The sequence below is a fragment of the Meriones unguiculatus genome, chromosome 2 (genome assembly GCF_030254825.1).
Source record: "Meriones unguiculatus strain TT.TT164.6M chromosome 2, Bangor_MerUng_6.1, whole genome shotgun sequence".
NCBI lineage: Eukaryota > Metazoa > Chordata > Mammalia > Rodentia > Muridae > Meriones > Meriones unguiculatus.
In genome coordinates, this window is record NC_083350.1 from 137,882,506 (window position 1) to 138,144,350 (window position 261,845).

Here is a 261,845-nt window from a genome sequence, read left to right on the forward strand (position 1 = left end):
GTGAGCAAACACTTTTCAAATGCAAAGCAGCAGTAATAGAAAGATTCTGTAAATGTACATTTATAAAGCTGAGGTTGGGAGAGGTGGGATGAGGGGAAGGAGAGAGGAAAGGGCATCAACAGGAAGAAAAGGAGAGTAAGAATGAGGGAAAGTATTTACCTTCCCTACAAGGTATTTATTTACCTCAGGCATAAAAGGAAGGCTTCTTGGGAGGTGAAAACCACAATAAATGAACAACATAGAAGAAAACTGAAAATGGTGATGATCTGCAAGCTGGGATGTTAAGAGTATTGAGAGACATACTTGTGAAGTGTTTTCTACACAAAAGCTTACTGAGAAAGACACATGAGAAAAGTATCAAGAGACGGGAAGGAAACAGCAAGATTTACTGCTTCTGATTATTACTTGAAATTTTAGAGTGAAAGCTTGGCTACCTACCCACAGTTAAAGGGCCATGACAATGAAAAGCAGAGAAAGAAATTTATCTAACGTGGGTACACTAGAAAGCACAAATAAAGAGGTGCAGTGACCCCCAAACCCATCTCCAGAAAGGGTCCAGAAAGACAGGTTTGGGTTTAGATAGAAGACTAGATGTCTTTGCAGCTAAGAAGTCTTGGTCAAAGTGTGAGTGTGCACATCATTAGCCCTTCTGCATTTTAGCTCACATCTGTCCTGCACAGTAGGACTATGTAGAGTCTCATCCCAGAAGGCAAGCTCCTCCCCCCTCTGGCATCATTCCCTCTAGCATTTCCTCTTCCCCAGCATAGACATTCCTATGAAAACTTTAATTCTTTAAGGACCATCATTTCAATGGCCTGATAGCCAAAGGGCAGGATACAAGTGTTTCTTTAAAATAATTGTAAGTAAAAAAGCCAAGATGACTTAATGGGTAGAGCACTTGCAATCAAGCCAAATGACTTAAGTCCAGTTCCTGGGATCCACGTGATGGAAGCAGGGAACTGAGTTCTGAAAGTTGCACATGCATGCATACAAATACACACACACACACACACACACACACATACACACATGAAGAGAGAGAAAGACAAGCAGAAAGACAGAGACATGGAGAAACAGAGAGTTATGGGGTGGGGCAAAGAAAATAAGTAAATGCAAGGAAAAACCATCTCCTACTTGAAGTGTAGATGCATGAATAGCATGCAATTAAAGGAGGTAGTGTTTGTGTTTATATTCTGTGGTGGTTTGACAGAGAGTCCTCCATAAGCTCAAATGCTTAAATACTGGCCCCTAGTTGGTAGTGCTGTGTGGGAAAGGTTTAGGAGTAGTAGCTGTGTCCGAGGAACTATTGTAGTAGGGCTGGACTTTGATAATTTAAAGACTGTAGGAGCAGTGGTTCTCCACCTTCCTAATGCTTCGACCCTTTAATTTAGTTCCTCATACTGTGGTGACCCCCAACAATAGGATGATTTTTGTTGCTACTTAAATAACTCTAATTTTGCTACTGTTATGAATTGTAATGTCAATAGTTGTTTTTTCCAATGATCTTAGAGGACTCCTGGGAAAGGGTCATTTTACCCTCAAAGTGGACACAACCCAGAAGTTTGAGAACAGCAGTAGACAATTCTGTTTGCTCTCTGCTTCCTGCTGTGGGTCAAGATGTGAGCCTTCAGCTTCCTGCCTTTTGCTCCCATGCCTTTACTCTGCTATCATGGATGATAACCATCTGAAACTGCATATACAAATAAAATCCTTCTTATGTAAATTGCCTTGGTCATGGTTAATTTTATCATAGCAACAGAAAAATGGATAAAATGTGATTCTTCTGAATAATTAATTTTTTCCTTAATGAACAAAATAATCATTTTTTAAACTATGGGCTAAAATGAAATACATTAACCATAACAATAAAAGATAAGAAAAGCCAGACCAAGGTGGTACATCAAACAGAGTATCAGGAAACATTCTAAAGTTTCTTTGGACTTAAACACAGCATTTCTATCTGTAAGAACAAAATTACATCATTGGTAGAAAAAAATGGATGGAACTAGAGAACATCATGTTAAACAAAATAAGCCAGGCTTAGAAAGACAAATACCAAATGTTTTCTCTTAGATTTGGAATCTAGATTAAAGCCTGCTGTGAACAAAAATTCCTGAAAAGAAGCTGTGTCTGACTGTGAACAAAATGTTCCTGGAAGGAGTCTATCTGCAGGCACTGATGGACTGATTGGGATTTCAGTACTGAAGAGAGATTGGGATTTTGTAGGTTCAGAGGCTAGTTACTTTATCTTGGGCTAGTGTTAGCCTTTTGGAACAGCCAGTTTGTATCTAAACTAATACCTCATGATAATAAATAAAAACCTCTTAGAAGCTATTAACCTAGCAGGACACTGATTTCCAGCAATCCAAGAGTTAAGAATGTCATCAGATAACACGTTTGGCCTATAAAAAAGCACCCTCCATCTCTGTGTATCTGCCTCTCTGGCGTACTAACCAATGTATTTTAAATTGCCTTGATTTATAACTTTCTTTATTTATAAAACTTTCTTTGTTTTATAAAAACCCTGTGAAACTGCTTCTATGTTGAAACATGGAATCTAAGGTAACTTAAATTTGTGTTTTCAGGTATGGTCACTCAAAATATCTCCACAATAAACTACCTATTATTCCTTTTAGGATGAGCTGTGGTTTTGACATTGACAGTAGTTAGACACGAGCACAGAGGGTGGATTAGTTGAGAGAGGGAGTCAACAAGAATGGGAAGAAGATGAAAGGAGGAGAAGAAGGGGTGCACATGACCCAACCATATTGCACATCACATGGAAATTCTATAATGAGACCCAGTAAGGACCACGTGCAAGGAAGGACAAGGAGCCACCAAACCTTGCTGTCTACAGTCATCAGCAGTGTCCTGCTTGCTCCTTGGGACCTAAGAACAGATGACAAGAGTCACTTCCAGGCTCTTGTTCATGGGTCTAGGTAGAAGGTCAGAGCCTTTAGGTTTAACCCTGAATTCAGGGCCTCTCCCAGGCCCCTTGCAGGCCACCATTCACCATTTGATTACATACACCATTGAGTCACATGTTTCTACTGCAAGCTTTGTGTTTGTGGCAGGGAGGTTCCTCTAAGGTCATCTGCTTGACCTCCTCTTAAGATGTCCTTAAGACTTTAAGATGTCCTCAACTCTGTTTTCTAACAGAGACCCAAGAAACACTATAATGTAGCATGTGTCTCCTATCACCCATGTGACGCCTCACTTAGAAAAGGGTGCCTGAAGGTGCTCAGATAGCTCCTTTCACTTAGACCCCAACTTCTACCATGTACCTAAGCTTCCTTCAGTTTTCTCTGCTGCTGCCTACCCATAAAATGAGAACACAAAATGAGCGAAGTAGCATACACAAACCACTTGGAATTGTTACTGGCATGCAGAAGCACTCAAAGATGGAACAGTGTTGTTGGGATTCTTAATTATGATTATAATCATTATAATCCTGCAATTGCCATAATAGGCATCACAAACTAAGTGGCTTACAGTAGAAATTTACTGCCTTGCAGTTCTGGTGAGCAGAAATCTGAAATCCCGGTGCTAGCAGGACCATGCTGTCTTGGAGCTTGGGTGATTCTGGTAGCCCTGATGCCTATGGCTTGTAAATGTACAAGGCCAATTTCTTCTCATATTCCCTGTATCTGTGTTTCTTTTTCACAATGACACAATCACAATGACACAATCACAATGGATTGTGATTTACTGAGCAGATTTTCTCAGCCCCAGTGCAACCATATTTAAACTAATTACAATGACCTATTCCAAATAAAGTTACAGTCACTGGTACCCATGGTTAGGACTTCATCATACTATTTTTGGGGGGGGGATATAGGTCAACCCATAGCAATATTGCCAAACTAGTTTTTAACTTTTATTTTAAAATACATTAATTTTATTTTTATGGGTATGTCTATGGGTCAGTGTAGGGGCCAACAGGAGTTTTAGGCAGCCGTGGACCTCTGCAAGAGCAGGAAGCATTCATAATTACTGAGCCATGTCTGCTCAAAGCAGCGTATTTGATTGTTGATATCCAATGCTAGGTAAAAGGTATCCCTTCCTTTCATGGACATAGCTGGTCTGTATTCATTTCAGTCAGAGGCTTATTTGGATGCCAGGCTTGCAGAAACTTCAGATCTGCCAGAGTGAAAGGTGGAGAAAAGGTTCAGTTTGTGAAGAAATTGCAAAATCAACACATGAATGCTGTTCTCTTGTTTTCAATAAGGAAGCTATAAGGGAAAGTCAGGGCCCATCCATAGGGCAGTCTCCCTGTGGCCATTTAAGTCTGACATGGCCATGTCTGAACACTCTGCTCTTGTACATCTAGTCCTTCAGAACTTTCTTAAGGTTAAAGGTAACAAAACCTGAGTTAAATCCGGATGGTTGCACTTCCATGCCAATAGCCTAAAGCCAAGCTTCCCTGGGACATTTGTTCTCATCTCAGAAGAGACTAGGACAATAAAGAGAGCACACACATCTGTCTAAAGCTGCAAATGTAACACATATGTGTATGTACACATTAATGTACAGGAGGCTCCTCATCAGGCTTCCGATCGACTCCTCATTTTCCTTTGGGAAAATAAACAGAAGCATACAGACAATATCTGGTCAAGGAAAATGAGTCCCGGGCTTGCTCCCACAGTTCCTTCATGGAAACAAAAGAGTGGCGTTTGTGTGTTGATTTTCACAATTTCCTCTCAAATCAAATAGAAAATTTGATTAGAAATCACTGCATTTCAAATGTTTTTAAAGGTCTGGCCAACTGACTCCAAAAAAGTAAGTCATTTATTCTCTACCTGTTGTTCGTGTCACAGATACCTTAAGATGGCAAAGATTTCTGTGGCAACTAGGTATTTTGTTATGCCACTGCTGTCGATGAATGATGGGGCATTTTCCTTTCAACCCTGTTTATTATTTTTCTGTGAGTCGTCTTGAACAGCAGGATGCCACCAGGCTCTCCAATAACAGTGATTTTCTCTGCTATTATTCAGCCTCTTCCACATGGAGAGCAGATTCTAACTCTTATCTAATTGAGTTAATGTAATAAATGTGCTTTCCATGTGAGCAACTCCCTGTGAGTTGCTGCCTTTTTTTTTTTTTTTCTTCTGAGCATGAATCACAGGTTATAAAATCTATAAATAGCAAGACAAATTTTCTTAGGCATCTACAGGAGGGAAAGATAATTTTGTTTTATCTTATTTTATACTCAAAATGCCTTTTTAGTGAAGGCCAGATACTTGTTTTTATTTATTTATTTAGGATTTACTTTTATTTCTATGTATGTGTACGGGTGTCCTTGGGGACCAGAGAAGGTGTTGGATTCCCTGGAGCTGAAGTTATAGGTGGCACTGGGTACTGAACTCAGGTCCTCTGGGAGAGCAGCACTCTTAATCACTGAGGCATCTCTCCAGCCCCTATTTTCTAATGTATATTTTATTAGTGTGTGGGGTGGGGTGTGCTGGCACTGGTGAGCCACAGCACACCTGTGGAGATCAGAGGGCAATGGGAGTGCTTTTAATCGTTAGGGCAACTTCCACGCTCGATTTAAAAAAAAAATGATTGAATAGGTTAAAAATAAAACAGTTGAACTAAAATGTGCCAAAAAGGAAAAGACAGACAGAAGGAAAGAAAGAATGGAAGGAGGAAGTGAGGGAGGGAGGAAGGAGGAAAGGAAAGGAAAGGAAAGGAAAGGAAAGGAAAGGAAAGGAAAGGAAAGGAAAGGAAAGGAAAGGAAAGGAAAGGTCACAATCATAAGAGTTACAACTAAAAAAAAAAAAAGTCACAATAATAAGAGCCAGTTGTGAGTGTCATCCAAATTTGGGAGTTTTCATCAAAGCGTTTCACACTGAGCTTTTCATGTTTTCTTTCTTTTTGGTGTTAATTGTTTACTGCTTCCTGTCCTTCCTCCTTAATTGAACCAGCATCAGCAACAATGTACTGTTGGTTGTACAATGGCTGGTTCTGTGTCAGCTTGACTCAAGCTAGAGCCAACAGGGAGGTAGGAGCCTTTGTTGAGAAAAATGTAAGATCCAGCTATAGGGCATTGTTTTTAAATTAGTGATTGATGGAGGAGGGCCCAGCCCATTGTGGGTGGTGCCATCCCTGGGCTGGTGGTCCTGGGTTCTATAAGAAGCAGGCTGAGCAAGCCAGGGGAAGCAAGCCAGCAAGCAGCACTCCTCTATGTCAATTCCACCAGCTCCTGCTCTCTCTCTCTCTGACACTGTTCAAGGACCTGGGACTAGATAAGCCATGGTCCTTGGGGAAAATCAAATACTACTATTCTACTAAAGAAGTGTAGCAATTTAGTGACTCCAAACAACATTCTGCTACACACACAGATCACTGTCTCGCTCAGCTATCACCAGAGAAGCTTCCTCCTGCAATAGATGGGAACAAATACAGAGAGCCAGAACTGGACAATGTACAGAGACACTAAATGGGACATGCCCATCAAACCTCTCTCTCAGGGATCAGGGACCTTTGTGGAAGAGGAGGCAAAGAGACTATAAGGACACTCGAGAATGGCTAGTACCACCATGAACTTGAGTTGTGTATTTTGTTCTGTACACATAATTCTTCCTCGATGTGCTGTCATCAAAAGAAAGAAGATCATGCCTGCATAAAACCAGGGGTAGCAGTTTGTGCCTGTAATCTCTGCTTGGGAGGTACAGGTGAAGGTACATAGTGGATTCAAGGCCAGCACAGGCTACATGAGACCCTGCTTCAAACAATCCTTCTCTTTAAGCACACCTAATGCCTGAGCTTCCACCCCAAGCTACCTTCCAATTCTCCTCCTTCCTCCCCACATTTTCCTGGAGGGTTCAGGCAGTCTTGATTGGTAGCCTACCCCAAGTGATTGCCATGGCGAGGGAGGAGAGGCCACCTTCCTCATAGCATTTCCTGGCTGCCATTTAGAAGCAAAAGCAAACCCACCCCCAAGGCCAGGCCCTCTACATTAGTTTCAGGCCAGGCAAAGCTGGTTTCAAATGGCTTTTTTGTTGGCCAGGGTTTGGGGAAATATTAAGCCTTTCTTTACAGTCTTGAATTCATATTTGAACCTGTCACTGACAGTGGTACTTATCTGTTTTCTGTAGAGATTAATGATTATACTAATGCAAAGGTTTAGCAGAAAGCCAGAGAGAAAACCTTCTCCAAAGGCGCTGTCCAGGGATGGGGGTGGCGGGCAGTTCCACAGGTTCCTGGGACCCGCCTTGGCCTTTCTGACTCAGCAATAGGATTACTGATTTCAAGTATTTTTCCTTCCTTAGCAGCCTCGCACATCCCCTGTCACCTACTGACCACTTCACAACTGGATGCTCCGCTAGGACCCAGCAAGAAGCACTTGCTCCTTGGAATGCTGCACATCTTCCTGACATGGGCAGGAGCCTTCATGGGGAGAGTGGAGACTCAGTGGACTCCCACGCTCTGTGTCACCCTCCATCACATTCCTCCCAGCCACAGGCCCTTGTACAACGAGATATCATTTTATGGTGACAGCTTTTAGTGTATTTCAGTTTTATAAATATAAAGTGTGATATGTAGAATGGCATGGTGGCCCAGGCACATAATCCCAGCACTCAGGAAGCTGAGGCAGACAGCCTGAGCTTTTGCTGAGTCTGAAATGGCCAGCCCTGACAACATAATGAACTCTGTCCTACTTAAACAAAAGTCAGAACAAAAAGTTCCGTAACCATGAGCTTTCTGGTCATTCTTATTTAAGTACTGATTTGATAAAAAAAATAGTTCAAGGGAACAGCACTAGCTTGTAGTGATTTTTTTTTCTTTAAAAGGGTGTGTGTGTGTGTGTGTGTGTGTGTGTGTTTTAACTTGCAAAAATATTTTTTAAGAAACCGAAGTCTGGGCTGGGGAGACAGCTCAGGGAGTAAAGCACTTGCCACAAACTCAGGCAGGACCTGAGTTTGAATCACACATAAGAAGCCAGCTGCACTGCCGTGCATCTAGAGATCACAACCCTGCTACTCCAGGAGAGATGGGAGATGGAGAAAGAAGCTCCGGAAGCTCCAGAGCCAGAGCTGGGTGTACAGCAGTGAACAGCCAAAAGCTGCCTCAAACGGGGGACAGGCAAGCACTCAGACCAAGGTTGTCCTCTGACTTCCCCATAGGCACGTGGCATGCAGATGCCCATTCTTACACTTACGAACGCACGTACGTATGTACTCTCACACACAAAATGGTCTGGGGGAGGGGAGGGTCAAGGCAGTGTTTCTCTGTGAAGCCCCGGCTGTCCGAGAACTTGCTTTGCAAACCATGGTGGCCTCGAACTCAAGAGATTAAAGATGTGTACCACCACACCCTTCAGGGAAAGATTTCTTGAAAAGGGATTGAAGTTATAGCTCGTATCTTGTTTACGAAATGTGCTGCACAGGAAGCCGGGCTCTGTTAGTATTTATGCAAATACTTTCTTAGGTTATTTTGAGCAGAAATGTGATTATGATTGTTTATTCTTATTTTTGTCATACATAGTGTTGATGTTAAAATAAGCTTTCAGGTTTATCAAGTTCTTTGCTCATATATGGATAGTTCATATCCTTTTTTTCTCCCTCCCATATATATATATATAGTCATATACCATACATATACATACTATACATAGTCATGTATCATGCATACATATCGTATGCTGAAAATCTGAGACATATACACAGGTAACAGTTTTATGTATCTATAAAAATCTAGGATCCATAAACGACAGAAAATATCATTTCTTAAATATAGCTTATTTCACACAATGCAGCTTCCAATTGCACACATTTTCCAGAAGATGTTATAACCACAACCTTCTTTCTAGAAAAGTCTTCTGTGTTCAGCTGTCTGCGGCTAGGCTTCAAGGCCAATTCCACAACCTGGCTCTTTTGAATGGGGCTGTTCACAGTGGGGGGACACACAAATGACTGGTGTCCCTCTGGTGTGTTGGCTTGGAGTCCTTCGGGTCTGTGCCTTGGAGTGGAATGACTGGGTCATGATGATAGTGCTAGTCTTAGTTCTTGAGGAATCTGCATACTGATTTGCACAGTGTCTTCACGAGTTTACATCTAAAACAGTGTATAAAGGTTCCTTTGGCCCTACGTGGTTGCTGGCATTAGCTCTTATTTAGTCAGTATCTATAAAAATCTATAAAAATATGATAAAACAAGGAAGAAAATAAGAGAGACCAGGAAAATTCCATCCTGTTTTTCAGTTCATCAACAGCCTTCCATGAAGAAATGCATGCGGTGTTTGCCCCGGTCTTTAGCCATGAAGTGATACAAGTGAGGGAGCCCTCCCCAGAACTGAGCCAACACCAGTACCATTTCCTTGAACTTCTAAAAACGCTAACTAAATAAGCCTCTTCAAAAGCTCCCTACAGCAAGTATTTTGTTATAGTAACAGAAATCGCCCTAATAAAAAGCGATGTAAAAATACCCAGGATTCCACAAAGTCAAAACGTCAATGCCTAGCTTCTAATGAAAGATTATACATCGTACATCTTCCTCAACTCATGTTTTCGGCCCTGGTCCGTTTATGGTGTATTATTATTTCCAGGTACGCTGGAGATAGCAGGTAGTGAGTTCGTCTTTCGCTAACCTCTGCCACATCCCGAGTTTTCAGCAGCTTCTAGTAGGTGATTGAAGTTGCTCTCCTGCCCTTGGAGACCCCAAGACAGTGCCCACCTCCCACACCCACCCTCTCTCTTGCTAAAGTGCCTGAAGCCACCATTTTAAACAGCAGCAATATATCTATTTGAGAAGTATTAAATACCCTTTGCTTGATGTTACATGTGAACCAAACACATTAAATGCCTTTCAGTAGTAAAAGGAAGCATCCTTTGACATAGGGTATTCTAATTAAACTGGCATCATCAAGAATCGACAGTTGCTTCCTAATGTTTAACCTTTGCCTGTGACAGGCCAAGGAACACAAATTCAAACACAGGTATTTCCTGGTTGGTTCTGAAAGAGAAATTTCCCTTTGTTTAAATATTCATATACCCAGTTACATAAACGCAAGTATAAAGCTATTCAACAGGCTTTGCCGCAGCACCCCCATCTTTGCGGAAAGTTTAACATTGCTAATTAAACTGAATCCTATCTTGAGGCAGGGAGAGCAGTGACAGCACCTACAGAGCTGGAACTCTCAGTTTCACAAAGCTCCGCTCATTATTACAATTTCACTGAATTTGGAACCGTCCAACAAAAACACGGCTAGCCATTCGTGATTTGAATTCCTGTGTATGAACAAGAGCATGGCTCGCATTAAAAGCTCCAGGCATTCATCTTGTAGTATGTGAGGCAGGCACTGTGACTCACAAGCAGCCTTTTCAAGGCAGGCCGTCAGATCTGCCCTTTCTCCGTGCCTGATCCCACCGAAGAGCATTTTTGATGTATTTTGGGGGGTTCTGCAAGTACTCTGTCAGTGTGTCCTCTCTCCAGGTGACGCCTTTGTTCTTTTCTCATCTCTGTCACAGAATCCAGAGGCCTGACCCTTCTTCCACTCAAACACACCATGGAGATTTAGTCCAGTCGTGCATGTGTGTCCCTTTTCCACCGTGTGGCATTGGGCATACTTCTGAACAGAAATCTCGCCTTTCTTAACATCACCCTTCTTTGGAGGAGTAAGGGGAGATTTTTGAACTCAGATCTCCAGACTTGCACGACAAGCATCTTCATCCACTGAGCTGTCTTGCCAGCTCTCTCGGCTACTTCTGCATGATCCGGTTCCTCAAAGCTGCTCCTTCAGGGAAGAATGAAAAGGTTTCTCTGACAACTTCTTGATGCTATGATGTCACTCAACACAGACCTCCCCCCCCCCACCAGCAGAATAACAAATTTGTATCCTGGGTGGTCTTTGAGCAACTGCCCTCAAAGACACAAGCAGCTCAAGGTTTAAAGAGAGAACACAGGATGACCCTAAAACGTGGCTCAGCCAGAGGTAAGCGGGATCAAAAAAACAAAGTCAGAAACATAAACTCTAAAAACATTCCCACCCTCACATGAAGCATTCTCTTTTCTGTGTAATTAAACCATGTATCTTGGGTTTAAAACCATGTTTTCCAGAAACCGTTTTACTTTATCCTTGGGAAAAAGCTATTCAGTTCAAAAATTTGTGCTGTGTGCAAGCTCAGCCTCCCTACTAAGAAGCCTAGATGGCAACAACTCACCCAAACAAACCAGAGTGGAAGAGGTTTTAAAGTGGAGTGAGGAGCAATTACAGTTCCTTTCCAGGGGCAGGTATTCCAGGCTGAGATCCAGTCAAACTGGTCCCCTCGAGATGCAATCAACTAGACAATACTCAGGCGGCCTTGGCCTCCTTTCATGATGCTCAAGATGCAGAGCAAAGTTCAGCAGAGCGGTTTTCTCATTCAATTAGTTTCAGGCTGTCTTCCTCTGACCCTCTCCATTTTGTGTTACCTCGGAGCTGGAGAGCCTCTGTCATAGAGTCAGGGCATTTTCTGTGGGCAGCTACAGACGGCAAGTAAGGGAAAACGCAGCTTTTTACACCCTCCCCACCCACGACCACGTCCCGCCTCCCTCTATCTGATGAGAACTGAGTGGAGGTGGGGAGCAGAGGTGGGGAGTGTCCTGTTGACTGTCTGTACTTGCTTCTCTCTTTGCTCTAACTAAATACCTGGCAGAACCAAACTAAAGAAGGAGGCGAATGTTTCCTGCTGCGGTTTGAGAGACTACAGTCCACTATGGTGGGGAAGCACGGTGGCAGGAGCTTGAGGAAGAGGAAGAGATGTGTCCAGTCAGGAAGAGGAGAGGGATGAACACTGGTGTCAGCTCTTTTTCTCCTTTTTTCCTTTTTACTCATCCTGAGACCCCAGCACATAGAGTGGTCCACACATCCAGGGAATGTCTCTCCTCCTCAAGTAACACACACACACACACACACACACACACACACCAACACACAAACACACAGTGTGGGGAGAGATTCTCCCAAGTGTAGTCAAGATGCCAGGGAATGAAGGCACACCCTCACTGGGCAGATCCTGGCCAGCTTTCCCCCTGAGCACTTCTCCCTACGCTTAGCTGCCCCTTGACCTCTTCCTAGCTTCACTTATTAGAAACGTGTATTAGCTTACTTCTGGCATAAACTCAGCTTTCCCCTCAGTCACTGCGTACTCAGAAACAGTTTAACAGCAACATGAATGACACTTGATCTAACAAACCCCATGGCGCTGTGCTGGGTGTGACCCCGGCCGGCAAGCACCTGAGTTGAGCTATGAGTGTCTGTCCTCCTTGTGGTGGCTTTGAGCTCCCAGCCGTGGCTGCTGCTTATCGCTGAGGCCTGCTCCTTCACTCTGCCTTTTATATACAGGGCTCCCACAAAACGGACAATCGATGTTAATTACCTCAGCAGCCTCATCAAGAGATAAATGTGTGTTAGGTCAAGCTGCTGCCATTTGGGGGTCGTTTTGTTCTGACAGCTGATGCATTCTGGTTATGGGATTGTTGCATGATCCAGAAGAGCTGGTGAGGAGTTAGCTAGCGATATGGCCACAGGAGAGAGAGGGTCAAAGCCAAACCAAGATTCTTTCCCCAGGAGCTCCTCTCACACTCTGCAGAGAAGTGCAGAGAAGCAAAGGGAAAGCTTTGAGGTGAAGGGAAGAAACCCCAAGTTGCAGGACCCCCAACCAAGAAGAGAAGCCTATCATGCAGCTGCTGGTGATGGTGGAAGTAAAGAAGCAGCGGTAGCCATGGCAACAGACTTCCAGCAAGGTCGCCAGAATCTGGGAGTACCGTGCCCTGGTAGGGATAAAAGCCAACAGGAAAATGTGTTAGAGACTGCAGAAGATGAGGCAGGGCTGGGGTGGGGTCCTGGCTTTCGCTTGGCAGGTGCTCACGGCAGCTCTCCTTGCTTTCTCTGCACAATAACTCTGCAAAGCTTTGGGGACTCTAAATGGCAAAATGAGCAGGGGAAGAGGAAATGATGGGGAAGTAGGGGTTTGCTTGAGTCCTCTGCTCACCCATGTTTCTGTCTTTCTCTTAAGAACACCCCACAGTTCCTCTCTGGTTGTTTCCCAGACAGAGTTCAGCCTTGTGAACCACACCCACGAGTGTTAGTAGATGACAGACACCCCAAACACTAATAACCCACTTAGGAGTGTGCAAAGCTTGTTGCGAGGATAGCTGATTATTTGGGTGGCTCTCAGAGACAAATGCTTTCCACCCCTGTTTATCCATTAGCTGTGCCCACCCTCTCCCATCACAGATTAACTCCTCAGACCCTTTTACTAAGTGGTTAAAAACCCCAAGTGTCCCAACCTGTTTTCCACTACCATCACAGTCTGTATTTATGCTTCTGGTGTTTTTACCTCTAATTTCAAACTCTGGGAAACCTCAGCTCAGCTTTTTTTTTTTTTTTTTTTCAATGTGAGGATTCAGATCAAGATGGAGCTGAACGAACACCTTCCACAGAAGTAATTCAACTTTGGCAGAGTATCCTTTTGAGGTACTGACAAAGAGGTGTCATTTGAAGCTGAGGGTGTAGTTTGGCTGGTGGAAGGTTTGTCTAGCACTCTCCAAACCCTGGATCCAATTGGTATCACTGCACTAAGCAGGCATGCTGGTTCACACCTGTAATCCTATCGATTGGGAGGTGGGGGCGGGAAGAGCAGAAGTGCTAACCTGGGATACATGAGATCTTATTATCCTGATTTTTTTTTTCCAACTTGACAGAAGCTAGCGTTATTGGGACCCTACCCTCCCTGGTGAACTATTGGCTATTGGTGGATGCTGGGATTGGGGTTTGCTGTTGTTTTTTGGTTATATGCCCCCTGGTAAGCCTACCAGGCTGCAATGAATAGTTCCACATCTCTGGACACAGATAGCTCTGGTTAAACTCAGTGGGTCACAGAACAATACACAAAGGCATGAATGTAGGAAAGGGATTTGTAGGGGAAAGAGGTTGTTGATGGGGGTGAGACACAGTTAAGAGAGGATACATGTGTGAAACTGTCAAAGGACAAATTTAGTTGGTAAGAAAAAAAAAAGAAGAGCAATTCTCAAAAACATAACAATCACAGTTCTTAAAGATATAAAATTTGCCTATGTTAAAGAGTGCCAACCCCTGACACTATGAACGATACTCTACTAAGCTTGCAGACAGGAACCTGCCAGAGTTGTCCTCTGAGAAGCTCTACCCAGCAGCGCCTCAAAGCAGATGCTGAGACTCACAGGCAAACATTGATCAATGCACAGAGAGTCTTGGGGAATAGTGAGAGGAAAGAGAAAAGGACCCGGAAGTGACAGGAGCTCCACAAGAAAAGCAACAGAGTCAACTAACCAGGCCCAGAGGGGTTTGCTGAGACTGAAGCATCAACCAAGAAAAATGCATGAATTGGACCTAGGCCCCCTACAAAGATATAGTAGATGAGCAGAGGCAGGTGGATCTCTGTGAGTCTGAGGACAGTTTGCTCTACAAAGCAAGTCCAGGACAGCCAAAGCTACACAGAGAAACCCTCTCTCAAAACACAAACAAACAAAAAAATACAAATCTGTATCTACACCTGTGCCTAAACACCCATAATGGAAGCAGAAGGAAGTCTGCTTGGGAGAAGAAAGGGGACTGGTGGGAATGGGGAGGTTGTAGTGCAGGCTGAATACGAGTAAATTACAATCCTACCCACATGTGAAAATGCCAGAAAGAAACCATTGTGTTGGTAGGAATTTTAGGAAAAGGCTTCTCCCTGCTTCCAACGGTTCTCTAGCTTTTACCCACTGCCATTAGTGTCCTGTCTCAGAGAAAATGCTTCTCCTGCAATGAATACATACCATGACACACATGGCCCAAAAACTGATCGCAGTGAGAGAGACACCTTGGTCATCACAAGTAATTGGCACTTTAGGGTTTTTTGTTTCTCTGGAAAAGCTAACTGATGAATGATTTTGGCTTTATCCTGAAGACAATGAATTTTGTATATTTTAAAAAAAGTATCTTCCTTTCTTTCTGGAGCCCAAGGAATTTCAGTGGTGGAAAACAAACAAACAAACAAACTGATTTACGTTTCTGGCTCTTCATGTTTCATACCAGATGCTTTCCGAGAGAACAGAATAACACTCACCCACTTACTCTCTGTCGCTGCTGGGTCAGTCCACTCGTATCTGAAAAGCACACAAGCGGGCACCCAACACTGGGCAGCTGGTGGCAGCAGGACCGTCGCTTCCTTCCAATGTTGTGTATAACATTTATTTGCCATAGAGAGAACGAAGCTTTATTTTCCAGGAATGGAATAATCCAGTATGGCCTAACAAGGAAATACAAGGACAGATGTTTTGTGTTAAAAAAAAAAAAAAAAAGCCACTGGGGAAATGGTGTGGCCACGCTGCACTCATGCTTCAAGTCTGTGCTGCCATTGATTCGAGTTAAAGAGATTTAACCTTCCCAGATTACGAAGAAAAACTGGAGAATACATTTCTCTGCTTTTATTTTTTATGTTTCACTTGGAAAAGCTTAACAGGAGTTTATCATTTGTCATGTGGTAGAGGAGAAAATGCCTAGATTTTTAGTTGTGTTAGTCAGCTTCCTATGACTGTGACAAAAGACTTGAGATAATCAGCTAATAGAGAGAGAAGGTTTATTTGGCTCACAGTTTTGAGGACTCAGGCTATGGCCAGGTAGCTCCATTGCCTTTGAGACTGGGGTAGCCCAGTACTTCACAGCAAAAACACAAACAATAGGAGAGAAAGGTGAGGGGCTGAGCTCCCAGCATTCCTTTCATGAACAAACTTTCAATGATCTTCTTCTGCTATTCCCTATACGGCAAGGATCCCAGACCTTTTAGTGTGTGGACTAAGCCTTAAACACATGGGCCTTTGGGGGAGAGCCAATTCAAACTATAGTCCTAAGTGATGATGATGATGAAAATGTAAAAGGGGAAAGAATGGCTCCAAAGCCAGTGAACATGTAATTACAAGAACAGACCGTGACTCACTGCTTAGAGCTAAGGGAAAGGCCATTTCTTAAAAGCTCTGACAGAAAGTTTCCTCATCTGTGGTCATGTTAAAGCCTCTCCATTACAGCATATGTAAGGTTAATAATAGATAACTGGCATATAGTAGTCATTCAATAAATGTTAAATGTCAGTGTTTGTATTCTTCAATTTTTAATTCTTAACCTGCTCCCTCACTTTAATAGTCTTTCCTAACCCTGTCAAAAATCTTGTTTAACCCATGCTGCCTGGATGTAACCAGAGTTTTTCTGCTACTAGGATGGTCTTCTGACTCATTTGAAACAGTTGTAAAAGACACACATGTTCATTTTTCAAGTTCATTCATTCATGCATCCATGCCTAAACCCTTTCTGTCCAGGCACTGACAGATGCATCCTCTCAGGTAGGTACTGTTTCCCACTGAGGTTACAGCACAGCAGGGACAGGGATTGACTTACAGTGAATAGATAAGAGATAAAAATCATAGAAATGCCATGAGGAAAGACAAAATGAAGAGAAGAGGAAGGGGAGTATCTGGGTAGGAGGAGGGATTCTATTTTATATTGAGTGTCAAGAATGGCCACAGTGCAGTGGCTTGGAAACAGAGCAGTAACTTATGAGAAAATCCAACCAGTGTAAAGGCTCAGAGGCAAGAATGAACTGGGGGAAGGGGTGCTGGAAAGGGCAGCAGAATGGCCGAGCAGAGGCAGCAAAAGTGGTGAAAGATGACACTACAAGGGTTGGCTCTCGGGAGATGGTAACAAGGACTTAACTTTTGCTCTGAGTGAGTTTTGGAAACTTTTGGAGTAGTTTTGAGTAGAGACAGTGAATCATTTGCTTGTGCTTAGAGTTTAAGAAGCATTTGTCCCATATGCTGTGTTGAGAGCAGACAGCGGAGAATCAAAGGTGGAAGGAGAGGCAGAGCTAAAGGGCTTTCCTGAGAAGAAGCTGGAGGTGGTGGAAACCAGACAAGACAGGAGAGAGAGATGTTGGATGGAGCCTGAGCACATTTTGAAGAAGAGACAAAAACATTTTCTAAAAAACTAGAAATGTGGTATGAAGAAAAGCAGAGTCAAAGGTGAGTTTTGTCTGAATACCTGGCTGTTGGAGACTGCTGGGGAAGCCATGTTTGGGGTTTGAGATGCCTGTAAGACGTGTAAGTGGAGACGAGTATGTAGTTGGACTTATGGGTCTGGGTTTCAAGGAGCCTAAGTTTAAAATTGGTAGTCAAACAGAATAAAGAAGAGGCCAACAAGATGGCTAAGGGGATAACAGTGCTGGCCACCACTGATAGTCTGGTGTCCACATAAAAGTGGAACAAGAGAACCAACTCCATAAAGTTGTTCTCTGACCACATGTGTCCTGTGGCATTCACGACTACACACACACACACACACACACCACACGTGAGATTGGAAAGTGCCTGGTGTGTGAGTATACAGGCTTGGGAATATGGGAGTAAGCAAGTGAAGGAGACTGAGTAACTTGCGAAAACACTTGAAGGCAAAGAAGTGCTGAACTTTTCAATATGTAGTCAGGATGAAGAAGGAGATGGAGACCTGGAGGTCAGATTAGATAACGTCACAGGGAATCTTGAGGAAAAGATTGTTCTCTGGGAATAGTTCTGAGGAAGAAAACCTGGTTACAGTACATTTTAAAAGATACTGTGGGGCTGGAGAGAGTGCTTAGCAATTAGAGCATTGGCTGCTCTTCCAAAGGACCTAAGTTCGGTTCTCATTAGCGACATGGCTGCTCACGACTGTCTGTAACAGCACTTTCAGGAGATCCAAAGCCCTCTTATGGCCTCCTTGGGCACTGAACACATGTGATATATATATACAGGCCAAACAGTCATATACATAAATTAAAGAGAAAAAGCATCAAAAGACAATAAAATAAAAGCACCCAGTAGTTGTGGGTTTAGAAGTTTGTTCAGGGGTTTGTTCTAAGGGTCAGCGGTAGCTTCAGGAGAGAGTGGGGCCAAAGGGGCTTTAATTGCAAGATGAATAGTAACTCATCCTGTTCACGTGACACTGAGAAGCACATAACATAAAAAGGAGTACTGTTGCTCAGAGAAGAGAAAACTGCTGAAGCAGAGTCGTCAGTGGCCAAGAAGGAACAGAATCCGGTACCCTGTGGCAGGCGTGCCTTTACTCCCCACCCTAACTAGACCACACAGGCAACAGGCAAGAAGGCAGGGCAGGGTGGCCCAGATTCAGAGGTGATGCTGCCCCTCCCTTCGCCACCTCCGGCAGTCAGGAATGCTGCTCACAGGGTCACGGGCTCAGGAGGGCTAGTCCTGCCCCTCATCAGCGCAGCGCTTGGGGGGAACAGGCCCTGCACCTTGTCTGGACAGCACAGTAGAGCTGGCCCCGGTGCCTGGTGCAGAAGGCACGGGGGGAACCTGCTCAAGAGAGAGCCGGCCCCGCCACTTCTCTGTGATGAGGTGGCCTGGGCATGAGGGCGGGGGAGGGTGAAATATGCCCTCCAGGCGGGGGAAGGTGGAATATGCCCTCCACCCCCTTTCCCCCTCACCACCTAAGGCAGTTGGAAGGGCCGAGCCCAGGGTCACGAGAGCGGGTGAGCTGGCCCTGACCCTTGCCTGCTGCCCTTGAGAAAGCAGATCCTGCACCTCACCTGGGCAGCACAGTAGCCTTCCGCTGGCCCACGTGTCAATGCTGACAGTGCGTGCACGTGCTTGTTGAATGATTGACCAATGTGTGCAATCGCTAACAACCCCGGCTTCTTCATCCTGGATGATTGTAGCCTGAGACAAGCCTGAGACCTATTACCGAGAGGAAACAGGCCCTTCCCTATGCTGAACAGACTAAACACGCTAAGGACCCAGGCTGTGGCAGAGTAGGTTTACAGATCACCTGACCCCAGCTCTTCTGTCCGTGTCTACGTGTCTGTTCTTTCTTCATTCCCTAATTGCCCTAGTTGGTTTCTAGGATTCTGGGACCAGGCCATACAATACATTAACACTATAGTAGTATGAACACTCTTGGATGACTCTAGCCCTTAAACCTAAGGTGCATTTCCAATTTGATTTTAATTGAATATTAAAGCTTTAGAATTATAGTCCAAGGAGAATTAGACCCAGAGGAGGTTACAAATCAGCTTGTGACGGAAAGAGACTCTTAAGGCCAGTCCAAGGTGGTGGGGGCATGCCCCAACGTTCACCAGAGAAATTCTGTGTGATTCAGTGCTGACCTCACATCTCAAGTTGTTACTGATGAGTGTTTTTTATCATATAGTAAGTATTCTGCGTACTAATGAGCCAGGAGATATGCAGATATGAGAACGTGAAGAATAACTTTTAGGTGCTTTTCTTTTTACACCCACACACACTAGACCAAGGGACTATGGGAACACACACCCCTTCCATTGTTCTGAGGCTGTAGTTCTCAACTCCTTTGGGGGTCAGACAACCCTCTCACAGAGGTCACCTATCAGATAGCCTGCATATCATACATTACAATTCATAACAGCAGCAAAATTATAGTTACGAAGTAGCAATGAAAATAATTTTATGGTTGTGGGTCACCACATGAGGAATTGTATTAAAGGGTTGCAGCGGAAGGAAGGTTGAGAGCCACTGTGCTAAAGGAACACCCAGTCCTTGAGTAACACCCCTGTAATCGAAACAGCTAGGAGCCAAATATGGAAACGAGCTCCTTCACCCAGTCCAAAGCTTCTCGGGCCTAGAACTGTGAGCTGGCACACAGCAAGTCGCATCTCGCAGCTGGAATTCCTGTTTGGTGCTTGTGTGTTGTTCTCACTGAGACCTGACTCGGATGTAAGGAAAGGCCAAGCCTTTGTTCCATATTCAGTGGCAAATCTACCTTTTTCTCAATACATAATTAAACAAGATGAGAACAGGGGCACCTTGCAGCTGGCCACACCGGGAGCTGGCACAGCGTGGGCCAGAAAGGCTTTCTTCCTGACTTCCGGCAATTGTGCACTCCCCTGGTTTGTAACCACTTCTCCACCGTACAAAATAGGGCAATTTTCTGCTCCTAACCCTGAGTTTAACAATCAGAATTTAATTCTGCCTGATCCCTGAAGGATCACAGGTGGGTTATATTGCTTTCCATATTTGAAAAAAGAAGAAGAAAGAAAGAGGATTCTGAGATGTATCCCAGAGAATGTGTGTAACGCTATAGATCATGTGTGTGGCCCTCAGTGTAGTTCACCCAATGGTGGACAACTTGATGCTGCTTTTTTGCAGGCAGGATGAAGATGTGCCATGTGGCAGGAAGCAGACAGGCAAGAAGGGTGCAGAGCGCAGCCCCTTGATTCCCTTCTGTTCCCCCAGACTGAGGCGTGTACGGTTTATGTTGATCCTGTAAGCAGGCTCGTTCGCCGCACCCTGAAATTCTACCTCCTTCTGCCATCTCCGTAGAAGTCATCACTCTCGAAGAAATTTGGGGACCATAAACAGTAGTGTGTATAGGCAGACCCTTACCCTCGTGGGTGAATTTTTTTAAATCCTTGATGTATCTGTATTATTCACATTTTTCATGTTTATTAAATGTGCATTTTAAAGCACGCATATACTATTCCGTTTAGGAGACACATTTATCACAATTTACTTAACAAGATCTTGAATTGTTTTCATTATGCATATAAAAATAAACCTTCCAACTGTTTCATGAATGTCTAGATGCAGAGGATCTTGCTTTGATGGCTCAGCAGTTAAGAGCACTTGCTGCTCTGACAGAGGATCCAAATTTGGTTCCCAGAACCACATCTGGATAATCACAACCATTTATTATTCCATCTTCAGGGGATCTGATGCCCTCTTCCAGCCTCTTCAGGTACCTGCCCATAGGTGACATGCATTTATATAAACACATGCACATAAATAAAATTAATCTTTAAAAAAAAGCTTACTGCTGTTCAGATCACTTAACCTTCAAAAGGCATCTGTAGGCATGTTCTAGAAAAAAAAACTGCCTCAATTTTGTGAGTAGAAGGAGGAAATTTGGACTGAGTATCAGATACTTTGGAGGCATTCCAGGCCCAATCAAGGAACACTGGGCACGCGTCTTCGTCACTCCACGGTAATCTAAACACACTGCCTCTTCCCTCAGTACTTTCCCTAGCGTTTTTACAGCGACCTTTCTAAGGCAGTCCAGGCTAAACAAGCAGCGCATTTCAGGAGCTTGGCAAATCTGCCTCGTAGGCTGTGTTCCCCAGAAGCACCCTAAGACAAGGATTCAATACGAGTGGCTTATGGAAGGAGAAACAATAAGGCATGAGATGTGAATATGAAGGAGAGTGATTAAGGCTTTCCCAAGCCAGCTGTCACCTTGGGTAACCAGGACTTCGTCTTCAGGAGAAACCAGTGACAACCAGCTCCGGAGCTGTTCCATTTTTACTTATGGGGAAGTTGGGGTATGTGTTCACCTGCAAGAATCCCTGAGTGAGCACACTCCTGAGACAATGTGTATCGTGGACATGTGCACAGCTGTGACAAGGACCATAGCATCAGACCTCGGAGGAATGGCATGTTCATAGTGGGAGCAGAAAATGTCCCCATGGCTCTCTCCTCCTGAGTGTTTACGGCCTGAAGACTGCTCCCCTACTGAGACTGCTCCTACCAAGATTAAATAAACCTGTGTCCTTGTTCAAGCTGTAGAGCATAAGCCCTGCCTCCTTGTTTATCTGTATATAATAACCTGCTTCCTCCTTGCTCGTCGGTACGCAATAACCCTGACTTCCTGTGCAATGCTATATAACAAACATGCTGAGATGCTGGGGCACTAAGGCTTGCCCACCAGGAGCTTAGTTGACACCAGCTATTTCTTTATGTCTGACTGTCAGTCTGTCTGTCTACCATTTCTTCATTCCCTCACTGTCCTCAGTCAGGTCAAGTTCCTGGAGCTGTGCAAAGAACTCAGCATTCACCGACTCTTGTTAGTCTATAGTGAAATGGATAGTAAAGCCTTTGCTATGTTTGGATCAACCAGTAAAGTCTGAGAAATTGTTTTGAGCCTGTTTGAGCTTTGAAGAAATGTCTCTGTGGAGAATCTGCACTTGGTGCTATGTGAGAGCTTGCAGCCTCACAGACTTGGTCCTCAGACACTCCCAGCAAACCTGGAGTTCTTACTTTTGATTATGGCTAGTCATGATCAAGGAGGACTGAAATTTGTGGGGGTTGTCTGCTTTCATGAGTAACGAAAGCAAAATAACTTTGGTAGTTGGAACCTTTCCCAGACAAAATTAACCTTGTACATGTTTGAATAACGTAACTAGAGTGAGCAAGCTGGGTGTCAGCCTTTTCCAAGAAGGCTGACCCCCTCTGCTCCTTCAATCAAGGCTTGGCATCTTGGTGTGCTTCTCTCTCTACTGCAGTACCTACGACCAACACCAAGCAATACTAGTCACTGATAGGAAGCTATGCTGAAGAACAGTGATATCCTGACCTCTCCTCTGACACAGGTAAGCAACCTGGCATCAGTGGCCAGAAAAAACTCCTCCTAGGCAGTGGGGTGTGAGTGTTGGCAGTTGGAAACCCCAGGCACCTACTGACAATGCAAGGCTGAGTGTGGGTGGGTGGGACACCATTATCTTAGGGAATACAGAGCTGAATTCCTAAAGAATGACAAGCCCCTCCTTCAAAGGAGGTAGTCACATTCCAAAATCCATGTTCTTATCTAAGACATACATACCCACAGGACATTAGTTAAGCTATGAAGACAGACCAGCACACGATCAGAAGAAGCAAGAGGTACGGTCTGAGTTTGAAACGCTCCTAGGCTCACGTGTTTAAACACTTTGTTCAAGCCATGAAGGGGCCTGGAAGTGGAGCCCAGCTGGAGAACGTGGGCAGCTAGGGGCAGGCCCGGAGGCCAGCCACACTTCCCATCCTTGCTCTGCTTTCGGAACGTGGATGCAATGGGACAAGTTTCCTCATGCTCTGTCACTATAGCTTCCACGCCATGATGGAATTGTAGACCAAAATAAACCCTTCTTCCCTTGCATCATTTCTCATCAGACATTTCATCCCAGCAATGAGGATAGTAACTAATACCGAGTATGGAACGTGTCTAGGACTGACTGTCACTCACTGGTCAGGCACTGAGAAGAGGGCTTTCTAGTCTCCAGTCTACCCGGCCCACCAAAAGACAAGACGGTGTGAAGTGTAATTTGACACAGTCCCTGCTTTTATTTGTCATCTAGTAAAAAGGACAAACCTTCAGATCAGAAGATGGGATCCGAGAGTAGAGGAATCTGTCTAGCATGTCAGGATGGCTTCAGAGAGCCTCAAAGATTCCAAAGCCGGCTGTGATCATGGTAGATATTGGTCCTAAGCAATGACTAGAGTTCTTAGATGAAAATCATGTGCCAGGGGGCAAGAAAACAGCAAACTGTTGGGTCTGCAAGAAATCTTCTCCTGTGACTGAGGAGTGCTGGGAAAGACCCAAGAATGGACATGAGGGACATTTTTGGCTGAGTGGGCCTAGTGCTCACAAGACAGCAAGAACTAGATGTCTCCCTGACATACACTAAGTTCTCTGAGAGCTTGGATGGGACCACAGAAACTAGCAGACATATTGCTTGAATTAGGACTACCTCTGTATCAAGAAGAAATTTTAAAAGGTAGAAATAGGAAAAGGAGAAGACAACATGCCCTTATGTATCACTCAGATGACAAGCTTCTGTGTATGAGCCCTTAAAGTCTCCAGCAGAAAAACTTTGAGAGCCGACAAGCACATTCAATAAAGTGTCAGGATACAAAGTTGACATGGAGAAATAGCGAGTTTTCTATATGTAGTATAATGAATTTGTCAAGGGAAAATCCAATTAATAGTTCCAACAAACAGGCAAATGCCTAGTCAGAGGTGGAAGACCGGTATCAAGGAAAACTTTAAGACGCCAGAAGATGGAAGAACTTTGTGTCCCTGTGGATTTAAAAACTGATGTTGTAAAAGCTGCTGCATTACAAAGAACAAGCCAGTTTCAACACAATTCCCCTCAATATTCCAATTACATTTTTTTACAGAATTGTAAACCCCCAAATTCATATGAAAATGAAAAGATGCCTAGTATCCCTGAAAGAGCAATGTTCTAGGCATCACAACACCTGTTCTCAAACTGCACCACAGGGCCATAGTAACAAAAATCAGCAGGGTATTGTCACAAAAAAAAACAGACACAAGTATCAACAAAATAAAAGAAGATTCAGAAAGAAACTCACTCAGCTGCAGAGGTCTAATTTTCAGGAAATGTGTTACACTAAACATTAAAAAGAACTTCAGTAAGCACACTGGGAAAACCAATGTCAACATGGAGAAGAGCGAAACTAGACCCATATCTTTCATCCTGGGCAAAAATCAGTTGAAAATATGTCAAAGACCCGAGTGCTAGACCGGAAGCTTTGACCTTATTAAAGGGAAACCCTACAAAAAATTAACCCCAAGCCTTAAAACCAGAAGAGTTTTTTTCACACAATGAGGTCTATGAAAGACATTATATTGAATTATGGAAAATGAAGATGGGTCAAGAAGATGATGGCTCTGAAGGGAGTGTTTGCTGCCTTGCAAGCATGAGGACTTGATTTCAGGCCACCAGAGGCTCATGTGTGGTAGCATGTGCCAAATGTGGTAACGTGTACATCTGTAACACACAGTCCTGTGATGAGAGGAGAGGTGGAGACAGGAATGTTCCTGGAAGGCCATGGACCAGCTAGCCTAGAGTGAACAGCAGCAGTGAGATCCAAACAAGAGGGAAGATGAGGACTGACACCTGAGGTTATTCTCTGAACACACACACACACACACACACACACACACACATGCACACACAAAGAAGGAAACGAAGACAGGACATCTTTATTGTCTTGTGGTGTGTGGGTCAAGAGCTCTTACTGTCCCCAGAATTTCTCTTACACTTTGAGAGAAAAAACACAGGATGCTGACATAAGGGAAGTATAGTTTTAGAGTCAGACAGACTATGATTAAATATTAACTTAACTGGAGTTTCTAGTCCAACTGTGATTATAGGAAAATGGGCAGTATTTAAACCCTTTTGCATTTTGTTTTCCTTCTCTCTATTACAGTTATTGTGAGGAGTAAGATAAAAGAATATAAACAGAGCTCAGCGATAGAGACACATGAACATGTCACAATGAAGCACACTATCTCAGAGTTTCTATTGTCGTGATGAAACACCAAGAGCAAAACCAGTTTAGGGAGGAAATGGTTTATTTCAGCTTACATCTTCTAGTCCATCATCCAGAGAAGTTAGGGCAGAAACTCAAGACCAGACCCTGGAGGCAGGCACTGATGGAGAGGCCATGGAGGGGCACTACTTACTGTCTTATACCACATGGCTTGTGCATCCTGCTTTCTTATGGAACCCAGGACCACTAGTCCAGAGACGGCCCCACCCTCAATGAACTTGGCCCCCCATCATTGATCACGAATTAATAAAATGCCTTACAGCTAGATTCTATGGGGGTATTTTCTCAATTGAGGCTCTTTCCTCTCTGATGTCTATAGCTTGTGTCAAGTTGGCATAAAATCAGCCAGTACAGGAGGTAATGGTGAAAAGGTATTCCAGGGTAATGCCATCATGGCTTGCAGATGGGAGACGAAACCGATAGGTGGCCCAAATGACGCCATCCAGGAGACATTGTGAAGACCTTGGATACCACGGGAACACTACAGACGTACAGGCAGAGGGAGGAATTTGAAGAAGAACAGTTGGTGCAGGGCCATCTTGTCAGCAGAATAACTGAATCATCTGCATTCTCCAGATGCAATTATATCAGCTTCAAGGATGACAGAATCTCCCTCAAGCATTTCCAAAGAATAAAATCTACATATTTCTTGGCAGTTGTAAGGTGATAAGTGAGCACTGCAAATCCTGACTCTCAGCATGTGAAAATCTAAACAGCGCATTTCTGTATGCATGTTTATGTGCCTAAACTTTTTGGGTTTTACAGAGCATATTGGGTTTTATTTTTTTTCAGGCACATGCAAATATTTTAATCTATGGAACATAATGATAGGAACATATTGCCCTCTTCAATGATTTGCAAGATGTATTTGTATAAAATGCAAAGTGTCTATGCAAGCATGTATTCATATTAAATTGTTTTAAATTATAACCATTTCAAAAATTGTTCATTTTTATCACAAATGACAGTCTAACAAATTATTTTTTCTGTTGTTTTTTCTCTTTGAAGTTAAGGTACCCACACTTTAGAGATATTGTCAACAGGGGCAATACATGTCTTAGAAATTTTAGAAATAATTTACCACTGTAATATATGAAAATATTACACAGTGCCAGACATATAGTTAGTATTCAATAAAAGTTAGCTTTTCCTTCACTCACTTCATTGCCAGGGTCATCTAGAAAAAGAACCTTTTCCTCATTCTTGCTTGGCATCCCCATCTCTCTCCCATGTCTATCCTCCCTCAACTCATGAAATATCTTCAGATAGTTGTCTTAGCTACTGTTCTATTGCTGTCAAAAGACACTGTAAGCAAGGCAACTCTTCTAAAGGAAAGTAACTGGAGGAGGCTTAGTCAATTATCACGATGGTGGAGAGCATGGAGGCTCTCAAGCAGCAGGCAGAGAGAAGGGAAGGAGGGAAGAAGGGAAGCTGGGCCTCACATGGGCTTTTGAAACCTCAAATCTTACACTTTCTCCAATGAGGCCACACCTACTCCAACAAGAACAAACCTCCTAATCCTCTCAAACAGTTCACCAACTGGAGAATAAGAAAACAAATATTTGAACTTATGGGAACATTCGCATCAAACCATCACTTTCTACTCCTTAGCACCATAGACTTGTAGTCATATCATAATGCAAAAGGCAGTGAGTCCAAAAGTCACTCTGAAGGTCTCAACAGTGTTCCAAAATTCAATGTCTCGTTTGAAACTCATGCAATCTGTTAACTGTAACACCCTATAAAACCAAAATAAAAAAAGCAGATCACATACCTCCAACACACAATGGCAGGACACCACTCTTGCAGGAGGGAGGACACGCTTGGTCAGAAGCACGCTGAGAGAGCGCATTTCCCATGCTGGCTAAAGCAAACCTCCACAGTTACTTTCAAATCTCCCTACCTCTGACTTCCACCAGCCTCACTGTACTCCACTCTAAAAGTCTTCAGAATCAACTTCCTGTTTCCTTAAAACAAGAACTCTGAGAGCTAGCACTGTGTTAACTGGTCCTTGCCCAGTGTCTATGCAGGGTCTGTCCCAAACAGGAACGTGTTACATGCTTACACATGAATAGTTTGATAAGAGAGGAGAGAGAGAGAGGGCCCATCTGTTACTAACATCCAGTCCAGACACTGTACAGCTATCTGCTACCCAGAGCCACTCCTTTGGTTTATTGAGGGCTTTTCTATGACTCTTCCAAACCTAACCAGTCTTGAGTTTGGGAGACTTACTGGGAACAGTTCTGATTTAAGAGGTGACCCCATTATTCAGAGCAAGCAGCCTGAGGGAGACAAAACAAGTAGGGAACCACTCAGGGGAAGTCATTTCTGTAAGGACAACTTTGGTACCTCATTGCTGAGATAAGGATCACACAGACTAATATCTCTATGCAAATCAGACAAGTGAGGGATGAGAAGAGAATGGAGCTTTGTCTACAGAAGGATATGGGAAAGAAAATACACATAGGTATTTGTTCCTGTAAGTCCTGCTGTTTAAGAACAGTGCTTTGAGCCTGTCGGTGGTGCACTCCTTCAATCCCAGCACCCAGGGAGGCAGAGGTAGGCTGTTCTCTCCGAGTCCAGGCAGCCAGAATTGCTGCTTCAGAAAAACCCTGTCTTGAGTCCCCCTATTCCTTCCCTCCCCCACAAAAAAGAACAGTGCTTTGGTCATTTTTTTTGTAATCTTACAGGTCTTTCTGATTTGGTGTTTTTAAGGGATTTCTGCGTGTTTAGATATGTTTTTCTCTGCATCTGTATGCTTCTTGTGCCTTTTTCTTTGGTTCTTTCCCCCTATTTGTTAGTTTGTTTGTTTTGTCCTATTTTTTTAAGTCCCTGTGTGTGTTCTAGTGAGAGGGAGAAAGAAACGGTATGGACTGGATGGGTGGGTGGAGGAGAAACTGTCATCAGAATACATTTTATGAGAAAAACCTGTTTTCAATAAAAACCTAAACTATGTAAAAATGGAATAGTGTGTTGATAGCTAGTGCTCTTTGATGGTCTATCTTTTTTTCCAAGCTGGCCTTGAACTCACTGTGTAGCCTTGATGACCTTGAACTTTTGATCTTCTTACCTCCCTCTTTCAAACAGGTTTTTCTCACAAAATATTGTCTGATCAAGGTTTCTCCTCCACCCACCCATCCAGTCCACACCATTCCCTTTTACTTCTTACATAAAATTACTCAAGCCTAGATGCAGAAAGGCATTTGCTTTCTTAAACATGTCACCAACAGAAAGCTGTCTGCATCCTATCTTCTGTGACTCTTTCAGCTCTTGGGGGCTTGTCTAATGTCTGAGAATCTAAAAGTTCTTCTCAAAGCCCTCCTCTACTAACTAACCATCATCATCATCACCAAACCCTGTTTATTGTTGGTGTTTTGAACAATATGGAAGAGCAAGGCTCACCCAGAAGGAGAAAACAGCCTAACTATGGAAGACAATTTAGAGAAGATATAGAAACGACCCAAAAGCTGGTCAGATTGTAAATAATGTGCAGCCAGAATGAACTGTTTACCCATGAGTGTGCTGAGGGTTGAGTAGATGGTTTGGGTCACAGATGCTGAGACTTGGAGCATTTACACAGTGGTCATTAGTGTAACCACTTAAAGGTTTGGTGGTAAGCCCTCTTCGCCTCTACAGGCAGGTCCTGTGGCTCTTTCTTCTGGAGACAGAGTCCCCCTGTCCTGTGTTTGCTGAATTATCAGAGCATGACAGGTCTCTCTTGATGATGCACTCTCCTCTAACTGCAGCTGTGAATGACAGGTGTCCTGTCACCTGCTTGCTTCAGTTCTCCTCAATGTCTCTGACAGGTGCCTGCAAAGGATAGTATCCTCTTCAAATTAAGCTAGCCACACCTGTACTCCTGGACCTACTGACACTGGCCAGCGTTTCTGCTGTATACCTGACACAGGCTGACCCTCCCTCCCTCTTGCTCTTCCTTTTCCTTGGAGTGTTTTATAAGTCACATAGAATAATCACAGCAGATGTAGCCTAATGATGATAATGATTTCAGTCTGGCTCCTCATGTGGATCCTCTCAGCCAATGACCTAGCAGGCATTCTGTGATCAAATGAAAAGTGCTTACTAACTTACAAGTGTTTACCTTAATGAGTGTGAACTTACTGGTCCTTAGAAGATGTGTGGGGTGTTTTGTTGTTGGTGGTGGTTTCATTTTTGAAGTAAGCTTAAGACATCTTTTGTTGCTTGCTTTTGAACTGTGGTCGAAAAGCATTTTTGGTAATTGTATACATCTGTGATGTAAATATTTTTTGTGTGTATTAAAGTGTTTACTTAATCAAAAGTTAAAATGATGTTAAGGAGTATAAGAATATCTGGGGAAAAAGAAAACACAAAGAAGAGTCTGAGGAGAAGGCTCAGCAGTTAAGAGAACTTGCTGCTCTTGCAGAGGACCTGAGTGTGGTTCCCAGCACCCATGTCAGGTGCTTCATAACTGCCTGTAACTCCAGCTCCAGGGGATCTGGATGCCTTCTTCTTACCTCTGAGGTCACTTGCATACATGTGCATATACATATACATACATGCATTTACACATACATATATACATATTTACATACTCTAAAATAGTTTTAACAAAAAAACAAAAACAAATAAGTGCTTGATTAAAAATTCGATGGACTGGAACAAAATGAACTGTTGGTTCATGAGAGCCAAGGAGGAAGCACACACTAGGAATGGGAAAGTTGGAAATGCAAAGGTGTGTAAAGACAAAGTAGCTGGACTAAAGATCTAGAGTGAGGGTAGGAGGAGGCGATAGCCCCACATCATTTCTATAAAACCATAGCAACCTCATCTTATGACAAGCCCGTCATTCCATCTGACAGTTCTCAGCATTTCAGCCAAAGAGATGGGCCTTCAGATATAATCTACTTACATTTCCAAATTCTATTTGCATTTAGCGTTATGAATGTATGAAGAGACAGTTTTCTGGGTCTAACCACCCCAGGAACAAGTTCTATCTTACAGGCAGGGTCAGAGCTGAATTCATATCCCCAGGCCACAGAACCCAATTCCTATCCTACTTCTTCAGGTGTTTCATGTTGGTCTGTTAATCGGTAAAGGAAGTAGAGTGTAGAGAGAGAAGTTGCCATCATCCTTTATATAAACTAAGGCACACAAGTCGTAAATATATTGCCATCTTGACTTAAAGCTTGCCCACTCCTTTGTTCCCCCATCATTTTAAGTTCCACGCCAAAGTCCAAGAGAGGACGTGACTGCAGAGAGCTGAGTTGAGGGTCCTGAAACCAAGTGGCCTAGAAAGGCCCATCTTACTTCCTTGCTCAATTCCTTGTGTCAAAATACAATTGGTCAACACAACAGTCCACCCCATTTTTGTTTCCATCCTTAAAAATGTTGTACAATCTCCCTTTGGGAATGTGGTTCAGATCCTGAACTGGCTGCCCTCCTGAGCATGACAAAAATAAAGCTTTCATTTTAAGCTTCTGTCTCTGAAGCAAGTTTTCTCAGCTTCCACCCTGAACCCAACAAATAGATCTCTAAATAATCCTTTCATGAAATCCACTAAGTATAGTAGCTTTCAAAAGATTGTACATTATGTGCCAAATGACAAATATGTCATGGGTTCAGAAATTGATCACTTGAACACCAGACTCTGATGGAAGTTTATTGAACGCCAAACAAAAACATACTGGTCAGAAATATAGTCTTGGCTCAGGAGTCAGACTATGATGCTGGTCTGTTTCTAAGGCAGTTTTTTTTTTTTTTTTTATAAAAAAAAAAAATTGTAACCAGGTAACAACCAGGTAACCAGATGTAGGAAGGGGTTGCAGATTATATCATTTTGACTAGCTAAATGTAATAGAGATTGTTCCAAGTGTATTACATCTAGGCAGCTAGACAAAGCACTTTAAGCTGATTGGCTGGGATTCAGGGTAGGGGGCTTTTGAGGGCTTTTCGGCTTTCTGGGAGTAAAGAACACAGCAGGATGTTGCTGTCTTAACTCCAACAGAACATACGTTTACTTTTAACTCAAGAAGAACATGCATTTATGATCTATTGTTTTATTCTAAGCAGAAAGGGTTTAATTATTATAGTGTATCCTGGTCTCAAGCATGTAGGGCCTGAGAACTTGAATTTAAATTTCAACTTATAATCAAAATGGAGAGTTGGAGGCAAAATGGCTTCTGATATGCTAAAGGTCATAGCATGTGTTAACAGGGGAGCTATGGTTATGATAAGAACTAAAATAGGTCAACAGAGGGGCTATGAAGTTTAAGCAGGCTAAGCAGGTTATAACAATACACATTTGAATTATATCTTAAAGACTTTTAAACCAATGCATCTAAAAATCATTTGGTTTAGGTGTTTTCCTCAAAAGCAAATGTGACTAACTTCAGGCAGGAAAAAAATAGTTCAGGGACTTTAGATGGCTACAGATAAAGGCACTTGCTGCCAAGCTTGATGACCTGAGTTTAATTCCTCAGACCCACATGGTGGAAGGAGAGAACCAACTCCCTCAAGTTGTCTCTGGCCTCAACATGTACCCTATAGCCCTGCCCCATACAAATAAATAAATGTGCCTTTAAATTTAAAACAACCAGATTTTTTTTCTTTATTTTCACTCAATTCTTATTCTTCCTCTCCATAGTAAACACATTTAGGTCTTAACCTCACTAGGAGGCACATGACCTTTGTGAACCAAAATTCCAGGGGAAAAGGCTGCAGTTATGTAAAAGATTCTGCAAGACTGATTAATTAGGACTTCTATGACTGTGAGGTATCATGTTGCAAGCCAAGAGACAACTTATTCTGAACTATCATTAGCCTTCCTAAGTAACCATTCATTGCCCACCTCTATATTTGAGCAAACATCTTTGTGACCATTAAGGACATGAGTTTACATAACAGACCAATAGCCTCTGCCAACCCAAAGACTAAGGATGTCATCCTACTGCAATCTAGCTGCCTGGTGTTTCCACCAATGTGTTTTAAAGGTGCTTGGATTCATGACTCTTTCTGTTCCGCTATAGTGAAAATGTCAAGAAATTGTCATCATGCTAGAACAGGACATGTCTGGTAACTGAATCTGATCTTCAGCCATATTCACTCATATTTAGCTTCAGAATAAACCATCCATTATTGCCATTGCAAAGAAAGTTATGTTTTTACATTGACATCTTTTTTTTTCTACATACTTACACACATAAGAGTGAACATTCACTTTTATTAGGCAAAATAAAATCCTTCCAAGGATGTCTGATGTGCCCTGAACTGGAAGTCTCAACCATCTAGGGCATAAGGCCTAGAATAAATTATCAGCGCAAAGAAGAATTAAAGCTGTTAATCAGTTGACTTAAAATAGACCATATAGAGTTATCCATTCAGGTCCAATGCAATTACAAAGGTCTTCAAATATGTAAGAATGAGGTAGGATGTGAGCCCAACTGATGGGAGAACGATATCACCATTATCTTGACAATGGAAATTAGGGATTCCAGAGTCAAGGAAAACATTTGTAGAAGCTGGGAAAGACGAATAAAACAATCTTCAAGAACCTTCAGGAAGCAACAAAACCCAGGAGGCAAGATAATTTTTTTTCCAATTGTTAGGCCCAGCAAGAGCCTAAATATAAGAAGGTATGACGAGAACTCAGGAAACTAATCATCCATCGATACAAAATCACAAGAGGTTCATTCTGACCATTGCACAATGGTGTCACCCCTGCTGGTCAGCAAGGAGTGGCACTGGGAGACAAAGACCTTAGGTTTTTAAAAGACAAGGCACATGGAATTCTAGGGGTTGCCTTCTTGGCAATTCATGATTGGATGAGGTATTTAACTTTTAAAATAATTGGTTGGTTCTGGGCACCCTTAGGTCTGGTCAGCCCTGTCGTAAATATCTGATCTTCAAGTCAGTTTGGAATTTCCTACCATATGAGATATAGCCACAGTTAAAGGTGGGAAAGTGGTTAACTCATCCCGTGTCTGTTCTGAGGAGTGGGGGTTACAGGCTTTGGGTCAAAGGTCAGGAGAAGGATTGGAGCCATTTGGCCCAGTTTCCAAACAAAGCTCATCTCACAGGCACCAGCCGGTGATTTTCTCTCCATTTAGTAGAGATCTCTGCTTGTTCTCTTCCTTATCTCTGCCCTCACAGATGGCTAATGTCTAGGAATTTTTACATTCCTCGGCTCTCTGGAGAAGCACTAAGAGGCTTTAATTAACATGGGCCTAAAACTTGAAAATATAAGTAATAAGGCAATTAAAGAAACATAGGTTACAAAGTTAGTCTAATTCTTTCACAATGAGGCTTGTTTAGTACTTCTGATCCTGAAAACTCTAGAGGCATTTGTACCATTGTAAGCCACTAAATCTGTGCTGTTTGTTACAGCGACAGTAGAAACTACCATATTGTCTCTGGAATTTAGATGTAAGTCTCGGCCTCAGTTCATCCAACAGTGAGGGCTCACCCAGACACACACCCAGGTTTCAGTTGGCTCTTTCTTCCACTCACTTTCAAGAATCATCAGGCAGAGGGTCCCAGAATCTCACAAAAGCCTCAAGCATGAGAGGGAGAGAAAGTAAAAATGTTTGAAGACTTGATCTTGGCAAATCTGAAAGAATTCTCCTGCACGAAGTAAGCGCAACTTGTCTTTCTCCCTCATGACACTCAGATGAGTTTCCTGCTTCCTTCATATGCAAATAATAATCTGAGGTTTCACATTTAGCTCCTAGAGTCTCTTCCATCTACCCGTAATGCGCTTATGCCGACAGTATCAGTCTTCTAGGGCACTTACAGAACACCAATGTGCATAGATAGATAGATAGATAGATAGATAGATAGATAGATAGACAGACAGATAATTCTAGCCCCCGAGGTTTAGGGAGAAAGAAGTTGATGACTACGAAAGTCATTTGAAAAAGTAATTGTCAACTTGACAGAAACTAAGAAACTAGAATCAATGGGAGATGATCTGCTGGGCATGCCTTAAGGGATTATCTTGATTTCATTATCTGTGTGTGGCAGGAGAACCATACCCCAGCCAGGGGATCCTGGACTATGTGAAGTAGAGAGAACAAGCTGAGCACTGGCATATATACACACATACCTTTGTTCTCCGTTCGTGATTATGGATGAGGTATTGAGAGACCAAAAGATTAAAAATTAGCAGCTATTATTAATATTTAAGGCCTTAACTAGGTGGGTGGAGAAGTCCAGCAATGCCCTGAACGGAAGAACCCGCCTTATTGTATTCTTTCCCCACCACTAGAGATACAGTTGCTAGGAAACTGGCCCATCCCCCTAGGGAGGGACACCAGATCATTAATGGTCTGGGGACCTTCCTATGGCCAATCAATTTAAAATGCAGCATTTTGACCAATAAATGCTTGCTAGGCAGGAATCGCCCCTGCCTTGGGCATGGTGGGAGGGACCAGAATCTTTAAATCACCCAACTAACCTGAGCACAGGGCTCTTGGCTCTCAGCGCTTTGGCAGTGGGGGGTGTGAGCCCAAGCTGCAGCTTGTAATTTATAATAAAAAGAACCTCATGTATTTACAGCGGAGTCTATTTATTCCTGGTCTTTTGGGGTTCGTGAACTGGGCGGAACACGAGCAGCTTCCTCAAACTCCTGCTGCTGTGACCTCTTCCTCTTCCTTCTCCTCCACCATGGTAAGATCTGTAACCTGTAACTGAGAAAAGGAAAGAAAGGGTTTGTCAGAGTATTATATCATAGTGCCTGGAAAATAAATTAAGACAAGTAAGTATTCAAAGTTCAAGGGCAAAGATGATCCAGCATTTCCGACAGCCTCAGGCTTTTCCCATGCCAGGTGTGTCTTTCCGATCTTTCCATTTCTGTGTTCCTGACTTCCCTTTGTTTCCTTGCCATCTCCCCAGGCTCCAGAATTCCCCATGGAAAATTCTGCATTGCCTAGGAAGACTGACTTTGCATAGAAGTAATTTGAGAACTCTAATCCCAATCCTAGTGTCAATATTTGGAGCAACTTTCATTAAAGGCAGTTGCACACAGCTGACCTTCTGGTTCCAATCTCAGGGGGCCGAAAGGGGCGCTATTCACAAGGCCATCATTCCAAACAGAAGCTCCTACTCCAGTCTCAAAGGGGTGCCACACATGAGCCTTAGGCCATGGTCAGAGTGCCCCTCTTGGAGACCTGTTAATCAAAGTTTCTTCAGCTTCATCTAACAACAGGGGTGTGTTGAATAAAACTCCATGGGTGAAGTGATGGTCCTGCCTCCTTGAAAGGAAAACAGCAGACAGGAAAGGCATCCTGCTGAGATAAAAGCTATGCTAACAAGTGACAGCATTTCCAAAACAAACCCCTAGAATGGGAGTGAAGAGGGCAAGTGTGAGAATAGAGCACAGGATAAATGGGGAAAGCAGGGGATGACAGGAAGCTTTGATATGTGTGTTTCCAGTGTTTCTGAAGCATGCCACCTGCTTTCTTCCAAAGTTCTTTCTGGACACAGCTCATCTTTTCAAAAGGTACATGCTGTGAGGCCATGTTAGGCTTTAGTTCTGTGTCAAACATTATTTTCACATTTTTTTTTCCTATTACAATATTCCATTGGAGAAAAACATGAAGCTGTGAAAAATGAAAGCTTCTGGTGGTGCCAATATCAACCCTACATTTCTTTCTTCTGTATCACTGTTGACAAAAGGGATCTCAGAGTAGACATGGTGAATAAAAGCAGGTGGGGATATACAGCAGGACTTCCCAGTGCCGACTTTCTTAGTACTTTCAGTGTGCCAGCATTTGTTAGGTTGAAGGGAGCATAAAGATAAGCAAGACACTTCACATAGAGGGGCACATCATCCTGTAATATAATGGACAAGTAAGGTCACGGAACCCAGTCTTTTAGCAAGACTTGGTGAGTGCCTTCATTACCCTCGGGGGCTGGCTGGTGGTTAAGACCATCTGCTGCTCTTGCAGAGGACTGCAGTTCAGTTCTCAGGTTCACGATAAACTGTAACTCTAGTTACAAGGGATCTGTCATTCTCTCTGGCTTCCACATAAGCCTGCACTCATGTGAACAATCCTCGTCCCACACACATACATATATACTATTTTTTAAAATCATCTTGATGCAGTGTATGAGAAGAAAACATAAAGTGTCAGGAAACTCAGAAAACCTGACCCCAAATAAGATGGATAATGTTGTGCGCAGTTCACGAGCCCCAAAAGACCAGGAATAAACAGACACCACTGTAAATACATGAGGTTCTTTTTATTGTAAATTACAAGCTACAGCTTGGGCCCACACCCCCCACTGCCAAAGTGGTGGGAGCCGAGAGCCTGTGCCCAGGTTAGTTGGGTCATTTAAAGATTCTGGTCCATCCCCCAAGGCAAGGGCAATTCCTGCCTGGCAAGCATCTATTGGTCAAAATGCTACATTTTGAATTGATTGGCTATAGGAAGGTTCCCAGACTATTAATGATCTGGTGTCCCTCCCTAGGGGAATGGTCCAGTTTCCTAGCAACTGTATCTCTAGTGGGTGGGAAAGAATGCAGTAAGGCGGGTTCTTCCCCTCAAGGCATTACTGTACTTCTTTACCTACCTAGTTCAGGCCTTAATTAATAATAGCTGCTAATTTTTAATCTTTTGGTCTCTCAATAACATCCTGCATATACCTATCCGCATATTGCATAAGCAGAACGGAACTTCACCTTCATTAAACAAGTCTTGTCTTCATATTGTGGGAACTGTTCTATTCAGTTTCTAATAAATAAAGGAAGTTGAAAGCATTATATACCCACCAGTTAGTTTTAACAACCCTACTTAGTTTCAGACACTTGACTGATAAATGCTTCAGATGTATGTATGTTAAAAACTAGATTTCAATATTTGGGGTTTTCACCAATTTTGGGGGTTGTCACCCCTCCCCCACGGAACTCTTTCTGTAAATGTATCTTTTATTTACCAGATGTAATTGTCGTCTTGGAGGCTTACTCTAAGATGAGTATGCTCACCCTCCCTAACTCTTTCCAAACTCTGGATGGCTGGTTCAACTCAACTGTTCTGGCTCAAACTCCTCTCCAAGCTGACTGAGTCAAATTGGCTTATCTCAGCTTCTGACTGAATTGCTTTTCTTGGCTACAAATTAATTATAGCAATCTATTCTAACCTTCTGGCTCCTACTCATTCTCTGGCTTCACCTTCCTCTGCATGAACTCACGAATCAACACCCCCACACTGTACTCATTCAACCGAACTTCACCAACTCAATTTGACTCAACTGAATTGACTGAACTGATCAGAACTTCCATGAATTGAGCTGCCACAACACTCTCAGCTGAGTCCCTGCAACAGACCTCAACTCCACTCAGCTGACTGACTGACTAACCTGTCTTCCACTTCTTAAATAGCTTTTCTTTCCTGTGCTATTCTCACGAGAGTTGGGCGTGTCCTACCCTGTCAAATCTTCCTCACTTTGTCTGTCCCTCAATTAGATGTCAGTGTTTAAGATGTGTACTAAAGGCATGCCTGTATTCCAGCCAGATCACACAGACCTAGAAGGTCTATGGATATGAACAGAGCAGCCATGTTACTTGATTAAAAATCTTCTACACTGTTCTGATCAACTTTTAAAAATGATAATGTACACACTGTACACTGGCTGACTAACTTTTCTTCAAGACATTACCTCATGAATCTTCTGCTTTGGTGCCATCCACATTGGCTCTGGGTTCATGTTGTCTCTAAATCCCAGGTTCTCAGGTGTTGTTGGGGATCCTGGCCTAGACAATGAGTTTACAGCATGTATCCAGTGACCACGTGGGCATCTCTTTTGTTATCCAACAGTGAGAAACTAGATGAGCTACTTAAAAGTTAGACAAAGAACCATAAATGACTTCTCCTTTCTAATTTATTTCTTGATAATATTACTCTGGGGACAGACTGAGAACACAATTAGATAAACTGAATTTTCTACTTTCTCCTCCTCCGTCTACTTTTGAGATGTGATCTCATGTTGTCTTGGATAGCCTTGTTATGTAATTGATTAATCCCAGGTCCTCCTGGCTCTACTTCTTCAGCCCTGAAATTACAGGCACTTTGACATCAAACCTGGCTTTGTCTTTTTTTTCTTAATAGTTGACTCCCTAAAAGATAGCAGAATGGTAGAAGTACCAAGCAACGATTCTTATTTTTCTATGTGTGGGCTTTCGTTCATTTCTTCAATAACATTGTATGTTAACATTCCACACCACTCCCTATTTACATGGGATTCTACAAACAAAATGACTGGCTGCCAAGTATTAGAGATCAGGTTGTGGAAGATTGATTATTACTGCCTAGAAATGTCGAGTACTCATTTCACATCATTCTGATGTTCTTTTATTTACACACTTAGCATTTTAACTCTGGCAGGAATTGAACAACCCTACTGAGAAAAGCATGTGTCTGATTTTTGTAATAGCATTAATTGTCTAATGCCTTGGACAATTTCCATGCTTCTGAGTGTGTCTACTCTGGCCTTGCCCATCGAAAGTGAAAAGCTATAACCATAAATTACCATAGCGGTTGCAGCGCATAAATAATTGAGATAAGGAGTTCCTGTTTCATTAACCACATAAAGACTTCTTCACGGTTTCCAAAATCACACCCATGGGTCAGATTACTGTTCTCTGTCAGCCAAGGCACATGCACCATGAGATGTTTTTAATAAACAGCTGAGATGAATTTTCTGCAAAAGCAACCTAGCACTGACTCCTGAAACTAGCAACAAAACAAGCATTTCTAGTGTTCATTAAGGATTACTTTCTATTCGTACCTTGAATAATGTTTCAACCGAATTAAATCAGAAGGCTAATTCCAAGAAACCACAATTAAGGAAACAGCCACAACAATGGTGCCATCATCTTTAAATGGTTGCACCAGGACCACACTCAGTTATGCACGTTAGAAACTCAATGACAGGTCATGTTAGCAGGTGCCATGCTTCCATTCTATGCACCGTTACATACCTACCAGTCTCCTGCATAGTTCTACTCCTGGTTAAACCACATGTGTGCCACTCTTCTTTATCATGGCATTGTCCCTACATACACCCAAAGATACCTTTTAAACCTAGGGCCCCACATAACCAGTGGGTCCCAAATATAATCTGATTGGAGCAGATGGCAGGAGCAAGATCTAGACTTTCTGCCGTCTGAATATTGCATTTGTGAGTTTGACAGAAATTGCTACATGAATAACCTACCTCTTATTTACTAAAACATATTCTATAGAATTGCTCATTTAAACTGTATGTATAGCATGGAGTCCAATCTTTAAGTTAAAGGACAAAAGTTTCAGAAGTTGGAAAAATTTGAAAAATAAAAATGTTTCTACCTGAGTAGTCATGACCAAAAAGAAAAAGCATGGTTGAAATAGCTCTTTGCTTTTAAGGATTGGGGAAAGAAAAAGTGGGTTTAAAAATATCAAAACCTATAATGAGGGAGTTTGAATACAGGGTGGCATCATAATATATGAACAGACAACAGTTGACTCTGTATTTGAGTCAACTGTTGTCTGTTCATATATTATGATGCCACCCTGTATTCACAAGTAGGTAGAGCATCACAGAGTATCTTATTTCTGATTTGTCCAGTGAACGTGTTAACAAGAACTGTTTAATTATATGTCCCTATCATATTCTCTAAAACCCACAGAGGATGTTGATATAGACAGTAGGTAGGTAGATAGATAGATAGATAGATAGATAGATAGATAGATAGATAGATGATAGGTGATAGATATTCAGATAATAGATGACCAACAGGTTGGTTTGAGGACTTGAATGAGAATAGTCCCCATATGCTTAGATGTTTGAATATTGGTCCTCAGTTGGTGGCAGTGTTTGGGCTAAGAAAATGTGGCCTTGCTGTAGGAAGTATGTCATGGTAGACAGGATCTGAGGTTTTAAAAGCCATGTATCAGTTCTCACTTACTCTGGTCTTGTTTGCCGTTAAAGATGTGAGCCCTCAAACTGTGGCTTGCTGTGATACATCCCTGTTATGATGGATTCTTATCCCCCTGGAATTTTGTCCTGGTTGGTTTTTTGTTGCTTTTGTTTTGTTGCTATTGTACGGGGCGGGGCGGGGGGGAGGGGGGAGAATAGTTAGAATTATCTGAGAAGAGGAAGCTACATTGAGAAAATTACTCCATATGATTGGCCTATATGCCAGCCTGTGGGACATGTTCTTAATTAGTGACTGATGTGGGAGGACCAAGCTCGTTGTAGGTTATAGCACTCCTGAGCAGGTGGTCCTGGGTATATAAAAAAGTAAAGTGAGCAAGCCACAGGGAGCAAGGCAGTAAGCAACACTCCTTCATGAATTCCTCTTCAGTTCCTGCCTTCAGGTTCCTGCCTTGAGTTCTTGTCCTGACTTCCCTCAGTGATGGGGTGTGAACTGAGAGTTGTAAGATGAAATAAACCATTTCTTCCCCATATTGGTTTTAGTCCAGGTGTCAGACCTAATATACTTTTTTTCTTTTCTTTTTCTCTGTAAGTTGCCTTTGTCATGGTGTTCTATTACAGCAATGGAAAACTAACTAGCTGGGTGGTGGTGGTGGTACATGTTTAACCCCAGCACCCTGGGGGCAGAGGCAAGCAGATTTCTCTGAGTTCAAGGCCAGTCTGGTCTACAGAGTGAGCTTAATGACAGCCAGTGCCACACAGAGAAATCCAATCACAAAAAATCAACAAAAACAAACAAACAAACAAACAAAAACCCTCAAAAAAAAAGACCCCCACATCAAGAACAGGAAAAAAAAAAAACAAAAACAAAACAAAAAAAAACTTGGTACTAGGGAATGGGATATTGCTGCGACAGACCTGACCATGTTCTGTTTTGGAAGACTGTGGAAGACTTTGGAACTTTGGACCAGAAAAGTGGTTGAATATTACAAGAAGCCCTTACTTGGACTTCCTAACAGGAGCTTGGAAGACAGAAGTGCTGAGACCTATGAAGACTGTTAAGGTCCAGCTCAAGAGGTTTCAGAGGAGAACAATATTAGCAAACAGACTAAAAATAAAAATAAAGAATTTAAAATGTGTTTGCTTTTGCCATTTTTGTGCTTTTGCCACTAAGAACACGCCTGAAGCTAAATTTAAAAATAGTGAACTAGTTTATTTGGCAAAGGAAATTTCAAGACAGCCTAATACTAACCTGTGGCATGATTGGTAGGCACTCTTGTGTGGACCCAGAATGAAAAAGAGCAAGTAGAGCAGAGAGAAATACAAAATGTAGAGCTTGAAGAGAAAAAGGGGAGCAGGAAACTTAATGTTGTAGCCAAGGCTCTTCTGAAAGGCATATAACGATTTAAGCAGACAGGAGTCTGCATTGTATTAAAGGGAAGGATGTCCTCAGGGCTACACCTCACCCAGTTAAGCTTCCAACTTGTGAAATAAAAAGACACAATCCATTCTCTGCTCCTAGAAAACCTAATGCAAATGCAAAAGTCACAGGGTCTATTTCAAGCTGACAATTAGTCTTGGCAGTGTCCTCCTTGTGGTGCTGGCCTTATAGTCATGAAGGATGCATGAGTGAAAGGGCCGTGGAATCTTCCCCCATGGCTTCAAAGAGCTGCTGAGACCAGGCCAGGAAATACATGCCAGAAGAGTCCTGAGAGACCATTGCACAAATGTGTGAAAGTAAAGTCTGGCTTGCATTGAGGACCCCAAGATACTGGAGAAGACAAAGCTATGAGGTATCTGCCAAGGATATTGGAGATGACAAAGCTGAGACATCTAGGATGGCTGCACACAGGTAGTGGAAACAGCCCAAGAGGGAGAAGTATATCATAGGCAACAAAGCTATAATCGTAGAGACACTGAGCTTTTTAACACTCCATTTGGAGCTACAAGATTTGCTACTTGCTCTACTGGATTTCAGTCTTGCTTTTGTCCTGTATTTCCTCACTACACTACCATTCTTTCATTTTGGAGAGGCAATGTATATTTTGTGCCACTGTATATTGGAAGTATGTAATTTGCCTTTTGACTTTAGAAGGGCTTACAATTGAGAGATTGCCTTGGCTCTCAGGAGAGACTTTGGACTTTTAAACAGTGTTGAGACAGAGAGACTACAGGGACTTTCGAAGTTGGACTAAATGCACTTTGCATTATGATATGGTAAAGAGCCTATGGGGACCCAGGGAACACAATGTGGTAGTTTGAATGAGAATGTCCTACCGTAGAATCTGGTATTTGAATATTTGATCCCCAATTGGTGATATTGTTTAGGGAGGATTATAGGGTATGGACTTGCTGGAGGAGGGATGTCACTATGGACAGGATTTTAGGTTCCAAAGCCCAGTTTTTTCTCTCTGCTTCCTGCTTTCCGTTTTAAAATGTGGCCTCTCAGCTGCTGTTCCATCTGCCACACTGCTGGCTGCCATGCTTCCAACCATGATGGTGATGAACATCCCTTCGGAACCATAAGCTCAAATGAATCCTTCCATCTATAAGTTGCTTTAATAATGGTATTTCATCACAGTAATAGAAAAATAACCAATGCGCAGACAAAAGATAATTAGATAACTGACAAGCAATAGAGCTGAATGATACATAAATGATAGATTAGATGATGTATAGGTAGACTAATGACAAACTTATAGGAATTGATACACAGTTATTGAAATCTCATAATATTTCAATTTTTTTTCACAACAAGAAAGCTATGATGCAATTTAGTCTAGGTATAAAGGTCTGAGAAGCAGGAGCAGATTGCAGGTGGCCCTGGAAGACAGAGAATGAAGTCACCTTTTCTATCTTGTTTTGTAGGCATGATGGCTGCACACACGGTGAGAGTGAACACTCTTTACTCAGCCCAAGAACCCAGAGAACATCACCTCCTGGATGCACCCTCACAGAAACGCTGAGGCATAACTATTTTTTTGCTCCACAGGCATCCTTTATGTAAGTCAAGATAATCTATAACATTGATCATACTGACAAATCAGATGAAAGATATACAAATACCAATTTCATTGACAGTTTCTAAACTTTATCCTGATTTTGAAAAATATCTGATCCCTGGTGGAGCCAATCTGGAGTGATAATTACAAATTATTTCTGGTGTTATTTGCTGGATATCATTTTGTTGTTGTTGTTGTCTTTTTGTTTTGGCTTGTTTTTGTTTTCCGAGACAGGATTTCTCTTTCTGTAGACCAGGCTGGCTTTGAACTCACAGAGGTCTACCTGCCTAGTGCTGGGATAAAAGGGTGTGCCACCACCGCCCAGCCCTGGGCATCTTCTTAATCCTCTTCTTGGCAGTTAGATGTCCTCATTTACTTGGTAAGCAGCAAACAAATTCCCCTCAGAGCTAAAAGGATGGTAAGGACATGTGTCAAAATGATGTCCCTACTAACTTTAGTCTCTGACCAAGTTCTCTTCCATCCAGCTTTGGATATAGAAGATGACTTCAAACCAAAATTCTACACTGGACAATCTTACGAGTTAAAAGGACAGCAGATACAATTCAAAACACTGTGGTTATCTTAGCAAACTGTAAACTCGTGTTAAACCAGTGGGTCTTAGGCTTGTTTTCTTATGGCACAATAACTCAGCCCATTCTGATTGGCAACACTCATGTCAGTGCTTAGTAAAAATATTCCCTTTTCAGAAGGTAACGAGACGGACCATGTAGTCTTCAGCATGATTCTCAATAATAATGTGGTTCTGCATGTATACAAGTATATACTTTTATGTAGAGCCAACACAATTTGATATACTTTTGTGTGTGAAACACAAAAAATAGGCGTCACATGCCTGTAATCCCAGCACTCTGAGAGGCAGAGGCAGGCAGATTGCCATGAGTTGGAGGCCAGTCTGGTCTACAAAGCAAGTCTAGGACAGCCAAAGCTACATAGAGAAACCCTGTCTCAAAAACAAAAACAAAAACAAATTATATAGTGCCAACAAATTTTTATATATTACCTTTATATATGAAACATAAAATATACTATTTTAACAAATAGGTACATATGCACATATATGTATATTATTTTAAAAGGTTTTTTTGAGTCAGGATCTCACTGTGTAGCCTTGGTTGTCCTGGAACCCCAGAACTTGCTCTATAGACCAGGCTGGCCTGTACCCATACCTCCTGAGGGCCGGAAACTAAAGGCTTGCACCACATACCCAGCTATGCATAACCGGGAATAAGCTTTTGTTTTGTTTTGTTTTGTTTTGTTTTGTTTTTAATCTGGAATAGACAAAAGACAGCTGGGCATTTCTAGCTCCTTCCCACACACAGTCGCCAGGGGAGGCGGGGCTCCTTTGTTCCTAGTGGCGTATATCTTCTCCAGGTGTGTAGCTGGTTTCTGCCAACTTGACACAAGTTAGAGAGTCATTTGGGAAGAGGAAACCTCAATTGAGAAAACGCATCCTTAACACTGGCCTGTGGCAAATCTATGGGGGCATTTTCTTGATTAATGACTGATATGGAAGGGCTGTACCCCACCTGGGTAGGCATCCTGGGGTGTAGGAAAGAAAGTGGGCTGAGTAACCCTTGAGAAGCAAGCCAGTCAGCAAGGTTCTGCTTCAGTTCCTGCCTCCAGGTTCCTGCCCTGACTTCTCTTAGTGATGGAGTGACCTGGCAGTTGTAGGCTGAAACAAACCCTTACCGCCCCAACTTACTTTTGGTCAAGCCATTTTATCACAACAATAGAAAACCTAAGACATTGAGGTTGCCTAAAATGCCCTCATCTCCCTTTCACTTCTCCTCAACTCCTCTCCATTGAGCCCAGAGCCAGGCAGATGGAGACTCACAAAAGTTGTGTCCTTGTGTCCTTTCTCTCTCATCACATCTCACCTACCCTCAGGGCATCTAATATAGCTGAGTTAGGCTAGAGTTTAAAACCCTTAAAATCCAGATGGGAGACCAACAGAGCCAAAACAAACAAACAAACAAACAAACAAACAAAAAAACCCTGGGCCTGAGGGCCTTGCTGAGACTGATACCCCAACCGAGAACCATGCATGGAGAGGACCTAAAACTCTACTCAGATATAGCCAATAGACTCAGTCTCCAAGTGGGTTCCCTAGTAAGGGGATCAGGAGCTGCCTCTGGCATGAACTCAGTGGCTGGCTCTTTGATCACCTCCCCCTGAGACGGTGCAGTCTTGTCAGGTCACAGAGGAAGACAATGCAGCCAGCCCTGATGAGACCTGATAGGCTAGGGTCAGAGGGAAGGGCAGAAGGACCTTCCCTATCAGTGGACTGGGAAAGGGACATGGGAGAAGAAGAGGGAGGGAGGGGGCCACAGCCATGATACAAAGTGAATAAATTGTAATAAATAATAATAATTAATAAAAATGCAAAACAAATCCAGACATCTGGGTTTAAAACCCTTGCAAGTTTTCAGTATGCAGCTGAGAGCTCTGCTCTCACATAGCCGCACCCTTACTCAGACCACTGGGAAGAGGCTGTTCAATCAGTGTGACCTTTCTGGCCTGCTGTGGGAGTTCAGTTAGGACAAAAACATCCTTGGCTGTCTTTGCAGCCACTTCCAGTAAATCTGTGCTGCCACCATAGATACAGATGAGCCTGGACTTGATGCATCATCAACACACCCTTAATATTCTCTCTTCCCTCGATTGCTATTTTGGTACAGATAAAAATCAATATAAAAATAGCTTGCCATGAGGGCTGTAACTTAAAGACTTAAACCATTTCACTACTTAAAAGCCAGGTGACAATTGTATCAAAACTATAAAATTAAATTGCAAAATTATACTACTTACCCCAGGTAATTATCGGTCCTTTCATGTGCAGAGGTCTTCTGGATATGAGCCTAAGGGAAGCAGCTCCTTTACTGCAGAAAAGATGTAAGGAGCCCTGTGCTGGGAGGACTTTCCTGGAACCCTCATCATTGTCCTCAGGCCCTGAATCTGTCGGCTTGGCAATACCAAATTCTCCTGGGCCCATGTCCTCACCCCACTACACACTTACTCTTTTTGGAAAGCTGTTGAATAGTAATCCAGAAGAACATGTAGAAAAATAACAAGGTCTCCTTCCCACTGCCAGTGGCAAGAACAAAAAGAAGGGGAGGGAACCTCTTCCTCAACAATGCCACCACATAGCAGACAAGAGGCAGGGCCAGCCCTCCCACCATCATGCCCTTGGGGACACTCACCCACAACCCCCACATCCAGGGCCAGATCCACTGCGCTACCCAGGTCAGGTATAGGGCCTGCTCTCCCGAGGGCAGCAGCTGGTTGGGGGCAGGGCCAGCTCTCATGACACCATGGGGCCAACCCTCCTACCTGCCATAGGTGGCAAGGGGTGCAGGAGGCATCTTCCTTTGCCCACGTCACCACATTGCAGCTCTACCATACTCATACCCTCAGTGTCCCCTAGCTCGAGCCTCTGCCACCAGGGTCAGCTCTACTGTGCTGCCCAGGCCACGTGAATGACCTAAGAGTTGCAGGGGGAAATAAAACACACACACAGAGAGAAAAAGGGTAACCAATCAGAAACAGCCAAGACATGTGACCTGGGGAAGATAAGGGTGCTTAACTACTGGTCTGAGAAGCCCCTAACCCTAACCAGTAGCTTCCACGGGCGCCAGCCAGTTCCAATCAAGGTTATGTCACCACAGTAGAAATTCCCCTCTCTGGCTTTAAAAGGAAGTTTCTTGTGGTATTTGGAAGGAACTTTATTTGAGAAAGCTTCTTCTTAATGTCTTATGGTACACTAAGCTCCTTGATAATTTATGAGAACATGTTACAATGCTAAAGCTTTAAGTTAAAACCCTGAAATATCTTTACTCAAGAACATTTACTGAAAATCTGCTGTGTACCAGGGCTGTGCATAAGGATTTAGATTAGGAGAGGAAAATTAAGTTCATCTCTTAGAGGGAGGGAACTGGAGGTGGTTTTTAGCTCTCCAAGAGTCTGTGATATGAGGCTAAACTTGAGGCCAGTTGTAGGCAGGACACAGAGAGGTGAAGGCATTAGCCACACTTCACAGCTGAACAAAGCAAACACAACAGTGAGTGGGTGATGGGCCTTGTGGGTGCCTGAAATTTAGGCCTGTCTCAAGGGACCAATCCATCTTGCCGATACCTCATGGGACATCCAGATATTTAGCGGAAACTCTTCCCTTTAGCAGCACTGGCTGAGGCACATGACACAGCTCCTAGTCTCTTCAAAAGAATGTGTCTGTGGGTAAGTTCTGCCACAGACCATCAGGCTGACATGGCTGCTCTGACACAGTGACCTGCTTGATACTCTTCCCTCAAGAGGTAGCTAAGTAATGTAATTTCTGTTTTAGAAATAAAGGCTGAACCGGGCAAGATGGCCAAGTGGGCAAAGACGCTTACCACTAAGCCTGACAACCTGAGTTTGATACCCAGAACCTACTTTGTAGAACCACAAGTTGTCCGCTGTCCTTTACACTACACTATACTATACCACACGCGCGCGCGCACACACACACACACACACACACACACACACACACATACACACACTTAACAGAATCATTCAAACTCTTGCCCAGACCCAAAGCCTGTGCAGTTAGAATGATCATCCTGAAGCCCTGGAGCTACACTTGTAATTTCATACCTTCACTATCAATTACATTTTAATTTACTTATCCATAACAAAACAACAAGTCCATGACAGAGTTAATATCAGAAAACAATTAGCTTTATAGCCTCTCTCATGGCTCGCATCCTTTACCTGTTACATTCCATCTTTCCTCATCACCTAAACAGATGAAAGGATAACAAATCAGGTGCATATACAAGATGGCATACTGTTCGTCCCTAAGAAAAACTAAATCCACAAAGTTTACAGGATAATGGATGGGCTTAGAAGGTATAGTAGCAAGCGGTGTTACCCAATCTCACAAAGAAAAAATGAAATGGAGGAAGGAAGGAAGGAAGGAAAGGAGGGAAGGAGAGAAGGAATAAGGAAGGGAGGAAGAAAGGGAGAAAGGGAGGGAGGGAGGAACATTGTTCTCCATCTGTAACCCCTAGCCTATAACGTATACACTTACATATGCTAACAAATGTACCGGTGGGTATAGTATAACACGCAATAATGAGAAGAAGAAAGGGTGATAGGTGATAAAAACTGTTTTTAAAGAAGCAAAGGCCTCGGCTTCCTTTTCTCCGTCCTCAAGTGGCATCAACATCTAGCTCTGTAGTCCTGCCCCCTATGCCCCAAGCCAGGGATCTCCCCAGTCCACCCCCAACAACTGTCCCCATTCTTTTAAAATGCCTTAGGAGGAGATCTTCAACACGGATTTCTCCAGAACAAATGTTCTCAAAGGGTTTCCACAGTCCTGGTGGTATGGATGCCCTAAGAGGACATGATAGCTAAGATGTGACATGGTGGCTCTCTGTGACTCTTCGACCTCCATCATCACTGATGCCTTCAGAGGAGGCTGTGTCGGTTACTTTCATCATTGTCATGACCAAATATCTTATAAAAACCAACTTAAGCAGAGAAAGGGCTTCAGTTTAAGAAGGTGTTTATTCTGGCATGCTGGGGGTGGCATGGCGGCCAGTGGATGAGGCAGCTGGTCATGCTGCATCTACAGTCAGAGAGCAGAGAGCAGCCAGGGAGCCAGGCTGAGCTATGCAACACAGCAGCCCACCGCCAGAGACTCACTTCACCTGCCAAGGCTCCACAGCCTAAAATCCCACAGCCTTCCATGACAGCACCACCAACTGGAAACCAAACATTCAAACCCACGAACCTGCCGGGGATTCTCACATTCAAGCCTTCTCACAGAACAGGGCCTCAGCCACAAAGCCTTAGCTCTGGGCGCACAAAGAAGACCCTGAGCTCTAGCATTTGGGGAGCTTGCCAAAGAAAACTTAAATGTAGGGGCAGCTGGGCTTGGAGCAGGGAAATGGTTTTGAGTTTCGGGTCTGCCCCAGTTAGCTCTGTGACCCTGGGAGATGAGTCAGCGATTACCTTCTTTAAAGTGCCCAGCTCTCAGGGAACTCTTTAGCTGTTCCCTCTGGCTCTAACTGACCTGAAAGGACAGACTCTGTTTGTTTTCATAACGCACAGATGTCTCTGCAGAAACCGACACTACAGACTGACGCGTGACAGATTTAAACAATGACTGCAGGGCAGGACTCAGAAGCGGCATCTTCTGGAGGCATCGTGTTCCTTGCTAAGCCATCAAAGATTTTGGTCATGCAGAGATTTTGGTCACAAACACTGAGCTGACACGTGGTGTGGGTGCAGGAGAAATGAGCCACTGAGGTTTTTCCTTGCTCCTCATCTGAGCTCAGCTTGCCATTGCAGGCAATCGGCTCTCTGAGAAGACAAGACAAGAGGCCATAGAAATAAGGAGGGCAAGCGCTGGGGTCTAGAAAGTCTTCCAGAAAAGTCCTTAAACAAACCCCTACCTACATTTTGAGCTGGAGCCCACTCATTGTACATGGGAAGAGGAAGCACATTGTGATCAAAGAGAACGGGAATTAAAAAACCCAGACTTGTGAGTCTCTCTGAGACCTGGCTCATGCTCAGTGTGGCTGCAGAACGGAGCCCAAGGAGTTGGGTGCAGTGAGAAAATTTAACTGACGTCATGTAGAACACGATAATCATGCTGAACTCAAGCTTATGTGCCCAATCCGTTCTCCACTCATTTGCTCACTTACCCATGCCTCCCATTCAGGCACCCACCCATCTGCCTAGCATCTCTCCATCTGTCATCTGTACAACAAATAACAAAGTCATTCTTTTTTTTCTTTCTTTTTTGTCCTCACCCTCTTCCTCTCTCTCCCTCTCTTCTCTCTCTGTGCAGTTATATGTGTGTGTGTGTATGTTTGTGGAGGTCAGAGGACAGCCTTGGCTGGGGTTCCTCAGTCATCATACATCTGCATTTTTGAGACAAATTCTCTCGTTGGCCTGAAGCTTATCCAGTAGGCTAGACTGGCTGGCCAAAGAGTCCTAAGGAGCTGCCTGTCTCTTCCTCCCTAGTGTGGGGATTACAAGCATATGCCACTACACCCAGCTTTTCACGTGGTTTTAATCAAATGCCGGTCCCCGTGCTTGCAAGGAAAACGGTTTACCTTCTTAACTGACCACAAGCCCTAACACAGTAGTTCTCGGTTGTGGCTACAAGCAAGAATTGCATAGAGCCTTCACATGTCCACTGCCCAGGCTGCATACCAGATCAGCTACAGCAGAATCTTTGCAGATGGGACCCAGGTGGCTTCCCCCAAACCCTGGAACGCACAGCTGTATTCGTTACTTTTCTGCTGATGTGGTTGGTAAAACACTGACTAAAAATGACATACACAAGAGTTTGTTTTGGCTTATTCTTCTAGAGAGAGGTTCTGTAATAGGTGAGAAAAGGTGCTGTTAGCAGACGTGAAGCTGAGTCACATCTTCAACTGGAAACAGGAATCAGAGAGAGTGAAACTAAGCTCTCAAAGCCCACCCTTTGTGTCACACTTCCTCCAGCAAGACTCCACCTCCTGAACCTCCATAAACTTCCCTGAACAGTACCACCCACTGAGAACCAAGTGTCCAAATGCGTAAGCCTATGAGGAACTTTCTCATTTAAACGGTAGCTAAGTATACACACCACTGGAAGAATGAATTGATTTGTCTACCTGTCAGGTCAACCTGCTTGCCGTCTCCATGCTCCTTTCCACGCATCTTAGATCCTTCACCACAGGCCTGTGACACACATTCAATCGGGGCTACCACTGATGGTTACGACAGCCTTGTACATGTTAGAACACACATCCTTTCTTCAAAACATGCTGCTTCATTATGTTTGAAATACTTATTTATAATCAGAGTTATTATAAATACAACATGTGGGTTATTATATACTGATTATACCAGAAAAATGCCTCGAAGTATAAATCAATAATAGCCACAGTACTTTTAGAGATATAAGTATATAAACATATAAAACATTCAGACATAGTCACCCTCTTTTAGTTCGGGGAATTGTGTGGTCCCAGTGATCCCAGCCATCTTATTCTTTAATGCCTTTCCAGTTAGGCTGCTCCACAAACAGGGTGAATTAATTTCCCACATCCAAATTATTATTCTTGATCATAAGAAAGGCTTTTGTTCTTGCTGTCATTAATTTTATTCATGCATTTATTTACATTAAAAAGTCCTAAAAGTGAGCTGGGCAGTGGTGGCACATGCCTTTACTCCCAGCACTCAGGAAGAAGAGGCAGGCAAGCTCTGTGAGTTCAAGGTCAGCCCTGTCTACAAAGCAAGTCCAGGACAGCCAAGCATACACAGAGAAACCCTGTCTTGGAAAAATAAAAATCCTATTAGGGGTATACATATTTAATAAATCATTGTTTATTAAAAATAATTACATTGCGTGAAATTGGAATGGTTCTAGAAAATCTATAGCCTTACTTTCCTATTCCCCATGACGAGACATTTGTACCAACTTGGTCCCTTTGCATATTGTTCCTTGCAGTGTACAGAGTTGTGACTACAGTGCTCTAGGATGGATGCAGAGACTCACAGGACACCAGCCCCGAGGAGCTCTCCCTCTGTGGCCTCTCATGCACAGAGAAGGAACAAGGAGTCCTCTGCAACTCTCTATGCGCCCTTGGGAACTGTCATATGGGAACTGTGTTCACTGATGGCTGAGGAGAGACAAAACTGACAAAGAGAAGGCAATGGTCACAGAAGCCCTCAGGGAGCATTTGTCCAACAGATAACCAGAGGCAGAAAATGCACCTTCTGATAGGGAGGAGTCATGCAGAATTGAGGAGGGCATTTTCTTACCCAACAGAAGCCAGAGCAGGAAGACATGGTCTGGGCATTAGCCCTCTAAGACCCACCCTCTTGTACCCCACTTTTCATATTATCTTCCTCTTCTGAAGGTTCCACAGCCTCCCAAAAAAATGTTTTCCCAAGCAAGGAACCAAGCACAGACACCTGACCCTGTGGCACCACATAATATCCAAGTCCTAACACTACATTTGGCCCTAAAGAACTATCACGGAAGGAGCAGAGAGAGCATAAGGAGGTGCCTAAGCTCCCTTGCTTTATACTCATTCTCTGTCCAAAGGATATAAGAATGCAGCAAAATCAGTGATGTTCTGAAAGTCTTGATAAGAAACATCTGTTTGACCTTGGGCAAGCCACCTGTGTCCCCCATCTATCCTTTTGGGTCTGCATCTGTGGAAGAAGGGGAACTAAGAGACAGAAAAGCTCTCATTTTGCAGGTTGAGGCCAAGGCAGGTGTATCCTGAGGCTCTGCTCTTACAACCTATGTGACCTTGAGCAAACTACCCATCCTCTGTGTGCCAGAGCGTCACCGGGATGAAAATGTCACTTCACAAAATTGCTGTGAGGATTAAAGAAGATTGCAGCTGAGGTGCTTAAAACAGAGCCTGGTGCATAAAAACATAGTTAACGAACATTCTCCACAGAATTGGAAGCCACATGATAGGAGGGATCTTATATTCTGTCCCTGATACACTTCATAATACCTGGTCCACAGCATCAGGTGATGTCAAATGCTCAGCAGATACTGTTTGAAAGAATGGTGAGTGAATAAAGGTTCTGGCTATAGATTTATAACCAGAGTTTGTACCTGAGACTGCTCTGCCCTCCCTACTTTCTCCCTACTGTTATGTCACTGCACTGTAGATCTTGAAGAACAAATATGAAAATTACAGTTAAAGGAAAAACGTATACTGACAGATTGCTCCTTCCCAAAATGGCTGCAACAATATTTCCAAACTCAGATGTTCCTCCAGGGCCTTGCCCCTTCTCCACCAAGAGATGGGGTCCAGCTTTCCCACAGGAGGACATGGGCAGGGCCTTCCACTGCCTCGGCTAAAAGGGAATGGAAGATGTGATATCGTATGACTGCCCGAGGCTGAGTCACAGGTTCTCTACTCTTCTTGAAAAACTTGGACACTGAGCTGCTCTGCAAGAAGTGAGTCAAGGAAGGTCAGGATGGGCATCACGAGGAGACCACAGAGAGGGGCCCTGACACTTGCTGAGGAGGAAGAGATGTTGCCACCTCTAGCTGCCTTGGTTCCACTGCCCTACTCCAGCTCACTGACTGACAGACCTAACTGCATAAGATTCCCTGAGCCACAAGTACCCAGTTGAGTTGTCTGTTCCTTAATTACTGACCCACAGAAGTAATACGCTGTTTCCAGCATTGGCTTTTCTTTCTTCTTTTCTTTCTTTCTTTCTTTCTTTCTTTCTTTCTTTCTTTCTTTCTTTCTTTCTTTCTTTCTTATTTTCTTTCTTTCCTTCCTTCTTTCCATTCTTTTTTCTTTCTTTCTTCTTTCTTTCTTTCTTTCTTTCTTTCTTTCTTTCTTTCTTTCTTTCTTCTCTCTCTCTCTCATATATTACATCCCAACAGCAGTTTCTCTTCCCTCTTCTCCTCCCAGTTTCTCCCCCACAACCCCCTCTCCCCCAGATCCATCCCTCCATTTCCATTCAGAAAAGAGCAGGCCTCCCAGAGATATCAACCAAACATGGCATAACAAGTTGCAGTAAGACTAGTCACATACCCTCATATCAAGGCTGGACCAGGCAACCCAGTAGGAAGAAAAGGGTCCCAAGAGCAGGTGAGAGAGTCAGGTGCTCCTCACTTCCACTGTTAGGAGCCCCACAAGAATGTCAAGCTACACAACCATAACCTGTACCCAGAGGACCTAGTGCAGACCCATACAGGCTCCTTGGTTACTGCTTCAGTCTCTGTGAGCACCTATGAGCCCTGGTTAGTTGATTCTGTGGGCCATGTTCTTGTCTTCTACAGTCTTTCCTCCCCTCTTCCTTTGGTTCCCCAAGCTCTGCCTAATGTTTGGCTGCAGGTCTCTGCATCTGTTCCTATTAGTTGCTGGATGAAGCATCTCTGATGACAGTTGGGCTAGGCTCCAGTCTACGAGTCTAGGAATCATTACAAATCATTTCACTGACTCTTTTTTTTCAAGTGCTGCTTCTACCATAGGTCTCTGTGCTATCCACCCTCTGGTTTCTGACCCTCCAGACAGGTTATGGCATGGGTTACCTTTTGTGCCATGGGTCTCACATTAGACCAGCCACTCCCCACAAGTTGTCACATTGCAAGCAGGACAAATTGTTGGTAGAAACCCAGTACAATTCCTCATCCTTGAAATGGCCCCCAATGTCAGTCATCTCTTCCAGTACTCTCTCCCTCCATTCCTACCACATAATGTTTTCTGTTCCCGTTTCTACATCCACCAATCCCACTCTGTTCTGCTCTGTTTTCCCTTCCCAGAGAGGTCCATAAGTCCCCACTTGAGCCCACCTTGTTTCTTAGCCTCCCTGAATCTGTGGATTGAAGCATGATTATCCTTTACTTAACAGCTAATGTCCATTTATAAATAAGTACATGCCCTGTTTGTTTTTCTGTGTTTGGGTGGTTACCTCCCTCAGAATGATCTTTCCTAATTCCATCCATTTGCCTACAAGTTTCATGATCTCATTTTTTAAATAAGCTGAAAAATACTCTATTGTGTAAAATGTATCACATTTTCTTTACCCATTCTTTGGTTGAGGGACATTACAGTGGTTTGAGTATGAGTGGCCCCCCATTGACTCATGCTTGAATGCTTGGCCCATAGGGAGTGCCACTTTTAAAAGGTGTAGGCCTGCTGGAGGAAGTGTCTTACTGTCAGGGCAAGCTTTGAAATCCTATATGCTTAAACTTGGCCTACTGTGGTAGTTTCCTTCTGCTGCCTGCCAATCAAGATGTAGAACTCTCAACTAGCTCTTCAGCACTATATCTGCCTGCATGCTGTCATGTTTCCTGTCATGATGATGATTGGCTAACTTTCTAAAATTATTAGCCAATCCCAATAAAATGGTTTTCTTTATAAGAGTTGCCATGGTCATGGTATCTCTTCACAGCAATTAAACCCTAACTACAATGTCTCTTTAGGTTGTTTCCAGATTCAGGCTATTACTAATACAGCTGCTATGAACATAGTGTGGTCCTTGCTGTATGGTGGAGCATTTTTTGGGTATGTGTCCAGGAGTGCTATAGCTGGGTCTTGGGGTAGATCTATTCCCAATTTTCTGAGAAGCTGCAGTATTGATTTCCAAACTGACTGCACAAATTTGCACTTCCACCAGCAATGAAGAATTGTTCCCCTGGCTCCACATCCTTGCCAGCATGAACTGTTGCTTGTGTTTTTTGTTTGTTTATTTGTTTGTTTGTTTGTTTGTTTTTTGTTTTTTTTATCTTAGCCATTCTGACAGGTGTAAGATAGAATCTCAAAGTCATTTTGATTTGCATTTCCCTGATGGCTAAGGATGTTGAACATTTCTTAGTGCTCTCAGCCATTTGAGATTCCTCTATTGATAATTCTTGGCTTAGCTCTGAAGCCAATTTTTAAATTGTATTATTTTATTTGTTGATGTACAGTTTCTTGAGTTCTTTATATATTTTAAATATTTGTCCTCTGTCAGCTTTGGAGTTGGTTCAAATCTTTTCCCATTCTGTAGGCTGCCATTTTGTCATAATTGATGGTGTCCTTTGCCTTATAGAAGTTTTTCAGTTTCCTGAGGTCCCACTTATTGTCAGTCTTAATGCCTATGTTATTGTTGTTCTGTTCAGGAAATTGTCTTCTGTGCCAATGCATTCAAGGCTATTCCCCACTTTCTTTTCAGGCAGTCACAGTGTTTCTGAGTTTCTGTTGAAGTCTTTGATCCACCTGGAGTTGAGTTTTGTTCAGTGTGATAGATACAGATCTGTTTGCATTCTTCTATATGCTGACATCCAGTTAAATCAGCACCATTTGTTGAAGATGCTTTTGCCCCCATTGTATGATTTTGGCTTCTTTGTCAAAAATCAAGTGTCTGAAGGCATGTTTTTATTTTTTATTTCTGGGTCTTTGATTCGATTCCATAGATCGACCTCTCTATTTTTATGCCAATATCATGCGAGTTTTATTACTATTGCTCTGTAGTACTGCTTGATATCAGGCATGGTGATACCTCCACAAGTTCTTTTATTGTACAAGGTTGTTCGCTACCCTGCTTCTTTTTTTGCTTTTTTCACATGAAGTTGAGAAGTTTTCTTTCCAGGTCTGTAAGGAATTATATTGCAATTTTGATGGGTATTGTGTTGAATCTATAGATCACTTTTGGTAGGAACCCATTTTACTGTTAATCCTACCAATATATAAGCATGGGAGACCTTTCCATCTTCTGATATCTTCTTCAATTTCTTTCTTCAAAGATTTGAAGTGATTTTTATGCAAGCCTTTCACTTGCATAGGTGCTGTTTCTTTGATTTCTTTCTCAACCTGTTTGTCATTTGTACATAGGATGACATTCTCACAGACAGTGCAGTGAGAGCAGTGGCTTCCACCCCATTGTCATATAATAATATGACCCCATCCAGAGAAGACAGACTTCTGGATCCACTGAAGATTCTGTTTCAGGGTTGGGCTAAGCATCTTAAACTTCAAAAATCTCTATGTTTAACTGCACAGCTGAGATAGGAAGCCACAGGCCAAAAAAACGGCCCCCTATATGAGGAGAGAAATGAGAAGTCAGAAGTCAAAGCAAGCCTGAAGAAGTCTCAGCTTGGAGCTGGAAGAAGACTGGGAAAGAATTATATGTAAACTCTTGAAGGAAACGGAACCTACATTGAGGGAAGAAACTGCAAGCTGACAGAGGAAAAAACATTTTAGTAGAGAAAAGTGGGTAGGGATTGTTATAGACTGATTTTGTGTGTGTGTCCTGCTCTCCTCTAAAATTATATTGGAAGAATTAACCCCTGTGCTCAGAATAAAAAAGAATACTTAAGGTTAAATGAGGTCATAAAAGTGAGACCCTTACCCAATGGGCTTAGCATTTTCTTCTGTTTGAACTATTTCCTCCAGTGAGACTGGGGAAGCTCATAAGACTCAGGAAAGAAAATAAAACTTACAAGGCTCAGAAGCTCCTGAAAGTTACAAGATTCACAAGGTTACATAAGGAGTAACAATTGCTGATAACAAGTGTAGCAACCTCTTATTATGATAAAAATTATCTCTTATGTTCTAAGAGATTTCCCATGTAATCAGCTCTTATAATCTAAACTACTGGATAGCTGTAATCTTAAATTATGTATTCATCCATGCCCTGATGCAGATAATACATATGTGCATGTACACATGATATGGTGGACATTTGTTGGAAGCAAAAATGGGTTAAAAAGCAACCTTATGAAGCAAACATCTATCATAAGTGCTGGAAAGCACACAGATACTTCTTGATAGGGTTTGTTTGTTGTTACATGGGTCAGTTGGGCTCAGTTGGAACAGGTGACTTACTCCCTTGTAAGACTGTTAAGGATTTCAGTGAAGTATCCCATTCCTTTCCCGTGCGATGCATCTTGTGCTGTTCAATAAACACAGAGCAAAAGCCCTTTGTTAGGGATACACTCAGACAGGCATAGGAACAGACAAGACAACATGCAGGCAGGCATAGTTTCAGACTCATACAACCAACAGTTTATAGACGTGAGACAGGAGATGAGGAAGATACCGGGAGAGAGAAATAGAGAACTCAAGCTTGGGACTGCTCTTGGTCAAATTACTCCAAGGGGAAACATGTTCAATTTTTTGTTCCTAATGTTACATCAACCCCTTATTAGTGTCTCTGGGTTAATATACAAGGCCTTCAAGCCAACAAAGATAAGGCTCTATGGTGGAGCTGCCTGCAAGCCATGCAGTAGCTCAGGGGTGCAGCCTTCCCGAGAGGTACTTTTTGATGACACAGCTGCCTTTGACTCACTCATGCTCATGGAAGTAATCAAGCACTCACTGGTGAAGTAAGCTGTGCTTCATGGAGCATTCCTTTGGTCTGTCATCAGCACTCTATTTGGGGTGAAGAGAGATTCATTCACATCATTGCCAGGAGAAGTCACTCAGGGCGTCTTTCTAAGAAAAGTCACTCTCCAAGATGGAAAAAGCCATTGAGGACACAAGAAAGTACCCATCAAAAGAATCCTCACCAGAACCCATTCATAACAGCATTGATTTTGAGCTTGTAGCCCCCGGGGAAAAAATAATTTTGCCCAAGCATCTGGTTTATTATATTTTGCTGTGGTGACCTAATCAGCACTTAGTCAAACCAGATGATTCATCTGGTAAGTCTAGAAGGCAAGTTGGAATAAGATCCTGGAAGTGTGCGTGCCAGGTTTTGGGTGGATTAAATATTAGAAGCGGTATGGGGGTGTAGCTCGATGAGAATTCACCAGGTATTATTGGAAAATGGTCTGCTGCCTTCAGCTGTCCTGCTGAGGTCCAGCTCTGGGATCCAAAGGGATCAGGTTATTTACTCTGAAGTCTGAGATGAGTCAGAAGACAATCTAGTTCAATAGGAGCACAGGGCCTTGAACAAGACCCTCCCAATATCCTCTTCTCCATAATCATTATTCCAGTAGGACACAAGAGACGCCTCAAATGGCTTTGCCTTGAGTGGCAAGGATTGCTGAAGAACAATGTAAAATCAGACAATGCAACCTTGTCTTAAAGAGAGAAGTTCATGAACTAGGGGTGGGGTTTGGAATGGATGCTAATTTGCATTCTGTTCTACTGTCAGAGAGATGTTCCCATGAACATCTCTGTGCTAGGGCACTGTGCTTTCTAGGACACATTGCAATATCTTTACTACAGTTCATTCTATGTCTGCTAGGTATGTCAAGTATTTTACAAATGAGCTTTCACCTGATCTTTCTAACAACTCCATGAGTTAAATCTCTTTGCCCATCTTAGGGATGAGAACACTGAAGTTCAAAAGCAAATGTGTCTTTTCTTCTTCTTCTTCTTCTTCTTCTTCTTCTTCTTCTTCTTCTTCTTCTTCTTCTTCTTTTGTTATTGGGTTTTGTTGTTGTTTGTTTGTTTGATTTTTGAGACAGTGTTTCTCTGTGCAGCCTTGGTTGTTCTGGAACTTACTTTGTAGACCAGGTTGGCCTCAAACTCACAGAGATCCCCTTGTCTCCGCCTCAGCAGTGCTGATATTAAAGGTGTGCGCCACCACTGCCCTGCTTAAATGTGTTATCTTTTTGGAAAGGAGCCAGTGAAACAAACCTAACTAAAGCCACACCCACTTGGACTCCTCCTTTTCCTCATTCCACCACACTAACAGAAGACACGTGGAATGGGTTGTCCTAACCACCTTTTCTCCAAGATTCCCACTACAACTCTAGTTTAAGAGTAGAGACAGCAGAGGCTAGAGAGTTGTTAAGAACATTTGACTTAACTGCTCTTCCAAAAAGAACCGGAGTTCAGTTTCCATCACCCACACTGGGTAGCTCACAACCAGGGGACTGACGCCCTATTTTTGCCTCTTCGGGCACCTGTACACACATATGCATGTATGCATATGTTCACACACATACAAATAAAAATGTAAAATTTAAAAATTTTTAGGAACAATAGAAGTCAGTATCATTTGCCTTGAGTGCAGCTGGGCCATTTGTATTTTGAAAATACTCCCTAATAAGTTTTATAGTGACCATCTTTGCCAGATCCGGCCGCTGTCCACCAGTAGATCTTGCAAACTAGAGACACCTGGGAATGGAACCCTCAGATGAAGACCTGCCCCATCAGATTACCCTGTGGGCTCTTAAAGGAGTATCTTATTTATTGCTAATTGATGGAGACTGGCCCAGCATGCCATGGGAAGTTCCACCTCCACTTGCACAACAAAAGGAGAATTCATCAGAGCCTCTGCTTTAGCTCCTGCCTCCATGTGTCCTGCCTTGGATTCCCTCGATAATGGACTGTAGCCTATAAGCTAAAACAAAACCTTCCCTTCCCAAGGTGTTTTAGTCATGGACTTTATCTGAACAACAGAAAGCAATTAGAAGAGCAAATCCTTCTGCAAACTAACATTCCAGGGTACCACCTGAGTCCACCTACAGTGGGGTTCTCACCACCAAAATGATACAAGCCATGTGACATTCTATTTGCAGGCTCTTTCCAGAGGACAAATAAACCCTTGGTGGTCCAATTAGATGCAGCTTCCAATCTCAAGTGGGCTAAATTGCAATCAGAAGTCTATCCTTGGCTTTATTACTTCGATAAATGGTTTTATCACTTTGACAAATAGTTATCCTAAAATTCTAATTATTTTTGCAGAATTGGTATTGCATGCTTTCTATAGGCTCGTAGAATGAACCCCTCAAATGATACATCCAAGTCCTAATTTCTGCTACCTGGGAATAACATCTTATTTGGAAACAGAGTCTTTGTAAATATAACTAAAGATTGTGAGATAAGACTGTGTTGGGCTTGGTGTGGGCCTTTAGCCCTGTGCCTGGTATCCTTATGAGAGAAAGGAGAAATTTTTGATAAAAAGAAACAGACAGGCCAAGACTAGGGCAATATACCAGCAATTCAAGACAGACCAGAGCTTACCTACAGCTATCAGAGCTGGGAGAGATGCCTAAAACAGGGTCTCCATCAGAGGCCCCCAACATTTTGACTGTGGACATTGGATTTCTGGAACAGTGACAAAATAAAGTTCTGTTATCTTAAACCATGAAATGTCTGGTCACTTGTTACAGCAGCTCTAAAAGATTAATACATCATTCCTGTTAGGTCATGATGCCAGAGATTAAACAATAAACTGCACAAGAGAAAGCCAGGCTCACTCCCTCCAGGTGACTGTGCACATACCCCTTCCTGTACCTGAAAGGAGGAGGTGGCAGCCTGCAACCCATCAGCACCACACTTCTCAAGACAGTTCAGTCAGGGGTTAGAGTGAAGTCAAATGATTCCCAGCCCCGCATTTGCACTACAAATGGGTCATTACTTTTCTGTTTTTCTGTTCTCCTTCATTTTAGGTGCAATATGCATATTTGTGATTTATTATAAGTCACCCAAAATCCCCTTTGAAAAGAGATGGCAAAAAAACTACAAATGAGAGCAGAATGACTAAGGGAAGGATCTCAGGAACTAAACTCCATAGGCTGGGATCCCAGTTCCACGATGTAGGAGCTCTGGTGGAGGCAGTCTCTGTGTTCATCTCCTCAACAGCCAACTGGAAATGCTAGCATATACGTATGTCAGCAAATGAATACAAAGGTACCATACATGTTGGCTGTTCCTATCATTTGTACATGTTATTGCTTTAGCAATAGTGCTAGAGCTTTATTGCTTACAGGATGAGGTCTGTAAGCACATGGGCACATGGGCTCTGTATGATGCTCGTCTTCCGAAGAGCGCATCCTATTTGATGCTTCATCAATGTTGGACACATCCACACCCTTGGCAATCTGCTCTGCCAGGATACCCTGGCTAATTCCTGTTACCCTTTAAGGCTTGAGCTTCCCACAGAACTCAGCCCAGCCCTCCCTCAGGATGGTCACTGTTCATCTCAGGGTCCTTGGCACTTTGTCCTGCCTTCAAGTGCCTCTTGTTGACCTCTTCCACAACCTGTTGGAGGGACTTGTATTGCATCTTTCTTGTCCAGAATATGTATAATCTTTTAAATTCTGGTGAATCTACTGGGTGAAATAAGAGCTACCAGGCAAATGTGAAAACTGCCTTCTGACTGATCAGGGTGGTGCTGGAAGGGTTGGAGAGCAGCTAACAATTTCAAACCTTAAAAAGGAGGGCTTTTTAAGGCTTGAAGAGATGGCTCAGGGGTTAAGAGCACTGGCTGCTCTTCCAGAGGTTCTGAGTTCCATTTCCAGCAACCACATGGGTGGTTCACAACCATCTATACTGGGATTTGCTGCCCTCTTCTGACATGCAGGTGTACATGCAGTACAGAAGACTATATACTATACATAACAAATAGTTTTAAAAACCTTAAAATGTTTCAAAATCCACACAATGGCTTGGGTTTTAAAATGCTTTTCCATCAAGGCCTCAGTATCTCAGGGATGATGCTACCCCACTAGCTAAATGTCATTCCACACTCAGAGCCCCAGCCACATGCTGTTGAGAGAGTTAAAAAAAACAATGCTCTCTGAAGAGTTGGTGTCCAGGTGGCTTTGTTCACAGCTGAAGTATGACATCAAATCTTCTGAGGGGTCAGGACTCATGCCACTTTTGAGCACCTTAGATCTGATGTGTATGTGTGTGTGTGTGTGTGTGTGAGAGAGAGAGAGAGAGAGAGAGAAGGAGGGAGGGAGACAGAAAGAACATATGTGTTTATGCATATCCCTGAAAGCACATGTAAGTATATAAGAGAATCTGTCAAACATTGCTCTGCAGTATCATGGAATCTTCCTCATATGAGAATCAGAGGTGTTAGACTTGGGGAAAACCAACGCATGACCTGGGTTTAGCAGGTCTGTGTCCCACCACAACACATTCGGATCTCCAGTTTCTCTCCACGACAGGCCAGGCCTCCTCCACTTGGACTTTTTTTTCCTCCTCACCAGGAATGGGATACAGAATACAAGAGCCTAGACTCGGTGTAGTGGACATTTGCATTTTGGGGACAAGGCCCTGAACCAGCAGAGAAGAGGATTGAGACAACAGGGCTGTGAGTACCTAAACAGCAAAGGCCCTGTGCTTCCGCAGACCTTTTGAGGCTACATTTTTATATTCTTTATTATTCAAGGATGCCCAGATGTTTTAGTTCTCAGTATCAAGTTGCACAAAAAGCCGGGAGTTCCCAGGCATGGTGATAGAAGCTGCAGTGTTGGAGGACACAGAGGAGGTTCTCACTGAAGCCAGCCAGGATGTGGAGTGTGGACCAGTCAAGTCATAGGCATAGTAGAGAAAAAGAAGAAAGGGCCGTGACGGGCAATGGCGCCAGGTTCTCTTCCCTGTGACTCACTGTCAAGGCTAGAACACAGCACATGTTGTTAAGTTTTATTTGTTTGATTTTGTACATAGAAATCCTGGCACCATCAGCCCTTATGTACCCCTACCTCTCTGTCTCTGAACCCACCTTTTAGTCTGTCAGGCTGATGGGCTGTATACCTTGCTACTCCTTTATTCTCTGGGATTATCTGGCCCAGTCTGTGTCAGGTAGAGTACTGAAAAATGAAGCTCAGTGGACTCTCTATGAGCTGACGTGCCTTGAGTCTGCATCGCCCCCAAGCAGCTAACCCCTGCCTGCCTAATAGTCAAGTCAAATAGGCGGCAAGGTACAAGGTCAACATCAGCTCCTGTGCAGGGGCAAGGCTGTTTGCATTGTGGTCTACTACAAGGTTGAATACCAGCAGCAATGAGGAACGGGAGTCAGCTAGTAAGCAGGCCACCCTTTAGCCTCTGATGCGTGTCAGGCACTCTCTTCTGGGTGATGTGAGAACAGGGGACAAAAGAATGGGAGCCGCCATGTCTACTGAAATGAAAACAATGAGCCGACTGTTTTCTAAAGGGCTAGTTTTGGCAGTGACTTTTTCAGGGGTTCATTCCTCCCATCCTTTCCTATCTTATGACCTCATATGAGCCATGCCACTCTCTCTGCCTCGGTTTCCTCATTTGCTGGGTGGAAATGATAAGACTAACAGCCTCAGATGGTTGCTTCGAGGATGACAGCAGTTGACTGAGGTATTTGGGGCAGTGCCCGGCTCACAGTAAATCTGTTGTGAATTCATTCATTACCCTCCTCCTGAATGCTAACCTCTTAAGATTGCCGGGAGCCTGCATTGCTGGCACTTGGGGGCACCCAGGGCCTGCCAGCTTGTGTTCCATCAGCATTGACAAGTTGCTGTCAGATCCTTATCAGGTCACTAATAGTCCTCAGGTTCCAAGCTACTCCCCAGTCTCAGGATGGCAAAGGAGTGGCTACCCCTGCTTGACTAGAAGGTATTTCAGGTGACCTGAGGCCACCACCAGCTGACTCAGGGATGACCTTTCCTCTGTTGGCCATAAAAAGAGATGACAAGGTAGTCTGAGAGTATAGGGGCACTTGTGGCTTCTGCTGAGCAGGTGAATCAGGCCCTGGGGGCATATAGACCCCCAATGACAAACACACTCGTGTGTGCTAAGATGCTGTGTCAAGATTTCCTGCAAGCTGTGCTTGAGCTAAACTGAGATGAAAAAGACTAATTAACTGAATGAGGTAACGCAGATCTGTTAGGTCTCAAAGGCAGGAAAACAAATGGCCGGCTGAGGTACCTATTTAACATATCAAAGTGGATCAAGTTGTCAGGTTCTCCCAGCATCCCTCAGTCGCTACCTGTTACAGAGTATAGCTGACACACCCTCTCCCTCCCCTAAACTTCTCCAGCCCAGAGCCTGGGCTGCTCTTCCCCCAGCTTCCCTAACCTATATTCTGCCTTTCTTTACCCTTCTGGGTCTCTCTTTTTCCCCTCTCCTCCTTCCTTTTTCCTCTCTCCTTTCTCCTTTCGCCTCTCCTCACATGGCCTAGCTCCTGCCTCTGGCTGTGCTTTCCTCCATAACTACAATAAAATTTTACCATACCTAGGAGGAGTCATGTTTTTTCCCTTTTATTTCTCTCTCTCTCTCTTTTTTTTTTTCGTTCAAGACACAGACAGACACACACCTCATGTTCCCTCTCATATTCATCTTCTCACTTGGAAATGTTTAGATTTATCTGTGGAGAGTGGGTATTCGGGGAAGAGAGTTCAAACCTAGATGGACATGGAGGGATAGGGGGGAAAAGAATGGAGGTTGAGGGAAAGACCAACCAAAACTAAAGATGTATAAGAAAAAGAGAGAGAGAGATGAGACCCACGAAGCACTTAAATAAGAAGGCTTAGTGATGAAAACCCCAGGCAGTCTGATTGTGAACGCCTCGATTGTCTCAAGTTACCCATTCTAGCCTGGATCCTGTGTCACTGCCGGTAAAGATAGTTAATATCCGTCCTGCTTACCACAGGGAATCATACGAAGATCAGAGGATGACAAGGATGACCACAGAGTATGGTCAGAAGCTCAAGGGAGATTACATGAGAAGATCCTCCCACTTGAAGGGCTATGCTGGTTACATTTTATTGTTAACTGGACACGGTCTCCAAACACCTGGGCAGTGTCAGTGACGAGTTGTCTAAATCGGATTAGTCTATGGGCTTATCTGTATGAGACTATCTTGACTGCACTGAATGTGCAGCCAGCACGTTCAGTGAGCTTGAGATATGGTCTATTTGGTTGCCAGTGGAGAATGGGCTGATGGAGATGACGGGAGACTATTGACTGAGTCCTAGAACATGCAGGGTCCTGAAAGGGGTTGCTGATGGAGCTGCAGCGGGCAGAGGGAAGGACCTGAGGAGAATTTATGTAGGGGTTAATCTCAACCACCTGGCCAAGTTCCAGCTCATTTTTTTCTACTCTTCGGGATTACTCTAGTGTGCCTGCTCACTGTCCAAGTCCCCAGCGGCAAAACTGATGATAAAGGACCTGCTGCTTGAAATCAGATCACCTCTGCTCTGACTCTTTTCTGACAGCTGCATGACTGTCTGTCTCCTCCCCGTGAAATGCCTCTGACCAGGCTTGTGCCTAAGTCTATGTCTCAGCAGCCTGCTCGGGGACAGTCAGGTCTTCTACGATTGGAGCCTTAGCCAACATTTCCCAGGTCGTCAGAGGTTCCTGAAGACTTTTGCCTGGACACCCGCCTTACAGTGACCCTGGCTAACACCATCTCTGTACTACTGGATCTCTGGGCAGGCTACTGGGAAGTGAAGACCCAAATGCTTTTTTCCACTCACCGTAATACCCAGTCTGCTGCTCCACCCACTTGAAGGCCACATCCAAGAACTGGGTATGGATAATTGCATCATTCTTACATCTTTACCATTAATTTAAAAACTGAGACAGCCTCTCGTAATTCAGGATGGTCTCAAGCTCACAAACTGAACTTTGAATCCTCCAGCTTCTACCTCTCAAGTGCCAGGATCATAGGCATGCACCACCATGCCCAGTTTTATATGCTGCTGGGGATCAAACCCAGGCTTCGATGCCATCTAAAAATTCTATACAGAGTCTTTACCCAGATCCCCTTCTCTCCATTTCTCTCTTTCATTTCCTCCTAATGGGAAAAGTAAGATTTGAATTATCCTGAGGGCCTCTCATAGGTCAAATATATGATTCTCAAATCTGATCAATGACAGCAGAGAGTATCAGGTCTTACATGACCTGACCCATGATTGGAGTTGTCATCAGACTTACCCTAATGGCCACATAATGTCTACATTCAGCAAAGGCAAAAATCATCAGATAGCCTTGGTTTTATTCCAATAAAAAAAAGCATTAGTTGTTTGTTGATCTGCTAAACATCTTACTAACGTCTTCCTACTGCCCCCCAGAATTCTAATTCTTCCCCACGTCTACTTTAAGAATGTGCATCCCTTCATTTTCCTCAGATCTGTAAATAAGGCAAAACACTGCCACATTCCCTTCACACAGAGCTTGCACAGCAGCTACCTTTAAAGAGGTCATAACAACAAAGATGCCACTTGAGGACAGATGAGATCATGCCTGGCCCTTGGACTTGTCTCTTCAAGTTCTGCTCTGTTGGCTGTGCCTAGAACCAATTTTGGCTCCCAGCTGGCTGTGATGGCCTAGGCTCAGGGACATTCTGTATATGGGCAAATCACAAGGTCCAGGTCATCTTTTTTGCTAAAGTCCTTGTAAACAGGAAGTTCTGATTCCCAGGGTGAAGAGGGCTTGCAGGGTACCCAAGGCAGGCCCTCTAATTTACAAATAATAAAACTGGGTTCAGAAACGTCAAATACTTTCTCCAAGGTCTATGCTGTCTCTCCATTCAGTTTGACCTGAAAATGCCACTCTATGGGCTTCATACCAGGGGCCTGCTCACATGAGCATGATGATGTCATGCTCATCAAGGTTATCCAGCACAGCAGACCACCAGAGATTGGAAACAGAATTACTGTCCATCTATAGAGGACTCAATATCCATGGCTTCATAAGCACCTGTAAGAAGGCAGCTCTCAGGATGGAGAGAGAACCCCGAGGCTTGCTGGCCAGCTGGTTTGGCTGAGGCAGTGAGCCCCTTCAGACTACATTCTGCCCATATCAACTTCAACCCCACGGAGTATGCCTTCTCAAAGGGGCTGTGCCCTGCAATGGCATGGGAATTTCAACAACAGCCCAGCCTCACCCAAGCACCGTACAACCCATCCCTCCAGCCTTCTAAGAGGGGCAGCCTTGTGTGGTAGGAAACTGTGCTTCTTAACCAGAGGTTTGATGGCACCCTGAGGTGTCAATGCGGACAACTGTGGTTGGTGCCAGGATGGCCTCTCACAGGGGCAGAAGATGAGTCAGCTACAGACTGTAGTTCATTTCCCAAGGTGTCCCCAGTGACTGAGGGAATGCCTCTGCCAGAACACACTTGTAAATACTTTCTCCAGCCAACTCTGACTCTTTAAAGGACAGAAAAGCAAAGGTGGGGGCTCAGGTCCCTGGCAACTTTTGCTGACTCACGAGAGGAATGCAGCCACAGTTCTCTGTCCGCACAGGCACACAGGACTCAATTCCACACCACATTTTTAGGATCTCCCATTTTCCCATTTGTGAAGCACAAACACCACATCCCTCTGAGCCCTACTTGGTGAGCTAGCATATCTCTGTTTCCCATAACATCCTTACATTTTGGGTACAACCAACTTTATTCTTACTCATGAGTCTTATATCATCAAGACCTGGTCCAATACTGGGTCTGGAGTTCCATTTTGGGGTTCTTTGTTCTGTGGCCCAACCTAGTAAGCTAGACTAATTCGGAGAAAATTCTGTACATATCAGTTCATTTGACCTATGCTCAACTTCCACCCACTGGAAAATCTACAATTCTTTCAGTTCAGATCCACAATGAATCAGGCTTGAGCCATCCTTGTCCCAGTTGACATCTATTTCCACTCTGCCTTTGTATAGCTGACTCCAGGGTTTCTCCATATCTTATTATGAAGGTTTGCCTATGAAAACAGGAAGCTATATTCACCAAACTAAGGTCAGGTGACTGACCCTCTCTATGCCAGAAGGCAGCTTGTCAAACCAAGATCATCTTCTCTGAAGTCAAATCAAGACCAGCACCATTATAAGGAGACATCCCGGGTCCAATTTGGCAGAGATAAAACATCAGCTTGTCAACAAAGCAGTCCTCTGACCCTGATTTCTCTCTACAGACTTCTACTGTGTTCGGTAACAGTATGGTATCCATCAGCAATCGCAAGAAAGTCACTCCTGAAGCTCTAACATTAGTCACTGTTCTAGTGCTGTGAAGAGTCACTGTGACCAAGGCAACTCTTACAAAAGAAAGTATTCATTAGGTGTATGCTTACAGTGATCATCATGGCTAGAAACAGCCATGGGAGAAGTAGCTAAGAATGTTACTTCATAGTCCACTCCTGGTAACACATTTCCTCCAAAAATGCCACGCCACCTAATCCTTCCCAAACAGTTCCACTCCCTGGTGACTAAGCATTTAAATATATGAGCCTGTGCAGGGCATTCTTATTCAAACCATCACAGACAGACTCAGGTCTATTCAGTCAGTCTGTCTTTGTGAATTGGCTCAACTCTAATTCATGCATTTGCCATTGGATTTCAGAATCTTTAATTAATCTGTAGTAAGACTATTTCTAGTTTGCACCAAGATACTTGATAATATGTGTTCAGTTGAAGTGTGCTGTCATCCCCATAAACAAATACAATTTGCACACAGATGCTTGGCCATGTTATGGACATTCCTCAGAGTAGGAGCCTGAAGTCAGAGCAAGGAGACAAAGGTGGGAAATAGCCTGGTGATTCTCTGACACTGTTGACTCTGTTGATTTGGGCTTCATCAAAGTGCTTCTGACCTTGCACTCATATTCTCCCAGAGCAAATAGGAAGGAACCAGCAGCTCTCGGGTAGGAAGCTTTAGACTAGAGTTTTGCATCCACACAGCTAAGTGACAGGCTATACAGCTCAGAGTCATTCATTCCCGGTTACAAGAATGATTCCTTTTAAACACTGGTGCGATGTGTGATGACGAGGGAAGCCATAGCTACTGCAGATTCCCAAGATGGTCTCACTAAAGTACAGAACTCAGCCCTTAGCCTCCGATGCCAGGGATGCCTTCTATTTTCACCACTGAGTCATGTCCCAGTTCCTTAGTAATTTACTTACTTGAAATTGCAAGTGGTAAGAGTCAAAGTGGCATCTTTTAAAAGCATTGAAGCTGAGGGTTAGCCTCTGACTACAGTGAGTGGTTTTGTTTTTGTTTTGGGTTTTAGTTTTTTCCAGCATGTGCCTATTCCAAGCTTCTGTTTAAGGGAACACATGGGATCTCTGAGCCAGGGTTTCATCTTACATGGCAAATCACCATTGGCTGCTAAGAGAGTCATAATCATCACTTACGGAGAGCTTGTCTGGCAGATGTATGAGAGGAAGCTGGATGATGATAAGCGCTCCTAGCATTTTCCATTTATATGTGATAGAGTCAACAAGAATGTGTGTGTGTTTGTGTGTGTGTGTTCAAAGAGCCCTCTTATCACTTGCAGTGATATTAACCAATGTGTTAAAAAAAGATCTCCTGTCTCCTGCTACTTGCAAACAGAATCTGAGGACTAAAGACTTGAGGCTGGGACTGAGATCCTAGTAAAGGCTGGTAGTTCCTATTGGGAGGGAGAATTTGAAAGACTAGACTTAGATGTCAAGTTAAGAATTCCTCTCTCCCCAGTAAGAGTCTGAAGACAGGAGTAAAGCAGAGCAGGAACCATTTAGTAACAGAGCATAAGCAATTTAGTAAACCTGGGCAGAGAGGGGACCGTGACTGAAAGAAACCACCTCATGACTTGCTCCACCTTGAAACGCTAGGGTGTCACCTTTGCAGTGTCCCCCCAGTGCCACTCTCCCTCTGTCACCTCACGCTGTAGTTGTTCAGAGCCTTTTCTCTACCTAATAATACATCGAGTTTGCATTTGCTTGTGTGTTGTCCCACCCCAGGCCTTGTTCTCTGCAGCATCTCCAACGCCCAGGATAGAACCTAGAACAAGAGTATACACTGTTAAGAGATAACTTGTCCGAACGGCAAACTGATCCAACAGGAAATGGAGGCAGCTTTTGTTTGGTTTGGCTTGGTTTCTGGTGGAATATTCCACCCACCACCCAGGTTGGTGGATTTCATAGAAATGTTTTTCTCAAATGACCTATAGTCTCATTTTTTTAATGTTGCCATCACTGACAGCTTGGATGCTGGCAAACGATATTCTGTGGTTTTCTATAAGGAACTGGATGATGCTCCCCCTTGTAACACAAAGTAATGCTGTTGCTTGTTGCAGGTAACAATAAAAAAAGTGACAAGGAATGGGCAGAATACTCGGTCTAAAGACACCATTACTCTGAATTGTGGAACCATCAAGAGTCCATGGCTGGATGGAGCAATCATAGGTCTGAAACCTCATGTTCAATTGCTTAAAGCAGTTTGGGGCTGGGAGATACTGCAGAGCAAATTTAATTTATCTTGAAAATAATTAGTGAGATGCAAAGGCCTGGAGATGGAAAATTCCTTTAAAATTAATTACTGCTGCTCAAATCTAGCTCGTCTGTTTGAGCAGCAAGGACAGCCTGCAGCCAGAAACCCCATCTTCATCCCTTCGAGCCGATGAAGGATTTGTTGGATTCCGGTTTCAAGTCTGTTTGAGTTTGACATTTGAGGATCTGTGCAAGGAACCTGGCGATCAGAGGGTCAGCTGAGCTTCCAAGCTCACAGAGAAGAGAAATTGGATGGCAAGAACTGAACTGAGTGATTCAATCCAATTTAAGAGGCCTCTGCTTAGTCTAGTAACCCAGGTAACAGCCAATTTCTTTGTGCAGAAGAGGAAATGAATGTTTCCTTCACTCATGGGATCCAGAACACTCTCAGTCACCATGGGCATTGAAATGGAACAGAGCAACACACCACATTTTTAACAGAATTCACAGTGCCTTCCTTGAGAGCATGCTAATTGCTATGATGGGAGCTGTGACGTCAGTTAAAATCATCAGCTATGACTGGGAGGTAAACACAGGCACAGGACTAGGGCTCATAGTCCTCAAGGGTGGAGGCATGAAACGGGGCTGATGATTTCACTGTACCAGTGTGTCCTTTGTCCCTCAGAGCCACGTCCATCATCTCAGCATTTCCTCTGTGCCACTGGTCCTGCCTCGTGCCATGCCTCCAGTCAATTGGGCAAGGGCAAGTCCACACCCACCCATGACCTTTTGACATGCAAAACTCCCAAGTGATCAAAACGGACCATGATTCTCCATTTTCTGGTTTTTCTCCTTCTACAGGACTCATCAAGGTGAACCCTCAGACAACGCTGAAAGCCCCGTTGTCACTGCTTCTATGGTTGCAACTATGTAGAGATGGGTCCCTCAGGCCATGGGTTGGACTATAATACACAGAGGAAAGGAGAAGAGAAAGGGATGGATGGATGGATGGATGGATGGATGGATAGATAGATAGATAGATAGATAGATAGATAGATAGATTTTTAAAAAAACCAATATGGTGCTGTCCATGTGTATACATTCAACCTAATACCTTCTTTACCCTCCTGGGGACCCTCAGGGAAAGCACCCCCATCCCAGTACACCAGATGAAGAGCACACCGCAGGCTATACTTTAGGGTGCAACTTCTGTGCCAACATTTTCTTCTCTATCAAGTGTGCTCCAGAAAGAAACCAGACATATTCTAGTTAGGATAATTCAAACAGAGCTGGTGTGAGGAGGTTGTGGGTAGCACGGGGTCCCTAGCCTGAACATCATCAGAGCACCACAGGCCTTGCAAAGAAAAGATCACACAGAAAGGGTCACCTTGACACGAGCTGTGACCCCTCAAAAAGAGTCAACCAAAAGGAGGAGATCAAGAGATTCCAACCTTACTCTGCTCCACCCTGCCCGGCCCCCTGTTCCCTCTGGACCTCACTAACTGCAATCATCCTGGAAGCCTAGAGTCAAGAGATTCCCCCTGAGGCAGCTTTCAGGTTAGTTGACTCAAGGTGAGGAGCGGCAAGTAGAAAGCGGAGCCTGGCTCTTGAGAAGCAAGAGAAATATACAGCTTACTGCCCTGAGAAGAGAGCTGCCATCATCTATCCCATCCTTCAAAGTGGTTAAAGTGGCACCTTGGTGTTGCACTGGATTGTGGGGACACAGGGACATGAGCAATATGGGCCGCTAATCTCAGGGGTGGAGATGGCTGCTAGAGAGTTGGAATGGTTGCTTTGAGAATTTGCTGTTGATGTTTTGCTTGTGATGCAGAGATCCCAGCAAACAAGAGTCTGCAGTCCTGGGGAAGCGGACTTCTTACTTCCGCTTGTGCGGCTTATCCTTCCATGTCAGGAGACCAGAGAGGGCTCACCTGATCCAGAAGTTTCCTTGTTGTGGATATAAACATGTTTTGGTTTTGGTCACAGGTATGAGATATGAGACCGAAGATGGTCCACAGCAGCAGACTATTTGCCTCATGCGGACTCTGAAAGGAGTTCTTTGCCATCTGCAGATAGTTTAAATCTGAGGACTTTGGAGAGAGAATAAATGCCAGAGCCCAGAGAATGTGGAGTTCAAAGAAAGAACAATGCTGCTCTTGCTTCCCCCTTGCTGCTCTTGGTTGCTGCTATGAAACAAGAAGTTGGAGATCTCCTGAAAAAAGGATTGGACTGGCTCTAAGGAACCCCATGACCCTGGCCAGCAGGAAGCAGCTAAGAAAAAATTTCACCCCCTCTCCCACTAACCCTGTCTCTCTCCTACCTGGTGTTAGGGTGATGGAAGGAATTGGGGTGAAGTAGGGAGAAAAAGATAGAAGAAATGTAAATAAAAGAGTTTTTACTTGATTTTTGACAAAGAAGAGAAAACCATATAATGGAAAAAGGGGCATCTTCAGCAAATGGTGCTGGTCTAACTGGATGTTTACATGTAGAAAAAAATGCAAATAGATCCATATTTATCACCCTGCAAAAAACCTAAAGTCCAAGTGGATCAAAGACCTCAACATAAACCCAGCCACACTAAATCTGTTAGAAAAAAAAGTGGGGAAGAGTCTTGAACTCATTGGCACAGTAGACTACTTCCTGAACAGAACACTAATAGCACAGGCTCTAAAATCAACAATCAATAAATGGGACCTCATGAAAATGAAAACTTCTGAAAAGCAAAGGACACTGTCATCAGAACAAAACGACAGCCTACAGACTGGGAAAGGATCTTCACCAACCCTATATCTGACAGAGGTCTAATATCCAGAATATATATAAAGAACTGAAGAAGTTAAAAAACAACAAATCAAATAATCCAATTTAAAAACAGGGTACAGAGCTAAACAGAGAATTCTCTATAGAGGAATATCAAATGGCAGAGAAACACTTAAAGAAATGCTCAAAGTCCTTAGTCATCAGGGAAAGGCAAATCAAAACAACCCTGAGATTTCACCTTACACCCATCAGAATGGGTAAGACCAAAAACTCAAGTGACAATACATGCTGGAGAGGATGTGGAGAAAGGGGAACCCTCCTCCATTGCTGGTGGGAATGTAAACTTGTACATCCACTTTGTAAATCAATCCAGCACTTTCTCAGACAATTAGGAATAGTGCTTCAAGATCCAGCTATACCACTCTTAGGCATATATCCAAAAGATGCTCAAATACACAACAAGGACATTTGCTCAACCATGCTTTATTTGTAATAGCCAGAATCTGGAAACAACCCAAATGTCCCTCAACATAGGAATGGTTATAGAAATTCTGGTACATTTACATAATGGAATACTACTCAGCAATTAAAAACAAGGAAATCATGAAATTTGCAGGCAAATGGTGGGAACTAGAAAAGATCATCCTGAGTGAGGTATCCCAGAAGCAGAAAGACACACATGGTATATACTCACTTATAAACAGATATTACACATATAGTATAGAATAATCATACTAAAATATGTACACCTAAAGAAGCTAAGCAAGGAGGATCCTGGGTAAGATGCTCAATCCTCATTCAGAAAGGCAAGCAGGCTAGACATTGGAAGAGGGTGAAAACAAGAAACAAGACAGGAGCCTACCACAGAGGGCCTCTGAAAGCCTGTACCCAGCAGGGTATTAAAGCAGATGCTGAGACTCGTAGCCAAACTTTGGACAGAGTGCAGGGAATCTTATGAAAGAAGGGGGAGATAGAAAGACCAGGAGGAGACAGGAGCCCCACGAGGAGAGCAACAGAACCAAGAAATCTGGGCCCAGTGATCTTTTCTGAGACTAATACTTCAACCAAGATCATGCATGAAGATAACCTAGAACCCCTGCACAGATGTAGGGGCAGCTCAATCTCCAAGTATGTACCCTAGTAAGGGGAACAGGGTATTGTCTCTGACACATTGGCTGGCTCTTTGATCATCTCCCTCTGACAGGGGAGCAGCCTTACCAGGGGACAGAGAAAGACAATGCAGCCAGTCCTGATGAGACCTGATAGGCTAGGGTCGGAGGAGGAGGGCCTCACCTATCAGTGGACTTGGAGAGGGGCATGAAAGGAGATGAGGGAGGGAGAGAGGGATTGGAAGGGAATGAGGGAGGATGCTACAGCTGGAATACAAAGTGAATAAATTGTAATTAATATAAAATATAAATAAAATTTTAAAAATAAATAAAAAAAGCATTTTTAGAAAAGTATTGCAACAGTTCCTGGCAGCTTGCATCTCACCAGTGTCTGCTTTATAAAATACTAAATTATTAAAGGTTTCAAATACAGTGACTGACTCCGAAGGACAATATTTGGTAAGATTGTTTGTTACGTTGAGGGGGAAAAATGTCAACACATCTGAGAAAACAAAGCACAATGGCGGGGCTCGCCTTTTCTCTCCTGTCTATGAAACCTGCTGGCATGAGTTTCTTTTCTGCGGACAGTGCTGATTCACCAAAGATTCACGAATCGGTAATGAATCTTTTCACCTCTCATTTACACATGGAATACATTAGGAAATTGCTCAGCAGCTCCATGAGGTTTTTAATTGAAATTTACCTCTTGCTGTGGATGGGCTGAATGTTTTCCACTGCAGGGAGAGGCTGGCTGGCCATGTTAGCTCCAAAGGGCTTGTAACATGCTCAACATGCTTCATTTTTACATGAACAACCCTTACAGACTATTTAAATAGAGTCAGCAAACTTCTAACCTTTCACAGAGCTTACACACAATGCACATACAAACATATGCACACTTACACACAAACACACATGTGTTTATGCATAAACACATAAACATACATGCATAAACACACACATACAAATAGTACTTTTTGGACATCTTTTAGATAAAGAAAAAGGCAGGCAATGTTGTATTTCTTGGCCTTCTGTTTCACCCTTTAATATCAAATGCATAGGCTAGAAGAATTTGTTAGCTCAAACATGACAGGTAAAGTGTAAATGCCTTCTCATATTTACAAAAAAAAAGGTAAAAAAAGAGCAACAGCACCCTGACATCACTCAGCAAATGAAGAAAGGATGAAAACCATCAATGCATTCAAAAATTACACTTACTGAACAATCATGAAGGGAGTATCCAGCTTTACTTTCCCATTCTTTCATTTGTCAGTTAGTCAGTGGTATTTTCTTTGTTCTAGTTTGCTCGGGAATTTGTTATGGAAACGTTCTCTGGAAAGGCTCCTTTGGCCTCCCCTTTCCCATCTCTCTCATGGTGGTGATCTCTGCCTCTCCCTCCCCACTCCTTTTAAGTCTCCCTCTGAAAAACTTAAGTCTCTTCCATAAAAGAGAAGCATCTTTTTTTTTTTCTTGTCCAATATTCATATTGTTTCTTTTTTATTTCTTTTTCTTTATTAATTACACTTTATTCACTTTGTATCCCCTCTGTGGTTCCCTCCCTCCTCCCATCCCAATCCCTCCCTTCCTCCACCCTCTGCATGCATGCCCCTCCCCAAGTCCACTAATAGGGGAGGACTTCTTTTTGTAAGGCAGGCACCAAACAATATCCTGGAAAAATAGAAATGATCAAAACACAGCCTCATGCTTGAGGGATTCCCACTTTAACAAGAGACACTTGCAAACAAAATTCATGGGTGTCATGTTCAGGAAACCGAAACTAAAATAAAAATGCTTAGATGCTAAAGGTGGGCACAGGAGAATGGAGCATCCAAATGAAAGATGAGCCTTCAGGGAAGAGTCACTTTCAATGAGGAAAGTAGTAAATATTTTAAAGATGACATTCAAGGCTGTAAAGCAACAGTGAGTTGAACTGATCCTGTATCAGTTGAAGAAGTAATTGTTAGAACACCAGCCTACCCCTGTAAGACAGTTGTCACTCTTCAAAGGTTAGGTTCCACCGCCTGAAAACACAGGCCATGCCTCACCCCACCCCCCACCTGCCCCTCTAGTAGCTCTCTCAAGGAGAAAAAGTTAAGAAGCAGTTTGTGCTGTGGATTCACAGTTCTCAGTTTATAGGACCTGCCTCTTCCCAAACTCTCTGTTGTGGAACCTGTATTGAACTAAGTCTTGTGATGTGAAACTTTCCACCAGCATGACCCCCAACCGCACCTCAGCCAACTTACAAGCCTGGTACAAGGCTGGTGTTTGCTTTGTTCTAGTTTGCTCGGGAATTTGCTATGGAGACTTTCTCTGGAAAGGCTCCTTTGGCCTCCCCTTTCCCATCTCTCTCATGGTGGTGATCTCTGCCTCTCCCTCTCCACTCCTTTTAAGTCTCCCTCTGAAAAACTTAAGTCTCTTCTCTAAAAGAGAAGCATCTTTTTTTTTCTTGTCCAATATTCATATTGTTTCTTTTTTATTTATTTTTCTTTATTAATTACACTTTACTCACTTTGTATTCCCTCCCCCCCCGGGTTCCCTCCCTCCTCCCATCCCAATCCCTCCCTTCCTCCACCCTCTGCCTGCATGTCCCTCCCCAAGTCCACTAATAGGGAAGGACTTCTTTTCCTTCTTTCTGATCCTAGTCAATTAGGTCTCATCAGGAGTGGCTGCATTGTCTTCTTCTGTGGCCTGGCAATGCTGCTTCTCCCTCAGGGGGAGGTGATCAAAGAGCAGGCCAATCAGTTCATGTCAGAGACAGTCCCTGTTCCTATTACAATGGAACCCACTTGGATACTGAACTGCCATGGGCTACATCTGTGCAGGGGTCTTAGGTTATCTCCAAGTATAGTCCTTGGTTGGAATAGCAGTCTCAGGAAAGACCCCTGTGCTCAGATTTTTTTGGTTCTGTTGCTCTCCTTATGGAGTTCCTGTCCTCTCCAGATCTTACTATTTCCCACTTCTTTCCTAAGATTCCCTGCACTCTGCCCAAAGGTTGCCCATAAGTCTCAGTATCTACATTGATAGTCTGCAGGGCAGAGATTTTCAGAGGTCCTCTGTGTCAGGCTCCTGACTTGTTCCCTCTTTTCTCCTTCTTCTGATGTCCAGCCTCTTTGCCTTTCTGGATAGGAATTGAGCATTTTAGCAAGAGTCCTCCCTCTTGATTAGAGAAGCATCACTTTCCCATAAGGCTCTTGTGTTTAGATTTTATATATTATAACATTTTCTATCTAATGTTCTTCTTCAAAGTTTCTTCCAGTAAACCTCATTTTCTGAAGAGGATTATATGTCAGTATTCTTTTACTCAAAATGACAGAGATTATCATTATTTCTATTATTGTCTTAACAGTAATAATCATGGTTATCTAATTCAGTACAGTTCAATATTAAAAGCTGTATGTCTTAAGATGTTTTTATATTTTTCTTATTTATATTTATATGTTATGTATAATAGCAAAACATACTCATTAAGTGCACATTACACACTGAAGAATTCAGTGACTTACACTGTATCTATTTTCCTGAGTATTCTATATTCATCAGAAAGGCCTATGTCAGAGTCTGGGCTTGTGGCTCTGTTCATAGAATGCTTGCTAACATACATGAAGCCCTGGGTTTAACCTCCAGTATCACACAATCTAGGTGTGGTGTTGCATGCTGAAATCTAATACTTAGGAGGTAGAGGCAGGAAGATTAGAAACTCAAACTCATTCTTAGTTACAAAGCCAGTAGAAGGCTAGCCTGGGCTACATGAGACCTTGCCACAAGGGGAAGAAAAAGGATTTGAAGAAAAGCAAAACCTCCCTGAAAATTCTGTATATGCTAAACATTGGTTATTTTAAGTTTGCACAGGAAAAAAAAAAAAAAAACTAGGAGGAAATGCATTAACATTCTAGCCATGATCACCCAAACACTTTTTCTGTATCTCACATAAAACATGTTTTATATCATTACCCTTTTTTTTCAGTAAAAGGAATTAAAATTGCATAAAATGAAGGGTTGAAGAAAATAAAATCTGACCCAGGTCCCCTCGGTAGTGGTAGTAGTTTTCCAATGGCTCAAGCTCAAACATTCTCAAAAGAAGTACTGTCAGCCTAGAGGCTCAGAAGGCTGGCACACCTCTCCAGTCCAGAATAATTTTGGCCAAAGCCCTTGACTCTCTAGTTGCATTTTTGGAAAGTAAAACAGTCTCTGGATTCACCCTCATGCTCCTGCTGGTCCCTAAATCTATGAATCTTGATGAAGAGTGTGTGCCTCCTGTCACTGATTTCAGAGGCAGCCAGAGAGACGCTTCTCATGAATCAAGTGCAAACTGTCAGACAGGAAGAGACATACTCAGAAAGTAATGTATTTGCCTCAGCAGGTGCATCGCATCGCAGGGAAGATGAGGTGGTGTTTTTTTTTTTTTTTTTTTTTTTCATCAAACTCATTGCATCCCCGGACTCTTGGTTTTCCTCGGTCTTTGTAAAGGATTGAGCTTTGTAGATAGACTATTTATCTTGTGTGCCAGCTTGTTGCTGTTCAGACACAAGAATGTGGGATTTAGATTTCCTGCACCAACATAAGACCTGTGGCTTGGGCTGGGGTGATGGCTCAGTTGGCAAAAGAGGATGCTGTGGTAACCTGCCACCCGAGTCCAGTCCCTAAACCCCACGGAGAGAACCAGCTGCTGAAAGTGATCCTCTGACCTCTACAAGTCACAGAATGCCCACGTCCACACTAACTGCCCCCTCATGCACGCACACCTCACCATCCCCCAGGCACAGCACCCCCTGCCTTTTACCCAGTGATTCACAAGACAATCAGCAGCCACAGATGCAACCTCAAACTAAAGGTGACTCTGGACAAAGTCACCTGCTCAGAAATCTGGAGCCAAGTGCAGCGTCTTTACTTTGGCATTTCTTGACCAATGCATGTTACACGCCCCATAATAGCCTCCATGCATTCTCCTAGCTAAACAAGTTTGGAGATGCAGCCATCAATTAAGAAACGCGTAGCTGAGGAAGGTTAGGTGTGGTCAGAGGAGCCAAAAGAGAGAGGAGAACTCGCACTAGGCATGGAGGGTTCTGGACTGGACGAGGTCTGATGGGCTTAACTGGATGACAGATGTGGACCAGAGGTCAACAAAGCAGGACTGAAGTACTTTTCCTATCATTGGTGGACTTCATGCATAAACCACTTCTTCATCTTTAAAACTGCTCAGCCTTTCAAAGATCCTACCAGCTCTTCAGGGGGAGAGTGTTTACACTGGCTGGTGGAGCTCTGCTTCCTGGGCTGCTGGAAGACGCAAAGAAGGTTTTGCTGTGTTGCAGCTCTCAGCGAGACCTACGGGGGCCACTTCCGCTCTTGGGAACAGGTTGCACGTGGCAGAACAGCACGCTGGTGTAGGGCTGTTTACAGCGAGCATCTGCTCTGCCGCTGATCATGACTAGAGAACTAGAGGTTCAGGGGAACAGATACACTCGTAGAGAGGGCAGAGACAAAGCTCAAAGATCCGAAAGGCATTCCTCAGGGAATTCCCTGAGCACTGACGGGCCAGTGATGGAGAAAATGGTATGCAAACCCCCAGGGCTGTGTTCATGACTAAGCATCTCCGATGTTAGAAGTTCCCGGGCGGGGTCCATCCTCCTCCCAGCTACACACTGCCTTTGGGTGTCCCCCACCGCACTGATGTGGCTCACTGCCACACTTCCATTCCCAGTCGAAGGTCACCTCCACTCCCCTGTCCCTCCAGCCCCAGGTTAGGTACTGAAAGAAACCTCTGGATTTCCTGCTTCCTGCTAATGAATTTGGTTGTTTTCTGAAATTGCAGGGGCCGTGATTGACATCTTCCTTTCCCTCATCCTTTACAGGCATTTCAAGGGACAGCGTTGGCCCCCAGTAAGACTCGCTGTCCAACATTCATCACCACTGAGGTCACTCAGGTGCCAGCCATCACCACCCTGTCACGGGCCTGTACCGACAGCGGCTTTCCTAATTTTTACTCCTACCCTCCTCCAATCTGTTCTCCACACATTCGTCAAGAGGTTTTTCTAAATACACCTAGAATTATGCTGACTATCTGCTTGGAGTTTTTGCCTGACTCTGCATTACCCTTCCAATGAAATCCAGACCCCAGCTCTGGTGTTCTGTGTACAATGGGACCCTTCCTCCCTTCACGGAAGGCCACGCTCCCTTCTGCCCTCCAGGTCTTCATCGTCACAAACACGATAACTTTCATGACATCTCACAGCCTTTATCGCTGCTCTTCCCTCATCTCCACAGTCCCTGCATGAACGACTCTTATTCACTGCCCAATCCCCACACTCTTTGCGTGGCTTTTCCTACCCCCACCCCGCCTCAAACCACAATGTCACTGTGAGCTGTCTCTGCTTACTTGTGTGAAGTACCTGCCATAGTTTCTATCTGTGACAGTGGTCCTGTTTACTCCACTCTGGCAATTATTTTCAGTGTTGTTTATTCACTATTCTTCATCTCATCTAGATTATAAACTCTAATGAAGCAGCTGTCCTGGTTATTCCCTACAGAATTCTCATCTAGTGCGGCATATAACAGGTGCCTAACAAACATTTGTTGGTAAAATTAACCAGTGTCAGATGGCTGTGAGCACCCTTATTAACCTGTTAGGGAACCAATCTGATTAACCTAATCTAATTCAGGCATATTATTTTGCTCCCTCCAGTTTGCTGTAAATAGAGTTTACCACTGCAAAAGAAGTAAAAAGGCCCATCCCAATTTTAGGTGGGCATCAGAAATGATTGTCCTATAGCATCTTCCCAACAAGGTTTGGTTGCTGAGCACAAAGAATCCTAATTATAATCATTCATGGTAGCTGTTCTCCATTTTATAGCCAATTACCTTGAAGCTCAGTAACGTTTATGAATGTCATTAAATATGTGTCATGATTTCAAACTATAGCTCAAACATTACAGTTGTTCTTGCATTAACACTTCAGGAAACAATGTATCCAACTCGAAGACTGTTATTCTATCATAGGGAGCTATTGTTGCATAAACAAAACAACAACAACGTTTATGATTCATTTTATACAAGGCCAGAATACAAAATTGCCCTGATGTGTGATTAAGACTATTAAAGCATGAACACAAGTCTGGAACAATTGCTAACAGGAAGCAAGGAAAACACAGGTTGACTTTGTAGAATTTTAAATTTTTGTCCGACTGTTTTAAAATTATGTTAGCTGTCGTTGATGTATGCTGAGCTCAGAGGGAAGATGGGCTGTAAACGGGGATGGCTGTGTGCCTGCATTGGGAGAGGGCCCAGACCCCAGTGTCTGGGAAAGGCTCACTGTGATGTCCCTGTTTGTTTGGACTGTCTAGAAACTGTGCCCTTTGTTTAATGCTTCTCACTTTATCAGCTGATTAAACCCGCCACTCAAAAATGTCAATCACGAAAGAGCTGCCAGAAGCAGCCTCTTTAAAATTTATGTTTCCTGTCTGGTCACTGTATGAGTATCTGGTGTGAGTGTGAGTTAGACTGAAAACATGGCACAGGCAGCGAATTTAAAATAAGTGCAAAGAAAGGACTTATGAGGACTAAGATGGGTTTGTGTGTTATGTATGGAACATTTCCAAAGGTATTTTATTCAGCTAATCTCTTTAAAAGTAAAATGTGAATATACTATACTACTATTTCTGATGTTTTTTAATTGAATCTTTAACAATTTTACACAAACACAAACCCATACACACGCTCATATTCAATGTATTTTTATCATATCTGCCTCCAACTTCCCTTTCCTTTTCCTCCAACCACCCTTTCCAAAAATGTGCCTTTCCCACTTTCACCTGTTGTCCTCCTGCTGCTTTAGACAATCCGCTGAGCATCAATAGTACTATCTATATGATCATAAGCAAGCAACCAGCAGCCACACCCACACTACCATTTTTGTAACTAAAAGTCTGGTGTGTGTATGTTTCTCTCTGTGTGTGTGTGTGCTTGTGTACATGTGAATGCATGAACTCACATGCATGTGCCTACTTGAGTTTATGTGTTCCACATGTGTGCAGGTGTACAGGAAAGTCACAGGGCACTGGATGCTCTGGAACTGTGCTTATAGACAACTGTGAGCCACCTGACGTAGGTGCTGGGAACCGAACCTACATCCCTTGCAAGAGCAGTAAGCACTCCCAACTACAGAGCCTTCTCTCTAGCCCTCACACCACTACTTTTCAGAAACAAAGTAAAGCAAGGAAATCAAAGAGCCTGATACATACCCATGTACGTGCTTATGTCTGCATAAAAATGTTTCATAAACAGAGATTTACATAAATACATATGGCATGTTTATCTTATTTGTGTATATCTTATTTATGCTTACATTCGTTTTCAAGCAAAGCTATACCTAGAAAGCTAAAGAATATGCTGACAATAAGAGCTGCCTCTAAGGAAGGTAAAACTTAGGGAACAGGGAACTGAGGGATGAGTAAGCCACATGTCTTACGTGGTTTAAAATATTTACTAAAAGCATCTGTCACCTATTCAAACAAATGGTTAAAACATGGCCAGTAAAGACAGACAGCAAGTTCCAAGAGGCCAATATAAGTGTATAATAGAGCAAATTCCATCAAATGTGTTTAGTGGGCCATTTAAAAATATAATACAAGTACAAATAAATAAATGTAATAGGTGTCAAATGCTGTCTAAATTTCACACTGGATATCTCATAAGACACGAGAGGGCAAGGCTACATCAGACAAGCATACAGTTCTATTATCTGTGTTAGTTAGCTGTGGCTCTTATAACAAAAACACCACAGGCTGGGTAGGTTAAGCAGTAGAAACTTCTTTGACCACATTGAAGACTAGATTACCAATGTGCTACAAAGTTGGTCTCTCCGAAGGACTTCTTAGAGGTGGTCGCCTTCTCCCTGTGTCTCCCCATGGTCTTGGCTCTGTACATTCATACCCTGAGCTGCTCCTACTGTTCAGTTTTCCATTTAATAAAAATACCATGAGAGTGAATGAGAGCCCACCACACTGCTCCAGTTTAAACATTCATAAAAATTCCTTTTAAAATCTCTATATCCAAATTCCATGCATCCTCAATGCTGGAGGTCAGGGCTTCCACTCACAAGCTCTAGGGGACACGGTCATTCCATGGCACCATCCTTGAGGAGTATCCAACCCGATGAAGTTAACCGAATGTTCTAGTGGGTTATTAAACAATTGGCAAAGTGATTATCAAAGTGAATGATAATATTGAAATTAACCAGCTGATGCTTGATAGCACAATGGCATCTTCAGGGTGGGTAGGAAGCTAGAAAATAAGGCTGGCACAATGCCCACATCCTGGCTGCACCGGCTGCTGCTAAGCATCTGGAAATGTAAGGACTCCTCCCTGTCATCATTTGCTTCTTCTTGCCATGACTCAGCACTGCTCAAAGGAGTTCACAACACATCCACCCCTGAGTGGGCTTCTCAGGCTAGCAGTGTTCTCCCACAACTTTCCCGGTCTTTCACTTGAAGGTGGTGTGTTCACAGGAAGCATGGCTTCAGGGTTGGAATACTGTCTCTGTCCTGTGGTAATCAGCCTAAGCTAAGGCATGCCACAGTAACAAAGAACCCCAAATCTTAGTGGCTCCTAACGAGACATTTTTTTTACTCAGGCTACATATAAACCTCAGCCTGTGGGAGTTCTTGTTCCATGGGGCCTCCACCTCATGAGCCATACTGAACAGCAACCACTCTCAAAGCAACGGAAGAAGGAAAAGAGACATGGAATGATTTGTTGGCTTGTAAGGTTTCTGTTCACAGCAGTCCATTCCTATTTTACAGACCATGGCATTAATTTTCCCTGAACTTGAACAAATGTCTACTGGTTCCAGGTGGGGCACCAATGACAGGCTAAAGTAGGGATTACCCAAAAGTCTAGCGTAGAAAGCCAATGGGTTCACTGGGTAAGGAGTTACTTTAAGGAACAAGGCTGACACCAAAAACAACTGCCGCCACAGGAAAGTTTCACAACAGCATGGATGGACGCTTCCTCTTGCTGCACAGATGGAGTCCTCCCTTCAGCTAACCTTGCACAGCTTGTGTGCTCTCCCTCCCAAGACCATGCGCAGCTGAGGGTTCCATAGGGCTTGGAGGGAGGTGACGAACGGAGTGGCTGAAATCTCCTGTGGGAGGTCTATGAGGGGACGCCAAAGGACCTGATCCTGATGGTCTCTTGAGAGTCGTCACAGCTGCCATGGTGCAGACGGATATGGCTGAGGGGACGGTTTTCTACAGTACCTGAGCGTTAAAGTCACGGGGCCAAACTTTAGAGCATGGATATGTAATCCACCCTAAGAAGGGCCAACTTTCCATAGCCACGTGCTTCCGTATCCGTTGACAGGTTACCGGGATGTGAAGATTATGATGTGGATGTGGACATGACAATAGAGTGATTAAATAAAAACATGGGTTTAAAAAATTGAGATTTTTTTTTTTTTAGTAAAATTAAACAGGTCATGTCAGTTCTCTTCCACACTTTATGGTCTAGACTTATCAGTCGAAGAAACTCTCACCCCTTCAGAGGTTAAGTATTCTGATACTCCCATATGTAGATATAGTGACATTAATTACTTCTCTTGAGAAATACTCATATTTTAATAATGCTTTTACATGTTGTTTTACTCAAAGTTCTTAATTCTAGCAGTGAGAATGTCATATGCCACAGACTATTGATTCTGACTCTTGTTTGCCAGCATTTAAGACACTGGAAACTTTCTGCTTGGACCTTATAACCTTCACCTGTGTCTTCAGCCCTGAGCAAGGCTGTCACTCCCTGGAGAGGACTGATGGCCCCAGACCAGATACTCTGTGGCTCAGGAACAACACAGCTCTGAGAACAGTTGTTTGGTCTTTTCTTGTGTTTCCTGTAATCTTAGTCTTAGTTTTCATCATGTTTGATCTCTGAAGCCAGTTTTGTTGCCAAACTAGTCCTAGCCTTCTAGAAACTAGAATCTCCCTGCCCCTACCCAGACAGTGTTATCTTTTCTTTCAGTTTTAATACAAATTAAACAAGGCCACATCTCTCCAACTGCCAAGATATTCACCTTCGCCTCCCACAGTACCTTTCTGATACATCCTGTCCACCAGGCTGGTCAAGTAATGACACCTTTGGCTCCCAATTATGTCATGGCCCCAGTTAACCAACTTTCTGTAGAGGAACTCTAATCCAGTCAAATGGCTACTCTGGCTGGAATAAAGACATGCTCTTAGCACACACTTTTGATCCCTCTGGCTGGAATACAGACATGCCCTAATACACACTTTAATCCCAAACAATGAAAATAAAGTTAGTTCTGTGGAAGGAAGCAGCAGGTTGGAGCTAGTTTGTGAGTTCAGGGCAGGTCAGCAGAGGCAGTTGAAGCCAGAGAATGAGAAGGCGCCAGAAAATTAGAAAAGATTGCTAGACTTAGTTTGAAGCCAAGCAGAACAAATCAGTCAGAAGCTGAGAGAAACCAGTCTGAATCAGTCAGCTTGGAGAAGAGTTTGAACCAGAACTGCTGAATCGAACCAACCATCCAGAGGTCAGAAAGAGCCAGAAAAGGTGGGTTTATTCAGCAGTAAGTCTCAGAAGCTGAAAACATTCTAGGCCTAGATTATATTACACAGAGGCTAAAAGCTTCCAAGATTAGGTAGAGGTTAGCAGATGGAGGCAGTTAGCCTCCAAAACAACAATTACACCAGGAGAATAAAAATACTTTAACATCTGGCACCCAATGTGGGATGCCAAATGTTGTTTCTGACAAAATATCAATTGTTCGGGACTGGAGAGATGGCTCAGAGGTCAAGAGCACGAGCTGCTTTTCCAAAGGTCCTGAGTTCAATTCCCAGCAACCACATGGAGGCTCACAACCATCTAAATGAGATCTAGTGCCCTCTTCTGGCCTGTAGGTGTACATGCAGGCAGAACACTGTATACATAATAAATAAAATCTTTTAAAAAAAGAAGATCTGGGACTTAGGTCCCTTTAAAAAAATATCAATTGTTCAATTTTACCAATAAAGACTTGGGAGCCATATTTTGAGATGAAAGCCTGCTAGTTAGAGAGGCAGAGAAATCCCCCAGCTGACCATCCTCTTCAATTGATGTTTGTAGGCTTAGATTTTTTTCACCAGACCTATTTTATTTATGTTTCTTAAGCACCTTTACATCCCTTCCAACTCCTACAACCTTAGGTAGAAGATTAAGAAAAAGGCTATCGACCTCTATTATCTACTTCCTGCTGATAAGGGTCGATGAGTTTTTAGGGACTTGCCAGACTCAGTCCTCAGGATACCAGCATTCCAGTCCAAGGGCCAACACCAAGCAACAGCACGAAGTCAGTGAAAGCCACAAGACTCAGTTGGATTGCCTGGAGAAGCTCTCTGGAACATTTCTCTCTGGGAAGTCAGGTCTAGAAGCATGAAGATCAGTACAACGATGTCAACCCAAAAAGTGATGTTTCACTCCATGAGGACCTCCATGTCCTCTCCTCAGAGTCCACCCATGGATGTTTTCAGCTGACCAAAGTCATGCCCCTTGCACATGAGAGTGCAAAGCAAAGCATCATGAGCCCTCTCACAAGCCAACCTGGGCAAAACATCACTTGCCCAGCTTGCAGCAAAACATCACATAACAAAACTCAGTCTTCAAAGAAACCAGAAACTTCTACTTCAGTTGTACCACCCCCAAAAAGGAACTTTTCCCTCTCTACACTGTCTCAAAAACCTCTCAAACTGAATGTTCCTCCCTTCTACTTCCTATGTGTCTCTCCATCTGCCTTCCTGACTTCCTCTTTCTCTCTATGGCTTTTATGTATGTTCACTCCTTGTTAACTAGTTGCTCACCCTACCTCTTGACCTATGGTTGACTTTATTTAATCCTGTCTTGGATTAAAGGTGTGTGCTAGGGCTGAGCCACACTACAACTAGAAACATGTTTTTCCAGTAAACAACAAAATCTTGGGGTTCACAGTGTGATCAAATATCCTACAACAACTTCCAATGGCCCAGGTGTCAATCACACTCAGGTGTCAGTTCAACAGCAACCAATTTGTATAGGAACCAAAGCCAGATCTGGTTGATAAGACATGAATAGTTCTTCCAGTCTTTCAGCCATAAGACATTTTCTTCAGTCATTAAGGTTATCAGAGATGCCCTTGGGAAGTTTTATTGTTCTCTTGGCAGTAATAGGAAAGGAGCAACAATAAGCAGGGACAGAGTGTCTATATTTATGATTATCAACCAAAGCCCTGTGGTGATAATAATGAGAGTCCTGTGCACATGGTTTCAAATATTTCTATCAAAAAATGCTAAATTAAAATTTACATCACCTTGGAATTGATAGCTTGATATTTCTACTTTCTGTTATACCTATGATTGGGCTACATATTAACCCCAGAACAAAGTAAGAACCAAAAAAATCATCCCTTACAGCTCCCAACCTGTACTCAGATCCCATCTCTGGTTTAGATTCAACTAAAAGTTGAGGGCCAGAGAGGTGGCTCAGCAGGTAAATGGCTTGCCATGTGAGCCTGACAGCTTGAGCTTGATCCCTGGAACCCACACAGAAAGTCAGACATGGATGGAGGTAGAGACAGGGGAATTAAAGTATCTCGGCCAGCCATGCTGGACTAGGCTATGCAGAAAAAAAACAAAGGATCCCGTCTCAACAAGGTAGAAAGTAAGAGCCATCTCCTGAAAATTGCTCTCTAACACCTACACACATACACACATGCACATGCACTCATGCATGCATGCATTCTCACAAGCACATGCACATACAAAGACAATAAATTAAGTTTTAAGTTGCCCTAAAAACTAAAGGTTGGAGAGTATGGTGTCCTATGAAAACAAGAAAGACCTCCGTAAGAGGCTCCACGTTACCAGAAAGGAAGGATGTTTGCATGTTTGCATGTTCTCACCTGCAAACAACACTCGCCGTAATGTTAGCTTCTGTAACAATGAACCCCAAAGCCTGTGGCCCAAACACGACAGCTTATTTCTCATATATACAGTTCAAAGCATGTGCCTTTGTTCAGCCAAGAGCTTCCCCTCTAAATGACTCGGGGATCCTACCTTCTTCGTTTTGTTGTTTTGTTTTGTTTTACATCCTGTGGTTCTGCCATCATTCCCCTGGCCGCCATCATCTACACGCAGGTAGGAAGAACTGCCTACACAAGACGCAGATGCTTGGATCTTCTTGAGTGCTTTGGCCTTCAGGCATCCCAGGTCACTTCTCACAATCTACTGTAGCATAGACAAAGCACAAAGAAAGGCAGCTAGGAGTTACAGTCTTTAGTTGAGGAGTGCTTTCCCATAAGTTTCTTTCTTTGTTGATGTGTGGAAGGGACACGTGTTTAGTCACTATCTACTATGGACTCAGCCATCCTGAGTCATAACCTACCCCAGAGTAACCTAGTCAGGTTTTACTTCCCCAGAAAAATATGAATAGACTAGTCCATTAGAGTTGTGCCCAACTCTGATATTAGCTTAAAGTAAACCAGACACATTGGATGGAATCCGTTTTGTCTAGGCCAATGTATATGTCTCTCTTCTGACATGTATTCCTACCTAGGGCTACAGTTCCGTCAGTAAATCCTCCAGTAAATTGTGTCCTGTGCACTCCTGGATCTGTCTGCCTGGATTTCTTTGGTCTCAAAGTATGTTGGGGCTGGTTCTCACCTGAAAGAACAAGTTTGTTTCTCAGCAGCTACCTGAAATTGGTACGTCACTTAGTACCGAGGGATAGGGAGACAGCTCTAAGAGAGTCACTAACCTCTACAGAGGTTAGAGGTACTTACACATGGACACTGTCCCCCCCTTGGTGCTCCCCTACTATTTGCTTTGCTTTGGTAGTACCTTCCACAGAGAAGCAAAATCCTTGGGAGAAATTGACATAGGTACGTGGATGGGGCAGAAAGATGCTCGGGAGATCTGCATGCCGTCCGTGTCTTGATGTTTCTAAAGAAGGGCTAACAGAATGAGAAGGAGCTAAACACGGTATATGATGGAGAAAACGAAGGCTGAGGCAGCCTTAGCCCTCTGACACTCAAAGGGTGTGGAACACATACCTCATTGGTATCATGTCAAAGAGCAACAAAGCTCCTTTGTAAGGTTCCTAAAGGAGCAAGGAGCCAGGTGAGGTAGAGGAGTGTGGGGACAGGGACCACCAGCCAGGCTTAAACAGAAGCTCAGTAATCTCTTTCTGAGAGGTCCTCAGTACTCGGGCAGGGCTGGGAATTAGAAACAAGAAACACTACCTGCAATGAAACTTTGTTATTATGCAGACAATTACTCAATCAAGTAGGGCCATTAATATCTACTAATATCAGCTCAAAAGAGTGTTTCCGGGGACAGTTCTGTAAGACAACATCTGCCTCCATCTTTCCTTCTTGCCCCTCACCAACCCACAGAGAGGAAATGATGGGAAAAAAGAACATTTGAGGTGTGTGTGCCCTCCTTTTCTCTATGCAGCATCCAAGGGCTACAGCTCCGACCTGGGCTGCAGGGAGGCAATAGCCTTCGAAATTAAATGCAGCCTTAATTAGCAAAAGTGACATGAAAGTTATAGAACCAGTTGAATACATTGTTAAGAGACAGGAAATGGGGAACTTATCAGAGCATAGCTAAAATCAGTAATTGGAAAGAATAAGACAGTTACACTCCACTAACTCAAATCTCCTCAGTACGTTGTTAAGCCTATTTCTGAATCATTACCTTTTGGTGTTTGCCTGATTGAGACTAACTTTTTAATTTCAGGGGTGGAGTTAGAAGCAGGCTCTTCTGCCTTTAAACATCAAGCTGGTGAGCACGGACGAAATGCAACCAAGCTTTAATTCTGCCATGCAATGTCCCCTGTGCCCAAAAAGTCCCATAAGGAGATGGGTCTGCAATCAGGCTTTCAGACTCACAGATCAGGAAAAGGGTGCACAGTGGTTCCAACTGGCTGTGATGTGCCAACATAGCTGCCACGTCTCCTCGCAGAGGATAGCACAGGAGCAGCTCTGACAAGGGACATTCTCCACAGCGTGGACCATTGCTGAGACTGGGGACAACCCTGAGCCTCGCAAGAAGGTGAGGCCCCTTCTCTGCTAACTGATCCTCGCACACCCCAGACACCTAGCACTGCAGAGCGCCAGGCACTCCGCTTCACAGTGAGGATGCGCTGGCGAACAAACAGAAAAGGCACCAGCTTGCGTTGTAGTAGAGAGGGAAATACAGAAGGAAAATGAAATCTCTGTGTGTTAAGCGAAGTGAGTGGACAAGCTGTGCTGTTTCCGGGGGAAGAAGACTCAGGGCAGAGGAGCTGAGGGCAGGCTGCTCCGGCTGCTCAGTTTTCTGAGGCACCCTGAGGTAGACGTCCTGTGGAGGACACTTCACAGGAGAGGTGGTCAGGGTGGCCTGGGGGCGGGGGCTGTCCCGGGCATTGAGCAGAGGGGCATGCAAGTGTGTGTGTACTTGTGTGTGCAGGCCAGAAGATGATGTTGTCTTCCTCAAACATTCTTCATTTTATTTTTTTGATACAGTGGCTCCACAAAACTGGGAACTCATCTGTTTGCTTAGAGTGACTGACTGACAAAACAGAGAGATCTCCTGGTCCGAGTTCATTCTCCCTTGGGATTGTAGGCTACACTGCAATGGGTGGCCTTTTTTTTTTAATGATGGTTTCAGACATGGAATTCAGGTCCCCTCACTTATGCGACTTCACCAACTGGACCATCTCCCCAGCCCAATAGTTGCAAATCTTTAAACGTAGAGCCACCCTGACATCATAGTCGAATACAAGACAAAACGCATATGTAACTATAAGATTTTCAGCCCAAGCAACTGGAAAATGGAGCTGCCATCCTTGAAGACAAGGACCCCCAGAGAGAAGTAGGTGGAAGAGCACATCAGTAGTTCAGCTGAGATCAACTCAAAACCCCAGGAAGAGGCTGGCAGCTGACACGCAAGTCTAGTATTCAGGAGAAAGTCTTTAGCTGGGGATGTGATTTGGAGTTCACAGGGTGATGATTTACTTAGGAGAAAATACCAGTGAGCAGAGAAGTGAAGAAATACAGTCAAGCAAACAGCGTGTTTGCAAACAGACACAACTGAAAGCTTGAGTTTAATCTATTGGCTCAGGCCAGAAGCCAGCACACAGCCCATGCCTTGGTGCTATGTCTCCTGAGAAGCATGAAATTACCTTTTTTAGCTTCTCAATCGTATCAGCACTTGTTGAGAGAGGGCTGATCCCAGGAAAGAACAGTGTTAAGTCTCTGGAACTTGCAGTTTGATGTGAGGCAGGGGAGGCTCCAGGGGCCAGGGAGAACCCTGAAGCCAACACCCATCCTTGCAGTTAGCTTGATAAGCACATCAATGCCCACACGAAGTTCGTGTACATAAGCAACATACCTGGCATTAATAGTAGCATGTTGTGTATAATAGAATCACTCATAAATAGGGCTTACCCCAGTACTACATGGACATTAAAAATGTTACCCATGTGACATACCAGTTCTTAGCTCTATAGCTAGAAATCTGCACGTCTATTTCATCAGAGGCAGAAAGAGTGTGTTCAGTAAAGTCTAACGATTTACGATCTTAAATGCATTTTGTTTTGTTTGTGTGGGTGTTTTGCCTGCTGTGATTGCTTTTATGAGCTTTACAGAAAAGAAGAGGACTCCACTTTCTTTTGGACAGCCTGAATGCACAGATGTGTGTCTCCTCTCTTCTTTCCCATTGGGCAAGATGTCACGTGAGCAGCTTCTTACGATGATGCACAGGGCTCACTTGTCATTGTCCTGGTCTTTGTATCTAGAAAATTTGCCATGAACTGCCACTTTTTCTGTGACAAAAATGAAGTCCTCTGGACCAGCAACCGGCCAAGTGGGTGAAAGCACCTGCAACCGAGCCTGACAGCTGAGGCTGATTCCCAGAACCCACGTCATCGGAAGGACAGAACCAACTTCTGCAAATTGTCCTCTAACCTACCCATGTCCCCTCCTCCACCATAGACACAAAAGGAGTAAATGAATATAGAATAAGTTAAGCAATAAATGAACATTTAAAATTAGATTGAGATACTCTTATACACACACACACACACACACATGCGCACACACATGCGCACACACGCGCACACACACACGTTAGAAGCCTTTATCAATATCATGCAATGCCCAGAGTAAACACTTTCTATTCGAACCTACTTTGCAAGGTTAATAGCTAAATTAAGTTAGAGTACAGCCTCTCAGAAAACATCCAGAATCTTAGTGAGCACTGTCTTTTACTTGGCATAAATTCAAAGTCGTTAGGCAAAGTGTTGTGTAAGAATGTACTATTTAAAAAATTACACGAGGGTATATCAGTATAAAGCAACCATACACATATATGAGTGTGTGTTTTATTTTGTTGCCCTGGCCAGCCTGGAATACAATATGTAGCTCAAACTGGCCTTAAACTCACAGAGATCTGCCTGCCTCTGCCTTCCTAGTACTGGTGATAAAGGCATGTGCCATGATGGCCACTGAAAGAATAAAGCATATAATAAAATAAATATAATGAAAATAAAATGTACATAGAGTCTCCAAAGCAAAATTAAAAGATAATCAAAATAAGTATAGTTGTAGTGATAGTTTAAGAAGCATATTAACAAGCTTTTTGACATGGTTCTCTCTTGAAGGTGAACTTGACTTAGAGATACAAAGGAGGGGAGGGGAGGAGGGAAAGGGAGAGAACGATGGAGGGGACATGAAGGGAGGGGTGGAGGGGAAGAGAAAAGAAAGAGAAAACTGTGTCTAGGTCATAAAAGGACACTAGAGCACCAAGCTGAAGTCTGAGGTCATTTGTTATGCACAAATATATAAAGTATGATTGCATTAAAGACAGGAGGGCTAGTGAAGTGAAGGCAAGAGGGGGGCAGGTGAGGTGGCCCAGCCGGTAAAGACGCCTGTTGCCAAACCTGATGCCATGACTTCAAGTCCAGAAACCCCACACCAGGACAGGACCAACTTGCAAAAGTTATCCTCTGACCTCCACACACACATCATGGTGCACTTACCCCATCGCCTAGACACTCACACAAAACCAGCAAATAAAACCGTAGTAAAGTATTTGTTAAAAAGAAAAGTGAGCAAAAGAAGTGTATTTGTAGTGTTGTTTTTTTGTACTGGAGGTGAACATGATTGTTCAATCACTTTCTAATAAATCAGCCTGTATACTTAGGACTTGTGAGATTTTTTTATATCTGTATTATATTTCAACAAAACCCCAAATTGATAATTTTGCTAAATTCAACTGTGTTATACACAACACACTTTTCATTATTAAAATTCCAAAGACAAACCCAGCAACTTGGCCAATGTATGAGAGAAAATATTTATAGTGTTCATGACTGATAATAGATTAATATCTGCAATATACAAAGAATCTCACAACACATAGAAATGTCAGCAGAAAAACAGGAGAATGGTTGGATAATGATACCAATTTACCATGAAGAAAACACAGGCAGTTAATAACCATATAAGAAAGTTCCAACCTCACCAATAGTGAAAGAAATTCAGCTAAAACAATAAAAATTCACCAGGCAGCAGACAACACAAAGACCAAGAGACAGGGCGCCATGCTCTAAATGAAGCATCTTTACCAGTCCTTCCCTCCCTGTCTCAGCCAAAGCTCAGAGAACAAGGAGAGCAGAAGGAGTGGAAGAATCAAAGAACAGAGGGTAGTGTGAAATGCTCTCTTCCAAACATGACATAGCCGTGGTCTTTGCAACAGCTGTGGGTATCTGCCCAAGATTGACACAAGATCTAGGCAGCAAAAAGCACAGAAATATGAAGGAGATGCTTACCAGGCACTACTCTTATTGAGACGCTATTGGCAGTTGGTGGCAGCAGAGGGAGGAAGAACCATTTTTCGTTGCAATTTCCCCCTGTAGTAGGTTCCCAAGGCTCCAGGGCACAGCTCCACACCCATTCACATATGGGGAGCACCGGCTGGACTTCTTGGGTTATCAAGCAAAAGAAAGCAAAAAACGCAGAAGATGTGAAGCTGGGAGGAGACATGTTGGTGAGAGGTGGGGGGGGGGATGGGAAGGGAAATGTGGGTACAGATGATCATATTTCATTGCGTAAATGTTGAAATTCTCAAAGAACAAAAACTATATAAGCTTAAACCATGATAAAATACATCACTTCACCCATATCCTCTTGGCAAAAAATAGAAAAATAGACAGAGGAAGATATGTAGAGCATACCACCTTCACTCTGGATGCAAATACACAGTAACTCCCACCACAGAGCATAAGGAAAGATGTATGATGAACAGTGGCAGAATGTGCCTGGAAACCTTAAAGAAATCACTACCAGGGCGTTGTATAAGCAAAATAAAGTATATGCACAAGGAAGATTACATACAGGTGTCTAGATCTGCATGCTACATTGGCAGTTAAGCCCAAAAATGTCTGAGCTTCAAAAGAAGAGACAGTGAATTTCTGCTCAAATGCCATTTCTGTGCATATAAAGCACACACTCAATAACATTATGTGTTCTCGTTGCATATCTTCATATAAATCTTTTCTGTTGTTTTGATAAAACACCAAAACCAAAAACAACTTAAGAAAGAAAGAAAGAAAGAAAGAAAGAAAGAAAGAAAGAAAGAAAGAAAGAAAGAAAGAAAGAAAGAAAGAGTCTATTTTTGCTTACAGTTCCAGAGGGACAGAACCCATCACGGCATGGAAAACAAAGCCTGATGGCAGAGGGACTGAGGAAGTCAGGGAGGGAGGGACAGAGAAAGGGATGGAGGGAAGGGGAGAGAGAGAGCAGAAAGTGAGGAGAGGCTGGAAGCCCTCAAAGCCCGTGTCCCATGACACACTTCCTCTAGCAAGGTTCCGACTTCTGTAGGTTCTATAACTTCCCAAAATTTTCCCACCAACTAGTGAGCAAGTGTTCAAACACATGAGCCTGTGGGGAACACTTCTCATACAAACTACTACAATCTCTTAGCTCCTTTCCTCTTTGCTGTAATCAAATACTTAACAGAAGCAGCTCAAGTCTGGGGCTTATTTTGGCTCACAGTCTGAAAGTTTGGTCCATCATGATGAGGAAAGCATGGTGACAGAGGCGTGATGCAGTTGGTCAGTTGTTTTTGCAGTGAGGATGCACAGAGAAATGAATGCTAGCAGACCTCCCTCTCTCCCTTTGATTCGGTCTGGTAACTAAGTCTAGGCATGGCGCCACCACCTTCATTTTGGGGGGGGGGTCTTCCCTGGTGTGATAAAACTTTCTTTAAAAACATCCTTATAAACACACCAAGAGATGTGTTTCCGTGGTGATGCTAAGCCCTAACAAGTTGACGATCAAGATTGGCTATAGCAGCATACAGTGTGTATGTAAACATAAACAGGGAAGTGGAAACGTCTTCACAAGCGGAAGCAGCTGCCTTTGCGGGAAGAAGAATCCGGTTGACTAGAGGAAGAAGGAAGAAAATAATCATAGAATATAAACAAAGGCGTGGACCGAGCAGGTGGTGATGATGTTGCTGGAGGGACGAGTAAGCTGGACAAATCCAATCAGGCACCTCAACCTCAGAGTGCCAAGGAGGGATGGGAAGCATGAAACTTTTGAGAAACATTTGAGAAGCATGAAAACACGTTTCTAGACCATTATGGATTGGGAGCAAATTCAAATCCCTGAAAGACTGACTGGACTCTACCACAGGCCTACCTGCTATTTTATTTCCCTTCAAGAACAAAAGAAAAATAAACTATGACTCCTACCGGTGGTTAGTGTTTTCTGCTTCCACGTCCAAACATCATGGGCCGTATTTAGCTATCAGTGATGAGAGTACAGGGTAGTGGAACCAAGAAACAGGAGGGGAATTACTACCTGGGCAAAAGGAATTGGGCAGAAAAGAATGTGGGGAGAGAAACAGGGCAGGGCTGAGTCGCAGCTCAATAGTTGAGCACTTGCTTTTTATTCTTGATTCAATAGGTGAATGGTTCAATCCTCCAGTATTGCCCTAGCCCTAAAAACAGAAAGAATGACGAATGACACACATGTGTGAAGACACCATGATAAAACCATTCCTTTATAAACTAAACTAATTGAAAACAAATTTTAAAGTTATTTTTAAAACTACTAACCAAATTTAAGACAATTAAAAATTATTTTTAAAACTACCATGGGTGAGGTTTATTTATGTATTTTTTTATTACACTGCTTATCATAAATGCTTATCTACTGCAATTCCCGGGTAGGCTTCTTATGCCATTTTTCAGATTCGTAGGTTGATGCTGAGATAATGTACTGATTTCCCCAAAGTCAAAAGACAGATTTCTTTCTTTCTTTTTTTTTTTTTAAAGAACTGAGGTTTTCAGAATCTGGAACTAAGTTCCAGATTTTCCTAACTGTCACTATCCTGTGTCACTATTACACTGTCTTAGGAAGAAGACAAAAACAACAAACAAGCGAACAAAACCCAGAACAAATGGAAGAGCCACATGGAGCAGAAATGTCCTGACATCATGCGGCTAGGCAATGGAAAGCAGCCCGGGCTTAAACATTATTCTTAAAGAATGTCCCCAGAATTGCTGTGCTTGTGGAGAGATGCTCTTGGCAACCAGTCCGACAGTGGCTGCTGGGAAAGCAGGGCCAGGAACAGCTGTTGTACCACAGGCTTCCAGACACCTTCCCCCAAGTGCCTACGTGGATCCACGCCATTTGCTCCATCAGGACGTGGGGGCAGACAGCACCTGCATCCCTGTTGCTACTCCCACACCAGCATGCTGAGCCGTCTCTGGAGCCTGTCAGTCAGAGGAGAGTGGCCTGTCTCCATCTGCTGACAGCTCACCAACACTTCAATCTCTAATAGTCAAAATACAGGTCTCCCCACCCCTTTCCAGCCCACTTTCTAGACGAATGTTCAACCCCCCCCCACACACACCTAATGTTAGAAACTGGTACTGATTACAAGACCTGCTCCCTTGTATACCCCACAAACATATTTCGGCATCAAGAACAGAGACCCCTGTATGTATGCGTACACGGATATTGTTCTAAAATCTGTACTCCGTGTAAAGGAAATGCGAGGGTTGTCCTTCAGATTGCTTCATTATTTCCGACTAATTGGCCATGCCCTGAAATAGTTCCAGGTCAATCTGTGAAACAAAAACACAGACACTCACATACACACACATCCAATTTAATATGAAGAATACATTAAAAGAACTGTTCAACTTTACAATCATACCTCAGCATTCCATCCCATAATGACATACTTCTTACAATTTTTGTGCGGAACTATGAAATGATTCAGAACATACTGTGGCAGAGCTAAGCAATATGGAGAAGAAATTATCGCACTTTTTTTTTTGTAGATAATCTGCCCTGCATGCTCTCATTTTTCAACTGTACATCTGCGAACAAAAATCATGACACGTTATTGGATGACAATTTAATTTCATTACAGTTCTTCATCAGAAGAAAATAACCTGTTGCATGAGCAGATGTAAGCTTGTTGAGGCCATGTGCTGAGTGCCATGGCTTGTGTGGAGATGTCAGCTTTACTACCCAGTTATATGCTGGTGACTAGACTAGAGATGGCTGTTAGTAAAATTTACCTGAAGTAAGAGTTTAGCTGAATCATTTTCCTCACATAAAACAAGGCTCCACATAGGAAGCCCAGGGTTGGACCTACAATCTCTCAGTCATAAAGGGCCAGGTTCCTTCTGTCTTTCTGTTCTACCAGCATTGACAGATGGTCTCCAAACCTGAGATCATCTCCTCTAAAATGCCAATAAGTACAACTCCAATAAGTACATTTAAATTCCAAGTAGGAAATATACTTGAAAAGAAGAAGAAGAAGAAGAAGAAGAAGAAGAAGAAGAAGAAGAAGAAGAAGAAGAAGAAGAAGAAGAACTCACAAATCTGTGAAATTATCTTTTGAGGAAACTTCTACCCAAAGCCCTAAAGGCAACACAAACTAATGTGGACTTTAATTGGTGCTTTTCAACCAAAAGTTAAAAAAAAAAAGTATTGATATTAAGTGGGAGGGGGGGAGTGGATACTAAAGTCCATTACTCACAGAGAAATTCTTGGGTTTTATAAGGAAATTAAAGGTGAGCATGCTTTGCTAGCATGCCAGCCTCACACAGCCGGAAAGAAAGGTCCCAGATTGTCTTCGGCAGCCATCTGCTTTCCCTCCTGTCTCAGCGGAGTTCACTTTTCTTCAGGTATTCACCTTCTACACAGAGTACAGAAGCTGTCTGTACTTCTAGCCCACAGGCAGGCTTGCTCTGTTTAAAGGGCCCCTCCCCTCTCCCACCACCACCTCCCAGCATCTCCATTGCTTGAATGATCCAGATTGGCCATAGGAGATCATCCGACATTTCCACATGACTTCTGAAAAAGTGACTCCAGTTTCTTCAGGGAGGAAGTCCCAGGAAGCAATACTCATTGCCTGCCTGCGGTGGGAGGGAGGAACAGACAAGAACTCTGGGGGACGGGTGAATACCTGAATATTGTTTTCTTACTAATGTGTAGAAGTTTTCATTCTGGGTCCACCCTTCAAAACCAGCATGAAAGCACCGTGCGGAGAAGAGAGAAGAGCTCAGTGTGTGTCAGCGAGCTGTGGAGTCACAGCCTCACCTCTGAATGCCTGTGAACAAGCCTTCCTGCTTCAAGATGACTTGAGCTTGGTGGCTTTTTAAGCTGTCATTTTGTCAACCACAGCCTGCTTTTGCCTCTACCTTCCCTAAAAGATGCCTTTCTATAACGGGAGCCCTCCAATTAACATTCCAGGGCCTGATAGCCCTCTGAAAGAAACACACAGACAGCAGTATAAATAGTAAGTGATTTCTTGAATCTACTGCAACACCAAATATATTTCCATTTACAGAACTTACTGCCCTGACAACAGTCAAGCCTATCTTTCTTTTTCTTTCTGTTTTCATAAAAGACCATATGTCTTTTCATGGAGATGTGGTGTCACGGAAGGGTCTCAGCATGTCTTTCTTACCTCACAGTTGTGTCAGGTTTACTGATTGACACAGCTCAGGCATCTTTTGACTTCAGTCACTGCTTAGATCTGAATGTATTCCTCAAGGTGTCTGATCTCTGCTGCCTGCAGCCTGTCAACCATCTCCTTAAATCCTTTCTGCAGCATATTTGAGGCGGCAATATAATTGGCTGAACTTGATGCTGCTTCATTTTCTCCTTGGGCAGTTTTCATCATACTATTGTAGCCTGACTGAACAAAAGCCTGACCAAAGTCCACAGCCAATTAACATCTGAAGATGACTTTCCGGAACCACACATCTGCCATCTTTGCTGACGGCTATTTACAGATCCAGCAGTGTTTACTTATCTTGGTAATTATTGATAGAGTATGTTAAAGCTTTTTGGATATACTAAGTATTTTTTATAACTAACAGTTAAAATTTTTAAAACTGTCCATTAGAAGATGTAAGCATATGTCAACAAATGTACAAATATTGATTGAAGGATTATTTATGAGGTTTAAATCAGTTCATAAGCATTGCTACACACACATATAAATAGGCAATGGTTGGTGCCTATAGTTAACACCATCCATTTATACCCAAAGTAAAGACAATATTTGAGTATTATTTGTTTATAGGAGAAGAACGCCAATTAATTGAGCCAGGTACAGGGGCACGCACCTGTAATCCCAGCACTCTGGGAGGCAGAGGTAGGTGGATCTCTGTGCGTTCGAGGCCAGCCTGGTCTACAAAGTGAGTGCAGGACAGGATAGCTGAGGTTACAGAGAGAAACCCTGTCTTGAAAAACAAAACAAACAAACATAAAAGGTAAAAAGTTTGCTTAAAACAGACCTGTTTGCATTCCAGTTCTCAGCACTCATACCTGCCTAAGTAGTATAATGCAGTGTATCTGGACTAATGACACCACAGTGTGATAATTTCCAATGTTAACAAGTATTTGTAGGCAGCTGTAGATTTCAATTGGTTTGCATACTAACTATGGTTTCTAATTGGTCACAAAGTCTATTTAGAGTCCCTAATTGGGTTGAGATTTTCTACAAAGTTTCAAAGTTCGACCTATAGAAATGCCTGATGATGGGCCGGCAAGATGAAAACACTTGCCAACCTTCAGGGTCCAACCTTCAGATGCCATGGTGAAAGGAGAAAAGAAAACCCTCAGAACTGTCTCCTGGCCTCCACACATGCATGGGGGCACATTAGCTAGGTTTCTATTGCTGTGATAAATACCAAGAATAAAAGCAACTTGGGGGAAAAAAGGTTTGTTTCACTTACACTTCCATCACTGAGGGAAGTCAGGGCAGGAACCCAAGCAAGCCAGGAACCAGGAGGCAGGAGCTGAAACAGAAGCCGTGGACAAATGCTGCTTACTGGCTTGTTCTCCATTGCTTGCTGTTTGCTTGCTTGTACCATCCAGGACCAAGGACCTAGGAATGACACCACCGCCAACGGGCTGGCATTTCTCACACCAACATCAATCAAGAAAATGTCCTACAGATGTGCTTATAGGTAATCTAATGGAGACATTTTCTCAGTTGAGAGTCTATCTTCCCAACTAGCTTATTTCAAGTTGACATAAAACCAGCCAACACACACACATACATACACATCATCCACAACATACCCAATAATCATAAAATAAGCAAAAACATTTAAATGCCTCATGATAAAATATTTTTGCATAAACGCAGATCCAAAAGAACTTTAGTTGAACAAGATCGCTTACTATTAAATGGTTGTGTGTGTCACTCAGTGTATTTTTGTTGACTCAAAGACACTGGCTATATATCATAAGGATCATTGTTACAGCTACCAACAATGGACTATTTACTCATGGATATATGCACTGTGAAGATGCTCAGAATTGAAAGATTAAAATTGATTCTCTACATTTCTAAGAATCATTAAATTTTATTCAGTTTTCAAAATGAAGGCTAGTTACATTCTTTAAAACCCTATAATTGTTTCTATAAATGATAGACTGATAAATAAATGACTACTTGATTGTATGTTATAACTAAATCATTATGGTGATAGAGAAATCAGTTTGACAGCATAGAACCAAACATGAAAAGTTACTTTAAGAGGCCGGGAAATTACTGTATGTATAATACTTTCTGTATATCATTTATTTCTCTAGGATTATAGGCTAATCATTACACAGGCCAGACTGATAGCCCAGTTGGTAAAATGTTTGCCTTGCAATCATGAGGACTTGAGTTCAACTCCTAAAACTGACATAAACATACACATACACACACACACACACACACACACACACACACACACACACATTTCCAGCTCTGGTGGCTCATGCTCATAATTGCAATGCCACGGAAGCTGGACAGAAGGACCCTGGCCACTCCTTGACCTGCCAGCTTAGCTGAACCGATGAATTCCAGGCCAGGGAGAAACCCTGGATAAAAAAAAAACAAAACAAGGTGGACAGCACCTGTGACTTTTAGGGGACACAGACACACACACTCACACATACTCACTCTTACACACACACACACTCACACATAAAATAAGTACATTTAAATACACATGTACACACATGTACTCACACATACACACTCTTGCACATGCACACACACACACACACACACACAAATATGCATGTGCACACATACTCCAAAAACTGCTTCTGAGGCTTAGGCAATTAGAGCAATGATCCTGTCCCGTTGCTGTGGCTTGAACTGTAAACTGACGAGTTGCTGCAGGCAGCCGGGGGCTTGCAGTTTAGGAAGCAGACACAGCGTGTCTGGCATGACTGGACTCTGCCAGCCTATGAAGCCTAACTTACGTAATCATCCCCCAGTGTTGTGAGCTCAGCATCCTTGCCTCTCTTGTCACATGAGAACCCTGAATTACCTCAGGGTTACGTGGCAAATCTATGAGGCTCCTTTCCCACAGGCCTGTTTTTCCCCTCTGGACTTGGAAGGAAGACAATCAGCACAGGGCTTTCTGCTGCAGAACGTAGTCTCTCGGCATATGACGGTGTCCAGGGATACGGATTTTTTTTTTTTTTCTAAAAATAACTCCTTCGATGACAGAGGCATCCATCTGGACATTCTCCAGCTATTCCAAAGTCCTCGTCTGCATGCTCAGCACCCTGCGTCTAAAATCCCCTGTGCTGCTTTTCTCTGCAACTGGATTTTGAGAATATAATTCTTTCCAAAACAAAGCTGCTGTTCTGAGTAATTGTTCTGAACTCTCCAGTCATTATTAAAGATGCAAAGGGTGAAAACGTAGCGTTCACTTAACTTTGCATTATCGACACAAAAGTGCTGTTTATTTGTGGCCCTTTCTTTGATCATAATAACTTTGAGAAACAGATATAGAAGAAACTACTTTTCTTCCCCATCCAGTGACAGAGACTATGTCTCACATGTGGATAGGTGACTAACTCACACTCACGGAATTCAACAGAGCCATGATTCAAACACTAAATCCCAGGGGTGGCAAGATGGCTCAGTGGGTAAGATTTGTCATAAAGTTTGACAACCTGAGTTCAGTCCCCGGAAACAATATAAAGGTAGAAGGAGAGAACTGACTCCACAAAATTGTCACACACACACACATCCCCCAAGCACACCACAATAATAATCAAAGAAAATGCATTATAAATCCAGCTTTCTTTCTGTTGTCCCCAGCCTCCTCCTGAAGACAAATACATCTACCTGAAATACAGTATTTCCTGGAGGAGGAGAGAGAGAAACAGAAGGGAGAGAAGGCACAACACAAGCCTCTCCCTCCGGTGGCTTTGTTCCGGGCTGCCTTCCTCATATCCAGTTCCCATTCCTTGGTACCAACCCTGTCATTCAGCCCCTTTTCACCTACCTGGAGGAAAGCTAACTTCAAATACAATCACGAGGGTAAGCCAAACATCTGGTGAAAGCTTTTGATCAGGACTTTAGAGAGGACAGAAAGCATTGCTGGGGCTTCTAGGAAAGGAAAGCACACTCTCAGGTGGTCGATGACATCTGGGCGCACTGCAGCCATTCTGACACCACAAAAAAACAGCATTTAAATTCTGTATGAGGCCACCAAATCCAAGCCCAAACCTCACCCTGCATGTTCAGACGCGAGCGCGCATACATACACCTCTGTCTCGCTGCCTATCCGTGACATGCATCTGGCGATCAAGGGACAGCCTCAGACCTTGGCTCCCTGCCTCGCTCAAGCCAAAGTCTACAGGTTGTTCTCTGCTGCGTACACCAGGATAGCTGGCCTATTGGGTTTAAAGGGTTCTCTTTTCTCCACCTCCCCTCTCCCTAGAGGAACAACAGATTACAGGTGCGCCCACACCACCACACCCACCTCTCGCTCGGACTCTGGGTATTCTAACTTCGTTCCTCATACTTGCACAGTGAATGTTTTATCCACTGAGCCCTTCTTCCCAGCCCTGTTTGTTCCTGTCTTTTAACAGAACCTAAAGCAGACACGCTATAAAAGCCAATCAATACCTTCTATTTTTGAACCAGTCTGATGAATTTTCCTTTGCTTGAAAGCAAATGCAACTTCGCTGACATAGGCAAGCATATGTTTCTGCGATGGAGGATAAGGCTTGCTAACCCACCACTTAGTGACAGCTCTGACTAAACCATCACAACGCCGTCGCTCCAGAAAACACTGCTGGGGGCTGAGCCATTACCTTCTGCTGCTTTTCACGCTGACGGCTGGGAAAACTTGCTAGTGTTCCTTCTCCGAGAAGCCCTGTCCTCTGCTAATGTCTGTGACACCAAAGCAGCACATGCCGCCCAGGTGTGCTGTTAGCACATTTTTTACTGTGAGTTTCAGCTCAGCAAGGTGAGTGACGAGTAGAGCCACAGGGGGCTGGGAGTCAGGTATGATGTTTTGACAACTAATGACAAGAAGAATGGTGGCTGAGGTCATTGTGTGAGTTGCCCTAGTAATGGCACTGCTACAGCACACATTGCTAAAGAGGTGCAGGATAATGTGTTTTTCTTGTTTGTTTGGTCTGTGGTGTGTGTGTGTGTGTGTGTGTGTGTGTGTGTGTGTGTGTGTACATGCATACATGCAGGCGCTCCTAGGGACAAGAGGAAGCCCTGGATCTGCTGGACCGGAAGTTACAGGCAGGTATGAGCTGCCTATCTTGGGTGCTGGGAACTGAACTCTGATCCTCTGCAAGGGCAGCAAGGGCTCTTAACCACCAAGCCAAGCCACCTCTCCAACCCCTGTTTTTTCTTGTTTGTATTTGAAATTGGGTCTCACATAGTCCAAGCAAGCTGGCCTTAAACTTGGTATGTTGCCAAGGAAGACACTAAACACTTAAACGCTTGCTCCTCCTGCCTCTGCCTCCAGCATGCTCAGAGTACAGGCGCAGCAAGCCTTGTCCAGAATGGTGTCATTAGGAAGACATTTATTTTCTGTTGCTGTCAACATGGAGGTTTTAAGGGCTTGTCAATGATATAATACGTCTGTTGTTCTTACTTGCAAATAACTTCAGTGGAGTCCATTAAGAATCTCAGCACAAGATTATGGTTATGAAGTGAAATGACTCAGGGACTAGGTCGCTTAGGGCTATACCTGTGTAGTGATCTCAAGAAAAAGGATCCCATGTTCGGCAACATTTTGTTTCTCACCTTCCTATACTCTATTTCTCATTTCCCCAGTGTCATTTCCCTAAGCCCCACCCTGAGTCTTCCTGAAGCACGTGGTACTAACCTCACGCATGAGAACTGTGGCGAGCCTGGGACACATAGCCGCCGCCATCACATCCCACCTCTCTGCACTTAGGGATGGATTGAGAAATAGGACAATGGCACCAGCCGGCCCAGTGTGTGTCACACGCATTCATGCGGTAACTGTTGGAAAAATATTTTCTCTATTGGATTCGCTAGCTTATGGCTCTCTGTCTCTGTCTCTGTTTCAGTGTGTGTTGTGATGTCAGAGTCATTGATTACTCTTTACCACCCTCAAGGACATTCTGGTTGAGCTTAACCGAGAAAAAATAATCAGAGCTGGGGGATGAAGAAAAACTTTTCATAATGCTTTTTAGGGTTCCTAGACCCAGCTCTGCCCACAGCCCAGGGATTTTCAGTTGTGTATACATTCCACTTAAAAATCTACTCACAGGGGAGACGTAAGAAACAGCACAGGCACCTTGCCTTACTCCCCACTCAATTACAGGCCACAGTGGGACAGGAAAACTGCTGCACAGCTATTGCTTTTCACATCGCCTGTGCTCGCGATAAGGTGTTATCGGCCAGGTTAAATAAGCCAGTCATGAGAAACAAGTTCAGTGTGATGCCATTCATAGTATTCCTAGAGAGGTGAAAAAAGTGAGACACTGTGAGAAAGCGAAGGTCTGCCGTTCAGTGAGTAGAGTTTCACTTGGGGTGAATTTCTGGAGATAGTAGGTGCCCCTCTGCACACCCAGCTACCGTATGTAGGAGAACAAACACCAGCGGGAATGCACGAAATTGTGTGCCTCGAGCAGTTTAAAATGCTGAACTTCGTTCTGCATTACTAGTCCAAACCCTTTTTAAAGTTTTCTGGATTTCTTTTTGTTCTTCCTTTTCTTCTTTTTTCTTTTTCTTTTTTGGTCTGGGGAGAAGATAGACTTTATTTCAAATGACCATTGCTAAATGGGTAAGAAGCGATTAATCTCTTAAATATAAAACTTTCAAAACACAAGGTAGGGAGAGATGAAGAAGATATTTCCTTCCTATCAAATGGAAAGGAAAAGATAACATGGAAAACAACTAAGTAACTGTATAACTAGGCTTTTCGTGGGCCTAGAAAATTTCCCAGAGCTGAAGATTTAGGTCAATTCATTTCTTTCTTCTGGACCCAGTGGGTCTGTTAATTCACTGTAACACAATGCTTTAACTTGCTATAGACAAACACTCTGTCCTGGCCCCACTTCACTGGGCAAAGCCAGTTGTCCTCCAAAGACAAATCAAAATCCAACACAATGACATATCTTTAATTCTCAGAATTTATTCTGGTGCTTGAGGTCCCTATAAATGGGCATCAACATTGTTCCTGAGGTCTTAATACTTGACTTATGTGCACATCATCCACAGGCAGCTGAGGCCATCAGAGGTCAGGGAGAAACTGCCTGACCTGAGGCCATCAGAGGTCCAGGAGAAATCGTTGGACCTGAGCCGGGTACTCGGGCTGCAGCTAATTACCCAACTCTTTCTTACTGACCCACACATGGCAGTTCTTCTTCCTGGCCTGCACAAAGTCTCCAGTGAGCAGCAGAGTTTGGAAGAAGACTTTGATCCCAAGGTCACTCTCTGTCTGAATTACCTTGGGAAGCTTGAACTTGTAATGTCCACACATGCATTCCCTAGAAACTTGGCTTCCATGTTGTCTGTGAGTGTGGCCAGGACTCGCTCAGCTGTCCCTCAAAGGGGCTCCCCAGGCTGCCACTCTCCTTGAGGGAGCGTCTAAAAATCTTGGTCTCCAAGCTTCTCTCTGACTAAGAGATCAAGATTCCTGTCTAGCTTATGATGCAAGGAGGTTCTATCATTCTTTTTTTTAAATCTGCTTCCATTACTCAAGCTGCAAGTTTGAACTGTAGGAATGCCTGCTGCCACATATCTTCTAAATCTTGCGCAAGCGTAACGTCCTGCTCATTTTGTTCATCATCATAAAGGTCGGCATTCTTCTTTGCCAGTCTCTGAGCTTTATCCAGAGCACGAAGCTCATGGTCTGAATACAGGCTTCTCTTTATCTCTACCTGCTGTAGTAGACCAGCCATGTCTTCCTGCAATGAGGGGAGCAGCTTGGTGATCAGCAATGGCCACTACAGATGCAAGGCACCCAACAAGTGCCATGGAGACCGCCTGCTTCAGGGCACAACCTCAAGGGACCAGCAGTGAGAACATGGGCTACCTGCCCAGAGCCTGTCAAGCCGCTGCCAGCCTCTAGCCACTCCTAACAGAGTATGTCCTATGGGCGCCACCATCTCTCTGTCTTCCCAAAAGGTATTCTCTTCTGGATTCCTTTATCAGGTTGAAACTGCATTTTATTTATGTTTTCTCTAGTCTACTTATTGATCGACTATTAAAGGAAAGGTCCTAACTCAGTCCCAAGTACACAAGAAACCACATCAGGCTATACAGTACTCCACACCCCACATGACAGATTATTGGCTGTCAATCCTCATATACAACCCAAGTAGACACAATATATATAAATCAGGATTTCTTTATCTTGAATTCACTAAACAGCTATGAGGGCAAAGGATGAAGTCTCCAAATAGCCAAGGTTACTCCCTTGACTAGACACACTGCCCTCTCCAAAACAGAGGTCACATCACCTTTCTGAGGAGGCCACACACTCTATTCTTATTCTCACTCATACTGACTCCATTGGTTGGTTTGTTGGTTGAAGTCTTGAGACTTCCTAGGCAGTTATGGTCATGGGTGAGATGGCTCCCGTTTGATGCAGTTTATTTTTTAAAGAATCAGGGATGTTAAGGCTGCATACAGTGTGTGGGAAGGAGACATGCACTTGCTTGTCAGGTGAGCCATTGTCAGCATCTGTTCTGGAGAAAACAATTCTAGTCTTCAAGCTATTGTGATACCGGATAAAGTTGGCCTCATTTCAAGCCAGTCTTCTGATGATATATTAATTGCCAGAATGTTTCCAACACAGATCATAAAGAAAAGAGCAGCAGCTGATTCAGCTAGGATAGGGGCTGAGAGAGTAAGGGGCTGGGCAAGAAATCATAGACATTGTTGTCATCATCTTTGCCATCATGTGGTCACATCAAAAGGATTGGATCCCAGAGTACGTGTACAGAAACACGAGACCAAAAGTAGACCTCATGATGAAGTAAGTACGTCTTCTACTTGATCGCTACTTTAAGAAGCTTCTTTTGAGCACTATTAGATAAATATAGATCAAGACATCAAAAAACAGTCAACAGTCTCCTCTGTGTGAATGATTCCAAGTGGGCCCTGCAGCATCAGACCTAGAAAGCACTGAGCTGTCATAGGGCCTGATCCAAGAGGCCAGATCGCCCTTCAACTCTTAATGTTTGCTGAAAGCTAAATCAAGCCAAATGGGGAAGATGCCCCAGATCAAGCTGAATAATGAGCTAAGGTCACTGAGTATTACGCCAGCCCAGAGACATATACTGAATGATTGAATCCTCCAGCAAGGTGTGTTAGCTCTTGCCTTCAGTCATCTTCCAGGGTATTGTGGCACCTGACAGGATAAGACTTTATCACAAGAAAGGGTAAACACCACCATGCCTTTTCAGCCACAGAGAACCATGGGGCGGGCATGCTTCATGCTCTCCCTTCCTGGGGATTATGAAGACAGATGTCTTGTGGGATGGCTTTGAGATCCTCCCAGCTGGGGCCTGGAGGAGATAAAGACAGGAATTTCGTCTCTATTTCTAAATTGTCTCGTCTCTTCCATCTAAGGTCCTGAGATGCTTTACACAGTCTTTGGCCTTCTTAAGAGCTTTAAGAAACGAGTAAATGGAATAAAACATTCTCATTTTCTAAAAGTCATTGAATTAAACAGGAGACAGCTTCTGTACAGCAGGTGAATACCTATCTCTAAAAGGCTGACAATAAAATAATCGGTTTCATGTGATAGATGTCTGCTCAGAGGGGGGTGATTTGCCTTCCTATCTCATGAAGAGAATCTGCTGCGGACATAATTGATCCACTACCTCGGTAGTCCATTATCTACATAGCGGCAGTAGCAAGGGCTGATGAGCCTAGACAGGCTGGCAATCCTGCCCAAATGTCGTCTTCACCCCCTCCAATCCCTGTCTGTGCTTTCTGGCGTTTTTTGTTTTGGTCATAGGTGCTTCTGTGACAGTATGACCTTTCTTCCATGCAAACGTGACTAGGAGGACTGCTGTCAACTCCACAGTCATTCCTCCTGCCTAGGGCTGGAGAGGCCATTGGCTCTTACAAATGGCTGGAGATAAGGCCCAGTACTATCTGGAGTTCAGTAGCTTTGCTGGTGGGCCTAGAGACTCTCTTATCCGACATGAACTCCTGGTTTTCTCACTGATGGCCTGGACGCAGCTGCCGCTCGGGGATAGGTATGCTCTAGCTTGCCCTAGAAAACCACACAACCTGAATCAGAGGCTGAGTCTGTGGAAAAGCCCTTAGGAATAGACTTGTTCCCACTTTCTAATTTTTATGAAAAACAAAAGAAAGCTCAAAACAGGAAAGTGGCATGGCTGAGCTCTCACTGTGGACAGAGGTTAAAACGCTTTAATCCTCCTCACGTCCACCTTTCCACTAATTACACTAAACAAAGTCTTCAGTATTGAATAATAGCATTCTCCTAGTACTTTGTGTCTTTTGCTCTTAGTCTTCACCACAAGTCTGTAACTGGGCTCTGCAGGTTTGAATGCCAATGCCCCCAGAGGCTCACATATTTGAATACCTGGTCCCCAGTTGGTAGAACTATTCGGGAAGGATTAAGAGGTGCAATGTATTGAAGGAGTGTGTCACTGGGAGGGCCTGTAAGGTTTCAAAAGCCCATGTTATCCCTAGTTTTCTCTCTGTCTTACTTGTGGATCAGATAGAAGCTCTCAGGAGCATGCCTGCCTACCAGCTGCCATAGCTCCCTGTCATGATGATCACAAACTCTAACTCTCTAGAACCATGAACTTCAAAATAAATGCCTTCTTGTACAGGTTGTTATGGTGCTTTGACTAGGTATGGCTCCCCATAGACTTGTGTGTTTGAATATTTGACCCATAGGGAGTGGCATTATTAGGAGTTGGAGTAGGTGTGGCCTTGTTGAAGGAAGTTTGTCACTGTAGAGGTGGGCTTTGAGGTTACATATGCTCAAGCTACACCCGTTCTCCCAGTCTCTCCCTGCTGCTGAGGATCTAGATGTAGAACTCTCAGCTCCACCAGTACCATGACGGCCTGCATGCTGCAATGCTTCCCATGATGACAATGGACTGAACCTCTGAAACTACAATCCAGCCTTAATGAAATGTCTTCCTTTTAAGTTACTGTGGTCATAGTGTTTCATCACAGCCATGGAAACCCTAAGACAGTTGCCTTGGTCATGGTTCTTTGTCACTGCAATAGAAAGATAACTCACATGCCCCCTTTCACAGGTTAGAACACTGGCTCTCAGAAGATTTGAACACTTTTACAAGGAGATCATTACTAACACACAGCTCTGCTTGATTCTAGAGTTCTGACTCTATGTCTTGACCTTAGGAGTACACAGAACAATTTGAAAGCCCACCACTCTCAAGCTCCAGAGAAAGATTCTCCAACATCCGCACAAGCCTCCTCTATCATCCTCCACCACTGGATGTCATACATAGACATCAATCAGATAAACTTCCAAACACCTGCTGCCTCTGTACTGTGAGATCTTTTCTCAAGATTTTGCAAAGTTCTTCGTAATGTTGATAGAGGCATCTCATTATGAGATTAGAAATCATGTTGTATCGTATCCTTAGACTATTTATTTCAATCGTATCATCACATTTGTCCCGTAGACAAATGTGTTCTCATGTCATCATACAACTTTTCAAGTGGAGACATGAACAAATGTTTATTTACTCCAGATAAGTCAGTGACAACAGACCAAAGAAAAATCTCCACCCAAATCTAGGTTAGTGAATTTATTGGGGTTAGTTACAGGAGGATGTGTGAGGGGTCATTAGGAGCATGGATGACACAGGTAGCATCAACACCAAAAAGCCCACACCAGAATTAGTGACCATTCATGAAAACTGCCACCTTGGCATTCCATGTATGATGTATAAGCAACTTGATACATCTGGAAAGTCTCTTCCCCTTAGAGAGTCCCTCAACACACACACACACACACACACACACACACACACACACACACATACACACACACACATAAACATAGGGGAGGGATCTTGTGAATCCTGTGTCAGTCTTCCGAGACTTGTTTTTTTTTTTCCATAATTTTATTTTTCTCATTAGTTACATTTTGTTAATTCTGTATCCCAGCTGTATCCCTCATTCCCTCCCCAATCCCACCCTCCCTCCCTCATCTCCTCCCTGCCCCTTTCCAAGTCCACTGATAGGTTTTATTTACTTCCTGAGTCTATTGAGTTTTTCTCCTCCCTCCAGTAGGGAGTGTTTCCACTTGGAAATCCCTAATTTGGAAACGCATGTGGGGAAGAGGGTGGGAGGGGAGAGGAATTGGAGAGGACTAGCTTCTGGGGTGGTGGACTTGGGAATTCTTCTGAGTGCTTTCAGGAGAACCTTGGTTTCCCATGAAGACTGTGATCATTCTGTATAGGAGCCACTATGGAATCTGGATGCCTTATTCTATCAAGCATATTTGTCACTACAGACCTAGTACAGCAAAACTAAGTCTCAGGAATTCCAATGGAAGTGTGACAATTGGTTTATTCAAGACATGTGGCCTTGCTTTTTAAGAGTGCCTTTCTTAGACTTCCTGTGAGAGACTAGACTTACAGTCTGCCATCTTGGGCCATCTCTCTTGACCTTGATAAGTTTTATAAGTTTTCTGAGCCTCTGTTTTACATATGTGTATAAAACACAATAATGACAGCCTGGCAAGATTATCATGAGGAAAAACCCATGAAAATATTCTTATACAAACACAGTGCTTAATAATCACTGGAGGATAGACACCTTCCTTTCCCCTGCCCTCCTTTCTTTCCTCCCATCTTTCTCTCTTTCTCAGTCACCCCAGATACTTTCCCTGGCTCACTTATCTCTTGTGACATCCCTGCTCTTCCCAAACTTTCCTATCACCTTATATTCTCTGTGCTATCACACTTCCTTTATTCTGCCAAAGGTAAAAGGAATCCAGGAGGAACATAGCCTAATGGTGATGTTATTGACTAGAGATTATGAGATGTGGGATAAAATTAAGGTAAAATAATGAAAGTTTGGTATCTATAGAAAACCTATGTATATGGTAGACACAGTTCCATGGGGCTGATTCTGCCCTCATTCCAGGCAAATGGAAGCATTGTTCTTCTCCACTTCTCTGTATTTGCAGTGGAGTAGACTGAGGTGAACAGTCTGGCCAATGAGTGGTGGACAATAGAGATGAGTTTACACTAAGTGTTAAGTTTCTGCTCCAGGGTTTGCCAAACCTAGTCTTGCTCACCAAAGTGAAACATGAAGTTTGGTGTTAAAGCAACATGTCAGAAAACAATAGTGGCCACAAGGAGAGCCATTGTGACTCATGAGCAATGAAGCAACTTCTGTTATTGTAAGCTACATGAACTTTGGGTGTGTTCAACATTAAAAAAAAAAAGTCTCCTATAAAACACACTATTCCAAATGTTGGCTTTCATATTATGTCCCTGTAAAGTTTTTGATGATAGTTTTGATGGGTTTTAGTTTGTTTGTTTAGAGGATACACCCTACCACACACACAAATAAATGACCAAATTGCAATTTAATGGATCTTTAGGGGGAAAGCACCGGCATATGAAGTATGAACCTTGAACCTTGTCTTCTTTAGCCTTATACACATGAGCACTAAAGCTCAGTTCCTACAACCCACATAAAAAGCCAGGAGCAGTGATGCACACATGTCATCCCAGCACATGGAAGTGGAGACAACAAGATCCCAGAGGCTCAGTCACCAACCAGTCTAGCTTAATTGGTGAGCTCCAGGCCCATGAGAGGTGTTGTCTCAAGAGGAGTGGACCGTGTTCTTTGTATGACACCCAAGATTGTCCCCTACCAAGCTGTCACATAGACTCACATATGTATGTTCAAGAACAGAAACAAACATTTACTCACGTAAACATGCACATGTATACATGCATACATAGTAAAAGAAAAAGAGAAAAAATATGAATTCTTGGGTCCTACCCCAGACCTATTAAACCCAGTTCTGCCTTTTTAACAAGATCTCCAGATAGTTCTTGTGCACATCAAAGCTGGAGAAACGTTAATTCGATAATAGTTGGACTTGACATTAAATGACCTATCATTGCAGAGTTCAAAATTGTTGGTTTTTTTGTACTTATTTGTCAATATTTATGATCGTTTTATGAATAAAATCTCAGTTTGAGGCCAGTTTATCTTTACCATCTGACTAACAAATGCTAGTACCAATTTTAGCAAGAAAATAGTTAGCTAGCTTCAGATTCTGGGAGAGACAAAGATGGTTAGACTGACTATAACTGATGTTTTAACTTCAAAGGTTCTTTTGTTCATGACAACCAATACTAGTTTTCTAGATAAGGCAGTGAAAGGAAAAATTTCCAACAGATGTATCTACCGGAAGAATTATATTTAAAGAAAACACATAATGAGGTGTGTTTGTTTTTGATCTTTCCTCCCAGGTTAGGGGATTGTTAGTTTGGCATTCCTGACCTCTGACCTCTTTACCCAGCATCACTCACTAAGCAATTTTCTGTACTCTGCACATTTTTGCCTTCCATTTTATCTTCCTCAACCCAGAAACACTGCTGCCGGCTGTCAGCTCTGTCTGGCCAGGGTGTACAGTATCTTGGATACCTTAGTCTTTGAATCTGTCAGAGGCAAGAGCACCAATGAGCTTGGAATTCTTCCAAGAAAGAAAGAAAAAAGCTTCACCTTTATGAACCAGGAGATAAAAATCAAATCATTGTTTCAAAGCCTGTGGCCAATCCCTGCCTGGCCTGACTATCATTCATTCAAGTAGTTCAATCTGAGGGATGTTACTGATGACCCTGCCGATAAACAGTACTAGCAAAAGGCCCTGGGTAACGCGTCTTGTGATCACATTAGTGCATATCAGTTCTCCATCATTAAGCTAAAGTGGTACCCAGTTCTACTGAACCTATTGCTGCTTTATTCCCTCCCATAATGGTACTCACCAGCACCAGCTCTAGTCTTAGAGAGCAGGAATCATTTTTCTATTGTTGATGGCTACATCCTGAGCATCTCAAATGTGTATTCAATAAGTTAATATTTCTATAGTCCATTTGCTGGAACAAGAAAACTAAAATGTGGCCTGTTCAGACTTAATTAGCAGCTATTTTGGAGTATCATTGTTTAATTTTCACAGCGTGATGCGTGCTTATTCTTACTGTCAAAATACTTGGTAACATTTCTGTTCTAATGATGTCAGGGGCTTCTGATAAGGTCTGTATTCACCAGGATCTCTCAAGAAGAAGAAGGCAAAAGGGATCTTATCAAGAAATCCTGTTAAGGTGTGACCTTGTGTTGCAATCTATGAAGGTCTGACTCTTAGTTTCTTTCTCTGCCCTTTGCTGGGTAAAGCTGTCTTGGGCATTCAAAACTGATTTGGCTCTAGTCAGAGTTCTACAAGTGATTATGGTGAAAGTATCCCAAATCTTCTAAAATGCATACTTGTCTAAGTAATTGCTCATAAAGGCATTGATTTTTAAGGTCAAATTAAGTGATTTCATGCTTATTCTTCTATGTGTTTCCTGATAGCGCTGCAGAGATGGGCAGGGAGCCAGAGGCAGCATTTCACCTGGACAAACTTTAAAGCAGTGTGTGCTAGAACACTGACGGCTCTTTCTGCAGTCTGTGGTTTCCCTAAAACTAAGGAGGTCCAGATAGCTGTCTAAAGGTTATTAAAGGAAGTGTGCCAGGACTTGGGGATGAAATTTGCTTAATGGTAGAGGAGTCTGTGGTTTGGGTCAGGGTTGTACTGGATCTCTTAGCAGTAGATGAGAAAGCAGTCAGGACCATTCAAATTACGGCTGAAGACCCAAAAACTGCTCTTGGACTAACTGTGTTTGGGATTTTGAAATGGCCCCTTTCAAATTACAAACCTAACCCCTGTTCTAAAATACGGGCACAAAATTGCATCAGTCATTAAATATTCACTATTGAGATTTTAGCTGGTGACACTAAAGCTCTCAGACCCGCCCAGTCCTTGGTTTCAGGCACACTTGTTAACTTACAGAGACATGCTGGCTTCTTGGTAGCTGTTCCCTAACAAACCCCAGACTCTCCGTTCCTAAAGCTCAAAGTACACCCGGACTAACTCGGCCTCACCATTTCCCTGAGTCCACAGTGTTAGCATGTATTTGCTTACATTTTACTACCATGGCTTCTTGTTTATTAGCAGTAATTAACCCATCTGAACATCACAGTTCTCTCATAGAGAAAGTAAACATTGCCTTCCCATTTTCAAGATAAAATGAGGGCTCGAGTGATCAGTCAAGGATTGCATGATAAGTCGCCAGCAGAGCCTGCATCAACATTCCAAACTTCTGGCTCTTCAGCTTTACCCTTTTCTACAACATCTCACAACTTTGCTGGATCCGAAGATAGCTGGCTTAAGGCAATGATGAACTTGAAGTAGGTGGCTGTACCAAGACTGGCCATGATCTGATATACCAAAGGAAAACCCAGACCCCTGACGTTCAGGGCTGATTTACAAACTGGAGTTGGATATAAACTTGCCCTCCATGAAAGGAGAGCAGTCAACAGTGTTCTCCCTGAGCACACAAGATTAGTAACTTTTACTTCTTATGGAAGGGATTTGCAGTTCATGTGCTGCCATATCCTTTAAGGGCTTTGACAAGGCTCTGAGAATTTATGAATGTACTTCGAACCCAAGTCAGTCTACTCAGTGCATTTTAAATAACTGACTCACCGATGAGGTCAGATGTGCTAGAGTGGGTACCATCTACACTCCATCTTGTTTGTTTGTTTGTTTGTTTGTTTGTTCGAGGTAGGTCTTACAATGTAGCCCTAGCTGGCCTGGAACTTGCTCTGTAGATGAGGCTGGCCTTGAAGTCACAGAAATCCTCCTGGGTGCTGGGATTAAAGGTGCGTGTCACCAGCTAGTTTTTTTTTTTGTTTGTTTGTTTTTTTGTTTTGTTTTTTTTTTTGATATAGAGAATGCTTCCAGGACACTCCCTGTCAGAGACCATAGCACAATGTTACTTTGCGCTGACTATCTAGCCTGCCGTCATGGGAGACTCCTTCCATGTTCTAAACGATATCTGCCTTCTGCTCACACGTATCACACACTTCTTGTTTCCTGAAACTTATTTTAATAGAGGCAAGAGGATATTGGTTACCTCTGTGTGTATCTAGCACTGAGGTAGGCAGCTTCAAGACCATGATGTCAACTCTCTCTACAGTCCTGGGAGATGTTCATTTCACAGACAAAAGGCGGGGGTGGGGGGTGGGTGGAGCTAGAAGTTAAACGCTACAAGGTCATAGGTTGAAATTCATTGTAGGTCTTCAAAAACCTCAGCCCCATGAAATGCTGCGGCCTCTAACATAAGCTCGGTCTTTTTGAGCTTTGGGTCTTGTCTTCGTTGAGAGCTGAGGGAGAAATCAACCTCCCCATCCCTTGTTTTCAGTAACTTCGAGGTGGGGAAAGAAGGTTAAGGGTACCAAGGGCTCTTCAAGGGGTAGGAGAGAAGCTTCCAGGGGAAGGAAGCAGGCCTGGCTGGGTAGCTGAGTCCAGACGTGGAACTGCTGGCAGAAACCATCCCAAACAGCAGAGCGTCGCCGCAGAGTCCCACCCCGCCCTGCTTTCCCAGGGTGTAGAACTGCCCCAGCTCCTGGGCTCCACGCAGCGGGAAATGCTGGAAGCTGGAGGCCGCACCTGAAGGCTCAGAAAGGCGGGTGAGGTGTAGTGAGTGACAGACCTGGTTTGGGCGGTGGGGGGAAGACGTCAGGAGCGATGCTGGGATCACAGTAATGGAAGGGGCTGGGCTAGCCACGTGACTGCAAGGAGGCGGAGATAGGAAAGCTGGAGCTCAGACTGGCAGGCGCGGGAGGGGTGCGGAGGGGTTTCGATCTGAATAATTCAGGAGCGATTCGGCAGCAGCCCTTGCCTCCAGCCTTCTTTTACCACCACCACCGCCCCCATCTCTGTAAGTGCAGACCGCCGGCCATCAGCATCCAGGACATCACCTCCAGCCCTTCTGGTGAGTGGATGACCGCTGTCTGTGTCCCCTGAGTGGCCCCTGGCTTCCCAGCTGGACCCCCCGTGACTATGATGAACCAGGGAGCCCCGGGTACCCGAAGCGGGAACATGGCGCGGAGGTTGAGGGCGACCTAGGAGAAGGGGGTCCCTGAAAGAAAGGAGAGAGGTCGGGGTCGCCCGCGCTGTCTCTGGCTGGGAATGGGGCCCCGGTAGCCTCCGCGATGTGGGGACGCGCGGGAGCTGGCAGGCGGGGCGCAGGCTGGCGCAGGCTCCGCCGCGGCGGGAGCGCGAGGCTGAGAGGCTGGGAGCAGTCTGGGCCGCCCGGGTCTCCGCAGTCGCCGGGCCCATCCTGCCCTCCAAGCCTATGCGCGCACCTGACTGGGGCAGCTGGGGAGGCCGGAGACGGAGCGCTTGGGAAAAGGAGAGATGTTTTCCGGCCGCAGTCCCAGAGGAAGGCGGGGACAACAGTCTGTCCTTTTACCTGAGCAAAACTCTTCAAAGGGACTCCAGCGGAGCCCAGCGCCCCGACCAGGCTTGTGCGCCGCGAGGAGCATCTGTCTGTCCCCGGCCAACCGGGAGACCAAGAGGCGGCGAGGAGGATGTGACGGGAAAGGTATCCGGGTACGCTCCTGCCCAGAGCCAGCCGGAGGCAGCCTCTTTAGCCTGGTCTTTTCCCCAACACCAAAGCACGTTCAGTTTCCCCCCGAATTCTGGGGGCCAGAGTAGTGTGGCGTAGCCCCCAGCGAGCCTCCTCTCTCCCCTGAGGCACCTCTCCTCCCCCGCCAAATGTGCATTTTGTACCTCGATCGAACAGGAAGGTAGACGCTGTCAAATGACTTAGAAAGGATGAAAAGAAAAAGAGAGGAGAGATGAGGGAAGGTGGGAGTAGCAGGGTTGTCGCCTGTTCTTGGTACTGATCCCGCTACGTGTGCGAAACTCGGTTCGTTGAGATCTTGAGTCCAGAGTCTCAAAGGATGTTGGCCTGAGTGGTGGAGGCAATAACTAGCCAGTGAACCAAGGCTGCTGGAATAACCTGCCCGCTTTCTGGGGTCGCGGAGAGCGCTGGGGAGCTGACAGGAAAGAGCCCGCGAGAGATGTGGCGCTGTCCGTGGTCCTGAAAGTTGCCGGCTCGTTGGTAAATGTCGGAGGAAATGGTGAGATCCCAATTGGGGATCAGCTTTCCCTGCAAATGAGATCCAGCACCTAAAAGACATTGCCTGCTGTTTGCATAGAAAACAAGCGAGGATCCTTTGCTTTCCCAGTTCTCTGCTTTTCCAGACTTTCCTGAGAGGTTCTCAGCATGTCTGGGTAGAAGAACAACGCGCCCCTGTCATTCCAGGATGTGGTTTGGTGACTCTGCATGATGCCCTCATTCCACTTGACCCGTCTTCCAGTCCATAAAGTGTTGGAAAAGTAGTGAGGGATGTTGTCACGTTAAACGTTTCTGTGGTTTTCAGGAGCCAGAGAATTGTAAAGCTACAGAAAAATAAGTGAATTAATTAAAAAGAGGAGAGAGAGTCATGCTTGTCTTGGGTTATGACTCTCTCCTCTCCTCCGCACCCTTCTCTCACAACCACATGTTGTGTACACTCTCCAAACACCAATCTTAATACAATGTTGGTTTGTTTCTTTGACTAGTGTCCTAGTCAATGTGAAGAGAGGAGTGAGGCAATTGGAGAAGGGCCAAGTTGAGAGAATATTTATTTACTGAGCACCTACAGTCTGCTAGACAATGTCATCGTGTTTAAACTTCACATCAATGCTCAATCATGCCTATAACACAAATTTGAAAACTGAGGTTAGGGATCTTGAATCCAGAGGCCGGATTCACATTCTATACTGTGCACACCTGACGTGTCCACATCACTCTCACATCCTTGTTCATGTATGTGACTTTTTCACAGCTGTGATGAGGACTGGTGATATAGTAAGTGACAAAGTGGAGAGGGCTGCCTTCCTGTTCACATGCGGCTTCCTCTCTCTACTCTCCCTTTCAATCATTTCTTCTTTAATCTGTTCACCCACCTGCTGCCGCTCTCTCCCACCCTCCCAACTGTTCCGTGTTTGCTACAACTGTTCACACAATCTGAGCTCCATATTTACAGAAACAGGTTGGAGGCTAAAACAGCAGGCTTTCCTGGAAGGACAAGAACTAGAAGAATGGAACAGTGAGTCTGGGAGCTCACGTATATGCCTTTGTTCTAGAATTGTGCCATTGGATTTAAGGTTAGAATAGCTGTGAGCATGTGTTCAGCACCATTGTTTTACAGAAAGGTGACTGTAGGAACTCAGATGCTATTCTTCTCTGTCATACAATTGAAAAGTTGGTATCTAAATCCCACAAATGTGTTCCAGAGAAAGCACCCTTCTCACTCACCCACAGGACCTAAAATACTCATCCACAATGCCTCTTTTGTCACCTTTTATATGGATGTCAGCATCGTGATATGCCTAACAGAGAGACAATCCCCTTAGCTACTGTTTCTCCCAGCTTTTTCCCCTTCTGGTTCTACTCCAGTACTGTCTGTCTCAGTGTACCTGAGAGACACAGTTGATCTTCTTCAGTGAGATGTTTCCTATAAAGCAGTTCACAAACAGGGATGGTGCTGTGGCTTTCTTCAACAGGCCCTTCTTATCTGTGCTTTCCATGACCTAGTCCAACAACATAGTTTCTCCAAGACTGAGGATTCTAAGATTCCCTGTGCTTGGAACAGGGCTCCAAGATAATCTAGGCAGAAGTAAAGATGAGCATAGGTTCCCGCATCTATAAAATGCTTCCCATGATTTAGTCCTTTCGTCTACCATTTCTTGGGTCTCCCCAACTCTCTCAAGTTCAGAGCTTCATCAGAGATTGCCTTGAGATTGCAGGTCTTTCTAGAACACTGGGACATCTCATTCATTTCTCCTTGTTTCTTTTAACAGCCTGTAGTAAAATTTCATCTTCATTCATTGTATCCCTGTAGCCCTGGTGAGTGCATTGGCAGGGTGGACATTTTTACATTAAATTGATAGTTCTGTCTTGCTTCAGAACTTAGTTTAAGAATTCAAAATCAATCCAAATGTCACTAAAATGCAAATGGATCCTCTATGTGTTAACTCTTCCTTAGAGATTCCCAGATGCCTGCTTATTGCTATTGCCAACATTTTGCTTCAACCACCACCACCACCCCCTACCCAATTAAAGGCATAACTCACATAAAGCTCATATTAAATAACCTCACAAGCCTAAAGATGTTATTGGTGGGCTGTTCTGGGCCCTGAGAGCCATATTAAACTGTATGGAGCCTTTCTGTCCAGCGTGGTAGTCAAGAGCTACATAGACCCATTTAAAGTCCTCAATAGCCATAAGTGACAAACAATTACCTTATCAGAAGGGGGAAAACTTTTTTTTTAAATCATTGTAGAAAGGTCTGTTGGACAATGCCACTTTAGAAAGTGCATATATGTATATATATATATATATATATATATATATATATATATATATATCACAGCAACAAAAAACCAAGCATTGACTCAAATTAAAGATTTAAGACTCTCTTTGAAGCTCCTGCCAAGAAAGGAGAAAAGAATACTTGTACCTACAGTGTCTCTAGCAGCCTAGAGATAAGGGAAATCCAGCAAGCAAAGAGCTGCATGTCTGCTTTGAAGAGCTGGTAGTCCTGGGAGTTTGCTTCCTATGAACTCTATGAATGGGTTGGTGGTTTAGTTTGGTGTGGTTTCCAGAATTCCAGCTTAGAAGCAGCCTTACTCTTGTCCAGAGTTCAGGTTCAATAGTGTAGTAATGTGTGTCTGTCTTATCTTAGCAAGCACCTTGTGATAAGCTTGGGAATGCTAGATGGCTTGGAACCAGTCGTAAGTGTGCGAGTTGGCGACATTACAGACCCCCCTCTTTCATCTGTAAAACATTGACAGGATTTCCGTAACTACCCCAAACAGCTGTGTAACAGCCAGCTGCGGGACAGCCAGATAAGACTGCATTTAAGGAGTGTGGTTGAATGTGATAGTTGATCATTACACACACATATTGCACAGACTATGCCCAAGCAGGGTAGATCAGGCTGAATGGATTCTGAGTGCTTTTAACTCTTGATAAGAATATATTTTGCCTTTATTTTAATTTTCATTAAAAAGCAGAATGTTGAGTTTAAATTTTTGATTGCTTAGATTTCTGATTCGTTCTATTAATAGAAACTGTGCTCTGTTTGTAGTTAGTTTAGTTGAACCTGAACATTTCCTCTCAGAAAAACGTCATTAACTAAAGGGTCAGAGAACTAAAGTTCTCAGAGAAAAAATGCCATGCTGTTAAGGACTCAGAAATAGCACCCAAAAAGTGCATTATGGATACTCCTCAGTGCAGATGGTGAGAGGGATAATTCAAAAAAAATGTTTTAGTACTTATGAAATGAGCTTCAATCCATCTTGTGACTGTGAACAAAAAAGTAATTCTATTCCATGCATTGATTAAATCAAAACAAAGGAAAAAAAATCCATTACTTCAGTTGAATTCTTGAGGCTGTATTAAGCATTCCAGCCTTAAATAGGAGCATTTGTGACATAGATTCTTTAGTGAGGCCTATCTGGCTCATGAGTAGAGCTTGAGAATCCAGCTAGCATGGACTCCTGAGCTGAGTGCTCCTTCCCTTGCAGCTTGCTTGATGCTATTCATGCCTCCAGGAGGAGTGCTTCTCATAAACAGCCTTATCTTGTTTCACTCTTGATTCTTGACTGTTCTCTTCTAACACTAGGCTAACACAGGGCTCCAACACCATAGAAGATAAATCCACAAGTGAAATCCTCCAGCAGATGATTGCCTTCTTTAAAAACATATGATACAATTCCTTTGAGAATATCATCATGCATGCAACATATTTGATCATACTCACTGTCTTCCTCTCAGCTCCCTCTCAGAGATCTACGCACCATTCCTCCCAACTTTAAGTCCTTTCTGTAAAAATCAGATAAGTCTTAATTGCATTTGTTAGAGCTGTTGTTGTTGTTCATCTTGACATCCCCGTGAAGTCATTTCGCTGACCTGTCTATCAGAGGGTCACCTAAGAAATAAAAATGAGATTGCATAAAAGGCATCAGACTCTCCTTTCCTAGTGATTTCAATCTGACACAGAGCTGGGTAGTGATTTGCAGGATGCTCTGCGGCAAAGATAGTTCAGGCATCCTCTTGGTCCTGGACGGTGGCCAAGCATGTTGTTCTCGGTTTTTTTTACACATGAAATTACATTGCTAAAGGAAAAAATTATATTCGGAAAAGCTGATGACCCTGACCTAGTAAATCATTTTAGTTTAAATAATAAGCACCTTCAGTTGAGAGTCTATTATTTGCATAGTACAAATTGTTTGCTTTGTGGATGGGCCTGGATTTTCAAAAAGGGAAGATGTGGTTACCCTGAGCTAAAAAGAGCTCAGTATTCCGTGTTTGTTAATTAATGAAATTCTCTGATTGTTTTATATTGGAGGAACAGAGAATTGATCATTTAGTTCTGACTCTAGTTTTTTGAGTAGGCAATCATCCATTTACTCAATAATGTAATTGAAAATGGTCTTATTTTGGCACAGAAGCATGATGGCGAGGGTACTTGGAACTCTTATAGCCTGGCACATGGACACTCAAAAAGTATTTGTTGAATTCAGCATATTATATGCTTAGTGGCCATATGCTCATCCAGCCAACCTTCTCTCAAGAAAAGAGTGATTGGAGCTAGAGATAGGGCTCTGTGGTTAAGGGCGCTTGCTCTTGCTGAGGACCTGGGTTCAGTTCTCAGCACAAAACTATCCTTAACTCCGGTGTCAAGGAATCCAATTCCCTTTTCTGACCTCTGCATGTGCCCATATGGTGCACAGGCATACAGGCAGGCAAAACATCTATTTTTTTCTAAGAAATGAATCTTACCTAGGCTGAGGTAATATTTTACTCAGTGAGTAAATATTTACCAACTCAGTGAGTAAGCAAATCATTTGCTATGCAAGCATTTGGATCCAGAGAATCTGTATAGAAGCCAAGTGTGGTACCATGTGCCTGCAATCCCAGGCCTGGGGGAGAGGGATGAAGAGTGATCCCCAGAGCTTGCTAACCAGCTAATCTGGCCAATCAGTGAATTTCAAATTCAGTAAGAGATCCTATCTCAAAAAGTAAGGTGGAGGGCAGGAGAGAAAGACACTGCACATCAGCCCGGCCTCCACCCAAATCGACAAGGGCACATGGACGCACCACACACACACAGAAATGATGAAAAGGGATGTTTTTAGAGTACAAGCTTTTAACAAACACAACAGAACACAAACAAAGTACAGCACATTTTCACTCTGCTATTCCAGCACCTCACTGGATCACTGGAGGTAATAATGGCCAAGACAGACTGCTCCTAAGAATTATGTCTTGCTGATACCACTGGAGAACAGGGGATATGTCTTGGGTTTCACATCGACAAGGCAACTTCATAAGCTCCAGGCTTAGATTGAGTTGTGTGTCTTTTTCTACTTTCTCTGTCACTTTTCCACTTTAACTTGTCATTTTCTTGACAGAGCATTTGGCCAGTTTTCATGATAGTGACAGGAATTGCTATCGCTCTGGATTCAGAAGAAGCACAGTGTAGTAAGGAGGCTCACACATTAATTACCAGACAGCCCTACAGTCTGATGATTCACAGAAAAGTGTCCTGTTCCGGGAATAACTGGGTCTGCCTTTGAAGGTGTTTATTGGAGACAGACAAACAGACAAAGACAGATGCATCGTTCTAGTGCAGCTCATCAATAAACAAATGCTCAGAATTAATTAATTCTCATTTGCCAAAGGCAAAATATTACTACCCAGTAAACCAAGTTACAAATGAGCAGGCTGGTTTCCATGGCCTTTTCATTATTATTATTATTATTTTTTGTCAGTGTTGAACAGTCTGCAGACAGAATGATCTTCCTAATTTGTCTTCACTGGTTGTTTATTACAGATTTTTGTCTCTACCAAATTATCATTATGCTGGTATTTTGTTACTACTATATAATCTAGCTCTCTCAGGGGATAACCCCAGAAGTCTAAGCTAAGCACGGTTATCCAATTTAATGGCAGGGGCAGAAATAAGACACAGGTTCCATTCTCTCCACCTACTACCTTTCTAAATGTCTTTCCATTAGTTATGACAACTCATTTAGGCAGCAATCTGAATTCCTTTTGCTAAGCTTTTACCAGAGTAGAAAGTGGAAGGACTGAGTTATAGTCTGTGTGTGTGTGTGTGTGTGTATGTGTGTGTGTGTCTGTCTGTCTGTCTGCCTGTTTTCCTTCTAATAAAGTAGTAGCCCTATGTCTCACCAACAAGTTGATTAGCAAATGCAGAGAGCAGCCTCTGTCTCTGGGTTTAGTTCCTTTGGGGATGTGAAATGGTCTGTGAGCCAGAAGACCTGGTTTCCTTATCAACTTCAAAGTGTACTGGCTACAAAATTTGAGCTAACATCACTCAAGTTCTTCAACAGTTAGCTTTATTTATCTTCTGTGGAAATGGTTCAGTTGCTAAGGTGTTTGCCAGGCAGGCATAAGGCCCTGAGTTCAATCCTTAGAATGGACATAAAAACTAGGCGTGGTGACTTGCACTTGTAATCCCAGTGCTGGGGAGGCAGAGGTGGGCAGATGGATCACTGGTGCTCACTGGCCAGCCATCCAACAAAGTCAGTGAGTTAGATAAAAACCAGAGACTATCTCAGAAAACAAGGTCAAGTGTGACTGAGGAAAACTCCTTGGGTTGACATCTGACCTACACACACACACACACACACACACACACACACACACACACACTTATAAAATCTGCCCCTTCATCTTAACTAGAAAAGCCAATGAGAATGGCTGGTAAAGCTTCTTGTAGACTCAAAAATTTATGTTTTCTAATGAACCCTGGACTAGGGTAATCAATTAAATCAATGCCATTAAAATTGAGACTATCTTGGATCTAAACTTGCTATTCCAGGAAATTGTGCTTGTGTGGGAGGCCTCCTGGTTTCTTCTAAAACCGATAGTTCTCAGCCTGGGCAGTGCTGTCTCACTAGCAGGTATTTTTAATATTCATAGACCCTGTCTTAGTCACTGTTCTGTTTCTGTGGAGAGATGCCGTGACCACGGTAACTCTTGTGAGAGAAAGCATTTAATTGGCGGCTGGCTTACAGTGTCAGAGGTCTAGATCATTATCATCACAGTGGGAAGCATGACAGCGTGCAGGCAGACAAACCGACAGACAGACACTGGGCCTGGCATGAGTTTCTGAAACCTCAAAGCCGACCCCCAGTAGTACACTTCCTCCAACAAGAGCGTACTTAACTCCAAAGAGGACATACCTCCTAATCCTTTTCAAGTAGTGCCACTCCCTGGTGACTAAGCATTCAAATATATGAAGTTTGGGGGCCACTCCTATTCGAAGCACCACAGACGCTGAGGAGAGAGAACACACAGAGCAAGCCTTCAAAAGAACATTCATTCCATGCAAAGCACTAGGCGCACTCTCCTCCCCTGACAGACACTGTTCAAAACAATGTGGTGTTCTAGATCCCTAATCATCAACTGATACAGAGTGAATTTGCTCTTGGTCTTCTCCCTGAGGTAAAGGACACCCATGATATATGAGATGTAAAACAACTCAGAGGCTTTACCAGGCTCTCAGTGATTTTTATTGAGAAGTTAAAACCAAAACCAACCAACCAAACAAACAAACAAACAAACAAAAACTGAGTCAGAAATCACCCTCTGGGCTGACAAGATGGCTCAGTGGATGGTACTGGCCACCCATCATGACAACCTGAGTTCAATCCCTGAGGCCCATATTCTGAAAGAAGAGAACTGACTTCTAAAAGCTGACCTCTGGAGGCTACACACATGATATGACATGCGTGAACTTGGACATGCTTGAGTGTACATGTACCCACACAGAAGTAACAGTAATTTTACAAAAACAATTAACAAAATTAGCTTCTAAAAACTTCTACAAGAAACCCTTTCCCGTTTGGCCAGGGCCAGAGTCCTAACAGGTTAGCGTGATGTGAGCCCAACTTAAAGATTTGGACTTAGGACCCAAAATAGCAGGTCATATTTCTGAAAAATGCCTTCTTTACAGTTTGTTAAGAAACACTGATTTGTGGCTTTTTTTTTTTAATGATGCACCAACCTTGAACCCATCTCCTCCAGACGCCAGTGGCAGTCTGACGGTGGGACAGACATGCCCCTCAGCAGCGGTGTTTACAGTATGGCATGTGCTGTAATGGGCTTTGAAGAACTTTCTGAAGAGGCCAGAGAGTCTCAGGTGGGTAAGGAAGGAAAGGAAGGAGGCTGTGGAGGACACGGAAACTACAGGAGTGCTAGCTGTGTAGACAGCAATGACACACTTGTGGACTGAGGTGCAGCCTTGGCTGTGGGAGGAGTCTAGTGGGGCTTTACAGCTGGGTCTGTTCTTGCAGCCTGGAGGTTATCCTTTAAGCAGGGTTTTAATAGGCATTTCCAGAACATCATTGGAGCCAAGTCTAGTTTTTGGCAGACACTAGAGTCTAGCCTTGGAAAGAGAGGAAATTCCAGAAATTATCTCAGCCATCTTCTTTCACTGTTTACAGCTATTACAGTCATTAAAACGCATGCTTAGTTTTCCAAGGTCAGCCTCAAGTTTGTGCAAGTGTCAAGACTGGGCCACAGTCCTGTCTGTACTCTACCTGCGCTGCGATGCCCTCAGGAATCACACTCGTCACCTGAGGGTACTCCAGTGACACAGAGTGTGACTTTAAAGACCAAAGAGGCTCTATGTTTTCTGGTGCTTACTACTAAAATATGATTCCTTCCCTACAGAATGGTATAGGTCATGTCCCTGGCTGTGCCCATAGGAAAGCATTCTCTTCAGAAATGCTGATGAACAGCATGCCAACATGCTAGCATTCTTCTCTGCCCCCACCTCACATAATCTCCCTTCAGGCTGACAGGGATTACAAAGACAAGCCTGAACAGAAGGCATCTTAATCTCTGGTGGTTCTGTGAATAATATGCTGTCTGTGCTTTCGTGTGGATGTGATCACAGCCCATTTTCTAGATGAGAGAGCCTTCAGAAAGATGAAGCAGCCTGCGCCCGAATGCATCACACAGAATTACAGATCCCAGAGCTCTCGTGAGATTTGTGACACAGTTAAATTCCTCACTCATCAAGAATAATTCTAATAATTTACCCAAGTACATAGTCTAAGATTTCTCTTCATAGTCAAGTCAGTCTGTGACTATTTAGGATTCTGAGAATATTTGTTTCCTACTCCATCTTTCTTTTCTTGCTATATTTCTTCCACTTTTAAGACAACACACATCCGGTAAAAATTATCTAAGTTAATGAACTCAGTTTACAAGAATAAGAACTAATGCCCAGAGAAGGGCAGCCGCTTGCCCACATTTGCATAGTTAAAGCAGGATTACAGTTAGCATCCTACTCTCCTCCTAGGACATAACAGTCCTAACAGACTGATTTTTCCCAGGCAGAGAAAACTGCATTTTCTCCATCTCAAATCCCCTTCACTCTCATTACCCAACACTTCAAGGATGAATACAGCTTTCTGGCTGCGTGAGGTCCACAGGTTCATGGCAGAACCTTGTCAGAAGTTCCGACAGCTTCTTTTCCACAGTTCTGTACCAGTTCATACATCAAGCTAGGTAGGAAAAAGCTTAGAACGCCTTCTGGTGCAGCGGATACATAGGACTAAGGCCATCGTTCTGACAGTGAACACCACAACAAAACAAACACAGAGAGACAGAGGCCAGGATCCATGAGACTCCAGCAGCGTTCACCATAAGGTTATTGGAGATCAAAAGCTAGGTAATCGAGTAAATTTAAAAAGACATGCAGTGACCAAGAGAGGGAAACAAGACAAATCTAGAATATTTTCTTTGGAAGGAAGATATTTTACCTGAGTTAATAAGCACAATGCAGTTCATTTAGCATATACAAATTTATGCTGGTAAAAATTTTTTGACCTGTGGCACTAATATTTTATTTCTAAATGACTGTGGGACACACTGTGACACACTGCAGCTTCCACAACGAGATGTTTTCTATCCTTCATTTTGTTTCCTTTATTTTGTTTGCTTGTTTGTTTTATTTGGGGGAAGAGGGACATTGCCAGGGCAGAGGGCAAACATGAGGGTACGGAGAGATAGGTGGGACAGAGAGGTGCAGGGTGTGAAACTCACAAGAATCAATGAAAAGTCGAAAAAACAAGAAAAGAAAAAATTCAGAGAGAGAGAGAGAGAGAGAGAGAGAGAGAGAGAGAGAGAGGTAAGACTTTAAAAAGTTATCGGGTCAGCCAGGGCTTTGTAGGGTGAGAACTGTCTCATAAACTTATTATGTACAAAAACCCATCTTAATCGGTTCTGCCAAGACTGATCTCCCAGAACAGAACCAAGCTCCCCGGAGACTGGCTTGAATACTCCTAGATGCTGATCTCACCGGGGATGGGGTGACGTCATGGGTGCTGCCAAGGTTCTTCCTAGTGGAGAAGCCAAACAGGCAGTTGAACACGCCCTGTGGCACAGCCTCAGAACTCATGGGGCTTCGTGGATGATGATGAAGAGGCTGAGTGCTTCCTGAGAGGGAGACGTCTCTTGCACTTTGTGATGAGTCTGTGAAGTCCGACTTCAAAAGATATTATGGTCTGGCCTTGCTCTGAGCAGACTTGAGTCAGGCTTATCCTGGCCAGACACCTCCTCTGCACAGGACCCTGACATTTGAAATTTAATATGGAAAACAGTCCTCGTCTGATAATGACTCGTCTTCAAAATGCAGATGGAATTAACTCTCATGTGTGTTATTTTTTAAATCGGACAACTCTGTTACTTCTAAAATAAGCCAAACAAATCTTGACTAGTTTGATTTTGCACCAGTGCTGACCAGTTATCCTGGCCCCAAACAGGAATAAATGATGCAGACAGTCTGGGATTGATTTTAGATTTTGTCCTAGTCACAAAGCTTTTGACACATTTCCCAGCATCAGAATGCACAGAAAGAAAACATCTGAATGAGTATAGACTGCCGTGCCAGAAATAAATTCCTAATCTAGACAACTAAAATATGCCACTACAGAGATCAACCATCAAAATAGAAGCAAGACATTTTTGCTTCAGTACAATCTTAGTGTGTACACTCAGCTCTTCTAGTCTAAGCATATTCCACCCATGGGTTACAAATGAATACTATGATGTTATCACAGTGCCTATAAGTCTAGCCCTTGGGAGACCAACGCAGGAGGATTACGAATTACAAGTCAGCCTGCACTACATAGTAAGACCTTATTGCAAAAAGTAAATAAACAAAAACGTCACCGGCCACTAGAACATTATGATGTCATCTCTTTATGCATGCGACTCCACAATGACAAGAAACTGTGGGTTCTTAAGAGTCAAGGACAGTGAGGTAACCATGCCACAATACTTCTGATCATCTTTAGAATTACATTTGTATTTGCTCATTTCACCTCTGAAATAGGTCTTGCTGTTTCTGTTCCCAAATTAGAGTGTCAGGAGAATCTGAAGTACTTTGGTAATGTCTGCTAGGCAGGGAGCTAGTGTCGAATGTATGCCAGGCTATCTGATATACCACAGCCAACCCACCCACCTGGCCCATCCTTGCTTTTGAATTCTCTCTGAAACAGATCATTCCTGTTATAGCTCACTGGGTATTTGGGCAATCAGAATAACTTGCAAGAGTATCTTTATCTTAACAGAGAGCTGGACCAAAGGTTTCCAAAGATTTGGTGTAAAACTTTGGGTAAGTTGTACTGGTTCTAAGACTGAAGTCACTTCATCTGGGAGGAAAAAAAATGTTTCCTTTGTTTGTTTATTTATGAATTCATCCAACAAAGAGACTTTAAAAATGAAACTACCATTGGGGACAAACTGTTGTTAAAATAGGAGCCACAACCCATGACATTTTTGCTAAAATGAAAAATAACATGAAATCCCAGCCCTCTAGGATCTGTGGAGGAGGACAATCGCAATTAGCGCTTTCAGGATTGTGTCTTAATTAGGGAGGTGCTTGAAATTCTCGTGTAACTGCCAAGGAAACGAGTCACAACTTAACAAAAGCAGAGACCTGGAGCTCAAGATTGTTGCAAGTGGGAATTACGCAAAACAGATTTTGCTTAAACTATCTAGTACACACCACATCTTTAGACTCAACTTAATATTCTAGGAGCTCAAGACATATCCATATATGCCAGGTACTCATTTCTTACAGCCAAAGCAAGAACACAGCGTGGAAGACAAATGTGCCTCGGTGGAAGATGGATGGGCGGCAGAAGAGGCATTCCAATGAAAGCCGTCAGGAATCTGGGGTTTGAAAGGCCGTTTTGTCTCATTTACAAGAACTACAGAGTTTCATTTGTCTGGTAGAGTGTACCATCCAGAAAATATTAGTGAGTCTTCCTTTCATTTCCTGTGGCTGTGGTACAATGCTCCGACAATAGCAACTCAGGAGAGAACTGGTGTGTTTGTGGAATTCAGTCCATCATGTCAGAGAAGGCACAACGGCTGAGGCATCAAGGAGCTGGTCATGTCGGCCCTGGGTCAAGATGCAGAGAGGTAGCAGTCCCTCTGTCTTCAAATAAGCAGTTTCCACCCACAGCTAAGCTGGGTCTTCCTAGAAACTTACAGAGTCAAGAAGCTCTCCACAAGCATGCCCACAGACCCGTCTCCCAAGTGACCCAAGATCCTGTTGAGGTGACAATTAGCACTAGCCATCAAGGCAAGAGAGTGAAGGAATATGAGTCAACAAGGAGAGGAGAGAAATGGCATCCTTTGTGCAGTGCCTTTCCTTTAAAGGCAAGAGAGTGAAGGAATATGAGTCAACAAGGAGAGGAGAGAAATGGCATCCTTTGTGCAGTGCCTTTCCTTTAAAGGGACGATGAGGCTGGGATCATTACAAAGAGAACATGCTTGTTACTCCCCTAGCCAAAGCTTCTCCAGTGTCTTGGACAAGTATATATGAATAAATGGGTAAATGGTCAGCCCTTTTTGGCATCGAGTCATTCCATTTGTCGCCAATTTACGGAAATCACTTGTGGAACCACCATCATGAAGCCATTAACTAATGGATTTTCCCTTATCAGGCCTGAAGGCCTAATTTGCACACATGAGCCACATTTGGACTTTCAAGGTAATTTTCTTTTCAGGCAAGGCACATCAAAGCTTTTCCTCCCATAGACCAAAACCAAACACAAATCAAAAGGAAACCACTATCAACAAAAAAAATCAGAGAATTTCCAGCCTGAACTCACGCAGCTCAGTGCTCACATAGGGCCAGGCTCTAGTCAAAGAGTCAGATAAAATACATCCTAATGGACTGTTCAAGGCATAGCTGGTGGCATGTTTGTAATGCAACACTCAAGACCTCCCATTCTGACTCACTTTAAGTGCTAGAGCAAAACTCTCAAGATATTCCATTTCCTATTCTAAAGACTTATTTCTAAATATGTGTATGTGTGTGTGTGTGTGTGTGTGTGTGTGTGACTATGTGTGAGTGTGTGCTTGTAAGGGCAGGAGCCTGTGAAGGTCAGAAATGGACATCAGAGTCTCTGAAGCTAGAATTACAGGCAGAGTGAGCAGCTCTACTCTGGTGCTTGGATCAGAACTCGGGTCTTCTGCCAGAGCAGTATATGCTCTTAAACACTGAGCCATCGATCCAGTTCTCTGATTTATTTTTAAATAAACTATGGCACAATACTTGCCAGAATTTGTTTTGGGGTCAGCCACTTGCAAATATTTTGTTTAGGTAATTGTTTCATGAGAAGCTCTACGACTGTAAGAGTAATAAAACTCACATCTCCTGGTCACTGAATTCTGACTGGGGTAGTAAGGCTAGAAGCCTCAAGCAGTGGAGTCATCAAGGAGGGCTTGAAGGAGGGTGACAGAAGGCTTCGACAAGAGTGAATGAGTTGCATCTTTGTGGGAGGCAGAGGAGAGAGCCCAGGAATGGTGAAGTCAACTGGAAATTGTGTGAGAAAAAAGAACGTTTCCCAGCTTGTAGGATCAGAGGATGCTGTGTCTGCACCAGATAATGGTGGACCCATTTACGCACGTGTTCGAAAAGAACGCAAGGCTGCCAGAAAGCTAAAGGTATCATGCTCCCTTCCTTCCTTGACTGTACAAGGAGGCCTCCTTTCTCAAATCTCACCTCAGGGGCCACTCTACTTACAATCCTCTTGGGGGAGAGGAACAGAGTGGCAGAGAGGGAGAGAAACCAGATGAGCTTGGCATACCTAGAGCCAAGAAAATACCAAAAAGATGGAGCTGGGTAGTGGTTCCTGCTTAGCTCTCCAGTGATGAACGTCTGGTCCTACAGACTACAGAACCATTTGTCACCCTGGTCATGTGACTCGTCATCTGAACAGCAGGAGGGCAAGGCAGCCTCACATTGCAGCTTGGAAGCAGTATATTATAACTTAAAGGTGGGTTTCCTGGACCATGTTCCATTCAGCTCTGTTTCGGTACAACATGTACTGGACCCTCTAGGGACTACCTTTCCTCGTTTCACCTTTCTACCCTTCTCTCGTTTTTTTTTTTCCATTGCTTTCCTCCTTCACTATTTCCCCCTTCTCTATGTTTTTCATTCTCTAGCAATGGCAGGGAACTAGCTGCTTCATCAAGACAAGAAGCTGAGGGTTGTGTTGCCCACAGGGCTATAAGGCTTGAAGGACAAGCCAAAAAGCTCTTCCCCACACCATTCAGTGGATGACCCCAACCTTGTACCGGTGAGGAAAAGTGAACTTTCCTCCCTACTGACTTCATTTTTAAAGTGCTTTTTTTTTTTCATTCAGAAAGCTTCAGGTTCCCAGAGAGTCTTAAAATCCTACTCACTGCCTAGAATCCTACCAAGTAATTTTCTTGTCCTATGAAACCATAAAAACGATCTATAGAAGGCTTATCTGAAGTGCCTGGAAATAACCACCATTCACACACTCATGTGCACATATACACACATTCCTACGATTCTTTCTGCAATGGTCCTCTCTAACATTGGCCTCCTCACACTCAACAGATCAGAAGAAATGTGGCTGCCTCATTCTCGAGGATAGAAACCCACTCTGGGTGGTCAAAGATGCCTTCTGCTTCCCTGATCCACAATTGCATTGGAGAACCCTCTCATCCTTGCTCGTCTGCTCTTGAGACAAGTAGGATCTCCCCAACCTTTTTACCCTTCTCTGCCTTACTCCCAGCCCCACATTTTCACACAGTGCCTGAACACCTCCTTTCTTTCTTATGCCAACCTGAATATCTCTCCTGATGCCCCCAGGATAAAGGAAGCTGGATAGTCCCTCTTGACCATCTAAGATTCTACAAGAAGAAACAGACCATTGAGTGGAAGACAAACAAACAAACAAACAAACAAAAAGCTTAAAGGAAATATGGTCTTCCACTCAGTTCCTGAGATAGGTCAATGGAGACCTGAATCTTCAAAAGCCTCAAGCTGGTTAAGATGAGCAAAGAATGCATTGCTGAGCAGGTTCTTTGCAAAATACAAGCTGCACTAAAATTAGGGCCAACCCTATCACCTAGAGCAATACCAATAATATTGGTGTCTGTCCTTGTTTTGCTTCTGTTGCTGTGAAAAAAAAAATACCCTGATAAAAAGCAATTTAGAGGAGCAAAGGTTTATTGAGCTCACAGTTCCAGATGATGGTCCATCACAACAGGGAAGCCACAGCAGCTTGACATCTGGCCATGTCACTTCCACAGCCAAGAGTAGCGGACACATGCATGCTTAGTGCTCAGCCAGCTTTTCTACTCTTATACTGTCTGGGCCTGCAATCCAAGGAGTAGCGCTGCCCAGTCTTTGACTCAGTCTTCCCACATCAATTAATAATCAGGACAATGTGCTGCAGACATGGCCAACCTCATCCAATCGCTCACTGAGACCCTCTTTCTAGGGGCTTCTAGGTGGTGTCAAGTAAACAATTATAGTAACCAATCCAGCGTCTTAATCTAGAATGTACCAGGAATTTCATACACATTACCATTAATTGTAACAATGACCCTACAGGGTAGGAATTTATCACCCTCAATTTTTTAAAATTATTTATTTATTTATTACAGTTTATTCACTCTGTATCCCAGCTGTAGCCCCTCAGTCCTTTCCCAATCCCACTCTTCCTCCCTTTTCTCCTCCCATGCCCCTTTCCCAGTCCACTGATAGGGGAGGTCCTTCTCTCCTTCCATCTGACCTAGCTTATCAGGTTTCTCTCATCAGGACTGGCTGCATTGTCTTCCTCTGTGGCTTGGTAAGGCTGCACCCCCATCAGGGGGAAGTGATCAAAGAGCAGGCCAATCAGTTCATGTCAGAAACAATCCCTGTTCCCCTTACTAGGGAACCCACTTGGAGACAGAGTTGCCACAGGCTACGTTTGTGCAGGGGTTCTAGGTTATCTCTATGCATGCATGGTTCTTGGTTGGAGTATCAGTCTCACAAAAGACTCCTGTGCCCAGATTTTTGGGTTCTGTTCCTCTCCTTGTGGAGCTCCAGTCCCCTCCAGGTCTTTCTATTTCCCCTTCTTTCATAAGATTCTCTGCACTCTGCCCAAAGTTTGGCTATGAGTCTCAGCACCGGCTTTAATAGCTTTCTGGGTAGAGTCTTTCAGAGGCCCTCTGTGGCAGGCTCCTGTCTTGTTCCTTGTTTTCACCCTTCTCCAATATCTATCCCATTTGCCTTTCTGAATGAGAATTGAACATCTTACCCAGGGTCCTCCTTGCTTAACTTCTTTAGGTGTACAGATTTTAGTATGATTATCCTATATTATATGCTAATCTCCACTTATAAGTGAGTATATACCCTGTGTGTCTTTCTGCTTTTGGGATACCTCACTCAGGATGATCTTTTCTAGTTCCCACCATTTGCCTGCAAATTTCATGATTTCCTTATTTCTGATTGCTGAGTAGTATTCCATTGTGCAAATGTACCACAATTTCTGTATCCATTCCTCAATTGAGTGTCATTTGCGCTGTTTCCAGCTTCTAGCTATTACAAATAAAGCTGCTACAAACATGGTTGAGCAAATGTCTTTGTTGTATACTTGAGTATATTTTGGGTATATGCCTAGGAGTGGTATAGCTAGATCTTGAAGTAGTACCTCAATTTTAAGGCAAGAACACTATGACAAAAAACAAAACAAAACCTGTAAGCAGGTAGGTAAGGTCAGAGACTGTACAGATTAAAACATGAGCATTATAAAACAAGACCAAAACCAATCTACCGAAAGGAAGATGCCTGCCTCTGACATTCAGGACTACTGCTTGTAACTAGCAGTGTGAACTAGCTTGTAACTAGCTATCTGAATTGGGTTTATTTCCTTGCCTGTGAAATGAGCTCACCAGCCCTGACTCTGAGTATATCTCTGGGTTTCTGTTTCCTGTGTATGAAATGAGATTACCAAATTTAATTATTCCTTTCAGTTCCGGAACTAAGAGTATGTGGCCCATTTGCTGTATGCTTCCTCCACAGGGCCAGCATCTATCCTCAACACAGCAGATTTCTAACAGAAAAGGCCACTTTACACTGTTGGAAATGACTCAGAAATAATTCTGCTCTCCAGAGAGAAGCTGTCATTCCTCTGGCTGTGATTACATGCCACTCAGGGCTGGCTTAGAGAACACTCACTGCTGTTTATTCCCCTGCCACTCAATGGCACTCTGACGACATTTGAGGAGGGCGGGCTGTGCTCAGTACTTGTCACTCATGTGTTTAAGTGAGAGAAAAGAATATCACGCACTCACATAAACCTTTTATGCAAGAACCTGTTATCAGGCCACGTGGATGATAGATGAGGCTGGAATGACCAGCAGTCAGGAATTCTTCTCTTAATAAAGGGAATCACTTGGGTTCCCACACATCATGTGCTCACTGGAGACAGCTATCAGAGCTAATGCACTGGAAACCATCCTGATAAGCACGGCTGAAAACCAGGGGCAGCAGGGGCTATTTAATGTGAAAGTATGATGCTCTATCTGAGAAGGCTTGCATTGTGCACAGACACAGAGAAGGCGCTTGTCGGACTAGTGCGAGCACATCTTTTATGCAGCGGGAGGCTCACAGCGCAGATCTATTCAGAGCACCGAGTGGCAAGAGAGAGCAGGGAGGTAGAAACAAGATGTAAAAGTGAGCATTCTGCTTACAGAAGCATCAACGAGGCATGAGGCCTTTTAAAACAGAACGATGTAGGGAGAAGAAGGAATGACATCTGATAGAGCTCTTTGCATTAAACAATCAAACACGAAGCTCCCTCTAGGCTGCCTCAAGGATCAGGGTTGCGTGACACAGAGAAACATCTGCAAGCTCATGTTCACTGCAGCACTGCCCAAAACAACCAAGAGGCAGAAATAACCTAACCTGATGCAAATGATCCCACCAACTGAGGAACGACAGAAAATAGGTCCACACAGGGCTGAGAACCCTCCATGCATAAGAGGAGTGAGATCCTGCCACTGCAGCAACGTGGCTTGCACCGGAGGCCACTGTGTGAGATGGAAGTAGTCGGACATGGAAGGATGAGACCCATGTGCACCACTCATGGAGACTCTTAAATCATTGATCTCAGGGGGTTGGGGGGGGGGAATCTAAGAAGCTGTTAGAGGGGGTTCCCAGAGCTTAAGGAGGGGCTACAGAGGAGAGAGAGATGTTGAACAAGGGCTGTGAAGTTACAGTTAAAAGGGAGAATCTGAGCCAGGCATGTAATCCCAGCACTGAGGAAGCAGAGGCAGGCGGATCTATGTGAGTTCAAGGCCAACCTAGTCTACAATGTAAGTCCGGGACAGCCAAGGCTACGCAGAGAAACCCTGTCTAGGACAAAAAAAAAAAAAAAAAAAAAAAAAAAGTAAGACTGTGCTGTGCTGTGCTGTGTTGTGCTGTTGAATAGTAGGGTTATAGGTTATAATATATAGGGTTTTATATAGGGTTATAGGCACTGTACATTTCAAAAAGCTGGGCCAGGGGCCAGCAAGATGGCTAAGTGGGTAAAGTGCTTGCTAAGTGCTTGCCACCAAACCTGAGGAGCTCGGTTCGATTCCTAGAGCCCACTGGATGGAAGAAGAGAACTGACTCTCATAAGTTGTCTTCTGACCGCCACACATACACCATAGCATGTGCACATCCAGGTACACACACGCCATAAATGAATAAACATGAAAATGTAAGGAAACACTAGAAGAAAATTTTGAACATTTTTTTACATAAGTTATAACTGTCTGAGGAGTTACAGGTTGTTAATCAGATTCAAGCATTGTACACTCTACACATATATCAAAATCTCATGGTGTCCCATGAATAGGTACAATTTGTTTTACGCATGAAATAAAAAAAGGTCGAAAAAAAAGAATATCAATGGGGATTCTTTTGTTTTATTTTGTTTTCTTTTTTCTCTTAGATTTCTTTAATTTTTTTATTTATTACAATTTATTCACTCTGTATCCCAGCTGTATCCTCATTTCCTTCCAATCTCACCCTCCCTCCCTCTGCTTCTCCCATGCCCCTCCCCAGGTCCACTGATAGGGAAGGTCCTCCTCCCCTTTCATCTGACCCTAACCAATCAAGTCTCATCAGGACTGGCTGCATTGTCCTCCTCTGTGGCCTGGTAAGGCTGCTCCCCTCTCAGGAGGAGGTGATCCAAGAGCTAGCCACTGAGTTCATGTGAGAGACAGTCCCTATTCCCCTTACTAGGATACCCATTCGAACACTGAGCTGCCATGGGCTACATCTGTGCAAAGGCTTCTAGGTTATCTCGAGGTATGGTCCTTGGTTGGAGTATCAGTCTCACAAAAGACCCCTGTGCCTAGATTTTTTGGGTTCTGTTGCTCTCCTAGTGGAGCTCCTGTCCCCTCCCCTCCAGGTCTTTCTATCTCCTTCTTCTTTCATAAGATTCCCTGCACTCTGCCCAAAGTTTGGCTATGAGTCTGAGCCTCTGCTTTGATACCCTGCTGGTTAGAGTTTTTTCAGAGGTGCTCTGTGGTAGGCTCCTGCCCTGTTCCCTGTTTTCTCTCTCTTCCAATGTCTATCTGGTTTGCCTTTCTGGATGAGGATTGATCATCTTACCCAGTTTCCTCCTTGTTTTTGTTTTTCAAGACAGAGTTTCTCTGTGTAGCCTTGGCTGTTCTGGGCTCACTCTGTAGACCAGGCTGGCCTTGAACTCATAGCAATCCACCTGCTTCTACCTCACGAGTGCTGGGATTAAAGGGGTGCACCACTGCACCCAGTTCAATGGGGATTGGTTGGTCAACATGTTAACTATTAAAGGGAGTATAACAAATGAAAACAATGTTTCTTCTTTCTTCCCCCCCCCTTTTTTGTGGGATTGTGGCTGAAGAACAAACCCTGGGAGGACCAGGGAAGTCATGAGGTGGGGCTTGTCTTTCTATCTCTGAAAGTGTTTGCTTCCCTTTGGTAAATGACACATTGTACAAGGCTGGAATCCTTAATAAAGCCAACTATAATGTGCCCCCCCCCAAATTCCAGAGAATAAGGGAGAGGCAGAGGATGATACAAAGCTGTCCACTGTCAGCTGCATCTATTTGCTTGTTTTGTGTCAGTTAGTGATTGTTGTGGGTAATTACAGGGAGTTGTGTATGCCATGGCGCACCTGTCAGGTTCAGGAATCAGTTCTCTCTTTGCATCATGGAATCTGGGATTGAACTCAGGTGGTTTGGCTTACACTGAACACGATTTTGAGCTACACGGCTGGCCCATGTTTGCTTGTTGTTAAACCCACTCACTGTAATTAGTAATTTTTCGATTAATTTGACTTCACTAGAACATGGATGAATTAATACCCCTTTCTTGAATAATGAAAACTAGCAAGTGTTTAGGTTGACTATAAACTTGCCAGAGGAGGAAAAAATTAAATGAACAAAAGAATTACTCGTGTATATGATATTGTTTACATATTAATAATTAAAAATGTGAAATAGCAGGCCCATTATGGTGGAGCTTCATAGTTCTTTTCTAGCTTGTTACATTTTCAGCAATAGTGGTTATCACTTCCACAGTACCAGAAATCTCTGACAGGAACATTGTATCTCTGATTGTATCTCATAGTCCTAGTGACTGAGAGAAACACAGCTTTTCTGGTACTGAGAAGGCAATGCTATGATCATTAAGAAATCAGTTTTAATTTAGTAACAATCCCCTTTTTGAAAGAGAAAAAAAAAACTATAGCTTTTATGATCACCCCCGAAAGCTAATGTAAAGTTTGGCTGCAAGGGGAATTTAGTTGAGATAGTGCTTTTAAATCACTCATTTCTTACGAATGTACTAGTGGAAATTTTTCTTATGCACAAAAAAAGGAATAAAAAAAAGTTATCTGAAGGGTGAAAATGCCCTCTGAGATCACTAGTTTCACTAACATGTAAGTGGGTCTCCTGTGCATACTAATATTGGCAATCCATAGGAACATGTTAGCTTGCAGGGTTTTTGTTTCTGAAGGTCACAATTCAGGAGGCAGTGTCTGGCACTCGTGGGGCTCTGTGCATATTCAATGCACATATATACTCATGTGCATGTGTGTACATGTTCATGTAGGTGTATACACACATGTGTGTGTGTGTGAATGTGGAGGTCATAGGTTGATGCTGGCTATTGCTCAATTCACACTATGCTTTAACGTGTGAGAAAGGGTCTCTTAAGGAAACTGGAGTCCTTCCGTTCGGCCAGACCGACTTGCCAATGAGTTTTAGAAATCCACAGGTCTCCACTCTCTAGTTGTTGTGTAAAGCACACACATTCACACACACACACACATGCACTCACACACACGCACGCACACACACACACACACACACCCTGTGCTTGGCATTTCACATGGGTGCTAGAAAGTCAGATGTTTATGCTTGCCCAACAGACGCTGCCACACGAGCTATCTCCCTAGCCCCCAGCTATGGCTGTTATAGGTGGGTTTTCTGTCTAACAGATCTTCTATAGAAACCTCCCATGACAGCCACTAGACCTGGAGGTGCCTAGCATGGAAACCAGCAGCTCACATCCTTCATCTGAGCAAGGCACAAGCAGAGATAACTGTTTATAGCAGGGACAAGCACTATCATAAAAGGAAGGAGCTACTACCCTTTCTGTCAAGTGTAAAGAGAGGCTTAAACAAGGCCAATTTCATATCATAACCCTATATTTACAGCCACCCCACCCCCCAAAAAAGCTTCCTTATCAAAGTCCGACTTTGTAATTCTCCAAGCAAAATGCTGTTGTAGGAAAAAACGTCATGTTTAACTCCATCAGCTGACATTTCTCATGCAAAGTGGGTGTGTTTCCTATTTGAATTTCAGCCACAGTCTCAGAGCTACTCAGATCTACCATGGTGATGTGAAAAATGAAACTGGCTATTGCCCAGACACCCCAGTGTATTAAATACAGAGCCAAAAGGAAAATGAAGAGTTACAACCTGAAAGTTACAAGCCTAAAAGGGAGTCGGGGCAACCAACCCCTTCTGCTCTCTTCTTAGGCATTGGCTTTTGGGGTGGGGGTGGTGCCGCTGCTGCTGCTTGAGTCAGATTCTCACACTATGTAGCCCACCCTTTCTGGATCTCACTATGTAAGCCAGGCTGGCCTCCAATTGCAGCAATCCCCTGCCTCACAAGTGCTAGGTTTCAGGTGTCATTACCAAGCCAGTTCTCTGTGTGTGTGTGGTGTGTGTGTGTGTGTGTGTGTGTGTGTGTGAGATTTAATTTTTGCTTTGAGAATCCCAAGGCTCAAGGCTTTTTCTTGAGCTGTGCTCTTGCAACTTTCCATTGATTTCAGATGGAATACGGGACAGCTCAGATACCCCGAGGAAATTCTGAGGTTCCAGACACCTCTGCCCTAGTGTGTGATATATGCTAGTGTTCTCTGTGGCCGTCAGTCATGTCAGCAACATAGCAACGGCTTCCTTGCTTTTGGATTCAGAGGCATGAGTCTGTCTCCAGACCACAAAGACACACACTGGGAACCGAAGGACTAAAATTCAAGGTCCTTGACTCTCAAAAATAATTATAAACTGTATTTACTGGTACTTGCTATAAACCCTCATTCTCTAAGCTTGTCTGAGTGATTGTATTATTTAATTCTTAAACAATGTCTTCTAGGAAGAAATTATTATTATTACCCCAATTTACAGAAGGAAAAAAACAGCAAACTGAAGTGTGGTCAGTTAAGCAACACGGAGGGTGGACAGGGCTGGGATTTAATGGGAGGAAGTTGGGCACCACATCTCCGTTCTTACTACTGTGACTTCTTCCATTCCGAGTGCCCCAGCTGAGTGACATTTCTACGACATAGGCTACAAGGCCAGCTTGTAACACATGATAAACCATATCTCAAGGGCAAACAAGTAGTACTGGTGAGATGGTTCATTGAGTAAAGGTGTCGGCTGTCAAGAGTGGTGGCCTGAGTTTGATCCCCAGGACCCATTCGATGGAAGGAGAGAACTGCTTCTTGCAAATTGCCTTCTGAACCCACATACCCACAGTGACACACACACACACACACACACACACACACACACTAAATCAATCTTAAAATGTAATAAAAATTTTAAAACGAAGTTTGATTTGGCCTTTACTTAGGTCTGGATTTTTGTTTTGTTTTTAGCACTTTCAGAGTTAGCGCTAGGCACTTTAGACCTTATATCATGTTTTTGCTCACAACCCTGTTGTAAGGGAATTGCTGTTAAGCCCCTTAATGCACACATGAGAAATTAAAAGACTGAGGACGCGGAGAGACGCGTCCATAAAGCTTCTGAGAGGCAGAGCTGGGGGTTCTTTCAGGAAGGTCTTGTTCCAAAGGTAGCACATTACTGCTTGTCGGTGTAAGACTTGTGGTAATCCAGACAGACTGGTTTTCTCCCAAACCACTCCTTCAGTTTGCAAGTAAATAGATTCATATTGAAGATGTTTCACCCCATCCCAGGTGCTTGGAATAATCTCAAGGACCCATGGAAAAAATGAACCAAGAAAAAAAACAAATATGGGAAAGAGTCCAGGAAGTGGACTGTCCTTTCTTCAGATACAACCAGCAAGGGTCTAGACAATGCCTAAGAGCAAGGACATACGTTCCTTGTAACTGAGCCAGTCCTCCCAGACATACTTTCCCTCTCTGGTGGACTCTGAAATCCCTCTGCAGCCTGCACCAAAGGCTCAGCTGGACTGCAGAACTACTTGTTTCCTGGAAAAATGAGCTACGCATTGTGAAGTGGGCCCCAATAACATACCACATTAGAATGTCTGAATGACCTGTACCCAGCAAAGAAATCAAGCAAGTCATCATCATTTCCTGCTGCTGTTGCTCTTTCTCCTCCTCCTCATGTTCTTTCTCTCCCTTCTCCTCTTCCTCCTCCTCTTCTTCCTCCCCCCCAAAAGGCACTCTACAGCATACATGTTACCCTACAACACATCACGTACACGTACAATATTAATAAATAAATAATTTTTTAAAATCATTTTAAAATGAGATGCCTCTTGTAGTGGGATAGGGGTGGCCATAGTAGGATGCATTTCAGTGGGATTGTGCAGCTCTTGAAATAATCCACATGCAAAAATCAATGAATTGTCAGTTTGTATTTGGCAGGGAAAAGCAATCCTTAATACTTCTAGATTTTTCTGGGGTGCATTTATTTGGCCCTATGTCTAGATGCTGCTATTGCAATCATCAACTGGATGAATGCTGAATGTGTGGGTGCCCACACTTCTTAAGGAAAAGCATGGCACTGAGAAGATGGCTCTGCAGGCAAAGGACCAGAATTTGGATTCCCAGAACCCATGCAAAGGCCAGGTGAACATGGCAGCCTGTTTGTAATTCTGGCACGTAAAAAAAACAGAGACAGGATTTCAAGAACAAGCCAGCTAGCAGGACTAGCCCAGCTGGCTAGCTCTGGGTTCAAGTAACAGACTCTGCGTCCATGTATAAGGTGAAGAATGCGCCAGGAAGACACCCATGCCAGCGTCTGGCATCCATATATCTTAACCCACAGACATGCGAGAGCATCCCCAATGTCATTTGTTGTAATAATACAAGTATAGTCCCAGAACTTGAGTGGCTGAGAAGGAAGAAAGGCAAGTTTAATGCCAGGTTGCCAGCATCAGCTGTATAATGTGTATATAATATAATATGTATATATACATACATATGTATATACATATATGATACAAATAGCATATACTATATAGCATATTTATATGTACTATTTATATATGTATAAACACACAAAATACAAATCGTATATATATATATATATATATATATATATACATCATACGTGTAGTATGTGCATAAATATTCTAAGTTAACACATCAGTTTAACTGTTTGGTGATCACCCAGGGCACATGTAATGCCTGAGTGATTTACTGAACTGTGCCTTGCTCTAATAGCTGTGACAACTGAAATCTTCCTTATACAAGGAACCCTGCCTACATTATTCCATTTATTCCACCCTCCAAGCCTGAAAGTAGGCAGAACTCATAGAAAACCTAATGTCCAAAAGGCTGAGGTCCGTCCTGCACAAGTCTGCATGGAGGAAGTCAAATCAGTGCTAAGAGAATGTGTAGCTCAGGACTTCCCACTTTGCTCTCTTACCTCGGGCTGGTCATCCTCAGGCCATCCCAAGGTCTTTGCAGTTTTCCCTGATAACTGAAGATCAGAATCACACTAAAAAGGGATTCAAAACATCAGAGAGAATCAGAGTTACTAGAAACACACATGCAAAAATAGTCACTGCGTCACCCGTGGGCAGTGGGCTTTGCAGTGATGAGCATTGCTTCCTTCCAATCATAGATCTTAGCACCCTTCCAGTCAACATATGTGAGACTTTATGACAGAAAAAACAAAGTACTTATTTCTTAAACATCAAGCCATGCAGAGAAATTTTAGCAGTGGTGTGGACACTAGAGCTGTATTAGGAGGACTGGTGACCAAGGTTGGCCCAAGCCCAGGTATTTGCAAGGACATTATGTGTCATGGCTATTCTTGTTTGTCACCTTGGCTATACCTGAAATTAACTAAAACTCAAGCAGCTGGGTACACCTGAGACATATTTTTCTTAATTAAATAATTTGAAGTGGGAATATCCATTTTTATTCCAGATTCAAATGATTCAAATGATCTGGAATATAAATAGATCATTTAATCTAGGCCACACCTTCTGCTGGCTGCCCATGTAAGTGGCATGGAATAAAGAAGATTGCTCTTTGACTGCTTGCTCTTGCAGCAAGTCCTTTCCTTCACTGGCATTCCAGACTACTTCTTTTGGATTCTGGTGTATAATGAAGACCAGCCTCATGGACTATAAGACATCCAGCCTCATGGACTATGCAACTAACTACTAGCTTCTTGGACCCTCTGTTGGTAGACAGTCAATGTTGGAGTAGCTAGACCACAGCCTGTAAACCACTCTAATGAACCCCCTTTCTTTATTGAGAGATAGGGAAGCAGGTGTAGAGGAATTTTAATTCAGAACATGGCTGCTCTGTCAAGAGATCACATCCAAAGACCTTCTAGGTCTGTGTGATCTGGCCGGAATACAAACACACCTTTAATCCAGAGGACAAAGGCAAGCAGATCTGAATTCAAGGCCAGCCTGGTATAGAGCAAGTATCAGGTAAAGAAAAGCTTAGGTCCAGGTGTGGTGGTCCATGCCTTTAATCTCAAACAATGAAGAAAAAGTTAGTTTGTAGAAGGAAGCACCCGTGTTTGAAAGTGATGTCTAATTGAGTGGCAGAAAGCATGACAAATCAGAGAAGATTTGATAGACTAGGATATGGCCAACTCTCACAAAGAAAAGTGAAGAAAGGGAAGTTACTTAAGGGCAAAGAGACAAAGGAGGCAGTTTTACCAGGACAGTAATAGAGAGACAGGTTTCAGAGAGAGAACTCAAGTGAAGACTGAATGAGTCAGAGAATGAGAAGGAGCCAGGAAACTAGAGCAGATTGCTGGAGTTAGTTCGAGGCCAAGCAGAGCAATTCAGGGGCCAAGAAAGAATCCAGATTGAATCAGTCAGCTGGGAGACGAGTTTGAGCCACAACAGCTGTGTTGAACCAGCCAGTGGAGAGCTCAGAAAGAACAGGAAAGGGTGAGCTTATTAAGCAGCAAGTCTCAGAGGCTGAAAACATTCTAGGCGTAGGTTAGACTGTATGGAGGCTAAAAGCTTCCAGGTCTAGGCCTAGGTTAGCAGACAGAGGTGGTAATCCTCTAGGATGACAATTGAAAGAGGCAAATAAAAGATGCTTTTACAAGTAAGATAGATGATAGATAGATAGATAGATAGATAGATAGATAGATAGATAGATAGATAGATAGATAGATAGATAGACTCTAGAGAACCCTGACTAAAACATGATGTAGATAAAGCAGCTGCCAGTGGGCAAGCTTGCTCTCCCACAGGTCCTCATGTCAGAAGCCAGGGCACTGTGGTTGCTCTAAGTTCCCCACAGATGATGTCTGCTCACCTTCCAGCCGACATCACCACTGATCTTGGTGGTGGATCTCGCAGAGGGAAATTGGATTTTAAACCATCTCTCCCCTCATGAAACTCAAAAACTTTGCCTCATTTAGAGAATCTCTACTCTCTGGAACATTTTGTGTTATAGCATGGTTGTGATAATGATGGTGGTGATTGTGATGGTGTTGGTGGTGATGATGATGATGGTGATGGTGATGTTGATAGTAACAGCGATGATGGTGGTGGTGATTACAATGGCATGATGTTGGTGTTTTGAGTGGGAGGCTTCCATCTTGAAATCATGCATACAAGCTTCCTATTTTCTCAAAAAAAAAAGGCTTAGGAATTATTTATGTACACCTATAAAAATTAACTCAAATGAATCAGATATCTAAACATAAGACTTAAAACTAAAAACAAAAGCTTAGGAAGAAACATGCATAAATCAGTGTGATCCTGGATTAAGCAAGCAAGGTCATTAAACAAAGAAAATAACAAGTAAACTGAACAAGCACAGAATTTTTAAAAACTGAATTGCAAATGTAAGATCAAAAAGGTAAGAAGACAGACTTAATAATGAAAAAATATTTGCAAATTATACCTCTTAAAAGAATGCTGCATCTCAAATATATAATGGCTTCTTGTTACTCAACAGTACAATGACAAGCAACTCAGTTTTGAAATGGACAAAGAATCTGAATAGACATTTCTCCAAAAATATATGTTAAGTGGCAAATAAACACACATGGGGAAAGACTCAAGAGCACCAGTCATTGGGGAGGAGAAAATTACAGCACCAGGAGAAAGCACCCACACACACCAGGGTGCCTCTAATTAAAAATATTAGATAACAAGTATTAAGGGAGACATGGAAAAAAACTGTAAAATTGTGTTGTTGCCTTGAAGCACAGTTTGATAGTTCCTCAATCTGTTAATCACAATTGCCATATGACCCAGCAATTCCACTCCTAGGTAATAGCCAAGAAATTTAAAAATAGAAATCCAGGGCCTGGAGTGATGGCTCACTTGTGTTTTTCCAGAGGACTGGAGTTTTATTCCCAGCCTCCTCCGCCCATCAGGCCACTCACAATCACCTGTAACTCCAGCTCTGGGGGATCTGATATCCCTTCCAGCCTCTGAGGGCACAGCACGCACCTACACATACACACAGAGCGACACATGAATAATCAAATAAATCTTGAAACAATAAAGGTCCAGACAAAAAAAAAAACTGTAAAATATTCACAAGTATAGTGTTGTGAACGATAACTCATATCATTATAAATAATACGTGAAGGGATGTGGATGATACCAACTAATGAATACTTGTACAGAATACAGTGTATCCATATATTGGACCCCACCCATAAAAAGGAAATCAGTCTCTGATGCATATTAAATACGGATGAGTTTGGTGATCATGATGATGAGTGAAAGAACCCAGATCCGAAAGCCACATAATTTATTACTATATTTACGTGAAATGTTCAAAATAGGCGACTCCAGACAGGCAGAAGTAGGTTAGTGGCTAGGCAACCAGGGGAAAGAGTATCTAACTGTTTGGGAGTGTGTGGGTCTCCTTTGCAGGTGATAAAGGTATTCTGCAATGGTCACACAACTCTTTGAATACACCTAGAGGAGGCTGGTGATGCATTTCAAAACACTGCATCTGAGGCTGCGAGATGGATCAGTGGAGTGAGGGAGCATCTGCCAAGCAAGAATAAGGGCCTAAGTTTGGAACACTCGAACACACATAAAACCAGCACAGTCGCTCTCTGTGTCACGTGTGCTTGTGCACACACACAGAGGTGGGGAGAGATTCCGTAGAGTATACTTCAGTTTAGAACTTTGTGTTTGCTGAATGAATCTGAGAGCTAACATACAAATAAAAGAAAAGACCACACTGGGCTTCGCTTGGAATTTATAACTGCTTACTATTTTAGAAAAGAACTTTACCCACAAGCCACTGCAGCAGCATTTGAGCCAACAACAACCCATACATTAAGTGATCCCATGCACAGATGCAAGTTTAGGGACTTCATTATATCCTGTTAGAGCATTTACTGGATAGTATGTTTATTAAAGATTACTTGCCTGCGAGTCTGCAATAGATGGACCATATTGAGTCTTCTCAGTTAATGGCTCTAAGTTTGTTCTATTATCTACATGTTTTCCTGAAGTGTAGGGATGACCATCACATGTGTAGTGCCATGCTTGTTCACACAAGGTTGGCACTAAGGCCAATAGAACTGAAGATCACTGCTGTATTTTCAGATAAACTCTTCGTTATACACACATGCCCAGGCATAGCCAGCCTTTCCGCAGAGCCTAAGGTCTCTGTCTTTTCTTCTCTGCACATAATATTGCCAACAGGTGACTCCTCAGAAGCCCAACTTTTACCATCCTTCAAGACTAAAGCTGCCAATTGTACAGCCTCTGTCTGCCACAGGAGTTACAAAGCGTCCTCACAGAGAGCTTAGGTGCCTTCCAGTTCTGGGATCATCAGGCTCCTGACCCTCAGTGGGCTTGAGGGAAGGCTGCGTTCAGCTGGTTGATGTAGGAAGACTTTCTCCTCTGCTCAAGTTATGAAGTCAGAAACATGGAGGTCACTGGGGGCGGAGTGCACTGTTTATTCTTACAAGATGCACTCATCATGCCACTATTCAAGCCAAGTGCCTCTCCCCAGGATGCCAGCCGGGGCAAGCTGTTAGCATTCTTAATTTCTGCAATCATAACAAGTATCACATTGGGACATTTAAATAAATGTTCCCAGATTGGACTCTATATAAAGCTGTAGTGAGCATTCAAGAGGGATGCAGAGAGGATGAGCCTGTCATTCAGAAGACTAGCTTTGAGGCTGGGCTCATACTGTGTCACCATTGACTGGGCTACTTTCTTCCTATATAACGATTAATCCTGGCTGTCAACTGGACTAGATCAGGAATGGACAAAGAGAAATGCCAGTGGGATACATCTTTGAGGGATTTTCTTGATTAGGTTAGTTGACCAGGGGAAGACCCACCCTAAAGGTAGACAGCAGTTCCTGTGGTAGCCAGACGAAAGGAGGCCCGAAGGGGCAAGCTTCTCATTTCATGGCCTTCACACCTTGCTGGCAAACTGCCCACACCACTGCTGCATCCTTTGTTCACTGACATCAGCACTCAGTTTCCCCAGGCCCACAGAGTGGACTGAAGACCAGGGGCTTTGAGGAATTCTCCCCAAGTCTTCAGCACAAAGTTGGGGCAGCAGAGACATGAAGCCAAATGAACTGCAAGGGTCTGAGACAGCCACTCTAGGACTACCCAAACAGCACTGTGTAAGCCAATCTAATAAACCCCTTTAATACATAGTCAACCTATAGGTTCTGTTTCTCTAGAGAACCCTGACTGATATATACCCCCGGTGCCTTTCTTCATTTGGAAAATAGGAATGTTGAAGTCAGTAGTTCTTAGACTCATGAACGATGAACGAGGACAGCAGCAAGGTATGTCGACTTGTTCACTCAGTCTTGTGTCCCAAATGCCACCTACACGACAGTAGGCCTTGTCTTGGCACCAAAAATACCACAGTACCCGAGACAAACACAGCTCAAGGAACTCAGAGACAGATGCTAATGGTAGTGGTGAAGCTAATCAGTCCGTCACTCAGAGTGCTCTCAAGGAAGAGCACACGGTGCTAGAAAGGCTTAACATGTGGGATATGCCAACCTCACTGGCACACAGCGACATGTTCAAAGTGAGGCTCGGGGGGCTGCTGGTAGCTCTAACAAGCAACTACCACCATTTGGTCGAGCGGTTTTTGTTACAGTTCTTGGCCTTCGCACTGGTTTGTTTCTGCTCTTGTTTCCGTTGCATTTCCCGGTGATTTCAGGCATCACCAGGGAGGAGAGCTACTGAGCTAAGCAAGAAGTGGGGGAACAAGGTAAGCAGAGTGAATGGTTCCCGTGACCGCCCGGAAGTAGGGCAGAGCCGGCTCTTGATGTGGACCACGCATAGAACAGGCACCTTTGGGTTTGAAACCTCTTAGGAATGCAGAACTTCAGGCTCCATTCTAAACCTCTGGAGACAGAAACCACAAGGCACAGGTGGTCGGTCCTTCCTTCCTTCCTTCCTTCCTTCCTTCCTTCCTTCCTTCCTTCCTTTCTTCATATATTACATCCTCACCATGGTTCCCTCTCCCTTCCTCCTCCCCCGGCCTCCTCCATTCCCCTTCACCTCTTCCTGCCCCATCCACTCCTCCTCAGTTTCCCTTCAGAAGAGGGTAGGCCTCACAGGGATATCAAGCAAACAGGGCATATCAATTTGCAATAAGATTAGGCACCTCCCCTCATGAACACGGTATGTGCTCACTTATAAGTAGGTGCACAGGTGAGTCTTAAATTCACACTAGCACCAAGAAGCACTGGGTAGAAGGACGAAAAGTGCCCTCAAGAAGAAGCCTGGCTTACCTGTCCACATCCTCAGCACCCAGCACAAAACGGACTCTTAACAAATACATCTTGAGTCAAGTGGATGGTCAGGTTATGGGAGCCACTAAGATTGAGGCAATAACCTTTGACCTCCAAACACACAGGTCATGCTTGTGAGCACACACATAATGAGGATACATTTTTAAAATTTAAAGTATAATGCTACATTTCATATCTCTCCCTTTTCAGTGGTATGAAATCAAGGACTTCATCCCCTCCAAGCAAGTATTCTGCACCCATAGCCTTAGCATCTTGGGAAATGGCAGATGCCTCCCTATCCCTTTTTCTTGCTCTATTCACACCACAAGAGCCAATTACTTCTCTTTTAATTTTTTTTTCTTTCTTGAGCATTTCATATATGCCTCCTGTTTTTCATTACTCCTTCCCTTTCCTCCCTTCAGCTCCTCCTGGGTCACTCCTCTTCAGGTTCATGCACTCTTTTGTTTTTTAAATTATAATAGTCACACACATACTTATAAATACATAAATGTCACCTGCTGAGTCCATTTAGAGCTGCTCACATTTATGTTTTAGGGCTGACCACTTGATATTAGGTAGCCAGTTGGGATATTAGATAGGCAGTCCTGGAAAAACAGATTCTTGCTCTCAGAGCAGCCATTAATTGCACACAGCTAGTCACCTAGGTGGGGCAGTGGGGGAAACCCTTGCGGTTCTTCTCCCCATCTGTGTTGGCATGTCAACTGCTGGTGTCCTCTCTTTCCAGGAGCCTTGCTTAAGCTACCATGTTGTTGAGAGTTCACGGATGCAACTTTTCTGTCACTTACAAAGCATGCAGCTTCACAGTAGACATTCTGCTTCTCTGGCTCTTGTGATTCCCCCACACACACTCTTCTGCAGTATTTCCTGGGCCTTACATGCAGGGCTTGTGTTTGGATGCATGTGATGGGCACCACAGTCGGGTCTTTTCGTTTTGAGCAGCTGTGAATTTCTGTAATAGTTTCTGTATGTTGCAAATAGAAGTTCTCTGATGCAGGACTTACCTGTGGGTGTAGGGATAAGTATTTAGAAGGCAGTTGAAGATGATACTGGTTTAGGGAAGTGACATGGTGAACCAGACACAGTTTTCTTTCCATTGAACAGGCTTTAAGTCCAATTAGATGGTTATTGATTGCTGGCAAGATACAGGTGTCGCATTTGAGGACACCCTGCCATACTGGCCATTGTTGTGGTTTGTACGTGTCAGAGCTGGGTAGGACTCTTTATTGTTTTTTTCACTCGTCAGTTCTCACAGCATCTGCTGGCATTATGAGAGCTGGTCTTGAGGGAGGACCTTCCGGGTCAGGTGCAGATGGATTGCTCGAGTCTTGTGCCCATAGTTCGTCAGAGTGCGTCATGTCATCAACAGTAGGGACTTATCTTCAAGTCCTGGGAGGCAACCAAGAGTAATAGCAATAGCCTGTATTGTTTGTGTGGGGGAGAGTCTCTTGGACTCCCCTAACCAACAGTTTGAAAGTACCATGCCTGGCACTGGAGTTTTGTTAAATGGGAGTATTATTACCCCAAGTGAAAAAGTAATTTCATTTCAATGTGTGTGTATATATACACACATATTACACATTATCTTAGGTAAACGTAAAATAATATAATTCATTGTGGATTTTCCAAACACCCTTAGTTTTATCTGTCCTTCTTCCCTCCCTCTCCATCTGTATCAATCTTCCCAGTTAAGCCCCACATCTGCTTTTTGCATTTCCCCTTCATAGAACCTGTCTCCTGCTATTCCCCTAACCATATGCTACTTCTCCACCCCACCCCACCCCACTGTCCCCCTTTACTTTCCTGGTTTTTGTGATGCTTACTCCAGGTTACACACATATACACAATGGAATTCTACTCAGCCATGAAGAAAAAAAAATGAGATAATGACATTTTTAGGTAAATGGACGAAACTAAAAATATCATACTGAGTAAAGTAACCCAGGGCCAGAAAGACAAACACGTGTTCTCTCTCATTTGTAGTTGACGGTTCTGAATTTTGACATGCCAGCAGGATGACTGCCCTGATATAGGTCAATCAAACCCACCAGGTTTACAGTGTTTCATGGGGAGGTGAGGGCTGACAGCATCAGGGACATAAACACACACATGCTCCCCCCACTCCATATTTTCACTGACCTAAAAGCCAGCCCTCCTCAGTCACTTTCTCCAGCCACTTTCCAACAGGCTATACTTTCCAGGTCAATGGAAACACTGGCATACTCCTCATCCCCAAGTAACTTTAGATTCTTCCCAGCTTGCCTGGGAGCCAGGTGAGTATCTTTGTCGCTGGATACAACAGCGATCACCCTTTGTGACCAGATGGGCAGGCTGCTATCAGAAAGCCAAAGAATTCCTTCTCTTCTAATGCCAAAAGGGATAGCCTGGGTGCTTCGTCCTGGGTGTAAAAGTATTTGTGTTTGTTTCCTCTGTTTGTGCCCATAATTAGGCAAGGTTTCCTACTCAGGCAGCTTCAAAGTCATTAAGGCAAGGCAAAGAGAGCAGCTTATATGTTGGCAAGAGCAGGCTGCTGGGCATGGGACAGTTGCTTGATGCCGTACAGATTGATATAAAGTTGGTCTGTTTGAAAGGGAGCCGAGGAAAAGGAGATACTCCCCCAAACCATAAACTGTTGTAGGTTATTTTTCTAGAATAATGATATCTAACTGAGAGATCTCTCTCTTGACAAAAGGAAAGAAACTTAAATAGCCGGCTTTCAGGAAAACATAAATTCAGCAATTTTAGCCAAAGCCTGCTTTGTTAATACGGTGTAGAGCTGTTTCCAGTGAATGCAGATTAGAGCAGGTTAGAGAAAGAATAATAAAGAAGAAAGATATAGAAAAATGGCAGCCACATATAAGCCTTTAGGATGTTATAACAAAGGTATGATTTAATAGGAATTCAGCCGGTTGGCAGGGCCTCCTCACAGCCCACACAATCTGCCACGGCTTACTCTTCTACTGTTCCCGTATTAATAATAGAGGAAGGGAAAGAGACCGTTGGAGAAGGGCAAAGGAGGAGAGATACGATTTCAGATCCCTTTGGAAAGTGATGAAGAGCCAGGAGAGAGGACTGTAGGGGGAGGGGACAGACACTGCTCTGGTAGAGCACGTGGGTCTGGAGCTGTGTCCCGGTGCTCAGTGTCCCCTTCTAAAGCATGCCCATGTATGTCCAATGTCATCTCTGCAGTTATCAGGCATGAACTGTACAGCTGTGTTACCCAGAGCAACGGCCACTGGCCACATGTGGCTTTATAAATGTAAATTACTTCCTCCCATTAGGCCTTGTCTTAGTACACCTCATAAATACTGCATTGTTTATGTAAGGTATATGTGTGCACAGATGTTCATGTGTGTATGTGTGTGGTATATGTGCATGCATGTTCATTGTGTATGTGTGTGTGCCTGTGCGTGCAAGTTCATGTGTATGTTTGTATGGTATAGGTATGTACATGGTCATGTGTGTGTACATGTGCTTGTGCATGTATATTCATGTATGCGTGCATGAGTGTGTGCTTGTGCATGTATGTACATGTGTGTATGGTAGATGTGTTTGCATGTTCTTGTGTGTTTGCTAGTGTGCATGTTCATGCGTGTGCATATGTATGTGCTTATGCATGCATGTTTATGTGTTTGTGTATGTTTGTATGGTATATGTGTGCATGCATGTTTGTGTGTGCATGGGTATTCATGAGCATGTGTGTGTGTTTGCATTTGTGTGTGTAAGTTTGCATGAGTGTGCATGTGTACGGTGTGTTTGTGGAGGGGAGATTAGACGGCAGATATCAATGTGTGTCTTCCTCACTCTCTCTCCCCCTTATTTACCCCAGGGATGTGTTCTCCCAGGCACTGGGATTGTAAGCATGCCCCGGGCCCAGTGTTCACTTGGATGCTGGGGATGGAACCTGGTCCTCACGATGTGCAGTGAGACCATCAAGCGAGCCATGTCTCCAGCTCCTCCCACTGAAGGCACTCTAGCAGCTCTGCCTCTAACAGTCCACTGGCATCTTTTTTCCAGTAGCTTACCTGACTGCTGCATTTTTTGCAGGAATTAATTAGGCATAAGACTATTACATTTTTGTTCCATAAAACAATATAAATACAACTTTTATATACACATGCAATTTATGGCTAATTTTATTGCAATATTCACTTGTTTTGCAGTGGCCTTGGGGCAACCCCACAGTATCTCTGAGGCGTGTCTGTAATTAAAATTAAGTAAAATTTTAAATCCATTTTTCAGCAGCATTAGCCACATGTCAAGTATTTAATAGCCACATAATGGCAGCCATATTGGACAACATGTAAAATTGTTGTCCTGGAGCTCACACCACTGTACTGCCTGAACTCATATCCCACCCCTGCCCTCAGGAACCACGGGGCTTCCAACCTGGGCCTGAACTGTTCTGTAGCTCGGTTTCTTCATGTCCAATTTGTGAGTGGCTAAAAACAGAATCTTTCCTAGGGTTTCTGGAAGTGTGTGTGTGTGCATGTGTGTGTGTGTGTGTGTGTGTTCCATCTGGTGCATAGTAAACATCACCCAACCTGGAGCTCTTCTCTAGCTGAGCACTACCTGAGACACAGGCACCATCTCGTTCACAGATGTCAACAAGTACTCCTACCTCAGAGGAGCAAATATAAAAGATCAAGAGTTACAGGGTGGGGCTGGAGAGATGGCTCAGTGGTTAAGAGCACTGTCTGCCCTTCCAAAGGACCCGGGTTCAATTCCCAGCACCCACATGGCAGCTCACAACTGTCCGTAACACAAATTCCAAGGGATCTGACACCTTCACACTAACGCACATAAAATGAAAATTAAATAAATTATTAAAAAAAAAGAGTTACAGGGCTCCTTTTCACCCACTGAGATTTACATTTTAGATGTCTCACCACTCACGGCTCCAATTTTAGCCTCACAGAAAGACAGTCTCTTCTGTTCTAGCTCAACCCTTCATCTTCTTACAACAGAATTTGAGACCCAGGCTTCAGAGTAATAAGAAGATGTTTTAGTCCTGTGATGTGTCCCAAGAGCCATTTGTCCTGTTTTGGTTTGGAGATTTCTAACTAAATGAATGGAAAAGCCGTGGACCTAAAACACAAGCAGGAAGAACAGAAATCATAGCTCTCACTGTGACAGGCAAAATCTCCAAGACCCGGCTACAAACATGGAGGCTTATTTGTTGGAGTAAATACAACATACAAACTCCACGCTGGCATGCCCTCCTTCCCACTTTCTTGGCCCTGGAAAAACTGCTTGCAAAGAGAGGGCGAGGTGCTCATGTGTGCCTTTGATTGCAAAGCACAGCAATGTGCGTTCATCTTGAGCTGGCCCTCGACAGTAGTCTGCATGACCTTGTTCTGTAGAGGAGGCACAACAGAGTGGGAATGGGTTTGCCTGTCAGGCTTGGCAAAGGCACGTTCCACCTTCAGCCTCAGCTTTACCCTGCAGATAGTCAGGAGGATGGGTTGGGCCTTTTAGTTTTGTCAAGGTGTAGAGAACAGAATCGAAAAGGTGGGAGTACTTGGGGGTCATCGTGTCAGGAAGGCACGGATACTTGTTTATTTTATATCCTGTTGGCCTAGTTTTACTTTTTAGCTACTTTAATTGGGTTCTTATATCTACCACCCCTCTCCACCCCAAGCCCTTCCAACACCCAACACCAGATATGAGAGAAAGAAGGTAAGAGGGGAGGTGGTGCCTCTGTAAGCTACTTCCTGCTGATTAGGGATGTAAAGTTCCTTGAGGCAAATCCAACTTTCATCTCATCAGGGTAGCTCCAACTTCTTGTTGTTGTCTTTTTTTCTCTTCACCACTTGACAAACCAGCAACAGCAGCAGCAGGAGCAGGAACAAGTGCAAGGAACAGCCACACCTCCTCTCTTGAACTATGCTCTTCATCATCATCATTATCACCATCATCAATAATGATGATTTATTTATTCACTTTACATCCTGACTGTAGCTCCCTCCCTCCTCTCTCTAGGATCCCAAGCATTAAACTGTCTTCAGCTGGCAGAACCACGACCCTGCCAGAGCACATCTGTAGCAAAAAGTCTGCTGCCGTGGACAACCAGCCCCATATCCCACACCTGGGAGTAAAACGAAAACACGTTTATATAACGTAACTGGCTTTTTAAAGACATCAAAAATTCTAACTACAATATCCTGTGGAGTACAGCCAGAATTTTTAGAACACTCGATGAATTTGTACAAATTAGCTGCCTTTAGAAGCATCAACATGAAGATAAAGAAAATCAAGCTTTAAGACACCAAAGTCACGGGACGGGGACAAATTCTATCCTCCCAGTGGCACTGATGATCTGAATTTCATGCAGCAGTAGAGAGGACAGACCCTAGGTCTGTTTGCCAAGATGGAGACACATGGAAGCATAACTCCAAAATCAAGAGATACACATATCCTCTGGGGTTGTAGCCTGGAGCAGCAACGTGTGTGCTGTTCTTGGAGCCATCTGTGGTTTGTTTTTAAATTAAATACAGATGTCTCTCTGCTTCCTGAGGAGCTATGTCTCAGTGAACCTTTGATGAGTTAGAAATATCCTAAGTCAAAAATGCACTGACCGCATCAAACCTCCTGAACTGCATAGCGTAACTTTGCAAATAGTACACCAGAATCCGGGTTTACCAGTTGCTCATGTGCACACCGCTGCTGCCCAGCAGCACAGGAGTATTGCACTGAATGTCATAAACCCAGGAGACTGTCAGGATCCAAGGACACGACTGTCGCCTTTGGATCATCTTCAAGCCAAGCCACCATAAGCTGGAGGTTACATCTTTTTTCTCTCATTCTGTAGGAATTTACACCAACCACAGAAGAGATGAGCACATAAATCCCTCCTAATCTCACCCCTGGAGGTCCCCACTCTTAACGCTGTTGTACCTTCTGAAGAAGAGAGTGAAGCTGGCTCACGCTTTATGGCCAAGTCTCTTGCCCTTTGTTGTAGTTGTTGCCATATCATATATCTTGAATGATTTTTCACATAATGCTACGTTAGAACAATATCTTAATAGATGTTTAACACTTCATTCTCCCTTTATATCTTTATATGTGTGCATTGGGGGTCAGAGTGTTAGTTAGGGATTCTATTGCTTGAAGAGACACCACAGCCCTGGCAACTCTTGTAAAGGAAAGTATTTAATTGGGGCTGGCTTACAGTTCAAAGGTTTAATGTACTGTCATCATGGCAGGAATCTGGGTGGGACTCGGGCAGACATGGTGCTGGAGAGGTAAATGAAAGTTCTACATGCAGATAGGCAGACAGCAGGAAGAGAGTAGCACACTGGGTCTGGTTGAACACCTGAGACCTCAAAGCCCACCCCCAATAACACACATCCTTCAGTAATGCCACACCTACTCCAATAAGGCCACACCTCTTAGTAGTGCCACTCCCTGTGAGCCTATGAGGGGCATTTTCTTTCAAAATACTGCATTCTACTCCCTGGACCCCACAGACTTATAATCATAGCATAATACAAAATGCATTTAGTCTCACAACTTCAAAAGTCCATCACAGTATCAGCACTGTTTAAAAGTTCAAAGTCTCTTCTGAGATTCATGTACTATTTTAACTCTAATCCCTTGTAAAACTAAAATGAAAAAGCAGATCACATACTTCCAACATAGAATGGCACTGGATATCCATTAACACTACAAAATGAAGGAAAGGGAACATAGTGAGGAAATACTGGATGAAAGCAAGACTCAGAACAACTGAGCAAACTCCAAACTCTGCATTTCCATGTCTGATGTCAAAATGAGACTCCTGTCAGCTTTGTTGACTGCAACACACTTCTTTCTCTTGGGCTGGTCACTCCCTGTTAGCAGCTTTTCTTGGCAGAATGCCCACAGCTCTGGCATCCTAACATCTTGGGGTCTCTAAGGCAATCCAGGCTTGACCTTCCTAGCTTCACACAATGGTCATTCCTAGGCTCTGTGCAGGGACAGCCCTGCCATATACCTGGTCTCAGCAGCATTCCTTAGTCACAAAGGGAGATTCTATAACCCCTTCTTCTGTCTTTGACTGTGAAGCCAGAACCACATGGCTGAAGCTGCCAAGTTCTGCTGCTTGCTGGGGCTGGAACACAGTTACATCTTCACTAGCTTTCCGTTTTCAATGGTTCCCTTCACTGCCTAAGCTTGGCTTCCTGGAACTTGTTCTGTAGACAGTCTGGCCTTGAATTCAGAGATCTGCCTCCCTCCACCACCTCTGGAGTGCTAGGATTTAAAGATGTGCACCACCACACCTATCTCTGAGCTTTTCCTTAATTTCTTTCCACAAGTTGGGAGCTTAGCAGGGTGGGATCTTGCATGGAGGTCATCACTTCCTTTATTTCATTTTACATCGGGCTTTTCTTTAATCTGTTTATCTCCTGAACACGGGACTTAGCTCCATTCTACTAGTAACCACATGACAGAGTCCATACTAGGCTGTTTTGAATCTGCCAATATAATCAATCAAAAGCTCTTCAATTTGGCCTCTGGCAGATTTTTCAGACAAGGGCAAAAAGGAGCTACATTCTTAATCAAAATATTGCAAGAATAGGCTCTAGGCCACATACAAATATTCTCCTCTGAAACCTTTTGAGCCAGGTCCCTATAGCACCTCAAATTACCGTCAGCATCATTGTCCTCTATGTCCCTACTAGGCTGGCCCATAGTGCCAAGCTTAAAGCGTTCCACTGCTTTCTTAATTTAAAGTCTCAGAGCCAACACTCCTCCAAACAAAAGCATGGTCAAGCCTATCCAGCAATCCCCCAGCCCCTGCTACCAAGTTATGTCATAGTTTGGGTTCCTATTGGTATGAAGAGACACTATGACCCCAGCAACTCTTATAAAGGAAAGCATTTAATTGGAGTTTTCTTACAGTTCAGAGGTTTATTTCATTATTATCTTGGTGGGGGATGTTGCAGGACACAGAAGACATGGTGCTAAAGAAGTAGCTGAGAGTTCTACAGCCAGATTGGTAGTCATCGGGATGAGAGTGCCACACTGGGCCTGGCTGAGCATCTAAGCATGCAAAGCCCACCTCCAGTGAGACACACTTCTACCAACAACACCACACCTACTCCAACAAGGCCATACTTCCTAATGATGCCACTCCCTATGAGCCTCGGGGGCCCATTTTCTTTCAAACCACCACAGAGAGGGGGCATATTCATGTGTGTGATTACAACATTTGTGTGAAGGTCAAAGGACAACCTAGGCTGTTAGTCCTCATTTTCCAGCTTGTTTGAGACAATGTGTCTTGTTGCTCACCAGTGTATATGTCAGGGGGGTTGGGAGAGTGGGGGGATTCTCCTGTTGTCTCTATCTCCCATCTCTCAAAGAAGGTTCTAAAAGCTAGAAACCAACAGCTTCCTTAAATGCAACGTACTTGTTAGTTCTTCAAAAATATATTAAAGCCATAAACTGTCAACGTCTCCTGTTATTTTCTCCTAGGTGAAAGGGAATAAAGCAAACCATAGATTTTTAAAATGCTTTCTTTTCCACACTGAATACATTATTACTTAATCAGGTTTTTACTGCAATGATTGGGTAAAAGCCCGAAGGTTCCAAGGAGCTGTGTGGGACTTCTACTCAAAAAATGTAATTCTAAATTTAGCTAGAGTTTAATATCTTATTATTAAATATTTTTATATTCTAATCCTGTGTAGTTTTTATGCAGGCTTCTCTTGACTTTATGAATATAAAAGGATAAAAGTCTCATAGAGATAATTCATTTATAATTAGACATAATTGTTTCAAGATAATTCCGATAATTTTATTTTTCAAAAGGATTTGTGGAAGCCAAAAAAAAGAGAATTTTTTTCATTTGTAAAATCGGGACCTTGAACTTCTACTATTTTGTGCTCTCAGATGTGATGCAGAGAGCAATAGCAAAGACAGCCATCTTGCGTTGCAAAAATACCTCAAAATAGAAGAGGTTGTCACAAACTACTAAAGGAGATTATGTCTCTTATGAGGAAATAAATCTGTGCTCACTACTCCCTTATGTACTATAGCAAAAGACAGTCATGGGGAAAACAAATATTTGTCATTTACCTACTTTGCATGAGTTCCTGCTCTAGTCACTGGAGATTTAACAAAGGGCATGCCTTCAAGTTTACAGACTATAGGAAGAAGAGAAATTAAAAAAACAAAAACAAAAACAAAAAAAAAAACCTGACACTTAAATAAGTTTTAAAAACTGGATAATTTACTTTAAAATTAATGAGGAGCGGGCTGTAGGTATGGCTCAGCGATAAAGAACACTCACTGCTCTTTCTGAGGACCTGGGTTCAAATCCCAGCACCCACATGGCAGTTCACAACTGTCTGTAACACCAAGATCTGACACTCTCATGCTGACATACATTCAGACAAAAGAGCAGTGCACATAAAGTAAAGGTAAATAAATTTTTAAAAAATGATTGGAGAGGTGGGTAGGTAGATAGAAGAAAGAGTGAATGGATGGGTGGATGGATGGATGGATGGATGGATACATGACAGAATGAAAGAAGATAGATAGACAGACAGACAGACAGATAGATAGGTAGATAGATAGATAATAAAGTACAGGACATCAGGACCAATGTCAGCTTAGACAGAGCTAAAATCACTGCAGAATGAACATGTCAACAGAGGCTGAAAGACTGAGGACTGAACTATGCAAAGCCCCCGGGGCAAGATATGCCACAGACAGGAAATAGCTCAGCATGTGTTAAAAACACTGTTTAAACAGAGATGAACTCAGAAGTGAAGCAGATGTGAAACCATACAGCACCCTGGATACCCTGACAAGAACTTTTGTTTTCCTCGTGTGTTTGTGATACAAAATCAGTGGGGAGGCTTAAAGAAGAGATCTTAGCCGTCCAGTGCTTGAAATCTACATAAGACAACTTAAGAACGTATATTGAACTGGAAGTCCCATAGGAAATCAGAGAACAGGTTAACATGAGCATATAATGGCTCAGTTGTAAACTGAGTCCCAGGGGAGCCTGAAGGTGTGGGCTGGATCCAGCAGAAAAGGTGGGGTGCGGGGGAACGAAAGGACAACTGAGCAGGGAAAGCATTACAGGTCACCTCACACCTGTCTCCCCAGCCAGCCTGGAAGCTCTGGAAGGCAAGGGCAGTGTTCTCCTGGCTTAATCTTTGCACCTTGGGCGCACAGTGCCAGGTGCTTCATGAATATTTACAGAAACCCTCTGAGCCCAGTACAGTAAACAGTGTGTGTTGAGAACAGTACAAGCCAGGCACAGAGTAGGGCTGGGTATGGAAGAGCCAGCCTTTGTAGAGAATTTTAAAGTTCATGGAGCATAAATAATTTAAGATTCCATTTATCCGTTTATTGTTTGGATCACAAAACCTGAAAGGATCTGACTCATTGGAATTATCTGGCTTCAGGTACTGGCTCTAGATAGATTTTTTTTTTTTTAAATCTCATTTTGTTTTATTTTTTGAGAATGGTGGAAAGAGTCTCAAAAAGGCAGGTGGCTAGCGTCCAAAACTTCAACATCCAAAGTATCTACAGGGATAGAGAGAACAAATATAGTTTCCAGTGTGAACTCCAAACCCAGAGGCACAAAGTTAGTCATCCAAATTGCAGTTGTTGATTTGCAAGGGAGCTTCTATTTAGGGTACTCAGCCTGGGCAGCCACAGGGATGTATCTACTTACGAGTTTCCCCCACGAATCCACTGGGAAGTCAGCTGGGTAATACCAGGAACAAAGCCGTTTAGAAGACTCCTGCCCAAACTGTGTCCTCTAGACTCAGAAGAGGAATTCTCAACAAGACCACGTCCGTGGGAGAGTTTTAAGAAACACTGTTGGCATGCTCTCCTCCCTTTCCCTGGTTCCTATAAGGAAGCAGAAACCCACTGAGCTCAATAAGGCAGACAATGTGTCCTGAGGACAATACAGACAGGGGATTTGAAGTTGTTTTTTAAAGCAACATTGGGTCTGGGGAGATAGCTCCGTTACTAAACTGCTTTCCTTGCAAGCTTGAGGATCCGAGTTTGACTCCACAGCACCCCCCATAATGACAATAACAAACAATGCCTGGCATGGTGACCCATAATTTCAGCACTGGAGAGGCAGGTGGGTACCAGAGGATCACTGGACAGCCAACCTGGCCTACTTGGCAAGTCCCAAGTTTCAGACCAATAAGAGACCTTGTTTAAAACAAACAAACAAAACAAATTTTAAAAATATGGATAGTATTTGAGTGATGGCAGTGATGGCAGCTGAGATGTCCTCTATCCTATGGAATATATCGCTTCTAACATGACCTCTTTTCCTGAAAAGGGACACTTGACCTTTGAACTAGTAGTCCTTTATTCTTCTTCTTCCAGAAACAGTATTTCATGGCACTCAGAACAGTCCAGAATTTGACATATTTGCATAGGCCAACCCAGCCTATAACAAAATTAGATTTACTGGCACCTGTGGTAATAATGCTCTGCCTGACTGCTAAGGTTAGGAAAACACCAGAATCTGCATACAGTGCATGTCAAGGCAAACTTCAAGGGATCCACGTTGTGATATCCAAAGTCCTATGACTTTGTCTGAAACCTAAAATCATGGCAGTATCCAGCATGCTTTCCTTATCAAAGAATAGAAAATTGTTATGCCAGTGTTCATGAAGCTAACTAAATATGAAGCTTAAGTAGATAATAAAGTGAGGAAGGGAGCCAGCACATAGAGGGCTGGGGGAAGGAATGCCTGTATCCTTAGGCCTGAGCGTAGCATCACACAAGGAAAGTAGAGACTGCTTCACTCACCTTGCTGAGTAAGGGGCAGAAGGGAACATTCATTCTCATGCATATGCCAGAGGACATGCCGCTCTCTGATGGGTAGTCTCAGAAAGTCACCTCACCCAAACTCTGGAAACAGCTGTGTCAACATGCCTGCCAGCGTTACCTTTCGGAGGGGATTTTTGTTTTCTTTAAGGGCAAAGCTATACATAGGAAAAAGCTGAACCACTTCCATTTTCTGCAGAGGGAAGAGAGAAGGAGATGCCAGTTTGTCCAACAATGTGGAAATTAAAAAAAAAAAAGATGTAAAAGTAGTTCTTAGACAGCGTGTCAGGTGCAAAATGCTCCCACATTCACATAAAAGTCCATGTCCTAATCCAAGGAATTATAGAAACTCCACCTTTCTATAATAAGGTGGAGTTTGTGGAGGTGATGAAATCAGAGATCTTGAGCTGGGTTGGTTGCCTGGAATAGTAGTGACCCTGATATACACACAAGGCTCTTAGAAGAAAGGGGCAGAGCTGGCTGTGATGGATCATGACAACAATCACTGCACTGATGAGGATGAGCAGGGGGACTCAGTGTTTAAGGCCAGCCTGGGCTACCCTTCAGAGCTGGATATACAGTTTAGTAGGACAGCATTTGCCAAGTGCCCTGAATGCTCAGTGCCCTGAATCAGACACTGAGTGAGAAAGAAGGGAAGGGGAAAGAAGAAGAGAGGGGCAGGAAGTTTAGAGAGAAGATGCCGTGCTTCTGGCTTTGATGGAGTCAAGGAACACAGGTGACCCCTGAGTTCTCCAAGCTGGAAAAGCAAAGAAGACAGATGGCTTTCTAGAGTCTTAAAGACTCAGAACTGTAACCTGACAGCCTTGGACTGTTTTAGGTCATTGAGTACGAGTGAGCATCAAGAGGGACCTCACAGGAGCGGGTTCTGTTGTGTTTGTAATAGCATTTCTCTGTTTTGTCATGTGACTGTCAGTAAAGTCTACCTTTCCTCAGTATCTTAGGAGTCCAGTTGGAGTCTTGGGTGTGAGGACATGACATGCTGAAGTGGGCATGTAGCCCAAGTGGGTATAAATGAGCTTCTGGAGCTTAGCGACCCTGCAGTGACACATGGTGTGAAGGTGCCAATCTCTCTAACATGAATGCCCTCTGACCCGCTGAATGACCACTCAAAATCTCCTGAGGTGAGATGAGACTCTTGTGCAAAAGGGCATTGTAGGCATCAGCTACAAGTAATACTTTGGAAGCTACAGTATTACATTAAGTAAGTCACTGTGTCAGGCAGGGTTTGCTAACAGAACAGTATGGAGGGTGATACAGATATTGGGTTGGTTTTTACAATATGAGGTGGGTAGTCCAGCAATGGCCGTCAGCACACTTGACAGGCTGAGTGAGAGTCAGGTTCCCAACCTGGCTCTGAGCTTAGACATTCCCTGATGTATTGAACCCATGTTGAAGACCAAAAAACCCAGGGTCAGATATATGATGATTCTGTCAGAAGAAAGAAAGAAAGAAAGAAAGAAAGAAAGAAAGAAAGAAAGAAAGAAAGAAAGAGAGAGATGGAGGAGTGGAGAGGAGAGGAGAGGAGAGGAGAGGAGAGGAGAGGAGAGGAGAGGAGAGGAGAGGAGAGGAGAAGAGAGGAGAAAAGAGGAGAAAAGAGGAGAAAAGAGGAGAAAAGAGGAGAAAAGAGGAGAAAAAGGTAGGAGGAGGCGAGGCATTTCTGGGACAGAGAGGAGAGCCATGTGGAGAAGCCAGCTGGCAGGGAGCCTGGTCTAATGAGTGGGCATAGCCACACTGGGCTGGTAGGGGCTGCTGGGATCAAACATGTATCCTCCCTCTCACCCTCTTTCCTAACCCCTTGCTGGCTCCCTTCATCTTGATCAGTCTAGCCAGAGAGCAAGGGAGCTTTTGCTAGGTTCAGTCCTAACCTGCCTTCCAGCTGGCAGGCCAGGGAAAGAATTCAGAGGACAAACAGACCTGTGGCCTTTTAACCCTTTTGTGGAATTTTTGATACTCTAGATCTTATGGTAATTGATGTGTATGGTAACTATTTTTAAGTAAGTTCATAAAAGGACTTCATTAGACACTTCAGCAGTGTTATTCTAATACAAATTCCTAAATTCATTACAATGGGATGAAAGATTAAGTGACTTCCTGTGTGGTTTGTCTCTTCTAAAAGGGATCTTCCAGGGAAATCTGGGAGAAATTGTTCATTTCTGGATCCTGGCACTGATAATGCTACCATTTCCACAGTGAATAACCCATGACATCTAATAGCTCTGAAACCCCAAAGCTGGCAGCAGTGGGAGTGGATGGTGTCGCCAGGCTATGGCCACATTCCAGAGGCCTAAAGCTGTGGACGTGGTGGGGCCAATGGTGGGAGAGTGATATCTAACTGTCAGGTTCTGGAGGAGAATTCACACCCACACTGCCAAATGGCCGGCTCTCCAACCAAGCTTCTCGTTTCTCCTAGAAGATGCCAGGCATTCCCTTGAAGCATTAAGATAACATCCCCCAACCTGGAGTACTGATGAAGCAAAGATGGCAAACCCTTAAGCAGGCATTGTCCCAGACCACACAGAGATTAATTATCCTCAGAAGTCTACCCCCTCCCCTTTATTTACTTCCAGCAAACAAAGATAAACTAGTGGGGGTTTGTTTTGTTCTGCTTAATGCCTCAAGCCGATAAGCTTTTAGTTCAAGCAGGCCATTAAAGGAAATCAATGTTTACATCTTTATGGAATTCATTGTAGGTGCTCAGGGGTGAACACAGCAGACTCTCTTTAAACTTGACGGTCCTCAATAGACAGGCTTGTGCTTATTCCTGGATTGCGGTTTGTGGTGGGTAGAGGGGCAGGAATTAGACTCAAAAGGAAAATACTGATGTGGTAGTAAACACTTATAATTCCAGGGCTTGGGAGTTTAGACAGAAGACCAGCCTTGGGTTATATAGAGAGTTTGAAGCCAACCTGTGCTATGAGATCTGATTGTAAAAATCAGTTAATAAGTAAAAGAAAGAGAAATGCATTCCTGTGCCCAGTATGTAGTCAGAGCTTTGAGACATTACCAGTCACCTGTCACATCCTCCTCCAGCAGAACACTGTGACTCCCAGAGAATACATCCCACCCACCAACTTTGAGCTCAGTCACATGACATTTTTAGTCAACAGAGAGTCATTAGAAATGCCAGAAGCAGCATATCTCATTTCCACTACACGAGGGAACAGCATATGTCAGGTGCAGATTTCCCCTTCAGTCTGACTCCTGGTCTAAGACGACTTTGTGGCACACAGTCTAGATTTATTCAAAATCCACGGTTCTGAATAGATGCACAGGAAGACACAGGTGCCACTGTGTCATGTATTGAAATCTGGAGCAGCTTGTCATTGGTGCAGACGTTGATAAATCCATCAGGAACTTTTAGAGACAGAGAAAGAGACTGAAAGGCGTGAACAGGAACCTCTTCCACAGAGCTCTGTGGGTGGAAGTTATCCATTCGAATCCCCTTTAGAGGCATCCCAGGCAAAACAAAGTCAGTTGTTTCTGAGATTCTGTGTGCACATAAATGAGGTAGCACATTGTTAAATGACATGTTAGATGATAAGAAAAACTTTTCAAGTGAGTTTGATCAGTCAAACACTTAGCAAAGGTGATTAGGAGTATTGATAACTGGAAAATCGGGAACCCAGAACTGAAGCCAATTCTGAAGTACATTCAGGCACCAACGTAGCATCATTTAGGAGGTATTCATTCATACTCATGCAAATGAGCACACATGTACATGCATGATATGCACACACACACACACACACACACACACACACACATATTCGGCCAGAGTAATCAAAAATATCTCCCTAACTTTCTAACATGGTGGCACACAATTTTAATCCTGGTGCTTGGGAAGCAGAAGAAGCAGGTGAATCTCTGTGAGTCTGAGGCCAACCTAGTCTACATAGCAAGCTCCAAGCCAGATGAGGTTACCTAGTGAAACTGTCTCAAAAAAGAAGACAAACAAACAATAACAGTAATATGTAACTGTTTGGGTTCCCAAAACAACCTGCCTTTCTTGGTGCACCGGCTCCCAATAATGACATGGAGACCTTTTATATCTGTTATCAATCAGCTTAGCCTTGTTCTCCGACTAGCTCTTATCTTAAATTGTCCCAGTTATACTGATCTATGTTCTGCTACATGGCTTGCGACCACTTCTCAGTCCCTCAGTCCCAGTACCCTGTTTCTTCCTCCACATCTGGCTGGAGAATCCTCCCATCTCAGATTCTTTCCCAGAGTTCCATCTCTCCCAGAAGTCCTGCCTGGCTCTCCTGCCTTTGCTATTGGCTGTTCAGCTCTTTATTAAACCAATCAGAAGGTATTGGAGACAGTGTTTACAAAATACTATGCAGAACAATACCGAACTCCAGCCTATCTTCAGATTCGTGCCAGTACAGAAATCAGCATTTGAATAATACAAAGACAGTCTTTACACAGTACACGAAAATATTATCCCAACAACAATAAACTTTGGTGTGCCCAATCAGAACATGACTGTCTTAAAGTTGTCACATATGTAGAGGTACTTTTGATCACAGAATATATTAAAGATGTGCAGTCTAGGAAAAATAAGACTTCAAGAAATGTCAATTGCCCTCAAAAGCTTGAAGGTGTGTCCCTGAAACTGATTAGCCCTTATCTGTACAGCTACAGAATGAGCTAGTGCCGACAATAGAAGTCAATGCAACTGGAGCCATCTATACTAGGGTACAATTGGTGGGACCAAGCACACCATGAGATTCTGCCTAGTATAGCCATTGCACCATGAGGCAAGCATCTCTACAACTTCGATAAAATCAAAGGCCACACCTGGTGGGCATGTCGAGGAGGGATAAGCAATAAAATCAACGGTCTCAATATAGAGGCTACCACCAAGATGGCTGGGGGAGCCAAGTAGCCATAGGTACCAAGGTCAGACAGGACCATGATTTCTGGGTCAGAATGACAAGGCAGGTGGACCTGCCATGCCCTAGGCACCCACAGGGGTGTTTGTAGGTTGAGTGATAAATGTCAGGCTATAGGAGAACGAATGGAGGTGTTTCCCTGTTTTCAGTGGGTATCAGAGTCAGGTGAGCACCTACTGCAACTTTTGGGCTCTTGTTAACTGAATCAAAAGATTGGACAGAGATGTGTGGATACCACGAGAAGCAGAGACCAATTACTATGAAAATTTTTCTTTCCAAAAAGAGGAAATGGGACAGAGCTCAGGGACAGGCTAGAAGTTCCATGGCACCCAGGTCCTGTGGGTTGGGCCCTCATAGGTCTCTGTTTAACATATACTTTATCTATTACATGTCAACCTTGGTAAGGAAGGGTCTCCAGCCTTCTTCTCTGGCAATGACTTCTTTCATATACTAACTTTAAATTACACGTACTTATTCAGTGTGTGTGTGTATATATGTGAGTGTGCACGTGTCACTACACCCGAGTAGATGCCCTAATTTGTAGAAACCAGTTCTCTCCTACTATCAGGCATGTGTCCTGGGGAACTCAAATCTTCAGACTTGTAAGCCATTTTGTAGCTATCATATGACCTCATTCTCCACCTAATCTTTTGCCATGATGAAAAAACATGAGGGAGACAGAAAGCTGGTTTCTGCAGGCTTGGCTGAGCAAGGTAACCTGAGTCCTTTGAGTAAATAATATGCTGTGCAGTGTGCAGTCAGGAGAAAATGTGGGAAGCTTCCACAGAAAACACCCTGACTGAGGGCTGGGTGGCATGCCAAGGGCTCTCAGAGAGCACCTGGTGAGAGTTACATCAGAGTGAGGTCTGCAGAGGGTACAGAGGAGCTTGTCATACCAGGAGCCATGACAGATGACAGTGTTGACAAAATGCATCATCACCTGAAAGGCTTCATGCCTTCCTCCCATTCTTCACCACCACTGTGAGCTAGGAACCATCATTAGCCCATTTTAGAGACAGCAGAATAGAAGGGCAAAGCTGAAATCTGAAACTTCAGGCTGTATAACTAGCCAGGAGCCAGAACCTCAGCCCCCTGGAGAATCCATGACCCTGCAGGTTAGCCTTAACCCTGAGACATAGAAGTACAGGCAGCCTCAGAAGATGAGTCCTTTAGACCTGCAGTCACCAAGCAGTGCTTACCAAACTAGGCAGATTTCACTCCTAACTAATGCCATTTTGCTTGAAGGCATTTATTAGAACTCCGTTGTAGATGTACTTGGCCAGACACTCGAAGGAGCTGCCTCTGTCACCCGTGATCCCCACTGCCCAGGTGTGCCCCCAAAGACTAGACTACTATTCACCAAGAAAGTCATGAAACGATTTATGTAATCCCTAGTTTTGGGGAAAGCAAGGTAGGAGGCGGGTTTTGGCTGTTTACTGTTTGGTTAGCTTGCATTTTCTTCTTCTCTTAGCCACTAAACTAACCTATAACCTATTTATAGAGAAAACTTCTGGATAGTAACCATTTTTTGTCCTGAAGCAAACCCGCTTTTGGCGTCATCAGACTTGGAGCCACAAACAGGCAGAGACAGGAGCAGAACCAGGATGACGCTCCTCCCAGGCCTGTGAGCCTTCGTTGTAGCTGTGAAGTATTTTGAGAAAGCTGAATGCAAATGGTAGAGAAAGCACAACATGCCTGTATTGCTCATCTTGGAAAGACCACAGCAGTGAGCTTCAGAAAAACAACAACAGCTCTCCCTGATTAACATAGGCTGCAGCAATGAATATGGATATTGCCAGTCGTCACCTAGAAGCATGCTTCCTTTTGTACATTTTGTTCTCTCCAGTAAATTTCCTACCAAGAGAGGAAACATCCCTAAATCCCTGTTTGTATCAAGCAAGCAAGAGCTAAGAGTAATTGCCTGGAGGGAATTAAGCCAGGAAGAAATTCTTGCCACCTTCACCCTTTGTTCTACTTAATTATCCACATTTTCACGACAGTTTCTTGTAACCAAGAGGATGAAATGCAAATAGAAGCTGTTGCCTCCCTGATGAGGCTGGCCTGTTTCTCTGCTGTTCTTTTGATGGGCCCACCCGCACAAGTCTCCCAGGGAACGACTGCATATGCAGCCCTGGCAAAGGAGGGCTGACAGAGACCCCACCAACCTCCCCAGGACAGGACAGGAAACAGGAAGGACCAGTTGAGTACACTATATACCCTTTACACCACGCCCCTTTACATAACTGTCCAGCCCATTGCTAACCACAGGACTGATAATTCTTCAACTATATGTAGCGTTGGTAACAGGGAGAGCACTGGCATGGCTTATAAGTCCCTAACTAGCTCAGCATAGACAACCTGTGGATTGTAACTACTTTGAGGGGTCAAAGGACCCTTTCACAGGGGTTGACTAAGACCATCAGAAAACACAAATATTTACTTTATAATTCATAACAGTAGCAAAATTACAGTTATGAAGTAGCGACAAAATAATTTTATGTTTGGGAGTCACCACAGCATGAGGAACTGTATAAAGGGTTATTGCATTAGGAAGATTGAGAGCCACTGGCAGAGGGAGATAGTTTAATCAGTATACTTCAAGGATTTATAGTACTCCCTATGGTCTTAGAAAATGGGTGGTATCCCAGAAGCAGAAAGACACACATGGTACATACTCACCCATATAGACATATAATATAGGATAAACTTACTAAAATTTGTACACCTAAAGAAACTAATCAAGAGGGAGGGCTCTGGCTAAAATGCTCAATTCCCATCCTCAAAGGCAAACAGGATGGACATCAGAAGAAGAAGAAAACAGGAAACAAGTTAGGAGCCTGCCACGGAGGGCCTCTGAAAGGCTCTGCCCTGCAGACTATCAAAGCAGATGCTGAGACTTATGGCCAACTGTTGGGCAGAGTGCATGGAATCTTATGAAAGTGGGAAATAGTAAGATCTGGAGAGAACAGAAGCTCCACAAGGAGAGCAACAGAACCAAAAAAATCTGAGCACAGGGGTCTTTCCTGAGAATCATACTCCAACCAAGTACCATGCATGGAGATAACCTAGAACCCCTGCACGGAAGTAGCCCATGGCATTTCAGTGTCCAAGTGTCCAGTGTCCATAGTAATGGAAACAGGGACTGCCTCTGACATGAACTGATTGGCCTGCTCTTTGATTACCTCACCCTGATGGGAGAGCAGCCTTACCAGGCCACAGAGGAAGACAATGCAGCCACTCCCGATGAGATCTGATAGACTAGGATCAGAAGAAAGGAGAGGAGGACCTCCCCTATCAGTGGACTTGGGGAGGGGCATGCATGGAGAAGGGGGAGGGAAGGTGGGATTGGGAAGGGAGGAGAGAGGGGTTTATGGGAGGATACAAAGTGAATAAAGTGTAATTAATAAAAATTAAAATAAAAAAATATTTAAAAAAAAAAGAAAGAAAATGGGGTGGGGTGGGGAGGTCTGCTTGTGAGGAGTACTTTTGCGGTTAGGTTAAGTTTCCTTGAGTGTAACCCCCATGTAATTCACAGTGTTCGAAGGAGGACAGTCCAGATTGGGGACACACATTTCTGGAAGGTTAGTGAGAGCCACTGCACTTGTCATTTCCACTTGTGAAATCTCTGCCACGCAAGCAAGGGCCGTATAAATCAGTTATGCAAATAAGGGTAGTCTTGGCTAATTAACGTTCAGTTTCTGTTTGAGGTCACCTGTCAGTCACCTAGCCCTGGGCTGCGGCTCGGCTCCGTAGTGTTAGGCGACAGCTTTCTGCAGCCAGCAGTTTGTGTAGCAAATACACTTACTACCTGGCCTGTGGTTCTGAAAATCCTCAAGCAGGGATTTGTTCCACCTCTGGGTCTCTTGTTAATGACCTGCCCTCTGTGCCAAACTTTGCATAGCAGCGATGGTGAATTTGCAGAGAAGCAATGATCTCATGAAGCCTCCCAGGCTCCCCACACTGCCTTTAGAGACAAACTCACACTGCAGATCCTTCCTCAGACTGAACCCTGTGCAAGTTCATCAGGACAGTCTGGAATCCAGGAAATGGCCCTGCAAGAGGATATGCCGAGCTCCCGTTCCACCCTTGAGGAAGGCTGTGACCTTGAACAGAGGGCTGTACCTTTCCTGCCTCCGTTGCTTCCTCGGCACGTTTGTTGCTGCTGTTGCTCATCTAACTCACTCACAGCACACAGATCCTTCTCCTCACTCTGCCAAGAACGTTCTCCCCCGAAGCTGGGCATGACCAGCCCTCCAGCTACTCAAGAGCCAATGCTGTGTCTCCAGAGAACGTCCCGCCCCTCGCCACCTGGTTTTGCTTTTGTTGTTCTTTATTTTTGAGAATTTCACACGGGTACTGTATTTACATAATTTCCATCTTTCCCTCTCCCTGCTCCAATTCCTCCCACACCCCCTCAGCCCCTCTCAAATTCATGAGTCTTCTCTAATTACTGAATAATTATGTATATATGCATGTATATACATATATACACATATAGCCTGCTGAGTCCATTTAGTGTTGCTTGTATGTACATGTTTAGGGCTGACCACTGAGGACTGCCCAGCCAACCAGGGTGTTGAACCTGGAGAACACTGATTCTCCTTCTCCAAGCAGCCACTGAGTGCCAAGAGCTTTTCATCTATGGGTGGGGCCTTGTGAAATTTTCCCTCTCCACACTGGCATGTCAACTGGTGCTGTCACCCCTGTTTTAATTCTGTCACAGCCTATTCTGTTAGCTGAGTCTACCACAACGGTGCACCATTGATTAGGAGGGAAACAACACACATGCAGCCACTCATTTTCCTATAAGAGTCCAAAGGAGGACCCTGTAATCCATGGCTCCTGTTGTTTCAGTAATCGGGAGAGAAGGTACAGAAAGCTGAACATGAGGAAGAGAAGAGAGACTGGATGAAAAAGAAACAGGAGAAAAGGGGGGACAGTGAGGAGCTGGAAAGGTAGTGAGGCAGTGTATAAACTCACCACATGACCACTCAGAAGTATTGTTAAGCGGAAGGTCTTTATTGTAGATGTGAGGGACAGAACAACCAGAGGCACCTGGAATGGAATAGACCAGAGCAGGAAAAGAAAGTGGTAGACTGAACGTGCCCAACAGACTGGACATGGCCATGAGGGAGGTGGACATGGCGAGAGAGGAAGACAAAAAGAAGACCAAGAGTGGAAAACAAAAGAGAGGGAACATAGCCCCAAAATAGCTGGGTTATAAGAAGAAATGAGTAGCTGAGGGGAAGGGCAGCCCATGAGCTGGAGAAGCTAAGGGTAAGGAACAGGATGAGAAAAGCGAGGCTGCCAACCCAGACTCTGAAATGTGTAACAGTACTTGTGGTCCTGAGGAAGCCTGGAAGCCAGTATGCACTTTGATAGGCTGATAGGCACCACAGATAGCCATTTGGCCCTTGTGCTAGAGATAAGGAAATGGCTCCTTTGGTGGAGAGAAACCAGCTTTTCCTGAGTTCTTAGGGAATGTTGGCTTTTATCCAGAATTTAGACCTGGCAGGAGGAGCACAATACAGACATTAGGCTCCAGGAGTAAATGAAATTGGGAGGGCTGACACCCAAGCCCTGTGAACAAAGCTAGTGCATTTCGCCTGATTCTCCTAATTAGTCGGTGTTTGCAAAGCCTCTGGGAAGAGATAAGCACAACATTAAGTGCTAAGTAGTATTAATTAATAATATTAGTAAGCTGGGTGTCATGACACATGCCTGTAATCACAGCGCTCAGGCCGAGGATGCAGAGAACTGCCAACTTCAAGACCAGCCACATTACCCAGCAAGACCCCGATTCAAAACTAATGGTGGTCGTGGATTACGTCAGCAGAAACTTGTGTGTGTCAATCTCGTAGGCTTACCAGTGCAGCACTTCAGAATTGCTTCTGACTTCCCAGGAAAGTAGCCTCAGGAAGCATAGAGTGGGTGGGACCCTCCTCCAACAATCATCAATTAAGAAAATGCCAACAGACTTGCCCACAGGCCAATCCATTGGAAGCATTTCCTCCATTAAGGTCTCCTCTTCCCAGATGACCCAATCTGTGTCAAGATGACCAAAAAAGCTAACCAGCACATTAAGACCTGCTGTAGTTATGCTCATTCTCAATAGCCAGCTATTAGAACGGCTGTTAGGAGTGCCATGATCCCATGAGCCGCTAGTACTGCCAAGGGGGCCTCAGTCTTCTTAGACTTCTTAGACAATCCCTCTTGATACATACAATCCCTCTTCAAACATATCAGATTACAACCCCCATTTAACTTATTCTAGAGTTGCTTTCCTGGAAGTTTCGATGTCCTTGTATTTTAAGACCATCCAAAAATATCCTGCATGCTGATACACCAAGCAGACTTGTAAGTTCACCACCAAGGCTCAGGTCACTATTTCCAGGGTGCTTACATTCAAGAACATCGTGTGAGATCATCCAAAGATGTATGACACCATCCTGAGCATTTCCACTATTGGCCCCAGCCCCACCTCAAATGCTAGCAGAATTCCTCACCATATAGTCTTCCAAAGGGCCCAAAACATTTTCTGTTTTGTGTGAAAGCCAAATTCAAAACAGCCCCATGAGTGACATGGCCCCTCTTAAGAATCATAGATCTAATTTTTCATCCTATTCTTAAAAAAAAAAAAAAATCTTGGCAGAGCCAGGTAAGAAGGACATAGATGTCGAGGCAGTTATTGTCCTCAGCGTCTCACATGCATGCTCTGACCTACCCAGCACATTAGCACCAGGCAGATGGCTTCATTATTGGAGTTGTAGGGTCAGAACCTAGGCCCAGGCAGCCCTGATGAACTAGATTCATCCACCTGTCCTTAGTAGGTACGGTGGCTTGAATGAGAAATGTCCGTCATAGGCTCGTGTATTTGAGCATTTGATTCCCAGATGGTGGTACTATCAGGGAGGGTTATAGAGCATTTGGGGGGCGGGCCTTGTCGGAGGAAGTGCATCAAGAACCCCTGAGATTTTACACCTTTGCCATGCTTCCTTTCCGGTGAGTCTCTGTCGGCTCTACTTCCCTCTCAGCTTCCTTTCTGCCACAGAACGCACGATGAGCCAGTTTCCTGCTCCTGTTGCCATGCTTTCCCTGCCTAATGGCACACCTTCCCCACCTCGACGGACTCCATCCCTCAGGATCCATAAGCCAAAATAAACCCTCTTCTTCCTTGAGTTGCTTTTGCCAGAGTATTTTATCACAGCAACAGAAAACTGATGAACACCATAGACAAATGAAAGATACAAACCAGAAAGGGAGATTTATTCAGTGTGGCAACACTGGAAAGAAAAGCAAAGGGGTTGAGCACCCTCTTCCGAGTGCATATTCAGGACCCTAACATGAGGTTTGGGTTTAGACAGAGGGCTATTTAAAGACTTACATAGCTAGGCAGACCTAGTCAATGTGTGATCTCAACATCATTATCTGGGCTTCAGTCTCTCCTGTGAGGTCATCTGAGATGTTGTCATAACTGTGTGGAATATATTTCTGGGAGACACATTCTTCCAGCATGAGATTCCTAGATACAATCTAGTTCCTAGAAGTACAGTTGGAATTTACAGAAGGAGGCATGCCTATCTGTTCAGAACACCTTCATTCTGATCAAGAGTTCAATCAGCCGGTGAACTGCTAGGACTGAAGCACAGAGAAAGAAAATGGCCTAGAATCAACCAGCCTCTGAGATGAGTGTAAGACACAGGCCAAGCTTCAGATGATCGTATCAGACTGGAAGGGAACCCAGAAGGGAGAACTCAGAAATGGAGTGTCCCCACCTTATAAACACAAAGGACAGTCTTGTACCTGGTGCTGCTGCTGGTGGTGGTGATGGTAGTGGTGGTGGTGGTGTGCCAAATGTGCCTCCAAGTCATGGTTCGCTCCCACCCTTCTTATCTTCTTCCTTGTGTTTCTCTTGCAGACATTCATGCCAAAGACAAGGCTGCTGTGGGTCCCACTGGGCCTTTCGTAAGAGGACAAGCACTCGTTGCCCCATGAGTTCCAGGATCATCCACTAAGGCTTCTGCGCTCCTTTTCTACCATAAAACCTTCAGTGAAACCCTACTGTTCAAGATGAGTGGCTTTCTGGCCTCCCTGGACCCCCGGCGGGTGCAGTGGGGGGCTGCCTGGTACGCAATGCATTCTCGGATCCTGCGCACCAAGCCCGTGGAGTCCATGCTGGAGGGAACTGGGACCACCACAGCGCATGGCACCAAGCTAGCCCAGGTGCTCACCACTGTGGACCTCATCTCTCTTGGAGTTGGCAGCTGTGTGGGCACTGGCATGTATGTGGTATCTGGCCTGGTGGCCAAGGAAATGGCAGGACCCGGCGTCATCGTGTCCTTCATCATTGCCGCTGTCGCATCTATATTATCAGGTAAACATCTAGGGGCAGGAAGGCCCACAGTAAGGTTATTTGCTGACCTAGTTGCTGCTTATTCCACGCTTGTAGAGTGTTTATTACTACATTTGCTTATTTATATGTTGTGGAGGCACTTGCCACAGCCTGGGAGGAGGGCAGAAGATAAGTTGTGGGAGTCAGTTCTCCCTTGCCACATGGGTCTGGGAAGCCCACGCTGGCAGCGTGAGCAGCAGATGCCCTTCCAGCTGGGCCAGCTCCCCACCTCTCTTCTGGAATAGTTAGTAATGAGCTGTACTAAGGGGCCGTGAAGTGGCGTGTCTGCTTTTTTGGTCTTTGGTGTTAGGTACATAAGGGACTAGATTTGGACCTGATTATGATAGTTTCCATTTTCTCTGGTTTTCAGTATAAGCAACTATTCTGGTGCCCATGCTTCTGGTTTCCCAGCTTCTAATTATTCTCTAATTAATCTCTGTTTTAACTCTTCCTTTCCTTGGAAGATGGGGGAGGGACAGAGCACATAGCTAGTGAAAAAGAATGGCAAAGAATGTGCAAAGTAGCAAAGCAGCAAAGCAGCAAGTCAATTGCTCTGACAAGCCTCAAGCTGGCACTGGAAGGCAAGGAGAAAAAAGCCAAGCAAGGAGATTTAGTGCCGCTGATAAACACTGTCTGCCTCAACAACCTAGGCAAAGCTGCTACCTACAGGGAGGTCAGCAGCTCCTGCACCCCCTTGACCAATAACTCACTCAAAAGCAAGATGCCAAGACCTATATGTTGGTGATTGGTGAAACAGCTCTTCTATTGCCTTTCTCCCTTTGCTTCAATTTCTCTACAGCTGCAGGACTAGACTGCCAAAGGTAGGTCAACAGACAACATGAAAGGAAAAAAAGAAAGAAAGGAATGAAGGGGTGAAGAGAGGAAGGAAGGAAGGAAGAAAAAGAAAGAAAGGAAGTGAGGGAGCAGGAGAGGAAAAGGAGGAAAAGGACGGTGTTCTGATTCGTGGTGGTCATGGCACAAAAACATGATATTTTCCTGGCATAGTGCAGCCGACTGTGTGTCAGCTGGTGTACTGGCAGCGAGTGTTTGAGCTCTTCAACTGTTCCAGGCGCAGCCTTTCTAACACAGGTCAGGGGTTCTGAGACTTGTGCACACATCTCAAGAGAAACCCTTCAGTACCATTCATCCTTATTACATATGAAGATTTAGCCCCCATCCATGAAGGAGCACGACGGACTGCAAACAGCAAGCTCAAAAGTATACTGGCTCTTCTCTGATGCTTTGCATTTAATAAGGAAAGACCCACCATCACCATCAGCTTTACATTGTCCCCTTGCCTGGAATCATCCTTTCTTCTCCATGAAAACTCTAGCAAACTGGGTTTGTGCAGCTCAAAAGACTTCTGTCCCTTTAAAATGATATATATTATTCACATGAGTGAATTATTTGGCTACATAAAACTAGTAATGTGATTGCAATTCCTCATTGACAGAAATTATTCATCACAGATTTACAGTTCTGAAAGGGTTATCATTACAGAACTGATTATCAGTAGAAGAGATGGGCATCTTGCTAGGTAGGGGGCTGTCATAGTTGCAACTCAAGACAGAAGTTAGGGTCTAGTCCAACACTGTGGGCTAAGTAATACAACAGAAGCTGGCCATAGGCAGGAGCAGGAAGAAGATAATGTGTTCATGGTCACATGCCTGCTTGCTAGTGTTCAGCTGGCTTCTTTCTTCTCTAGTCTTCAACAGTTCAAGACCCTCTGTCAAGGGGATGGTGCCACCCACAGTGGGCTGGGTCTTCCCACATCAAATAACTTAAAAAGACAATGCCCCATGAACATGCCCACAAACCAACCCAATATAGACAGTCTCTCACTAACACTCTTCCCAGATGACACAGGGGCATAGGACAGACACCTAAGATCCCTCCCAGTTAACGAGTACTATACAGTTTTCCCCAACCTCCATTCTAGTTGGATACAGTCCCCAGAGTGAATGATCCCTGTATAAAAATCATCCTTCATCTGCCACATGATATCTAGAAAGCCATTGCATCCTGGGAGCCCATCCCCAAGCTCAGTGCTCACAGAGCTATGTAATATCTACCTCCTCCTTGCTGAGATGGAGAGCTCAGAGTTCACCCAGCCAGTATCATGCCAGAGCTAGTTTGCACCAGCTGTCTGCAGTCCTGGCAAGGCCACACCTCTTTCCAGCCTTACAGTCAGACCTTGGATTATAGACCTGAAATCAGCTGTGGTGGGACTGTGTTTCTGCTGTTGTTCTTTGCCATGGACCTGACTGTTAAGCATTTCCCGAGCATATTCTTGAATGCCACTCATCGGCTTGCACTCATCAGCTCGTCCTCACCACTGCACCAACGCACCAGAAGAGAAACAGCTGCCTCTCCCCCTCTCTCCAGATGGCCCCAACCATAGCACCTCACCACACTCTGTGGACTGACTCATCCCCTGATGAGGCCAGCCAGAATCCTTCAGAGCCCCAGCCAGAGCCAAAACCAAAATAATGTGGGCCAATATTATCAGAATTACAGTGGGTCTTTTCAGCCGGGTCTCACACTGCTGTGCTCTTGGGTCACAAATGCCCCTTTTCACTATCTCATTCCCCTCCCCCCATCATCCCCACATCACTTAGAATTTCACCAACTTTCCCTGCTTCCCCACAACACCATAGTCCAATTCCTCTCCGTCTCCACCCTTGTTAATACCTGTTTCTCCTCTTCTCTGGCCTTGACTCAGCACGAGGAAGCCCCGTCTCTACCGAATATGTTTGCCCCCAGCAGTAGTTACTGCTTGGTGATAAGAATGGAGTGAAGAGGATGTCAGAATAACAGAAGTATTAGGGGTCTTTTGCAAGCAAAGGAGAAGCAAGCTGCACCGAACCCCAGGGAGGCTGAATGGTCAAAGGAGAAATGTCACAGTGAAGCCCATTGTCTTGTGTGCTAACAAAAACTAGTAACTCCAAGGAAAAGGGAGAAAGTGGTAAGATCAGCGAAAACTGCAGCTTTCAATGAAGTCAGGAAAATACTGGAATAAAAGTACTAACAGGGTGAGGCTAAAGGCAGGAAGTGACATGAGAGAGGGAAACGCGTAAAATATGGTATCCGAAGTGGTGTGTGACCAGTAAGGTTGAGTTTGGACTTGGGACCTGGTTAAGCTACTAACTAGCTGGGAGGCTTAAGGCAAGCACTGTAACATCTGTAAGCCTCAGATTCCCCATTTTGGAAATAAAAACATCCCATCGTAAAGTTGCTGTGAGATCTAAATGAGATACCTGCCAAGTACCTGGTAAAGTGCCCAACACACAGCTCTAAAGAAGTTGTTTGGCATCAAACTCTATTATAGGTACCTGCCGTAAAATACAGTATTTTGACTCATTGTATCTTTTCAAGTTAGGTGTATTATGTTTATTTTCACTACTTTGTCTAAATGCCAGAATGTATAACGAGAAAGAAACGGTTGCTTAGTTTACAGTTTTAGAGCTTCTAAAGCACAGCACAGCTCTATTCGGTGCCCTTCTGACTAACTCACATTTTGGTCAAGGCCAGCCTGGGCTACATGAGGCCTTGTCTCAATTGTTTCCCTGTATATTCTAGATGCAAAGCCTTCATTAAATGTGTAGCTTTGTTTTGTTGAGACAGGGTCTAATTATATAGCCTTGAGAGGCCTGGAGCTCACTATGCAGACTAGGCTGGCCTTGAACTCACAGGTGTGGAGATTAGAGATGTAAGCAGTCATACCCGGCTTTAAACATGCAGCTTTGCAAATGTTTTCTCCTAGTTTGTGGCACCTTCTTTAATTTCTATTTCTATTTTAAAATATTTTAAAGTGCATGTCCTGGAATTCTAATTCAGCTGGGGCTGGATGGAGTGCCCTGGGGCTGGTGTTTCCTTAAGATCCCCTAATAGACTCTCACACACAGCCAGACTTGGGAACTGCTATGCAGCAAGAGTGGGGGGGGCAGTTCTATCTGTTACAGCAGGACTCACATGGAGAGGAAGCTTGTTAAAAGCCGTTCCGTTCCAGCCAGCAGACTCTCAGGAAATTTTCTTGGCCGTGTATAGCCCCATTCCCCATGCTACATAAGCCTTTGTGGAACATGAAACAAATGAGACTCTGAAACTACCTTCTCTCCAACTGAACATGACCCCCAGGTCCACTAACTTCCCCAGATCCTTTAGATAGCTCCACTCTGACGTGGTCACTGCCCTGTGGCCTGGCCCAGGTGGTGGGCCATTTATCAGAGGAAACAGCTTATGCCAAACCTCTCCTTTTTTTGTCCAACGGCCCTATCTGCTCTTTGATAACTCCACAAGCCCTGTGCCCAGCCAAACCTGCAAAGCCCCTTTTATAGTATGTTTTGATAGAGAACATCATATTTTTTTCTTACCCGCAGCTCTGTGGAGAGCGGGTGGAGGCAGGATGGCTTATGCACTTTCTCTGATTTACTTGGCTACACATGAAACAAAGCCAAGTTATTATGCCCACAACGTCCGGCCATTCAAAGTCCCAAGAGCCAAGGCTCATGAGCCTAAAGAGGGGAAGAGCATCAAGCTAGGGTTTTTTCCCCTAGGCTTATGTCTAGTTTCTTGTTTAGTATGATTAAAACTTAATTCAAGGGGCACAGGGGACAGCTCAGCCGGTCAGCCCCTAACATTTGCCAGGTTGAGGTTAAATGTTACCCTATAGGCCTGGAGGAGTTGAATGACACAAGCAGATACATATTTTAGCTACACCGTGGAGACAGAATGAAGGTAGAAACCCAGATGTGCACATAATGAGACACATGAAGGATCATGGGGCTGGAGGCTCAGGGTTCTGAAAGTGAAAGTCAAAATGCAGCTTAGAATGGAGAGAGTTTGGGCTGGTGAAGGACAATGAGCAAAAGGAGGACAAGCCCCTTCTGTCCATGAAAAGATGTGTAATCAATGAATATTTTGAAATAACATGAGAACAATGGATATGACAATGTAGTTCTGGCAGTAGAAAGAGAGGACTGAGGTAAAAAAAAAAATGAGCAAGGAGGACACACAGAACCCATGTGGATGTTGAGCTCACACATGGACACTGCGTCGCTTCCACCCTCACCTCTTCACCTCACATCCTCACTGCTGCGGGAGGCTAGCTTTGGTCCTGCCCTCGGAGAACCCAGAGCCACCGTCAGAAAGGACTTCCTGTAAGACCCAGAGAGATTTAATGACAACCAGAACTGACAATGGAGACTCTAAGACCCTTCCCAGGAGGACACCTTTAGGATTGCTGAAGCCAGAAACTTTTTCACTGGAAATGGACTGATCACCTGCTACCAGTTCTCACTGATCATTAAGAAAGCTATCTCGGGCCTTCTAGATGGCTCAGTAGGTAGACATCTGCTGCTACTAAGCTTGACGACCTGAGAGTCATCCTTGGTCCATGTGTTAGAAAGAGAGAACCAATTTCCGCAAGTTGTCCCCTGACTTCCATACAGGCACGATGGCACGCTTGTGTGCCCAAAGAGGCAGACACACAGGCAGAGAGACAGAGAGATGTTTTTAAAGCCCAGGATACCAAGTGTGTTTTTCTTAGCATCTTAAGCATATAGCTACATGACTTAACATTAGACCTGGGCAGGCATGTCTGACCTGTAGCACACAGCTGTGTGTGGCTGAGTGTGATGATGAATGTGGCCCAACACAAAACAGTAAACATGAAGGTTTTTTTGCAATTTTTTTTTGTTAAGTCAATGGTACAGTTCTTATGTATGAACATGTATGAACAATGGTACAAAGTACATGACTTTGTACATGACATCATTGTGACACAATGTCAAAGGTTGGACATGCCTGCATGCGCCTCCTAGCATCCTTAAAAGCTTCAGCACCTCCAACCTATCCTCAGGTGCACCCTTAGTGATGAGACTCCTGGGGGCAGGAGACACAGGGGACATGGTGAGGCTATTAGGTCTCTCTTTCCAACCTTACTGGCCTGCTCCTGAAGCCATTCCTTCCCAGAGTTACTGCAGGCTGCTGGGTCGTGGCCAATGAAAGAGTTAAAGAGTCAAAATGTATATACAGATACAGATGTTCATATGTATACAAATATGATGAGTCCTTATTTCATTTTTTGGCACAACAAATCATTTTCCCTCCTCTAGTGAAAAACAGACTACAGTGAAACAGGAGGCCTGGTGCTCAGTGGCCCCTTTTCCGTTTCTCTTTACCACACCAGGATAGGAAAAGCAGGATTTTAAGAGAGTGGTAAGGAAATGCATGAGCAAACACATACCTGCCCTCAGATGAGGGGCTGAGCAGCTCTCCAAAGTAGTGTCTGAAGACATAGCTGTCTACTGAATTCTCAGTGAGGATAGCAGCCAGCCCAGGCTCTGTTAGTCTCTGAAAGCTGAAATTTGGTGAGACCCTTACTAAATGACAGCCTTTATTACTGCTGTTATGTTTATTGGACTAATGTTGTACAGCAGACACAATGCAACCTCCCTCCAGGCATATTAGTGGCTCCTGTGTATGGTCATCTTAGTAAGCAAATTCTTGAAGACTTAATATGATATGCCCGGCGCCAGCTATGAGATGATGACACATTATAAAAAAAAAAAAAAAAAAAAAAAAAAAAAAAAAAAAAAAGCCACACTGCTGAGATGGATCAGTATGTAAAAGTACTTGCTCTCAAGCCTGATGACCTGAGTTCCAGTCCTACTGGGAGGAGAGAGCTCCCACAAATACGTCTAACTCCATACGTGGGCACACACACAAAAAGATAATTTTCAAAAGCACCACTAAATAAACCCCATTACAATATTCATTTTACAGATAACCACATTGAGGCTCAGAGTCTTTTGCAGGGTTACTCTCATTTTGCTTGGCTCCTGAGGCCCTTGCCTGCAAACTTGAACAGGACTCACACCCCCAAATCACAAACCTCAGTAACAAATCTAACAGACAAGGAAGTCTTCCTTCTCTAGAGCTTTGAGCACAGCCTACAGCTCTCCCTGCATTGCTGACGAGGGCAGCATGTTTTTGGGTCTGTTAAGTTGAGCCAATGTCTTCTATCACCTGTCAGCAACAAAAAAAGAGAGGTACTTGAAGTTCATGTCACTCTGCTTGATGGACAAGGCTTGATTGACAGCCTTGGAGAAAGGATGTCAGTTACTGGTTCAGAGAAGGTATATGCATCTCAACAGAAATTTTCACATTTCTCAAATTGCCGATGGTAAAAAATCAGTTTCCTCCAGAAAACTCTGACTTCTTTTACATCTTCTACTTCTGGTAGAGTGGACAGTGCAGTGGCAATGGGACAGACAGACCACTCACTCTGAGCTCAGCATGGTGAGAACCGCTGCAGAAAATAGGCAAGAACTCCGAGGCAAAGAGAGGGTTTATGCAAAGAGACGTCTATGCAACGGTGCAGTTCCGAACACTGCCAAAGCCAACCAGGACTGGGCCAGAAGTCAGGACACCCGGGACCTCATTTAGTTCTGCCCCTCAACAGCTCAGGGTTGTTGAATAGGCCATCCCCACGCTCCGTCTGTTCCTTCCTCTCTAAAAATGAAGAGCTTGACTTAGATTGCCTGTAGCATGAATTAGAATGAAACAGAACCGAGGGACAGTGAAAACTTTAAAAGCCAAGTCCCTTGTCTCCCCGCATGCCAGCTTGAAGCCCCATCTATTCCGTAACGTCTGGAGGGCAGGTACAGTTAGTCCGTGCACCTGAGCCGTCTCTGCGCAAACCCTGTCCTGCCTGGCCACGTACTCCCCTTATGATATAGTTTACCGAAGGAGTCCGAGTCGGGTGGGGAAGTTACAGGTGTGCCAGCGTATTAATCCCTCAGCCTTCGGGGAGACCGGGATAGGGCAGAGGCCCCAGGTTAACCACATCCACTTGTGAGCTGCCTCATTCTTTTACACATGCCGTCCTTTCCTCAGACACACAAATACAAACTTGTGACACAAGAAAGATGGGTAAGTCCTAGTAACCTATCTAGAGGTTGGATCCATCGTCTTTAAGTGAATATAATAAGGGCTTCAGTAGCGTAACCATTTCAAAGATTATGACTATATATGCAAAGTCTTAACAGAGCCCATATGCGGAGCTATGGCCAGTAACATTATTGTTATCACCACTCTAACCTGATGCGCTGAGGACCCTTCTTAATGTAGATGGACTGGCCGGGATTCCAAATCTGAGGCCCGCAGTCTACCCCTAAAAAATGGACTCAAAAGGCAGGTTTCCCATGCATGTGTCTGCAGGTAGACCTTGTACAAAAGGAGTGTATTTTTCTCCTTGAAGGTACCTAACCCAGAGGAATTATCTCTTCTGTAGGGACCAGACCCGTCTGTAAGGCTATGCTTTCAAACATACGAATTAGCTGTGTATATCAACAAACACAATAATGGTAAGTCAGAATAAGGAAAAATAAACTGAGTTCCGTGGCAAAGTGATAGGCACGCATACAGATCAGCAAGGCATGGCACTACCAAATCATCATGGGGTAAACAGCTGAGGAAGGAAAGCTAACGACGAAGAGTTAACAGGAGCCTCAGCGCTCGGCTCTGTGACTCGAACTTTGTACCCTGCGTCTAACCACGGCCGCTCAAAGGCTTTGATGGGGCCAGTCCACCAGCTTCAAACACTGGCCATTCCTTATATCACTTGTGGAGCTAAGAGGTCACAGCCACCCAAGGGAATCTGAGGGCTTCCAGCAAATTCCATTTGCATTATGCAGGAAATGAGAACAACAAAACAAAAGAAAGAAGGGCAGGGGGCAAAGCTTTGTTAAATGGCCACACACCACATGGGTGGAGATGAACTCAAGAAGCAACAATGGAGAGAGGAATGAATGCAGAACAGTAGACGGGAAGGAAGGGCAGATTTTCACACTAGCAGGCAGGGCACAGGCACAGGCAAGCCAAAGAAACTGATCGAAAGCCACCTACAGCATGGAGATGGAAGTTCCTGAGTACTAACGGAGGCAAATGCCACCACGTAAAGGGTGGCATTAGCATAAAGAAGAGGAAATGTCAAGGAACTGAATGGGTCCTCCATCTGCCTTCTGGTCACAGGCTTGGCTGTGCTGTGTGGAGAACATGGTTGACTACTGTGCTCTGATGCTTTGTAATATGGTTCCCCCACTGGCCATTTTTACACATCTGGCCAAAAGGTCCCCTTCAGAGTAACTAAACATGAGTTCATAACTTACACATTTACATAAAAATGTATGCATATATACATAGGTGTATGTATGTGTATATGTTATGAGGGGACTTCTTCAGAGGATTCATGGACTATTAGAGTCAAATAGAAAGCCTTTACAGCGACTGGCGGGTGCGTGCAGAACTCACCCCAATGCAGTCCTGAAGCTTATGGGTTCTTGGCTTTTCAGCACAAAAAAACACATCCTAGAACACTTCGGGTAGCAAGAAGCAGAACTACAGAAGCCAAAAGACAAGGTTAGTACATTGAGGGACTTTCCCAGCACAGTCCTGGGACCATTGACTGGTCTGTCTTTGTTCCTGTTTGGCAGGCTTTGCTGCCAACTGCTGCTGGGCTCCAACGCCCGAATAGATTTCTATCCAGGTGTTCAACTGTGCTGAGGTCCAGGGCCTGCTGCACTTAGGTGCACACATACGCACACTCTGTCCTTAGACCTTGTTCGCTCTTTCTGTTTTAGAAACCTTTCACTGAAAAACATTGACTGCATCTGTGTATCTTGAGACACTGATTTTAAATGGCTCAGCGTAGACTCTCTTATTTTATCTGTATATGAGTGCATGTGTGTGTAGGTATTTATGAGTGTCGAAATGCACACCTGTGCATACACACAGAGGTTAAGGGACAACCTCTAGTAGCTTCATCTGCTTTTTTTTTTTTTTTTTTTTTTTTTTTAGCTAGGGTCTCCCGCTGGTCTGGAATCCAATCAATAAGCAGGCAAGGCTGGCTGACAGGAATCCTCTTGTCTCCTCCTTCCTAGCAGGACAATAAGTACATGCCACGGTGCCTAGCATGTTTGTCGGAGTTGGGAGGATCTGGACATGGATCTGGGGTCCTCAGGCCTGTAGGGCAAGCAACATACCAAGAGTGCTCTGCATAGCCCAAACCCTTAGACTTAAAGAAAATTAAGAACATAATGAATTTCTCTTATTTACGGGTGCAGAATACTTGCTCCTTTGAAAACATTGCCAAACTGTCTTAATCACCAGCATACATGCACCCGAGTACTATGAATCTAGCCAAGAGCACTCTCAGTGTCAAACTTAGAGTAAACACCTTTTCCTAAAAGCCACCAGTGTGTCCATGGGAGTGACTTCACTCTCGGCCATTCAAAACTCAGCTAAAAATATGCCACTGCCATGGCATTCAGCAGGGGCTGCCTAGTCAGAAACAATCGATCAGACTCCTCTAGGTAAGACTTTTGGGAAGAGAAGCCCCACTCTGTGTCTGTCACCTATGCCAGAAAGCCTGGTGGTCCCTGCCCACAAGAGGCCCCAGCCTTTCAAGCCCACAGATGAGCAGGCAACAATACTCCCACTTGAAAATACAAAACTTGTACTTCCATTTTCTAGAGCTCAGAGGATTGTAAAAAGGGAAGGAGGCCTAGAGAGATGACTCAGCAGCTCAAGTTGCCTAACTGCTCTCTCAGAAGATCCAGGTTTGGTTCCTACCACCTACATCAGCTGGCTTACAACCTGTATCTCCCGTTCCGGGGAGTCTGAGGCCTTCCTCTGGCCTCCATGAGCAGCTGTACAATGTACATATAAACTCCTACAGACACACACACACATACATACACACGCACACACACACACACAAAATAAAAATAAATGAGTCTTTTTAGAAGGGGGATGGTGCGTGAGGGATGTGACCCCCACACCCACACAGTTCTCTCACAAGTCCCCTAAATCAAGAGTCCCTGGCCTGTGCAGCCCCTCTGTGCTTGCTGTCCCAATCTGAAGGAGGTTGAAAAGCCAAGGGACTTGGGAAAGATCCCAGCTGAAATACAGCAGTGCACCACTCTCTGTAGATAATCTGTACCCACTGCTCCATGGAATGGTGGCTTCACCTACTCCTCAGACACACTGAAGTACAAGATGCGGGCTCATCAACTCTCCAGAGGCAGGGGCAGGCAGAGATCTCTGAGTTCAAGGCCAGCTTCGTCTACACAGTGAGTTCCAAGACAGTCAGAGCTGCATAATGAGCTTGTCTCAGGAAAAAGAAACACACACACAAACACACACACAAACAAAAACACAAACAGTATAATTGGGGGTGTGGTGGAGAAGTGGAGGCAGGAGCAGATAGAAGTGGAGGCAGGAGCAGATAGAAGCTAGCTATGACTATATAGTGAGTTCAAGAACAGACAGAGCTACAGAGTGAGACCCTGTCTTAAAAAGAAAGATAGGAAGGAAGGAAGGAAGGAAGGAAGGAAGGAAGGAAGGAAGGAAGGAAGGAAGGAAGGAAGGAAGGAAGGAAGGAAGGAAGGAAGGAAGGAAAGAAGGAGGGAAAGAGGTAAAAAGGGAGGGGAAGAGAGAGGAAGAAAGAGGGAGATGGGGGTCCTCTCCTACACCTCAAGAGGGAGTGTTGAAAAGTACTAGGAGAGAGGATTACCAGCTGTCACCACTTCAACTCCCTCTCTTTGTCCTTTCTGCCCAAGGCTTTTACATCTGACTTGTCAGAGTCACCTCAAAAAGGAGGACCAGGTCTCATAAAAAGAGATTAGCAAGAAGTGGGAGATTTTTCTCACAGTTTCTCACGGAGCAGAACAAAAGGGTTTTACTAAAGACGTAAAGCCCAGGAGTTCAAATGTTCAGGTTCTGTTTTAAAAGTGCACTGAGCAGAAACAGCCTGGGCTAGACCCTAGAACGGTTCACAGTACCCCTAACTGGTGCCAAGTCCCTGAAATCATAAGCCAACGACAGTTGTGTGCTGTCTCCTAACCCTCTTCTGTGGCTAGTGCATTGTGGGCCATCTCCTAACCCTCCTCTGTGGCTAGTGCTCACGCATCAACACTCCAGAAGTGGCCAACACATTCCCTCACCTGCAAATGGCAGCTACAGAGCCCTGACCAGTTTCCTGCCTTACACCAGCAACTGTGCCTATGTCTGCCCAAGACCCAAAGCAACCTATACAACAGGAGTCATTTCCATTCTCCAGGTGGGGAGCTAAGGTCAAGTGATTGGCTCCGGGAACAGCTAACCCTCAGGGCAACCAGCTAAGTCCCACATCAGATTACTAACCATGGCACGAGCAAACCTCAACAAAAACTCATCTTAAGGTGGAAACTCTACCTCTGATAACCCCTAAAATATTTTCAAGAATGCATATTTCAAGGAAAACAAGTAAGCATGTAGGTTAGTCATGCATTAGTGAACAAATTTTTCCACTTCACCCAGTTTGGAAGTCAATTCTCTATCAGGAGAGCTGGTTTCCTTCTCATTTAAATGTTGCTGTATTGGTTTCATGACTTGGAGGATTTGGGACTCTCTGTTCCTTACCCAACTTTAATTGGAGACCCGTCAGGTTCAATCGCTGATGTTGTCGGGCCCTCCCTGACTGATGGTGGTGCCAGCTGCCCCTGAACACAGGCAGTTACTGTCCATCAGGGCCCTGATTTGGCAGAGAAATCATAAGTCTCTTCTTTGACACAAAGAAGCAGAGGCCGTCCCAGACAAATTGCTTCTCCTCCAGACACATTTGTAAAACCTGCCTGGGTTTCTGTGACAGGCACGGGGTGAGCAAGGTTGCTCAGGTAAGAGCTGGTGGCAGGAGGTGGGAGGGAGCACCACCCAATGCATCACTCCCTGAACAGAAAACCCTCAATTTTTCTGGCTAGCCTAGAGCATCACAGAAGGGGGCATGAGGACAAGTTCGCCTGAGTTAGCTGCATGTAACTTGAAGCTAGAAAAACAATTTCTCAGAATCCAGAAACCTGCTTCTCAGAGGACACAGCTGGGTTGGGCACCATTGGACATCTGAAATTCAGTGTCACAGAGAAAGCAGATGTTTCCAACAGGAGCCACACTCTAAAGGTGCAGTAATTTCTCCTCATACCCCAGTCGCAATTACAATTCAAAGGGATCAGCCGCCTGGTAATATATGCAGGATGTCTTAGCCCCATTGGAAACTTATCAAAGAAACAGGTTTTATAAACGTTAAGAGACAGGTGACACCAGTCTTAGCAAAATGCCTGTTTTGGAGAGGACATTGTCAAAGGTGTGCCTGGGGCTCAGCACCAAACTACACCCTTGTAGTTTGTGGTCCAGGGTGGACTCCCTCCTGTGGCTGAGGGTTGCAGATAAGTAACACTGAGCAGGAACTGGATGGAGAGGTGAACAATCATAGACTCATCCATCTGCCCACCCCACCACCCCAGGGCAGCACAGCAGGTCCTGAGACTGAAGAGCTAGAAAACTCTCTCATTAAACTTTTGCATTCGTGGGTCAGCAAGCTGGCTTATTGAGTAAGGGCCCTTACTGCCAAGCCTGGTAACCTGAGCCCAATCCCCTTGAACCAAAAAGAGAAAGAAGAGGACTGACTCCTGAAGGTTGTGCTCTCGCCTGCAAATACACACACCAATACCTGTGCACACACACACACACACACACACTCACACACACACACTCACACACACACGGCAGCGTAACTGTCCACATACTTAAACACATATGCATAAATGCACACACATTGTAACATGTATACATAGACACACAGAGAGAGAGAGAAATGTTTAAGGCCATTTAGGAAACTCTATCCTAATTTAAAGCAAAAAATATATTTTAAAAAAATCTTTTATAAACTGGTCACCAGCTCAGAAGCAATTTATAAAATCTAACATTCTAACACAGGAGATGGCTGTGCTTAGATGAGTATTTTGCTGTTCTAGGACATAAATCATCTTCAACATTTTCAGAGTTAGTGTTTTGATTTTTTTTTTGGGGGGGTGGAGCTTTTCCCTGGCTGTTCTGGCTGTCCTGGAACTCACTATGTAGACTAGGAGGGACACAAACTTACAGGCCACCTTACCTCTGCCTCCCAAGTGCTGGGATTAAAGGCGTGTGCTGCCACCACCGCCACCTAGCATGGTTTTTGATCTTATGATTGTCAATGCCGAGAATATTATCTCTTGTTGATATCTAGTACAAAAATGAGGCATGTTTAAGAAAAATTGAGAAATCCTATCCTAATTTCAAATGAAATTCATTTAACATTTTTTTATAAACTGGTCATCAACTCATAAACAATTTTGTGAAACCAAGCACTCTGACACATTATAATCAAAATTATACTAAATTGCTATTTAGACGCTGCACAATGACAGCAGGAAAATATTTAAAATTTTTATTCTCTGCAATTAAACCATTGTTTCTGTAAATACAGAAAAGTTTATGTACATAGTGAAAATGATGCAGTTCATAACAGTCTTAGGGTTCCTATTGCTGTGTTAAAACACTATAACCAAAAGCAGCTTGGGGAGGAAAGGGAAAGATTACAGTTATCACATCACAGTGCATCACTGAAGGAAGTCAGGGCAGGAACTAAAGCAGAGCAGGAACCTTGGAGGCAGGGCATGGTAAGGAGACCGCGGAGGAGTGCTGCTGACTGACTTGCTCTCCCACGGCTCACTCAGCCTGATTTCTCATACAAGCCAGGATGTATAATACCCTGGATTTCTTATACCCAGGGATGGCACCACCGACAGCGGGCTAAGCCTGCCCTCATCCATCATCAATCAGTAATGCACCACAGGCTTGCATACAGGACAATCTCAGTTAAGACCTCCTCTTCCCAAATGACTCTTGGGTCAAGTCAACATAAAACTAGCCAGCACAATAGCATACAATGGCCTCTAAGCTGAGCCCAGGTGGTTTAGACCATGACAGCTGGATTTGTGTGGCACTTACATATATTTACATGTAAAAAGGACATGTTGTGTGTTCAGAACCAAGGCTGAAGTGAAGTCATGTCATGCGCCCGAGTGAGCAAGGCCAGATATACCTAGGATTCAATGCACATTTGATCTTAATTTGGAATTGCACATACGGAAAACCACCACTGCTGTCAACTTTAGAGTTCATTATGCAACCCGCCCTCGTTGCTGTCCACTTTACACAGTCTAGAGACACTTGAGAAAGAAATCTCAACTGAGAAATTGTCCTAATCAGACTAGCCCGTGGTTATGTCAATGGGGGGTTGTCTTGACGGACAGTTGATGTAGGAAGGCCCAGCCCACTGTGGGGAGTGCCATTTCCTAGGCAAATAGTCACTGGCTATCTAAGAAGCTAAGCTTAAGTGAGTCAGCAAGCATCCTCCTCCATGGTTTCGGCTTCAGTTCCTGCCTGAGTTCCTGCCATGACTTCCCTCAGTGATAGACTGTGAGCTGTAAGCTGAAATAATCCCATTCCTCTCCTATGTTGCTCTTAGCCACCACGTTTCATCACAGAAACATAAGGGCACCTGCAAAAGACTATAAAGGTCCACCAGAAGGGGGTAATGCCTTCCCCCTGTTTACCTTTTATCTCAAATCTAACATCGATAGGCAGAGATGTTACTTCCTGAGCGACTCTGGTAAATGCAATGAATGAATTGGAAAGCTGTCAAGACTGATTACCAAGTTTTGGTTACAGCCCCAGCTTAATCGTGAACACAGCAAAGCTGATGAGCAGTTGACATGTGTCTTGGTTTGAAGGTTCTTTATGAGTTCACATGTTTAAACCCTGGGTCTCCAGCTGGTGGTGCTGTTTTAAAAGGGTGTAGGACCTTCGGAAAGGAAGGCATGGCTGGCTGGCGGAGGCAGTGGATCACTGGGGACAGATAGGCTTTTGACTGTTGTAGCAGAGTAGGCTTCCAGCCAAGCTCTCTGCTTCCTGGTCCACTGAGATGAGGAGAAGCTGTGCCCAAAGCTCACACCAGAACAGACAGAGCTGCCCCGCCCTCCATGAAGACCAGGCTCACCTCTCCAGGGCACCAAAGGCCATCACATAAATACTCAGCAGCATGAGACCAGCTGAGCACTAAGCTCCTTCCCACGTCATACAGCGATTTCAGGGTCAGGAAATCTTTGTTACTTGCAGCTTGTGTGTGTGTGTGTGTGTGTGTGTGTGTGTGTGTGTGTGTGTGTGTGTTAATCAGTGAGTTTAATTGAGATTGTTATATGAGCATGGAGAGGGGATTGTTCAATACAGCATAGACAATCTATCAGTGGCTACACCACTGAGGGAAATTATTCCCCCTTCCCCCAAAGTCCATCAGCGGCCAATAGCTCCTCAGGAAAGTATGAGGCCTCCTCGGCACCTCACACCTCCATGACGGGATGCTGACAGGCCAGATCTTGTGCAGGAAGTGTATGTTTGTGATTGCAATGGCCACGGCAAGTTGGAAGACAGTGTTTCACGGCATTCTTTGTAGCCCACAGTGTCCAATCAGTGCGGCCCATGTGTGCAGGTGGAGGGTTAGCTTCTGGAGTGTGAGCGAACTGTCTAGAGCCCATACCCCTAAAAACATAAAATAAAATCTCTCTTATGTTCTCTCTCTCGCTCTCTCCCTCTTTCTCCCTCTTTCTCTCTCTCCAAGCAGACATCAACTGGGCTGCGGCCTCAGAAGCTCCTCCCCCACGCATGGTTGACTGTTGACTGGTTTGATCTCGTGCAAGCTTGTACAAGCAGCAGCTACTGCTGCTGAGCTCGTGGGTGCAATGGCCCTGTCGTGTCCAGAAGACACTATTTCCTTATCTATGGCTTTTACAATCTTCCAGCTCCCTCTTCCACGACATTCTCTGAGCCTCGTCCAAGCTGGGGCTTTCTTTATTAGTAACTATGTTTTTATATGTGCACTTTTGTCTTCCCCCTTTGCTACAGTACAGTATTTCCACAGCTGGCTTAGAGTATCCGTCTCAAAGGAAGAGCATCTTCCCTAATGTGGAAAACTAGAAGGAAGCTGTCACTGTGCAGTCTAACCCTGCTGCCATTGGTGGGGTCATCCTAACTTAGTCCTGCACTCAGGATTTCTCCCACCAGAGAAACACAATAGAAACATACAATAAAAGAGGATTTTTCTAAAGAAAGATTATTTCTCAATAATCCTCAGGCAAATTCGTTTTGTCTTCCCAAGTACAATGGCTAAAAAGACTTTGGAAGCCAGGCAGGCTAATGCACACCTATAATCCCAGCACTTGGGAGGAAGGGGCAGTAGGATTATCACAAGATAAAGGATAGCCTGGTCTACAGAGTGACTCAAAGGCCAGCCAGGGCTACTCTCCTGGTTAGATTTTATTGTCAACTCTGCAGCTGAGAGTCAGCTGGGAAGAGGGATTGTCCCAATCAGACTATCATGTGGGGAATATCTTGAGTGTTATGAAGAGGCCAAGCCCACTGTAGGCAATGCCACCGCTAGGCAGGTCCTGGGGTGTATCAGAAAGCCAAGTAAGCATGAGCCAGAGAGAACAAGCCAGCAACAACATCCTCCACAGTTCCTGCCTCGAGGTTTCTGCCTTGAGTTCCTTCATGATTTCCGGCCTGGAAGTGCAACCCTTTCTTGCACGTGGCTTCTAGTCAGGGCGTTTCCTCACAGCACTGATACACAGTGAGACCCAGTCTCAGAAGGTCCAAAGACCCAAACACCCAAACTAGGTTTCCAGGGGGCGAGATTGGAAATGGCTAGAATGGCGTCGCATGCAGTCCTGTCTGCATAACAGTGTTTTAGCGATAGACATTTACATGACTTTAGTCCCATAAGACCCTCCCGGGGCTGAAAAGTTGCTATGGGCTGGGACATGAAGCTGCTGTAACCCAGTGCTGTCTATCATGCGTCATGTCTGTCGTGATGCAGGTACAGACCTGCTACTCCATCAGCAGGATGAATGAGTAGCATGCAGCTATGTACAGGACGTGATACTTGATAAGGACAAGAAATCACTCCAATACCGGCTTCTGGTTTCCGGTGCCCTCTTTTTGTCAGTATTGTAAGGTTCGCTCTTACCGATGACAAAGAACCATTTACACTAAAGCAGCCAGCATTCACTGTCTCTCCATTCCAGCGCTTTTCTCCTGCATTTCGTTGATTCGTCGTGGCTCTAGAGGTAATAAACTATATAATACCTATTAATTTAGATGTATGTGTATCATATAGTTATATTTATTATATATATGAGTGGCATATATGGGTTTATAGCCTAGGTGCGTAACAAGCTCCTTCAGCTAGGCTTGTGCAAGCACATCTCAATGACATCTCCCCGTCATTGTGGCTACGCATAAACTCCTGAGTATTGATGCTAATGGCCCAAAGAGCCCTAACATCTTCCTCTTAGGAGCGTTCTTGCACCAAGATGTTAGCTCCTCTGCAGAAGCCCACCACCTGTTTTGTTTGTCCCTTGCAGGTGTGTGCTATGCAGAGTTTGGGGTCCGAGTGCCCAAGACCACAGGATCTGCCTACACCTACAGCTATGTCACTGTTGGGGAGTTTGTGGCATTTTTCATCGGCTGGAACCTGATCCTGGAATACCTGATCGGCACTGCGGCTGGCGCCAGCGCTCTGAGCAGCATGTTCGACTCCCTGGCCAACCACAGCATCAGCCGCTGGATGGTGGACACAGTGGGAACCCTCAACGGCCTGGGTGAGAGTGCGCCGTCCTTTCCCCTGACGTGCAAATCCCTGAGCCAGGTGAACAAATGCCCCTCCAAGAACGCAGCGTGGAGGCTGGAGAGGCTGCTCAGTGGGCAAAATATGCCTGGTATCCCCAGTACACACACACACACACACACACGAACACACACACATGTACATTCACACATACACACCCTGATTTGGAAAAAAAATGTGTCAAGAACTTTAAGTGCTTCTTTTTGTTTTGTTTTTACAAAGCAGTCCTTCACTCTAAGTAAATTATTCTAATTTTCATGAATATATAATTCGTATAAAAAGATGTTCTTTCCAGTCTCATTCTTAGAAGGTGTACACCCCTTATCTGAGATGCTTGGGACCAGTACCTTTTTTATTATTACTTTTACCTTCAGGGTTTTTTCAGACTTTGAAATACTTACCAATATACATATAAGATATTGGGATTGGCAACCGACACCCAGGCCTGACACGAAATTCACTAGTTTTTCATAAACCTCTTAGACACATCGCCTGAAGAAAATATTATTAAATATAATATATAAAGCTTTGCTGCATATGTAAATTTTATTCTCTTGTGGTATTGTGGCTGCCATTTAAAAAGTTTCAGATTCTGTAGCATCTCAAATTGTGGATTTTTAGATTATGAGTGCTCAATTGTAAAAAATTATATATATATATATATATATACTTTAGCGAGACAAATGGCCATGTAAATTGTGGATACGTGTCATATGACTGACAACTAAAAAGATAACTAAAGAGGTCATAGCATGGACTAAAGATTAATACAATGCATATCAAAGACGCAGGCTGTACTGTGCATTCACCTTGCCAACAGCTATATAAAAAATAAACTAATGCAACCAAAGAAATTTGGAGAAACTTCATCATGGTTTCCTTGTGAATTTCCTCCCAATTTTTTATAAGTAAACGTTTTCACTTACAAATAAAAAAATTTCAATTCCAGTCCAACCAACATCCACAAGGTGTCCCGTTACTGAACAAGAACTGAGAGGTCAGAGGTCACCTAACAAATGGCGGGAGACGGACCATCTGTCACTTGCCGCCAGCTTTCCATCCTGATGCCTGGTGCATCCTTCCATAGTCACAGGACTCATACTAATAGCTGAAGAAGCTCTGGAGTCTTTCCTCAGAATTTCCCAGTAGTTGGGGATGGACCTCAGTATGACAGTGTTTATGTGGTGCATTTGAGCTCCCTAAAGCACACACATGCACGCACACACACACACACACACACATTTTACTGCAGTGTACTTATCTCAGAGACTATTGGACAAAAGCACTGACCAGGGCTGAAGAGACGGCTCAGAGGCTAAGAGCACTTGTTGTTTCTCCGTATGCTCCCAGCATCTATGCCAGGTGGCTCACAAGATCCTGCATCTCCAGCTTCAGGGCACACACACCATTACAAATAACAGAAAAAAAAAATCTTTTCTTTAAATTGCTAGTCACCCCACTGCTACAATAACAAGCACAAAAATCATCGCTCTGTTCTGATTTCATAACATTTTAATTTTGAAATGACCCAAAATCAGTCATCCTTCTCGCTCACTTTGCAGATGAGGTCCAGAAAGACGAGACAATGTGCCCAAGGCTGCACTGCAGGCTGTTGGCCAAAGTACAGCTAGAATCTAGGTTCTCTGGCTGCTGAGGCAACGCCTCTTCTGCTCCGTAGAGGGCAGGAGTCCACTGACCAAGGGCTGACCAGCAGGCCCTGTGCTCTGGGCATTTTCTCTCTGCAGCCCCACCCTGCAAATGAGAAGCCACTTAAAATACTTTCAAATATGTACATTTTAAAGCTTGCTAATAAAGAAAGGATTGTGGGGATAGGATAGAAATCTTACAGATTACGAGGCTAACCATAATGGAGGCAGAGAAGTTTCCAGAGGCTATGCTAGACCTCTACCTGTGCCTCAAATGTCCCAAGATGCTCCTGACTGATTGCACATGTGCTAGCCATGCCTCCACAAGTACACCGTGGCTGTCGTGTTGTATGACCCTAATTGTGAGCTATGGTATCAGGTCACCTTCTCTGGGTCCCAAACTTCCTCATTTGCAGATAAGCACTTATATCTGCTTATGGACCGTAACAGTCAGACATATAAGTGTGCACACAGAGACAGACAGACAGCCTTCGCTGTTCTTCCTGACAGACTAACCACTGCTCTAAAGGTCACAACAACCCAGATGCAATGGGGTAGAGTGAGTCCACGGGGCCCTTTCTTCTCTTTAGACGGTATTAACCATGGCTTCCTCCTCTAGGGAAAGGGGAGGAGTCCTACCCAGACCTTCTGGCTCTGGTGATCGCGGTCCTGGTGACCATCGTTGTGGCTCTGGGAGTGAAGAATTCCGTGGGCTTCAACAACGTCCTCAACGTGCTGAACCTGGCAGTGTGGGTGTTCATCATGATCGCAGGCCTCTTCTTCATCAATGGCAATTACTGGGCAGAGGGCCAGTTCCTGCCCCACGGCTGGTCAGGGGTGAGTTCATTCTCAGAGGCTGCTGGGCCTTCCGTGCCGGGAATAGTCTAAGACACATTCTCAAGGAAACATGTTCTTTCAGTGGGGATGTTCTGAAGAGATCTTTTGATTTGGGGCTTGTTTTCCGGTTTCACTGACATCCCGGGCGACACCAATCACAAGAGGAGATTTGGTGTGGTGCCCTCTCCGTGTGCCTTCCTCCATGCTAAGCGCCGCGTGCCTTATCCCATCACACCAGCACATCAGTGGAAAATATTCACAGTTTGGACTGAAGGATGAAAACATCCTCACCCAGAGAGATCCTCGGGCTCCCTGCTAAGCACGGCGTGTGGCAGAATCAGAACCCAAAGCCAGGAGTACTGGATCCAAAGACTGGGGTAGGAACAGTTCAGCTCTGCTAAGAGAGGCAGCCTTGCACAGAAATAGGCAACTCAGTGAAGGACGCCAGGAAGAGTGCAGGAACGGGAAAGGGCTGTGTTCACCTCCATGTAAAACTAGGGGGAACTCATTTAAAATCAGAATCCAGCATCCAGCCCAGGGAAGACAGTCCTGCTGGGGCCTGAGAGCAGCTGAGGGGACCCAGCAGAGTGACAGTTCTAAGTCCTGGGCAAGAGGCAAACAGTCTAGCTAGTGAGCTGAACACAAAGGAAACCTTAGATCCCATCCCCAGGACCTGGTGATGGTTAAAAATGTAAGTCAGGGTGGCAAATTCTCTATACTAAGAAGTGGCTGTAAGTCTCACCTGGCTTCTTGTCTACAGTGTAACTGAAAAATATTTATCTTGTGGATTTATTGATAAAATTCACCAGAAATTTTCCAGATGGCGGGATCTTAGAAGTTCCCCAGTCCTGTCCTTCCATTTCACAAGTGAATGACTATCGAGAGGCGCAGAGAGGCAGGTTGGCCTGGTGCTGGCCTAGAATGCAAATACAGGGCTCTACTCAATTTGCTTTTGTAGCTTTTGCTTACACTGGTTTTGCTCCAAGATACCCAGGGATCAGAACTCACTCCTGGAGAACATTCAAAATCACTTCTGTTTATTCTGAGCTGTGCCACGCTACTCAGTGCAGAGAACCAGGCAAGTCGGTTAAGCCAAACCTGCGAGTTTGCTGCTTTTCTGGGGGGATTCCCCAGAAGCACAAAGCGCATCTCTCCTCCCTGAGACGAACAAATACTGAAATTGCTCTGAACCAGAAAGAGGGACAAAGAAGCACTGTTGGATCCCGAGGCTCCATTTTCTTATAATACAAATTGTTCTTCTCCTATCACAGAAGAGAAACAACCAGTTATAAGAGAGAAGAGAAGGGATGTCTCCTGGAGCCCAACTGCGTTCTCATTGTAGCTCATGAAAGCATCGCTACAGTTGTCTCGGCCCTGTAAGGGAGGCCTGGGTTGAGGACCAACTGGAAGACAGGGCACCAGCTCACTTCTGGGCTCTCCGCTCTTCTCATGATCAAGCGGGGAGACAAACTTGTACCACTTGCTTGCAGAAGAGGATAGCCTCTTGGCTCTTCCGTGTCGTGCTGTGAGCGTACATCTGCCATTCTAGACGGCTGGACCCGTCAATGTTGTCCACACAAGTGATGTACACAAGGCTCAGAGCGACTGCTCACATACTTGCTCACACACTTCGTTTAGACAGTCAGGGCAAGGGCTGACGCTCCTGAACCAGGGCTGACAACTAATATTACATGTTTTTCCTTAAACGTTCACGAAAGGTTAGAATATTGGATTTGTTTGTGTGTGTGTGTGTTTTGTCCACTTGTATGTCTGTCCGGGCACCGCGTGCATGCAGTACCTGCAGAGACCAGAAGAGGGAGCAAACCCTCTGCAACTGGATTTACAGCCGGTCGTGAGCCACCACTTAGGTGCTAGGAATGAAACCCCCATTCTGCGCTGCTCTTTTCTGCATCCTGTTGCTGCTCTTAACTGCAGAGCCATCTCTCCAGCCCCTGACCTGGAATGTCGGAGCTGAAAAAAACAGTAAGAGATAACAAGGTCTCATCTTCACTAAGGCTGAGTGAATGGTGCGCACTGAAGACACAGGAGCTCACGCCCGCTGTGAGGGGGGAGGGGACTTCTGCACGATCACTGTTTCCTCCTCCTTTCGCCTTTTCTTTTCTCTGGTGCTCTGTTCCGGGGCCTTCATTCTCTTTGGAGGCATCTCCCTTCCACTTCGGGAATCAGTACCCTTTCTCAATCAGTAGGCCACAACTTCATAATGGAGTCATCAGACCATCTTTGGAGGCCCCGATTTATGCACCCTAGATTCTCACTTGCTCTTATTTAAAAAAAAAAAAAAAAAAAAAAGTCTAAATGTAGGCATAAAGTAGAAAAAGAAGAATGACTTTCCAATGTTTAGCATTTCTATGAGCGCCCTGAGAAAAACAACAATGATCTCCACTTTTACACCAAAGTTTAAAGCATCCAAGATAAGAGTTTTAGTAAGCAATAGAGTTAAGTTGAATTCCAGTCCTGGGTGACCCAAAATCCATATTCACTCCACCATCCTCTGGTTTGCGCCCCCTGAGATCACCTAGCTTGGCTTAAAACTCTGGTCACTGACCTAACTTGAGAGACTTGTCATTGGCCACCAGAAAAGCCTGGCTGGGAATTTTGATTTTTAATGCATATCTATTATCCGCGAAGGAAACAAATGTGTGCCTCTGTGCAGGAACAAAAAAAAAAAAAAAGAACTATTATCTGAGCAAAATGGACAGCATGTGAGATGTTGATTCATCTCCCTGTTCTCAGTCTGGCCTTGGATTTCTGCGTCATACTTATCCTCCCTAGTGAATTGACCTGGCCTTGCCCTTTCTCAACTTTGCTCACAGATCATTTTTCTTGTCCAGCAAGGCCACTGTGAATTTAAATCACACATTGTAAAGGCTGATACCCTCTCACGAGTCGATCATCTACCACGGTAGTGAACGCATTTCCCACTCTTACCTAGCAAACATCGACAAACGTCTTTGCTTACTTGGCAGCTGCATTAATGTCTATGCTGCTTGGGGAAACTCTGAACTCTACTGTTAACTATAGGACCGGTGCAGAGCTCCAGACATCTTGGGGTGCACTGTGCTTTGGGCAGAAGGGGATGAGGAAGTAAGGTAGGCTATCATAAGGATGCCATTACGTTGGGTTGAGCACAACTCACAAATGCTATGAAAGGGTTAATGAACAACCAGTCCTCTGGCAATGCCCCCCACCCCCACCCAGCACAACCCTCTCCCAGCCACCTCCTTCCAAAGAAAATAGCTTAAGGAATGGTTTACTCACTTAAAGGTTCTGGGTCAAATGCTTCTTTGGTCTTGAAGAGCTTAAGAACAACAAACATTTTCCCCTATATCAAGTGACTCTGGCCCTCAGCTGAACCCCTGCTTCCATCTGCAATTCCTCAGCCCTGAACGTTGCTGGATGTGTGTGCCCTTTATGTTATTTGTTCTTGATGCTATCTTATGGTTTTTCTTTAACCAAATAAGATATTTTACCAGCACAAATAGCTCCCAGGAAAAATAGTCCATACTTAGAATTTGCGAGGAATTCTGAAGGCCTCCAAAGGAAAGCTATTATTTTTCATGGCCTCCTTGCCTGAATCCATTTGTTGGAACCTATTAACACATTCCACTGTCGCTGTGGACAGGCTGCTAATAGAGCTGGGGCATGAGGGTGCTTGAAAATGCTTTTCACGTCATTTTGTCTTGTCACCTTGGCAGTAAATTAGAGAAAGGCGCCTAATTATTTTCTAGCATCTGAAGCTTCTTGAGGCAATATGGGAAGCCCAGCTTAACCTAATGCTTCACAAACACCACCACAGCCCTGGGGCAGCTGTTAGGGACCCTCACGTGGGGTAGCAAGCCACTCAGGACAGTGCCTTTGACAACTAAGCAACAGCCCTCCATGTTCTGTGATGCTTCTCTGCAGAGCTGTTGGCCTGGTGAGCCCATTCTGAGCCATGTGTGTAAGCACCTGCCCAGGCCCGCCACACAGAGGCCTGTCATGTGGTACAGGTGCCCCAGCCAGATGAGATCTGGAGAGAGTGAGGCAGCTTTTTAGTGATCTCGTCTTTCCGAAGTCTTGTTTCAAGGCTCTTTGTACTGACATTAGAGAGACAGAGAAGAGCGAGGACAAGAACTAATCTAATCAAGAGACTGAACTTGGTGGCGCACACCTATGATCCCAGTGGCCCCGGGTCAGTGGGTCCTGCCTCTGAGCGCAGCCAGGATCACAGGGGAAAAACTTTGCTCAAAACAAAATAGAAAACAGGCTTGACTAAAAAGCCAACCTTTCTGCTGATTTTATTTTACCAGTCTTATTAGGCCAGACTCTGTTTGGCCTTTGTGTTAGGCTCAGCCCGTTCTCCTCCTTCAACCTCGTCTACCCCAACTCTTTAGATCTGTCCTGTGCTCTTCTTTGTTGAGCCTGTAGGGTTTAGTCAATGGGAGGTGTTATCAGACAGGGAGAAGATGAAAAGAGAGCAAGGCCATGGTAATACCGCCTCTCTCCTGCCCTGCTCTGGCTTTACACTGGCTGAGTGGCCCTGCTGGGCAGCCCAGCTCCACCTCTCCAGCTCTCCCTGGATCCCAGGAATACCATTCTGCCCTGGGTCCCTAAGCTTATCGATGTCAGTGGTCGCCTCAGCCTCCCTAGCTGGTGCCTTGGCACTGCCTGGACGCTGCCTCATCCTTGCCTCTATTTCCTTCATTAGTTTTATTTCCCCCCCAAATCATCTATGTTGATTTCTGTTGCCTGTTGAATGCAGAAGGCTCCTCTAATGCCCTGTCTTTGAAATGATCTGCACTTTCTTCAACTAACATTGCTTTCTAATTCTACATACACAAATTCAGACTACTCTTCATTCTCTTTGCAGGTATATTTCCCGTTCCCAGCTTGATCACAGTTCCTTTTTTAGTGTCTTATCATTATCAGTATCATCCATTTCTTCATTCATTTGGAAAATAAAAGCACTTGTGTTTTGCAAATAATATATATGCTTACTAATATTATTCAGTTTATTTATTTGTGGTCCTGCAGCATCCCCAGGACTTTAAGGCCACAAGGCCAAGCTCGGAGTACTTCCTTCTCCTTATCAATCATAGTGCTTGGCACGTGGTAGCGCTTAGAATACATGTGTCATGTTCCAAGCAGAGGAGGGCTTTGGGCCCTTGCTTCATCTTCCCTAGAAAAAATTCACAGTAGAAATAATAGTACTGTCGATAAAAGCTAATATGTATTGAGCACATACCAGATTCTGCAATGTAATTCATCTCCTTTAACCTTTGAATCAACCCTGTGAGTTGTCTCCATGTTAGTGGTGAAGAAATTGATCTCCAACAGATTAAAAACCTACCTTAGGTCACCCAGCTAGCTTAGGACACAACCAAGCAAGGTCTGTTTGTCTACAAAGCCCACACTCCAGCGGACCTAGGTGCACCTCCATGCGTGACTCTGCGGTTCCCCTTTGGAGCCCACAACACTTATTTCCCTCCAGAAATGACATGGCTGGCCCTTTCAACACTTTCAAAGTGAGGGAGGAGGGTGATCCTGCCACTAACTCTTAGATTGCTTTCTAGGTCAGACATTCTCAGGCTCCCCGGTACTCCTCATGTGACATGGTACACCTCTCTCCCCTTCTAAGGTAGATTTGCCTCTGTCTAACTGGCCGTTGTGCCACTATAAAATTACAAGAAGGGTGTGTGTGTGTGTGTGTGTGTGTGTGTGTGTGTGTGTGTGAAGACCTACCTTAAGCATGGCTTTACCATGACTGAGATAGCCTCACAAACCTGCAATCCCAGCAGGTGTTCATCCTTGAAAATCAGGAATATTTTCCAGACAATTGAAAATGAACATGCGTCCAAAACTGTGAACCTGCTTACATGACGCAGTAAGAACTGTTTCCTTTCTTCATCTGGCAGCTGGTGGCACTTTCCATTCCCTGATAAAAAGGCTTTGCTGAAGGAAAAGTAGATTTCTCTCCTCCCAGGGAATAATTTGTGTCCACTTGATTTACCAGAGTAGAGCAGTTCTTTTTTTGTGCTCCAGTTCCCTTTGAATATGGTGAAGCTTACAGTCTCCTATTTTAGAATTAAATTTCAAATGAAGAACTTAATTATACAGAAACTTATTATACAGTTGTATTGAAACAAAGTAATACATATTCTTAGTTACGGCATATACTTCTTTATTAGTATCTATATCTAAGAACTATAATAATTTAGACCAGTAGAAAGAATTGTTAAAGATCTCTGCAAAAGTCTCTTGATATGAAAATATCTGATTCTACGGATGATGAAAATCATAGTACACCCATAATCAAAAAAATCCTAAAACTTAATTAAAGACTAGTAAAAATAAAAATACTATTCTTTTCCAGAAATACTCACAAATTTCCAAGAATATCCCTAACTCTCAAATTGGAAATCCTAAGTTAGGATGTTGAAACACAACAAACCCGGTTGGGAGCCTCCATAAGAAGCTGCCTCATCTTGTGGCTGGACAAAGGCTACCCTGGACATCTTGAGGAGATCTTCACATTTGTGATGCACCTCACAGGCTCTCGTATCTACTGCTTTGTTCTGTGCTTCTGAAGAAGCCGCTGGGGAAGGATAAAAGTGAACACTGCAGTGTGGGGAAGGGGACAGGCAGTCCTCTCTGAGCTTGCTGAATCCTCCTGTCGCCTGTCAGAGCTTGCGTTTGTGTCTTCATCCAGAACACACCAGTCCGTCTCTCCACACAGAGGCACCCCAACCATTTGAAGAGACACATTTTCACTGTCAGTTGACAGTGAGACTATCAAGGTTAGGAAAGCACACTTAAAAGAAAGTCACGTGGTCCCTGATGGAAGCGTTTCGATGACGCCTTGACTGAAGGTCTACTCACCCTTGGGGTCATCTCAAATCCTTTAAGACAGACCTAAGAAAGAGCTGCTGGGTAACTAGCATCCCCAGCCTTACCCAGCTGCCTGCCTCATACCCAACTAGCTCATCCAAACCCCTCAAGGAGTGGAAAGTTACAATCTCTACCCCATCTTCTTTTCAAAGGCACTGGAGATCTAAAACGTGTATGACCTCCAAGCTAGACGTTTCCACAGAGGCCATCTGTCTCTGGACTGAGGCAGAGTAATACTTTACGTGGAAGTGTATGCATGCTGTCCACAAAAGGCCAGCACCTCACCTCCAGTGCATCCAAGGTGGTCAAAAGTACCTTTCCACGTTTCCAAAACTCTCTTACAGGAATTTACATCACAGTTGAGTACTGGTGGGTGGGAATAAAACCTAACGTACAAAATCTATGCGTAACTTTGCTGTGTATGAACTACACCTGAAAGAGGTAGTCCAGTGGTGGAGAACCTCACTAGTGTGCATGAGGCCCCACATTCAATGCCCCCCAAAAAACAGAGAGCCGACATGCTGATTTTTTTTTCAAAAAGAATTTGAATATGTTGACTAATTCAATTTTTATTTGACCATAGAATTCTCACCTGTCTACAACACATGAGAAAATTGCCCATAGTCATATAGCAGACTAGACTAGACAGAGCTTGGGTGCCGAACGCTAGTTCCTCCGCAGGGCCCTGTGCCATGCAGGAGGTCCCTGCAGCGCTCACTGGGCACTTGCGGGCACCGCTGTTAAGCCAATGGCTTTGCCCTCATCTTCTGAGCCTGACAGACGTCGTCTTCTTTACAGGTGCTGCAAGGGGCAGCCACATGTTTCTACGCGTTCATTGGCTTTGACATTATCGCCACCACCGGGGAGGAAGCCAAGAACCCCAACACATCCATCCCTTATGCTATCACTGCGTCCCTGGTCATCTGCCTCACGGCGTATGTGTCTGTAAGTACCAGATGCTGGCGGGACCTTCTTTACGGCGCTTTAGATTTTATTATAAAATGTGGCTGCTGGGTTAAAGAGAGGGTTCGGCATCATCATGCAAGCGCAAGGACATGGGATCCATCCCGAGAATTCACCTGAAAAGCAAAAATCAGGCATGGTGTATGTGCTTATAATCCCAGGGCCAGGGAGGCAGACAGCCAGATCCCTGAGGCCCGCTGGCCAGCCAGCTTCACCTGCTTAGCAAGTTAAAAGGTGGACAGTACCTGAGGAATACTTAACGTTCTCATCCAGCCACTACACAATACTGTACACACACCGGCACCCACAGGCTCGCACACTCACACAACAACAGCAACAAATGGGGCTTTTGTAGGATTTTGACACACAGATGCTCCTCACTCCTTGTTGGTTCCCTGTGTGCCTCTGCAGCTCTACCTATCAGTGACAAGAAGGAACTCAGAACCTCAAAACAGAGGGAAAGTGAAGAGCCAAGCCCTCACCTCGGCCCGTGCCTCTCAAGTCTCCATCCCAACCCTTCCCCATGCCTAGGGGCAGTGTGCAAGGAGTGGGCTATCGTCCAAGAAGCTCAGGTCATAGGCTGGCAGTAACGGGTGGTGTGCAAGGGGCATTGTGGCTGCTGTGTGCAGCCCTCAATGGTCTTCTGTCTTCTGGGAGCTTCCCGGCAGCGAGGAGGCAAGGCTCCCACAGAGAGAGAACACGCTGTCCTTGGGAAACACTCCTGCCCTGAAATCTGGAGAGAGAGAGGCGGCTCTTTTCAGCTCAGTCTTCTAACACCAGCTAGAAACTCAGCCTTGGGGTTCCCTTCAGAATAAAGCTGCTAGCCAGGTCTTCCCACGCGTATACTCCTCCCCACACTTCTCAAGTTTCGTCTCTCAGTCCCCACGGCAGAATTTCTATCACAGGAATTGTCAGCCTCAGCAACCATGTCCTTAGCTCCTAGAACCACCTGACTAGCCACCAGGACACAAAAACTCCCAGGTCCTGAAAAGTCTCTCTCTATTTGGGGCACCACAATGAGGAAAAACTCAGCATCCGGAGGTTGGTTTTAAAGTACGTTTCGCCGGACACCACCCCCACAGATTCTGATATATAACACAATAACTTATATGTGCATGTGTGTGTGTAATAATTTAAAAGTCGTTACAATTAGGAAAGAGTCAGGGTGGGGGTACGGCCTATCAGACATGTCATCCCTCGTTATCCCCCTCCACAAATCATTTTTAGCCATTACCTAAGGAATCTAGACCAAATGACAAGGCAAGATGCAAAACAAGATTGTCTAGTGATAGAAATTTCGTTGCCCACCGGGACATTTTATGAATGGGCCGATTATTGCTTCCCTCTGCACACACAGTCCAGTGGCTTCGTAGTACCCTACATTGTTGGAGAGACGGCAGGGCAGGAGCAGCAGGTCTCCTCGGCCTGCCTGTCTGCTTCCATGGTTTCATCATCCACCCCGCCCTCTGGAGGCAGACCTTGGCAGTATGCACACACATGACTCCTGGCGCTGTACCTTCGTACCTCTACAGAGCTGGAGGCTTAGCCTAGACCGAGCTGTGTGGCCGGAAGACTCTGAGAATTGCTGGGAGACTTGACCACACTCCTCCAACCACTCTACTGCATTCTCAGAGGCAATGCGACAATGATAGACGCCTGAGGGCCACTCTCTTTCTGACTTCACGGGCCTTAGCCATGCCTCGGGGAACACTTGGTCTCCTACTGGTCAGTAAACAACCAGTCTACACCAAGTTGCTGGGATGTCCTGGCTTATGCTGCTGTCTTCCCTGGTCGTGCACAGTCTCCCTGGGGCACCTTGACTCCTGAGGAACAGGCAAAGGAGTGGTCCATCTACACGTGACCTACCCTACCCATTTCAGGCTTTCAGTTCCCTTTCTCGGTGTCAGGGTTGTTTTATACATGCCAGGGGCAGCCACGTGTGACTTCTGGCTCCCATTGTTTAGGGCCAATGCTAAGGAAATCAATTTTATATCAGATTTTTGACATGGAAAGGAAGACGGGACCCCTACAGGTGTCCCCCATCAAGGGCATCCTGGTTAAAAAGAGACACGGTGGCTTCACAGATAGAGCACGATTGGATTCTATGCTGATGCCACAGTCAGGGCCTGCAGGACCCTCAACACTAAGACAGACAGAGGAGGTGAAATGTGAGTCCTTAATGTGGCCACGTCAGCCCACTGTCTGTGGAAGTCTCAAACGCTTTCAGAATTTTGCGCTCTCAGGCTGGGGGTGAGGAGGAGCACAGATAAGAACCAGGGGGATCCTGAAGGAACGAAAGAAGCACTAGTCTTGTGCTGAGGAAGATAGCCCGAGGGATAAAGGTGCTTGCTGCCAAGCAGATAGCCTGAGACAGACGCCCACTATCCATGTGTTTGAAGAGAACTGGGTTGCTCTGAGATGTCCTTCAGCTTCCATGCACACACCACGACGTGCAAGCATGTTAGCATGTGTGTCAAAAATACACATATGATAGATGGATGGATGATAGATAGATAGATAGATAGATAGATAGATAGATAGATAGATAGATAGATAGATAGATGCCTACTAAAAGCAGCATTTGAGGGCCTGCCTATGGCTCCTTCCGTTCGGTGATGTCTCGGGGAAGATCTGCTGCTGTGTGGCTTGAATCATCTGTGATACAAAAAGTCCACAGAGACATTTCAGGGACTATCTGGTCCTAATGACTAACGGCACAAGTGGAGAGGAAGCATGGAGACCCTATGGTTTAAAGTAAAGCCACATGGCCAGTTAATGGCACATCCAAACTGCCACAGAAGCCTCTGTTTCCAGGCCAGGGCCCCTCTCCATGCTGTTAGTCTCTTCTGCCTCTAGCCTGTCTCCTCTGTTTTCACAGGTGAGCATAATCTTAACTCTGATGGTGCCATATTACGCCATTGACACGGAGTCCCCTCTCATGGAGATGTTCGTGGCCCATGGCTTCTACGCTGCAAAGTTTGTGGTGGCCATTGGGTCGGTGGCAGGCCTGACAGTCAGCTTGCTGGGCTCCCTCTTCCCCATGCCCAGGGTCATTTATGCCATGGCTGGTGATGGGCTGCTTTTCAGGTAAGGGGTCTTCAGGAAACGTGCTCTATGCCTCTGTTCCTACCCAGGAGGACTGTCGCCCACTGATAGACATCTTGATGTCTGCCTTTCCTAAAGACTCAGCATCTTGCCAAAGTCTGGATTTTAAAAGTGCAGACTGAAACAGGCTCTCGGTGGACTCTGGGTCCCTCCACACAGAACCAACTGAGGTGTGTCCTTCTCCCTCCTCTGACATGCATCTCCCTTATGGCGACACTAGGTCCAAATTGCTACATCAAGGATAAGAGTGCTTTCAGAAGAAAGAACCCATCCAGGAGATATCTTAGGCCTGCCTCGTACTGAGACCTGGCTTGCCTCTCTAAAGCTCTCCTGAAGGTGAAAAAATCCAGTGATCAGAGAGGGGAATGAACTCCTCTAGTGAGATTATAGCAATTGCACCCGTAAGCACCATCTGCAGAACAGTTTTGAACGCCGGTGTAGCTGGTGCTCTACGTCCTGTGGTCTGTTTGCCTCTCACAGTCACTCTGTTTTGCAGATAGGTATACCAGGAATTAAAGAGGTAGAAAAGCCCAAATCTTGCAGCTGATGAGTGCTGGGCTAGGATCTGAAACCGCAACTGTCTGGTTCTGAAACGCAGACTTTTTAATTGTATCTGAGCGATTGGCCAGCGTGTTTCTATGCACCACACGTGTGCTTCTGAAGGCCAGAGGAGGGTGTCAGATGCACTGGAACTGGAGTTAAAGATGGTTGTGAGCTGCCGATTGAGTGCTGGGAGTTGAAATCAGGTCCTCTAGAAGAACATCTCACACCCGTAAACACTGAGACACCTCCCTCCAGCCCTGACACTCGGACTTTTGACAGTAGCAATACTTTTGAAGTTCCAGCCTTTCTGAGAGCCATAAATTGGTCTACCTTCCACTGACAAAGCGGGATGTTCCCCTTTTCTTGATTCCCAGTGCTTACTGTGGGAGGCCAAGTAGGTCTCAGCAATGCCAAGAGAGCATTTATTTCTGCCACTAGCTGTCACTTCCTGCTCCACTTCCTCTGCTCGTTCCCTGAATCTAACCAGGTGTGAGCAGCTGCATCTGGCATTCTGGGTAGATCAAGAAAGGGGCTGAGCTGGTGGTGGTGATGGTATGACAAGTTCACACACGTGTGAGGTTTTCCTGCCATTAAAAACAACTAAGAGGAAGATGCTGTGGGCCTTGAACACTAACAGTCCTGTGTGGTTCATAAGAGAAAAATAAGGGACAAGGGAGGAGGCAGGGCCAGGAGAGAAGAGAGGAGGGCAGGAGAGCCTCCTTAAGGCTCACAGAGCCTGCTGCAAAAGGGCCCGGTATTTTTATCACCTTGGTTGGCCGCCTCTTCAGGCAGACTTGAGCCTGTGTCTATGAGCTTCTTTTTTTTTTTTTAAAGATTTATTTATTTATCATGTATACAATGTGTTTGCATGTACACCTGCACAACAGAAGAGGGCACCAGATCTCATTATAGATGGTTGTGAGCCACCATGTGGTTGCTGGGAATTGAACTCATGACCTCTGGAAGAGCAGCCAGTGCTCTTAACCTCTGAGGCATCTCTCCAGCCCAGTCTATGAGCTTCTTAAACAGCAGGCTATTTTACCAGCTCCGTCCCTGTGCTTTTGTTTGCAAGGCAGGGTGTCTCAGGTTTGAAAACTCGGGGTGTCTTTGGCCTGATATCACCTGCAAAGATTCTGATGTAGCAGGGCGTGTAAGAATATGCAGTCCCAACAAGCAGTGGGAATGCTGCAGACTGAAGGTTTTCCCAGGGTCCATGGGCTTCCATGTAGATTTTGACATACCTCCAAGATGCGATCAACCCTGTCATATAACAAATAGCTCTAGCTTTAAAAAAAAAAATTTTTTTTAATAAAAAAAAAAAAAAAACAACTTCAAATCAAGGAATTAAAGTGAATTGTCTAATGATATCCCATGAGCCAAACTTTGGGAATAAAGTAGCAGACAGAGGTAAGATAGAAATTTGTCAGAAGGGCGGGGCCAGGAGGAGATAATCACAGCTAGCTGATGACATCGAAGTTCTAACATACTGGCACGTTAGACTCAGTCACCATGAGTGCTGTGCCTCAGCCCTCTGCTTGCACCTTCCCCCCAGGTTCCTGGCTCACGTGAGCTCTTACACAGAGACCCCAGTGGTGGCTTGCATCGTATCAGGGTTCCTGGCAGCTCTGCTCTCCCTGCTGGTCAGCCTGAGGGACCTCATTGAGATGATGTCCATCGGCACGCTCCTCGCCTACACCTTGGTCTCTGTTTGTGTCCTGCTTCTCCGATACCAGCCCGAGAGTGACATCGATGGCTTTGTCAAGTTCCTGTCTGAGGAGCACACCAAGAAGAAGGAAGGCATCCTGGCTGACTGTGAGAAGGAAACGTGTTCTCCTGTGAGCGAGGGGGAGGAGTTTTCCAGCCCAGCCACCAACACCTGTGGGGCCAAGAACCTGCCGTCCTTGGGAGACAACGAGATGCTCATAGGGAAATCAGAGAAGGCCACCTACAGCGTCAACCACCCCAACTACGGCACCGTGGACATGAGCACGGGCATAGAAGCCGACGAGTCAGAAAACATCTATCTCATCAAGCTGAAGAAGCTGATCGGACCCCGTTATTACACCATGAGGATCCGGCTGGGCCTTCCCGGCAAAATGGACCGGCCCACGGCGGCGACAGGGCACACGGTGACGATCTGCGTGCTCCTGCTCTTCATCCTCATGTTCATCTTCTGCTCCTTCATCATCTTTGGCTCCGACTACATCTCGGGCCGGAGCTGGTGGGCCATCCTTCTGGTTGTTCTGATGGTGCTGCTGATCAGTGTGCTGGTGTTTGTAATCCTGCAGCAGCCAGAGAACCCCAAGAAGCTGCCGTACATGGCCCCCTGCCTGCCCTTTGTGCCTGCCTTTGCCATGTTGGTGAATATCTATCTCATGCTAAAGCTCTCCACCATCACATGGATCCGGTTTGCGGTCTGGTGCTTTGTGGGTAAGCGAAGTCCTCTGCAGCCTTGGGCATTCCCTTTTTAAGGTCTTGAGCAGGCTTATCCCGACATTACGCCCTAACTGGACGAGATACCTCCATTCTTAGAGAAATTGGTTCTATGGACCCGTGCTTGGTCCCATGGACCCATTGGTCATAAAGCCAGTTACCTCTGTTCTGCCTGATATGCTCTTGGTCATTAGTCCTGGAAGAATGATGCTTTATCAATCCCTTACTTTATCCAAATACTGAAAAGTTCTTTTTGTGTGAGAATAATTAGTGTCAGAAAAGGTTTGCTTAAATTGAATACCCACTTTTTAAAGGCATAAAATTACCAGAGGAAGATATAATAGGATGTGGGGAAAGATTGGCTGGAATTCTATCTTAGAAACTAAAAAAAAAAAAAAATGTGCTAAATTATAAAATAACTCACTGATCTTAATTTGACCAAATTAAACTAAAAGGTCAAGGACAGTCTAATTCTTTAAATAAACAAAGTCTGAGCTAAGTGTGGATTGGGGCATTATTTTTTCTGACACAGCTTCATCATGGCACCATTTTACATATCTCAGTTCATACTGGCTTTTGTAAATATTCAGGATTTTCACTCCCAAAGTCCTTGTGTCATGATATGAAATGCCAATAGAAATTGTCCATCATGCTTTCATCCCTGCTGACCTTCATCTGCCACTGATGCGCGGCCTGACTCTGCGAGAGCCTCATACTATCACTCACATCTTCTGGTATAAACCCACTATTCCTAAAACTCACTTTCACTGACTTCAAGAAGCCCCATCCTTACCCCAAGAAATCTAATTTGCCTTTGCGGTCGGTTTGTATTGTACTTTTGTTTCGTGTTGATTATACCTGACTGTTGCCGGTGTTGATGAGGCGGCTGGGGACGGAGCAACGATAACTTGAGAGGAGCATCTGAGCACATCTTAAAGTTCATTTGTCACTGCTCCTGTCCATGGTGGCCCTGAGGGTCTCTGATAATGAATACTTAGCAAAGGAAGGTCCTCGGGAGCTTTGCAGAGCAGCAGAGTTGTAGATGAAGCATGCCCTGCCTGATAGAGCAAGAGAAACAGCCATGGATCAATTGGGCAGGTTAAAGTGACAGGCACTCACATTGATGGAGCAGCCTGTCCTCTGCTGGAGGGTAAAGATGCAATAGTCCAATGTGTGCTAGAGCAAGACACCTGTGGAATGTGCTGAAGAAATGCTTCTGAAACGATTACAAACTACTCCAGAGGAGGGAAAAGTGAGAAAGGCCAGAAAGCACTTGAGGAAATAGGGTGTGGGTGGGGTCTGAAGCGAAGGTTTAATGAGAGGGAAGAAAAACAGCAACCGAAAGAAAGGGCAACTTTCTCCCAGAGATGCCCATTCTCCAGCCACTCTGTGTCTCCCAAAAGCATTTTGTCCCAACCCTTAGTCTCTCGTTTAGTCCTCTGTTAAGCTGGGGGAGGGGGGTCTGGGGAGGACCACCCCTGCACACTGCTCACTGAGATTTTCTCTATGTATGTGCTTTATTAAAAAGCTCTCATCTCTCTTTACACGCTTCTCTCCCGTAGCTAGCCAAAGGGAGGACTGCTGTAGACAGGAGTGACTGAAGTGGGTAGGAAGGTTTCAGCTATGTGACTGTTGAGTGAATGAGAGCATAGATATCAATATGTGTGGAGGAGTTCATTGCACAGACACAGCTTTCTGCATCCAGAACAAGGGCCCCGCAGCCGGTCTCATGAGCCTTGTGTACTGCAGCTAGTTTTAGAGAGTATTTGTTAGTTATTAAAAAGCATGAGGCTGGTCAAACGATATTCTCTGCAAGAGGTTTATTAGGAGGGTATGGAGGGAGGGGGGAGCAGGACATGAAGAGAGAGAGAGAAAAGGGAAGGGGTACCCCGAGAGAGAGAAAGGGAGAGAGAGAGAGTAAGAGAAGAGAGTAATAGAGTGTAAGAGTAAGAGAGCGACCATGTGTCGGGGTTGGCCTTTTAAGGGGCAAGATAACCACGCCTTCCAGGTGTGGCCACCTGACCAACGACACATGATGAGATCATAAGTTTGCTGGGTAACCCAGGAGCAGGTTGTGTTCTAAAATACTAACATTCCTCCCTTTTTCTATAATTAAAAATGGGGAGCTTGGGCTGCTTTTTATAAGGTAAATTAAAGTATATAAATTTAGGTTCATTGGAAGCAGCTCTTGGTTGTCATGCAAGGGGTTGAGAGAGAGAAGAATTATAGCAACAAAATGGTCAGATTGCAAGGTCAAGAGTAAGGGAAGCCTCTGCCCTGGAAAATTTAGGGTAGAGGGTTGTCAATGGAGAGAGTTGCCAGCCATGCAAGGCAGCAGGTAGGGACTGGGGAATGCTGGAATAACCTGGAGCCACCTGTCCCGGTCCTGAAGCACACCATTTCAGCCTTTTGTTAATAACAAGTGAATAACGGGCGTAGATTCTCTTCTGGCTACTTCCTGCTGACGCTGGGGGCTCTGTAGGGAGGTCAAAAGGCTGAAATGTTGGCCAAGACCAGGAAGAATAGGCTGCTTTGATGCTTTCCAGGGTCTGCAAGAACATCCATGGCTGGGAGGGAAGGTGTAGGTCCAGCTTGTTGGAAATCTGTGAGGTCAGAGTGAACACCTGTAGCTGCTTTGGTGCTGTTGTGGCTACAGGAAACATCTGTGTCTGGCAGGACACTGAAACATATATATATAGGCAAAAGATAAAGTTGAGTAGGTTATGGAGAAAATCCTGTAGGTATACATTGAAAACTTTTGGGAGAGCAAACAGAAGTAGAAGGTTTGGATCAATGAGACTCAAACATGGGAACCTCTGTCTACCTGGGGGGACTTTTATTTACCCAATCACTGGCAATATTTAAAGAAGGCTTTGTTTTCCATCTGTCATTGAGGTGAGGTTTGGTTACAGAAGTGTGTAAACTTAAAGGCCCTAGTGCCAGCTGGTAATAGGTGTAGAAACCTGAAATTCTCCAGAGGACATCCTATCTGGAGGGATGGGCGTCTGGGCGTCTCCCATTGGGGACAGAGAAGTCAGAGACCTTCCAAAGGTGTCCCAAAGGCAAGGTGTGACTTGAGCGAGAGGGGTCCTACCTGGTCCAATAGCTCATCAGCTTTTGGCCAGAGACAGGGGCACAGGTGCCCAGTGGGCACGACAATTCACCTAGCACTAGGTATTCCCATGAGCGAACGAGAGAGGGGGAGAAGGAACCGTGTGCGAGTGGGGGCATACTGCCCAAGGGAGAATAGGGCCCTAAAATGGAGGTCAGCATAGAGGGTCGAACCTAGACAGTTAAGGCTACAGCTGGGGGGTTGTCCCTCTGTCTCAAAAGATAGTATGAATTTGCCGGAGCTCTTCGGTCAAGCTTCCCCTACCAAGAGAGGTATTTATGCTGAGAAAATGGGGTGAACTCACCAATCTAGTGGCTGGTCAATAAGGAGAACTCACTAATCCAGCCAGTGTTGCATGCAGTAAACAGCAGTCTGGTAGCCAGGAAAGAAAGTCCCAAAACCAGGTAAAGGGGAGAAGTCCCACCTTTTGAGATAGGCAATAAGTGCAGTACTTATCTGGAGACCAGTTGACCTGAGAGGTGGATTTAGGTGGACTTTCTGCAGCTTACAAGAATTACCTTTAAGTTTTAAGGAGATAAAACTTTAGACATGTTAGTATCACAATTGTACTCTGCATTGTAGAAAAAGGCAGTAGACATACATATTTGTGTTAACAGCATAAGTATTTTTAAGGTGAGTTCTGAAAATGCAAAAGCCTTTTATGAAGTTAAAGGGAAACTCACTTGATCTTAACTTTTAGTATAAGTATACATATTATGGAGGCTAACAATCTTGAGCTTAGAACCATAATAGTATGTGGTATAGTGGAATGTTTTTGTATCAGAGTTAGATTAATAAATTAGAGCCCTATTAATAAAGGTTAAAACTCTGAACAGTCAATACAACAGTAGCATAGCAACAGGAGGAAATATTAAGCCTTTTTACCTATTGAAGATACCTTAAATCACCTTAGACCTTGTATCCTTTATAACTTGCATTTACCAACCTTAAAACATTTTTTAGACCCTCAAACATTTATAAGTTGCATTACCAACCTTAATACACATTTTTAGACTCTTAAACATTTATAATTTGCAATACCAACCTTAAGACACATTTTAAGACTCTCAAATATGTATAACTTATATTTATTAATCTTAAGACATCTCTCAAATATGCTTTTGAGAGGGACCTTTGTATCTAGTTATTTACCATGAGACATAGTTGAAACTGCTATGAACATTTATTGTCCTTTAGCTAAAGGGATGGTAAAAGGTTTCATTTAGGCCTGTTTCTTGAGTCTGTACTGTGTCTAGGCCTAAAAATAGCAGCTCTAGGACTTAGACTTAAGGCCTGGTCTCCTGCATATGAAAAGAACCGGGAAGGCACCTGAAGTCTCCCAAAACAGAAGTTGGCAATATGTCCGTGGGACCTCATTCTGCTCAGTGCTAGGCGAGAGCTGTGGAGGTTGCTGTGTCAAGGAGCCATTCGTCCTCTGCCAGGCCAACGAGCTAGAAGGCTGGAAGTATCTGTGGCTCTTGTGCTGGTTGAACCCCATGGCTGGGCACAGAGGACAAGCCTGCTTGGGAGCATTTTGACTTCCAGAGGCCAGTTTGCTGCAGGCAGGTTTGGCATGTTGCATTAGCAGCGGGACCAGCATCCATTTGGCTGCATTTGAAAACGTCACCTGGCAGAACGGACTTTTGGCTCTGCAAACCTCTCGCCTTTTTGCGGGAACACCAGCAGTCTCAGAGCCCAGCTAAGGTCTAGAGCCAGATGGATGGCTCACTATTTTTACCAAGTCCTGTATGGTGACTCAAGGCCCATCCTCAGCTGTTCATTAAAAATTGCAGTGAGAACATGTTTGCATCTGTAGGACTATAAATATGTATTTATGAGATGACTATTAACGTGCATTTGTTAACCATTAAATATTAGGACTTTAGGTTTTGTCCTTGCTAAGTTAGAATCTTAAAAGTCATGAATATAATTTATTAAAGTGAGAGCACAAGAGTTTTTGTATGATTTAATATATAAAAGTTTATAGCTTATAATAGTCTAAGGCTATACTATGGATTAATAACATCATTTTAAGAGAACAAGACCAAGCATATATTAACCTTTTGATAGTAGAGATACAGTAAATTGACCCAGTTTTAATATAAATATATATTTTTTAAATTAATAGATCTTAATTTAGAATATTGGTAAACAATTTGTATGTAATAATGAACCCCTGAGCAGAACAGTGTAAAGCAATTTTAAAATTATATTTGAGCAACACATAAACCAACTTAATTTGAATAGATATTTGTAATTTTGAAATTTTATTATTATATAAAATTTATTTGAAGCAGGGTTGAATCATAAGATAGTAAAGTGTAACTTTGAATTTTTATAAAAATCCATACCAACTTGAAATGAGGCTCATTATTGTGGCCTGGTCTAAAAGATAAGATAAACAGTTAATTATGATTAAGACTTATAAATGCAAACCCAATGAGAATATTATATAAACCATTAGATAAGGAATTTAAAATATAAGAGTAAAGTGTACAGAAATTAGGGAGAAAAGATTTTTTTTTTTTAAAGCTTGGAGAAAGCCTCCTAGAAGAAAGCACGGGGCTAGAAGTAAAAGAAAGCAGCTTGGGTTGGGGGGAAGCGCATAGCAAGATGGAGCAGGCAGCAGCAGGCTCAATAGTAGGGAGTGGAACGCAGCTTGGTAGGGGAGGGGGGAGCGCATGGCAAGATGGCAGGGGGCGCACGGGAAGCAGGGCCTGTTTGCCCGAACCAAAGATGGCACTGGGCACATTAAGTCAATGCTTAAGCTATAGTTATGCCCACTTCCTCCCAGGACCAACATGGCGCCGGCCAGGGGTCCCTCGGGAAATTTAAAAGTTTTGCAGCTGTGCTGGGTTTTTTAGAAATCCTTACCAAGTTTTCCAAAGTTGATTTTTGCATTGTGTGAGTCTCCGAGACTCGGGAGCACTGGCCGGGGTGGGGCCTCACTGTAGGTCACTGGGCAGGCAGGGATGTGCAGGCCGTGTGGGAACCGGCAGGCAGCCGCCCGGCAAGGCAGCCACTCGGCAGTGGCGTGTGCACAAGAAAGAGCAGTGAAGTTTTTTGTTATAGAACAGAGAAAATCGGTTGAAACCGTCCCATTAGATTACAGGAGTCCGAAAGGGACCCTAGCAAAGCTAGGGAAGCCCTTCCTGGGTCACAGCACCAATGTAATGTTATTAAAAAAGCATGAGGCTGATCAGCCTATATTCTGTGCAGGAAGTATATTAGGAGGGTATGGAGGGAGTGGGAAACAGGGCATGGTGGGGAGAGAGAAAGAAAGGGAAGGAGGGGCGCCCCGAGAGAGAGAGAGAGAGAGAGAGAGAGAGAGAGAGAGAGAGAGAGAGCAAGAGGAAAGTAAGAGAGAGAGAGAAAGTAAAACGCACCAATGTTAGTTATTAAAAAGCATGAGGCTGGTCAAACGATATTCTCTGCAAGAGGTTTATTAGGAGGGTATGGAGGGAGGGGGGAGCAGGACATGAAGAGAGAGAGAAAAAAGGGAAGGGGCACCCCGAGAGAGAGAAAGGGGGAGAGAGAGAGAGAGAGAGAGAGAGAGTAAGAGAGGAGAGTAATAGAGTGTAAGAGTAAGATAGCGACCACGTGTCGGGGTTGGCCTTTTAAGGGGCAAGATAACCACGCCTTCCAGGTGTGGCCACCTGGCCAACGACACATGATGACATTATAAGTTTGCTGGGTAACCCAGGAGCAGGTTGTGTTCCAAAATACTAACAGTATTTACATGAGCTTTCTAGAATAGTTTATAGTTCTACTCTTCCACATTTAAAAGATCTCCCTACAGGGGAACCCTATGATTTCACAAATGCTCTTGCTTGGGAAGACACTATAGATCTGTGGATCTCAATCTGTGGGTCATAACCCCTTTGGGGGTAGCATATCATATTTTTATATTATGATCCGTGACAGTAGCAAAGTTACAGTTATGAAGTCACAATGAAATAATTTTGTGGTTGGGAGTCACCACAACATGAGGACTGTATTAAAGCTCTGTGAACCACTGCTATAGATCTTTTTTGTTGTTATTATTTTAAAAAAAAAAATGAATCAGAGGAAAGAAAAGATCGTTGATTCTTATACGCAAACCCTGTGGCTCACAGAAGTAAGTAACAAAAACATAGCACTATTTACAAGCTATCTTGAGGGATTTGCCTCACTTTTTAAGGCTTCATGGCAATCTCCATTGTACAGATGAAGAAACGGCAGCTCTTGGTTAAGGACATACAGCCAAAATCTAGCAGAGCTGAGGCTAGAACTCTAGAAGGGTGTATTCAGAGTCCCTTATCAGGGCCAGGACATGGCCTGGGGGTAGAGTGTTTGCCTAGTGAGTACAAGAATCTGGGTTTGATCCCTAGCACCATAAACAAACCCTGAGTTTCCCCCACCATGGCCACTAAGCTAAACGTATGGCCTGTCATGGCCTCTGCTCCCTCGATTTTATGGAGGAGTTAACTTAAAGCTCCAGAAAGTCGGATAATACCAAGGTTAGTGGGGGAGTGGCTTCCTGAACCCAGGATGCCCACACTTCAGTTCCAAGGTTCTCACCCCACCACATCCCTCTGAATTTTTGGTGGAGCTAAAACCTGACACTGGGCCTGAATTCCAAGGCATACCGTCCATGTGCAGGGTCGCAGGCCCAGTTTAAGGGTCTGCTATTGCTGCTGATGCTGCTGTTTTGAATTCTGAATAGTTTCTGAGCAAGAAGGCCCATATTTTCCTTTTGCACAGAGACTCACAAATGTGTAGCTGAGTCTATATCACATCTGTGGTTTTCCTGGCATTGAACAGTGCCAGGTTCAGATCGGAGCTAGGTTTCAGTCATGAATTAAAAATTTAGGAAATTCACCTAACTTCTTCGAGCTTTGGGTTATTCATCCGTAAATACACAGATCGTTCTGTCATCTTCAAACCGATGGCTGTTTGGGGCACAAATGAGAAAATGATAGAGAAAGTAATAAAAAATATACTTATCTCCTGTGTTCCTTTTAAAGCTCTGAAGTGACTCATTGTCCCACCAATGTGGGCAGGCTGGCTATCACACAACAGAGCACAATGTGAACTGTCCCCAATGCAGGCTGCCCTCCTTGTTATCAGGCAGAGGAAAACTCCCTGGGTGTCCTCTGTAGTCTTGCTGACAGCACAGACTAAGAACTCCCCCAAGAAGCTGATCCTCCCTGGCCTAGCAGGATGCCGAACCACAGAGTGGGTTGGCTAACATCTGTGCTCAACAGGCACCCGAGTGGCCAGTACACAGCCCACCAACCACATTTGGGATTGCTAATACTTCCGGGCACCTGCTGCTAGCTGATTTCATATCATGACTTTTGAAGGCAATCATGTCACTAAGTTTCATCCAGAACAAAGACTGTCAACTTTGGCTACGGGTCAGAACACTCTGGTTACCTTTGAAACATTTCTAAATGCAGGCTTTCCAAACATAGCATTCTGATTCCCTTGACTTGGGTGGTCAAGCACAGAGCTCTGCCAAAAAAAAATTTTAGTGGATAGCCAGGTTTTTAGTAATCTATAATCTCCTAAATCAATATTCTCAAAGTGACATCTCAAACCAGCAAGTAGTGCTAATATCATGGTAGACTACCCAGGATGCAATTTAGGCGATTCTAATGTATGCTCAAATTTGAGAGCCATTATTATGGAGAGAAAGCATTATCAAGCAGGGAAGATAATTTAATTTACAGATTAAAGCAAAATCTGTTTTTTCAAAAACAAAATGTTTCATGTATAAGTATATCCATCCCATAGTCCCCAATTGGCTTATAAAAATATTTAATGATCTTAACACAATTACAATAAATATCCCTCCTCTGAATTCCCAAGGCTCCCAGGCATCAGCTGCTTCCTCAGCTTATGCCTAGTGTAACTTTCCTAGGAAGAGCAGTAGAGATATTTTTAAATGAAGCTTCTTATGAAATCAACTGCTGCTTAACAAAATTTCCATGGTTAAAGCTGAGTCATAATTTAATGATGTTCTGAAGCCCATTCTTTTATCCAGCCCTCTCTAAATGAATCTTAATCAGGGGATTTCTGTAACAGTGTTTTGCTCAGCTTTGACCTTCAAAAGAGCATAACTCAGAAAGCTCCAGCAAGATTTCCCAGCACACGCTTCCTTCCCTTCAGACAAGAGGAATGATCCAAGCAATAAATGTTCCTTAATCCCAGCAAAGTGAGCCCAAAGCCAGGTTCAGTGACTTTCCTCTGAGCGGAAGCAAGCTGGGAGAGCAGCTCCAGGGCTCAAACACGGTGTCAGAAACTATGAAGGTACCAGGATGAGGACATGGCAAGTCTCCTTCAGACCTTTTGTGCCCCAAAGACTCATATAAAGAACAATCAGGTAGCCTAGCTCACTGGCACCTTTTCTGAGAGAGCACCCTGTTTTCATCTAAAATTCGTTCAGTCCCTCTGAGGAAGATGATGTTTTGTCCTTAGATTCAGAGAACAGACAGACAGGAGTAGGGAGTTGGGACAGTGGATTTCATGAGTTTTATGCCAGGAAACACATATTATTGTCTTCCTTCCTTCTGTTTGTTTGCTTGATTGCTTGTTGAGATATGGTCTTTTGTATTCCAAGACTGGCCTCAAATTCTCTATGAGACACCAGAATAACCTTGAACTCTTGACCCTCCTTTCCCTGCCTCCTTGGTGCTAAGATCACAAGCACGATGGGCCCCCACATTTGGACTCTGCAGAGCTAGTGATCAAACCTAGGGCTTTGTGCATTTTAGGCAACCATTCTTCCAACTGATCCTTGTCCCCGGGCCTCAAAAGGCAAACATCCCAGTTCTGGTCTCTGTGAGCTGCCATTTCAATACTATTGGAAAGTAATAGGAAGCGGCCATTGTGAGGAAGAGAGGTGGAAGGGAAGGCGCTGGGCTATCCAACCTCTTGATAATATGTCCTTGTGGCAGAGGAGAAAACAATCAGCTTTCAGCGTCAGCCATGTCAGGAGGGTGAAAAACAAGTCACAATGCCTCACAAGGAAGGCAGCAGCGATGGCGTGATGCCAAGAAGGAGAAAATATGGAGATGAAGCTGGCCCCTGGCCCTGTGCCCACAGGCAGAGAGGGCAGTGCTCTGGACACAGGCAGGCATGGGCGACAAAGGGCAAGGGAATCAAGGGGCTCTGAAGGGAGAGAAAACTGTGGAAGAAGAGGTGAAAGGCCCTGGAGCCAGTGTGTGTGGTGCTCACGGAACTCCAAGCCGCCACCCCTGAGCACTTGGCCTGAGCACTTGAGCACTGGGTGAAATCCACCCACACTGTGGCTTGTAGTTGTCATATAGTGGGTGCTGGCTAGCCTTCCACAGTGTCACCACACATCCGAGCAGCCTCCATTCGGTCACCATGTGAGTTGTTTCCATTTGGTCCTGATAAATCAGGTTGCTGTGAGCAGTCTTTCACACGTCTTCAATGGGCAATGGACACGCTTTTCTTAAGCCTGTGTGATGTGGGGTTCCTACGTTGGATTTCTTTCTCACTGCATCAGCTGTTCACAGCCATCTCGTGGCTCCAATGAAGACAGGGTCCCCAGCTGCACCTCACAGGCAGTCATGTGACTTCACATTAGACCAACTGCAAAGCCAGGGACGGAGCCCCTCCCACCCAGCCTGCTCTTCCTGGTCACACCACATTAAACAAACCTCACTGTTATTACAATCACAGGGTTCATGGTGGGATGTAAAAACACAACCAGGAATGGCAAGAGTTGGTGGGGTCTGGGTGGGTGGGGCAGACACCTTCTCATTACCATCCAGTCTCCATTCCTCCACTGGCAAATGTCTGTTTTGGAAACCTGATCCCAGAGTAGTCAAAATAAAAGGCCCTTTGGGCATAACAGCGAGCCCTAGCTATCTGCTACAGGCAGGGCTTCCTGTTGGAAAAATGCACCCCAGGAAGAGGCTGCTCCACCCAGCCTGGGGTCAGCTGACCCAGCTCCTTTCAGCTCAAGCACAGAGCCGCTTGCAGAGGACAAGGAGCTCCCTTGGGACTCTAGGGATCAGAGGCCCAGAGTTCGAGCCGAGTTTGTGCCTGTGGAGTTGGCAGGCTGCTGTTACTGTTCAGTACCCCCGCTCTTTTCAGGGTTGAGTTTCCTTCCAGCTTTCCCTGCATAGGGCATAGGGTATCTCCCCACCTCACCCAGCCTTTCACTCAAAGCTTTGGAGTCTAGGGCTAAGCTGGCCCAGAGTGTATCCTCATGAATGGGTAAGTGTTTAGTTAGCTGGTGCTTGGCCATCTGAAGGCAAGTTCAACAGTCTTTCCTGGAGACTCCCCGGTGGGACAGAAAACGCCCTCATCTTCCATCAAGAGCAGTGAATGCCAGGGCTGTTTCAATGGCTCTTTTGTTGTGTAGCTCTTGACTTCCCTAGGCTGGTATCTGGCACAATGCATATTTGTGAAGAGCTTTAAGATCACAAAGTACCTTATCATATAAAGAAAGCCCATTCACTTGCTGTAGGCATGAGTCTTCATCTTGTGTAGCCTGAACCTTCCCCATGTACATTCTCCACCAGGGAACTCCAGATGGAAAAGAAGCCAAAGCTTCTCCTTGGATATTTCCCCCCATTGATCCTGCTGAAGGATGCATGGCCATTTCCTGGCTAGGGACTGGTATTCACCTGGCACCTGTTGTTGAGATGCCAATAGGCCCCCCATGCTCACTGCCAACTCCTGCCTGCCCTAGACACACCAGACACCCCACCAGGACCCATCAACTGAGAAAACATCTCCATCTTGGCAGCAGCCTCCAGGACCCCATTACCACATAAGCACTGTCTCCCTTCTGACCCTCTGTCACACCTGCCACCAGGTAATTGATGGCAGAGACAATACATGTAAATGGAAATCAATAAGTGTATCAGAAGCAGCAGAATCAAATACTCAAGGAAAATAGTGTCATGTTCATTAACTAGCAACCTTATTCCAAATGCACACACACACACACACACACACACACACACACACATATATGTATTGAGAGAAAACATCTTTCTGAATTGGCGTATTCATTTAACACACTAATTTCCAGTTGTATCCAGTTTCTTACAAGTGTCGTGATTTCATTTTTTTTTTTTTTTTACTGCCTCATAAAAAATATCTATGTGTACCCATTTCTTTATCCACTCATTTCTGGGTGGGCCTCTCTTGGTGGTCCATTTCCTGACTATTGTGGTCAGTACAGCTATGAACACAGATTCTCATGGACGGCCTGTGGTGTACAGACTTGGCACCCTTTTGGTATACCCGGCACTGATGTAGCCAGGTCATATGCTAACTCCATTTTCAGTTTTCTGAGGAACCTCCATGCTGACTTCCATAACAGCCACACACATTTGCATTTCTACCAGCAGTAAGGACGCTCCTCTCCCCACACCTCACCAGCACTTGCTGTCATCTGTTTTCTTCATGATGGTCATTCTGACTGGGATGAGATGGAAACCTCAAAGCAGCTTTAAGTTTGTGTTTCCAGGATGGATAACGACCTTGAAGATGTTTTCAAGTGATGCTTGACTATTTGTGTTTCTTCTTTTGAAAACTGTCTAGTCAGTTCATTAGTACATTTATCGACTGAATTATTTGGTGGTTTGGGTATATATTTTGTAATTCTTTATAGATCCTGATGCTAAGCCACTGTCTGACGTATAGTCAACAAAGGTTTTCTCCATTTTGTACAGCCACTTTAGATTTAAGCTTGGCTCCACTTCTGGATTATGCCAATAACCAAATTGACCCTCAGAGGAAAATGCGTTGCCATCTACAAATTTTTACAAAAGAGCATCATACCAGCCTGGTGACAGTCCTAAGCAAAAATGCCCCCAAACTACTTAAAACAAGGATGGTGTCATTAGAATAAGCGAGTGGTCTCGTATGATGGAGAATTTTTGCCCTGCATATATAGAAAGATGAATTTTTAATATTACTGTATAACAGCTAATGTTTTAAAATATTTCTATTTTAATGATGCATATTGAAATATTTACAAACTACCTAGAGAAGGATGGATTTGTTCCAATGTAATCTGGGGGGGGGGCAGGGGTGTCAGGTGCAAGAGCTGAAGAAATATAGAGCTATGCTTTACACTTCTGTATATTTTTTAAAATACTTCAGAACACCAGGGCTCAAAATCTCTAGGCACGTGGCTCAGAATAGAGCACTTGCCTAGTATGTTCAAAGTCCAGATTCAACCTCCACTACCACAAAAAAAAAAAAAAAAAAGATGTTCAAGAATGCAAACCTGCCTCCCACTGATGTCTGCCTCACCTGTGTTCCCTCATTTCTCCTGGTAAATGGAAGCAGTAAGAGAAGTCAAAACCCCCTGAGCCAGGGCAAGGAGAAACCTGGAACAGTTGCTATGGACAGTCAAACTCACAAGCCCATGTGAATGTGTGTGTGTGTGTGTGTGTCTCTGTGTGTCTGGGTGTCTGTGTGTGTCTGTGTGTGTCTGTGTGTGTGTGTGTGTGTGTATCTGTGTCTGTGTGTATGTGTGTCTGTGTGTCTCTGTATACACATGAGGAGTGTATGTGGACACCAGAGGTTGACATGCAGTGTCTTCCTTGATCAATCTCTACCTTGTATTGTGTATTTATTTGATACAGACTCTCACTGAGCCCAGAGCTCACTGGTTTGGCCAACCTGGCTGGCCAGCAAATCCCAGGCTGCCTCCACCGGTCTGGGCACTGGGGTGACAAATGTGTACCACTTGGACGGCTTTTTACATGAATCCGAAGGATCCAAATTAGGGCTTCATGTCTGTGCATCAAACGCTTTACCAACTTACCCATCTCTCCAGTCCCTAAGGCCTTATTTTTTCCCAGTTTACTGGGAAACTGGGAAAAAATAAGCACAGTCTGTCTGTGTGTCTGTGGCTCTGTCTCGCTTCCTTTTCTCTTTCACAACACACACACACATACACACACACACACACACACACACACACACACACACCAGTACATAGACAGCATTTTCAGTTCCTGGAGAGAGATGCGCACTATAACTGGCCATGACCAGAGGACCAGGACATAATGCTGTGTGAAGGGGAGTTAGTTTAGATGACTCAGGATTCCCAGAATTCCTGAGGGCGCGGAGACTACCTTCTCCATCAATCTGTAAGGCAGCTGAAAAGAGAAACACAAAGCCCTGTTTCCACACAGCAGGCCTTCAGCCCGCTGTTTACTCCTCCACACAAAGCCCTTGTTCATGTGACAGATGGTCGGTCCTGCTCGCTCTCTCTCTCTCCCTCCCTCTCCCTCTTCACTTGTTCCCTCTGTGGCTTTGTCCACTTTTTTCCTTCTCTCACCTTCTCTACTTCACACCAGTCTTTGTGTGTGTGTGTGTGTGTGTGTGTGTGAGAGAGAGAGAGAGAGATAGAGAGAGAGAGAGAGAGAGACTCAAGGACCAGGACAAAAAAAAAAAAAAGCAGACGGACTATAAAATGCTGCTAAAAGATGGTTCTGTCCAAGCAGGCTACTTGACTACACTGCCATCACAACACACATATCTGAAATGTATACTGGTGAAGAATAGCAAGCCTTTGAGGGGCAAATGTGAAAAGACCCATTAACAGATCCATGGCAGGTATGTATTACAAAGTCCAGCCACGCTCATGCTCTGTCCAGGCCTGGCACTCCCAAAGAGCACACATAGACCCAGCACACACTGAATGTTTACTGCAATAAGTATCTCCGTAAGTCAGCTTAGAGGGAGAAATGTGAAGGATTGGATGTGCAAAAGACCAAACCCTTGGAGAAGGCTGGTTTGGCCCCTTTCAGAGCCAAGTGTGGAATGTAATATTCCACAGCTTCTGCTTTTCCTGTAAAATGATGACATTGGAGACACTGTTCACCTGTAGAGTCTTCTCCGGCTCCATCATCTGTGATGTTAAAGCAGTTACATCAAGTCCCGTAACAGGAGTGTCCCTGACACTCCCACGCCTGCTCTGGGAGAAAGGAAAGTGTGTAGGAAAACTTGTCACCCCTTGACTGGGTCCTATTGATACACACAGGGGCAGAGAAGCGGCAGTAGGGAAACAGAAAAGTGTTTAATTCAGTAAGGAAATGAACCACCTATCAATCAGGTCAGAGAAGGTAGTAAAAAAGAAAAAAAGGGAGGGGGGTTACTAAGGTAACAGGAGTAAGAGGCAACACTGGTCACCTGCCTGGATGTCTGGGAGAAAAGGGCAATGATGAAACATTAAGCAAAAGAGATGTGCTGCAGATCCCCCCCACCCCCCGTCACTTGCAATCTTTCTCGATTCCCAGGCCTGCTACAGAGGCCTTCCTAAGCATGCACACACTGGCCCTTTTACAGTAATAACTGTCCTGCATAGCAACCTCCACCCCCAGACAATAAAAAAGTAAAGATCCCCCCAATGCCCTCCCTACGCCCCCCCCAGCCTCCCAGCCCCACTCAAAAAGATCAGGCTGCTATCTGAGCCCAAATATCTACATATGCGACCTATTAACTCCAGGCTTTATCACCAATTAGGACCATAAATCTCTGCTTACTTTGGCTCCTGCAAAGTTAGTTTCACTGAGTGGCGGGGGCTAGAAGGCACGGGGTGAAAGTCATTTGAGATAAAGGAGGAAAGATTCAAGCTTAAAGAGACACACTTCAGATTCAAGGGGGAGGCACAGTTCTCAAGGGCCAGAGCAGGAAAGCCGGCCAGGCTTGCCTTCTGAGCAAACAGCTGAGCAGGTGGCCCAGGGTCAGCAGAGACAATGGGGCTGATGGCACTGACCAGGGACGTTGGCCCTCAGTGGCCAAGCCTTGGCCTCATTTTATCCCCAAGTTGCTCAGTGATCATTTTGACTCTCAGGGAGAGGGGTTGGTTTGTTTGATTTCTCCTGTGTGTACTCTATGTGTGTTAAGTGCACTGAATGTGTGTGTAATGCATGCACACATATGTACTCAAGTGTTCGCCTCTCTGCAAGAGCGTTCAGGGGCCAGCAGAGGATACCTAGCGTCCTGCTCCGTCACTTCCCCCCATGAGACAGGTGCTCTGACTGAGCTCCAAGACAGAGTTAGCAGAAAACCCAAGCAAGCCTTCTGTCGCTGCCCCACCACCATCCTAGCTCAGCATGGCCATGGGCACTCTTGCCCATTGAGCAACCCCTGCTCCCCACAGTGTGCAGAACAGAAGGCCGACAGGGTAAATCACAGGTCCAAGGTCAGCTTTCTGAGAGTGATGGGGACTGGATTTAAACCCAGATCTACATTCTTATAATAGCGCCCTACACATGGTGACACTGTAACTCTTGCTTTTCCAGACCCTGAATGTCAAGGGCTTTTCAGATTGAAAAAGGAGGCTGGTGTGCCGTTCATAAGTATAGGAAAAGAAACAGCCATGCGCACGCTGTGCTTTGCCAGGGAGATGAGTTTCCTTTGGTGGGAATAGAGTCAGTGCGGAGACAGTACTCGGGACTCGTGGTCAGCAGGAACTCTGGTTCATTCCTTTAACAAACATTAAGGGCCGGTTTTCAGTCAGGACTATAAACTAGAGCCTCCCAGTGCCGGTGGCCTGCACCACCAGGCAGTCTGGAATTCCACACTGAAGAAAGAAGCAGCTTCGGGGTCAGGAAAGATCATTCCATTGGTGAGTGTGAGGCAGCCAAGATAAATCAGAATAATATCTGTGTGTTACTAAGAGGTGAAACACGTGCCAGGGCCTTACATGGAAGCCGGGACAATAAAATGTCCCGGGAAGGTTAGGACTTGCGGTGGGTTTGGCAGAAGCATTGCTCGCAGGAAACGTAAATCCATGACTAGATATGCATCTACTACAGGAAGCACAAAGTGCTGTCCTTTCCATGGAGGAAGTGTTCCAGTGTCATCAGCCACCAGCTTGTGGCTGGTCTTCCTGGAGAGTGGTGTCACTCCTGGGGCTCAGTGTTGGGCTCCGCTGTTGGCAGATTTGGCGCCCAGCAGCCAGGTCAGCTTCGGTGGGTGGAGGTCCATGTTTTCAAGCCCATGCCTATAACCCGCCTCTCTGTCGCCCTGGCCACTTTGTTTACAGACTCACTGAGCGAGGACAGGGATGGCTGGGGAAAGAGGCCGACTGTCCACAGAACGGGGCTTCTTCTCTTCTCCATCATTGAACCACCTCATCTGAAGTCACATGTAGATGAGCATTCACGTGGGACAAAAGTATTTTTACACCCTTCGCCCATTTGCACAGGAGATCTAGCCACATACTTCTCACCAATTTTCCAGCTATTCTCTTTGCAAATCCCTGACCAGCCAATCCATTCACTGGCTACAGCTCGTGAATCAATAGTAAACAATCACACATCTGGACCCAAAGGCAGCATGAAGAGCGAGTCACCGGGCCTGGCTTGATCTTTTGAAACCTCAAGCCCACACCCAGTGGCACACTTCCTCCAATAAGGCCACACCTCCAAAAAAAAAAAAAAAAACTATCTATGAGCCAATGGGGGCCAGTCTAACCCCACAGGACTGTATCACCGATCTGTAAGTACTAAACAGGGCAGAAGATACAAATTTCAGGCATTAGCGCTGTGAGAGTAATGATAGGAGGAAGATAGGGGCGAAGGTGACTGAAAGGGCCAGATGCTGTCCAAAGAGACAGCTAGCTCTCACCTCCAGCTAAAACCTGACTCCCGAGGAGTTTGAGGGCACGGCCTCAAAAAGCTTAGCAGAAGCTGTAAAGGGGGGCTGCTTTGTGCAAGTTCTCCTCAGCTTATTCTGGGTTTGCTGGTGCTTTGTTCTGGTTTTCTGAGGCAGGATCTTACCACTCTGGCCTTGAACTCCTGTCCTCCTCCCTCAGCCTCCGCAGAGGCTAGGGTGACAGAGAAGCCCTCCACACTCAGATCTGCCGGGCCTGTGGGCCTGTGGGTGGACGTGGAGGCTGTGCCTGTTGGTGAGGGGTGGGCGTTTGTACCGAGTATGTGTGCAGCCAGAGGTCAACCTCGGGCGGCTGTTCTCAGGAGCCACTTACCTTAGATGTGAGACCGGGTCTTTCACTGGGACCAGGGTGGCTGGCCAGTGAACCCCAGGGATCTGCTTGACTCCACTCCCTCCCTAGAGCTTTGATTATTAGCTTAGGACCACCATAAGGGGCTCTTTATGGAGACTCTGGGGCTGGAAAGGGCATTTAATTCAAGTCTTGTAAACACCCGATAGATCTAAGAGTGTACATCAGCCCAGCCCCAGTCAAGTGAGATCCTCCCCCAGTGGCCCCAGGGACCCTAAAGCAACTGCTTATTTGTTTGTGCTTTCCCCTCCTAACAGGTATGCTCATTTATTTTGGGTACGGCATCTGGAACAGCACCTTGGAAATCAGCGCCCGGGAACAGGCCCTGCACCAAAGCACGTACCAGCGCTATGATGTGGACGACCCCTTTTCCGTGGAGGAAGGGTTCTCCTACGCCACCGAGGGCGAGAGCCAGGAGGACTGGGGTGGGCCAGCTGAGGACAAAGGCTTCTATTACCAACAGATGTCAGATGCGAAGGCAAACAGCCGGACGAGTAGCAAAGCAAAAAGTAAAAGCAAACACAAACAGAACTCAGAGGCCCTGATTGCAAATGATGAGTTAGATTGCTCTCCGGAGTAAGGCTAAACAAGGGAGCCTAGAAAGGGTGGTTTCTCAGTAAATCAGCCTGTGTGCTAGACGGTGGAAACTTCTTCCGACTCTCATTTCACAAACCCAGCCTTCCCCAAGGTCCATCCCCAGGCATAACCTGTCATTTGCTATTTTTGCTGTTCAGGGGAATTCTGTTGAAGGGTTTTACCCAGGGCCCTTTAACCGGCCCTCTTAAAAAAAAAAAAAAAAAATCACAATCAAGAGACTATATGAAATTCTATGTTAGCGAGACGCCCCAGCCCAGCCTTTGGCAGCAAATGTTTGCTTTGCTGGATGGCTCTTTGTGCGTCTGACTTAGACGGGAGGAAGCTTCCTCCAACTCTGCTGAGACTACAGGCCCTCCAAGGGAAGCCGCAAAGGTGGTTGTGGGTGCAAGGCAGCTGTCCATCTGCCCCGAGGTCAGTAGGTCAGACTGTGTGTCCTTACATCTCACCTCCCGGAAAACTAACCGCGGAGGAAACCGGGCCTCCTCCTAAACTCACCAAAGTTCTTACCGTTTCCAAACTCTAATTTTAGGATCCAGAAAAGACAGGGGACTCTGAGACCATATCCCCCATAAAGCAACCATGCAGATACGATAGTATAGTAAGAGGCACATCAAAGCTCAAGAAAAAAATAACAAATAAAGGCTTAACTAGCCATCTCTTGCAGAGGTCAGAAAGGCATTGGCAGAAAGGAACTGTCTGTCATGCATTCCCTTATACCAGCCTCTAAGCTCCTGCTGATATGGTGAAAGAGCAGTGTGATTCCATGCCTCTGATATGCCTGGAAGAAGCAGGCTATTTGTTTTATAATCAGATAAAAATCTTTGCAAGAAGAGGTAACCCAGCCACTGAGATCACATTGCAAATCCTACTTCATATTTCTAAAATTATCAAATCTGCAGGATTTTTTTTTTTTTAAGTTAGGCAACTAGTGCTGCTTTGAAAACCGAGCTGTGAAAGGCCGGGCACTTAGGCCATCAAGCTGAGAGAGAGCCCATTCCCCCCTGGTCCTCACTCCTCTGGAATAGCTCCCTTTATAGTACTTTTCCTGTTATTTCCCAAATCCTGAGGCCCAGAGAAATACTACCTGGTGAGGTTTAAGTATAGGCCACCAAAGGGATTCTTAAAAGAATTTGCTCCAAAACAGGATAGATGAATTTGAAACAGGAACATGTGAGTTGTATCTCCCTCCCCTGGGAGCCGCTCATTCCATAGCTTCAGTGGCATGTGTAGACATGCATGTGATGACAGTTTTCCTCATACGAAGGTTTCTGTGAGAATTTCCTAGAAGTAGGGCAAAACAAGGAAACTTCCTGCCCTCTTTTTTCCTCAATTCACCATCAGCCAAAAAAAGAATTCTCCTGAGTACCAACTTACATTCACGTCTTTTCTTTCTGTAAGTCTGAAGCTCATGCTTACTTGGCATGTACTAGAATGACAGAGAGAAGGTATGCTTCCCAGGGAGCGAGCTCACTGAACCATACCAATGGCTAAGTGGTGGGCACGAGGAGACCCGAAACTTCCGCCCTTGGAGCATTGGCGCCCCATGACCAATGCAAGAGGCTTCAGCATAACAGATAAAGATCCGCTGGAACTATTGTTTGAGACAATGCTTTTCAACCAATCGCATTCCGTGCTCCTAGCCAGTGTATGCTGTGGCATCCAAATAATTACATTTTTAGATCTTGTCCTTATTGCTTATGTAGAACCCTGGCTTCCAGCACTCATTGTATCATTTTTATGTGATGTCTGACAAAACTGTGTTTCCTCTTGCCTAAACTTAACCATCACGGTGTAGTGCCTGGCCTGTAACAATCCACCCTGGAGAATTCCCTGTAAAATATTTATGAGTCGTGTTTGTTAAAACTTAAGTTTTAAAGTGGCTTAGGATGCAAGAAGTCTGCCTGGTTCAATAGCATCCTTTCAGCTGGAGCCGCATTTGTTAGACGGAGTGAGGTTCTCTTCCTTAGATATGTTTAGGAAATACGGATACAAAGTGACAATTCGTAATGTGGGTGGAAAGTTTCCTGTTACTGGTGGTGATTAGTAGCAATGGTCTGGTGGCAGGTGTGTGCGGTTTCTGTAGAAGAAAGAGCGCTTTACGGACTTTATGAATGCTGCTGGTGTTGATTCTGTGACAAGCCGTGAATTAGTCTCATTTCAGAAGCTGTTTTTCTCAATTAGTAGCTTTGGATGTGTTTAAGCTTTGCTCTCTTCACTTTCTAAAATTGTTTGGGTCATCTTCTTAGCTATCTTGTTCTTCTAAAAAAATGTGATTTGGAAAGTTTTCTCAGGTACATAAGCATGTTTTTATCATGTTTCTTAGCTCCTATGAAAGAGTTCCAGGTTTCACAAGGCAGTTTTCCAATACCATCAACCACTCAAATGAAAATGTTAGGGTTTTCCTAACATAGCTGAGCACTGTATTTGTGAGACTGCATTAAAATAAGATCGTTTTATAAATATTTATCTTAGGAAAGCTCTTCTTGGTGGGGGGCTTCAGTGTGTGTGGAGCCAATTATTTAATGTTTTTTCTATTCTACTTATTTACCAATATGCTGCAACGTTTCAGAAAGAGTGGAGGCAGCTACTCAAACACCTGAGCTCCGAAACAAAAGGGAAGAGCACAGTCAAAACAGAGGAAGAAAGGGAGGCACGAAGGCAGAGTGTGTGTGGTGCACACGTGCAGAGCTCTCAAGGCTTTGCTAAGTTCTCCAGTGCAGGGTGTCTTAGAAAATAACAGACTTGTCAATATTGAATGATAACCATTACTGCTATGTGATTAAAAATAAGCCTTCTCCCCACCCCAGCCCCATGAGGGCAGCGTGTTTAAAAAGCACAGACCACGTAAGTCCACAGAGAAGCTTCAAACCTACATTACACAGCTATCAAGAAATATCTGTCAGGCCGTGGTGGCACACACCTCTAGTCCCAGCACTTGGAGGCAGAGGGCAGGCAGATCTCTGAGGTCAAGGCCAGCCTGGTTTTTAGAGCAAGTTCTAGGACAGGTAGAGCTACACAGAAAAATCCCATCTTGAAAGACAGGGAAAAAAAGAAATATCTTATGATTGGTTACATGGAAAAACTGAGCACATGAATGAAATGGAAGGAAATAAACTATTTAGCAGTTAGTCCTAGAGTGCCCATTGTGTGTTATGGCATATTCTGATGCCATAACTGAAAGGCTTGGCTCTTAAGAAATTAGGTCTATAGGGCCGGCCAGGCAGCTCGGAGGGTCAAAGGCTTCCTAGCTTCAGTCTGATCCTTGGAGCCTGCACAAATATGAAGGACAGAAGGGACTCCCACAATTGTTCTCTGACCTCCACATGGGTGTTCTGGAACGTATGTTAATGCACACAGACACACACACACACACACACACACACACCATGCAGTAATCCTAAACAAAATTCTTTGAAGAAATTGAATATATTTAAAACAGTATTCAAGATGGCAGACGAGATGAAGATGAAAACACGCTTTTCGGGTTCAAATGTGGAAAGGCCCTCCACACAAAAATCAGAGAAAACAGTGTCCACCTGCAGCCTGTGAAAGTAGCAGAGTCTTAACGAGGTAGACATGGAACTGGACTCCGAAGACGCAGACTGACTGAGCGCTGCCCTTGAGTACTCCGTTCTTTGCCTTCCTCCAGGAGAAGGAAGGAGCTGGTTTGACTGGAGCTATAATTTACGTGTGAGTCACATGTGACACAGTAAGAATAGTGCCAGGACTCCAATGACAAGCCCACAAGTTCTCCGTGGGTGGGGAGTGCCTGGGGAGTGACTCAGGCAAGGTTGGAGTTGAGAAAAACTGGGCGCTGGCATCATTGCCCAGGCGAAAAGCGAACAGGTCACGTACAAATTCAGAGTTCATTTAACATGGTAATGAAAAAACTTCGTACAGTTTTTAGTAATTCCTTTCCATGACCAAATCTAACAACGGCTTATATCCTCTAATCTAGATAGTAAGATTTCCCCTCCTGGTTTGACTCGGGTTGAGGATGAGGCTGCTCTAAACTAGAGGGAGAAGCTGAGTGTTGGAATTACGCAAAGAATCCGGTCTGCCTCTTAGTAAGAGGAAATCCTGTGCCTCAGTACTGGTCATCATGCTAAAATTCAGTCGTTATTAGTAAATAAGACTCAGAGAAATGTCTACACTGCTGGGAAGGCTTGAGAAATTTAACACCCTTTAAATCAGGATTGTTGGAAACCACATTACCAGAGAGTCCCTCTTCTAAATATATAGAATCATAAATAGAATTTCCATCTGTCTTAGATAGTAGGAGAAATCAAGGTCCTGTTTGCCACTGTTTTTACCATGGGTTTGCCTAACTTTACGTCTCATGTTAAAATGTTCTGTGCTATAAAGTCAAAAGTCAGGAAACAAGCTGAAGCCAGAGCTGGATCAGTTCCTGGGGGGCGTGGTCCACTCTTGGCCTCCAGCCTCCACACAGGGAGTGGGCCAGAGAGCGCCTTCTATTTCCTATGGAGAGGACCGAGGAGAGGGAGAGGGAGGAAAAGGTACCCTGCCAGGGTTCTGGGACTTCCCTCCACTCTCACACCTGTTTCAAAAAGACCTGTGAAGACAGGTGTTTCCAAAGCGTTTTTCCGAAGCCGCTGCAGCCCCATTCCCCGGTACTTCTTTAATGCCGGTTATTTGTTTATCCACAGAGAAGCCCTTTGGAGACTCTCTAGCCAGCAGTTAATCAGCAGTGGCCTGACCATGAAAGGGGCCACAGTTTCGTTAACATTAGTTCAGGCTAGAAACAGCATCCCAACTACAGACACCACTCCCAGAGCTGCATTTTTAGTTAGAATGCTGACAGGCAGTAAAAAGTGCCTGCCAGTCCCACATCCTGCTTCCCTTTCTCTAAGACTTTAGAGCAGAGACCATCTCGTTTGCTTTTGCTTTCTGTTTCCTCAAAAGCAAGTTCCTTTCGGAAATGCTTTCCCAATCGCACCGCGCCTCTCACTCTTCTTCAGCAGCTCACGAATCATTCTGAAACACGTAGGCACATGCCTTTTGCCAAAATTACTGCCCCCAGAAATATAGAGCGTGAAGCTGGCAAAATGGCTCACTGGTGTAAGTACTTGGCGGTCTTCCAGAGGACCTGAGTTTGGTTCCCAGCATTCACATGACAGCTCACAGCCACCTGTAACTCCAGCTCCAGGCCCAACACTCTCTCCTGTCCTTCTCCAGCACTGAACCCGGGCACATGCTCACACACAGCCACATACACATAATTTTATTTTTAAATAAAAATACTTCTTTGAAGAAGAATGGGATGTCCTTTTTTTCCTGTTTAGGGCTGAAAGCCCCAAAAGGATCAGTGGAAGCCCATCAGAAATGCAGACATATTCTGCCATATCAGCTAGAATCGTGTTGAAATCACTCAGCAGCACTCTGCGTGCATGGAATCACACAGCCCAACAGAGACTTCCGTAGAGACACCTAGGTTGGAAGTCTCCTGACCACAGGTGGCTCTGATCTCTCACTCCTTAAGAACATTTAGTGCATGTAGGTTCCCCTAAGGAAGAAAAACAGCAGTCTGTTAGAACTTAGGGAACGGGTGGCCTGGATTTTACGTTGCGATCTTCCTCTGCTCTCTCGTTTCTGTTCAGCTTTCCTGATGTTAACACTGGTGGTACTGGCTCGAGGAAACTGGGCCATGAGGACTTTGTCTTAAGTGTAGACTCTAAAGGGCTGTGTTCATTCTGGGGCTGGGATGATGTCCCGGTCTGTGGACACAGACTGAGCACCCATGGCAATGGCTGATGCACACGGCAGTGGTCTTGTTCACAGTCATAAATTTACACTGGAAATCGTAAGCGCCCACTCTCCAAAGCAGAGACACTGTTAATGTTATAAAAGCACCTAAATACCTCATCTATCCGGGCTGAGAGAAGGAGCTGCAGGCTTCTGAGAGAGCGGCTGATACCCTCCTTCCACGTAGTCACAACCACCAGGACCCCACATCCTAGTTTTTCTCACTGTGGAAAAGTAACACAACCATTCAATTCACATCCCAAAGTTACAAATGCAACCTGTAAATTCCATGAACTCGTTTTGGTTTTGTTTGGTCCTTAAAAAGTACAGCTTGCACTTGCAGATGGTAATTTCTGGTGTGTCCTCTGCTACTTTCTTTTTCTGTATGGAAATGCTGTATTGTTAACGCGTGTTTGTTTTGTGGTTTTTTTTTTTTAATTCCCATTGGTGCACTGTACAATGGGGTGTTGTAATGTACCATGAAGAACGAGATGGTATGCAGATGTACTATAAGTGTGTTTTATTTTCAAATGACCGTGGTGTTGACAATATTTTGATTCATCAAAATACTAAGGGAAAGTTATAAATTTACCAAAATGTGTATATTTTAATAAATGCATAAAGCTTTATTGTGTGCCTTTACATTTAAATTTTCGGTTATTAAAAAAAAAAAAGTCAGAAACAAAACTGTCTTGCTGTTAAATTTTCGTAGTAATTTAAGCTTTTACTCAGAAGACTCCAGAAGAGAGAGGAGGGAAACAGGAGCTCCCCCTGCTATTTAAGCTGACTTGCCTGAGCTGCTGCTCTCTTCCATTCCCAGTGGAGATGAGTAAGTGACTCTAGTCTTACATGTTTACGGATCCTTTGTAGAAAAGACAGAAACATGCTCTCACTTAAAACTACTCGTGTGATTACAGAACATCCATTTTCAGCCTCAAAATGTTTTAAAAATCACAGTAATAAATGTAAACGGGCAGAATGTCAGAGCCGTATAAGTTTTTCTGTTCACCTTTCTCCTTGGAGGACAGCACGGAGTCTCCACTCCAGTGGACTTTTCTGGAGAGCCTTCCTCTGGCCATGTGCTCTTTCTGGGCCCCTGCTCATGGCTGCCACCTTTACTGTCCCATCCCCTGTGCCACACACACACACACACACACACACACACACACACACCATGATCCTAAGATTACTGTGGAACTTTCAACTCATTTTTCCTATTTGCTTAAAAACAAATTAGGAAAACATTGCCTGCCCACCGTCCCAATCCAGTCACTATGGCATAAATGCTGGCTTAATGTTGTCTTTGTTGATGCCACAGTATTATACCTGATAATGATCCAGGCCTGGTGACGTTACCTATAATCCTGGGACTTGTGAGATGAAAGCAGAAACATCAGGAGTTCAGGTAGTATTGAACTGTGTTGCAAGTTCAAGGCCTGCCTGGGCTGCCTGGGCTGCCTGAGACTCCCACATACACACATAAGAACTTACATGATCTCACAAGGCAGGCAGACAGAGGACGAGGGTGAAAACTAGCATACTCTGGACCATCAATGGCACAGCTGCACACTGGCCACATAGGCAACTCCCTGGACAGATGAGCCCTAAAAAGGACTGGCCCATCTGGTCACCTGAGCTTCAGATGATGCTTATTGTCCAAGTCCACCATCTGACACACTCGGCTGTGGTTCTCCTGCAAACTGGGGCCTCTCCGCTCAGAATGAAAGCCTTCGCTGGTTCACTGTAGAAGCCATTGCATGTGGCCCTGAGACCTGAGGGAGCAGAGGCACCACGCCAGGCCCAGGTGCACAGCCACATACCCGTCCAATAACACACTGTGGTTTCTGAGCCGGGGTGGGCCACGGGTTCCTTGAAGAGGATGAATACTTTCCACGAGACCATTGTTGAAACTTACGAAGAAACTAATGTTGTTAGACAGAGGTCTAACGGATGACTTTTTTTTTTTTTTTTTTTACTAATTTTTAATTTTGTGTGTGTGTGTTATATTACAGTTTACTGTCTGGGTTCTTGAGGTTGCTTAAAGCTCTTTCATCTACGTGAAGGGACCGCTAGACAATGATTTTCACCTTTCTCCCCAATTCCATGAGGGTTAGTTCACATCGCTGGCTTGGAGTTAGCCATGGTAGAGAGAGGTAGGTACACCATGCCAGTTCACAATTATTTAATGGCGCTGGCTTTTGTTTTCCCAAGGAGTTTATTATATACATTATAAGCTGTACATCATGTCCCTTTCAATTAACTGTACCACTACCCTGCCCACTGTCTGGGGGCTTCCCTGCTCCTATCCTATCAGCTACTGTGGGGAAGGTCTGAATAAGTGTTTTCCCCTTCTCCGTCCCACCCCTGTTTCTCTTCTTCTTCCCATTGGATGATGGGAAGATCAGGTAAGTTTTCAACCATCCTTTAGTCTGACTAAACCTCCCTACCGCATATTGTCCTTCATCTTGGAGATGATTAGTCTCATAACTGGCAGGATTGCCTAGTTTCTTTCCCCGCCTCCCCCCAATGGAAGAAACTGCAAATTGCATCAGAAAAAGGTGACGGGACAGCCTGGCACCAGAAATGAGCAATATTAAAAATGATTAGATTAGCATTCTAAACTGCGGCCTTACTGCGTGTATCTCACGAGTAGAAGGCTATGGGATAAGTGTTGGATTGCAGATAGATTGGACCTGTGCATACTAAGAGGCAGAAATGTAAACTGTCATAGCTGCTGTGGAAAATAATATGCTATCACCTCCAAAGCACTTCACAAGAAAATCACCGAGCGATCCAGAAATTACATATACTATATTCCATGTTTGCGAAAGAATTAGAAGCAGGGTTTATAAATATGTGTATACCTCTGCCCACGCCTGCATTATTCACAATCACTAAACCATGGTCCCAACAGCGGACTGGCAAGAGTGGAAAATAGCAACAATGGAACATTCCACATTCGAAAGGACAGAACGTTTGACACAGGCCACAGGGTGAACTTTGAAAGCGTTATGTTAAGTAAAATGAGCCAGTCCCCAAACAGCACGCACTGTAGGATTCCACTCCCAAGGGGTACTGGCAGAAGCGGAAAGGGGCTGCCCGGGGCTCTGGGGCGCAGTGGGGTGAGGTTTAGAGAGGCAGGGTTTCACTTTTGCAAGCTGAAAGTTCAGGAGGGAGCATTGGTGACAGATACAAAGCAATATCTCTGATGCCACCCAGAGACGCTGAAGACGGCAGATTTCATGTCACGTGTATTTTTACCACAGGTTTGTCTTAATGAAAGGTTGTTTCTTATTCAGAGTTTCAGGGGCTGAGAAGTGGGTCAGTCAACATACTACTGGCAATGCACACATGAGGACCTGAGTTCGGATCTCCGGAACCCACATAAAAGCCGGGCGTGGCAGAGCACCTGCAATTCTAACTCTGTGGAGGCAAAGGCAGTCAAGCATCTGGAGCTCTCTCCCCAGTCAGTGAACTTCAGGCTCAGCGAGAGGTCCTGTCATCCATCATCGTCGTCATCATCATCATCATCATCGCCATCGTCATTGTAACGTGGAGAGTAACTGAGGGACACACATGATATCAACCTTTGTCTACACACACACACCTATTTACACAACCTACATATACCATACACACTTGCACACACAATCATATGTTCCATTAGAAGTTTTAGAAATGCCCTATCCCAAGCATTGAAATGACAGCCTTTCTGTGTTTTCTTTCCAGTGTCAACAGTTCACTGGCCGGTGAACAGTCTATCTGGTTCTAAATCCCCTTCCTCTTCTGCCCATACGGTATGTACAGCTTCCCTGGCCAGGGTAACTCCTTCCATTCTCATGTCTACCTCCTACAACCCCACTGCAGCAAAATTCCAGGCTGCGCAGATCCAAGAAAATACCCGCAAGGCCCCATTCTGTGACCCAGAAATCCCAGGTCTCCAAGCTTTTATTACAGATATGCCAAAGCTGTTCACCCATCGAGGTCATTTGAAATAGTTTTGGGAAGGAATGGGCCTTCTGTTCATTTAGCTGGATGAGATAAGTCCTGTGACAGACTCTTCTTGCAGAGAAGGGAAACAGGAATGATTTGTGGCTCTAATTAACATCAAACACTGAACGGGAATGCAGTTTGGAACAGAATCCAAACTCAGCTGTGGTGGCTAAAAGACAATGATTAAATTTCCTTCCGAAAAGAGACACTCCTCAAGGGGTGGGGTGGAGCAAAGAAAGGGGGTGGGGTTTCTGGCATTAGGGTTTTCCTAGTCTATGAAGCTCTGTTTCCAGTGGAGTCCCTTGAATGGGCTGGGGTTAAGTTTGTTCTAGGTGTGATAATAATACAATGTCCTTGAATTGTCATCCCACTCAGCCTTCTGTCTTGTAGGAGAAGATTGAGATTGTGTTAGCTGAAGTAGGAAAGAATAGGCAACTGGAATCCTTTCCTATCAGTCTGGAGATTTGAGGGCCTATTGAGAAAGACCTTCTGCTGTGTCAGCAGATAGGTAACTGGACTTCCTCCATTGGAAACAATGTCTGTTGGGCCTCAGTTGAAAAAAAAAAATCTCTAATTGCCTTCTGGCTAACTGCCCCCACCACTCTGCCACCACCACCGAAAGAAGGAACACAGTGTCTTAACTCATCCACAGCAAGATAGGAACGGCTGATACCATTCTCTCCTTCTCAACAAACAGGTTTGCGTAAGCCTTTAGAAATGATCACAAGGTCCCTTGGCTTCACGTGCAGAAATTGGGGGAATCCAGGAGGAGAAAGAGGCACCTCAGGAAGAGTCAGGGTGGCAAAAGACAGATTTGGCTCTCTTTACCTCACAATCTTGCCCAGAGATACCACAAACCAGCCCTGATATGAAGCTCCAAAGACCATTTTAAGGAAAGAAAGTGTGTGAGTCTTGGACCGAGCTGTCCATCACTTATCACTAATCACATGAACTAGGGCAAGATACTCTTTCTGTTTCTTCATCCTCAGAGAAGTTGACCTTTGATTTTAGCTTCCCAGGTCACTGCCAGGAGAGTCATGTATCTGTCTTTCTTCCTTCTAGTGCATAGCCTGGGCTGCAAAATGCGTTCAATAACTATTGGTTGGAAAAATGAATGTTGAAGCTGTCTTTCCTACCCATCCAGAGTATCTGCTGTTCCTTCGCAACAGCGAGACTAATTTTCATCATTCTGCTCAAGTGTTCCGCCGCTCACATGTCTGACAAATCCCAGGTCCTCTCTTTACATTCACAAACTGGTCCTAAGAAAATAAATAGAGATATGGTGAAATGTTTACACCAAAGGATATATTTATGAGCAGCGGGAAAAATGTAATCAACCATGCCTCAAAATGGTGGCTGGGGGTCCAAATTAGTTAAAGCACTACAAAGTAATGGGAGGCATCCATCCTTTGATTATCCCCAGATGGGATGATTTCAGGTTTCCCTTAAAAGTACCAAAATGCACAGATGCTCACGTGCCTTAAACAAAGTGATGTGGTATTTGTATGTAAGTACATAAATCCTCCCATGGGATTTAAATTATCTCTAGGTTATTTACAAGAACAGCACAAATGCTGTGTAAACACTTGTCATATTGTAACATTTTGGGAGTAACAACAAAAATGTCTACATGAGTACAGTAGAGTACAGACGTCTCCTCTCAAGCACTTTCAAGCTCTGCTTAATTGGATCCCAGAAAGGAGACACATGGAGTCCTTGCGCTCTACACAGCATGCGAAGTGTGTGTTATCACGTGTGTATCCTTCACTCCCCACGTTAAGTCCCAAATGGAGGATACAATGGCTATATAGAACTTGAAAATATGTGTATTCTACATCGTTTTGAAAAAATAGTTAGAAGGAAATTAAACGGAAGATCGATCAATACCAACCCTAAGAAGTTTGGCTGAAGCTGGTTTTGTGTTTTCTTCTTCATATTCTTATCTTTTCTCTAGATTTTCTTTCAAATGCAATTTTACTTTTATAACTCATATTAAAATGCAATTCATCTTAATTCATGCAATTTTTACTGTTTGTTGCATGTGGCTGTAGACATGTGGAGGTCAGACGATGCCTCTCCTGAGTCGGTACTCTCCTTCCACCATGGGTTCCAAGATGGAGCTCATGTGTCAGGAGTGAGTGTCAAGCCCCCCTTCTTGCTGACCTACCTCACTGCACTGGCCCTAATTAATCTCTGGCCTGCTGGAAGTTTTGGTGTTTTCTTTTGTTTTGTTTTCAGATAATTGTTATGTCCTTAACAGACGACCAAAGGGTCATCCTGGTCCCTCTCACAAGTAATGCCACAACAGAAGCTGTGCTCTCAAGTTCACACTGTCCTGACAGCTCTCTCCATCTCGGTACATGCTGGTTAAGGTACCTCATCCTTGAATGAGGATGTCTCCATCAGCCTCAAACATTTGCGTGTTTGGTTCCTGGCTGGTGAAACTGTTTGGGGAGGCTTACAGGTGCCATCTTGCTGGAGGAAGCATGCCATGGGGAGTGGGGAGAGTTTTGACAGTTAAAACCTTATGCCACTTTGTTTTCTCTCTCCGCTTTGTGGCTGTGTTTGGAAAGGTGAGTTCTCAGCTCCCAGTTCCCATCACCATGCCCGACACTTGGTGCTCTGTGCCTCCCCACCTCAATGGGCTCGGTGCCTCAAGAATGATAAAGCCAAGTAGGCCCTTCCTTCCATAAGTTGCTCTTGTTTTATCACAGCAACAAAAAAAAAAAGTAATGGAATTCCATGGAGTGATAGGCTGCACTCAGTCAAGTGCCCCAGCCTGGGCACTGGGCTCAAAACTACATTGGGAAGACAGGATGCAAGCATCATTTAATGGATAGACAAAAGAAAGAAAGAAAGAAAGAAAGAAAGAAAGAAAGAAAGAAAGAAGGAAGGAAGGAAGGAAGGAAGGAAGGAAGGAAGGAAAGGAAGGAAGGAAGGAAGGAAGGAAGGAAGGAAGGAAGAAAGAAAGAAAGAAAGAAAGAAAGAAAGAAAGAAAGAAAGAAAGAAAGAAAGAAAGAAAGAAAGAAAGAAAGAAAGAAAGAAAGAAAGGTAGATCACTGTGGGGTGGGATTTGAGGTCTCCTATGCTCAAGCTACATCCAGTAGCACAGTCCCCTGCTGCTGCCTAAAGATCAAGATGTAGAACTCTCAGCTCCTTCTCCAGCACCAGGTCTGCCTGCATGCCACCATGATAATAATGGACTGAACCTCTGAGACTGTAAACCAGCCCCAATTAATTTTTTTCCTTTATAAGAGTTGCCTTGGGGGCTAGAGAGATGGCTCAGAGGTTGGGAGCACAGGCTGCTCTTCCAGAGATCCTGAGTTCAATTCTCAGCACCCACACCATCTATGGTGAGATCTGGTGTCTTCTTCTGGCGTGTAGGTGTACATGCAGACAGAACACTGTGTACATAATAAATAAATAAATCTTTTTAAAAAAAAAAAGTTGCCTTGGTCATGATGTCTCTTCACAGCAGTAGAAACTAAGACAGCAACTGACTTTCAAAAGAAATTAATACCATGGAAAGATCAGTTTGCCCAGAGATATTTGTGTAAATATCTTACTATTTACTTACTACTAAAGTAATGTATCTCAATTATACAAATAGTTGATGGTTGTATATGAAGAAATTTTTAAATTTGTAAATTGGAATAATAATATTACAAATCAAGATGAATCTCTAGCTTTCAAAACATGTCTTGGAATTATAAAGTATAATGTAGTCAGATGAGTTTGCAAGAACAAAAGAAAAGCATCCATGAAAATGAGAACTGTCAGATTTTAACACAAGCCTTTGTAAAATTGGTGAAGTTTGACACAGAGTGTAATAATCTACTGATGTATTCTTCCAACTATGATTCTATATACGCCAAGGAGATATTTTTCTGCCAAAGAAGAAATTAAGGGACTGAGGGGATAGCTTAGTGATCCAGTGCAAACTTCATGTGCATGAGGCTTTTGCCTCAGTCACCAAAAGAGAGAAACAAAGGGAGAGACAGAGAGAGAGAGAGAGAGAGAGAGAGAGAGAGACAGAGACAGAGTCAGAGAGAGAGAGAGCAAGGCTAGAGAGATGACCCAACAATTCAGAACATGTACTAGTCTTACAGAAGACTGGAATTCTGTTCCAAGCACCCACACTGTATGGCTCACAACCACCTTGGAGATCTGACATTCTTGACCTCCTTGGTCACCTATACCCACATGCACATACCCACCATAGACACACACACACGCACACACATGCGAGCATACACATAATTAAAACTACGTTCCTTTTTTTTTTTAAAGATGGGAAGGAGAGACAGGAAAGGAAAAGAAATAACTAACACTATGAGCTATTGAATTTTTTAATATAAATATTAAATAGTGGAAAAGATTCAAAACTACTGGTTTGGGAAAACAGCAGTAGTTAGCTCTCTTCTAAGTTCTATGGCCTAAGCAGCAATGATTAGTTGGCTCTGCTTCTAGTACCAGGTGTAATTTCCCTCCTGTTAAGTGGGCCTTAAGTTCAGTTAGAGTTGGTTCTCGCTGAGACATAAGCAGCACCATTGCACCTTTGGGGCTATCTTAACGATCACCCAGCATGATGAGCATTGCTGTGGTCCACAGGCATCACAGCTGGGAAGGGCTACTGACTACTTTTCTCTCCTGACAGACTGCATAACATCTTCTGGTACTATAAAAACTAGTCCCCAGAGAGAAGGTGTTCAGGTCAGAATCATTGTCTCATTAAAATACCATCCCTGGCATTAAAAGATACAAAAAAGAGTTTGTGTCTTTGGCAAATAATATGAAACACAATTTAAGTCTTGCTTTGTCTTTTCAGTTACTCCAATATTTTGTGATCATCTTATTCTGTGAATAACAGATTTATATAATTATACGTCTAAAAATAACTAAACGTGCTTACATCTCTAGACAGAAGAGACAGCTAATACAAGTTCATATAATGAAAATCTGATAAGGTGTATTAGCATAGATATCAAGAAGCTGGGCTCAGTGGTGCAAGCCTGTAATCCCAGCGTTCTGGGAGGCAGAGGCAGATGGATCTTTGTGAGTTCGAGGCCAGCGTGGTCGACAAAGCTAGGCCAGTTTCACCGCAGGCTACACAAAGAAACCCTATCTCAAAAAAAAATAATAATAATAATTAAGATACCACAAGTTCTCTAAGGAAAGACACAAAACTGGGGAAAGGAAGAAATGGTTAATCTTTGCTGTCAGCTGGTTTTCGAATCACCCACACCCACGTCTGGGAGGGTTTTTCCAAAATGATTTAAAGGAGGTAGGAAGACCCAGCCGTAATGTAGCTGATACCCCTTACATGAGCTGGGTCTCAGCCTGGATAAAAAGGGAAAGGGGAAGCCAGGTGAACCCCAGCTTTCATCGTCCTCTGTTTTCTGACTGCAGACACAACGTGTCCAGCTACTATGTGCTTCTGACACCATGCCATTCCTGCTGTGTGTGTGTGTGTGTGTGTGTGTGTGTGTGTGTGCTATAAAACATATCCAATGTAGCAATTTTGGCATATTCTTAAAGAATGATTATTAAAGAAATACACTTTACCAAACAAAAGCACATGTATCATCTTTCCTAGGAACACACTGAATTCATAGATATGATGAAAGCCTGTGGTGCCAGAAAATGCCCAGCAGTTAGGGGAAAGAACACAGGAAGAATTAGGGGCATTTTCATCGTCTATCATCCTGCAGCAGTTTAGTGTTTTGAGAACGGGACTGGAACGCGCTTCATTTTCTTCTGGCACGCTCGGCAGTGCTTTTGTTTCCACTTAACAGGTTAGAAGACGGATGGGTTTGAATTGCCTTCGCTCACAGCCCTGCCCAGGAAGCCTGAAAACAGTTAGCTGGGCTTCTTCCTCAGAAACTTGGGCCTGTGCACCACTTTTCCAGGTGCTAAGACCAGTGTAAAGCCCTCATTAGCGCGGGGTGGGGGGGCAAATGAACACTGGATGGGGTGAAGCAAGCAGCCTGCATGACACAATTTGAGGACAAACGAGAGAAAAAAAATTATTCTCACCATGGGTGGTAAACATATGGACCTTGTTAACTCCAAGTGACAGACTAGCTGGAACATTTCAGGGTTCAAGGAGGGTTCAGAGAAATTCGTGGAGAATAACCTCCAGCCAGCTAGGAAGAAAGCACTGGATTTGGTTGGGGGAGGCTGTCTTTGAGGAGGGTCCTCAGCCCCTCCGCCTGGCCTGCGGGGCAGCGAGTCACCAATCTGACACAGCCAGAGATTCTTTTGTTCTTTTCACAGCAGAAGGGGATTCCCAGTCCTGACAAGCAGGACTCTTTGATGACCTCCTGAGTCTTCATACAGTGCTCTCTCCTTGCCTAGGAAGGAGAGGACGGTGCTGAGAAACCAGAGCCCTGGTTCTCCTGTTCCACAACAAAGCCAATTTAAAGCAGCAAAGAGAGGTCCTGGAGCCCTGCTGAGTGTCTTCCCAGGGTTGAAAATCGCTCTGAAGGACCTCCAGACCTAGTTGTGTTCTCTCTAGTTGTAAGCCCAAACTGGTCAACTCCAAAGACTCTGAAAGTCCTAACACTGATTGATACGGTCAAGGTCTTCCAGCTAATTTTTTTTTTTTTTTTTTTTACTAAAAATTAAAAACAAATTTAAAAAAATGGAGTGTGGCTGGGAGGTGATTCAACGGTAAAAAGAGATAGCTATGTAAACATGAGGACTTAATTTCCAGCCTCTAGAATACACTCAAAAACCCCAGCATGACTGCGCATGCCTACAACCCCAGGGCCTGGGGAGGAGAGCGGGGCGGGCACAGAGCGTGGACCTGAGAGCTCACCAGCCAGAGCTTAGTCTAAGCAGGGAGCCTGTGACTCAGTGAGAGGCCCTACATCAAGGCAATATGGCAAAAAAAAGCAGACACCCGATGTCCTGCTCCAGCCTGCACCTGCACACAGCTGCTCCTTTACAGCAGACGTCACACAGACACACACCTCTCACAGGCACCTCCAAGTATAGGTACTCACCTTAACGTTTTGTTAGCAAATCAAACCCACAGCCCGAGCACAGTTCACTGACACCTAAAGACTTGGGGAAGGCGCTACATGTCACCAGGAGCACTTCCGGTTAGGGGGCTCCCGTTTGACTGCCCAGCTTTAGTAAAAACCGTAATCTCCTTCGCTAATTAGGTCCTCAAAGCCCACTCCTGAGTCTACCCCAGGGCTAGCTAACCCTCACTCCTTGAGAGCCCAGGTGTGCTGTGGTAGCAAGATGCAGATGACTCCTCTTTCCAGAGCTGGGATCCTACTGCCTTCCACACCGTCAAGAAGCCTGCCTTCTCCTTATTTCCAGTTGATGACAGAAAAACGGTCCTTTTCTAAGAATGTCATTCTGAAGACAGACTCAGAAATTAACCCTACAACTAAAATTAATCTTTGTTTTTGTTTTTGTTTTCTCTGTGTTTACTGGCTGTCCTAGAACTCAGAGATCCACCCGACTCTGCCTTCCAAATGTTTATGTCAAAAGACCTAACACTAAGTGTAAACCTATCAGTATGTTTTATCAATATGTTTTCCAACACGACTCACATTACCTCCTTAGGGAAAACTCTGAATGCCGGCACAGTGGAAGGCACCTCAGGCTGTGCAGGGAGCAACGCGCAATGCATTCTTGACTAGAAAGCCTTAAGAAGTTTATTTCGCTTCTCTGGCTCTGTTTTCTATTCTGAAAAAATAGATGCATTAGTTAACACCAGTATGTAAGACTCCTAAGTACTGAATGAGCAAGTGCTTGCATCATAAGCACGAAGCCCAGGGTTCCAACCCAGCACCACACAAATCAGGCATAAAGGCACCCAGTTGTAATCCTAGCACTCAGGAGGCAGAGGGAGGAAGGTAGAGAGTTCAAGGCCATCCTTCACTATATAATGAGCTACCTGAGACCTATAAGAGGAAAACACAACAGGAATTTGTGTTTAGGGTGGTAATTCAGTGTTAGAGTGCCCGCCTCACGCAGTTATGTTTAGTCCCTGATGCTAGGGGAAATTTGAACGAACAAATCTCTGTGCTGTTTATTCTGTGCTATGATTCTAAATAGAATTGTTCCTGCTCCTGCCCGGTGGTAAAGATCTCCATTCCTTCTGTTCCCGCCTTTACTTGGCTCAACACGATTCTGCTTCATTTCGGGGGGGGGGGAGGGGAGGAAGCAGCCTAAGCATGAGCACACATGATCTTACTGACCCTGTGACCCTGGCTCTGGTCTGCAGCAACCTGAGCACCGCCTAGTCCTTCCTACAGCAAGGAGACGACACGCTCCCCCAGGAACTGCTGAAAGTCGTGGCTTGGGCTGCAAGTCTCCCTCAACATCTATTCTCTTCTTTTGCAGACTTAATCAAAATTACAGCTGCGCATCCAGGCAGCCAGTAAGACTGGGGGCAGCCTCACAGAGAAACGTTATCAGTCTCACCAGCCTAGAGACAGAGGGCGCCTGCCATTAGCTTAAAAGCTCTGCTGTCAACATCTGGAAATCGCTGATAACTTCATCAACGAAGCTGTATTTTGTAAGTAAGTTCTAGGGGGCAATGGGATGTGTTGGGGAGCAGATGAAGTCCTCAACGGTCATCTTCTTTCCACCCGGCGTGTAGGTACCGCTCATTCACAATGTCCCACGAGCACAGAACGCAGGCGCACCCTGCTAGGTAGGGGTTCAGCAAGCTCACCGCTAAATGTGTGTCAGGTCTGTGACTGAGCAGAGGAACGCAGTGTACAGTGGTCGTGAGGGGCCACACGTACCAAACCAGAACTGCTTTCAGAAAAGACCGGAAACAGAGTTCTGAATAGCACGAATGACCAAGGAGCCCAGCATATCCTTACTTCTGCTAATTTTATTAGTCAATGACTTAATAATGCAAGTGATGACACAGAAGGAAAGAGAATGAAGGGCATCCACACTTTCCTGGCAGCCCAGTCCTTCCTGACTCAGCACAGGCAGAGTCTATGCACACTGGGGAAATTTTTTTTTTTTAAGATTTTATTGTGCCAGACACAGTGCCGCACGCCTGTAATCAGCACTCCGGAGGCAGGGGCAGGCAGATCTCTGTGAACTCAAGGCCAGCCTGGTCTACAAAGCAAGTCCAGGACAGCCAGGGCTACACAGAGAAAGCCTGTCTTGAAAAACAAGTATTTTAAGTGTGTGTGTGTGTGTGTGTGTGTGTGTGTGTGTGTGTGCATCCAAGGCAGGCAAAAGAGAGTGTCGGATCCTCTTAAATTGGAGTTACTAGAAGTTGTGAGCCATCAGATATGGGTGTGCTAGGAACCAAATTCCAGCCCTCTGCAAGAGCACTCTTAACCACTGAGCCATCTCTCCAGCCCTAGAAATGTCTTTTTAATCGAGGTACAAAGCTGGTATGGTGGCTCTTGCCTAAGAACCCAGAACTTGAGAGCAAGAAGACTGGCTACAAAGTAAGTGTGAGACAGCCTGAACTGCATGAGGCACTGTCTCAAAAGGAGTTTCAGTTGTTTTTTTGTGATATTTTCATTGTACCATTAAAAAAGTAAAATACAAGTACAAGTTGCTACAGATGAACTGTCATGCTTCTCTGGGAGTAGAAGTTAAACGTGCCTTTGCTTATATGTGCAATTCATGTTGCAGCTGAAGGTCTTGCTCCTCTTGCTCTGGGCCTAAGTTTGGTTCGCAGAAGCCACATCCGGCATCAAGCATCTCGCAACCACCTGTTACTCCAGTTCCAGGGGATCCTATGCTCTCGTCTGCTTTCCTCAGGCTCCCGCACAGGTTGCACACATGCATACATGCACACAGACATAACCACAAATAAAAGTCATAATAAATATTTTTTATAATTGGTATTGCACTGTATAAAAATCAAATGGCGGGCTGGAGAGATGGCTCAGAGGTTAAGAGCACCAGCTGTTCTTCCAAAGGTCCTGAGTTCAATTCCCAGCAACCACATGGTGGCTCACAAGAGGTCTGGCGCCTTCTTCTTGCATGCGGGTAGGATATTGTATAAATGATAAATAAATAAATCTTAAAAAAATCAAACAGTAAAACTCAGCATAATATTTATTTGTCTTTACTGAGAACAACGTTAAATAGTAAAAACACAGTAAGAGGAAAACCATTTTTAAGTTATTTTTATGTTTTCATACCTTTAATGAGGAAGTAAAAATTGTTCTACATTTCTGTTTCACACTGAGCACCTCAAGCTATGAAATGAGCCTTGACACCAGCTGTATTTGCTCAGCCTCTTTTGCAGCTATGTGTGCATGCATGTTAACTCAAGAGGAGCACTGTGGGGCTGAAGAAATAGCTCTCAGTAAAGCACTCACCTTGTGGCATGAGGGCCTGAACTGAGTTCAACACGTGGAAGCCACGTGAGAAAGCCACGTGTGGTAGCATACACTTGTAATCCCACTGCTGGGGAGGCAGAGACTGGCAGATCCCTGGGGCTCACGGGCTAGCCAGCCTAGCATGCTCAAGCAAACTCCAGGCCACTGTGAGGGCCTTATCTAAAAGGAAAATTGGTGGACAACACCTGAGGAGTGACATCTAAGAATGTCCTCTGGCCTCTAATAGACATGTACAGCCTCATACACACAGATCCTCACACCTACACACACACATACACACACACACACACACACGTCCTGTGGCAACATCAAGAATTTCCCCCAAAGATCAGGCACCTTTGCACCTGTTCTTCGGCCCCTCCCACCTGCAGCACGGATGCTGTCACCATTTACCGACATCCTGGGATGGATGAAGCAGTGATCTAGAAGGAGCTAGGATTCCCAGTGAACACTTCCAAACTAAACCTGGGCTGGATCGCAAGACTTGTGCTTTGTAACATGGATTTCAGTAATGTCTTATCCAGTAGTGTATTTGCCTTTATTGTCAATCAATCAGTGCCCAGATTAGTGCCAATTAATGTCTGTTTATGGGTGGCTTTTAAAGCAGTTATGCAAAGCTGTATTCTTCTTCATCTCTGCCTTTGGATCAGCATCCTTACACCATCCACAGTCCCAGCAAGGGGGCCATTGCTCCAAGTCCCTGCTTCACCGGCTGCCCACTATGTGCCAGAGGGTGCCAGCAGAGCCAGTTGTATTTTCACTGCACAGCTGCAACAGAAACTGAGTTCTGACACCGTCAGGGTGCATTTAGAAATCATTTTGATAAAATAAGATTGCTGCCTTCAGCTAACTTGCAGCACTAAGAAGAAATGCCATGTTCCTCAACAGATCTCAGCAGGAAATCCCGAAGAAGCCTTCGTAAGAGAGTTCTCTGCTGATACCTCACTGTTTCCTCACACTTCCATCAGACTTCATAAAACTTAGGAACTGTCTGATTCTTCACGCTCATGACAAAAGTACAAGGCTGAAGACCTAAAGTCAGTGTGCAATCATACATCAAATATCATATAGCTTATAATCTTTCCAGTGATGGGACTGTGTTGATGCTTCATTCTCCCTTTCCAGAGTGTGACTGCCCAGGATAGGTTAAAGATGAAAATGACAAGGTACTGATAGTGTCATTACTCACGGCTACAGCCCTAGACTACTGAGTTATTTTGAGGGCTGAGGGTGTCATTATATTTTTGTTTTATATCTCACAGTTAATGTATGGCTGTCATGTGACAAATGCCCATTAAATGGTTATTTAATCAACAAAAGAATGATGAATCCTATTCAGCTAATGGGCCAATGTAAAATTTTGTATCTTCTAGAAACTGTTAAAACTAGAGCATGCATCATTAGGAATTGTGTATGTGATTATTCTATTATTACATCAATTCCTGGCATCAAACTTACTTGCATATCGCCATTTTTATGTCTAGTTTTACTGATTTTATTTGTCAATACATTAAAATCCACTGTGTCTCAAAAAAAAAAAAAAAAGAAAGAAAGAATGATAAGTCAACAACATAGGGCTAGAGAGAGAGACCAGTTGATGAAGTGCTCACCCTGCAAGGACTCTGAGTTTAAGCCCTGGAACTCCTGTTTCCTGTCCCTAAACAGGATATCTATCTCAAGCCCTTCCCCCAAAGCTCAGAGAATATCCCAGAAGAGAGGACTGAAAGAATGCAAGAGCCCGAGCATGGGGAAGAAACATGTGAACTACTGTCTTCTGGACATGACGTGGGTGTTACATCCATGGATTCCCTCCAGCTTCAGTTACACAAGATCAAGTCAGAAACACCAGTCAACACCCAACATCAGCACTAACTGGACTCAATGGGTTAAAAAAGGAAAGGATAGGGCATGCAGCACAGAGGGGCCATGCTGGGTGTGTGCCTAAGTGAGCAGGAGGGGACAGCTGGAGGCAGATATGATCAAGATACGGGCTTACAAGTATCAAATGATCAATAATTAAATCAAATATATCCTTTTTCTTTAAGCAATAGAGGCTGGGGAGATGGCTCAGCAGGAAAGAATAGCTCCGGTCTTCTGGGAGACCGTGGTTTGCTTCCCTAAACCCACATGGCAGCTCACAACCACCCATAACTCCAGTTCCAAGAGACCCAAACTCTTCTGGCCTCCTTGGGCACCAGGTACTTACATGTGCCCAGACATACATGTAGGCAAAGCATTGCACATAAAATAAATAATTTTAATTAAACAAATGAAAGTGACCCAGGCATGGTGGCACACTCCTGTAATCCCAGCACTCAGAGACAGAGGAATGTGGATCTCTGTGAGTTTGAGGCCAGCCTGGTCTACAAAGTGAGTCAGGACAGCCAAGGCTACACAGAGAAACCCTGTCTCAAAAAAACAAAAAAAAGAAGGGAAGAGGCTAAATTTAGTTCAAGCTGTAGGCATATTTTGGGGGACCTACCTTATTTGGGTTCTTATTTCTCTACCTCCCTTCCAACATTTATTCTGCCCCAATCCCTTCCATTCCCCAACCAGCCAAGAAAGAAAGGTTAGAGGGGAAAGGGGACATAAACATCTTTAGACTATTTCCTTCTGATTAGGGGTACTGGGTTCTTTTGGGCAAGTCCAATCTTCTTTGTCAGGATATCCAGCAGTTCAGCAAACCAGCAATCCAGCAATCCAGCAATAGCAAAGGCAACAGCAAAATGCAGGACAAACGAGCAGAACCAGGACAAACCAGCAGAACCAGGACAAACCAGCAGAACCAGAACAAACCGGCAGTAGCAGGACAGCAACAGCCCTCTCAGGCCCTCTTAGGGCTCTCCCATTTATACCTTCTCCAGAGCCCTCAGATTTAAACTATCAGCAGCTGGCAATGATCACGCCTCTGCTAGTGCATGAGGCAAATCATAATCACCTGCTGTGAAGCAGCTTCTTCTCCCACACCCTTGGTAAAACATAAACATATCACATAACATAGCTTGATTCTTAAACCAAAACTCTCCCTGCAGCAAGCCAAATGGTTCAGTGAGTCACAGTGCTTGCCACAAAGCTGGGCAACCTGTGTTCGATTCGTGAACTCACATAAAGGTGGAAGTTGTCTTCTGAGCTTCTCGTGTGTGCTGTGGCACACTCGCGTGACACAGCACACTCGCGTGAATGAATACACACACAAACACTAATAATAGTAGGAGGAGTAATAATAATAAATGTTAACTTTTTTAACTTGAATGCAGCCAGGCATCACGGTGTCGCACAACTTTAATCCTAGCATTTGGGATTGTAATGTGTGAGTTTGAGGCAAGCCTGTTCTATGTAGTAAGTTCTAGGCCAGCTAGGCATAAACAGTGAAATCCTGTCAAAAAAAAAAAAAAAATGCAAGCAACCAAACAAACAAAAAACCCCAGCTCATTTGTAATCCCAATGCTGAGGAAAGAGACAGGCAGATTCCTGAGTCCCAATGGCCTGTCAGCCCAGCCTATTTAACGAGTTCCAGACCAATGACAGATCCTGTCTCAAAAAAAGATGGATGATGCCTGGGCGATGACACCCAAAGTTATCTTTTGGCTTCTACATGTGTCTTAGTGTGGGTCACTATTGCTGTGATGAAACTCCATAACCAAAAGCAAGTTGGGGAGGAAGGGTTTATTTGGCTTACAGTTCCCTGTCATAGTCCATTACTTAACAAGAACTGAAACAGGGCAGGATCCTGGAGGCAGAGCCATGGAACAGTGCTGCTCACTGGCTTGTTCCTCATTGCTTACTCCATCTGCTTTCTTATAGAACCCAGGACCACCAGCCCAGGGAAGGCACCCCCCACAATAGGCTTGGCGCTCCCACATCAATCACTGATTAAGAAAATGCCTTAAGCCAGATCTTATGGAGGCACTTTCTCAATTGAGGTTCGCTGCTCAAAAATAACCCTAGTTCTTTTATGTCAAGTTGACAGAAAAACTATCCAGGACAACATGTGTGCACCCACACCTACAGGCACAGGTAGATACACAAAACATATAACCTTAGCTGATGCTCACAAAACCTATTAAAATGACCAAACTTTTAAGCATTCGTGAATTTGCAAACGCCAAATAAGCAGATTTCAAAGCCCCACACCAGAAAGCTAACTTGGTCAAGAAACAAAAGGTAGCCACAGAGTGTGTAGCTCACGACCCACCCTGCTTCTTCAGAATCCATCCTTTCTGTGCAGAAGGCAGAATAGGGGAAATGTTTTCATTAATGTAGGCCTTGAAGATTTACTGAAAATGCAAATGGCTTTAGAGGATGGGCTTATCACAATTGCCCAGGATCCAGACCCACAGGGTGTCCTTTGTTTACTGTTTGGCTTGCTCTCAGTGAGGTCATGGCTCTGCAGCAGCTGGGGGTGGGGACATCGCACAAGAAGTCAAGGGCTTAAATTAAAGCACTGGGTGTTGGTGAGTGCCGTGGACACCCATTATCCTCTACCATCACCATCCCCTTTCCTTGGTAAAAATACCAATTCTCTCTTGGTTTGTTTTGGTGTTTTTAGGCTTTTTTTTTTTCTTTTAAGGTTTATTTATCTTTATTTGGTGCATATGCTTGTTTGCACTCTGTGCCTGTACCTTTTTGCCCACAGAGGCCAAAAGAGGGAATTTGGTCACCTGGAATGGAAGCCACTATGTGGGTACTGGGAACCCAACCTGGGTCCTCTGCAAGAGCAGCCCGTGCTCTTAACCACCAAGCCACCTCTCCAGGCCCCCAGAAGAGATTTTTAATTGAAAATAACAGTGATTGGCGACTGCTGTGGCTCACACACATAATCTCGGAAGCTGGTGAGAGGTCTCAGACATGAGAGACTGAGGCAAGATGACTGCTGCAAGTTTTCAAACCAGAGTTATCTGCGTAATGGGTTCCAGGTTAGCCTGGGCTGTAAGGTGAGACTGCCTCAAAGAAGCTGAGGAGGAGGAATCAGAGGAAGGGAAGAGGAGAAGGGGCGGAGCAAGGGGAAGGTAGGGGGGAAGAGGAAGATGGAAAGAAGAAAAGAAAGTGACAGGGCCTCACCTGAAACCAGGTGTGACAATATTCTTCATCCTCTACTTGACTGGATCACCTAAGAGACACAGCTCTGGGTGTGTCCGTGATGAAAGATCATCCCTGACTGTGGGCAGTACCCTCCTAGGGGTTGGGTATACTGAGCTGAATTAAAACATGGAAGACAGTTGAGCACTGGCATTTGTCTCTCTCTGCTTCCTGACTGTAGACAGAGGCTGACCCCACTGTCCTGTAGTACTTCACCCCAGGACAGGTCATGCCCTCAAAGGGGTTTCTCCTTTCTTCTTCCTCTCCATCTCTACAGACTGTCCTCCACACCAGGCTAATGGACACCATGAGAACTGGGAGTCCTCATAACTAGGAAGAACCCAAGCATGAGAAGGACTTGATTGACCTGGAATACACACACACACACACACACACACACACACACACACACACATACACTTCTGAGCCTCCAAAGTAATTGAATGGGGTCACGGTTCCACTCAGATTGTACAACTAGTAAATCAAAAAGTTCAATGTTCTCAAGAAAAAGCAGAAAATCCAAGGACATTTCCATACTGACTAAAATAACTACAGTTCACCTAGGCACAATATCTCAGACTACAACTGACAGATCCCAAGGAGGAAAATGAAAAGTATGCTGGCCATACATGTTTGTATAACCAAAGGGCCTGGGGAACTGTGAGGCAGTCTCCATATAGTCTCTGCCTGGTTTTAGGCTCCTGCTTCCCTCTTGATGTCGACCTCATTGTCCCAGACCATGTTTTATGTTTGGTTTGGTTGTTGGGTTTTGCTTGTTTTTTGTTTGTTTTTTTCCTTCCACACAGTTAATATGGCAGCTACTGGGAGCCTCAAGGCTCACATCCTTCCAGTTTGCTGTCAAGGCAAAAAGGTGCTGTCGCCCACAGCTCCAAAGATAGGCTATAGCTGATCTTAACTGGGTGAAATATTGACCTCCTGGGCCAATCCAGCTCATCTTTTATGTTTCCATGACGTTTCTTTAAAATAATGGGAGAAAAAAAAAAACAAACAAAGACAAACAAACAAACAAAGGAAGAGGAGTGGTAAGCTATCCACCCATGGCATGCATACACCTACACACACACACACACACACACACAGTATTCAGAAGGCTTGGGAAGGGGCAACCCATTTGTTCTCCCTAGTTTTATTTGTCTCATGGATTATGCTTAGCAGTAAAGTAAGAATTAGCTTAACTAACCATGCCCGGAGCCCTCACTGGAACTGTGGGTATAAGTGTCCCACACGTAAAGTCTCTAGGCTGTGAGCAGGCTCCTTCCCCTGAGAAGCACAGCCCACTGAGGTGAGAACAAGAGGACTCTGGGTCCCCACTTCTCTTTTTGTGAATATTTTCAATTTTTTTCCTATTGACTACTTACTCCAAATATTTTTATGTATCTATTTAATCCCACATCATTAAAACTGAAAAAAATATTTATTGCAATTAATTTTAAAAGAATATCATCTTAAATTGAAATGCTACCTTCTGCTATAAGTACTAAGGAAAGCTAGTCATCCTCTTATTACAAATAAAAGATTCTTGGGGCCAGGAACTACTTCAAAAGAACTCCTAAGGAGCTCATCATATAGATAAGCAAAGGTTTTCTTCTCAGAAGAAACTAGAAAGAAACCAGATTAGTAAAGGTATTCCTGCAAAGCCACTCTGATAGACCCAGACTCTAGAACATGTGCAGGAATTTAAACACTAGAAAAATACATCAAGGTCTGGGGAAATGCCCACTGTTGCTTGTTCTCTTTCTAGCAAACTACACAGCTACCTGGACTTCTGTTTTAAAATGCAAGGAAGAATATTTGCAAACATATGACTCGGATGAGGAGAGAGTGGACGGGCTTATTCTCATTTGCCTTTTTTCAGGGCTCATCTTTTCTGTCGTGACCAGGCCTTGCTCAGTAGCTGTGTGACTGAGGACGCCATTGTGTCTGTAAAGGGTGACTCAGTCATGAGCCCTGATTTGTATGAAGATCTCAGGGTTGGTCATCTGTAAGATAACTAGTTGTATCTGGCAAAGAACATGCTTTCAGGGACTGTTGGTGAGTATTTGGAGCTCAAAGATCAGCGTGGCTCTGGGCACTGGCCTGGTAGCCCTGGAATTTGAGTTTTTCCACCTGTGCTCCAAAACTAATGTCCACACTTGTATTAAAAGGTAGGAAAAACAGTCTCATAGAGGGCGCCCATGCCCTGATATATTTGGTCCTTGTGGAGCTCCTGTCCTCTCCAGGTCATACTAACTCCCCCTTCTCTCATAAGATTCCCTGCACTCTGCCAAAGGTTTAGTTATGAGTCTCAGCATCTGCTTTGATACACTGCTAGGTAGAGTCTTTCAGAGGCCCTCTGTGGTAGGCTCCTGTCCTATTTCTTGTTTTCTCCTACTTCCAATGTCCATCCCATTTGTCTTTCTAAGTGAGGATTGATCATCTTACCCTGGGACCTCCTCCTTGTTTATCTTCTCCAACCAAGGACCATATAAGGATATAACCTAGAACCCCTGCTCAGATGTAGCACATGGTAGCTCAGTAACCAATGGGTTCCCTAGTAAAGCAAACAGGAACTGACATGAACTCAATGACTGGCTCCTTTACCTCCCCCCACCTGAGAGAAGAACAGTCCTGCTAGGCCACAGAGGAGGACATTGCAGCCGGTCCTGAAGAGACCTGATAGGCTAGGGTCAGATGGAAGGGGAGGAGGACCTCCCCTAGCAGTGGACTTGGAAAGGGGCAGGGAGGAGATGAGGGAGGGAGGGTGGAATTGGGAGGGAATGTGGGAGGGGGCTACGTCTGGGATACAAAGTAAATAACCTGTGATTAATATAAAAAAATAAAAATTAATTTAAAAAAAAAAAAGGTAGGAAAAGTACTGCCTCACCTGCCCAGGCCACTAAGGCCTTCACTCAATATGAGACGAGGACATAACAGCAATGTGACAACCAGCTCATCTCCTTTTCCTCAGTTTCCCCACATTCTCCTTGTCCTCCCTACCTTCCTTTGTATTAAGGAAAACCGGAATGCATCTTTCACAGGTAAGGTGTGATACACTCAGAGACGTCCTATAGTGGGCTGGGGTTTGAAGATTACCCAGAGAGTGGGAGCCTGTGGGACGAAATGCTTCATTTGTAGTGTTGGGTATGAGTATCCACCACAGCTGTTACCAAGCTACTGGGTGACACGAACCGGCACACAAAATACCTAGAGTTTAACTAGCCAGCTGTCATGAGTTGGCCTACGGGCTCTTAATGCTTTGATGAGGAAAGAAGGTCCTGAGAATCAAATGAACGATTCTGCCCCGCAATCATCAGCCCGCAAAGCTCCAGAATTGTTCAGAAAGGCACAGGATGATTCCCATCACTTGTGTAGATGAGGCACCCTCGTCATGTACCCGCATAAGGACGGCCTGTGGGATGGTTGCCCCAGGTGCCACCAGAATGGACCGGCAACACCAGCACATTCTGAAAACCTCTTAGAAATGCACTATCAGCACTTTATGGTAAGCGTGTGACCACACACAGGTAAATAAATGAAAAATGAGAGTTTCCATCCTTTTCCCCCCCCCCAAGGGATGCAGAACCTTGGGCCTGACCACATGGATCGATCAGAATCTTCATTTTAGTAAGACTCACAGCAGAGCTACAGATAACCCAGCCTGAGAGATGAACCCGTTCTAACTAACTTAAAGAAAAGCCCTAGGGGGGCAGATGGGTGCCACCGATCTTCCGAAGCAACCTGCATGTGGTACTCGCCCTCCACAGTCCTCTAAGGACGGCCTCGCGCACCCACGTTTCGTTTCTGCAAGGGGACATGAAGCAGTGACAAGTCCCCCTGTCTCCTCTCACTCTCCCAGACACGGCCACTGTCCTTGAGCTCTGAGTATACACAAGCCACAGAAATATAGATTCCTCAAGAGCAGCATGTGCCAATGTCCCTCCCACAATCCCGCCTCAGTCTCCGTGAAGTCGCACATCTGGCTGTCACACACTCTTTTGTGGGGCCATCTCAAAGGCTGCCCTGATGCTGCCTCTCCCCAGGGCCGGCCCCACAGTGGCCTCCCTGTCCTCCCAGCATGTGAGGTCATGAGCACGAATGTCCTGCCAAACATTTAAGATGCGGCGGCCATTGTGTACATTGTATAGAGAAACACTGACACGCAGATTATTTCTAACTCAAACAAGAAAAGAGGCAGGACAAGACAGAGCCGGACCTTGTTCTATTGTTTCACCAAGCCCCCAGCACAGCACGAGCGTGCAACTCGAATTCTCCAAACTCACAGGCTTCTCCTTCTGTCCCAGCCTTGTCACCAGCATCTCCAAATCCAGCGCTTCCCTGGAAACATTCTTAGGTTTGGTTCCTGTCAAGTTCTTGGAAAGCATGAACAGAACCGATTCGTTTTCGACGCAAAGGTCCCTCCATGCTGTCTATTCAGAACAGGCTAGAGAGAGAGCTGATAGTCTCACCCTCAAAAATCATCCGATCTCCAATGACCATCACACAGACAGGACAAAGGACAAGATTTCTGCACTCCGGGAAACATGAGGAAAACGGTTGTCAGCTCAGTGCTCCTCAAAGTGTGTTATGGTGGCCACCCGAGCAGTACACAAAAATGTCCCCACTCTCAGGACACAGGTCTACCGAGTGTTTAGGGGAGAGGAAAGGGAATACCTACCCCCTAGAGCGATGAGGTCTCTAGGTGTGGAGTGAAGGCTAAAATCCCTCCCAGCTCTGTACAGTGGGGTACTTGGCCTTCACAAGCCACAGAAACGCTCCGCTCTCGTTTCCTCATCCAAACAGCAGGGCCCGTGCGGAGGATTAAAGATGGGAAGTTTCTGACTGGACCAGGTCTCAAGAACATGGCTCCCTGCCCCGTGTGGACTAGGTATATTGAGGCTACCATTTGGGGTGTGCTTGAGAGGTGGGCAGGAAGTGGGGGTCACCGTTCAAAAAAAGTGTGAGAATAATTTAGATGAACAACATTCAACCAAATACATTAAAAACTCACTTCACTTGTTTATTTTTCCTTTTAATGTGGCTATCAGAAATTTTCAAGGGTCGGACATGGTTTACAGCTTCCCGTCGGATGGCGGCATTCCCAAACATCATCTAGCCTCCTACCTCACACTGACAATGAGCCCTAACACTGCAGGCATGACCTGCAAGATGAGGTCATGGTCCTCAGCTGGTCAGGCAGCAGCATGGAGGACAGACTTGAAGTCTCCCTTCTCGTGCTACAGAGGTAACACACTCCCCTCCCAAGAGTAGGCATGCAGCCACCTCAGAAAAAGAGATCCAGGAGAGAAAAACACAAGTCCCCAAGAAAAAGAACACCTTGCCTGCCTGATGCTGCTGCTTCAGGCTGGTTGAGAACAGGAGGCCTTCAGGTGTGGCTTGCCCACTCTCCGCACGGGCTGTCTGTCCTTCACCTTCATAACCCTAACACTGACAAGTACAGTGGGGAAGAGTGTCCCCAGCATGACTCAGAGCCCTGGAAACCCCGAGCGTAACAAATCAAACACTTCTGTTAACATGAAGGAGACCGACATAGAAATAGTTTCTACCGTGGTATTTTGGCATGGCCGTTTCCAAAGAGAATGTTTGTCAGTCTTAAGTATACGCTATACTAATGAAATTAGTGTTTTTAAGCTCTGTGTGTGTGTGTGTGTGTGTGTGTGTGTAGGGGAGCACGGTGTGCGATGGGGAGAGAGAGAGAGAACAACCGTAGCTATCTTTCCTCTCTTCCAACCTTGCTGCTTGAGCCTGGCTCTCTCTTGCTCACCGTGGCTAGCTGCTGCACAAGCTTCCGGGGTTGTCCTGTTTCCGCCTCCAGTTCCATGGTATGGGTGCACTGCTGCCTCCAGCTTTTACATGGGTTCTGGAGCTTGGAATTCAGATCTCCAGGCTTGCAAGCCAAGGACTTTACCCACTGAGCCATCTCCCAAGCCAGAATAATTGGGGGTATTAGAAGCCAAAATACATTGTAACCTGGTGATTCAGAGCAGGGCTGATGACCTAACAGTTTCTGAAACAGAAAATAAAACCTTAATATGCCTTTGTCCAAATGGTCTTGTGAGTGTTTGCACAAAATACACCGAGGTATTACAACTAAGACCCAATAAATGAATTTGTTCACATCTCCTTCCAGACTTAGCCAATCCTTTCATCAAGTGTTCAAAGCAGTAGTCGGGCTGTATTGTGCTTGAAATTTGGCTCTTGTGGCTACATGTTTTCCCCTGACACAAGGGGCAGTAAAGTCACATTTAAGAAACCAAAGAAAACTAGGCTATATTTTATGATACTACACTATCACCATGATATAGTGAATAAAGAATAACTTCTAACCAGTCAGAGCAATTCAAACTCATTTGTTCTCTCTCTGTCTGTCTCCTCTCTCTCACTCTGTGTGTACATAAACCACGGGTTATAGTCAAGTATCTTTTCCAACCACTCTTATATGTTTTGTTGTCTGTTTTGTTTCATTTCATTTTTAAGACAGAGTCTCTATGTGTAGCCCTGGCTGTCCTAAAACTCACTTTGCAGATGAAGCTAGACTCACAGAGATTTCCCTGCCCTTGCCTCCCGAGTTCTGAGATTAAAGATGTGAACCCCTGGGTCAGACTCATTATCTTGTATTTTTAAAATAAGGTCTCTCACTGAACCTGGAGTTCTTCAATTGTCCAGACTCCCTAGGGATCCTCCTGACTATACAACACACACATATACATACAACACACTCACATACAACATGCACACCATGTACAGAGAGAAGGAGGGAGAGAGAAG

At 44.4% G+C, this 261,845-nt stretch overlaps 1 protein-coding gene and 1 pseudogene across 1 annotated transcript; one reads left to right on the forward strand and one right to left on the reverse strand.

Moving 5' to 3' along the window:
- Nucleotides 1–106,346: 106,346 nt before the first annotated feature.
- Nucleotides 106,347–107,187, reverse strand: LOC110545679 (large ribosomal subunit protein mL46-like; annotated as a pseudogene).
- A 9,582-nt stretch (nucleotides 107,188–116,769) lies between these two features.
- Nucleotides 116,770–236,270, forward strand: Slc7a14 (solute carrier family 7 member 14). Its single transcript, XM_021632002.2, has 8 exons — nucleotides 116,770–117,102; nucleotides 175,661–176,116; nucleotides 194,476–194,712; nucleotides 197,004–197,221; nucleotides 204,908–205,054; nucleotides 207,951–208,159; nucleotides 210,273–211,150; nucleotides 229,539–236,270. The coding sequence occupies exons 2-8, from the start codon at nucleotides 175,813–175,815 to the stop codon at nucleotides 229,859–229,861; spliced, it is 2,316 nt and encodes a 771-aa protein (XP_021487677.1). The 5' UTR covers nucleotides 116,770–117,102; nucleotides 175,661–175,812; the 3' UTR covers nucleotides 229,862–236,270.
- The last annotated feature ends 25,575 nt before the right edge of the window (nucleotides 236,271–261,845 follow it).

Bases quoted from the DNA above. Each gene is read 5' to 3' on its own strand.
- Slc7a14 (XM_021632002.2), top strand. From the start codon at position 175,813: ATGAGTGGCTTTCTGGCCTCCCTGGACCCCCGGCGGGTGCAGTGGGGG. The intron at 194,713-197,003 runs GTGAGAGTGCGC...TTCCTCCTCTAG, and splicing joins GGGAACCCTCAACGGCCTGG to GGAAAGGGGAGGAGTCCTAC. The intron at 197,222-204,907 runs GTGAGTTCATTC...TCTTCTTTACAG, and splicing joins TGCCCCACGGCTGGTCAGGG to GTGCTGCAAGGGGCAGCCAC.